The sequence below is a fragment of the Pleurodeles waltl genome, chromosome 5, assembly GCF_031143425.1.
Source record: "Pleurodeles waltl isolate 20211129_DDA chromosome 5, aPleWal1.hap1.20221129, whole genome shotgun sequence".
NCBI classification, from domain to species: Eukaryota; Metazoa; Chordata; class Amphibia; order Caudata; family Salamandridae; genus Pleurodeles; species Pleurodeles waltl.
In genome coordinates this window covers 803206613-803494970 of record NC_090444.1, presented here as the reverse complement: position 1 = coordinate 803494970, position 288358 = coordinate 803206613, and the positions used below count along the sequence as shown (strand labels likewise).

At 46.6% G+C, this 288358-nt stretch overlaps 1 long non-coding RNA gene across 1 annotated transcript; it reads right to left on the bottom strand.

Moving 5' to 3' along the window:
- Nucleotides 1-47298: 47298 nt before the first annotated feature.
- Nucleotides 47299-276713, bottom strand: LOC138297317 (uncharacterized). Its single transcript, XR_011204021.1, has 4 exons — nucleotides 276642-276713; nucleotides 243947-243994; nucleotides 51497-51630; nucleotides 47299-47387 (listed from the first exon to the last, which is right to left on the bottom strand). It is a non-coding gene; the product is annotated as an uncharacterized lncRNA (long non-coding RNA).
- Between the last annotated feature and the right edge of the window lie 11645 nt (nucleotides 276714-288358).

Below are 288358 nucleotides of genomic sequence, written 5' to 3'. Positions count from 1 at the left end.
TCCTGCTCCGGTGCCACTGCTCATCTGCCTGATGATGTTAATGTACACAAGAACAGGGAGACCACAAAAAGGGGGGGGACGACAGAAGAAAGACATGTTGAGTGCATGCATTACCGCTACTGCTGGTGGACACGACAGACACAGAAGCCCCCTGCACTACGCTGCGCACTTGGGGTCCACTGTTCAATCCCTGGGACATGGCCTACAAGGCTATGGATGACATCTGCACACATGGATGACACAGGAGCCTGACTAGGTGTACTTGGCACTGTACACAGGTAGGGTACCACAGGGTCTGCCAGAACAAGGGGACCTAACTAGCACACTCGCCCTGGCCTAGGGAAACCCACAGCCCACCTCCCCCACCCAGACACCTCCACTGTGCGCTAAATCAGCAGAATGAGAGTGTACTCACCCCCTTGTGGCTGCTGTGATGCCCACAAGCGCCCATCCAACTCCGGGTACGCCACCGCCAGGATCCTGAACATCAGGGGCGTCATGGTGCGACGGGCACCCCTCCCACGTTGGGAGGCCACCCCCAGCTGGGCCTCTGCGGTCTTCTTGCTTCAGCAGCGAATGTCCTCCCATCTCTTACGGCAGTGGGTGCTCCGTCTGTGGTAGACCCCCTGGGTCCGGACGCCCTTGGCGATGGAACACCAAATATCTTTTTCCTGGTGGGCGCTGACCTCCATGAATTGTACAGGGGGAAAAGTAAATTGGCCCCCATCCCTACCCTTGCCATGTGGCACATGCACTCACCGTCGTTTCATGCACGCCTCAATCTCCCACCCCCCATCTGTCATCCACCCCACTCCACACAGGCATAGCCCATACAGCATGCTCCCAGTGTACTTATCTGTTGGTCTGGAGGACCGTAAAGTAGTGTGTACTGGGGGAGGACCCCATCCACAAGTTTCTCCAACTCCTCTGATGTGAAGGCAGGGGCCCTTTCCCCAGACGCACGAGCCATTGTCTCTTCCAGACCGAGGTTACAGCAGGACTTGCAGTGTAGGTCCTCTCTTGTCGAAGATCAGGTATCGAGTGATTGAACAGGTAGAAAATGGCGGTCACGTCCGCGGCGGTGCGTACCGTCACCGCCGGCGTACATCGTCATTGCCTCCTGGGACCCATAGGGTCCAATGTTAACCAATGCAGAATTGCGCTGCGGTCTTCGACCGCCTACCGCGACGGTGTACAACGCCAGTGCAGTTACCTCACATCCAATTGTCGCAGTTTACAGGTCAGGCAGCCGCCATTTCAGGGGCCCACATGGCTTAATTTTTCACTACGTCACACATACCTAGGCCTTGCCTCAACACTCATACAGGTCAAATTTCAGGTTATGATTCGTGTTCTGTGTAAGCTGTGGGTAGTACCTTTGAGTTGGTTGACTCTGTGCTCGCTGTTGTCCTTCATAGGCACCGTCCGCCATGTGAGGAGATGGCGGCATCCTCCGGTGTACAGACCGCTGGTGGATCTGTCGACAATGGAGGAAAGACATGTGATCATCACCTACAGGCTTGACCGTGCCACAATCCTGGAACTGTGTGCCCAGCTGGAGCCAGACCTGATGTCAGCTATCCGCCATCCCACAGGAATCCCCCCTCAAGTACAGGTGCTGTCAGTACTCCATTTCCTTGCAAGTGGGTCATTTCAAACAGCAGTGGCCATAGCATCAGGGATGTCCCAGCCGATGTTTTCCAACGTGTTGTCCAGAGTGTTGTCTGCCCTGCTGAAACACATGCGGAGCTACATCGTTTTCCCTCAGGTGGAGGATTTGCCTACAGTGAAAGGAGACTTCTATCCCCTGGGACATATCCCCAACATCATAGGCGCCACTGATGGGACACATGTGGCTTTGGTACCCCCCGCAGGAGTGAACAGGTGTACAGAAACCAGAAGAGTTATCATTCTATGAATGTGCAGATGGTGTGTTTGACAGACCAGTACATCTCCCATGTTAATGCAAAATTCCCTGGCTCAGTACATGACGCTTACATCCTGCGGATTAACAGCATCCCTTATGTGATGGGGCAACTCCAGAGGCACCATGTGTGGCTATTATGTGAGCACCTGGAAGCAAGTCAGTGGGAATGGCTGTCTGGGTCTGGGGCTATCCCTACAGGTTAGTGTGTGTCTAACAGTTGTCCCTCACCATTTGCAGGTGACTCTGGTTACTCCAACCTGTCATGGCTACTGACCCCAGTGAGGAATCCCACGACAAGGGCAGAGGAACGCTACAATGAGGCCCATGGGCGAACTCTGCGGATAATAGAGCGGACCTTCGGCCTCCTGAAGGCCAGGTTCAGGTGCCTCCATATGACAGGTGGATCCCTATTCTACTCACCAAAGAAGGTGTGCCAGATCATCGTGGCCTGCTGTATGCTTCACAACTCAGCTTTGTGTCATGACCACACAAACTTGCCAAGTCAAATCAAAGAAGTGCATGAGAAAAGCAAATAGATATCCTCAGTGGAGACAGCAAAGCCCAAACTGGAAGAAGGTTTGCAGAGTAATCTTGCGCTTATTTCAAAGGAAGAATCAAGAAGATAAGATCCAAGATGGCCGCTGTGAGTCCTGAAGGTTAGTTACAGTTCTAGTCTTGCAATCGGTTGGTTGCTAGGTTACGAGCTCTCCAGCTGGAAGCCTTGCACTTCAACTGAGGTCTGACAGGAATCAACTGTGTGGAGAGAGAGCGCGCTTCAGAACAGAAACTCCTGTGAGGTAAAATTACATTTGAAGATTATATTATAGAAAACAGATAAATATTGTCAAGGTTTATTCGAAGAGTTTGATAGTAGACCGTTCCCGTGGAAGTCGGCAAGGCTACAGAGTTAATGTATGAATTAACCTTATGTTTACAAGGTTCTTGTTTAAGATATTAAAGTCAAAGAAAAAACGAACTTTAAAAGAGCAAGTATCTACAAATGTCAAGGTTATAAACAAAGGCCAAGTTTAAAGGAGAAACGAACTGTTAACAAATATGCATTTACAAATTCAATGGTAATAAACCAAAATAGAGTTTAAAAGAGAAACAAACTTAAATAAACAAGCATTTACAACTACAAGTTATCGACAGATGTCGAAGTAAGGAAGGAGAAACGAACTTTAATAAACAAGCATTTACAAATACAAGTATTGACAGAAGTCACAATAAGACAGGAGAAATTAAATAACATCAGCTGATTTGAAGAACGCATTATCATCAACTATATATATATATATAGCAACATAAAACCAATCTCTAACAAAGGTTGAGAAGTTCTTCCAGAATCAGTAATAAGCATTTTTTTAAGAAGAGCTATCATTTATAGAGAGAAGCAAGGCTACAGAGAACTCAGGGTGAGTGAAGAAATAATAGAATTAAAGAGAATTAAGTGTTGAGAGTAGAAAGTGAAAAACTGATGTTGTATGTCCCTAGTAATTGCGACTGTGACTCTTGCAGGTGCTGTATCCAATCTTAGATGTGAAGAGGCAGACTGAGTACTGGCGTTCATCATCTCTGTGGCAGTCTCTCTACCATCCCATTCCCCTTTCCCCCTCCGGGGTACTCAGCAAGAAGGATTAATATTCGTTGTGAGTAGCTTGGGTCGGGACTGAGGAGTTATCTTTTGCTTCTGAGGAAATCGAATTGAAGTATCCTGACAGATTGAAGTGCCATCACCCTAATTTTAGGGAAAAAACTGATTTCCTCCTGAGCAGAATGGCAGAAGGAATTGATATAAAAGCATTAGCCACCGTTTTGGAAGGGTTACAGAAACAATTAAATAACACCATAGAAGAAACAGTCCAAATAAAACAGTGAATAAATGAGTTAGGGAACACCGCTAAATCAAATGAATCTGTGTTTTCACAAATCCCTAGCCCTTCACAGTCTGCAGGTATATCCACTCAAGTAATTCATGCGGTTTCCCCTATTATTCCTTTGGCTCAACCCAAGTGCTTCGGTGGGGATCCAAATAAGGCGCAGATTTTTCTGACCCAATGCTCATTGCATTTTTTATGTAGACCAGTCATTTTTTCCGAAGACCAGTCCAAAGTGGCATTTATATTGTCTTATCTGACAGGAGATGCGGCCGCATGGTCCATGCCAATAATTTCCAGAAATGATCCTGTTTTATATAATTTCCAAAATTTCAAGGAAGAGTTCTTAAGAATATTTGATCGGCGAACTGCAGCTCAAGCCACTGACAATGAACTACTGGAAATCAGGCAAGGTAATAAAGATGTAGTAGCCTATCTGGCTCATTTCAATAAACTCATTGTAGAGACTGCCTGGCCGGAGTCAGAAAGAGCCGCCATATTTTATCGTGGACTGAGAGATGAATTGAAAGATGCCTTAGCACAAGTTCCAAATAGACCCACCGAAATTTCAGAGTTAATTGATCTTGTGTTACAGATTGACCACCGGTTAACTGAATGAAGAGCAGAAAAGAGAAGAGAGTATCGACCATTTCCCCTGAGAATTGATCGTGTAAGAAATGATCATACGAGAGCCGGAGAAGGGATAACGATAGAAGAACCAATGCAAATTGGTTCCATCCGAGGTCCTTTATCTAAGGAAGAAAAAGAGAAAAGAAGAGTGAATCAACTATGTTTATATTGCGGTGCATCTGGGCATTTTGTTAAAAACTGTCCCAAGAAACCCAAAGCTCTTCAGTCGGGAAAAGGCCAGCTTCATCAGTAGAGGGAGTTGCCCTGATGAAAGCAGAACCCAAGACAACTCCTTTAGATCAACGAGTGGCGAATACCTTACAAACCGCAGCGCCACATTTGGTACATACAGTATCAGTTAAGACCCTTGAGAAGGAAATTCAAGGGATCTCAGTTATGATAGACTCTGGAGCTACGGGCAACTTCTGTGATATCAAATACGCTCGTAAAATGGGTATTCGATTTATCAAGAAATCTACTTTGGAAGTAGTAAGAGCAGTGGATGGAACCAATCTTTCTTCAGGACCCATTTCTCATGAGACCGAACCAATTCAGATGCAAGGTTTTGGTGGACATCAGGAGCAGATAATCTTTAATTTGATAGATGCTCCACAATTTCAACTCATTTTGGGTCTGCCCTGGCTTACAGAACACAATCCACAAATTGATTGGAGCAAAAGAACGATCAAGATGAATTCCTCTTACTGCAAAGAGAATTGCTTTCATGATGGAGTGGAAGTGTCCACCAAGTCCCAAGCGGCCTGTTTATCATCACACTCTTCAATGATCTGTGCACTAAAGACAGCAGAAATCCCAAAAGAATATGAGGATTTAGTCGCCGTTTTTGATGAAAAGGAGGCTGAGAAATTGCCACCACATCGACCCTACGACTGCAAAATTGAACTGGAGCCAGGTGCGATATTGCCATGTAGCAGAATATACGCATTGACCGAAGCAGAGAATCAACATTTAAAGGAGTATTTGGATCAATATCTTGCTAATGGTTTTATTAGTCCTTCTGAATCTCCAGTGTCATCCCCACTATTTTTCATACCAAAGAAGGATGGGAGTCTTCGAACTTGCATTGATTATCGAGCCCTCAATCAGGTTACCATCAAGAATCGATACCCACTGCCTTTAGTGTCAGTTTTATTAGATCAAGTAAAGAATGCTAGAATCTACACCAAATTGGACCTGCGAGGAGCATTACATTTGATTTGAGTGGCTTCAGGGGATGAATGGAAAACCGCTTTTCGGACTCGATACGGATTATTTGAATATCAAGTGATGCCTTATGGGTTATGCAATGCTCCCGCTGCCTTCCAGCATTTCGTTAATGATATATTACGAGAATTCCACAACCGGATTGCCGTGGTTTATATAGATGACATTTTAATCTCTTCTGACAATCTACAGGAGCACATTTCCCATGTTCGATCCATCCTCACAAGGTTGCAAGAAAACCATCTCTATGTAAAATTGGAGAAGTGTGCATTTCATGTGGAACGAGTTGAGTTCTTAGGATTCGTTTTGTCACCAGAAGGAGCTAGTATGGATCCTGCCAAGATAAAGACAGTGCAACATTGGCCTTCTCCTTGCAATGTCAAAGAGATCCAGAGTTTCTTGGGGTTCGCTAATTTTTATCGAAGATTCATATCCAATTTTTCTCAAACAGTTACACCCATTACTCGATTGTTGAAGAAAGGAGTGAAGTTTGAGTGGACAAAAGAAGCTGAAAATGCTTTTAATTTTTTGAAGAATTCCTTCGTCTCAGCTCCAATCTTGCTCCACCCCAATCCAGATGAGCCATATTATGTGGAGGCAGATGCTTCAGATGTTGCCATAGGAGGTATCCTTTCCCAGCGTCATAAAGATACAGGTCAATTACATCCAGTGGCCTATTTCTCTAAAAAATTAACACCACCAGAGATAAATTATTCAATTGCGGATAAGGAGCTATTGGCAGTCAAAGAAACTTTTCGTGAGTGGAGGCATTACATTTTGGGAGCTAAGCATAAAGTCACCGTTTACACAGACCACCGAAATTTACAGTTTTTAAAATCAGCTCGAACTCTAACATCTAGACAACTGCGTTGGTCCCTATATTTTGCAGACTTTGATTTTGTTATCACTTTCAGACCAGGAAAAGTAAATGGGAAGGCAGATGCTCTATCTCGAATTGATACCGGTGCAGTTAAAGAGCCTCCAGAAAAAGAATTGATTATTCCACAAGAGAAGTTCATATCTGCCATATTGTATGAAAATTTAACCAAAGAAATTCAAGAAAACTTAACATTCGAAGGAATGCTGAAGTGGTCCAAAGAAGGCCAAGGAAGAGAAATCAAAAAAGGTTTGCCATACTTTAAAGGTGCACTGTATGTTCCGACTGTGGAGCTGCAAGAAAAAATTCTTCAGGCTTATCATGACGATCAATTGGCTGGACACAAAGGAATTCAAAAGACTCAAAATCCAGTACAACGAGAATTTTGGTGGCCAAAAATGAAAACTCAGATAAGACAATATGTGTCAACTTGTGACAAATGTCAAAGAGGTAAATCAAATAGAACAGCTTCACAAGGTCTGTTAAGACCTTTGCCCACTGCACCCCATGCCTGGCATACTGTTACTATGGATCTTGTAGTGGACCTCCCTAGTAGCCAAGGTTTTAACACCATCCTAGTTTTTGTAGACACTTTCACTAAAATGGCGCATTTCATTCCTTTGAAAGAAATCCCTCGAGCCCCACAGGTTGCACAGTTGTTTACACAACACATAGTACGCGCCCATGGTATCCCAAAAATTCTAGTTTCAGACAGGGGGTCCCAATTTGTTTCTCGCTTTTGGAAGGCCTTTAGTAAAAGATTAGGAATTGATTCTCGTTACTCTACCAGTTACCATCCTGAAACCGATGGGCAAACAGAGAGAGTGAATCAAGAGTTAGAACAGTATTTAAGACTCAATTTATTCGATAAAGAGAAGGAATGGCCCGAGTTGATGTGGGCAGCTGAATTTGCTTACAATAATGCTGTTCATTCCACCACTGGGTTCACCCCCTTTTATCTGAACCATGGTAGACATCCTAATGTAATGTTGGGTAAAGAAGATGATTCAGTGCCTGCAGTAGAAGAGATGGTAAGGGATTTGCAGACCACGTTAGTTAGGGCTAGAAAAAACATCATTCAAGCAAAAGACTCATATAAGACTCAGGCTGATAGAAAAAGAAGAGAGAGCCCCATTTATTCGAAAGGAGACAAAGTGTGGTTATCCACTCGTCATTTACGTCTCAAAGGAAATCGCAAATTTCAGCCACGATTTATAGGCCCATTCAAAGTTGACAAGATGATCAACCCAGTGGCAGTTAAATTGCAGTTGCCAGCTCATCTAAAGATACATCCTGTTTTCCATGTCTCCTTGTTAAAGAACAGTCCTCCAAATTTACATCAAAACTCCCCTCCAATTCCTATCAGGATTAGCTCTGCAGAAGAGTATGAGGTCAATCAAATCTTAGATTCCAAAATCCGTAATGGCCAGCTTTATTATCTAATTGATTGGAAAGGTTATGGTCCAGAGGAACGATCCTGGGAGCCGCACGAGTATGTACATGCTTCAAGATTAGTGAGAAACTTTCATAGAACCTACCCAAGCAAACCTAAATTGGAGAACTGTTCCTTGAGGGGGAGTACTGTCATGACCACACAAACTTGCCAAGTCAAATCAAAGAAGCGCATGAGAAAAGCAAAGAGATATCCTCAGTGGAGACAGCAAAGCCCAAACTAGAAGAAGGTTTGCAGAGTAATCTTGTGCTTATTTCAAAGGAAGAATCAAGAAGAGAAGATCCAAGATGGCCGCTGTGAGTCCTGAAGGTTAGTTACAGTTCTAGTCTTGCAATCGGTTGGTTGCTAGGTTACGAGCTCTCCAGCTGGAAGCCTTGCACTTCAACTGAGGTCTGACAGGAATCAACTGTGTGGAGAGAGAGCGCGCTTCAGAACAGAAATTCCTGTGAGGTAAAATTACATTTGAAGATTATATTATAGAAAACAGATAAATATTGTCAAGGTTTATTCGAAGAGTTTGATAGTAGACCGTTCCCGTGGAAGTCGGCAAGGCTACAGAGTTAATGTATGAATTAACCTTATGTTTACAAGGTTCTTGTTTAAGATATTAAAGTCAAAGAAAAAACGAACTTTAAAAGAGCAAGTATCTACAAATGTCAAGGTTATAAACAAAGGCCAAGTTTAAAGGAGAAACGAACTTTTAACAAATAAGCATTTACAAATACAATGGTAATAAACCAAAATAGAGTTTAAAAGAGAAACAAACTTAAATAAACAAGCATTTACAACTACAAGTTATCGACAGATGTCGAAGTAAGGAAGGAGAAACTAACTGTAATAAACAAGCATTTACAAATACAAGTTATCAACAAATGTCGAAGTAAGAAAGAAGAAACAAACTTTAATAAACAAGCATTTACAAATACAAGTATTGACAGAAGTCACAATAAGACAGGAGAAATTAAATAACATCAGCTGATTTGAAGAACGCATTATCACCAACTATATATATATATATAGCAACATAAAACCAATCTCTAACAAAGGTTGAGAAGTTCTTCCAGAATCAGTAATAAGCATTTTTTTAAGAAGAGCTATCATTTATAGAGAGAAGCAAGGCTACAGAGAACTCAGGGTGAGTGAAGAAATAATAGAATTAAAGAGAATTAAGTGTTAAGAGTAGAAAGTGAAAAACTGATGTTGTATGTCCCTAGTAAATGCGACTGTGACTCTTGCAGGTGCTGTATCCAATCTTAGATGTGAAGAGGCAGACTGAGTACTGGCGTTCATCATCTCTGTGGCAGTCTCTCTACCATCCCATTCCCCTTTCCCCCTCCGGGGTACTCAGCACGAAGGATTAATATTCGTTGTGAGTAGCTCGGGTCGGGACTGAGGAGTTATATTCTGCTTCTGAGGAAATCGAATTGAAGTATCCTGACACTTTGCAACGACAGGTGCCTTTTCTGCAGGAGATGGTCCAGATGGCGGTGTTGTTGCAGCTGTGGAGCCTGTGGACAGTGAAGACGAGGAAGCCGAAGAAGAGGACATCGACAACAGGAACTCGGTGATCCTGCAATATTTCCAGTGAGACACAGGTAAGAATACAAACCTGCCTACTACATGTACTTTAACACTACTACCTCTCTACTGTCTGTCATTTTCACCCAGTGTATGGTCACTGAGTTGTCACTTTCCCTTACGATTTCACAGATGTGGGTCCCACAGTGTGACATCTGCTTTGTTTCCTCATGGACTAGAGCTGTGTGACATAGGCATGTTGACATTATATTTGATATAGCATTTTGCGACTGTAATTGCTAATGCACTATTTCAAAATCGCAGACTGACTCCAGATTGTTTTGTGCTTCAAGGGTGTTTATTTAAGTGCTCAATATTGGAGGGGGTTGTAAAATGGTAAGGGGTGATGGTGGAGGAATGTCCATGGCAGAGTCCAGTCTATTAGTCTCCAGGTGCATTGCCCAAATGGGCATAGGAAGTGGAGTTGGGGCAGTTTGAGGATGGACAGGGTGACAAAGTGGGACAGAAGGATGACAATCAGGGTGGTCTCATTTCTTGGCGGGGGTCTTGGCATTGTTCTCTGTCTTTGTCGTGGATCTCAGGGACCACTTGCGGGGTGGTGGTCCTGTGGTGGTGCCTCCTGTCCACTAGCGCCGGCGGAGGTGGTGGGCAGTTCATCGTCCAGGCTAGTGTCAGGGGCCCCTTGTTGTGCCTCAGTGTCCCTCCTGGTGTTGAGTACTTCCTTCAGCACCCCTACGATGGTGCCCCGGGTGGAACTGATTGATCTGAGTTCCTCCCTGAAGCCCAAATACTGTTCCTCCTACAGGCGCTGGGTCTCCTGAAACTTGGCCAGTACCGTTGCCATCGTCTCCTGGGAGTGGTGGTAGGCTACCATGATGTTGGAGAGGGCCTCGTGGAGAGTAGGTTCCCTTGACCTGTCCTCCCCCGTCGCACAGCAGCCCTCCCAGTTCCCCTGTGTTCCTGGGCCTCTGTCCCCTGGACCGTATGCCCACTACCACTGCCCCAGGTCCCTGTTGTTGTTGGGGTGGTGGGTTAGCCTGGGTTCCCTGTAGTGGTGGACACACTGCTGATTGACGCGTCCTGGGGACAGAGGTATGGGCCCGCTGGGTGGGTACTGTGCTGGTGTTTTCAGAGGGGGGAAGCTCTGTAATGGCAATTGACTGAGTGAGGGGAACCGACTGTCCGGAGGTCCCCGATGGACCGGGCTGGTCATCTATGTCCAGTTGGACAGAGCTGCTGTCATCACTGTGGGCCACTTCTGTTGGTGGTGTGGACATGTGTGTACCCTCCTGTCCGGTGACGTTGGGTAGGGGTCCTGCAGGGGTATAAAAGGATGTTTATTACATCTGTGTGTGCCATGGTGTGCAATAGGTGGGTAACCGTGTACCCCAGTGCTTGCATTCCTGTGTGGGACCTTGTGTGATGGTGGTTTAGGGGGGTGTATGGGTATGTGCAGTGGCCATGCTTTGGTGATGGGTGTCCATGCTTTGTAGTTGAATGCAGGGCTTGGTGTTAGGATGTGTGGTTTGTGATGTTGGGACATTTGTGAGGAATTGGAGTGAGGGGGGTGAGGGTGGGGGTATGTGATGGCATGCAGGTAGGGTGGGGGATGCAATAGTTAAGATTTGACTTACCAGAGTCCATTCCTCCATCTACTCATGCAAGGCCCTCAGGATGCAGAATCGCCAAGACCTACTCCTCCCATGTTGTTAGTTGTGGGGGCGGAGGTGGGGGTCCACCGCCAGTCCGCTGAACCGCAAGGTGGTGTCTTGAGACCACGGAACGCACCTTCCCCCGTAGGTCATTCCACCTCTTCCTGATGTCATCCCAATTTCTTGGGTGCTGTCCCACTGCGTTAACCCTGTCCACTATTCTGCGCCATAGCTCCATCTTCCTAGCTATGGAGTTGTGCTGCACCTGTGATCCGAATAGCTGTGGCTCTACCCAGATGATTTCCTCCACTATGACCCTGAGCTCCTCCTCAGAGAACCTGGGGTGTCTTTGCCGTGCCATGGGGTGTTGTGGGTGATGTGTGGGGTGGTGTGTGTAGTGGTAAGTGGGGTGCTATTTAGTGGTGTGTTGTGTGAGGCACGTGGAAGTTATGTGGGTGATGTTATTGTGTGCCTGTGGATGCTTGGTAGTTGTTTGTGGTGTCTCTCTCTGGCCTTCTCTCGGTAATTGTGGTCGTGGGGGTTTGTGGGTGATGTGGGTGTGTGTTTTATATTGTAATGGGTGTGTGGGAGTGGTGTGTGTATGTGTATCACATGTGTGAATTTTGAATTGTCCAATGTGGCTGTGTTTTGAAAAAGTGTGTGTATTTTGAGCGCAGCAGTGTGTACCGCCAATGGAATACCGCGGTTGAAAGACCGCAGCGTGGATTCGTGTGTCGTGATAGTGTGGGTGTATTTATGTTGGCGTGACGGTGGAGGCTTTGTTTTCGCCAGTTTATCACTGACCTTTGGTGTGGCGGACTTGTGTGGGTGTCTGAATTTTGGCGGATTCCGAGCTGTGGGTCATAATATCTGTGGCGGATTTCCGCAGGTGCGGTGGTGTGTTGGCGGTCTTCTGCACAGCAGTAAGCGGCTTTTACCGCCAATGTTGTAATGAGGGCCATAGTAATGTGTTTTATATGTCCTGACAGTGAAATATTGCTGAATTCATTTTTCACTGTTGCAAGTCCTGTCCCTTTCATAGGTTAACATGGGGGCTACCTTTAAATCTGATTACAGTGTAGATTCCCTTTTGGAGCAGATGGATATGTGGAGTTTGGGGTCTCTGAGCTCACAATTTAAAAAATAAATCTTTTAGTAAAGTTGATTTTAAGATTGTGTGTTTGAAAATGCCACTTTTAGAAAGTGAGCATTTTCTTGCTTATACCATTTCTGTGACTTCGCCTGGTTTGTGGATTCCCTGTCTGGGTCAGTTGACAGTTGGACTAGTTGCACCTCACACTAGACAGTGACACAAAGGGAGCTGGGGTGGACCATGCATATCCTGATGAGTCATCTGTGCTAGGAGGGAGGGGAGGAGTGGTCACTCACATCTGAAAGGGCTGTGCCTGCCCTCACACAATGCAGTCTCCAACCCCATGGTGAATGTCTGGGGCCTTGCAGGATTTCACATTCAAAAGAAACCTTACTTTGAAGTAACCCTACTTCAAAGGAGAAATTGGGTAGAAGAAGGGCACCAAAAACCACAGACTTTAGAACACTTCTGGAAACCAATCCAGAAGTGTTCTAAAACATGTGGTTTTTGGTGCCCTTCTTCTACCCAATTTCTCCTTTGAAGTAGGCACCTTTGCCTAGAGAAGAGCTGAGAAGAGCTGAGGAGCTGAGGAAGAAGAGCTGCCCTGCCTGTGACTGTGCTTTGTGGAGCTGTCCTGCAGTTGCTGCTTCTGCTAGAGTCAGAGGGCAAAGACTGGACTTTGTGTGCCTCCATCTTGAGAAGAAATCTCCAAGGGCTTGATTTAGTGCTTGCCTCCTGTTGGTTGAAGTCTCAGGGAAAGCAAAGACTTCTCTCTGACGGCACCTGGAGTCTCTGGAGAGACTCCTACTCCGCCCTGTTGTGCCCATCCAGTTCCTGGGACCTTGAAAGGAGAAGCGGACAGCCTAAGAAGAGGAAATCCATGCACAGAGCGGCGTGCAGGGAAAAGATCGACGCAACTCTGATCTGCGGCAGAAGAAACGACGGGCCGCCGGCCCTGCAGCTCAAAATCGATGCTCGCTGGAGATGCTACCGAAGAATCGACGCAAGGAGCTGGAAAAACGATGCACAGCATTGCTGGCAGAGACTCAGAGATCAAATCCCACGCTGAGTGTTTTTTTAATCATTGTGCGGCTGGATTTCCGATGCAAGTACCGCTTGGCGTGTAAAAACAACGCAAGGCCTGCCCAGACCTGAGAGGGCTGACCGGATCGACGCATCGCTCTCCTGCGGAGAGAAGAAACGTTGCGCCTTACCCGACGAAAGAAGAAACGACGTAAGGTCTCACTCGTGAGTGAAATCGACACATCGCAAGCCCTTTTTGATGCACACTCGCCCGTGCGGGGTTATTTTTGACGCACCCAAGGTATATTTTCAAGCTAACAGTGTTAGTATGTGTTTTAAACTACATAAAGACTCTTTTTGTTTTTTAATTGATAACTTGACTTGTGCATTGTGAATTTTTGTCATTTTGGTCTTGTTTTTTTTAGATAAATAGTTACTAATTTTCTAAACCTGTGTTGTGTCGTTTTGTAGTGTTTTCATTAAGTTACTGTGTGTGTTGGTACAAATACTTTACACCTAGCACTCTGAAGTTAAGTCTACTGCTCTGCCGAGCTACCAAGTGGGTAAGCAGGGGTTAGCTAAGGGTAATTCTTTTTTACCCTGACAAGAGTGAAGGTCCTTGCTTGAACAGGGGGTAACCTGACTGTCAACCAAAGACCCCATTTCTAACATGCTCTAAGTACTGGAACAAGCTTTTCTTGTGATAAGCACTAGTAACAAAGTGGTAAAGTAATTGCAAGTACTTATCCCATTGCTGCTGCCAATGCAGGACGCTGGCCTTGTTGTAGTGGGTACCTTGGGTACTTATACCTTATACCAGGTCCAGTTATTCCTTATTAATGAAATGTAGTAGTGTTCTAGCAGCTTAAGCTGATAGAGGTAGCTGTAGCAGAGCAGCTCAGGCTGAACTAGGAGACATGCATACCTCCTGCAATATCACTATAGTTACACAGTACGTATACACAAGTTAAGGCAACACTCAGGCCCTCATTCTGACCTTGGCGGTCGGCGGAGAGGCGGCGGTCGGACCGCGAACAGACCGGCGGTATTAAAAATGGCATTCTGACCGCGGCGGTCACCGCCGCGACCGACCGCCACTTCCCCACTCCGACAGCCACGGCGGTCATGACCGACGGGCTGGAGTCTGCGCACTCCGGTCCGGCGGTCGACCCAAGACCGCCAACGGTATCATGACCCTGCTTACCGCCGCGGTTTCTGGCGTTCGGGAACCGCCATGCGAACCATGGCGGTAGGCACTATCGGGGCCAGGGAATTCCTAGGGGTGGCTGCTGGCGGTATTCCGGCGGAACGCTCCCAGCGGTCGGAATACGCGCAGCGGCATACCGCCGCGGTCGGCGGTCTTTACCGCGGCGGTAACTCGGCGGTCTTGCGAAAAGACCGCCAAGGTCAGAATGAGGGCCTCAGTGTCACCAAAAATAAAGGTAGTTTGTTTGGGTGACACAAGGCCAGAAATATCTGAGAGGCAATACTCCTTCTGGAGGTAAGTATTATTCCCAATATATACACTAGATACCAAAATAAGGTACGTGAATAGTCATAGGATAGTGCAACATTATGAAATGCCAAGTCAAGAAGTCAGAGAAGATTCCAGTAACGACAGGAGCCCCTGCCAACTTAGAAGATGGTGCAAAAGCGGATTGTCTGGTTGGAAGAAGTCTGCAGAAGAGAACCAAAGAAGATGGCTGTGGGTTCCTGCGTGATGTAATGGATGTCCCATGTGGAGATGTTAGATGCAGGCGAGTTGCAGCACTGGGTTCGTCCAACAAGCCTTGGTTCAAGCAATGTTGTGGATGGCATCCAAATGGTGCTGCCTGGACCCACAATGGCCCTGGGGACCTCAACTCAGATTTCGGAGGCAGAGGGGGCTCCGAACACTGGAGGGAACCCACAGATGGCCAGGCAGCACCCACGGAGGTCCCTGGACACGGGGAAAAAGAAGGTGCAAATTGCGGTTGTTGCAGCACTACAAAAGAAGGTCCCACGCCGCTGGAGAACAACTCAGCGGCTTGAGCATCACAGGATAGAGTGCTGGGGACCTGGGTCAGGCTGTATATGAAGGATTCTTGCAGTTAGTGCACAGAGGCCTCAGGAGGTGAAGATGACCCTATGCACAGGGGCACTGTCGTAAACGGGGAGGGATGCTCTTACCTCTTCCAAATATGGACAGCAGCCCTCCCAGTTCCCCTGTGTTCCTGGGCCTCCATCCCCTGGACCGTCTGGACAGCAGGACCTTAGGACAGTCTGTGTCGAAGGGGTCCATCAACTGTGTTCCAAGGACCGCTCTCATCGCCAGGAGAGGAGTCCAAGAGAATCGGTCGTCATCTTAGAAGGTACTTGCTGGAGCAGGGAAGTGACTCTGTCACTCCACGGGAGATTTCTTCGGTCCTTCTGGTGCAGGGTGAAGACAGACAGTCCCCAGAGCATGCACACCATGGAAAGTGTTGCAATTGCTGGCTGGAGCTGAAGTTGCAGGGTCAAAGTAGCCCTACTGGCTACTTTGTTGCAGTTACAGCGGTTCCTGGAGCAGTCGGTGGTTGATTCGAGGTCAGAGGATGAAGTAGTAGTTGCAGAGTGTTCCTGATGGAAACTTGCAAGCAGAATCTGAAGAGAAACCAACAGGAGAGACCCTAAATAGCCCTGTGAAAGGGACTGGCTATCTTATCAGGGAGGGACCTATCAGGAGGGGTCTCTGACATCACCTGCTGGCACTGGCCACTCAGAGGCCTCTAGAGTGTCACCACACTTTGGAAAACAAGAAGGCTGAAGTCTGGGACACACTGGAGGAGATCTGGGCACCTCCCCTGGACTGGTGATGGACAGGGGAGTGGTCACTCCCCTTTCCTTGGTGCAGCTTCGGGCCAGAGCAGGGACTGGGGGTCTGTGAACCAGTGTAGGCTTGCCTATGCAAGGAGGGCACCCTCTGTGTCCTTCAAAGCATTTTGCCTAGGCTCTGGGAGGCTACCCCTCCCAAGCATGTAACGCCTATTTACAAAGGGAGAGGGTGTAACACCCTCCTCCCAAAAGAAGTGCTTTGTTCTGCCTTCCTGGGACTAACTGCTCAGACCCCAGGAGGGCAGAACCCAGTCTGTAGGTGATAGCAGCTATAGCTGCAGTGCAAGCCTCAGACAGCTGGTTTGGCAGTACTGGGGGTCCATGGTGGAGCCCCCAGGAAGCATGGAATTGGCTCCCCAATACCAGATTTGGAATGGGGGACAATTCCATCATCTTAGACACCTTACATAGCCATATTCGGAGTTACCATTGTGAAGCTACATATAGTTATTGACCTATATGTAGTGCACGTGTGTAATGGCGTCCCCGCACTCACGAAGTCTGGGGATTTGGCCCTGGACAGCGTGGAAGCCCCTTTGCTAGTGCAAGGGTGCCCTCTCACCTAGTAACTTTGCACCTAGCCTTCAGTAAATGAAGGTTAGACATATTGGTTACTTATAAGTTACTTAAGTGCAGTGAAAATGGCTGTAAAATAGTGTATGCACTATTTCACGCAGGCTGCCATGGCAGTCCTGTGAAAGGGTTTGTCTGAGCTCCTTATGGGTGGCAAAGGAAATGCTGCAGCCCATAAGGATCTCTTGGAACCCCAATGCCCTGAGTACCTAGGTACCATATACTAGGGAATTATAAGGGGGTCCAGTGTGCCAATTGAAATTGGTAAATTAAATCACTAGCCTATAGTGACAAATTTAAAAGCAGGGAGAGCATAAGCACCGAGGTTCTGGTTAGCAGAGCCTCAGTGACACAGTTAAGCACTACTGACAACACACACATTAGGCCACAAACTATGAGCCCTGGGGTCCTGACCAGCAGGATCCCAGTGAGACAGGCAAAAACATACTGACATACAGGTTAAATGGGGGTAACATGCCAAGAAAGAATGTACTTTCCTACACTGAGATTAAAGGCTCTCACCTCAGGAGCCCAGAATCATGTCTGGTGGTGGCAGGCTGGTTGAGACCAGTCAGCAACCATGCCAGGGCTGTTAGGTGTTGCAGGGAGCACCTCTAAGGTGCATACTGGGTATATTGTATAATAAATCATACACTGGCATCAGTGGGGATTTATTATTCTGAGTTGTTTGATACCAAACAACCTAGGGTTCTGGGAGGCCATCACTTACCTGGGGAACTCATAGCGACCAGTGTCCAGTACATGCATTTGCTATGGCTTCCCTGTACACTTAATATGTCTAATAATTAGCAAAGACACAGAGAGGGCAAGTCTTCTCATGCACATATGCCCTCACATGAATTATAGTACACCCAGTCTAAGGAGTGTAAGGCCTGCCAGAGGGGTGACTTACCTATATTGCATGCAGTGTTAGTGTACATGGCACCCAGGGTGAGTGCCTTGTTGAATTCGCGACTTTGGGTACATCTTGTCATGCACTTGCAATGGCAGTTTGCATGAGGCTGGTGTGGGGCCTTCCAGAGTGGCACAATTGGTACTGTAGCTTTAGGGGGCCCTCATCAGTACCCATGCCTAGGTACCAGGTGTTACATTTACAATGGACTTACAAGGGTAGCTGAAGTAGCAGTCGCAGTACAGTTTTGGGGAAGGATATCTGACTCTGGGAACCTGTTAAGCAGGGGTCCAGGGCACTTACAGTTCGAAACCACATCATGTTTCTTGCGAAAAGTGGGGGGGCTAACCACGTCAAAAATGGTATTTTCTCACAATGAATCTCTGAGTGGATATGTGAGTGGATGCATGCCTCTTTGAATAGATCTGTGAGTGGATGCATGACTGACTGAGTGGGTCTACAAGGAGAGATGTGATTGTCTAAGTAGGTCTGTGATTGGGTGAATGAGTGTCTGAATGGGTCTGTGAGTAGGTGCATGAGTGTCTGAGTGAGTCTGTGAGTGGGTGCATAAGGTTCTGAATGGGTTTGTGAGTGGGTGCATGAGTGTCCGAGTGGGTCTTTGAGTGAGTACATGAGTCTCTGATTGGGTCTGTGAGTGAGTGCATGAGTGTATGAGTGGGTTTTTGAGTGTGTGTGTGAGTGTGTGACTCAGCCACAAAGGAACCTCTCCTGCACTTTTATCCAGCAAGAGTTCACAGTTTTGCACAAACTATCTATCCAAGTGGAGTTCTATCTGCCTCCTTGGGTAATTGTCCAATAAGTATTCTACACTACAGATGTGTAGTGGACTATGAGGATATGTCTCTAGCAACCTTGTGTGAGTTGGCAATGTGACTGTGACTTATGCATCTTTCTACAAAATTCTGTAATAACATGAATTCTCCTATAGGGAGGCCCACAAGACTACAAAGTTGTAAATCTCCACCAAACAAAGGCCTTCCCTCTCAGTTATGTGAGGTAAGTGCTTCTTTGTTTTGATGTCCTCAAATCCCTTGGCATCAAGAACGCACCACCGAAATCAGTGGCAAATGCACTGGGGGGCCCTGTGGTTAGTTGTCCATCATCCTGGCAAAAGGTGGGAAGACCTATCAATACTAATAGAAAAGGGGGAGAGGAGCTGCTAGGCAGCCCTGTCAATTTTGACAGCAGAGACCTCATCCCCGGGGTCTGGCCATGTCTCCTTTTGGCACCCAGTGCAGGATTGGGATGGTGGGGGGAACCTCAAGGCTCCCGCAGTCCCAGCTGGCTCCTCGCCTCCTGCAGGAGCCAACATTCCTATTGCACACAGGGAGCTAGTGGAAATGCAAATCGCTGTGTGCAAGACAAATTATTTCATCTCTTTCTGCATTCTCTAGATACTTGCTTATGTGAATTGTATCATGTGTATGGTTTCATAACTATACTCATTGTTTTTGTGTTTGTTCTGGGACCTCCACCATGACATCTTCATTGGGACATTTCAGAGTTGTGACATAGGCAGGTATATGATGCTGTTAAGGCATACGAAGTGGACATGGATTGTTCCCGGGAATGTAGGTCACAGACTTTTGAGGTACAAGACCTGAGCCAAGGCATCTTGCACAGTGTTAGGACGGAAGTTTTTTTAAACTCCATTGGACTTCTTCCTTGTTTTGTGGTGGCCCTGATGCATCATGTGTTTCATCATGTGATCAGAAAACATGCAGCCTTAGGCTGAATTAATTTGTTAGTTTCCCTTCAAATTGGATAAACACTCTTTTTGTATGGACTATGTGTAGCTCTTGATGTGTGTCATCATTGTAGGTCAAAGTGCCTGTGGCACATCACTGACATTTGTTTGTGCCATACCACCAGATACAGAAACACTGGATTGTAATGACCCTGTGTTCAGAAACTGTTGTACTGTCATCTGTCTGAGACTTGCATTATATGATGTTGGATTACTTTTGTGAGGTAGGCAATATGGATCCAGCCAATCATATCAACCAATTTCATGTCTGCCTATTCTACATCTCTCATAAATCTGTACCTATAAATGTGATAATTTACCCAGTATAACTCAATAATGTATGATTTGCTATGTTTCAGACACATTGACAGAGAAATAGCTGATCAATGTAATACAATTTCTTCTTTGACAATACACTTGTATGTGTATGTTAGTGTGGAATGGTTGTAATCCTGAGCCAGACACTGAGCACATGCAACATATTCCTGTTTCCACAAGTATCTTATTTTTTCATTATATAGTTAACATATTCTTACATATCTACATTGCTAAATGTGAAATTGAGGACTGCAGACAATAGGGCAGATTTACGAAAAGTGGCGCTGCACCTGGGTGCACCATGGTGCAGGGTAGGAGGCAAAACCGTAAACATTTGTGACGCTATTAATGTACTGTTCAGGGTTACTACCAAAGTTTTGGCACTAACCCTCAACAGTACATAGGGGCCCATTGTATTCAATGATGTGCCCCTTTTAATGCCAGATCTGAACAAGCAACGCCACAAAAATGGTTCAAAGAAATCCTTTAGATTTCTTTGCACCATGTTTCGGCCCCTCTAATGGGGGAGCGCCGCATAGCATACATTATGCCTGCTGGCATAATGTGGCGCAAGTTTTACATAGGCAAAATGACCTCCAAGACTTGGCTGATGGTATCCTGGTCATGAGCAGCCCCAATGACCTTATTCTACTGGCCCACAGCATCGCTCCCACTAACCTTACCTCCACGAGCCTGTGTTGACACGAACTATGGGATCTGGGGTGATCTTTTGATTTTGGAACATTTACAAACCCTGTTTCAACATATGGCAATTAATGGCCATAGATTCGTTCATGTGATGTTATGTATGACAATGCACACTGACAAGCTTAAATCTCTGCAACTCTGGGTATTGAATGTTAAAAAGAGTAGATGGACAACACAGTAGGAAAAGGTGAGATGGGAGCACACCAGACATTGAAGATTTTGACAGTTTTTGTATTGTGACTGACTAGACTACACTCCTGCATCTATTCTTCTCAAGCCCTCATTATGCAGGAGGGCCATGACCATTTCCTCCCAGTGAAAGAGTTGTAATGGGGCAATGGGAGGACCACAACCAGTCTTCAGGGATTCCATGTGTTGTCTGGAGGCCAGGGAACACACCTTTCCCCTCAGGTCATTTCATCTCTTTCTAATGCCCTCCTTTGTGTGCAGGGTGGTGCCTACAGCATTCACTCTGTTGAATAACCCTTTCCACATTTCCATTTTCCCACTGAGAGGAGTATCCTGGACGTTTGAGCTAAACAATTGTGGTTCTACTCTTATGATTTTATCCACCATGACTCAACTCCTCTTCAGAAAACCGGGGATTTTTGGGACTTGACATGCATGTACCTTAAAGTGGGTGACGGACTTACTTAAAAAAAGTGATATGGGGCTAAATGGACAAAAGTACGTGAAAGATGTTAAATGGAATGGTGAAAAAGGGGTGTCTTAACAATCAATGATGAGAAACATCGAGGGCCCTGGTCTCCTTCTTCCAGTGGAGCAACAAAGGATCATGGTCTGGTAAGGGGTGTTTTTTTATAGTGTGATTTTCAGCTGTGTGTCCGGGGACCATGTATGTCAGCTGTGTTGTTTTTTAATCCATCCAATGAGCTCTTGTCTATTGCTTTGCTAAATGCATACCAATGTGGCTGACCACCGTCCAATAATTGCCACAAGGAGACTGCCACATCGACTGTTTTTTTAATGGGCTTAGAGGTTCCACGCTGCCATGACGGTGATGGAGTGTGCACCGCCAAGATTGCAGGCCACTGCACAGCTGGCATGCAGCCATTTGTTTTGGCAGTCAGGGGTTCAGCTGGCATACATCATAATACAGCAGTTTGGAGACTGCTGACACAGCAGTCTTTTTGGGACCGCTGCCTTGGCAGTCTGGTGGTCTGACCTCCAAACTCGTAATCAGCCCCAGAGTTCTGAACTCCTATCAGGCAGCCAGGGTGCTCCCAGTGGTCAGAACAAAGAGCTGAGGTGGGCAGGAGGTCACACCTCCTGCCTGCCAGTTGGGCTAGTGAATAGAGCTATCAGGGTGGTGAGCAGCAAAGGCTGAACTGGATCTGATACCCATCAGCACTGTCCTCCAATGAGGAAATAGCCCTCCCTCTGCCTCCAGGCACATTTGATCATAGACAGGAAAGAAATTAGGTATGCAGGACTGTGCACAACCCCAGCAGGCTGACCACACCTCTAGGGTGGGCAGCCTGGTCTGTGCACTAAATTTTAGTTTCTGCCACCTTAGAGTGGCTGAATAGAGGGTTAGGGTTGCTGAAGGTAACCTGTCCCACCAAATGTGGTCACCTTAAGTGCGGACTACCTGCAGGAACTAGCTTCCCGTTGGTCACTAGTCTCCACACCATTTAACACCCCTAAATCCAGGAATTAAGTGACCCCTTTGACACCAGAACCTCAGATCTGATCAACCAACTTCAAAGAAATACCAGAAGAAACTCTGCCTTGTTGATGTCGGATTAAGACACCTTTATACATGAACAATGCATTTTCATACACAAAGTCACATCACCCCTGTTGGATTTCCCTGTCATGAACTCTACGTAAACCTCAGCATGTAAGTACATGGTCAGGCAGGCTCTGTCACCCAGGCCTGAAGGTTATTGACTGAGAAGTCACAGGTGGGGTAACACTTAGCCAACAGCCAAATACACAAGCTTAGATCAGATCCCACAGAAAGGCAGCAACACTACAATGGTCCCTGGAGATTAGCCCCAATAAAGCACAAATAGCTAGAGGCATACATGCATTTCCAAAACACCATAAAGTCAGATGCCACATGTAGTTAGGTACACTTAGCCAATTACGACACAACACACTCACACAGTAGCCATGCGCCCCTCAAGCCAGACATCTGGACGTGTACTCGCTGGCCCACATAGTGTTCACATCAGGTTGAGGCCCACCTGCAATCCCTATCTGGAAATTGTATTTAACACTCCTTGTTAATTGTCCTCATCTTTCACCACGGAAATAATGTTTTACAGGTTTATTGCGCCCAGAGACACGTATAAAACTAGTTTAATTTCAATGTACTATGAGAGATAGTCCTCAGACCTCAATGCTGTACCTGCTCTCTGGGCCATTATGTTTAATTAAACAAACCATTTCCTGTTTGGCCAGTTAAATCCTTATTCAAGTAACATTTTGGAAAGCAGATAGGAGCTGATTGATTCTATGAACTTGACTGTGACCAAAGGAAGGGGATCACTCCCAGACAAATTCACACTTGCACAAACAAGCAAGGTGAGCAGGCACTGCAATTGATTGAAAGGTCTGCTGAATCCGTGTGGCAGATGTCAATCCTGAAGCCGCCATCACAAAGGTAAGAGACTACAACAGCCTTAGTCCTATCATTTGGCGTGTGGCAAACTAGGAAACCTTAAAATCTGCAAAAGTGACTTTCTTGATTGTTGGAGTTGGGAAGGGTGATCGCATGGACCACTGGACATAACACAGACATTAGCTTTGATCCATGGGAGTAAAACAGGGTTTTTGGGTTGCTGGCCACTTGGACCGCTGGGCGTGACACAGATGGTATGCATAATGCACTAGTGTGACATAGGGCCAGCTCTCTGTTTTAAGAGGTTCCTTTGCTTGGCCCGTTGGATATGATGCATTCAATTCGCATAGGCTCTAAGGCCCTCATCACAACCCTGGCGGTTGGTGATAAAGTGGCGGTAATACTGCCAACAGGCCGGCAGTAAGAAATATCAAATTATGACCACGGCAGAAACCGCTCAGACAGACCGCCACTTTAACACACTGACCGCCAGGGCGAAATCAATAGGCACTATGGCGGTAACCGCCAACAGCCAGTCAGAAGACAAAGTACCACCCACAGTAATATGACCTACCTATCGCCACCTTTTCTGGGGCGGTACCAATGACATCAAAAGGCGTGCTAAACGCTAAACAAAAGGGAAACAACTCACCTCTGGAGACTCAGGGAAGAACCACGCCGCCATGGAGCCAGAGTTGCATGTCTTCCCCCTGCTCTTCTACCTTCTGCTCCACTATGAACACCAATGCCAGCGAAGACGACCACGGTGAGTACTGCAACCTAGCACACAGGGGAGGGTGAGGAAAAAGAGAGTGACACACACACGCGACACGCAACATCCCCACCCCAATACCACACACACAACCAGATGCAATAACATTACATATTCACCCCGTAACCCTCAGGAATAATGCAAGGGCAACCAAAATAGAGTAAAAAGAGTGTAATAAGATAGATATATTAGTAACACGTGCATCCAAAAAACAAAGTATATACATAATTAAAATGCAAGTAACACTGCCCAGTCCTCAATGTCCGTGGGCCACAGGGCCACATCACAAAGTCCAAAGCCCAACCTCACTCCTGCAACAACACGGAGAAAACACTGCAGGGGCATCAGGTCGAAAATAGACAGGCAGCTCAGGGGGACGGGAAATGGGAGGGCACCTCAGCCGGAAGATGATACAACGCCACTGGTCCTGGAGGGGGCAACTTGCCCATCACTATGTCCTGGGAAGTGCAAGGCCACAATCTTTCAAGTGGGTGACTTGCCCTCTGGCTCTGGAGGGGGCAACATGCCCTGTGCTTGGTCCTGGGGAGTGCAAGGCCACAGTCTCTCAAGTGGGTGAATTGCCCACTGCTTGGTCCTGGGGAGTGCAAAGCCACAGTCTCTCTAGTGGATGGCTTCTCCACTGGTTCTGGAGGGGGCATTGTGCCCAGTGAGCTTCATCCTGGGAAGGATGTGGTGAGTGGATGGCTTCTCCGCTGGTTCTGGAGGGGGCATTGTGCCCAATGACCTTTATCCTGGGGAAGATGCGTTGGGTGGGTGGCTTCTCCACTAGTTCTGGAGGGGGCATTGTGCCAAGTAAGCTTCATCCTGGGGAGGATGGGATGAGTGGATGGCATTTTCCACTGGTTCTGGAGGGAGCATTGTGCCCAGTGTGCTTCATCCTGGGAAGGATGCAGTGATTGGGTGGCTTCTCCACAGGTTCTGGAGGGGGCATTGTGCCCAGTGAGCTTCATCCTGGTGAGGATGCGGTGAGTGGATGGCTCCTTGCCCTTCTTTGCAGCAGCTGGGGGTGCCTCCTTTCCATTCTTTGCAGCAGCTGGGAGTGCCTATCAGTGTGGCTGCCTGGTGCCCGGGATCCTCTCCCACCTGGTGTAACTGTGGACACTACTGTGCCCCTGGACTGGGTGGCTGAGGTCCATGCCTGGGTTCTGACCACCCTGGCCTGACGTGAGGGATAGGGTGGGGGAGGGCTAGGGAAGAGGTCAAAGGTGGAGTGGAAAAGCTTCTTAGGGAAATTGGTGCGGGAAGAGGGAGATGGACTGGGAGTAGAGGTAGAGGGGTGGTTGTAGGAGTCTGTCTGCTGTGTTTGGGTGCAGGTGCATGGGCTAGATGCTGTTGTGCGGTGGATGGCTGTTGGGTGTCTGAGTACTCGCATTAGTGTACTTTGGGAGGAGGGGGCACAGACACAGTGGTAGAGGACACAGCGGACATGTGCATGGATGTGGGAGTGATGATGCCAGTGATGGGCGTATGCTGTTAGGTGTGCTGGTGATGGGGGTAGTGGATAAGGATGTAGTGAATGCAGGTGTGAGTGTAGACGCAACTGGGAGGGAGGTGGACAACGAGGAGGAGGGGGCCACAGTGGAGTCAGTAGATGTTGGTATGTCTGCATCTGGATGGTATTTGTTTGAGTGCCTGTGGGATGAAGTGTGATGCTTGTGTTTGTCATGTTCACTCTTGTGTGTTGCCCTGGGAGCATGCTTGTCTGACTGTGTGCTTGGGATAGGTTGGGGTTGAGGAGAATGGGATTGGGTAGAGGAAGTTGGAGGAGGGAGGCTAGAAATAGGGACAATGGCTGACACCAGAGAGGAGGCCAGAGCCTAGATTGATCTCTGTTGGGCCGCCATGCAAGTGTGAATGCCCTCCAGGAATGCATTTGTCTGTGGCAATGGGGCTGCCAGTCCCTGGATGCCATTCACAATGGTTGACTCCCCAACAGAGATGGATCGCAGGAGGTCAATAGCCTCCTCACTCAGGGCAGCAGGGCTTACTGGGGCAGGGCCTGAGGTGCCTGGGGCGAAGGAGATGGCCACCCTCTGGGGTGAGCGGGCACGGGAAACATGCTGAGGGCTCCTGGGAGGGTGGTGCTGGTACGAGGGTGGCGGCTGCACCTGTAGCTGGGGTAGGCACAGAGGTGTCCGCCACCACCAGGGAGCTTCCATCAGAGGTGAATCCGTGTCAATACTGTCCCCTCCTGTCTCCGCCGTGGTGCTCCCCAAGCCCTTCATCCCACTGTTTTTTTTCACCGTCAGTGGATTTGGCCTCCTGGGCCCTGTGGGATGCACCTCCCTCTGTCACCGCTGCCTCAGCTTCTCCACCACATGATGCTAATGCACATAAGGACAGGGTGCCAAAACAAAAAGGGGGGCAAGACAAAGGATACACTTGGTCAGTGGCGCAAACAACACCAATGTTGCTGTACATGACACACACACACAGTGAACAGCCCTACGCACTAGGCAATGCACCACCAGTCACAATGCTAATCACTAGCCCAGGGATAGGGACACCTAACGCCACTTGCAGCATACCTCAGACCCACAGATCCGTGCCCAGTAATGGATGCCTACTAGCTTGGTTGGCGGTAGTTTACATCAGACCCCTGCCCAACATGGGACGTACGCTGCAATGTCAGGCCTCACCTAGAGGCACCCACAGGCCATGGATACCACCCCACCATGCGCAAGTTGTATGTTGTGCTACTGTACTCACCCCCTTGTGGCTGCTGTGATGCCCTTAAGCACCCATCCAGCTGGGCCTCCACCATCTTCCATGCCCAGCATCTCAGGTCCTCCCACCGTTTGTGACAGTGGGTGCTCCACCTGCTGTAGACCCAGGGTCCACACGTCCTTGGCGATGGCACACCATATACCCTTTTTCTAATGGGCGCTGACCTGCAGGGAAATGGACACAGGGAAAGATATTAGTCTGACCATCCTGGCTGTTACACTCATGGCCCACCATGCACCTTCCCATCCCCATTAGCACAGACTTGGCCCACCATACATGCAGCACACTGCCCAGGGCCCATCCACCAACCCCTCCACATGAGGCCTTCACACACAGCACTCCATGCATTAACACCCCATGCATCAAACTCACGGTGTACTCACCTGTTGGTCTGGGGGCCCATACTGCATTCGATACTAGGGTAGGACCCCATCCACCAGTCTCTCCAACTCCACTGAGGTGAAGGCAAGTGCCCTTTCCCCAGTTACACGAGCCATGGTCAGTTCCAGGCACAGGTGACAGCAGCACTAGCAGTGTAGGTCCTCTCCTGATGAAGGTGAGGTAGCAAGTGAGTGAACAGATAGAAAATGGAGGTCACTTCCACAGCGGTGCCTACCGTCACCGCTGGCGTATATCACCATTGACCACTGTAGCCCATAGGGCCCGATGTTAATCAATGAGGAGTTGCACGTCGGTTTTCGACTGCCTCCCGCAACGGCGCAGAACGTCAGTGGAATTACCTCATTTCCACCTGTCCCTCCAAACAGGACAGACAGATGCCATTTCGGAGGTGGGGGCAGGCCATGGCTCCTTACTGCATCATAGTACACATATGCACCATTTGGACCTCTCCAACAAAATACTGTTACAAACACAACATGCATTGAAGTGTAGTGGTTGGAAATAAGCGATACTAACCAGCTCCTCACCATTTTGCCCCATAGATTGCAACCGCTGCGGATGAATAGGAGATGGAGACATCCCCCCGTGTAAAGACCACTGGTAGACTTGGCAACAATGAAGGACAGGCACATTATCCTCACCTATAGACTGGACTGGGCCTCAATTACAGAGCTGGTTGCCTAATTGGAGCCTGACCTGATATCTGCTCTCCGTCACCCCACTGCGATCCCCCCTCTTGTGCTAGTGCTATCAGTGCTCCATTTCCTGGCAAGTGGCGCCTTCCAAGTGACATTGGGCTTGGCAGCAGGAACGTCTCAACCAAAGTTCTCAATAGTACTGACCAGAGTGTTGTCTGCCCTGATTAAACACATGGGCAGCTACATCGTTTCCCCCAGGTGGAGGATTTGGCCACAGTGAAAGCTGACTTCAAAGCAGTGGGACTTATCCTCAACATTTTTGCGGAAATTGATGGTACACATACAGCATTTGTCTCCCCTAGCGAAACAAACAGGTGTTCAAAAATTAACAGAGTTTTCACTCGATATACATGCAGATGGTGTGCCTGACGGACCTGCACATTTCCCACGTCAGTGCGAAATATCCTGGGTCTGTACATGATGTCTTTATCCTGAGGAATAGCAGCATCCCATATGTGATGGCTCAACTCCAGAGGCACAGGGTGTAGCTAATAGGTGAGCCCTGGTTCCCACTTGGTGGGTGTTGGTGTATGGGTATGGTGTGGGCCCTAAGGGTTGGTGTGTGGCTAACAGTTGTCCCTCGATATTTGCAGGTGACTCTGGTTACCCCAACCTCTCATGGCTATTGACCCCTGTGATGAATGCCAGGACAAGGGCAGAGGAACGTTACAATGAGGCACATGGGCGAACAAGAAGAATTATAGAGAGGACCTTCGGCCTCCTGAAGTCCAGGTTTCATTGCCTCCATCTAACCCGTGGATCCCTGTACCACTCACCCAAGAAGGCGTGCCAGATCATGTGGCACTCTGTATGTTGCATGGCCTTGCCTTACGTCACCAAGTGCCTTTTCTGCAGGAGCATGAGGCTGGAGATGGCTGTTTTGCAGCAGTGAACCCTCTGGACAGTGAAGATGAGGAGGCAGAGTATGAGGATGAGGACAACAGAAGTGCAATAATTTGTCAATACTTCCAATGACACACAGGTAAGAAATTGTAACTTCACATTTAATTGACATTTTTGTGTTTGACATTATCACTGGCAGGCTGTTTTTCCAACTTCTATGGCCACTCACTGTAGCCTTTGGCATCTCTATTTGCAGAAATGTATGCCCCACTATCGGTTCTGCTGTGTAGACTGCAGCCAACTACAGGTCATTCCTATGTTTAAATTTCTATACAGTTGATTTTCAATGTTTAAACCTTGTTGAACTAATACAATACTTAAATCATTTGACAGACTCCATACTTGTATTTTTTCAAAGGGTGCTTATTTAAGTGCTAAGAGGTAGAAGGGGATGTGCAATGGGCTGAGGTGATGATGGAGGAAAGTCCAGGGTATAGTTCCAGTCTGTTTGCATTGTCCAAGGGGGCATTAGAAGGGGAGCAATGGCAGTTCAAGGTGGACAGGGTGACAGGGCGGGACACAAGGGTGACAGTCAGGAGAGTTTTATTTCCTGGTGGGGGTCTTGGCAATAGTCTTTGGCTTCTGCCTGGATCACAGGGAACGTTTGCGGGGTGGTTCTCCTTCGGCTGGGGGAGGGGGTGCTGGTGGCCTGTTGGTCGTATGGCGGGCCTCCTGTCAACTATCGGCAGCAGAGATGCAGGGCTGTTCATCGGTTTGGCTAGTGACAGAGGCCCGGTGGGGTGCCACTGCCTCCCTCATCGTGTTGGCCATGTCTCCCATCACACTGCAATGGAAACCAGGGTGGTGTTAATGTGCTGCAAGTCCCACCTGATCCCCAGGTACTGTCCCTCTTGCAGCCACATGTTCTCCTGCAACTTGTCCAGTATCTGGCCCATCATCTCTGGGAATGGTGGTATGCTCCCAGGATTGCGGTGAGTGCCTCCTGGAAAGTCGGTTCCCTGGGCCGTCACACAGCAGTCCTTCCAGCTTCCCTCTTGTCCTATGCCTCTGTCCCCTGAACCATGTGCCCACCGTCACTGGTTCCTGTAGAGGTGGACACACTGCTGATTGACGTGTCCTGGGGACAGAGGTATGGGCCTACTGGGTGGGTGCTGTGGTGGTGTTTCCTGAGGGGGGAGGCTCTGTGGTGGTGTGAGAGTGTGCCTGGGTAACCAACAATCCGGAGATCCCTGATGGGCCAGGTTGGTCATCCAGATCCAGACGAGCAGAGCTACTGTCATCACTGTGGGCCTATTCTGGGGGGGGGGGGACTGGATGTTGCTGGCACCTCTTCTCCAGTGACATTGGATGGGGGACCTGTGGGAATGTAAATGCAATGTTATTAGGTGTCATTACAACCCTGGCGGACGGTGGTAAGGGTGCGGTAATACCGCAAACAGTCAGGCGGAGAAAAAAAGGGAATCATGACCCTGGGGGAAACCACCAACAAAGACAGACACTTTAACACACCGCCCGCCACGGCGGTACAGACAAGCAGCGCGGCGGTCACCGCCAACAGACAGGTGGAAGACAATGTACCGCCCATAGTATCACAACCCGCCAATCTGCCACCTTTTCCAGGGCCGATTCACTGTGGATAAAAACACGGCGGAAACAGTTACTGGAATGGGAAAACGCTCACCTGAACACATCCCACGAGGAAGGAGGCCACCATGGAGCCGGAATTACAAATCCTACCGGCCCTTGTATTCCTACTCATCTACGAAGAGCAACGCCGGCGCCGGCGAAGACAACGGTGAGTACTGCACCTACGACATAGGGGAGGCAAAAGTTAGCGGGACACACACGAAACACCCCCACCCCCACCCTCGCATATTACAACACACACACCAATGCATTCACAAAAATCACAGTAACAACCCACAACCCCCCTGGAAGAATGCAAAGACAAAACGAAATCAGTTCAAACATTGTAATGTTTCAATATACATGTCTCAAAAATATACAGATATATTATAAAATCATTCAAAAGTATATACATTACGAGAAGTAGTGCAGATATGCACATATCTGTCCGTGCACCACTAGTCCAAAAATGCATGGGCGAGGCCCACAAAAGATACCTGTCCACAAACGGAGAGAACACTGCCGGGGCATCAGATAGAAATACTACAGGCACCTCAGGGGTAAGGGAAGGGGGGGCACCTCAGCCGGATGAGGTCAAAGCCAGATCCACGACGGGGCACCATGCCCATTGATGTATCCTGGGGAGTGTAAAGCCACAGTCACTCAAGTCTCTACAGTGGGTAGTTTGCCCACTGTACCATCCTGGGGAGTGCAAAGCCAGTCTCTCAAGTCTCTACAGTGGGTGGCTTGCCCACTGTACCATCCTGGGGAGTGCAAAGCCACAGTCTCTCAAGTCTCTACAATGGGTGGGTTGCCCACTGTACCATCCTGGGGAGTGCAAAGCCACGGTCTGTCAAGTCTCTACAGTGGATGGTTTGCCCACTGTACCATCCTGGGGAGTGCAAAGCCACAGTCTCTCAAGTCTCTACAGTGGGTGGTTTGCCCACTGTATCATCCTGGGGAGTGCAAAGCCACAGTTTCGCAAGTAGATAACAGCCTCCACTGGTTCTGGAGGGGGACTGGTGCCCAGACTGGATTAGTCTCCCTGTGACAGTTCCTGTCCAGTCACTGTCCCAGCTGCACATGGGATAACGATGCTTGATGTGGCGGCCTTCTCATTCTTCCCCGGTGCATGCCCTGTTCAGCGGTGCTTTGCCATGGCGGCTCTGGACTGTTCAGCGGTGCTTTGCCATGGCGGTTCTGGACTGTTCAGCGGTGCTTTGCCATGGCGGTCACTGGACTGGGCATTGGTGTGTGGCATGACGTTCTCTGGACTGGGCATTGGTGTGTGGCATAACGTTCTCTGGACTGGGTATTGGTGTGTGGCATGACGTTCTCTGGACTGGGCATTGGTGTGTGGCATGACGTTCCTTCATTGCCCAGATTGCAGGGTTAGCTGAAGGACAGCCTGACCAGAATGAATTCCCTCCAGGAATGCATTACCATGTTGCAACTCCCTTTCAACACCCTGGATGGCATTCACAATGGGAGACTGCCCAACAGTGAGTGACCTGAGGAGGTCAATGGCCTCCTCACTGAGGGCAGCAGGGGTGACTGGGGCAGGGCCTGAGGTGCCTGGGGCGAAGGTGATGCCCACCCTCCTGGGTGAGCGGGCACAGGGCGAAAGCTGAGGGGCTGCTGGGAGGGTGGTGCTGGTAGGGGAGGTGGCGGCTGTACCTGTAGAAGTGGGGCGCACAGATGGTGCCGCCACCACAAGGGAGCTCCCATCGGCGGACGAGTCTGTGTTGCTGGTTGGTGATCTGGGGGCCGACGTGAAGCTCCCCTCGCCCTCCGTTCCACTGGTGCATTCTGAGTCCGTGGTGTGGCCCTCCATGGCCATGTGGGATGCAGCTCCCTCGTGCTCCGGTGCCACTGTACCTCTGCCTGATGATGCTGATGCACAAAAGAACAGGGAGAGCACAAAAAGGGGCGGGGGGAAGACAGAAGAAAGACAGGTTGAGTGCATGGCATACCGCTACCATTGGCGGACAATAGAGACACAGCAGCCCGGTGCACTACGCGGTGCTCCTGGCCTCTGCAGATGCAATTTCTGGGATCTGGCCTACATGGCTATGGTGGACATCTGCACACATGGATGCCACAGGGGCATCTATACCTGTACTTGGCACTCTACTGCGGTTGGGTAGAGTGCCACATTGCCTGCATTACGGAGGGGCCTACTCTACGTATTTCTGCCTGGCCTAGGTACACCCACAGGGCTCCTCACCCACCCAGACCCCTCCACTACGCGCAAAGTCCGCAGAATGAGAGAGTACTCACCCCCTTGTGTCTGCTGTGATGCCCTCAAGCGCCCATCCAACTCAGGGTAGGCCACCACCAGGATCCTGAACATCAGGGGGGTCATGGGGCGACGGGCACCCCTCCCACGTTGGGAGGCCATCCCCAGCTGAGCCTCCGCCGTCTTCTTGCTCCAGTGGCGAATGTCCTCCCATCTTTTACGGCAATGGGTGCCCCGTCTCTGGTCGACCCCCAGGGTCCGGATGTCCTTGGCGATGGCACGCCAAATGTCTTTCTTCTGGTGGGCGCTGACCTACATGACATGCACAAGGAAAGAAGCAAAGTCATTACTAACTGCACCGTCGATGTGAGTGGCCCCCCTCCCTAACCTAGCCATGTTGCACATTCATTCACAAGCATTCATGTTCCATGAACTCTGCCCCCTTCCCTCTTACAACCAGCCCTCTCCCATACAACGTGCTACCTGTGTACTAACCTGTTGGTCTGGAGGACTAGGTGAGGACCCCGTCTACCAGTTTCTCCAACTCCTGAGCAGTGAAGGCAGGGGCCCTTTCCCCAGACGCAGCAGCCATCGTCGCTTCCAGACTGAGGTCACAGCAGCACTTGCAGTGTAGGTCCTCTCCTGTCGAAGATCAGGTATCTAGTGATTGAACAGATAGAAAATGTCGGTGACGTCCGCGGCGGTGCGTATCATCACCACTGGTGCACCTGTTCATTGGCTCCTGGGACCCTTAGGTCCAATGTTAACCAACGCAGCATTGCGCCGTGGTCTACGACCGCCTACCGCGACGGTGTGCAACGGCAACGCAGTTACCCCGCAATCCCATTGTCCCAGTTTAGAGGTCAGGCAGCCGCCATTTCAGGGGCCCACATGGCTTCATTTACTTCTGCGTCACACATAGCTAGGCCTACACTCAACACACATACAGGAAGGGTTTTGTGTTTGGTGTCGTCTTCTGTGTAACTATGGGTACAAACCTTGAAAAAAATTGACTCAGTGGTCGCTGTTGTCCTTCGTAGGCGCTGTCAGCTGGTACATTTGAGAAGATGGAGGAATCCTCCGGTGTACTGACCGCTTGAGGACCTGTTGACAATGGAGGAGCGACATTTAATCGTCACCTACAGGTTTGACCATGCCACAATACAGGAACTATGTACCCAGTTGGAGCCAGACCTGATGTCACCAATCCGCCATCCCACTGGAATCCCCCTCTGACATGCAGGTGCTGTCAGTGCTCCATTTCCTTGCAAGTGGGTCTTTTCAGACAACAGTGGCCATGGCATCAGGGACGTCCCAGCCTATGTTTTCCAACGTGCTGTCCAGAGTGTTGGCTGCCCTGCTGAAACACGTAAGGAGATACATCATTTTCCCTGAGGTGGAAGATTTGGCTACAGTGAAAGGTGACTTCTATGCCCTTGGACATATCCCCAACATCATAGGTGCTATTGATGGGACCCATGTAGCTCTGGTTCCCCCCCACAGGAGTGAACAGGTGTACAGGAACAGGAAGAGTTATCATTCGATGAATGTACAGATGGTATGTTTGGCAGACCAGTACATCTCTCAGGTAAATGCTATGTTTCCTGGCTCAGTGCATGACGCCTACATCCTGTGGAATAGCAGCATCCCTGATATGATGAGTCAACTCCAGAGGCACCGTGTGCGGCTATTAGGAGACTCTGGTTACCCCAACCTGTCCTGGCTATTGACCCCAGTGAGGAATCCCAGGACCAGGGCAGAGGAACGCTACAATGAGGCCCATGGGCGGACTAGGATGGTGATCGAACGCACCTTCGGCCTCCTTAAGGCCCGGTTCAGGTGCCTCCATATGACAGGTGGTTCCCTATTCTACTCACCGAAGAAGGTGTGCCAGATCATCTTGGCCTGCTCGATGCTTCACAATCTTGCTTTGCGACGCCAGGTGCCTTTTCTGCAGGAGGATGGTCCAGATGACGGTGCTGTGGCAGCTGTGGAGCCTGTGGACAGTTATGAGGAGGAAGCTGAGGAAGAAGACAACGACAACAGGGAGTTAGTCATACAGCAATATTTCCAGGGACACACAGGTGAGAACATTTTCATTTTTACCATTACATTCACTGTCACACGTCTTCCTCTATCCTGGGTGTAATTTAATGGGATTATTTGGTAACTGAGTTGTTCCTTTCCATTACGGTTTCACAGGTGTGGTTACCAACGTGTGTCATCTGCTTGCATCCTTCAAGGACTTGTGATGTGTGACATAGGTATGTTGCCTTTACAACTAGAAATGCATTTTGACACTGTCATTGATAATACATTTTACCAAATCATAGACTGACTCCAGATTGTTTTGTGGTTCAAGGGTGTTTATTTAAGTGCTCAAAAATGGAGGAGAGTTGTAAAATGAGGATGGGTGATGGTGGAGGAATGTCCATGGCAGAGTCCAGTCTATTAGTCTCACAGGTGCACTGCCCATATGGGCATAGGAAGTGGAACTGGGGAAGTTTAAGTATGGACAGGGTAACAAAGCGGGACAGTGGGGGGACAATCAGGGTGGTCTCATTTCCTGGCGGGGGTCTTGCCATCTTGCTCTGTCCTGTTCCTGGATCTCAGGGACCGCTTGCGTGGTGGTTGTCTGTCTGCAGGGGGTGGGGTGCTGGTGTGGTGGTCCTGTGGCGGGGCGTCCTGTCCCCTAGCGCTGGCGGAGTTGGTGGGCTGTTCATCGTCCATGCTAGTGTCAGGGGCCCCTTGGAGTGCCACGGTGTCCCTCATGGTCTGCTGTATGTCCTTCAGCACCCCTACGATGGTGCCCAAGGCGGAGCTGATGGTCCTGAGCTCCTCCCTGAACCCCAAATACTGGTCCTCCTGCAGGCGCTGGGTCTCCTGAAACTTGACCAGGACCGTGGCCATCGTCTCCTGGGAGTGGTGGTATGCTCCCATGATGAAGGATAGGGCCTCGTGGAGAGTGGGTTCCCTTGGCCTGTCCGCCCCCTGTCGCACAGCAGCCCTCCCAGTTCCCCTGTGTTCCTGTGCCTCCGTCCCCTGGACCATGTGCCCACTACCACTGCCCCCAGGTCCCTGTTGTTGTTGGGGTGGTGGGTTATCCTGGGTTCCCTGTAGTGGTGGACATACATCAGATTGACCTGTCCTGGGTACAGAGGTTTGGGCACGCTGGGTGGGTGCTGTACTGGTGTTACCAGAGGGTGGAAGGTCAGTGTTGGGCTGTGCCTGTGCAAGGGGAACCGACTGTCCCGAGGCCCACGATGGTCCGGGCTGGTCATCAGGCTCCAGTAGGGCAGAGCTGCTATCGTCACTGTGGGCCTCTTCTGTGGGTGGAGTGGAGATGTCTGGACCCTCCGGTGTGGTGACGGTCCTTCGTGATCCTGCAGGGGCATAAGAGCATGATTATTGCATGTGTGTGTGTCATGGTGTGCAATGGGTGGGTGTGTGTGTACCCCAGTGCAAGCATTCCTGTGTGGGGGCTTGTGTGATGATGGTTAGGGGGTTGTTATGGGTATGTGCAGTGGGCATGCTTTAGTGATGGGTGACCATGCTTAGTTGTGTCATACAGGGCTTGGTGTTGGGATGGGTGGTTTGTGTTATGAGTATATTAGTGAGGAGTTGGAGTGATAGGGGAGGGGGTGAGGGTGAGGGTGGGGGTGTGTGATAGCATGCAGGTAGGGTGAGGGGTTTTGATATTTAAGATTTGGCTTACCAGTGTCCATTCCTCCACCGACTCCTCTGAGGCCCTCAGGATGCATGATGGTCAAGACTTGCTCTTCCCATGTTGTTAGTTGTGGGGGAGGAGGTGGGGGTCCGCCGCCAGTCCGCTAAACCGCGATGTTGTGCCTGGAGACCGTTGAACGCACCTTCGCCCGTAGGTCGTTCCACCTCTTCCTGATGTCCTCCCGATTTCTTGGGTGCTGTCCCACAGCGTTGACCCTGTCGACTATTCTGCGACATAGCTCCATCTTCCTAGCTATGGATGTGTGCTGCACCTGTGAGCCAAATAGCTGTGGGTCTACCCGTACGATTTCCTCCACCACGACCCTGAGCTCCTCCTTGGAAAAGCGGGGGTGTCTTTGGCGTGACATGGGGTGGTGTGGGTGATGTGTGGGGTGGTGTATGTGTTGATGAGTGTGGTGATATGTAGTGGTGTGTGGTGTTTGGTGCGTGGATGTTGTGTGGGTGATGGTGTTGTGTGCCTCTGTGTGGTGGGATTGTCTAATCTGTGCTGTCTCTCTGGCCTTCGTGACTAATTTTTGGTCGTAGGGGTTTGTGGGTGATGTGGGTGTGTGTTTTATATTGTGTTGGGTGTGTGGGAGTGTTGTTTGTATGTGTATCAGGTGTGTGTATTTGGAATTGTCCAATGTGGTGGTGTTTTGGAGATGTGTGTGTATTTTGAGCGTGGCGGTGTGTACCGCCAATGGAATACCGCGGTTGAAAGACCGCCGCTTGGATTCGTGGGTCGTAATAGCATGGGCGTGTTTCTGTTGGCGTGGAGGTGGAGGATTTGTCTTCGCCAGTTTAACACTGACCTTTGGTGTGGCGGACTTGTGTGGGTGTCTGAATTTCGGCGGATTCCAAGATGTGGGTCATAATAGCTGTGGCGGAATTCCGCGGCCGCGGCGGTGTATTGGCGGTCTTCTGCACAGCAGTAAGCGGCTTTTACCGCCAATGTTGTAATGACCCCCATTGTTTCTGCGTGTGACATCATGTGCATGGGTGTGTTGCCCTCTATGGTTGTTGTTGCCCTGGCACATTTGCCTTTGTGTGAGTTGCTATTTGGTGGGCTAGGTGATTCTCTCCAGTGTGCATGCAGTGGTGATAGGTGTCCATGCAGGTCCGTGAGTGGTGTCCATTGGTGTTACATGCAGGGCTTGGTATTGGGATGAGTGGGTTGTGATGGTGGGGTATGTGGGATGTGGTGAAGTGATGGGAGTTTGGGATGGCATGCAGGTAGGGGGGTGATAGTAATAGAGATTTGACTTACCAGAGTCCAGTCCTCCTCCTACTCCTGCCACGCCCTCAGGGTGCATGATTGCCAAGATTTGCTCCTCCCATGTTGTTAGTTGTGGGGGAGGAGGTGGGGAACCACCGCCAGTCCTCTGTACAGTTAGTTGGTGTCTTGCTGCTGTGGAACGTACCTTCCCCCGTAGGTCGTTCCACCTCTTCCTGATGTCGTCCCTTATTTTGGGGTGATGTCCCACGATGTTGACCCTGTCCACGATTCTCCACCATAGCTCTATCTTCCTACCAATGGATGTCTGCGGCACCTGTGATCCAAATAGCTCTGGCTCTACCCGGATGATTTGCTCCACCATGACCCTCAGCTCCTCCTCAGAGAATCTGGGGTGCCGTTGTGGTGCCATGGGTGTAGTGTGAGTGGTTAGGGTGAGGGTGTGTGGGGTGATGTGTTGGGGTGTGTGATGCAAAGTGCATGGATATTGTATAAGTGACAATGTTATGTGTCTCTGGTTGTGTGGGTGCTCTTGCTGCCTTTCTCTGGTATCAATTATTTCTAGTCATAAAGGATTGTGGGTAATGTGGGTGGGTGTTTTATAGTGGTGTGGGTGTGTGGGTGTGGTGTGTATATGAGTGTCAGGTGTGTGTAGTTTGAATTGTCCAATGTGGTGTAGTTTTGTTTGAGTGTGTGTAGTTTGAGCGCGGCGGTATGTACCGCCAGTGGTTTACCGCCATTGAATGTCCGCTGCAGTGATTTGTGGGTCATAATGCTGTGTGCATCGTTCTGTTGGTGTAATGGTGTGGGTTTGGATACCACCAGTTTATCACTGACCTTTGGGCTGTCTGACTTGTGCGTGTGGCTGTATAGTGACGGATTGGTATGTATATGTCATAATATGCTTGGTGGTTATCCGCAGCGGCGGCGTTTTGTTGGCACCAGTCGGCATGGCGGTAAGCAGGATTTAACGCCAATGTCATAATGAGGGCCTAAGTGTGGTATAGGGCCTACATATCATTCTTATAAGGCTATCCAGGTTTTCTCAGTGCCACCAGTTTCTTAACCCTCTTGGTCACAATCAGCAGACCAAGCTTCAGTGGGACAGGGAGCCAGAGCTCCCGCTGGTTCCAGGGAAAGAACGCTAGTGAAGGGAAGAATTAGAGCCATCTTGGATAGTGAGACAGCTCACAAAAGTGAGGGAAGAGATTCCAGTCCTCTGTTCTCTGGCAGTGAGGAGGGATCCACCGGGTACACTCACATAGCTGAGGAAACCACAGAAAGCGAGCATGAAAGCAGGTCTGACCTAGGATAGCGCATAGTTCTGAACGAAGGAGATGATCTAGATGGCTGTCAGAGGAAAGGCGCAATCTGAGAAGGGAAAGAGAGCGAGGTTGCATCCTGGAAGCCCAACGTTAGGAAAGTAGTGCACCCTTCACCTGAGGACAGTGGGAGTAGGTACAGAGCCCCAGTCATGGAGGAGTCCAAGATAGAATCAGAAGGGAGGCTTTTGACTGGGGTCCGTGCCTCACCTGAGCACCAGCGAAGGAGAGGGTCTCACCAGGAAATTAGGGACCAAGGCAGCCTAGTGAAGACCCAGCTTAGACATAGGAGGACCAAAATGACAACACTACATTCACACGAGGAGAGTAGCAGTGAGCACATCTGCTACTTCCCTCAAATCTGCAAGACAGGTAAACCGACCCTCCAAGAAATATAGTAGCTTAGGAGAAAGGCAACATCTTCTCCTGACACTTTTGCCACCTGCTAGCCAGTTGGACAGAAGAAATGATCAATACAACAGGCCCTTGCTGGATTAGAGATCCTTCAAACCAGAAGACATAATGATTGCTGAAGACTTCACCCAGCATGAAGAGGGGGATCCTAAGAGGAACTTCCCTTGCATGCAGGGGTGTCTGAGAAGATGGAAATGCTATGCAGAAGGAAAACAGTTTGAGATGTCCAAAATGAGTATTTGTCCACTATTACAGAAGGGCACATCAGGGACCATCTACGTGCCCTGTGCTCAGGTGGACAAGGGAGGGCTAAGAGCCAAGCTGCCACTGTTATTGGATGCAGCCGGGAAATGGAACTCATGCTTCAAGAATAATACCACAGGGATCACCCTAGCAATAGGCGATGTCAAGAGTCTGCTGAATAGCATTATCGGTGAGCAGAACAACACAGTGTTTGCCGGCGCTGCATCCCACCAGTTAAGCTGACCAACTCAGAGCATACACAGGGCTGCATTTAATTCATACAGGCACCAGATATGGACTCCCTGGTTGAAATATTCTGTGACTGCCGGGATGTAGGTGGGTTGATGGAAGAAATCATGTAATCTGGGGAAACCATAGTAGGCTTCCTAGAAGGGATGAGAGAATGGTTGGGCAGGAGACAGGACAGCCAGGGACGGATACGGGCCCTCAAGACATTTTCTTCTACAACATCCTCAAGAAGGGACTGCCCATCAAAATAGAAAGTGGTTTGGACAGCATAGTGGGACTAGAAGCTAAACTCCTGTGAGAAATACAAGTGCACATACTGCTCATCTATAAGAGGAAACAAGAAAAGGATAAGGAGAGCCATGAACAGACCCAGAGGGAGAAAGCTAAAATGATCTAACATAAGCTAAGGAAGACTGCCCTTGAGGGGGCCATGTTGGCTGCAAGGATGCAAATGGCACAGATTATGAAGGGGACACCGTGGCTGGACCCCAGGGGTTCTTAGTTGGCTAAAGTGATGGAAATCAGGGTGGTTGGCAGCAGCCAAACCCGATACAATGCTACTCTTGCTGTAGAATAGGCTGCATGGTCAACATGTACTGACTAAAGGCACACCACATGCAGAAGTCAATAAGCCAGGCCCAGGCCCTGCAGAACTTTCATCCACAGAATCAGGCCAAAGTAAACCTAGCTGCACCCTATACACAGCCACATAGATGTGATTCCACTGATCCACCACCTCCACAGGGATCAGGAAATTGGAGCAGCGCATGGTATCAGCAGCCACAGCCAGAGAACCAGACCCAACAGTGACCACAGGCAAAGCCCTTGCAAGGAGGGGTAGCCATTTGGGAAAGCAATTGCTTCACTCAGACCCAGAACGCAAATGAGCAGTAAGCCTTAGCAACCCCGGTACAAATGTATACTTTCCAAGCACATCTTAAAATACACTGCAGTAGAATTATCAATAAAGACAAATAAGAATAATATTAGGGAGTTCAACATTTACTAATTCTTGCAAACATTTAGGGTTGTTGTTTGGCTGTCGAGTGGGTGTCCTTGCTGGAGTGTGCCATCTCAACCTGCCATGTTGCTGTCGATCGGGAATCCTCACCGGAGGGAGCTCATCATTTAGGGTGTCCACAAGAGCCTGGGCCCCGCTCCACTGCTTGTCCCCCAGGTCAGGGCTGGCTGTTCACACCACAGGGGAGGTCAGGCTGACTGAGTGGAGTGGGGCAGGGCAGCTCCCCAACGGCTGCTTACGAGGCCGGTACCCCAAGTCCTTGAACACACAAAACAAATGGGACAGGTTCCTATTACCAAGTCAAAAGGTCCCCATTCTCAGGCCGGCAGGCGGGACCAAAATGTCTTTGTCATGTACTCCCAGCAACAATAATGCCCTCAGCAGTCCCCTAGCCAACAAGGAGCCCCAATTTTTTTTCTAAAATTAAGCTGTCCACCAGTGTGGGGAATCAGGCCTCCCCATGCGCTAGGGGTAGCAAAGAACACATGATGCTTACAGTGCACGCATGAGTTCCAACGAGGCACCCCATGGCACTGGGTCAGTACAAAGGGTGTTCACCAGGACAACCATTCACTACAGTACATTCCCATAATGGGGGCATAACTCCTACAAGATTCCGGCCTTGTCCATACTTTCCACACTGCAATGTCTTTGCCTCCTCATTTCCCTCTGAGCTTCCCAAAAGCAGCTAGGAACAGTAAGCCCAAAAAGATATGGTGCAAGGGAGAGGGGTGTACCAGGAAAGGAAGTCCAGAACATTCATTGCAGCTCACCCCTGCAAAAGGTCTAGCAATCTGGCAGCACACAAGGCCTAACATGCATCGATCGAATGGAGCAGCAATTCCAATATCGAGCTCCACAAATTAGAGACGGGGGCAGCAGAACCACACTCCAGCCCCCACCAATATCCAACACTAAAATTCAGAGGTCTGAGGAAATGCCCAAGAGCCACACTAAAAAAATCCGAGAGCTATCCTAAAGAAAAGGCGAGTAGCTAAAACACCTGGCACCACTTGGGATGATCATGGGGTATGCCACGTGCAGATACTAGAAGGGTGCACATGTGACCTCAGGGGACATTGTATTCACTGACCAACATTCAGTGCGAGATGCCTTCACTTTTGCATCCCCCCACACGTGTAGGCTAGAAACACCCCCGCGCTAATGACGCTACCTTGTGCACACACCAGGACACCAAAGGGTTGGCGAAGCCAACATAGCACCAATTAAAAGTTTAGAAACTATCTCTAAACACAGGAAGCACCCCTAAAACACAGCACTCAACTGTCTATTTGGCTAAGCATGGAGAGGGGGAGACCCAACGATGTGTAGATATGAAATGTTAAAAAAATTACCTATTCCTGCCAAAACTGGGTCTGCTGATTGGGGGCCACCCGCTGGTGTCAAATCAAAATATGTGGAGGACACAGAAATTCTTAAGGATTAATTGGCGACATACAGATATGCAATGTTTTCTTTTTAACAACCACACCTATCTCTCGCCCACCAGTTCTGCAGTCGAGCCGTTAAGTACATCACCTCTACAGTGAACACTTACCTTCTCTGTGGTCACACCAGAATCCCCAGCAGGATCAAGAGCCACAGACTATTCCTAGGAGCTCTTGTACCCAACAGAATCAAGAACGACAACACACCCCAAGGACTTTTTCATATCCATAACCCTAGTGGGATCCCGTACCACACCCTGACCCAAAGACTTTCTGACCTGTTTTTCTCAACCCAGAAACTCCAGTTACCGAGAAAATGGTTTAAACCCCAGCTGGAATCATCTCAAGATCTACAATGATGCCTTCTAGGGATTCTACTGCACACACAACACTTTTAGACAATACGTGGTATCAGCACATGACCACTGTGAACTCTAAGATATCAGCCAGGTCATGTTATGTCTATTCGATGATGATACACACAGTAGGTACAAATAGATTGGACTTATCCCAAAAGATAGCTGCTGAGAAAGCGGCATCCCTCCTCCATCTGTACCTGTGTAGAAATAGGGCCAAGTTGCAACCTAACAAAGTGGACCCCCAAAGGGTAGTAGTAAATCTGACCCACTATCAGACCAGTCTGACAGCACTGTGGCGGTCATTCTGATGCGGTCACCGCCAAATGGCCGCTCCGCGGTCAGTAGACCGCGGATGCCATTCTGGCTTTCCCGCTGGGCCGGCGGGCGACTGCCAAAAGGGCGCCCGCCGGCCCAGCGGGAAAGGCCCTGCAACGAGGAAGCCGGCTCCGAATGGAGCCGGCGGAGTTGCAGGGGCGCGACGGGTGCAGTTGCACCCGTCGCGATTTTCACTGTCTGCAAAGCAGACAGTGAAAATCTTCATGGGGCCCTGTTAGGAGGCCCCTGCACTGCCCATGCCAGTGGCATGGGCAGTGCAGGGGCCCCCAGGGGCCCCAGGACACCCGTTCCCGCCATCCTGTTCGGGCGGTAAGAACCGCCAGAAACAGGGTGGCGGGAAGGGGGTCGGAATCCCCATGGCGGCGCTGCAAGCAGCGCCGCCATGGAGGATTCCCTGGGCCAGGGGAAGACCGGCGGGAAACCGCCGGTTCCCCTTTTCTGACCGCGGCGGCTGTGGTCCCCGGCCCTGGCGGTCATGGACCGCCGGGGTCGGAATGACCCCCTGTATCTTCTGACCAAGCTGTAGGAAAGTACCCTCTTTTTGGCATGTTACCCCCAATTTCTCCTTGATGTCAGTGTGGTTTTGACTGTGTTACTGGGATGCTGCTAGTCAGGACCCCAGTACTTATGGTTTATGGCCTGCTTGTGAGTATGTTTTCATTGTTTTATAAATTGTCACTGGAGTCCTGCTAATCAAGACCCAAGTGCTCATGCTCTCTCTGTTTCTAAATTTGTCACTACATGCTGATAACCCAGTATTTCTCTCCAAATTGGCATACGAGACACCACTTATAAGTCCCTAGTATATGGTATCGAGGGACCCAGGGCACTGAAGTTCCAGGGGATCCCTTTGTCTGCAGCATTTCTTTTGCCACCCATAGGGAGTTCATGCAAGGGCTTCTAGAGGACTCCCATTGCAGCCTATGTGAAATAGTGCATGCACTATTTCAGAGCCATTTTCACTGTACCAGGTCACTTATAAGTCACCTAAATATCAGGTATTTCAACCATGAAGGCTAGGTGCAAAGTACCTGTGTGTGAGGCCACCCCACATGCTTCTGCAGTCCTGGGGCTTGAGCAGCTCAATCCCAGGAAGGCAGAACAAGGCATTTCCTTTAGGAGAGGGGAGTTACACCCTCTCCCTTTGGAAATAGGTGTCACAGGCATGGGAGGGGTATCCTCCCAGAGCCTCTGGAAATGCTTTGCAGAGCACAGATGGCACCCTCCTTACATAATCCAATCTACACCAATTTAGGGACCTGCAGTCCCTGCTCTGGTGCGAAACTGGACACAGGAAAGGAGAGTGATCACCCCCTATCCATCACCACCCCAGGGGTGGTGCCCAGAGCTCCTCCAGAGTGTCCCTGGGTTTTAGCCATCTTAGGTTCCAAAGTGGTGGGGCACTCTGGGAGCATTTGAGTGGCCAGTGCCAGCAGGTGATGCCAGAGACCCCTCCTGATGGGTGCTTACCTGGTTAGATGACCAATCCCCCTCTCAGGGCTATTTAGGGTCTCTGGTCTGGGTGTTTCTTCAGATTCAGATTGGAAGACTCCAGCAGGAATCCTCTGCATCCTTTACTTCATCTTCTACCGACAGATCAACCGCTGACTGCTCCGGGAACTCTACAAAACTGCAACAAATAAGCAAAGACGACTTCTGCAAAATTGAATCTTCAGCTCCTGCCAGCAACTGCACCAGTTTCCAGGTTGTGCATCCTACAAGGACTGCCTGTCTTCAGCCTGCACCTGAAGTACTGAAGGAATCTCCTGTGGAGTGACAGAGTCACTTCCCTGCTTCAGCGGGCACCTCTCTGCAGTGACGACTTATGGCTTGGGTCCCCTCTCCAAATGACAGGCGTGGATACAGAAACATGGGACATGGACTAAAGTGACTCCGACAGTCCCAACATCCAACTGTCCAACTTTGGTGGAGGTAAGAGCTTGCCTCCCATGCAAGACAGTGCACCCGTGCACTGTGTGAATTGCAGTTGCCAAGGTTTGTGTGCATCATTCCAAGACGTTCTTCATGCACAGCACAGCTTAGGCCCCCAGCATTCCTTCCTGGGACGCACAGGTTCCTGAGTAGTTCTCTGGCGGCGTGGGAATCCTTTGTGACATGCTGTGTGGGCCTCCATTTGCACCTCCTTTGTCCCCATGGTGTAGGACTCCTGTGCATGCTGCCTGGTCTTCTGAGGGCTCTATCAGTTGCTGAAAGCCCCTCTGTCTCCGCCTCCTGGATAGAGGCAACTAGTTCCCTTCTGGTCCCGGGCAGCGCCATTTTCCGTCAAGCACATGTTTTGTGTGAGCCAAGGCTTGTTGACGGAATCCAGCAACGCAAACAAGACTGCATTCATCCATCTGGCGTAGGACATCTTCTGCACCAACCAGGACCACATATCTGTCTTCTTTGGTGCAGAACTGACTTTGTGTTAGGGTTTGTGCACAGCAAAGAGCATGTCCCCTCTCACTGCACTAGTGGGTTCTGTAATAGCTCCCTTTTAAACTTACTATTGAAAGCCTTTCTTGTTATCTCACCTTCCCCCCCCTAGGCTTCTGTGTATGTTGTTTAATGTGCTGTTTTGTTTACACATTGGGCCTTGCTCTTACCAAGGCTTCTTTAAAACACTCCTCCCTAGGCCATGTGTTAATTCAACTCATTTGTATAATAACTGAAACTCTGCACACCTTTCAAGAACATGTGCAGCATGAGAGGACCACACCCAGCTCTTCAAACCACACCCTGCTCTGCACACCTTTCAAGAACATGTGCAGCATATGAGGACCACACCCAGCCCTTCAAACCACACCCAGCTCTTCGAACCACACCCAGCCCTGTCTATAAAAGGCAGCCCCCGAACCTCACCCAGTGCTTGTGCTCGTCTACCTCCCGCTTACCTGAGACCAGATCCCTCGGCGCTGGCACTCCTGCTCTCTACAGACTTTCATTGGCTTCAATGGGTGCAGTTGCTGGCTCTTCCTTCCTCCGGTTTCCGGTTCCTCCTTGCCTCAGCCTCTCTCCTACAAGCAACCTGCAAAAGAGAAAGAAGACAAGGTTAGACTGATCAGTATCTCTTGCCAGCAACAAGTAAGTGCAAAACTTTTATTACCTGAAAGAACTTTGACAACAATTTCTGGATTCGTGTATAGACAATTTGAAACAAGATACCTTCCACGAACATTGTGATTCAAACTCTTTGTTACAAGAATACTTTATGGAACTTTTAAGAATCGAACAGTGGAAACCATTAACAGCAAGACAAACAGTAAATCAAGGACTTGCACAAATTACATGCTGTATTTTGATGTAAAAGTACAGTATTTGTTTTATAAAAGATTCTGGAAATATGGGAAAAGTGAGTCTGCTATTGGGAGTTTAGGCTTTAGTTATATTAAGATGATTGTTTGATATTGGTAATTCTGATAACGGTATTTGTTTAATGTTTTAGAAGCTTTACAGCAATAGAAAGCACATCCCAGAGCAGTAACACATTCCAAACCTGGAAACTAGAGACCAGGATCCAAGAGGTACTTTTAGAAGAGAATTTCTAATAAAAAAGAGGGGATAGTCAGGAACCCATTTAGGAATAGGTTGTACTTATCTGTTCTTTGTTTATGTTTCATTAGGCACCAGTTTCTACAGAAGTCAGAAAGGGCCGCAGATTTGTGCAGCACTTCAACAGTGGAAACGCAAGAACGGTGTTGTCTCTCTTTTTTATTTTATCCACTTCCCCCCTTCCCTTGAGCTTCTGTTCTTAGTGCACTGTTTTAAAAACTAGTGTGCTGGAACAAGCAGTTTCAGGGTGGGGTCGGATTGTCTTCAACCTCCATCAGAACTGAACAAGGACTCAGGTGAGCTGGGCTTTGACAGAAGCACAAGCCTTAAAAAAAATATATATTTCAGTTCTGGTGGACGATGAATACCGGGGAAGTAATAGAGGGCACTGACGTCACGGATATGGCGCAGGCCCTAAATGAGGACTTGGCTCATAATGAATCAGTGTCTGGCATCTTGCAACATATGCAAGAGGAAATAGAGAGATTAAAGATGGAGAATACCTCTTTAAAACAGGATTTAGGCAGGTATAAATTTAGGGGATCTCAGTGGAACACAGCTTTTACGCCTTTGTTGAAAACCTCCTCAGAGACAGGGGCGCCATCAAAACATACAACTTTGCCTCCCCCAGTTGAGGTTACTGTTAATGTTCCTAATGCTGTGCCCTTAGCAGCACCTGAACGTTTTCATGGAGATAGTAACAAATTCCATGTTTTTATCAATCAATGTCAATTACACTTCGTTTGTAAGCCACAATTCCCTACTGATGCTACGAAAGTGGCATTCGTCTTGTCTTATTTGGGTGGCACAGCAGCCAATTGGTCAATTCCTTTCGTGGAGAGAGATGATCCCATCCTCCATAATTGGAATGAATTTAAACGTACCATGACCAGCCTTTTTGCAAAACACACTTTCATGCAGGCAAGTGATAATGAGCTTTTAAATCTTAAACAAGGTAACAAGGATTTATTGACCTATCTCACTAGTTTTAATCGTTTACTCACCGAGACACAGTGGCCAGAAGAAAAGCGTGTCTCCGACGCGCTGGCTCGTATCGTTGATTTGCCAAAAGACTATCCGGACTTTGTAGATTTAGTTGTGAAATTAGAACATAGACTAGGAGAAAGAAAGGGAGATAAATACAAACTGGAATCACGGTTAACTTTTATTAGACACAAGAAGAAAGACTTAGATAATAAACTCCCTGAACCTGAGCCTATGCAAATAGGGACACTCAGAGGTCCACTCACATCAGAGGAAAAAGAAAGAAGGAGAAAACTTCAATTATGTTTATATTGTGGCAGGTCAGGTCACTTTGCCAGAGAATGTCCAGTAAAGCCTAAAACTCCACGAAAGGGTGCTGTTTCCTCCACCTCCTCAACTGAATCGGGAAACGATTAAATTAAGCTCGACAAGGGGAGAGGTTACTTGTTCGAGAAAACATCTTAATCAAACCTCTAATGCTGCAGCCTTCATGGTACCGCACATACCTAGACATTTCATAATTCAGGTCGTTTTAATTGTTACTACCCAAGTGAGGCATTCTCTCCCTGTCCTACTGGACTCAGGCGCGACAGGAAATTTCGTGGATAATAAGTTAGCTGAAAATTTAGGACTTCCTATGTGCCTAAAGCCTTGTCCAGAAGCAGTATGTGCAGTGGATGGGTCAGAATTGACCTCTGGATTAATCACAAAACAAACAAGTCCACTTGTTATGGTCTGTCAGAACGGGCACACAGAGGTGATTAGCTTTGATCTGATAGATACTCCTAATTTTGGTTTGATTCTCGGGGTACCCTGGTTAACAACTCATAACCCAAAAATTGATTGGGTGAATAGAACTGTTACTTTGGATTCCTCTTTCTGTAGAACCAATTGCTATCAAGAAGCAGTTACAGAACAGAGCACAGTATTACACTGTGCTAGTCTTACACAAGATGAACCAAGACTCCCTCCTGAATATTCTGACTTTAAAGACGTCTTTGATCCAGTAAAGGCTAGTGTGCTGCCCCCACATCGGTCTTATGACTGTCGTATAGATCTTATCCCAGGGGCCCCTTTACCTAATACCAGAGTATATGCTTTGACTGACGAAGAAACCAAATACTTAAGAACCTACCTAGATGACCTACTACAGTCTGGGTTCATCCGTCATTCCACATCTCCGGTGTCATCTCCACTCTTTTTTATCCCGAAGCCGGATAAATCCCTGCACGCGTGCATCGATTATAGAGGACTAAATAAGGCTACAATAAAGAATAAATATCCTCTTCCTCTAATACCTGTGTTGTTGGATCAGTTAAGACATTCTACTGTATACACTAAACTAGATCTGCGGGGAGCTTACCACCTGGTCCGAGTAAAAGAGGGGGATGAGTGGAAGACAGCTTTCAAGACAAAGTTTGGTTTATTTGAGTACACAGTAATGCCTTTTGGGTTATGTAATGCCCCTGCGGCCTTTCAGTTCTTTATAAATGAGGTCCTACACGAATTCCTGGACGTTTGTGTCATAGTATACATAGACGACATCCTCATTTACTCTAAGAACTCAGAAGAACATACCCAACATGTTCGTGCAGTATTATCAAAGTTAAAAGAAAATCATCTTTTTGCTAAGTTAGAAAAGTGTACTTTTAATGTCAGCAAGGTGGACTTTTTAGGATACTGCCTGTCACCTCAAGGAATAACTATGGATGTAAAGAAAATCAGTGCTATTGCTGATTGGCCAGAACCATCCTCTGTAAAAGATATTCAGAAATTTCTGGGTTTCGCCAATTTTTATAGGAGGTTTATTGCACATTTTGCAGACATTGCGGCCCCAATAACTACCTTGTTGCGGAAAGGGCAACGATTTCTTTGGACTGATGAGGTGGCACACGCCTTTCAACTCCTAAAACAAAAATTCACTTCAGCCCCAATTCTGAAACATCCTGATCCTGACTTGCCCTTTTTTGTTGAAGCGGATGCTTCACAAGTAGCTTTAGGAGGAGTTCTCTCTCAACGAGATGCAGTAGATGGCCAGTTACATCCTATAGCCTTCTATTCCAAAAAGTTATTACCAGCTGAACAAAATTACACTGTGGCTGAAAGGGAACTACTAGCTATCAAAGTAGCCTTTTCAGAATGGAGGCACCATTTAATGGAGCCAAGTACCCAGTTACAATATTTTCTGACCATAGGAATCTACAGTTTTTTGGATCACTTAAAGCACTAACACCACGTCAGATGCGCTGGTTAAATTTTTTTAGCACATTTGACTTTGTAATAACCTATAGACCAGGTGCACAACAAATTCAATCTGATGTGTTATCTAGATACGGACATACCTCAGACATGAAACAAGATAAAATAGGAGAACCCATTATTCCTCCCCAAAAGTTTTTGGCACCAGTACAACAGAAGGATTTCATCACAGATCTATATAATGCACACATGCAAAAAGCACCTCAGGATTGGTTAAAGGATTCCCATAACACAATACAACGAGGTTTATTGTATCATGACAACATGCTGTTAGTGCCCACCTCTGAATTACAAACACAGGTGATAATGTGGCATCACGCCTCACCGTTGGCAGGTCATCCTGGTTGGGTAAAAACCCTGGAAAATGTGCAAAAACACTTTTGGTGGGACACTATAAGAAAGGACATTAAGCAATTTGTCACTACCTGTCCAATTTGTGCAAGACATAAATCTTCTCATAAGACCCCTGACGGCTTGTTAATACCAATGCCAACACCCAAACAACCTTGGCACACTATGAGCGTAGACTTTATTGTAGGTTTACCACCTGTAAAATCCTTCACAACAGTGTTGGTTATAGTGGATTTTTTATCTAAAATGGCACATTTTGTACCATTACGGAAATTACCCACGGCGGCAGAATTTGCCGATATTTTTATAAGGGAAATTGTGCGTTTACATGGTTTGCCAAGCAAAGTGGTGTCAGACCGAGGGAGCCAGTTCAACTCTAGATTTTGGAAAAAATTATGTGAAAAACTGAAAATAGATGTGGCATTATCCACTGCTTTCCACCCAGAGACAGATGGGCAGACTGAACGACTGAACCAAACCTTACTTCAAATGCTACGTTGTTTATTGGCTGATTATTCTAGTGAATGGTTGGAAGCTCTCCCTGTAGCGGAGTTTGTTTATAATAATACTGAGCATTCAGCTCTACTTTGCTCACCATTCTATTTCTTGCAGGGGTATCATCCAAGAGCTATACCCATTTTGTTAGAAGATTCCCTGTTACCTACAGTAACGGATAGACTAACAAGGTTAGGTGACATACAAGACAAAGCCAGGAAACATTTATTAAAGTACAAGGAAAGCATGAAAAGGCAAGCAGACAAACACAGATCTGAGGCCCCAATGTATAAAATTGGTGACAAGGTATGGCTCTCCACAAAGAACCTAAACATAGAGGGATCCCGAAAGCTGCAACCATGTTTCATTGGACCCTTTAGTATAACTGCCATAGTAAACCCGGTAACGGTAAAATTAGATTTACCAAAAGAATATCCAGTACATACTACATGCCATGTGTCCTTGCTTAAGCCGTACAACCCAAAAACCCGACCTGAACCACCCCCTCCACCCATACCAATTAAGGGAAATCTAGAATATGAAGTGAAAAGCATAAAAGACTCAAAAAGAATTAGTGGACGTCTGTTTTATTTAGTAGAATGGAAAGGATATGATGAATCTGAGAATTCATGGGAACCAGCATCATATGTACATGCCCCACAGCTGATTAGACGGTTTTATTTAAAAAATCCAGGAAAACCCCTTCCTGTAGGAGGGCCTTTGAGGGGGGCAACTGTTAGGGTTTGTGCACAGCAAAGAGCATGTCCCCTCTCACTGCACTAGTGGGTTCTGTAATAGCTCCCTTTTAAACTTACTATTGAAAGCCTTTCTTGTTATCTCACCTTCCCCCCCCCCTAGGCTTCTGTGTATGTTGTTTAATGTGCTGTTTTGTTTACACATTGGGCCTTGCTCTTACCAAGGCTTCTTTAAAACACTCCTCCCTAGGCCATGTGTTAATTCAACTCATTTGTATAATAACTGAAACTCTGCACACCTTTCAAGAACATGTGCAGCATGTGAGGACCACACCCAGCTCTTCAAACCACACCCAGCTCTTCGAACCACACCCAGCCCTGTCTATAAAAGGCAGCCCCCGAACCTCACCCAGTGCTTGTGCTCGTCTACCTCCCGCTTACCTGAGACCAGATCCCTCGGCGCTGGCACTCCTGCTCTCTACAGACTTTCATTGGCTTCAATGGGTGCAGCTGCTGGCTCTTCCTTCCTCCGGTTTCCGGTTCCTCCTTGCCTCAGCCTCTCTCCTACAAGCAACCTGCAAAAGAGAAAGAAGACAAGGTTAGACTGATCAGTATCTCTTGCCAGCAACAAGTAAGTGCAAAACTTTTATTACCTGAAAGAACTTTGACAACAATTTCTGGATTCGTGTATAGACAATTTGAAACAAGATACCTTCCACGAACATTGTGATTCAAACTCTTTGTTACAAGAATACTTTATGGAACTTTTAAGAATCGAACAGTGGAAACCATTAACAGCAAGACAAACAGTAAATCAAGGACTTGCACAAATTACATGCTGTATTTTGATGTAAAAGTACAGTATTTGTTTTATAAAAGATTCTGGAAATATGGGAAAAGTGAGTCTGCTATTGGGAGTTTAGGCTTTAGTTATATTAAGATGAATGTTTGATATTGGTAATTCTGATAACGGTATTTGTTTAATGTTTTAGAAGCTTTACAGCAATAGAAAGCACATCCCAGAGCAGTAACACATTCCAAACCTGGAAACTAGAGACCAGGATCCAAGAGGTACTTTTAGAAGAGAATTTCTAATAAAAAAGAGGGGATAGTCAGGAACCCATTTAGGAATAGGTTGTACTTATCTGTTCTTTGTTTATGTTTCATTAGGCACCAGTTTCTACAGAAGTCAGAAAGGGCCGCAGATTTGTGCAGCACTTCAACAGTGGAAACGCAAGAACGGTGTTGTCTATCTTTTTTTTTTTTTTTTTTTTTTACAGCTTTATTTCGGTAAAACAATACCATAAAAGCATACTGACAAAATTCTTACATTTCTAGAAGAAACAAAGACACTTTTTTAAAAGAAAAAAGACAAAGAAACACTAAAAACTGATCGAGACCAAAGTTCCCTCAGGGCCATACAATACAAATAGGCGAGTTATGGGTATAAATGTTATTAAAAAATCAACAATTAATCACTAAAACACTATAAAATATACAGTACACATCATCATGCAGATCGCCATATAAATATTATAAAATTTTATAAAATACCCCTAAAGTATAAGCCTTAATACAAAAACAGTTAAAATTGCTATCTTGCTAGTAGTATCATTAACTATAGACTAGCTCAAAAAGTAACCATTATGAAAGTAGGATATATGCTTTTGAATGACTATTTGCCTCCAGTAGGTTCAAGTTGCCTCTACAATCTTAGCAATATAGATACCATCATCACGTGAGGGGTTATTTGACTAATTTTTAGAAAGTGATTAACAATCCCTAGGGCCCAACGATTCCTTTCTTTCTTACGTGCCTATATTGCTTAGAGGTCATATACGATCGAGTGATGCAAAAAGGCACATTGTTCTAGCAGCAGCAAATATTCACTTATCTACTAGAAACAAGTTATCTGATATTGATCTTAAAAACAGTAGGTAAAAATCGATTACAGTATTTCATTTGTAAAACCCATAAAATTTACCTCCCGTGCCATCAGGCACTTGTTTGCCTAACTAGGATGAGATTTTTTGGGATAAAAGATAAATAAATATTTTATTTTATCCACTTCCCCCCTTCCCTTGAGCTTCTCTTCTTAGTGCACTGCTTTAAAAACTAGTGTGCTGGAACAAGCAGTTTCAGGGTGGGGTCGGATTGTCTTCAACCTCCATCAGAACTGAACAAGGACTCAGGTGAGCTGGGCTTTGACACTTTGGCGGTCATTCTGACCTCGGCGGTCGGCGGTCGCCGCCCGCCAAGCGGTTCCCGCCGAAAGACCGCTCCGCAGTCAAAAGACCGCGGCGGCCATTCCGGCTTTCCCGCTGGGCCAGCGGGCGACCGCCAGAAGACCGCCGGCCGGCCCAGCGGGAAAGCCCCTTCAACAATGAAGCCGGCTCGGAATGGAGCCGGCGGAGTTGCAGGGGTGCGACGGGTGCAGTGGCACCCGTCACGATTTTCACTGTCTGCACAGCAGACAGTGAAAATCATAGTGGGGCCCTGTTAGGGGGCCCCTGCACTGCCCATGCCAGTGGCATGGGCAGTGCAGGGGCCCCCAGGGGGGGGCCCCTGCACTGCCCATGCCAGTGGCATGGGCAGTGCAGGGGCCCCCAGGGGCCCCACGGCACCCGTTCCCGCCATCCTGGTTCTGGCGGTGGACACCGCCAGAAACAGGCTGGCGGGAAGGCGGTCGGAATCCCCATGGCGGTGCTGCAAGCAGCGCCGCCATGGCGGATTCCCCGGGCCAGCGGGAAACCGGCGGGAAACCGGCGGGAAACCGCGGCTCCCCTTTTCTGACCGCGGCTTTACCGCCGCGGTCAGAATCGCCCAGGAAGCACCGCCAGCCTGTTGGCGGTGCTTCCGCCGCCCTCCGCCATGGCGGTCATGGACCGCCAGGGTCAGAATGACCCCCTTTGTCTTCTCACCAGTGGTTATTCTTTTGCACCTTCATCCGGGTTAGTAGATGCTCCTGTTCTCCCTGGACTCTTCATTGGTTCTTGGACTTGGTCCCCTTCTTCCAAAGGTCTTCAGGTCCAGGAATCCATTGCTAGTATCTTTCAGTCTTTCCTGGTTCTTGCATTATTGTCTATCGTGTGTTTTAGGAAACTTGCTGTGTTTTAGTCCTGCTTTACTGGGCTCTGGGGTCGGTTCTGTTACTTACCTTTGGTGTTTTCTTTCACTCCCAGCGCCCCTCTATACACTAAACATGCCTAGGCGGGAAACCGACTTTCGCATTCCACTATTTTAGTATATGGTTTGGGTTCCCCCAGGCCCGTTGCAACGTATTGTGATTTTCACTGTTTACACTATTTTCTGACTATTTACTTACCTGTTTTTGGTTACTAGTGTATATATTGTGTAGTGTACTTACATTCTAAGGGAGTAGTCTCCAAAGTATTTTTGGCATTCTGTCACTAAAATAAAGTACCTTTATTTTTGCAACACTGAGTATTGTCTTTCATATGTGTGAGTACTGTGTGACTACAGTGGAATTGCAAGAGCTTTGCATGTCTCCTAGTTCAGCCTTGGCTGCTCTGCCTACAGCTACCTCTAGACAGCTTGGCTTCTAGACATTGCCTACATTTCACTAATAAGGGATACCTGGACCTGGTATAATGTATAAGTACCTTAGGCACCCACTACAAGCCAGGCCAGCCTCCTACAGGAGCCTAGCGACATGCAAACTGAGCTAGACAGCATAAACAGGAAGGGAGTTATAGGGGAAGACATTGTTTGGCCAAGAGATTTTCATGAGAAGATATTCTTGGAGGTAGCTAAATCACCAAACCAGTGCACAAACAAGTCTGTCCCCCACTTATATCAAGGGTGGCCCTTAGCATGTCTGGGGCTGTCTTCAACAAAAATGGACCCCGGCACGGAGTTTTACTGCAGGGCCAACCACCTGAATGACATGAAGGGAAATGGATCTTGTAGAAGAGGGCTAAATAACAACTTAAATACCCCATGTCAGGAGATCTGGTACATTGAGATAGACAGGTACACATGCATGAAAAAGGAAAGGGACAACCTCTAATTTTATGAAAACTTATATTGTATTCCTTATGTTTCACAGGCAAAAGAAACATTCCATTGGTCACTAATGAGAATTGTGGCACAATACTGCACATTCAGGACATGCAATGAGGCACCTCCATGCTGACTGACCCCATTCTGGCTCTGCACTGAGTTCGCTTGCACCCAACTCCTCTCTGGATGGTGTGGCCTCTTCTCTTTTGTCACCATACACGCCCCAACCCTGGTCATCACTGGAGAAGATCTACCTAAACTGTACCTATACCCCCAGAGGAAGAAAATAATACTGTTGCATCAGGCTCAAAGGAAGAGTACAGCTGACTATGTTGGCTGGGCTTAATACGGGGACAGTCCTGAAGAGGTTAGATTATTCACTGACACCCAAGTATTGGAAGGAGGGTCCATACTCTTCTTCACTTTGCAGACAAAAGCAAAAGCCCACTGGTTGCAAATAACACAGTGGGAAATGCTCAAAATGATGAACAGTACTGAGCTTGGCCTTAACGCAATCAAGGAGGAACTGAGAGCCATCCACCTCATGGTGATGCAACATCGGTATGTCTTGGACTTGATGACCGCAATGTAGGGTGGTGTGTGTATCAAGATCGATGCCACCTGCTGCACGTTCATACCTGACAATGACATGGACAGTAGAACTTTGACACTTGCCATTCAAGCATTGCACCAACTGCAGAAGGACATGCGGGAAGAGGGAAGTGCCCCTGAGCAGGAGAGGTACACAAACTTGTTCTCCTGCCCCCCGTGGCTGACCGGTTTGTGCACGTCATTGCTGCATGATTTCATTATGTTACTGTTTTTGTGTGGTTTTCTGCAATTGGGGATTTCCTGCTGTAAAAATGTAGTCCCAAAATTTGGTAGGGTACAAGTAGCGAGTGGGGTGGAACAACAAAATGCCAATACTGTTACTGTCATGACTTATGGTTTTAAATGGTGTAGTTGAAAACTCAAGTAGAGGGTAGAATGCTGATATTGTATTAATCAATGCACACAAGAAGAAGACACATTTATACACAAATGAGACATTTTCATACACAAACGAAGTCGCATCACCCCTGCTGAATCTCCCTGTCATGGCCTCTCCATCAATCCCAGCATGTTGGTATGTGGTCAGGCAGGCTCATTAACCGAGTCCTGAAGGTTAATCACTGACAGGTCACAGGTGGGGTAACACGTAGCCGACAGCCAAACACACAAGCTTAGATCAGATCGTACAGACAGGTATCAACACTACAATGTTTACCAGAGATTGACCCCAATAAAGCTCAAAGGGACAGAGGGACGGATGCATTCCCAAAAACCATAACGCCAGATGCCACATGTAGTTAGTGCACTTAGCCAATCAGGATACAGCATGCGTGGCAAACTTAGTGACCACATGCCCCTCAGGTTGGACATCAGGACACATACTTGGTGGCCCACATAGTGTCCACATCATGTCATGGCCCACCTGCATTCCCTATCTGGAAATTGTATCTAGATCTTCTTGCCAACTGTCCACATATTCCACCAGGAAAAGAATGTTGTTTGGGTTTGTTGCTCCCAGAGATATGTATAAAACATGTCTCCTTTCAATGTACTATGATGGACAATCCTCAGACCCTGGTGCTGCAATGGCTCTCTGAGTCGCAATGTTTAATTATATGAACCCTTTTCTGTTTTATCAGATGCCACTTGCTTTTTTTTAGGTAAATTCTCATTCAAGCATCACCGACAGCTGGAATCTGCCCACTGCTAAAAAGCAAAAGAGGGAAACTCTGTCCCTGAGGAAATAGACTGGAAACTGCATGATTGGCTGAGACTAATGACTCCCGACCAGAAGGACACCTGTGGAATCTGGAAATATCTTCAGTCTCTCTTGGACTAGTGGTACTAGGTTAAAAACAACTGCTGAATCTGAACTTTACTGGCCATCATGCCCGTCATCGAATTGTTGAAAATCAGGTGGTCCAGTGTTTTCTGGGAATCATGGCCCAGTCTGCCTCCAAGTTTCAGGCCGCTCCCTCACTCTCTCGGACCCTGGTACTTTTTCAAAGGATTCTGGCACCTTTGAAGATGCCAAGGCTTGTTGTTTGCTAGCCCAGTAATTAATATCTTCAGTTGATGCTGCATGTGTAGGGCACAGTGTGAAACCTGCATCTGATATCTGAAACCCAGCTCCAGCTAAGATTTTGCATCTCCTTGTCAGCATCATCATGCCAGAGATAAAATTAGCACCAGCGCAAGCCCTGTTCAGCACCATGGACAGCCAGGGCAACTCTACACGCAGACTTTATGGACCTGGTTGAAGTGAACTGACTGTTATGGCCTAGTCCCAGGACCCATACTAGCTTAACCCAGCAGGGGTTCCCTACAGCTCAATACCCAAGTGGTCATTTCTCACCAGTGGCATCCCTGCCATTGACCTCAATGCGAGTCCTGTTCAGCACCACGACCAGCCAGGTAAACTGTGGACCGGGACTCTACAGGCCAGGTAAAACTGCTCTGACTGTTGTGATCTGGTCCAAAAGACTGTTCTAGAGTAATCCCCCAAGTGTTCCATGCAACTCATCTTTGAAGTGCATTTTTGCAAACAATGACATTTCCCATTTACAGTACTTCAATGCAGCGTTTAAATACAATTTCTGCAGTGATTTTCTATTGCTTTTAAAATCCATATCTCCAGTTCTCCCACACCTAGACTGCTCATTTTGGTGTCTAAATTTATATACACTTAAGCTTATTTTTATGAATTAGTGTTGGATTTCTTTCGAGTCGTGTCAAATACTTATTGTCCATGTTTGTGCTGTGAAGCACTTAGCACATGTTCGTCTAAGTAAAGCCTGACTGCTCTTTGCCACATTATCAGGACTTAGCTAAGGATTTACTAGTGTGAATCCAAGGACCAAATCTGGAGTATTGTGAGAGTATTACATGGTGAGAACTAACTCCCACCTCCACAGAAAACTCCACTTTATTACAGGGAGAAGAAGAAATTAAGGTTTTGTGTGGACTACAAAGTTTTGAATGCAGCCACATAGACCGATGCTCACCCCATACCTAGAGCTGATAAGCTCATTGGCCTGTTGGGAGCTGCAAAGTACCTGAGTGCATCTGATCTGACCTCAGGTTACTACTGACAGATTGCCTTAAGTCCAGGAGCAAAGGAGAGGTCAGCATTTTTCACCCCAGAAGGTCGCTTTCAATTCAAAGGGATGCCCCTGCCATCTTCCAAAGGTTGGTGAACAGGGTCTGGTTTGGATTGGAATCTTTCAGTGCAGCTTATCTAGATGATATAATTGAAGTCGGTTCTACTTGAGAGGATCACATTGTCGCCTAGGCTCTCATTATCCTAATGAGACTACTGGATTTTTGGGTGGCAGGATCGTTCACAGTGTGGGGGACTAAGGTGGTCATTCCAACCTTGGCGGTAAAATCAGCTTACCGCTGTCAGAAGACCGCCAACATACCGCCGCGGCCGCGGTAAACCGCCACAGTCATTATGACCCACAACAGGCAAACCGCCAAAATACAGACATCCACAAAAGTCCGCCACACCAAAGGCCAGCGAGAAACTGGCGATGACCAAACCTCCACCGTCACGCCAACAGAAATACGCCCACGCTATCACGACACACGAATCCACACAGCGGTCTTTCAACCGCGGTATTCTATTGGCGGTACACACCGCCGCGCTCAAAATACACACACACTTACAAAATACAACCACATTGGACAAATCAAAATACACACACCTGATACACATACAAACACCACTCCCACACACCCAAGACAATATAAAACACACACCCACATCACCCTCAAACCCCCACTCCTCCAGAATCGGGACCACGCAGAGAGAAATAAAGATCCGAGCACCCAGACGCGCATTTTACTTTCACCCAGCAATATTACCACGCACTTCACACAACACACCAATACACATCACCACACTTAGCACCACACAATCCACCCCACACATCACCCACACCACCCCATGGCACCGCAAAGACACCCCAGGTTTTCTGAGGATGAACTCAGGGTCATGGTGGAGGAAATTGTACGGGTAGAGCCACAGCTCTTCGGGACACAGGTGCAGCACACCACCATTGCCAGGAAGATGGAGCTATGGAGCAGAATAGTCGACAGGGTAAATGCAGTGGGACAGCACCCAAGAAATAGGGACGACATCAGGAAGCGGTGGAACGACCTACGGGGGAAGGTGCGTTCAATGGTATCCAGGCACAACATCGCGGTGCAGCGGACAGGCGGCGGACCCCCACCTCCTCCCCCAGAATTTACAACATGGGAGGAGCAGGTCTTGGCGATACTGCATCCTGAGGGCCTCGCAGGAGTATCTGGAGGAATGGACTCTGGTAAGTCTCATCTTCACAACTTCATCCCCCCCACCCCACCAGCATGCCAACTCATACCCCCACCCTCACCCTCACCCCCATCACACCTACTCCTTGCAAATGTCTCAACATCACAACCCACCCATCCCAACCCCAAGCCCTGCATGCGACCACAAAGCATGGACACCCATCACCAAAGCATGCCCACTGCACATCCCCATCCCCCCAACAAACCACCATCACAAAAGCACCCACACAGGAATGCCAGCACTGGGGTACACGGGCACCCACCCATTGCACGCTATGGCACACACAGATGCAATAACCATCCATTTATACCCCTGTAGGACCTGAACGCCACGTCACGGCGCAGGAGGGTCCACAAATGTCCACTCCACCCCCAGAAGAGGCCCACAGTGATGACAGCACCTCTGTCGACCTGGATCTAGATGACCAGCCCGGCCCATCGGGGACCTCGGGACAGTCGGTTCCCCTCAGACAGCCACAGGCCACAGCAGACCTTCCCCCCTCTGGGAACACCAGCATAGCACCCACCCAGCGGGCCCATTCCTCTGTCCCCAGGACACGTCAATCAGCGGTGTGTCCACCACTACAGGGCACCCAGGTTAACCCACCACCCCAACAACAACAGGGACCTGGGGGCAGTGGTAGTGGGCACACGGTCCAGGGGACAGAGGCCCAGGGAAACAGGGGAACTGGGAGGGCTGCTGTGCGACAGGGGGGGGGACAGGCCCAGGGAACCCACTCTCCACGAGGCCCTCTCCTCCATCATGGGAGCCTACCATCATTCCCAGGAGACGATAGCGACGGTCCTGGCCAAGTTTCAGGAGATCCAGCTCCTGCAGGAGGAACAGTATTTGGGGTTCAGGGAGGAACTACGAACCATCAGTTCCGCCCTGGGCACCATTGTAGGGGCTCTGAATCAGGTAGTCATCACATTGCGGGACACTGTGGCACCACAAAGGGCCTCTGACACTAGCATGAACCAAGAACTGCCTACCACCTCTGCCGGCGCTAGTGGACAGGAGGCCCCGCCACAGGACCAACAGGCCACCAGCACCCCAGCCCCTGCAGAAGGAGAACCACCCCGCAAGCGGGCCCTGAGATCCAGGAAGAAGACAGAGTAAGATGCCAAGACCCCCGCCAGCAAAGGATACCTCCGATTGTCATCCCACTGAACCACATTGTCACCCTGTCCATCCTTAAACTGCCCCTGCTCCACTTCCCAAAGCCATTTGGACAATGCACCTGTGATAATACTAGTCTGGACTCTGCCATGGAAAATCCTCCACCATCACCCCTCACCGATTTGCAACCACCCACCAATATAGAGCACAGAAATAAACACAGTTATTGCACAAAACATTTTGGAGTCTGGCTGTGATTTAGTACAAATGTATTAGAGATTACTGTGCCAAAATGCATATTTACATTGTGATGCCAACATACCACTGTCACACAGCTGTAGTCCATGGGGAAACAAAGCAGATGTCACGCAGTGGGGCCCACATCTCTGAAATCGGAAGGGAAAGTCACAACTCAGTTACCATACACTGGGGGAAAAGGACAGACAGTAGAGACATAGTAGTGGTTAAGTATATGTAATATCAGATCAATCTAATGAACAATAAGCCCATCATTGTCGAGAGCGCAAAATCCCTTGGTGTCATACTCGACAAAAAACTCAATCTACTCTCCCACATCGACTCCATTGCAAAGTCTGCTCGACACCAACTGCGCCTTCTTTGGGGGATTCGTTGCTTCTTCCCGGAACACGACCTTAAAACCTTGGTCCAATCGCTGGTTCTCTCCAGATTGGACTACTGCAACTCTCTTCTTACTGGCCTTCCCAAATCCCACCTTTCCCCCCTGAAGTCTATTCTCCATTCAGCAGCTCGTTTCATATATGGGGCCAAAAGAAGCGACCACATCACACCCATTTTATCCACCCTCCGTTGGCTTCCCATAGAGGCAAGATCTATCTACATTTCTGCATGTATCACCGACAAAGCCTTGCACTCCTCCCCTCGCTACCTGGTGAATAAACTGAAACTCTCTGGGAGCTCCAGACCATCACGTAATGCAGAAAAGTTATTGCTTGAACTCTCATTTTCAAGAAGGAAAGATCGATAGCCCAATCCTTTTCAGGCAACGCAGTGAGAATCTGGAACTCACTTTTACCTCAGCTTCGGACCACCACCTCTTCCCAGGCCTTCAAAACTGACCTCAAAGCTCTCCTCCTTCAAAGACACTTCCAAATTTAATTCAAGCCCTCTGTTTTCTGAAGAAAGTCCTTCCATTATAGGAAATTCTGTTCTCCATGCCTATAGAAGTGCCTTCCCAGGGTGTTTTTGTGTTTTGAGTATCTGCCATTTAATGCAGTACTATACCTCTACCTGTATTATGTACTCGTTTGTAAAATGCACACGGCACCTTTCCCTTTACAACATATCACTTGCTACCTCTTATATCTTATTTGCTTTTGATAGATGCACAACGGCCACCACTGCCTCATGTAACGTAACTATTGTTTCAGTGTTTTGAGTGTCTACCATTTATTGCAGTTTTTTTAACTCTACTCGTACTTTATTTGCTCTTGTAACCTGCACACGTCACTTTTTCCTTTCGTAACGTATCGTTTGCTACCTCGTGTATTTTTTTTGCTCTTGATACTTGCACAATTATCACTATTGCCTCATGTTATGTAACGTTTGTTTTTGTAACAGGCTCACTTGTAATTCTTCTCCTCTTGTATCTTTACTTTGCCTATTGTGAAGCGCTCTGACACCTTCGGGTAAAGTCCGCGCTATATAAAAACGCATTAAAAAAATAAATAAATAAAAATGCCGGTGTGGATTCTTACCTGTGTGTCACTGAAAATACTGCTGTATTACTGTGTTCCTGTTGTCTATGTCGTCCTCTTCGGCTTCCTCTTCTTCACTCTCCACAGGCTCCACAGCAGCTACAATACCACCATCTGGACCATCCTCCTGCAGAAAAGGCACCTGGCGTCACAAAGCCAGGTTGTGAAGCATACAGCAGGCCACGATGATCTGGCACACCTTCTTTGGTGAGTAGTAGAGAGAACCACCTGTCATATGGAGGCACCGGAACCTGGCCTTCAGGAGGCCGAAGGTCCGCTCGATCACCCTCCTAGTTTGCCCATGGGCCTCATTGTAGCGTTCCTCTGCCCTTGTCCTGGGATTCCTCACTGGGGTCAGTAGCCATGACAGGTTGGGGTTACCAGAGTCACCAATTAGCCACACACGGTGCCTCTGGAGTTGACCCATCACGTAAGGGATGCTGCTATTCCGCATGATGTACGCGTCATGCACTGAGCCAGGGAACTTGGCATTCACATGGGAGATGTACTGGTCTGCCAAACACACCATCTGTACATTCATGGAATGATAACTCTTCCTGTTTCTGTACACCTGTTCACTCCTGCTGGGGGGTACCAAAGCCACATGTGTCCCATCAATGGCACCTATGATGTTGGGGATATGTCCAAGGGCATAGAAGTCACCTTTCACTGTAGGCAAATCCCCCACCTCAGGGAAAACGATGTAGCTGCGCATGTGTTTCAGCAGGGCAGACAACACTCTGGACAACACCTTGGAAAACATAGGCTGAGACATCCCTGATGATATGGCCACTGTTGTTTGAAATGACCCACTTGCAAAGAAATGGAGCACTGACAGCACCTGCACTAGAGGGGGGATCCCTGTGGGTTGGCGGACTGGTGACATCAGGTCTGGCTCCAGCTGGGCACACAGTTCATGGATAGTGGCTCGGTCAAGCCTGTATGTCAGTATCACATGTCTTTCCTCCATTGTCGACAGGTCCACCAGCGGTCTGTACACGGGAAGATTCCTCCATCTCCTCGCATGTCCCAGCGGACGGTGCCTATGAAGGACAACAGCGAGCACAGAGTCAATCAACCCACAGGTACGTAACCACAGCTTGCACATAACACGATTCCCAATGCATAGAATGGCTTGTATGAGTGTTGATGCAAGGCCTAGGTATGTGTGGTGCAGTAGAATGAAAGCTATGTGGGCCCCTGAAATGGCGGCTGCCTGACCTGTGAAGTGCGACAATGGGATGTGAGGTAAATGCGCTGGCATGGCACACCGTGGCGGTAGGCGGTCGAAGACCGCTGCGCTAAGCACCATTGGTTAACATTGAACCCTATGGGTCTCAGGAGCCAATGAAGCTGTGCGCCGGCGGTCGCGGTACGCACCGCCGCGGTACGCACCGCCGCAGGCGTGACCGCCTTTTTCTATCAGCTCAATCACTCGATACCTGATCTTCGACAGGAGAGGACCTACACTGCAAGTGCTGCTGTGACCTCGGTCTGGAAGAGACAATGGCTTATGCGACTGGGGAAAGGGCCCCTGCCTTCACTGCTCAGGAATTAGAGAAACTTGTGGATGGGGTCCTCCCCCAGTATGCGCTACTCTACGGTCCTCCAGACCAACAGGTAAGTACACTGGGACCATGCTTTATGGGCAATGCCTGTGTTGAGTGGGGTGGATGAATGATGGTGGGGAGGGGAGCGATTGAGGCATGCATCAAACGGCGGTGAGAGCATGTGCCACATGGCAAGGGTAGGGATGGGGGGCCACTCACATTGAGCATGCAGATGGTGATGACTATTTTTCCCCCCCTGTACATTTCACATAGGTCAGCGCCCACCAGAAGATCGATATTTGGCGTGCCATCGCCAAGGACGTCCGGACCCTGGGGGTCAACCAGAGACGGGGCACCCACTGCCGGAAGAGATGGGAGGACATCCGACGCTGGAGCAGGAAGACGGCGGAGGCTCAGCTGGGGATGGCCTCCCAACGTGGGAGGGGTGCCAGTCGGACTTTGACCCCCCTGATGTCCCGGATCCTGGCAGTGGCCTACCCCGATTTGGATGGGCACGTGAGGACATCACAGCAGACACAAGGGGGTGAGTACACTCTCATTCTGTTGACTTTGCGCGCAGTGGAGGTGTCTGGGTGGGGGAGGAGGGCTGTGGGTATCCCTAGGCCAGGGCGATTTCTGTAGGCTAGGCCCCTCCATAAGGCATGGCCCTGTGCCCCCGCCCCCCACCTCTGTAGGGTGCCAAGTACAGCTAATCAAGGCCCTGTGTCATCTATGTGTGCAGATGTCGTCCATAGGCTTGCAGGCCATGTTCCACGGATTGAGTAGTCGAGCCCAAGTGCGCGACGTAGTGCAGGGGGCTTTTGTGTCTGTCCTGTCCGCCAACGGTGTCGCCAATGCATGCACTCAACATGTCTTTATTTTATCCCCCCCTGCTTTTTTGTGGTCTTCCTGTTCATGTGTGCATTAGCATCATCAGGCGGAGGAGAAGTGGCATCGGAGCACGAGGGAGCTGCATCCCACATGGCCATGGAGGGCCATGCAACGGACTCCGAATTCACCACTGGGACCGAGGGCGAGGGGAGCTCCACAGCGGGGACTCGGGCAGACATCAGCGACACGGACTCGTCCTCTGAAGGGAGCTCCCTGGTGGTGACGGCAACATCTGTGCCCCCCGCAACAACAGGTACAGCCGCCACCCACCGCACCAGCACCGCCCTCCCAGCAGCCCCTCAGCGTTTGCCCCGTGCCCGCTCACCCAGGAAGGTGGGCATCTCCTTCGCCCCAGGCACTTCAGGCCCTGCCTCAGTCACCCCTGCTGCCCTCAGTGAGGAGGTCATTGACCTCCTGAGGACGCTCACTGTTGGGCAGTCTACCATTTTGAATGCCATCCAAGGTGTGGAAAGAGAGGTGCACCAGAGTAATGCATACCTGGAGGGCATTCATTCTGGTCAGGCTGCCCTACAGCGATCGTTCAACACTCTGGCCTCAGCACTGATGGCAGCCATTGTCCCTGTCTCTAGCCTCCCCCCTCCAACTTCCTCCACCCAGACCCTATCACCTGTACCTCTGCCTATCCCTGACACACCATCAGACCAGCCTGCACACACCTCAACACCCAAGGGAAGCTCAGGCAGACATAAGCACCACACATCACACAGACATTCACACAAGCAACATCCACATACAGACATACCAACACCCACTGCCTCCACTGTGTCCCCCTCCTCCTCGTCTCCCTCCTCCCTCCCTGTCACGTCTCCACTCACACCTGCATGCACAACATCTTCAGCCACTACGTCCATCACCAGCACACACACCAGAACCCCCCGCACACGTGCAGTCACCACCCCCACTACCATTTACACGTCCCCTGTGTCCTCTCCCAGTGTGTCTGTGACCCCCTCTTCCAAGATACACAAAGGCAGGCAGCCACCCGCCCAACAGCCATCCACCTCACGACAGCCTCCAGCCCAAGCACCTGCACCCAAAGACACCAGACTTCATACTCCTACAACCACAACCTCTTCTTCCACTCCCATACCCACTATACCTACCCGTCCCACTGCTCCTAAGAAGCTTTTCCTGTCCAAACTCAACCTCTTTCCACCAACTCCCCCACCCCGTCCATGTCATAGGACTATAGTCAGCACCTCAGCCACGACAAAACCGGGTCCTGTCATGACAGTCTGCCATGGACTGTGGCGTCCCCCACCCTCCAGGGCAGCAAGTTCAGTACGGAGCCAAGGCACGGGCAGCCCACCCCCAGAGAAACATCCAAAGATAGGCAGTGGCCGGCGCGAGAGGGTGAAAACAGCAGGGACTAAAACCCCTACCATGGCTCCGGCAGGAAGTGTGGAGACAGCTGGCACACCGCCCAAGGTGGGGAAGGGACACAGGCGATTAGGGAAGGCTGGGAAGGGCAGCACACCCGACAACACCGCCATCAGCCCAGCTGGCCAGGAGGGCCCGCCAGCCCCATCCCAGGTGGGCAGGAGGGCCCCGCCAGCCCCATCCCAGGTGGGCAGGAGGCCACCAACAGGCCCGGCACTGCAGCCCAGGAGGGCCCCGCCAGCCACAGGACAGATGGGCAGGAAGGCTCCGCCAGCAACAGGACAGGTGGCAAATGACCTCCACGCCATGGCCAGATCCGCTGCACTGGGCACCGCCGTCTCAAGCACCGCTGAACTGGGCCCTTCATCTCAAGCACCACTGAACTGGGCCCTTCATCTAAAGCACCGCTGAACTGGGCACCGCCGTCTCAAGCACCGCTGAACAGGGCACCGCCGTCTCAAGCACCGCTGAACTGGACACCGCTGTCTCAAGCACCGCTGAACAGGTCCCTTCATCTCAAGCACCGCTGAACTGGGCACCGCCATCTCAAGCACCGCTGAACAGGGCACCGCCGTCTCAAGCACCGCTGAACTGGGCCCTTCATCTCAAGCACCGCTGAACTGGGCCCTTCATCTCAAGCACCGCTGAACTGGGCACCGCCGTCTCAAGCACCGCTGAACAGGGCACCGCCGTCTCAAGCACCGCTGAACAGGGCACCGCCGTCTCAAGCACCGCTGAACTGGGCCCTTCATCTCAAGCACCGCTGAACTGGGCACCGCCGTCTCAAGCACCGCTGAACTGGGCCCTTCATCTCAAGCACCGCTGAACTGGGCACCGCCGTCTCAAGCACCGCTGAACTGGGCCCTTCATCTCAAGCACCGCTGAACAGGGCACCGCCGTCTCAAGCACCGCTGAACTGGGCCCTTCATCTCAAGCACCGCTGAACTGGGCCCTTCATCTCAAGCACCGCTGAACTGGGCCCTTCATCTCAAGCACCGCTGAGCAGGGCACCGCCGTCTCAAGCACCGCTGAACTGGGCACCGCCGTCTCAAGCACCGCTGAACTGGGCACCGCCGTCTCAAGCACCGCTGCCCCATGAGCGGCAGGGGCTGGCCCGCATCTGTGTTGGGCAGGGCTGCACGAAGCACTCTGGGCACAAAGCCCCCTCCAGAACCAGTGGAGACTGTTATCCACTTGTGAGACTGTGGCTTTGCACTCCCCAGGATGGTCCAGTGGACAAACCACCCACTGCAGAGACTTGTGAGACTGTGGCTTTGCACTCCCCAGGATGGTCCAGTGGGCAACCCACCCACTGCAGAGACTTGTGAGACTGTGGCTTTGCACTCCCCAGGATGGTCCAGTGGACAAACCACCCACTGCAGAGACTTGTGAGACTGTGGCTTTGCACTCCCCAGGATGGTCCAGTGGGCAAACCACCCACTGCAGAGACTTGTGAGACTGTGGCTTTGCACTCCCCAGGATGGTCCAGTGGGCAACCCACCCATTGCAGAGACTTGTGAGACTGTGGCTTTGCACTCCCCAGGATGGTCCAGTGGGCAACCCACCCACTGGAGAAACTTGTGAGACTGTGGCTTTGCACTTCCCAGGATGGTCCAGTGGGCAAACCACCCACTGCAGAGACTTGTGAGACTGTGGCTTTGCACTCCCCAGGATTGAACAATGGCCATGGAGGCCCTTTGTGGATCTGGCGTCGTTCACTCATCTGGCTGAGGTGCCCCCCCTTCCCTTCCCCCTGAGGTGCCTGTAGTTTTGCTATCTGATGCCCCTGCAGTGTTCTCTCCGTTGGAGTCAGGTATCTTGTGTGGGCTTTGCACATGTGATTTGGGCCCAGTGGTCCACGGACAATGCATGCTACAATGCTCGGACTTGTACATTTATGTATATAAGATTTTTTGATGTGTAGATATATATTTAAGCCAGTTATACATTATATTCCAATGTTTAGAATAATTTCCTTTTGTATTTGCATTCTTCCGGGGGGTTTGGGGGTGTCACTCTGATGTGTTGCTATGCATTGATGTGTGTGTTGCAGTGGGCGAGGGTGAGGGTGGGTGTGTCGCGTATGTGTGTACCCGTAATATGTTCTTCTCCCCCCTCCCCTGTGTCGTAGGTGCTGTACTCACCGTTGTCTTCTGCGCCGGTGTTCGTGCTCCTGGTAGAGGAGCAGGAACACTATCGCTGGGAATATGTGGAGTTCGGGTTCCATGCTGTCCTGATTCCTCGTGGGGTATATGGAGGTGGGCGTTTTCCCTTCGAAATGGCTGTTTCCGCCGTGTTTTTATTGGCGGGGCTACCGCCCCGGAAAAGGTGGCGGATTGGTAGCTTGTGATACAGTGGGCGGTACATTGTCTCCCGCCTGTCTGTTGGCGGTGACCGCCGCGCTGTTTGTTTTTGCCACCGTAGCGGGCGGTGTGGTAATGTGGCGGTCTCTGTTGGCGGTTTCCGCCAGGGTCGGAATTCCATTTCTTACCCCGCCAGCTTGTTTGCGGATTGGCCGCAGGTTTAACACCGACCGCCAAGGTTGGAATGACCCCCAAAGTCTAACTTACGGCGAAGGACCCTTGTCACCCCAAATCCGGGTTGAGCTCCAGCTAACTAGCAGGGCCTCATCTCTCCCAAAGGGAAGAGACAATTGGGCAGCCGAGCGCATGACATCTTAGGGCTTCCCAGGGAAGTCGTGGTCACTCAGATCCCAACCAGTTCTCTCATACACAGTGTGGTCTCATATATAAATGACAAAGGCAGTTTGAGTTTTAAAGATTGGTTTAATAAAACAACTGCATTTTAGATAACAAGGCGTGAGCCGCAATAACCAGAACCATACAACACAGTAGGATTGAAACAGTAACGAGGAGAGTGAAACATAAGAATAACGCTATCATAGTGCTACTAGATTACGTTCTCTCTTCTAAGTTCTATTTTGAGCACAGCATGTTAAGCTCTAAGCCTGCCTTTCAGGTTCCCCCGGGAGGACATCAACCCTCATACCTGAGGAAAGGCCTGTGATCGGGATCAGCATCTGCAACAGGACAGTCAGCGTCTAGTTGTGGTTCCCTGGTCGGAATCTCCCTCTTACGTGTACCAGGACTAGGAAGTGTTTTTATAACTAACGCGCCAGTGTTCTAAGAAACGTCACTACATAAGAATGTGTACTTTCTACGAACCCTAAAGACTAAACTTCTACCACGTCTATCGGCAATGTACCAGACTGTATCCTTGACTGAAGCACAGAACGAGCAAGAATGTATTGTTTGAGAACTCCAGTGCTGAAGTAAACTAAACAGTGTGATAGAAGAAAATAAAACAAGACCGTGAAACTGGTTATTGTAAAATAACAGTGCGAGGCTAAATAAAATGCATCTAGGACAAAGTGCACAGAGGCCTAATACTTTAAGCAAACGCGCAAAAGCTACATTAAGAAATGCCCACACTACAACGTGGTCCAACTGAAGAATGTGCTTCAGGCCCTGCAACAAGCAGGCCCAAGGCATGCAAATGCCAGATGGGGTAGAGTTCAGTGGTGTACCTGGGCCACCTTGTTAATGGAGGCCATGTACAACTTCCCCAGCCAAAGATACATACCATCCCGGATTAGGAAGCTCCTAAATCCCAGGCTTAGGTCAGGGCCTTCCTTGGCCTGACTGGGTACTATGCGACATTTGTAAAGAAACATGGGACCATTCTGGCTCCCTTGACAAAACTCACCTATAAGAAACTACCCAAAAAGGTCATTTGGACCCCAAAGTGTCAGAAGGCTTTTGATGCTCTGAAGCAGGCTATGTGTTCAGCAGCAGTACTGCTGGCCCCTGACTTCAATAAGGAATTTATTTTTCAGATAGATGCTTCAGAGCTTGGGATTGGGGCACAAGTAAAGAAAGAGGACCAGGATCAGACTACATTAGCAGGCAACTACTACATAGAGAGCAAAGATGGTGTGCCATTGAAAGGGAAGCCTTTGCTGTGGTCTGGTCCCTGAAGAAGCTGAGATCATACCTGTTTGGTATTCACTTCTGTGTTCAAACTGACCACAGTCCTCTCCGATGGCTCATGCAGATGAGTGGGTAGAACTCAAAGTTGTTGAGGTGGTCCGTTTCCCAACAGGTGATAGATTTTACAGTGGAGCACAGACCTAGGACTGCCCGTTCCAATGGCAATGGACTTTCCAGGTTTTTCACTCAACTAATGAGAGCCACCAGGGCAGAGGTTAGTTATCCATCACCTTTTGTCTTGGGGGAGGGCGTGTAGGAAAGGCATCTATTTTGTCCTGGTCCCACTCAATTTTGACTGATACTGGTGGTTACTGATTTTAAAAGTGCCCCGGTCTCTGCTAACCAGGCCCAGGCCTAGGGCCAGCTCTCTGTATGATAATTGGTATAATACCAATTGGCCAAGGCAACCTACCTATAAGTGCCTAGTGTATAGTAAGGCGTGTAGGTTTAGAGACCCTAATGGTCTTAATAAACTCAAGTGTGAACCGCTGTGGTGTTAGGTGTCATTTTAAAGCCAGGCCTGTCTTTCAGGCTGCTTTTAAGATAAAACTATGTTGAAATTCAACTTTTGAATTAAAAGTACTTTCAAAGTACAAAAGTACCTGTTTATTACATATGGCACCCTATGGTCTACCCTAAGTGTCCCAAGGGATGGATGCCTTGTTATAAAAAGCAACAACAATACAAAATATGTTTTATATACCCTGGTGGGGAAAAACAGCCAACGTTGTTTTTTCCCATTGTAGTGCTGCTAGACCCATAAGCCAAGATGCAACGTTTTTTTTTATTGTAACTATCTTTTGATTGGAGTTAGCTAGCAGCTTGATTCAAAATACCAAAATAATAGTTACAGTAAATCCAACAACTTGCCAAAGTTGGGTTTATTATATCTTTTACAGGAAAGTAGGTTGAGACATTAATATCCTTAAGTTACCTAAACCAACTATGTAGCATTCTCTTCTGATTGGTCAGCCTTTTCACAGCATGTGCAGAGCTGCTCCCTGAGTAGGGTTGAAGAGGCATGGGGCTGAAACAAACAGCCGTTTGGTGGGAGAAGGTCTGTGTCCTGGAGTAGACACTGAGGGGCATATTTATACTCTGTCTGCGCCGAATGTGCGTCAAACGTTTTGACGCACATTCAGCGCAAACCTTGCCCCATATTTAAATTTTGACACCCGAACCCGCGGATGTCAAAATCCCGCTGTGTGCTCATTTTCTGGATGCAGGAAACCACCTTGCGTTAATCAAGGTAGGCGTCCCGATCCAAAAAATTACTTAAACGCCCGTGCATCGTATTTATGCTTCCGGGCAAAAATCCCGCACGGCCGGGAGGCGGAGTCTGAAAATGACACACAGCCGGATTTGCATCAAAAATTAACGCCTGGGTCAGGTCAGGCTTTAAAATGGGGCAAACACACCTGTATTTAATCAGAACACACAGAAGCAACAGCAGAGCAGCAAAAGGGAGACATGGAGGTGCTTCTCATCCAGCGTGCACGCAGAAGCAGAGCACAGCAACAACAACAGCAGCTACCACAACACCAGCAGGGACCCTAAAGGCAACACAGAAGGCAGGAGAGGATATCCCGCACCAGGACAACCCTTCATGGCCTCAGGGATCATCCAGAGGTACAGGTTGAACTGGCAAGCCATTCAGCAGCTGCTGCGCAACATTGAGCCACAGTTGGCATCCAGCTTGCTGACATCCTGCCCCATCCCAACAGAAACCAAGCTGCTAGCTGTACTACACATGTTGGCAAGTGGCTCCTTTCATACCACTGATGCCCTGGTTGTTGGGATGTCACAGCCATCATTCTCCGCCTTCTTCCCCAACGTACTGGATGCCATCATTGGACTCACACCCCGCCACATCTGCTTCCCAAACACACAGCAGAAGCAGCAGGAGACAAAACAGGGGTTTTACCTCATTAATGGATTCCCACACGTCCTTGGTGTCATTGACTGCACACATGTACGCCTTGTGCCACCTGCTGCAACTGAACACCTATACCGCAACAGGAAGCACACACACTCCATCAATGTGCAGGCCATTGTGGATCACCAAGGATTGATCACCAATATCGTGGGAAAGTATCCTGGGAGTGTCCATGACTCATTCATCTTCCCTCCCTGTACCATCAATCAACACTTCCAGGATAGACGATATGGCAATGGACTACTTGTTGGTAAGTACAGAAACCTACTTATGTACACACTGCACAGCAAACCTCTAGGACAAATAACACATACACCACGACATCGACATGTGGACAGGAACACACTGAGGTTGTGACACCACTAGGCATATTTGATAGATCTGCAGTGAACGTGTCACACTTCTGAAATTAGTGTACAGTCTAATGTCAAGACGTCAATGATCACAACGTATGGAGAGGTTTGGCTAATTGTCACCTTGCAAAATGGAAGCATCTCACTGATGTTAAAATTAATCCATTGCATATTTCTAAAGGTATGGGATGTCCAGGGTACATAGATGCTAAAGTGTTACCACCACTGTCAAATTGAATCTGTGTATGGAACTATCATCTCACCCCCAGTGAAGACACAGGAACACCTGTATCACAAGTCACAATGCTAGGGAGTGCACACTGTACTGCAAATCCCAAAACATACTGCTTACAACTGGTCAGCAGGCAAACACTTGTTCAGCCAAGGAAACAACCCAATGCAGATGGTACATCCTATAAGCCTAGGAATCAACACAATAACACAAAAGAGCCACAGACAACACAAGACAACTACTGCCATGCAAGGTGATATGAATGGGGCAAGATACGTCAACATGATCCCAATCATTTTCTCTTTCAGCTGATCGAGGGTATGGGATCCAGCCATGGATTATTAGACCATTTGGCAACCCAAGCACTGCAGCAGAGCGTGCCTACAATGAGGCACATAGGAGGACACGCACCATAGTCGAGACGACCTTTGGCATCCTCAAGTTGAGATTCAGGTGCCTTGACATCACTGGTGGCAGCCTCCTATATTCACCAGAAATGGTCTGCAAGATCATTTTAACATGTGCCATCCTGCACAACATTTGTGTACGAAGGAACATTCCCCTATTAGAACCAGAGCCACAAATGCCTGAAGAGGAAGAAGAGGAGGATGCTGGCCTGCAACATGAGGGGTAACAACAAAACACAGCTGCTGGATTGCGTAGGCGCCAACATATTGTAAACAATTTCTTTTGAAACAACTCACCATCACCACTGTAGCAACATATGTAAATAAACACTGATAATAATCACCATATCATGGTCTGGCTAATCATTTTTGCTCACCTTTATCTCTAACTATCAGAATAAGAGTGTAGTCTCATGGGACATTGCTGACATACCGATCACGACACAGAAAATTCCAAAGAAATTGTGATGCATATTATACAACAGTCACATACACACACACTGTAAATGACACATATCCTGTACATTTCACCTTTGAAGGGCAATAGCAGAGGACCACACCTATTTCACACATACATGTTGGCAACATGGTTCATCACAGCATAGGGCACACAACTAAGACACCATCAGTCAATAAGGGAAGAAAATGCCTCATACATGAGGCAGTGGATGTGCTATTGCATTGGTAACAGGAATGTATGACCAGACCCTTGACAGCAGTAAGTCGTACTGCACCTATCTTTGCAAGGACTATCTGTGACTAGAGTTTCATATAAGCAGAACATAGACAGCAAAAGTGCCACACCTATGACAAGCATTGCGTACATGACATTCCATGTACATGTCAGCCCATGTCCTAACTCCTGACACACCCATGCTCCTGGTCTCACCCCACCTGTCTTAAGAGGTCCCTGGAATGGTAATATGTGTACCCAGATATTCCCTCCTCTACACACACACACAGACTAACAATAGTAATCCAGTGTGCTTCACCCTTTCGTATGGTATGCCATAGTCATAGTACATCTGACTGTATGGACGTCAGATCAAATAATGCACTGGCTTGCAGTTTCTAAGCCCTGTTATCAGCTGTAGATTGCTTCCCATGTGAAAGGTACTGTTGGTCATTTGAACTCAATTCTCACCTACAGGACTTGTGAGAAACTGATGCAGCACACACCTGGGAGCACCTCCATGCAGACCACCCATTTGAACGTGCACTGCCCTTGCAGATGCTGGGAACAGCACAGAAGCTGCCATTTTGTCGATTACACTGTTAAGCATTGCTAGAAAAATAAGCTGTGTAACACAGCCCTTGGGTTTATGTGTCACCTTCCAAAACACAGGACAAACACAGTTTTCCATGTCAACTGTCTTGTTTTTCATCCGCCAGTTTTAGCCAAACCACTGAGTATGTACCTTGTGAAATTGCTGGATCCTGATTGACCCTGCATCCTGTCAGCCTGACTGGCACCTGTCTGTGCGTTACCCTAAAGGTTCCTTGTGGCTAGATATGTAGCATTCTTGCTTTCCCAACCCTCACATTCCTCCGGGGGTATTTTGTCAGGTGCTTCCTCAATGCATACTCAAATACATTGTATAGCATAATCTGCTTTTTTATTGTACCATAATTGTGAACTTGTCTCCATATACCCAAATCATGGCCTATCCCTTGTCTGGGTCTCATGTATGCATGAGTGACAAAGTGTGACAGTGTACCAGGGCCGTAGGCAGGGATTGGGTATGGTGCCTCCAGCAGAACCAGCAACCTCTGATAATGTGCATGAAAATTCCACACATGTTAGGACCCTGACGATTCACACACTGAATCCGATTGCTCACAACATATTGATGGTCTGTGAATGCTGAATTGCTGCAAGATTAATCAACACAGAGGCTATGATGTTCCCAGATGCAGTTGGAACTTTACAGACCAACCTGTGTACAAATGTTGTACTGACACCTGCCTGAACATGACTCCTGAGATATGATCTCACTCAGCACACCAAGGTTGCCATGTTGACAGTCTCATAACACGTCTGCAGTGACAGGGTGGGACCATCCCCATGTAGGTTCTCATGTCCTCATTGGCTTTACTTCCATTGATCTCCGAAGGATACTCAGTAGATACAGGAATAGCTGCCACTGACTCATGATGAGACCTGGATGTAACTGTGACAACATTGACCCCTAAAAATATACAGGATCAACATTGGACCACACACATGAACCAGACACCTCTGTGCAATTGATCACTGGAAATATGTGGCCACATGCTGCCTCGTCTGCTGGTCCACCACTGCCACAGGAGATTTGTGGCTCAGTCATATGACCACAACTGTGGGGTGATATTACATTTGTGGGTCACCTTTGGCATTCCGTGTCAATAACATGGTACCCACTTAGTCTGTACATGTGCCTGACTCATGGTAGGTTCACCAACAAGTGCCTAGGAAGCAGTATCCAAATTTCCAGGACATGTGATGGGCAACTTTTGGACCATTGACATGAACAAGCGTCTGCCATCTATCCGGTGCATGCTTTGTCATTTGTGGTGTTTACGTTACCCCAAATCTTGGAAGTGCACACAACAGATGTTGCTACATGTATGGCTAACACATGTCCTCTCTCGTTTCCACACTGACTTGCATCTGAGGTTTGGACACATTGACTTCACATTCATACAAGCATATTTGCAATAATGCATCTTGTGAAGCACACACACTGGGTCAACAACTACATTAGTAGCCAATGCACACACATTGAGCCATAGGCATTGAGGTATTGTACTTATGTGCGTCACATTGCTATCCTCTCCTGACGCCAAACATGCCCAATTTGTGCAATACATATATGTAGGCCACACATATGGCCATCTAGTGCGTCAGCCAAGAGTGAAAATCCTGTTAATGAATTAGCGGATCATGGTCCGCAGTAGTATGATGTTTCACATGTGCCCATACACCGTCAAGACCAAAGTGGGTGCAATCAGCCTATATCAGCTGTGTCACAAATATTACATAACATTAAAATGGTAAAATGATCCAGACTCAGTTAATGCCCTGAAATGTTGACGCACACGCGTAAAAAAATGACGCTTATGCCCTGAAAACACCATTGCCTCTTCCACACTGTACCTCAGAAAATTGGTTAAGTGTTAGACTATGTCCAAATATATGGATGCGGGCTCATTTCTACTCCTGTGCGTCGAAAAAAATGACGGCCAGACTGTATGCGTAAATTTTTTTTGACGCATAGTGATCAAAATTGCCGCCATTTTAGGCAGGAAGTGATGTAATAGGATATCCTGTTTACAGATTATGTACAGTGGGTTGACTTTCACTTTCACTTTGCAGTCTGTGATTCTTCAATTCTGTGTGGCTGTGTTGAGAGTTTTGTCTGGTTAAATTGTGCTTTTGTCTCCTGTGTGGTCCATTTCTTGTCATTTTGTGAATAAAATATTGTTGTTGTATCCTGTCTGTTTATTGTGTATAATTGTGTTGTATAGTATTGTCTTTGTTGTTTTTGGGAGTCTGTTGTGGGTAGTGATAGTTTGGGTCTAGTTGGGCTGTTTTAGTTGTTTAGTTTAAGTTTTTCATATTCTACTTTCCCCCTATTCTCCTTTGTTCCCTTTTATCCCCTATTTATCATTTGCTGCTAAGATGTTGGGTAGGCCTCGTCTTGGAAAGATGGGTGAGGAGGAGCTTGGTGGTTTCATATGGCTGGTGTGCCATTTCCTCCCCCTTATGATTGAGGCAGGTGGGAGGGTGATACAGGGGTATCACACTGAGGCACGGAGGCTCCGGTTGGCAAAAGTCTTGCACACCTGCAACATATTTATCGGACACCAAGGAATGACCACCAGCTGAAGCACCGCTCGGCTGACCTCATCTCCAGGGAGCAAGATCTGCTGGACCACCTGGGCATTGTGATTGGTGGCCCTGTTGGTGAGTACAAATCATCTAAATGTGCACGATTAAATGCTCTGTAGTGATATCAGATGATTTGTACAATATCTGCTGGCAATGTTGTTGAGTGTGTGGAATGCTTTGGAAACATACAGGGTCATTTATGTACTATGTTAAGGACCTCAATTGCTATCTGTTAGGAAGCAAGTGCTCTGCAAACTTACTGAATACTTTTATTTAATGTAAGTTGGTGCCGGATTTGTGTCAAACAGCAACACAAATCAGGAGCCAATTATATATAGAAATAGGGCACATTTGCCTGTGAGGTATAGAAATTTCCAAATCATTACCAACATTTGTTGACGCAACAGCAAGACTGACTTTTGAAACACTACATGAGGCTGAAAATGAGTGCAGGCTTCACGTCAACTGATGATAGCAATGTGGCCCAAACATATGTCTCATGTGTGTCTGGTGAGTGTGTAAGGAAAGCAATCACGGAAATTCAAAAAATCTTTGGGATTATTGTGGCCCTTCGTCATTTCGGATACATGTCAGATCTGGATTTGGAGACATAGGGAACAAGTTCAAGCTGCCCTCAGCTAACATCTTAGACTGGTATTTGGTGTTTGTTGTTCCACCTTTTGTTTAGGAACGGCTAGCCAAAGGTATGCACATGGGTTCATATCTCTATGGTTGGTGCAACTGATCATAGCTGGGCCACATCAAATGAAGAAACTGTAACAACATGAGGGCTTACAACTGTCCCTGCCCCTCTGTACATTGTACCTGTGTGTCATAGATTTGTCATGGGTACAATGGCTGGTTGACTGGTAATGCACTCCTCAAGGAAAGTGGCTTTGGATGTCTCTCTTGGATACACATGATGAAACGAATACACTCCATTATTATGGGGGTCATTCCAAGCTTGGCGGGTGGCGGGAGCCGCCCGCCAAGCGGGAACCGCCAGAAGACCGTACCGCGGTCAAAAGACCGCAGCGGTCATTCTGGGTTTCCCACTGGGCTGGCGGGCGACCGCCAAAAGGCCGCCCGCCAGCCCAGTGGGAAACACCCTTCTACGAGGAAGCCGGCTCCGAATGGAGCCGGCGGAGTGGAAGGTGTGCGACGGGTGCAGTAGCACCCGTCGCGAATTTCAGTGTCTGCTAAGCAGACACTGAAATTCAAAGTGGGGCCCTCTTACGGGGGCCCCTGCAGTGCCCATGCCATTGGCATGGGCACTGCAGGGGCCCCCAGGGTCCCCACGACACCCCTCACCGCCATCCTGTTCCTGGCGGTCGAAACCGCCAGGAACAGGATGGCGGTGAGGGGGTCGGAATCCCCCATGGCGGCGCAGCAAGCTGCGCCACCATGGGGGATTCCTCAGGGCAGCGGAAAACAGGCGGGACACCGCTGGTTTTCCGTTTCTGACCGCGGCCATACCGCCGAGGTCAGAATGCCCTTAGGAGCACCGCCAGCCTGTTGGCGGTGCTCCCGCCGACCCCGGCCCTGGCAGTCAAGGACCGCCGGGGTCGGAATCACCCCCTATGTCTGCTTACTAATGAAGGAGCATGTTTGCCACCACATGATATTTAGGGCCACTGCATGTGTGCAGATATGTGTGTAAAACTCACAGGAGACCCATGGTATGTACATGTTAGCCGTGCTAAATCAGATGAAGTATCATCATGTCTGAGTGGCTTTACTTTCTTATGTAATCTTACACATAGTATTTGTCTTTGGAATTGTTGGACCGTGCACAGAATTTGAGCACATTTCTCCCTTCCATGCCTTACAGGTGGACCCGCACCCTACACTGTTGGCGAGGTGGCTACAGTCGAGGACCCAGACAACTCCAGTAAGTGTTGATATGTCTGTTATGTGTTGTGTTGGCTGGTGATGTGTGATGGACTCCTGTGTGATTCACACATAGCAAGGTGTGATGCGCTGGCCAATCAATTGTTTTGTTCCATGAGTGGGATTTCATTTTATCACCATCTTTGAGTTGGTCAATTCTAATCCTATTGTCTTATTTAGGGATTCTAGGTCAGTCCTGGAGACCCCGCAATGTGAATGAGGATGTCATGTGGATAACACTTGTATCAGCAAGAGTCGCACTGGACCTAATCTGTGATTTAGTCAGCCTGTCAGACCCACATTCTCCCAGAATGGGGCTGCTAAATGCTTACCCACAGACTTCTGCTTCCCAATTCACTAATGTACTTATTAAACTGTAGGTTGAACTTCCTAGCAGCATGTAGCTCGACAAGTAGTGCTACCAGTATGTGGCACTTGAGTGCAATGGCCTTGGTGTGCGTGCAGCTCATGGCCAGGGGTGTTCTTGCATCTCTTTGTTTGTTGTAAGTCATGGCTTACTGGAAGTATATGATGTGGACAAAGGTCTGCATTTCCAGACGTGTGTGGCACTGGGATTGGTCAAGGGTTTGCTATGTCTACATCCATTCTCATGGTGAGACCTTTCACTGGCTGTGGGTGCTCTGATGGCACTAGCAGCACACTTAACAATCTGGACCTGCCCTAATCTCTGATCTTTCACATCCACTTATATGTAGTTGAAATGTAGTGTATACTATGCATAGCATTGTTATGGTACAATATGGATGTCAGCATTGGTAATGTGTACAGCTGATGTAGGGGAATGTGTGGTACATTGGATTGCCCTGATAGTTGTAGCACTGTCCTATTTCCTCCTCTGACCGTGCAGGTGTATTTCAGTGACCAGTTACATGTGTCCTCCCCCTCAATGCTGTTGTCTGAGCAGTATGACATTTGGGATGTTGCATTGTGACCCAGGCACAGGATGGACCCTGACATATGCAGCATGTGTGTGACCTTAGTGCTGTGTAGCTCCTAATGTTGATGACATTGGCTGATGTTTGCGGAAACTATGGGCATTCACATTTGACAGGACTGGAACATTTGTCTTGTTTCAGGGGAATGTTAACGTTGTAATCCTAAACCCTCTAATTTAGGTGTGTATGATCCATGGGGACGTTACTGCCATTGGCTACTTGAGCTGCACACACAGCAGAGGTGGGAGTGGCAACTGTTGTCAATGTTACATTCCAGTTGTTGGTATGGCTAGAGGTTGTTAATTGGGTCCTAGTTAATGTAGGGGGTATAGTGACTGACGTGTGACAGGATGTCAGTTTGACGTTGTGCTCTTCCCTCCTGGTGTGTCTTTACCTTTGCTACATCGTTGGCATGGCAGCATACCCCCATGGAATTGTTGTTGGTGTTGTGTTATGGTGTGCCCCAGCTTTTCTCTGTAAAGGCCATGCCCCCGTGCTGTACCCCTTTACCCATGCCACTCCATGTATATGATGACTTCCATGCATTTTGTAGTCGGTATTCACCCCTCCCCGGTTGTAGATGACATTAGTGCATTTTAATTCCCCATGTGACTTACCCTGCATGTGCTTCTCCTGGTAGTCTGCGCTGTCTTGTCCTTGAATATCTGTGACGATCTTCTCAGGGATGACGGCTGCCGCCATCTCCTCCATGTGGTCCAGGCCCTCCTGGTGTGCTGGACTCCCACCTCCAGTCTGCAGTGCTGCCTTCCTGTTCCTGCCCATCTTTTCCTTGGTCCTGCACTTGCAGTCATGCCAGCGTTTCTTGCACTCGATGACAGTTCTGCGTACTTCTACCACATTGTTAATCTTGTCAACAATTTGTTGCCATATAGCCTCTCTCCTACCGATTGGCAACTTTGATGTGACAAACAGTTGGTGCTGGTGTTCTGTCACCTCTTTTAACAGGATTTCCTGCTCCTCTGCACTGAAGCAACACTTTCTTTTCTTCTTCTCCCTGTCATGGTTCTTGTGTGGGTCCTCCTGGCTGGTTCCTGGTCTGGTGTCATCTTCCTGGCGTCTGTACAGGCATCTGGAATCCATTTTGGCTCTCCTCTGCTGAAATGGCTGTGTTTGCGAGGAATTTTGATGCTATTGCGTCAAAAAACACAGCATATCCAGTTTGCGGTGTTGTAAATCGGGCCACAGTCATTTCCGTCGCGTTAACGTCATTTTCCTTTACGATGTGACGCGGCAGTGTGCGTAAAAAAAAAGACTTACACCTGTGGTTTGCGCAGCCGTGCGTCAAAGTATAAATTTGACGCCCGCACGGCACACAGGAATGGTGTTAGCCAGCGGTAATATTTTTGACGGAAAACTGAGTCAGCGAAGTTTTGCGTCAAAAAGTATAAATATGGGCCTGAGATGTCACATGACCTAGGCCAACCCCCACTTACTTGATCCCCCGCCTAATGGGAGACCCCTTAATAAGTGTTAGCCACAACTGTGGGTTCGGTTAGCCAGACTTGCACTCCAAAGAGACAATTTCTCCATTTTGATTTTTGGAGAACTGTGCATTCTGGGACAAAAAAATATGCCTCACTTCTAGCAAAGTGGTCTTCACCGAGGGCAGCAACATGAACCACCATTGTTTGGGGTGCCCAGCATTTTTGCCAACCCAGGATGAGAAATAATATAGGGGACCTCTGCAGGAGCCCCTCTGATCCTTGCATGAAACACATGCACTTTAAAGGCTCCACATAAGAAGGACTTTACATGTCTTCAATGATACGGAGTGGACTACCTCAGTAGCAACACGTAGAAAAGTGCTGGAAGAAGCCACATGCCTCATTCACTAAGATGACAAGTCCACCTGACCAGCTTCACCTGAATTTTCCTGTACTGACCAGGTGCATTGTGGGAGATGGAGCCCCAGACCCCCAGGAGGCAAACCAGAGCTTCTGAACCCTGCGCTGGTGCCTGTGGGCCCTATCTGACTGTCAAGGAACCTTTCAGAAGAAGAACTGAATATCTGGGAACTTGTCGAGTCAAGCTGCCATCGTCGAACCACCCATCAGCCTGACCACACTGGCTTGTCCCCCTGAAGGCTTTGGAGCGCGATGCAGAGGAGAAAGGCCTCCAGAGACCCACAAAGGCATCATGCTGAAGCAGGCCACCCTCATTGAAGTGAACTCTGGATCGAAGAACCCAAGTGCTCAACGTTGAGAAAAAAAAACTCCAGAAAAGTGAAAAACTGCAAAGGTAAAATCTTGACCAGGACCTACCTCTTGAACTAGCTGACCCACGCTCCATTGTGGTAGACTTAAAACTTTGAGTTTGTCATAGTCCAGCACAACCAGATAGTTGCGGTGAGCGCTTTATGCTTTATGGCACTAGAATGTACATTCTTTTGTTTAATCTTTGGAAATTCAAATCTCACTTTCCCTACATTAGATGTTTGTCATTTTGGTGTCATTTTAATGATAGATTTTATAAGTGGTTATGGGTTTTTATTTTTTGTGTCTTTTATTTATGTACTATTTTATGATATTAAATGCTTTACACTACCTATCTCCTAAATAAAGCCTGACCGCTTGTTGCCAAGGCCAATTGATGAGCAAGGGTTAATTTACTGAGACCTGACTGAACGTTGTGAGTTATTGTAGTATGATTACTAGCTGAAGGTGCATACCTCCACCTACTAATAAACTACTAATAACCCACTTTCCTACAGTAGATATATGTTTTAGATGATAGTATACTAACATATGACAAAAAGCTACTTTAGTAATTTTGTATTCTCAACACCAAAAATTCATAAAGATTGTACTGCTCTACTCCTATTTTCTGAAAATCTAACTCGACATTCAGAATCATAAAAATGATTCTAAGGCTCATTTCATAACTGGTCAATTTCAGATTGACAGATTCACTCTGTATTTAGTTAACATGTATGCCCCTATTCAAAATTATCACATTGTTTGAAAAACAAATGTCTTCAAAAATAAATCTTAGGAATGTGCCTCCTATTGTTGTTGGTGATTTCAATATAGTTTCAAGCCCATTAGTGGACAGTATTTCCAAAATGAATTTTCATCCCACAAAATCTCATGCACCCTTTAAAGCAGGTTTAGCGAATACTAAGAAGATTGATCACTGGAGACTCACAAACCCAACTGGTAGAAACTATGGGCCTGATTACAACTTTGGAGGAGGTGTTAATCCGTCCCAAAAGTGACGGAAAAGTGACGGATATACCACCAGCCGTATTACGATTCCATTATATCCTATGGAACTCGTAATACGGCTGGTGGTATATCCATCACTTTACCGTCACTTTTGGGACGGATTAACACCTCCTCCAAAGTTGTAATCAGGCCCTATATTTTTTCCTGAATGTTCAAAATATACTTTCACAAACTGATTTTCTGTCATGTTCCAGAACTATGGGTCACACAATTATAGGTCCTACAATAGGCAGTATATTTATGCACACGTTAATTTAAATCTCTATAATGTTGGACAACCTCCCTAGCCACACTCCTAGGTAGGCAATGAATGCGAACATTGCATTATCCTATGACAGTCACAACAAATTATTGACAGCTACTTCTGATTATTTACACAATTGTAACTCATGTAGCACCTCTAAAATTACATTTGGATCCTTCTAAGACATAAATAATAACACCTACCATTTCTAATATGGTACATGAAAATAAAATATTTGACTCCAAAATGAGTTCCTTAGAGAAACAAATAGACACAATTGAAAGATTATTTGTATCTTCTTCAGATATACCATTTAACATACAATTGCAAAATCTATGTGATGAATATAATACTATCCTAATTAAAAGAGCTTTTGTTATTCCAAAACAAAAATATATTTTAAGTTTAATGCTAATAAATTTCCTTCAATGTTTTCTAATTATTTACACATAAAAAAATTATACAATGTCAGCTCCATGGTATAAGGAAATCTGATAACCATTTAATTCTTTTATCTACTGATGTGTTCAAAGAATTCAAGTTTTTATATTCAGAGTGCTTTGATAAAATTCAGAATAGTCTGACTATGTGAGACACTGCAGTTGATCATTCTTTACTTAAATGCAAATTACCCACAATACCTTAATCTGATAATTATAGTTTTGGTGCCCACAGCTTTAAAAGAGATTTATACAACAATTAAATCTTTGCATTCTAGGAACACTCCTGCTCCTGATGGTATTCCTGTGGAATCTTACAAAAGTTTCCATAGTAATTGATCATTTATTATACTCTCTCTATTGCAGTAATTTACAAACAATGCTTCGGTTGAATGGTCATTCAAAAAAACAATAATAATTGTTCTTCCCTAAGGGTGTCAAAGGTAATACATGGTTTCAAACTATCATCCAAGTTCATCCAGATCTTAAATTTGATAATATACCCTGACCAGACTAGTTCATATGTAAGGTAGATTAATATCAAACAATACTAGACGTCTTTGTCATACTACTGATATTTTTAACAAAGTTGAACATCCCATTGCATTATGTGCCTTAGACGTGGAAAAGGCATTTGATGAGATCAGCTGTCAGTTTTTATTTAAAACTAAGTAAATATTTATTTTCAGTCCTACGTTGTTTGATGGTTAAAGAATTATGGCCCTCATTACAACCCTGGTGGTCGGTGATAAAGCTGCAGTAACACCGCCAACAGGCCAGCGGTAAAAAAAATGGAACCATGACCACGGAGGTAACCGCCAACACAAACAGCCCCTTTAACACACCAACCGCCATGGCGGTAACAACAAACACTGACGCTATAACCACCAACAGCCAGGCGGAAGATAATGTACTGCCCACAGCATTACGAAACGCCTATTCGCCTGCTTTTCCGAGTCGGTAATAATGCCATCAAAAGCACGGTGGAAACAGAACACTGAAGGGAAACGACTCACCTCTCGACACTCAAGGAAGAACCACAACACCATGGAGCCTGAGCTGCACATTTTCCCAATGCTGGTGTACCTTCTCATACACCAGGAACACGAACACCAGCGAAGACGACCACTGTGAGTACTGCACCTAGCACACAAGGGAGAGGGGGAGGAAAAAGAGAATGACACACACATGCAACACGCAACACCCCCACCCACAACACCTTACACACAAACAGAAGCAACAACTTTACATATACACCCTGTAACACTCATGGATAACGCAAGGACAAAAGGAATGGATTAAAATGAGTGTAATAATATAATTTTAGATAAATACCTCTTTAAACAATAAACAGTATGTACAATGTATACAATATATACAAAAGGTGGGACAATGCCCACTCCAAAATGTCTGTGGCCCACTGGGCCATAACACATAGGCCAAGGCCACACTTGACTCCTGCCTCAATATGGAGAGAACGCTGCAGGGGCATCAGGTCAAAAACTCAGAGGCACCTCAGGGGAACAGGGAATCGGAGGGCACCTCAGCCGGAAGATGGTACAACGCCACTGGCCTGGAGGGGGCTCTATGCCCACTGCTTGGTCCTGGGGAGTGCAAAGCCACAGTCTCTCAAGTGGGTGGTTTGCCCACTTCTTGTTCCTGGGGAGTGCACAGTCACAGTCTCTCATGTGGGTGGTTTGCCCACTGCTTGTTCCTGGGGAGTGCAAAGCCACAGTCTCTCAAGTGGGTGATTTGCCCACTGCTTGGTCCTGGGGAGTGCAAAGCCACAGTCTCTCTAGTGGATACCTTCTTCCACTGGTTCTGGAGGGGGCCTTGTGCCCAGTGTGCTTCAATCTGGCAAGGAGTGGCTGAGTGGATGCTCTCTTCCACTGGTTCTGGAGGGGGCCTTGTGCCCAGTGTGCTTCATCCTGAAAAGGATGGGCTGAGTGGATGCCTTCTTCCACTGGTTCTGGATGGGGCCTTGTGCCCAGTGTGCTTCATCCTGGCAAGGAGGGGCTGAGTGGATGCCTTCTTCCACTGGTTCTGGAGGGGTGCCTTGTGCCCAGTGAGCTTCATCCTTGCAAGGAGGGGCTGAGTGGATGGCTTCTTCCACTGGTTCTGGAGGGGGCATTGTGCCCAGTGTACTTCATCCTGGATGGGGCAAGGTCACAGTCTCTCACCTGGGTGTCACACCGACAGGTGTTGCAGGGGTCAGGATGCACTGCAGCCCATGTAGTCACCACTACACACTGCTTGCCAGCAGTGACGGCTGCTCAGTGGATGTCAGTTGCGCTGCGGGTGGCAGTGCTGGCAGTGGTGGTGGTAGCCTCCAGGCCTTCATCTGCAGCCTCAGATGGCTGCCCACTGGAGCTGCTGCTGCTGGCAGTGGTGCTGCTGGCGGCGGTGCAGGTGGTGGTGCTGGCCGCGTTGCAGGTGGCGGTGCTGACCGCGGTTCAGGCGGGGGTGCTGGCAGTGGTGGTGGTATCCTCCAGACCTTCACCTGCAGCCTCGGACGGCTGAAGTACCATGGCTGGTGTTGTGTGCCCCTTCCTGCCCTTGGCAAATGGTGGTGCCTCCTTGCTTCTGCCAGCTGATGTATTTTTCTTGCCCTTGCTGGCTGGGGGTGCCTCCTTCCCCTTGCTGGCTGGTGTCCCCTTCTTGCCCTTGCTAGATGGCGGACCCTTCTTGGCCTTGGCAGGTGGTGCTGGCACACTGTCTGGGCTGACGGGTGCCTTCTTGGAGCCTCTCACACCTGCAGTTGCGGCAGAAACCACAGTGGCTTTGGTGCTGGGCTAGGTTCTGGCCACCCTAGCCCGAGGTGAAGGATGGGGGGAGGGGTAGGGAATAGGTAAATGGTGGCGAGGAAAAGCTTCTTAGGGACACTGGGGCGGAAGAGGGTGAAGGTTTGGGTGTGGAGGAAGAGGGAGTGGTTGTAGGAGGTGTCAGTCTGCTCTGTTTGGGTGCAGGTGCATGGGCTGGATGCTGGAGTGAGGTGGATGGCTGTTGGGTGTCTGGGTGCTTGCATTTGTGTACTTTGGGAGGAGGGGGTACAGAAACAGTGGGAGAGGACACAGGGGACGTGTGCATGGATGTGGGTTGGTGACTGCCAGTGAGGGGCGTGTAGTGATAGGCATGCTGGTGATGGAGTGAGTGGATGAGGATGTAGTGCATGCAGGTGTGAGTGGAGACACTACTGGGAGGGAGGTGGACGAGGAGGAGGAGGGAGACACAGTGGAAGCAGTGGATGTTGGTGTGTCTGCATGTGGATGGTGCTTGTGTGAGTGCCTGTGAAATGAAGTGTAGTGCTTGCGTTTGCCTGAGCCACTTCTGTGTGTTGATTTGGGTGATTGTTGGTCTGAAGGTGTGTTTGGGATAGGCTGAGGTTGAGGGGATTGGGACTGGGTGGAGGAAGTTGGAGGGATTAGGGTGGAGAAAGGGACAATGGCTGCCATCAGGGATTTGGGCAGAGTCTGGAATGCTCTCTGTTTGGCCGCCATGCCAGAGTGAATGCCCTCCAAGTATGCATTTGTTTGTTTCAAATGCCCTGCTACACCCTGGATGGCATTCAGTATGGCTGACCGCCCAATAGAGAGGGATTTCAAGAGGTCAATAGCCTCCTCACTGAGGGCAGCAGGCGTGACTGGGGCAGGGCCTGAGGTGCCTGGGGCGAAGGAGATGCCTACCCTCCTGGGTGAGCGGGCACGGGAAACACGCTGAGGGGCTGCTTGGAGGGTGTTGCTGGTACAGGGGTGGCGGCTGTACCTGTAGTTGGGGTGGGCACAGAGGTGTCCACTATCACCATGGAGCTGCCATCGGAGGAGGTGTCGCTGCCGGTACTGTCCCCTCCTGTCTCCGTTGCAGTGCTCCCCTCGCCCTCCGTTCCACTGGTGCCGTCAGTGGATTCAGCCTCCAGGCCCATGTTGGATGCATCTCCCTCTATCCCCAGTGCCTCTGCTCCTCCGCCAGATGATGCTGATGCACACAAGGACAGAGCGACAAAACAAAAAGGGGGAGGCGACAGAGGATACACTTGGTGAGTGCCAGCAACAACACTACCGTTTGGGTACACAACTCACAAGGAACAGCTCTATGCACTAGACTATGCTCTACCAGTTACAATGCTAGTCACCAGCCCATGGGGTACAATGCCTAACGCCATTAGCTACACACCTGAAACCCACAGGACTCTGCCCAGTAGTAGATGCCCACCAACTTTATTGGGGTTGGAGTGCATCTGAGTTGTCCCATCATTGAACATACCCAGCCATGTTCTCCCTTGCCAAGGGCACCCACAGCCCACATCCCCCAACCAGATAATCCCTTAACTCGTGCAAAGTCATGATTCTGTATCTGTACTCACCCCCTTGTAGCTGCTGTGATGCCTTCAAAAGCCCATCCAACTCCGGATGGGCCATCGCCAGGATGTGGAAAATCAGTGTGGTCCAGGTACGACGTGCCTCCTTTCCTCGTTGGGAGGCCAGCCCCAGCTGGGCCTCCGCCGTTTTCCTTGTCCAGCAGCGCAGGTCCTCCCACCATTTGCGGCAGTAGGTGCTCCACCTGTCAAAGACCCCCAGGGTCCGCACCTCCTTGTCGATGGCACGCCGAATACCCTTTTTCTGATGAGTACTGACCTGCAGAAAAAAAACAGCAGAAAAAGGTATTAGTCATACCGTCCGGACTGTTATGCTCAGGACCCAACATATCCCCCATCCCCTTAGGCACATACATTGTCCACCATACACGCAGCACTCTGCCCAGAACCCCTCAGAACCCCCCCCCACACGAGGCTTACACACACAGCAATCCATACATTCATGGCCCACACATCTTGCTCACAATGTACTCACCTGTTTGGAGGACCATAGAGTAAAGGGTACTGGGTAGAACCCCATCCACCAGTCTCTCCAACTCCTCCGAAGTGAAGGCAGGGGTCCTTTCCCCAGACACTCGAGCCATTGCCGCTTCCAGACACAGGTCACAGCAGCACTTGCAGTGTACTTCCTCTCCTGTTGAAGGTCAGGTAGCAAGTGAGTGCACAGATAGAAAATGCTGATCACGTCCGCGGCGATGCGTTCCATCACCGCCGGCATACATTGCTATTGGCTCCTGGAACTCATAGGGCCCAATGATAACCAATGCGGTGTTGCACGGCGGTCGTCGACCGCTGACCGCAACGGTGCACAACGCCAGGTGAATTACCTAATTTCCACTTGTCCCTCCTCACAGGTCAGGCAGCCGCCATTTCAGGGGGGCACAGGTCATGGCATCTAACTGCATCAGAGCAGAGATTGGCACATCAACTGACTTATGTGTTCCCATACTGTTTCTGTAAAGCAAAAATTGCATATTAATGTTGAAATATGTGTGAATATGACCTTCTGATCACTGTTTTTCACCCTAGAGTTCAACCACTGAGGATGAATACGAGATGGAGACATCCCCCCATGCACAGACCCCTGGTGGACCTGGCGACAATGGAGGACAGGCACATTATACTGACCTACAGACTTGATAGGGCTACAATCCAAGAACTGTGTGCCCAATTGGAGCCAGACCTGATCTCAGCTATCTGCCACCCCACAGGTACCCCCCCTCTAGTGCAGGTCCTGTCCGTGCTCCATTTCCTGGCAACTGCTGAAACACATGCGCAGCTACATCGTATTCCCCAAGGTGGAGGATTTGGCTACAGTGAAGGCTGACTTCTATGCACTGGGACATATCCCCAACATCATTGGTGCCATTGATGGTACACATATAGCATTTGCCCCCCTCCCCCGGAGAAATGAATAAGTGTTCAGAACTAGAAAAACCTTTCACTCTCTGAATGTGCAGATGGTGTGATTGGCGGACCAGTACATCTCCCATGTGAATGCCAAATATCCTCGGTCTGTGCATGATGCCTTTATCCTGAGGAATAGCAGCATCCCATATGTGGTCGCTCAACTCCAGAGGCACCGGGTGTGGCTAATAGGTGAGCCCATGGTCCCCACCCAGTTGATCTAGGTATATGGGTGTGGGCTTGACCCTAAGGGTGAGTGTGTGGCTAACAGGTATCCCTCATTATTTACAGGTGACTCTGGTTACCCCAACCTCTCATGGCTACTGACCCCAGTGAGGAATGCCAGGACAAGGGCAGAGGAAGGTTACAATGAGGTACGTGGGTGAACAAGGAAGTTCATTGAGCGAACCTTTGGCCTCCTGAAGGCCAGATTCCAGTGCCTCCATCTGACAGGTGGGTCCCTGTAATACTCACCCAAGAAGGTGTGCCAGATCATCGTTGTATGTTGCATGTTGCACAACCTGGCCTTGAGACGCCAGGTGCCTTTTCTGCAGGAGGATGAGCCTGGGGATGGTCGTGTGGCAGAGCTGGAGCCTGTGGACAGTGACGAAAAGGAGGCAGAGGAAGAATATGTGGACAACAGAACTACAATAATTCAACAGTACTTACAGTGACACACAGGTAAGACACTGTAACTTCACCTTCCATTGCAGTTTTGTGTTGGATATTAAACATGGCAGCCTGGTTTCCCTATTTCTATGGCCACTTACTGTACCCTTTGGCACCTCTATTTTCAGATCTCTGTGCCACACACTGGCTCCTGGTGTGTTTACTGCGGCCCACTACAGGTCATACCTATGTAAATATTACAGCACATTTGAAATGCAATGTTTACAGTTTTTGAACTAATACCTTTGTCAAACAATTGCCAGACTCCATATTTGATTTTGTTCCAAGGGTGTTTATTTAGGTGCTAATAAGTGGAGGGGGGATTGCAAAGGGCTGGGTTGCTGTTGGAGGAAAGTCCAGGGTACAGTCCAGTCTATTTGTATCCCAGGTGCATTGTCCAAGGGGGCATAGGAAGGGGAGTAATAGCAGTTCAAGGTCGACAGGGTGACAGAGTGGGACACAAGGGTGACAATCAGGAGAGTCTTATTTCTTGGCAGGGGTCTTGGCAATGTTCTCTGGCTTCTGCCTGGATCACAGGGATCATTTGCGTGGTGGTTCTCCTTCTGCAGGGGATGGGGTGCTGGTGGCCTGTTGGTCCTGTGGCTGGCCTCCTGTCCACCAGCATTGGCGGAGGTGGAGGGCTGTTCTTCGGTGTGGTTAGTGTCAGGGGTCCGTTGGTGTGCCACTGCCTCTCTCATGGTGTTAGCCATGTCTGCCAGTACCCCTGCAATGGTGACCAGGGTGGTGTGGATGTCCCTCAGGTCCTCCCTGATCCCCAGGTACTGTCCTTCCTGTAGCCGCTGGGTCTCCTGCAACTTGGCCAGTATCTGGCCCATGGTCTCCTGGGAATGGTGGTATGCTCCCAGGATGTTGGTGAGTGCTTTGTGGAGAGTTGGTTCTATGGGCCTGTCCTCCCCCTGTAGCAAAGCAGTCCTCCCAGCTTCCCTGTTGTCCTCTGCCTTTGTACCCTGACCCAGGTGCCCACTGCCACTGACCCCAGGTCCCTGCTCATCCTGTCTTTTTTGGGGCTGCCTGCGTTCCCTGTAGTGGTGGAGACACTGCTGATTGGGGGCAGAAGGATGGGCCCACTGGGTGGGTGCTGAGGGGGGAGGCTCTGCGGTGTGTAGGGACTGTGCCTGGGTAACCAACTGTCCAGAGGTCCCTGATGGGCCAGGTTGGTCATCGTGATCCAGGCGTGCAGAGCTTCTTTCATCACCGTGGTCCTCTTCTGGGGTCAGGGGCTGGATGGGGCTGGCACCTCCTCTCCGGTGACGTTGAGTGGGGGTACTGTGGGGATGTAAATGCAGTGTTATTGTTTCTGCGTTTGCCATCTTGTGCATGGGTATGTTTTCCTCTATGGTTCTTATTAGCAAGGCAGCTTTGGCTTGTGTGAGTTGTGATTGGTTTCGCTAAGTGATTGTCACTAGTGTGCATGGTGTGGTGATGGGAGTCCTTGCATTGGTGTTACATGCAGGTATTGGTATTGGAATGGGTGGGTTGTGATGGTGGGGTATATGTGAGGTGGTGGAGTGATGGGGGTGAGGGTAGGGGTAGGAGTTTGTGATGGCATGCTGGTAGGGGGTGGGTGAAAGTAGATGCATGATCAACAAGACTTGCTCCTTCCATGTTGTTAATTGTGGGGGAGGAGGTGGGGGTCCACCGCCAGTCCTCTGTACAGCTATCTGGTGTCTTGCAACCAAGGAATGCACTTTCCCCCGTAGGTCATTCCACCTCTTCCTGATGTCATCCTTGTTCTTGGGTGCTGTCCCACGTCATTGACCCTGTCCACAACTCTCCGCCATAGCTCCATTTTCCTTGCAATAGATGTCTGCTGCACCTGTGATCCAAATAGCTGTGGCTCTATCTGGATGATTTCCTCCACCATGACCCTTAGCGCCTCCTCTGAGAACCTGGGGTGCCATGGGTGTAGTGTGAGTGGTGTGTGTGTGAGGGTGTGTGGGGTGATGTGTTGGGGTGTGTGCTGTGAGGTGCATGGATGGTGTATGGGTGATGGTGTTTTGTGGCTCAGGTTCAGTGGGTGCTCCTGGCTTGTCTCTATCTCACTTGCCAAAATCTTTGGGCTGTAAAGGGTTGTGGATAGTGTGTATGTGTGTTTTATATTGCTGTGGGTGTGTGGTGTGTGTATGTGTGTCAGGTGTGTGTATTTTGAATTGTCCAATGTGGTGTAGTTTTGTTAGTGTGTGTGTATTTTGAGCACAGCAGTGTGTACCGCCAATGGTTTACCGCGGTTGAATGACCGCCGCGGTGATTTGTGGGTCATGATGCTGTGGGCGTATTTCTGTTGGCGTAACGGTGTGGGTTTTGGTACCGCCAGTTTATCACTGACCTTTGGGCTGGCAGACTTGTGTATGTGTCTGTATAGTGGCGGATTTCTATGTGTGGGTCATAATACAGGTAGTAGTATACCACCGTGGTCACAGTATGTTGGTGGCAGTAAGCAGCACTTACCGCCAGGGTTTTAATGAGGGCCTATATGTATCCAATTCTGAAGCTATTTATGTTAATTGTATTACTTTTTGTTCTTCCAATTTACAGAGATGTTCCTTGTCTCCTTTGTTGTTTTTATTATCAATGGAACCCATAATATATCTTAATCATAATTCTGAAGGCAATAAAGGTATTACTAACATTGAGATCGTTTTGAAGACTTTAGCATGTGCAGATAATGTCTTATTCTATGTTAGTGGTCGGATCCATGCAATTCCATTTGTGCTAAGCATTATTTATTTTTAGGAACACATTTCAGGGAATACATTGAATACGAATAAAACTGGCTTTAAAATATGTTTTTGCAATGGTGATGTGTATAATACTGGGATTTGTTGGTGACCATCATGTTTTAAAAGCTTTGCAACAGAATTTTTAAAAAACAAGGCACAATTGATATGAATTGTAAAAAATAACTTCTAAGTGTATTGAAAACTTAGATAAATGGCCATCCTCACATACATCTTGGTGGTGAGAAATAGAATCTGTCCAAATGGTTATATACCCACAAGTTTAATTTGTATTATATATATTAAAGTACACTTTTGCTTTATTTTTCTATAATTTAAATAACATAACTTAGAAATGTGTTTGGAACATGACAGCACATCAGTAGTAGGAAGGGATACCTTTAATCACCATATTAAAAGTGACAGTTACCCCGCCCCGGATATGACGTCATTTCCGGTGGCTGGGACTTCCGGTGTCCCTGAAAGCCCTCCCCGGAAGTGACGTGTGTGCATGGGGGTGTCAAGTGGGATGGGCCCTCATGGTGTCACGTGTTAGCCCCCCTTTTTTTGAAATGTTGCATATAAGGAGCTGGTTAGAACCGGCTGTCAAACCGCGAACCAGGGCTGAAACAGTTTGGCAAGGTGCCATGAAGAGATACAATCCGATCGCAAGAAAAGCCGCCTCCTCAGGGGCCCTGAACACTATTGGTAGATATTACCGGACCCTAGCCCCTCTTACGATGGATGAGAATGCACAACAGGGTGTCCCTGCCACCCAAGATACCGATGTTACCGGTTTTGAAGAGGAACTTTGCTACCGGCTTGAAAAGCTCAACCTCAAGGATGTGTCGACCCAGATATCCCCTATTAAGGGGGCTGACAGCGACAGCAATGCCTCGAAAGATGAATTAAGTGTTGCATCTAACTTCATAGACATTGAAGATGTTGAAGAATGTGTAGCACCACCGAATTCGCCCATCTATGAAGACATGGGCGTCCAGGAGGACCCCGAGTCAGAGGCCGTTATTGTACAGCCATCAGGTGTAAGCTCCGGCGATGTTTCGGCCCCAATGGACCTCTGCGACTCCCAGGATTTCAGAGGAGCCTCTGAGTGTGATGCGAATATGGAGGTTGGTAATGACAGTTTTTTTTTTAATTTTTAATTTTTATTTTTTATGTCTGTATACTCTAATGTCATACATTTAACTAATAATGTGCCTTGTGCTTTCTGTTTGAACCCTAGAACGTAGCTGAAGAAAGAGAGCCTCTAGAAGGGTCAACTCCAAAGGTTAACGCCGTAAATTTTTACTGCTTATGCTGTTCCAGACAGTCTGGAAGTATTACAAGCCAGAACAAAGAGCCTCGTAAGAAATGTGTCTGCACCTACACTAGCAGCGATTTTGAAAAGGAAGCTCCGGGCGTACCCTGGGCCACCATATGGCCAGTTAAAGGTTTTGCAGCGGCCGCTGTGAACGCATGTGTTAAACGGGATTATTATGATCTTTGTTACGGGCATAAAATTAATGAGCCTCAACAGGAGGCTCATGAATGTTTATACGATACATACACAGCAAGAATAATTCGCCACATTTGTAGTCGGATAGACCCTTACCGGGTATATAAGTTGTTAAGGGTTGTGTATGGGCTGTCTGCTGTGAAGAAAGGTGTCCACAGTGACATGATTAAGGTCTTGGCTGCGGCTGTCAATGAGATCCGATACGCTGCTGAGCCCTGCTCAAAACTCGACCGCATGCATGGGATGTGTCCCCACTTTGACATAAGTATGTTAGAACGGGTTATAAAAAGACGAATGTGTGACATTTATTATAAAAACAGAAGAATGATGTCTTTAGCCCCACGAAAGCTGTTTAAAAAAAATAAAATAAATAAATAATTTAAAAAAAAAAGAAAAAAAAGTAGACCATAAATGTGTTACTTAACGCTCCATACTTACTCACTTTTAGGCGGGGAATCCAGGTATCGAGATGCAAGATGTCTATGAGTTACAACCGGGCTACATCTGTATCGGGAGATTGATTTTTGTGCTGGTTAAAGAAAGAATAGCTGAAATACATCCTGTGACTCTGCGGTATCTGAACATTTCGGAACCTTCGGCTTTGTTGCAATGTAGCAGTCATATGTGTATCGCCAAGTGGTGTATCAATGGGCGGCTAAACGCATCTGTTAAATGCAAGACCTCGGACAAAGACCACAATCGAGAGTTAAGACTTTCACCTGAGACGGGGATACACGAGGCTTTGGAGAACATGACTGAAGATTATCTCACAAATAAAGGTTCTGAATGGTCCTGGTTAGAACTGTATGAACTGTTGAATTCTGTCAGTATCCTGAGTGTTCAGAGTTATAGGCATGGGGAGCGGGAAGTCATGTCTAGAGCTATTGAGAGTATAGCTATAAAAATATCAAAGTTTGTGGTGCTTAGGGTTTGTAAAAGGACATGCTCTGAGTAACATGTGTAGTGGGTGTTGTACTATGTATATGATTGTAAAAAGACCACAACGGTCCAGCATTATGACATCTATAAGCTATGTAGCACAAAATGTCAAATACACGTTGGTTGTGTAGCCCAGCCGCACTTTTATGTTTTTCATGTTTAATAAAATGACCTTACACAAAACAGGCGTCTTTCATTTCGTGGTGTTGGTGGGAGACAACATGACGGATGCAGATTTAAGGAAGCTTTATTACGATAAACATGGGGTTGGAAGTTTCGGAGGCTCCGAAGCTCTATTTAGAAGGGCTCGAGCTGAAAATGAATCTGTAAAACGTGCCAGTGTGAAGACTTGGTTAGCTGGGGAAGAGGCTTATTCGCTGCACAAACCTGCCAGGAGACGCTTTAAGAGGAGGGCCACAGTTGTTAGCGCACAGCTCGATTATCAGTGGCAGGCCGACATAATCAGTCTTCAAGATCTAGCAAAACATAACGATGGCGCCATGTATATATTAACCGTCATAGATGCCTTGTCCAAGTACGCCTACGCAGAGGCATTAAACGATAAAAGTGGTACCAGCGTTACAGCTGCTTTTAAAGACATCTTCGCTAGCGGGCGTGTGCCCCAGAAACTACAAACAGACGCCGGAAAGGAATTTTTAAACAAACATTTCCAAAAATTATTAGACCTGCACGCTGTTCAACATTTTGTAACGCACACAGAGGTAAAGGCTGCTGTTGTAGAGCGTTTTAACCGTACTTTAAAGTCGAAGATGTGGCGATATTTCACCGCCAACAACACCTACAGATACGTGGATGTTCTAAAGGCTTTTATAGATGTTTATAACGCCACCTACCACACGACAATCAAAATGGCCCCTGTTAAGGAAACAAGGGATAATTAGTTAACGGTGTGGAGAACGGTGTACGGTGGGCGTCTCACGCCGAAGGTCAAGAAACCGAATTTAAAAGAAGGGGATCATGTCAGGGTTTCAAAGTTGAAGGGGGTCTTCACCAAAGGCTACCAGCAAACATTCAGCGATGAGATATTCATAGTGGAAAGTGTGCAGCTTAAAGAAGGGATATATATTTACAGGTTAAAAGACTACGCTGGGGAAGAGGTATTGGGTGTCTTTTACACCGAAGAGTTTCAAAAGGTGCCCTACGATCCGAACAGGGTGTACAGGGTTGAAAAGGTTCTGAAAAGGAAAGGGAGCGGTGCCCGGAGACAGGCGTTGGTCAAATGGCGTGGGTGGCCCGAGAAATTTAACAGTTGGGTCCTGGCCAGCTCATTGCACGGTGTGTGAGGTCAAGCTGTAAGCGCCATGATGGAGAACTCCCCTTTTTATATCAAGCTGCCATCCAATGCTTCGAAGGACATGTTCCCAGACAATCAGATTTCGAGTTATACGGTGAAACTTGCAAAACCAGTGGATTTGAAAGGCCCGTGGGAGGTGGCACTAACGGAAATACAGTACCCTAGAACTTGGAATACCTTTACAAAGGCCGATGTTAAATTTCATATAAAGCGCCCTCAGGATACCCTGACCTATCACCTGTCTTTCCCACACGGCTATTACCCCACCGTAGCGACGGTAGTCGAGGCCATCAACAAAACTATAGGCAGCATCGAGACGTATGCGAATATATATCTGGTATTGGATTACGTTAGAAGAAAAGTGTTTCTTGAAGCCCCAGAGCTCAGTACTGTGTTTAAATGTAGTGGTAAATTACAGCGGGTTTTAGGGACCGTACAACATCAACAAAGGCAGGTGGATCCAGACCCTACATGTCCCGATATTAACGGAGGATTTTATACACTCTATTTTTATAGCGATATTGTAGAGCCGCAGAGGGTCGGGGACAGTTATTCACCTTTGTTGAGGTGGGTCCCTGTGCAGGGCGAAAATAACACAATGGGTAATATACAACATCACAAACTCGACTATGTTGCAATTTCTAAAAACCATTTTGACACTATAACCATCATGGTGTACAACGATCAGTCGGAGCCGGTTGCCTTTAAATACGGGAAAGTTATTGTCAAGCTTCATTTAAGGCCACGGCGCGAAGGTGACTATTAGACAGCTGCAATGGTCATCATGAAAACCTACGGGGATCCCTCTATGTACAGGGACTATTATAGAGTTCAGGCGAGGTATGGAGGCCCCCAGCCCTACTTTCAAGGGGCTCCGGTTATGTATGGGGCGGGATTGGGTGGTTTCTTCCGGAGCATGTTTAGGAGAGCCATGCCCTTTTTGAGAAGAGGGTTCGAAATTGCAAAACCACATGTTAAAGCGGCTGCTACAAACATCCCCCAGGATGTCGTGGGTAGTGTAACGTCTGCGGTAGCCGAACGCATGAATAGACAGCCCCAAGAAGGAGCGGGGTTGCTGTATAAAGCGCATGGTGGTGTTAAAAGGAAGCGCAGGGCTTCGAGGCGTAGGGGTCCACCAAGGCCCTATAAGAAGCGCCGGACTACTTCAAAAGGCCCTCACAAAAGAAGAGCTATAAGACGGAAGAGATCGACCAGGAAGAAGAGAACTCGTTCTAGTGTGAATATTTTTTAAAACATCGATCATGGCCTTCGTACACTGTGCATCGGGTGAATGCGCCAAATCTGAGTTAGATCTGTTTTCTCTCAAACCCACACAGACTAGCATTGAAAACAGTTTTTTCATGGAAGTGTCGCCGATGGCCGCTCTGACACCCCTTGCACCGATAGAGTTTTATGTGTCGGGGTCCACGGATATGTACCTTGATCTCAACAACACTCTCCTGCACCTCGTCTGTAAAATAACCAAAGCGAATGGTGACAACATCGAGGATGATGCTAGAGTGGCCCCGATAGCCTATCCCATCGCATCAATGTTTAATCAAGTGGACATTAACCTAGGCGATCGCCTTGTCACACAGAGTGATAACATGTATGCCTACAGGGCATACATAGAGAGTATTCTAAATTATAGTCGCGATGCGCTGGACACACATCTTTCAGCGGGGCTCTTCTACCGAGATACCGAAGCGCATTTGGAGAACACGGCTTTGGACGGGGACAATGAGGGATTTAAAAAAAGAGCCCGCTTCGTCACCGGCAGTAGGCATTTTGACCTCCTGGGACGCGTACATTCAGACCTTTTCTTCCAAGACAAACTGTTAGTCAACGGTATCGATCTTAAGATCAAACTCAATCGTAACAAAGACGCTTTCTGTCTCATCAGCGGTGATGCAGAGCAGTATAAACTGGTTATATTGTCAGCGAGCCTGTTTGTAAAGAGAGTGAAAGTGTCCCCAAGTGTCAGACTGGCCCATGCTGAAGCTTTACAATTATCGAACGCCAAGTATGCCATTGAAAGAGTTGCTCTGAAGATATTCAGCATCCCCGCCGGAACCCGATTAACGCAGCAGCAGAATCTATTTCTGGGGCAATTACCGAAACTCATCATCATAGGGTTTGTGGACAATACCGCTTTTAGTGGCGTCTACAACTCAAACCCTTTCAACTTCAAACACTATTATATCAACTATGCTGCTCTGGTTCACGAGGGCGCCGTGATCCCTGCAAAACCTTTCACGCCGAATTTTGGAACATCAAATTTTGTCCGGGAATATCTAGGACTGGTCTCGATAACGGGGAAACAGCTGAGGGACTCTGGAGTAGTTGTTTCAAGAGTAGGGTATGCTGCCGGCTACACTCTGTTTGCGTTCGACCTGACGCCGGACATGGAAGACGGCGACCATTACAACCTGATCAAAAACGGAAATCTAAAAGCGGAAATACGTTTTACACAGGCGCTGGCGGCCAATGTGAACATGGTTGTGTTCTCGGTATTCGACAGCGTTATCCAGGTCAACCACGCCCGTCAGCTTATGTTTGACTACCATTGAAAGAGTGTAAAATAAAAATATATATATATTTTTTTTTTTAAATATATAAAATGGACACTACGGAGATACGGGACTTCTTAAGTAGACATAAACATGCTAAGAAATACTTTCTAGGGGTATACCCTAGCGATGGACTACCTGAAAAGATAGGTCCAGAAAGGCCCCGCACCCTCGTCTTTAACACCGATCCCCATTACAGGGGTGGTGCACATTGGGCGGCTCTGATTCTGGATGTGGACAAGGTTATAGTGTTTGATAGTTTAGCCGAATTCCCTGAGCATAGTATTTATAAAAAGCCGATATTCAAATATGTAAAAAAAGCATCACACACTGTTGTGTATAATAAACTTCGGGTACAGGATCCTATGGCCATCACATGTGGAGAACATTGTATATACTTTATTAGTAAAATGTCTGAAGGTATAACGTTTAGAATTTTTTTTAATCTGTACTCAGACGATCTAGTAAACAACAATGATGTTGTTATGAAATATGTGAATGAAAACTCCAGGACAATGTTGCACGTTGTTAAAGCAGAATATGGTCTTTGTCAAAAGTGTAAGGTACTGTAAAGCTGTTATTTGTACTTATGTGTGCCTAAAATAAAAAACATCTTAAACATGCTTTCATCCTTGGCATTTTTTTTTTTTTAAAGTCACATTTTCAAAGCATTTATAAACAAAAAGATGGCAGACTACTGATGAAAATTTAAAAGTGTTTATTACAAGCATGTTTCAACACTAACATTTACAAGGTTAAACATATAAAATGAAGCACAATTTTTCGAACCGTAAAAACTTTTAACAAAAACTGTACAGGTGTGCAAAATTAGAGCGGTAGCCAGGTGTTCATTTTGAATAGTCTCTTTTTAGGCTCCATAGGAAGAGCAGCACTGTTCCGAGCGGGTGTTAGTTGTGGAAAGAAAGGTGACGTCGATATAGCGGGGCTCCTTGTAAAAACAGCTGGGGCCGGATCTTTTAATCTTTCAAGCTTACGGCGATTCTCTGCATTACCGATAATCGTGGAGGGAATGTTGAGTTCCGCAGCTGCACTTAGGAACTGCTCCCAGCCTCTAGGAGCGTCTTGTGTCGATAGGGTTTTACCGTGTGTGAGACCCCGGACCAGATCATACATGTGGGAACCAGCAATCGGCTGCCCTTTGTAAACGAATTCACCCCGGTCGTTCCAGGTGGTCAAATCTTTAGTAGTAGTCATTTTACTGAGCAACATTTGAGCAGCCCCTCTATATTTCTGACTGATATTTTTTAAAAGGTCTAAGACAAAGGCATCCGTTGTGGTTGTGGGGCCTATGTCTTGAGACGCCGTAGAGGGTCCTGGCTGCTGTTCAGCATCTGGGGTATACAGCGTCAGTTTTTTTTTTTCAGAGGTTAGCTGCTTGTAGTATTGTAGAAAGTTTTGAAGGGCTCCTGAGTAAAGCCCTGCTTTGTCGTGGGGTTTTAAATCAGTTCGGTTCAAAATGGCTTTGATTTCAGCATCGAGACGCTGCGTTTCGTTTTTGCGTATGTCCCAGACATCCGTGTTAGAAGGGCCAAGATGTTCCAGTTGTTGCTGTGGTACGAGGTACATTTTGTGGGCGTGCTCCATCAGGACCTCAACAGTAACCCTGTGATTAGGGGTATAGCTATACCTAACAGCGACCTATAAAGCCTCCTGATTGTTTGAACAGTTTTCTTTTGGAAAGGAGCGACGCCCTCTTATTGCTGAGCTTCTTAATAATGTGGCGCTTCTTCTTCAGAACGCGGAACTGGCTCGTTGATATCGGGACATTACCTTTTAGGGTGTTTAGGGCTATTTCTGAAATGGCGGCCACTAAGTCGTCCGAGGCAGCGCAAAGGATTGCTTTTCTTTTAGAGGGGCTGGCTGTGATAAACATTTTTAGAAGGCCTAAATTACGCCGCAACCTCGCAGACATTGTGGGGTCCTTATATTACAAGGTTTAGAGTGTAAATGTTATAAACATCTTTTTACTTGTTCTTTTTATAGGTTTTGGGCATTGTTTTAGGCGTGTAGGCGACTGGGAAGTCTGGTGGTAGTATGCCGGCTCGTAGTCTGTAGTCTTCAAGAGTGTTGGGTTTCAAATCCACCAGTAAGTAACCATGGGGTTTTGCTGTAGCATCGTTAAAGGCCTCCATGAAAAACGGGGTGTTTCCGGGGTACATTTGTTTAGCTATAATTGAGATCTGAAGTTTGTCTCTGGGGTTTTTAAATAAGACCAGGTATGAGGCGTTGAGAGTTATGGATCGGCTGCTCTTGCCCTTGTAAAACAGGTTCTGCACTATATAGCATATGCTCAGATTACGGTGGTGTGAATATTGCGTAAAAGCCCGCTCAATCTCGGGGTGGTCCCCGCCTTCACTCATGAGGTCATCCACCACGACCATGTTTACAAGTTGTTTTGGTAGCAAATCATCGTCGTTGAGATTATCAGGGATACCCTCTATAAACCGAATGTGGGGGAACTTTAGGGTGAGCTCCGTGTAAAGATCCTGCCAGCATGAATAAAGCCACACAATGTTGTTTGGGGTCTGAGATAAAACACCGGGAGCATTTTCTAGCAGTTTCTTTATAAAAAAACTTTTACCGCTATTGGAGGGACCTGCTAAAACGCAGGAGAATGGGTGTTGTAGTCTAGTGTCCATGTCTGGGTGGAGTTCGAGCCTCTAATGTCTTTTAGTAACCGTAAGGCAGTGTTTTGTAGTCCGATGTGAGGACCCGTTTGTCAAACACTACTCTTAAGGTTTTATACATAGGTTGGGTTGTAATTTCCCATTTTTTCTTCGACCTGACAATGCTCGGGTGGTTTACAACAATGGCTTTGCTATTTTTGTGATCGCTCGAGGCGGAGTATTCGTGCACCAGGCCCTTCAGACTGTCAAAGTTTATTTTAATCGTATTGTTGACGTTTAAAGTGATACCTTTGACTTTCATGCAAACCTTGTTGTTTGAGGTCTTATAACTGTACGTCTTAGGGCCTGAGGAGGTAAATTCCTGTATATACTCCCCCTTTTCGAGCTCGCTGGTCAAATCCCCTAGATAATCACCCAGCGGAGGATCTTCATCACCCTCTTTACTCACAAAGATAACCGAGTCAGTGTCATGGTACAAACACCGTTCCTGAAGCTTGTCCAGCAACCTGTAAAGCTCTAGCCTGGCGTGAGCGGTTGTGAAGCAGGCTATAAAGATGTTTATATTGTTACACGTTGTGGGGTACTCTTTGGCGTATTTCCAGCATAGAACGGCCGTCTCGTCGTCAATAAATTCACAACTGGATATGTCAGAAACCGGTGTGAATATGTACTTAAAAAGCTCATCTGGATCTGTGACGATGGATGTGTTTGACAACTTGGTACGTTGTGCGAACTTACCCCACAAGGAATTGAGACAGAGCTTAGCTAGCTGACGGCGGGCGGGGTTAACCTTAATGAACGCAGGTCTCAGTTTAATACCCTTGCGAGCTTTGTAATCAGCGATATACTTTTTCTTTGAGGGCTCATCGACACACCATTCTGGATACCCCGAGGCCTCCTGCTTGTCTCTGAGAAACAAGTTGATGTACTCAGAAAAGAGCTGGGTTGTTGTGTTTGGAAAGTGCCAGACTTCCAGGATTTTACCTAGGCGATACCCTTTCTCTAGGGCCGCCTGCACCTCGATGGTACACCATGTCCCTTCCAGCACCCTCTGCTCATCACTATGCAGACATTCGCTAAGCTGTTTACTTTCAGCGCAGGTACGGCATAGGGGGAACATTAGCTTACCCTCGACTCTATAAGGGAGCACCGGAAAGTAAAGTTTCCGCGGTGGGTGAATCTGGCACTTAATGATTCCAAAGTACTCTTTGAGAGGTTTAAAGTTCTGGTATATGATGGTAGGATGGCCCATAGGGTACAACTTCCCCTTGTTCACAAACGGATACAGACTTGTGAAGTCGTAGTAATGTATTTTCTCACCAGGGCCAGCTACACGGTACAATTGAATGGCATTTGTACGACCACCGAATAAGGCGTCACGGGTTCCAGCGGTGAAGGTAACTGCTGGCTCTTAATAAAAGTGCTCAGTTCACCATCTTTCGATAGCTCAGTTACCCAATCATGTTCCCATAGAGTTCTCAAAACAAACCCACAACTCTCAATATACTGCGCCTTCGCCATAGTCCTGCTGTGCAGATGTTCAAACGTGGTTCCCTGCAGTCTATTAAACTCATGGGGCTTGTAACACTGAGGGCAGCCATGGTAAAAACACCCTTTGAACTCAAAGGCCGTTGGTACACCGTTAATTAATGCATACCCGTCTAGATAGTAGCGGCCCAGCCGGTATTCGCCGCCCTGCAGAGCGTGCTGAATGAAGATACTCTCAGTCGCAGAGACGTACATGAGCCACTGAATAGAGGGGGCGGAGTAACGTTTCTGCTTGCCGTTATAGAGGTCAGGTGGTACTAAGGCGATAGTTTCAGGCAATAAAAACATGTGTTTATAAATAGACATGCACATTGAAGCCAGAGTAATGTTTTGAAATGGGTCCAGGTATACAGTTATTTTTTTTTTACTCTTGAGTGATTCGGTTTCAACAAACAGGACCCGCTTTGTCATCGCCACCACAATATCTCTGAAAAGGTTGCATGCTTTTCGCAATATCATAACATCCGCCTGACAGTATGCTTTCAATTCAGTTTGAAAATGAAACCATTTTTCACGGTTTTCATCGTACCACTGTAGAAAACTCTCTTTTTCAGAGGGCATCATGTACTCGCAACCATAACTGTCGGGTGGAGGCATAGGGCCGCTGTAATTCTGATTAGCCCAGGTGTTAAAAAAGTGAGGGAAATAACCTTTACAGCCTTCAAACCCAAAGGCTTTTGGCAGTTTGCTCAACTTCATGGGCAGAAAATTCAAGGTGTCTATGAACCTAATGTCAAAAGGTACAACCTTAAGCAGCATTAGTTTGGAACCTTGGGTTATGAGACTAATGGGCAACTTTTCATGTATCAGGTCACAGATAATGAAGAATGAGTCATATGCTTTGGAGTTGTGAGCCAGAAATGTATAATCCTGGTATCGAGGTTGCATGAACGTGATGAGGAAATCATTCACGCATGACCGTCCTTCAAACTCCCAGCTCTCATCACCTGTTAGATGGTGGGCGTAAATATAGTTTGGCTGGTGCACACCCGTCTCTTGCGTACACTCTATATCAAATACGATATAGTCTTCTGTTTTTTTCTGGTAGTGACTTCTGAGCATGTAACACTCATGTGTTGTTCCGGCTATAAAAGCAGCGGTACACCTAGGGCATTCCATGCCTTTACATTCGTGGTCGACAGGTTTATAGCGACCGCATGCCCCACAGTCGGCTTTAAGAACACATTGGGCCAGGCCGATGTGCGTGATTAAGCAGTCTTGCGACCGACAAAACAGCTTACACTTTGTGCAGTTCACTTTCTGAGCATTGTCATTGACACAACCGTCCCTTTGACACATTTTACAGTGAAATTCACACTGGTGTTTGATCCGATTGTTGTATATATGATCGCAATGCTCGCACACATACTTGGCCCCTAGAAAACCCTTCAGGTTCAAGACACCGTAAAAGTGGTTTTCATGATGCAACACATACACGGTCTTGTTTTTCACACCTTCATTGGTAGTGAAGTACTTCCAAGAACCGCCATGGTATAGAACTTTAACCGTCACGGCAAAGTGATTCTCAAAAAGGCCCAGATCCCCAAAACCGACCATTTTGTCAGTCGGTATCTTAAGTGCCTCATGTGCCGCTACAGCCATCGACATAATGACGGCGTCTGGGGTAGAGCGGTCCATCAATAAGCCCGCAATGCTTGCGGCCAGACACATGTTGGTAGCGCCGGTATTAAAATCGAGCAACCACCGAGATTTCTTGCCAATGATTTTACTGTACATAACGCTCTTTAAGGCTCTGGAAGCACCACCCTCGCGACCCCTAACAACGAGGGTGATGATTCTAAAGGACCCGTACGCCAATAATTCTGCTTTGCTCTGTAAAAGTTTAGATAGGTTTTCTAAAAACGTTACAGCGTCAAACACATCCCGAGATGACCGTCTGGTGAACAGGGGACTATTGAGACCCTGTCCCTGAAAACGCATCTGAAAGAAATCATTAGGACCCACATCGTGTAACAATCGTTCGATTAGTGCTTGCACAGCCTGATGTATAGCTATAATGCCATGATCTGAGGAGTGTAGGCGATCTAGGTTAACAAACCTAAACTCCTCATAGTGCTCTGTAGCGTTAAACCGCTCTACAACTCGACTATACCGTCTCACACTTTCCATAAATACTGGTTCTGAAGCCTCAGTTTGAGAATTACTGGTTGTTGGAGAGCTCACAGGGGTATGGTTAGATGTAGATGTGTTTTTAGATCTTCTGGTAACGCAGAGTCTGGCTTTCTTTAACTTTTTTATTACAACCTTGCGTTTTCTAGAGCTACCAAGCCACTTCGGCTTCTTATGGGCCCATCTGGTTTTTGGTAACTGTCCCCCGCCGATCTGAACAATATTTGTGTTGTTTACAAATGGTGACACTGACCCTACACCGACTTCGGATGGGGCTCCTTCAGACTGCTTAAGGCTGAGACGGCTCGGACCGTCACCCCCAGAGGACCTGTAAAGACCATCAGCACCTCCTAACTCTATATTTTGAGGTCTTATGGGTGTTGGTTTTGGGGGTTGACATGACCTCTGACTATTGAACGCGCGTAAAACTCTTAGAGCTCTACTAAGTAGGTGCTGTGGCTTCTTTTCATATTTAGACCTATGGCCCACTGTACTGGTAAAGGTACCTCTAACATTCCCCGTGTATGTACGCGCGCCTAGTCATGATGGTATGTTACCCATGGCTATAACTGTTGAAGCGCAAGTTTGGGCCATTGTGTTTCTACACCTAGCCATCAGCTGTTTTAAAGCCTTTATGCTAGCTCTGGATGCCGCTATATTACCACCGTTCTTACACAGTTTTAAAGTTTTTAGACGGAGCTGGCATTTTAATTGTCTGAACGACTGATGGATTTCTTTAATGTAGCTGTCTAGAACTCTAGCACGGTTTGAAAGGTTGGTTTCAAGGCCCGTACTTATGACATTAGAGGTATGATTGCCAACTCCCTGAGCCACCCCGGTTATAGGACAATGGCTGGCGTTATCACCACCACTCACTGTTGCTGGACCAGAGAGGGACGTAAAAACAGGGTTCCAGTGTGAACACCCAGGAGTTTGAGAGTCCTGATCATCGCTCGAGGGTGTTCCAAAACTCTGATTTTGCGTTCCGCTACACCCTATACTGCTGTCGGGGTATATTGATGAGGATGGTGAAGACCACTGCGCACGGGCACTTGGCGAAGGACTGGTGGGGTCGTATGCCCCCGGGGGTGTATCGGGGGACATCAGACATGGGGAGGTTAAATGTTTATCGCAATAACGGATGGCCGCTGATGTAGAGGCAGTGTTGTGGCTGGGTGCTACTGATTGAGACCCTACTGATTGTAACCCTGAGGGGGTCATCTTAGAAGTATCACATGGGGATGCCGGGGCTTCAGAACTTTGGGTAGTACCAGCTAGAGCCTTAAGAAGTTCTATACAGTGGGAGTAGGGATCCTCTGCAGGGTGATCATTTTCCAAGGAGGGGTCATATAACACAGAGGGGATAGTTGTACACCCTGTAGGGGTTAGGGTGTGGCCAGACACCCCGGTATTAGAACTCTGGGCCCTAGGGGGAACCGGTTGTACCTTAACAACATTTTTAAAAGACAGGTCTAAAGGTCCAGATTGCAGCTCAGGGGTCTGGAACTTCTTCCTACGACTCTTTAAGGACAACCGATTTATTTTAGGACTCCGGCACTGTTTTGGGGACCCTCCAGAGACCTCACACGGTACAAACAGTTGGGCGTTTGGTGTTGTACGAGCGATAATGTCCATTTGTCCATGCCCTATCCCCGGGATAGTTGTTGCAGAAGTGTTCGCTGTACTAGGCTTTCCCTTTATGATGGTTGGTGTGGTGCCGTTAAGAGTTGTACCTGGACCATGATCGGTGGCTGTAGAGAGGTTGCAGGGTGGGTCTTGATGTCCGGGTTGGTTCACGTGTACCGATGACGCGGTGGGGTTTTGAGCAGTCCCAGTGCAGACCTTTAAAGACGACATCCGCTGCTTAGGCTGAGGGCCGGCGTCTCCGGAGCTCTGGGGTGATGATTCTAGGATGTAAAGATAGCAAAATATATATTAGGGTTAGTTATAGCTGCTATACCGGTGGGTGTGAAAGACGTTTAGACACACTAAGGACAGTATACATCTGACTCTACATTTTCTAAAAAAATCACCTTTGGTTTTTCGGCTTGAGGGGCCCTTCTTAATGGGCGGGCCGTCCTTAGAACCAGGTGACTTCCTTTTGCGGGGCTGGCTTTTAAGCTTTGCATCCAAATTCCGGATCTCTTCATCCATAGGGACCCCTCGGGTTAAAAAACATAAAAAATAATGTTACACATACAAGATAATACATAGACTATACAAACTCACTAAGATGACCAAATATAGGTCTGATTGTAGGGCTTGTTAAGTTTTCAGAGGGGGTTACAAAAAGAACCCTAATATTTACCTGCAGAAACGTTATCCTGTGACAAGGTGTTTGACCCATCTTGAACATGAAGAATTTGTTGGAGAGAGGCAAGCGCACACCTGAGTTCGGCATCATAACCTATGCAAACACATGGGTTCCCATTAGCAGTAAAATAAAAATAACATTCCTGACAACGTCGTTCAGAACGACCTAGGGCCTGTAACTCACCTTGCTGCACGGTCTCCATTTCCACATGGGGTTCCCCAGACTCTTGACAGTCCTGTGTACAAGAGAGACAGATTTACCTTTAAGCACCCCACAATTCATCTTCTAGGGCAGAACCCTTCATAAAAGCACACCGAGTGTTGAATTTTTTTATTTTTTTTTATTTTTTATTTTTTTGTTAAAAAAATTTGAGAAACAAACAAAAAAAAAAAATATTAAAAAAATATATATATATATCCATATATATATCAAGATTCAAATTGTTGAATCCCTAGGTTCTGTAAGTATAAATACATATTGACAACTGTAAAACTTTTCTCAAAAACTATACACGGTTTAATAAACAAATTCCACATGGTGGCGCTCTTGCATAATACGAGCTCTAAGATTGTCTCTATAAGACATAGCCAGGAAACTGGATCCTAGGAGCCATGCCTGGTTTTCACCTTAGCTGAACAAGGTTGTGAACCATGTGTGGGGGCGGAGCTCAGTCTAAACTCCTAGCTAAGCCAATTCCAACACCACACAGTCTTTGTTTTAAAAAAAAAGAAAATGGCCGGATGTGGATGCAACATGTGTGAGGTCCTGGGTTTTTTCAGGGCAACAAAATCAGATCCAATGCCATCCTGAACTACGGTGAGTGGTGTGGGGTACTTGAGGGGTCTGATGCTCCCTACCAGGGATAGTTATTTTTTAATCATTATTATTTTTTATTTATTTCAACAGCTTTTTTTTTTTTTTTTAATTTATGTGATTTTCTATTTTTAAAATGTTCTAGACTTCAGGGTCTCCTAAACCCCTGGTCACACTTGCCATATATATATATATATATATATATATATATTTTTTTTTTTTAAAGCATGCCTCATGGAGACCTGGGGTCTCTGAGCCTGGTGCTCAGGGCCCTCATGGCCACCCAAACTTTATTTGTATTTTTTTAAAAAATGCTACCCTAAGGGACCCTGGGAGCCCCAATCCCAAGGCCCCCAAAACGCTATTCATTTTTTTTTTTATTATTTTATATATGTGTATGGGCCCTTAGGGCCCTAGCGCGCGTGGTCAGGACCCCACAGACCATGGCCACGCGCCATTAATACTTCTTCTTTTTTTTTATAAAAAAAAACAAACAAACAAACAAATGCATTTAAAAATGCTTAGTAATGGCGCCCACGTTTTTAAACTATTGCCGCACTTTGGCGGCTAGCGATCGGCTCTCAGAGACCCCAGGGAACACCCCGAGGTCTCTGTGAGCCGGTCAGAAGGTTTAATTAGAGAGAATGCCGCGCTGAAACACGCACGGCATTCTCTCTAATTAAACTTTCAACGCGACTCTCAGAAGCCGCTGGGGTGTTCCCCAGCGGCTTCTGAGAGCAGCGTTGTTAATAATCCAAGTTTAAAAAAATAAAATAAATGCCGGTAGAGGTCTCCGAGGCTGTAAGCGCTCGGAGACCTCGTTATCAAGTTAGGAGATCTCTTCTCGGAGGCAGCGCGACCTCCGAGAAGAGATCTCCTAACTTGATAACGCTGTCTCCGGGCGTTTACAGCCTCTGGAGACACGCGTTATTAACCTAGCAAAACTGCTTTCAGAGACCTCGTGGTCTCTGGGAGCAGCTTTGTTAAGTTAATAACGCGTGTCCCCAGAGCCCAGGACGGCTTTGGGGACCCGTGTTATAAACTTAACCAGAGCTGCTTTCAGAGACCTGGAGGTCTCTGGGAGCAGTTTTGCTAGGTTAATAACGCGGGTCCCCAAAGCCCAGGACGGCTTTGGGGACCCGCGTTATTAACTTAACAAAGCTGCTTTCAGAGACCACGAGGTCTCTGGGAGCAGTTTTGCTAGGTTAATAACACGTGTCCCCAGAGCGCAGTATGGCTCTGGGGACCAACGGTATTAACACAATAAAGCTGCTTTCAGAGACCTGGAGGTCTCTGGGAGCAGTTTTGCTGAGTTAATAACTCGGGCCCCAGAGCGCAGCATGGCTCAGGGGCCCTAGTGATTAACTTAACAAAGCAGCTTTCAGAGACCTAGTGGCCTCTGAGAGCAGTTTTGCTAAGTTAATCACAAGGGCCCCAGAGCTCAGGCCTGCTGTGGGGGACCCTTGTTATGAACATTTTGGCGCAGCTCTCAAGAGGCCTCGCGGTCTCTTGAGAGCCACGCCGAAAAGTTCATAGCATGGGCACCCCAGAGCTATGGTTGACCCCTTGGAGCGTAGTTATTAATTTTAGAGCTCTGCACCCCGGAACTCATTGCGCTGAGCTCTAAAATTAACAACTATGCCACCCCCAAAAGCTCACCACTTAAACACACTATTGCGGCCATTAGTTGTGGGAGCATATAATACTGGCCCATACCATAAAATACACATAAAAAAATACCTAAAGAGCCCCATAACATTTCCTGTACAAATTAAATACAGCCCCACCACTAATACCATTAGCTACACAACCCCTGAACCATGACATACACAATAAGCCCACCATACAGCCATCAAAACAAGTGCAACCCCACAAAAATACCGGCCCTGACATAACACAAGACCCCACATGTACTAATTAAGCATGGCCCGCCGCCCCCCAAAATAAGTGCAGACCCCCAAAAATACACGCCCATACACAACCCCTGAAACATCAAGTAAAATTTAAACCATGGCACCACTCCACAAAACAAGTGCAGCCCTTCAAAACTACATACAAATGCATAACCCCAGAACCCATAAGTACAAATTAAGCATGGCCATCAGCCCCCAAAATAAGTGCATACCCTCAAAAATACATATCCATACATAGCCCCAGAACCACCACGTACATATTAAACAGTCCCAATACACCCCACACCTCAAGTGCGCTCGTGCTGAAATACATGCCTATGCATAGCACATAACCCCCGCAAGTACCAATTAAACAACCCCGACCCATAAAACAAGTGCAGACTTTAAAAAATACCTACAGATACACAACCCCAGAACCAGCATGTACAAATCAAGCAGTACCAACACAATCCCCAAAATAAGTGCGCCCCCGCAAAAATACCTACAAATACATAGCACAAGCCCCTACAAGTACCAATTAAACAAAACCAACCCATAAAGTAATTACAGTATCTCAAAAATACACTAATAGCTTTAAAATTTGTATTTTTTTTTTTTTTTTTTTTTTTTTTTAAAGCAGGCATTTTACATATCTATGTATAGTTAAACAGGTTGGGGCTAATGTCATTGTTAAACTTTAGTAAAACACATACACACACCACACTGTTACAGACCTTAAGTAGAAGATGTTCAGCATCACCAGTCTGAGCTCTGCCCTTCATGTTTCCAGCCATGATGTCCTGATACAGCCCTGCTTGCCACAACTGTCAGTATGTAGTTCAGAAAAAAGAGGTCTGTGAAGGTGGGGGGTTCTTATACCATGCTCACTGTGGTGATTATGTCTGTGCTCTATGATTGGTGGGACCTGGAAATAGACATCTGTTATAGGTTAGCAATACTAGGCCTTTGTTGTGTTTCAACTTTTAATTACTGGGTCTGTTTTCTAATTTAACCCCCCTCTGTCACCCCTGGAAAGAATGTAGACCCATCTCTGTTTTAGATTAGCCATGCCACAACAACCTCTGTTGTGTTTCAAACTTTTAATTACCGGGTCAGTTTCTAATTTAACCCCACCTCTGTCACCCCTGGAAAGAATGTAGGCCCACACCTGTTTTAGATTTGCCATGCCCCTCAACCTCTGTTGTGTTTCAAACTTTTAATTACTGGGTCAGTTTCTAATTTAGCCCCCACTGTGTCCCAGGGAAAGAATGTAGACCCATCTCTGTTTTAGATTAGCCATGCCCCTCAACCTCTGTTGTGTTTCAAACTTTTAATTACCGAGTCAGTTTCTAATTTAGCCCCCACTGTGTCCCAGGGAAAGAATGTAGACCCATCTCTGTTTTAGATTAGCCATGCCCATCATCCTCTGTTGTATTTCAAACTTTTAATTACTGGGTCAGTTTCTAATTTAGACACCACTATGTCCCTGGGAAAGAATGTAGACCCACATCTGTTTTAGATTAGCCATGCCCATCATCCTCTGTTGTGTTTCAAACTTTTAATTACTGGGCCAGTTTCTAATTTAGCCCCCACTGTGTCCCAGGGAAAGAATGTAGGCCCACCTCTGTTTTAGATTTGCCATGCTCCTCATCCTCTGTTGTGTTTCAAACTTTTAATTACTGGGCCAGTTTCTAATTTAGACCCCACTGTGTCCCTGGGAAAGGCTGTAGGCACACATCTGTTTTAGATTTACCTCTCTAAATTGATAGGCTGGCTCTAACAAAAGCAGCATTTGACCATTCCCACTTTTTTTGGGATTAGCCAACAGTGTGGAGGTTTGTGTTAGGGTTTGTACACAGCAAAGAGCATGTCCCCTCTCACTGCACTAGTGGGTTCTGTAATAGCTCCCTTTTAAACTTACTATTAAAAGCCTTTCTTGTTATTTCACCTTCCCCCCCCCTAGGCTTCTGTGTATGTTGTTTAATGTGCTGTTTTGTTTACACATTGGGCCTTGCTTTTACCAAGGCTTCTTTAAAACACTCCTCCCTAGGCCATGTGTTAATCCAACTCATTTGCATAATAACTGAAACTCTGCACACCTTTCAAGACCATGTGCAGCATGTGAGGACCACACCCAGCTCTTCAAACCACACCCAGCTCTGCACACCTTCCAAGAACATGTGCAGCATGTGAGGACCACACCCAGCCCTTCAAACCACACCCAGCTCTTTGAGCCACACCCAGCCCTGTCTATAAAAGGCATCCCCCGAGCCTCACCCAGTGCTTGTGCTCGTCTACCTCCAGCTTACCTGAGAACAGATCCCTCGGCGCTGGCACTCCTGCTCTTTACAGACTTTCTTTGACTTCAATGGGCGCAGCTGTTGGCTCTTCCTTCTTCCGGTTTCCGGTTCCTCCTTGCCTCAGCCTCTCTCCTACGAGTAACCTGCAAAAGAGAAAGAAGACAAGGTTAGACTGATCAGTATCTCTTGCCAGCAACAAGTAAGTGCAAAACTTTTTATTACCTGAGGAAGCTTTGACGGCAATTTCTGGATTCGTGTATAGACAGTTTGAGGCGAAGTGCCTTCCACGAGCATTGTGATTCAGGCTCTTTGTTGCAGGAGTATTTTGCGGAACTTTGTGAAGCGGACATTGTTTTTTTTTCATGGAACTTTTGGGAATCGAACAGTGAAAACCATTGACAGCAAGGCAAACAGTAAATCAAGGACTTGCACAAATTACATGCTGTATTTTGATGTAAAAGTACAGTATTTGTTTTATAAAAGATTCTGGAAATATGGGAAAAGTGAGTCTACTATTGGGAATTTAGGCTTTAGTTATATTATGATGAATGTTTGATATTGGTAATTCTGATAACGGTATTTGTTTAATGTTTTAGAAGCTTTACAGTAATAGAAAACACATCCCAGAGCAGTAACACATTCCAAACCTGGAAACTAGAGACCAGGATCCAAGAGGTACTTTTAGAAGAGAATTTCTAATAAATAAAGGGATAGTCAGGAACCCATTTAGGAATAGGTTGCACTTATCTGTTCTTTGTTTATGTTTCATTAGGCACCAGTTTCTACAGAAGTCAGAAAGGGCTGCAGATTTGTGCAGCACTTCAACAGTGGAAACGCAAGAACGGTGTTGTCTTTTTATTTTTTATTTTATCCACTTCCCCCCTTCCCTTGAGCTTCTGTTCTTAGTGCACTGTTTTAAAAACTAGTGTGCTGGAACAAGCAGTTTCAGGGTGGGGTCGGATTGTCTTCAACCTCCATCAGAACTGAACAAGAACTCAGGTGAGCTGGGCTTTGACAGAAGCACAAGCCTTAAAAAATTTCAGTTCTGGTGGATGATGAATACCGGGGAAGAAATAGAGGGCATTGACGTCACGGATATGGCGCTGGCCCTAAATGAGGACTTGGCTCATAATGAATCAGTGTCTGGCATCTTGCAACATATGCAAGAGGAAATAGAGAGATTAAAGATGGAGAATACCTCTTTAAAACAGGATTTAAGCAGGTATAAATTTAGGGGATCTCAGTGGAACACAGCTTCTACGCCTTTGTTTAAAACCTCCTCAGAGACAGGGGCGCCATCAAAACATACAACTTTGCCTTCCCCAGTTGAGGTTACTGTTAATGTTCCTAATGTTGTGCCCTTAGCAGCACCTGAACGTTTTCATGGAGATAGTAACAAATTCCATGTTTTTATCAATCAATGTCAATTACACTTCATTTGTAAGCCACAACAGTTCCCTACTGATGATACGAAAGTGGCATTCGTCTTGTCTTATTTGGGTGGCACAGCAGCCAATTGGTCAATTCCTTTCGTGGATAGAGATGATCCCATCCTCCATAATTGGAATCAATTTAAACGTACCATGACCAGCCTTTTTGCAAAACACACTTTCATGCAGGCAAGTGATAATGAGCTTTTAAATCTTAAACAAGGTAACAAGGATTTATTGACCTATCTCACTAGTTTTAATCGTTTACTCACCGAGACACAGTGGCCAGAAGAAAAGCGTGTCTCCCTTTTTTATAAAGGTTTGAGAGACGAGTTAAAAGACGCGCTGGCTCATATCGTTGATTTGCCAAAAGACTATTCGGACTTTGTAGATTTAGTTGTGAAATTAGAACATAGACTAGGAGAAAGAAAGAGAGATAAATACAAACTGGAATCACGGTTAACTTTTATTAGACGCGAGAAGAAAGACACAGATAATAAACTCCCTGAACCAGAGCCTATGCAAATAGGGACACTCAGAGGTCCACTCACATCAGAGGAAAAAGAAAGAAGGAGAAAATTTCAATTATGTTTATATTGTGGCAGGGTAGGTCACTTTGCCAGAGAATGTCCAGTAAAGTCTAAAACTCCACGAAAGGGTGCTGTTTCCTCCACCTCCTCAACTGAATCGGGAAACGATTAAGCTCGACAAGGGGAGAGGTTACTTGTTCGAGAAAACATCTTAATCAAACCTCTAATGCTGCACCCTTCAGGGTACCGCACATACCTAGACATTTCATAATTCAGGTCGTTTTAATTGTTACTACCCAAGTGAGGCATTCTCTCCCTGTCCTACTGGACTCAGGCGCAACAGGAAATTTTGTGGATAATAAGTTAGCTGAAATCTTAGGACTTCCTATGTGCCTAAAGCCTTGTCCAGAAGCAGTATGTGCAGTGGATGGGTCAGAATTGACCTCTGGATTAATCACAAAACAAACAAGTCCACTTGTTATGGTCTGTCAGAACGGGCACACAGAGGTGATTAGCTTTGATCTAATAGATACTCCTAATTTTGGTTTGATTCTCGGGGTACCCTGGTTAACAACTCATAACCCAAAAATTGATTGGGTGAATAGAACTGTTACTTTGGATTCCTCTTTCTGTAGAACCAATTGCTATCAAGAAGCAGGTACAGAACAGAGCACAGTATTACACTGTGCTAGTGTTACACAAGATGAACCAAGTCTCCCTCCTGAATATTCTGACTTTAAAGACGTCTTTGATCCAGTAAAGGCTAGTGTGCTGCCCCCACATCGGTCTTATGACTGCCGTATAGATCTTATCCCAGGGGCCCCTTTACCTAATAACAGAGTATATGCTTTGACTGACGAAGAAACCAAATACTTAAGAACCTACCTAGATGACCTACTACAGTCTGGGTTCATCCGTCATTCCACATCTCCGGTGTCATCTCCACTCTTTTTTATCCCGAAGCCGGATAAATCCCTGCGCGCGTGTATCGATTATAGAGGACTAAATAAGGCTACAATAAAGAATAAATATCCTCTTCCTCTAATACCTGTGTTGTTGGATCAATTAAGACATTCTACTGTATACACTAAACTAGATCTGCGGGGAGCTTACCACCTGGTCCGAGTAAAAGAGGGGGATGAGTGGAAGACAGCTTTCAAGACAAAGTTTGGTTTATTTGAGTACACAGTAATGCCCTTTGGGTTATGTAATGCCCCTGCGGCCTTTCAGTTCTTTATAAATGAGGTCCTACACGAATTCCTGGACGTTTGTGTCATAGTATACATAGACGACATCCTCATTTACTCTAAGAACTCAGAAGAACATACCTAACATGTTCGTGCAGTATTATCAAAGTTAAAAGAAAATCATCTTTTTGCTAAGTTAGAAAAGTGTACTTTTAATGTCAGCAAGGTGGACTTTTTAGGATACTGCCTGTCACCTCAAGGAATAACTATGGATGTAAAGAAAATCAGTGCTATTGCTGATTGGCCAGAACCATCCTCTGTAAAAGATATTCCGAAATTTCTGGGTTTCGCCAATTTTTATAGGAGGTTTATTGCACATTTTGCAGACATTGCGGCCCCAATAACTACCTTGTTGCGGAAAGGGCAACGATTTCTTTGGAGTGATGAGGCGGCACACGCCTTTCAACTCCTAAAACAAAAGTTCACTTCAGCCCCAATTCTGAAACATCCTGATCCTGACTTGCCCTTTTTTGTTGAAGCGGATGCTTCACAAGTAGCTTTAGGAGGAGTTCTCTCTCAACGAGATGCAGTAGATGGCCAGTTACATCCTATAGCCTTCTATTCCAAAAAGTTATTGCCAGCTGAACAAAATTACACTGTGGCTGAAAGGGAACTACTAGCTATCAAAGTAGCCTTTTCAGAATGGAGGCACCATTTAATGGGAGCCAAGTACCCAGTTACAATCTTTTCTGACCATAAGAACCTACAGTTTTTTGGCTCACTTAAAGCACTAACACCACGTCAGATGCGCTGGTTAAATTTTTTTAGCACATTTGACTTTGTTATAACCTATAGACCAGGTGCACAACAAATTCAATCTGATGTGTTATCTAGATACGGACATACCTCAGACATGAAACAAGATAAAATAGGAGAACCCATTATTCCTCCCCAAAAGTTGTTGGCACCAGTACAACAGAAGGATTTCATCACAGATCTATATAATGCACACATGCAAATAGCACCTCAGGATTGGTTAAAGGATTCCCATAACACAATACAACGAGGTTTATTGTATCACGACAACATGCTGTTAGTGCCCACCTCTGAATTACAAACACAGGTGATAATTTGGCATCACGCCTCACCGTTGGCAGGTCATCCTGGTTGGGTAAAAACCCTGGAAAATGTGCAAAAACACTTTTGGTGGGACACTATAAGAAAGGACATTAAGCAATTTGTCACTACCTGTCCAATTTGTGCAAGACATAAATCTTCTCATAAGGCTCCTGACGGCTTGTTAATACCAATGCCAACACCCAAACAACCTTGGCACACTGTGAGCGTAGACTTTATTGTAGGTTTACCACCTGTAAAATCCTTCACAACAGTGTTGGTTATAGTGGATTTTTTTATCTAAAATGGCACATTTTGTACCATTACGGAAATTACCCACGGCGGCAGAATTTGCCGATATTTTTATAAGGGAAATTGTGCGTTTACATGGTTTGCCAAGCAAAGTGGTGTCAGACCGAGGGAGCCAGTTCAACTCCAGATTTTGGAAAAAATTATGTGAAAAACTGAAAATAGATGTGGCCTTATCCACTGCTTTCCACCCAGAGACAGATGGACAGACTGAACGACTGAACCAAACCTTACTTCAAACGCTACGTTGTTTATTGGCTGATTATTCTAGTGAATGGTTGGAAGCTCTTCCTGTAGCAGAGTTTGTTTATAATAATACTGAGCATTCAGCTCTACTTTGCTCACCATTCTATTTCTTGCAGGGGTATCATCCAAGAGCTATACCCATTTTGTTAGAAGATTCCCTGTTGCCTACAGTAACGGATAGACTAACGAGGTTAGGTGACATACAAGACAAAGCCAGGAAACATTTATTAAAGTACAAGGAAAGCATGAAAAGACAAGCAGACAAACACAGGTCTGAGGCCCCAATGTATAAAATTGGTGACAAGGTATGGCTCTCCACAAAAAACCTAAACATAGAGGGATCCCGAAAGCTGCAACCACGTTTCATTGGACCCTTTAGTATAACTGCCATAGTAAACCCGGTAACAGTAAAATTAGATTTACCAAAAGAATATCCAGTACATACTACATTCCATGTGTCCTTGCTTAAGCCGTACAACTCAAAAACCCGACCTGAACCACCACCTCCACCCATACCAATTAAGGGAAATCTGGAATATGAAGTGAAAAGCATAAAAGACTCAAAAAGAATTAGTGGACGTCTGTTTTATTTAGTAGAATGGAAAGGATATGATGAATCTGAGAATTCATGGGAACCAGCATCATATGTACATGCCCCACAGCTGATTAGACGGTTTTATTTAAAAAATCCAGGAAAACCCCGTCCTGTAGGAGGGCCTTTGAGGGGGGCAACTGTTAGGGTTTGTACACAGCAAAGAGCATGTCCCCTCTCACTGCACTAGTGGGTTCTGTAATAGCTCCCTTTTAAACTTACTATTAAAAGCCTTTCTTGTTATTTCACCTTCCCCCCCCCCTAGGCTTCTGTGTATGTTGTTTAATGTGCTGTTTTGTTTACACATTGGGCCTTGCTTTTACCAAGGCTTCTTTAAAACACTCCTCCCTAGGCCATGTGTTAATCCAACTCATTTGCATAATAACTGAAACTCTGCACACCTTTCAAGACCATGTGCAGCATGTGAGGACCACACCCAGCTCTTCAAACCACACCCAGCTCTGCACACCTTCCAAGAACATGTGCAGCATGTGAGGACCACACCCAGCCCTTCAAACCACACCCAGCTCTTTGAGCCACACCCAGCCCTGTCTATAAAAGGCATCCCCGAGCCTCACCCAGTGCTTGTGCTCGTCTACCTCCAGCTTACCTGAGAACAGATCCCTCGGCGCTGGCACTCCTGCTCTTTACAGACTTTCTTTGACTTCAATGGGCGCAGCTGCTGGCTCTTCCTTCTTCCGGTTTCCGGTTCCTCCTTGCCTCAGCCTCTCTCCTACGAGTAACCTGCAAAAGAGAAAGAAGACAAGGTTAGACTGATCAGTATCTCTTGCCAGCAACAAGTAAGTGCAAAACTTTTTATTACCTAAGGAAGCTTTGACGGCAATTTCTGGATTCGTGTATAGACAGTTTGAGGCGAAGTGCCTTCCACGAGCATTGTGATTCAGGCTCTTTGTTGCAGGAGTATTTTGCGGAACTTTGTGAAGCGGACATTGTTTTTTTTTCATGGAACTTTTGGGAATCGAACAGTGAAAACCATTGACAGCAAGGCAAACAGTAAATCAAGGACTTGCACAAATTACATGCTGTATTTTGATGTAAAAGTACAGTATTTGTTTTATAAAAGATTCTGGAAATATGGGAAAAGTGAGTCTACTATTGGGAATTTAGGCTTTAGTTATATTATGATGAATGTTTGATATTGGTAATTCTGATAACGGTATTTGTTTAATGTTTTAGAAGCTTTACAGTAATAGAAAACACATCCCAGAGCAGTAACACATTCCAAACCTGGAAACTAGAGACCAGGATCCAAGAGGTACTTTTAGAAGAGAATTTCTAATAAATAAAGGGATAGTCAGGAACCCATTTAGGAATAGGTTGCACTTATCTGTTCTTTGTTTATGTTTCATTAGGCACCAGTTTCTACAGAAGTCAGAAAGGGCTGCAGATTTGTGCAGCACTTCAACAGTGGAAACGCAAGAACGGTGTTGTCTTTTTATTTTTTATTTTATCCACTTCCCCCCTTCCCTTGAGCTTCTGTTCTTAGTGCACTGTTTTAAAAACTAGTGTGCTGGAACAAGCAGTTTCAGGGTGGGGTCGGATTGTCTTCAACCTCCATCAGAACTGAACAAGAACTCAGGTGAGCTGGGCTTTGACAGTTTGACCAGACCGCCCACTTTGCAGCCCTATGCAGAGGCACCCTAACAGCCACTTGGGCATGAATGTCTGACATGTCCAGACCTGTCCCTCTCAAGCTCTGAAACCACGTGCACATCACTAAGTCATACTTTTTACACATCTCATAGGCCAAAACCCAGGGGCTAGGACCCAGACACAGGGCTAACACGTGACACCATGAGGGCCCATCCCACTTGACACCCCCATGCACACACGTCACTTCCGGGAGGGCTTTCAGGGACACCGGAAGTCCCAGCCACCGGAAATGACGTCATATCCGGGGCGGGATAACTGTCACTTTTAATATGGTGATTAAAGGTATCCCTTCCTACTACTCACATCATATTAGTTATACATTTTACAATCTTTCCAATTTGTAGGTTATTCTAGATTTTTTTTTTTAAATATCATTCTGCTTTTGTAATTGCACATACTACATTTTGGTTCTGAGAAATTGAATCAATCTTACTACCTGAACGGACTTTAAATGAGAAAAAATGCAAAGCCATTTCCATTGCCTTCAATTCTAACTGTGCATGTCAAGAAAGTAGGACCATTTTCTCCAATATTAATTGCAACAAATCATGGTTTCCTTGAATTAGATGTCAAATTTCATAACAACACCGATTGTTCAAAGAAAATATCTTTATGATATAGTTCCAAAATAAATTGAATGAAACAATGTCTTATTAGAAATCTTGTATTAAATATGATACATTTTATTTTGAAGGTATCTGTTAAATTTAGAAACTAAGGGGGTCATTACGATCCTGGCGGCCGGCTGTATGTTGGCGGTAACACCGCCAACAGGCTGGCGGTGTTCAGCCAGCAATTATGACTGTGGCGGAATTGCCATGGTCATACCGCCGGCTCCTCCACTTTCCCGCCAGGATTCCGCCTGGCGGTCATAATCCCCAGGGCAGCGGTGCAAGCACCGCTGCCCTGGGGATTATGAGTCCCCGACCGCCGGCCTGTCCATGGCGGTACACACTGCCATGCCAAATTTCATAACAACACCGATTGTTCAAAGAAAATATCTTTATGGTATAGTTCCAAAATAAATTGAATTAAACAATGTCTTATTAGAAATCTTGTATTAAATATGATACATTTTATTTTGAAGGTATCTGTTAAATTTAGAAACTAAGGGGGTCATTACGACCCTGGCGGCCGGCGGTATGTTGGCGGTAACACCGCCAACAGGCTGGCGGTGTTCCGCCAGCAATTATGACCGTGGCAGAATTGCCACGGCCATACCGCCGGCCCCTCCACTTTCCTGCCAGGATTCCACCTGGCGGTCATAATCCCCAGGGCAGCGGTGCTTGCCCAGGGGATTATGAGTCCCCGACCGCCGGCCTGTCCATGGCGGTACACACTGCCATGGAAAGGCCGGTGGTAAGGGGACTTGGGGTGCCCCTGGGGGCCCCTGCACTGCCCATGCACTTGGCATGGGCAGTGCAGGGGCCCCCAGGCATAGCCCTGTCGCGCATTTCACTGCCCGAATTGCTCCCGCTGCACATCAGCATTGCCGCCGGCTCTATTACGAGCCGGCGGCAATGTTGATGTGACATTTCCGCTGGGCCAGCGGACGGTAACACTGTTACCGTCTGCTGGCCCAGCGGAAATGTCATAATAGGGAGACAGAAATCCCGCAGGCAATGGCGGTATTCTGTCTCCCGCGGCCTCAGCGCTCTTTTGAAAAGACCGCCGAGGTCGTAATGACCCCCTAAGTTACATGCACCCTCTTTTGAGTGCCATAAACACGTATTATACTGTAATGCAATACTATAATGTGTAAACACAATGTATTAATTGTGCAAAATGCTCAGAATTCGAACTTTTCTGTAATAGTCATAGAAAGCCTGGGCATATTGCCCCTTCAACTTAGAGAAAAGTAATTCTCACCAATTCTATAAAATTAATGAGATTTAGCAATTTCTAGAATTCTATACTAAATGATAATTCTACAATGAATGATGGGAAAGAGCATGGTTACGAGATATCTCAAGTTAGTTACCAGTGTGTCAGACAAATTCATTTATAGAAAATAACTGTTGTTGGACTCCTGTGAAACTGTTTAAAACAAACCTAGTTGATGCTGGCTCTGCAATAATGAGTTTAGTACATTGAAGCATGTTCTATTTGACTGTGCAAGTAATTACAAAGTCTGCACATATGTAAAACCACTGTTGTAGAGCTTTCATAGTAAATGCAGATATGAAGTTATTCGATCTGTTGATGTCTTCAGCTATTACCTTTTTCACAATGGATTGGAAAATGCTACTTCTTAGTCTATTACAATTTAGCGGAAGTGGTTTTTATATGATCAGCGGATTGAGGTTTTGTTCACCAAGAATTATAAACCATTTTTAATACGCTTTCTAATCGGAGAAATGCTTAATAGGTATTTTGTCAAATTTTGATCCAGCAAAATCCTTGAATTACTTATGTTGTTAGTTGATAGAAATAAAATGTTATATAAGTAACCATATATATATATGTGTTCATAAGGTAACGTTTCTTTGTTATAGTTATATATAATAAATACCTACATTATTACTTATAGTTTAAGACAGGACAAAATGTTCTCATTCATGTAATTATCTTTTTGCTGATATTTGTCCCTTTCTTCTTGTCTAATGAAAAAACTTCAATGAAACATTTTGAACACAAACAGAACACACTGACTCTGAACACGGACACACCTAGGTGATCAAAATACTGGGATTAGGTGAAAAGCGACCTCTGCACAACCTCTTCTCTGTCACTGATCACTGACTTGGCCTCATCATAGCCCCATCAGAACAGGTCAATTTGAGACCACTCACATATCTGAAACTTGCAGTTCAAGTGTATATTGGTTACACAATGAAATGTTTGTCGGAGGTCCAAGGCCTTATTTGTGTCAGAATGAACACGTATTTCCTGGAAAGTCAGAAGAGTCTCTCCTCCCCATACACCTTGTAGCGTACCCTCCTTGTATCTCCTTCCAATAATCTTGTAAGGCAAAAGCGGTATACTTTAGGGCACGGTCATCTTAGCAACCAGAATTTCACGTACTTTTAATTTCTTATTTACCTTTTATACGTTGGTGTAGTGACACTTTTAGGGCCACCGGGGGAAGCTCCGGCAATATTAATACAGAAGACGGACCCCAGAGAATGATGTTAGATAAAGCTTCACATATCCCTCACAAGCCAAAGCGTGCCGCAATTGCTGTGCGGTTTGGCATGGTGACCTGATGCGTAAATGTCGGGTGCCATGCTAATATTAATGCCTTGGTCCTTGTAAATGGAGCTTGCGCTGACTGTTTTATTAAGCCACACCTGGCCTTGTGCCTGTCTCACACGTCGTGCTGGCAACTCGTATTGCTACTGTCCCCATTACCCTCTGTTGGTGAATTAGGTTGGTGAATATGACTAAATACTAGGGGCCATATTTATACTTTTTGACGCCAAACTGCGCTAACGCAGTTTTGCGCCAAAAAAATTTGCGCTGGCTAACGCCATTCTGAAGCGCTATGCGGGCGCCGTATTTATTCAATGACGTTAGCCGGCGTTAGCCGCCGGCGCTGTCTGGTGTGCGTTAAAAAAAACGACGTACACCAGGCAACGCCGGCGTAGGGGGAAAATGGCGTATGGGCGTCCACAAATGGTGCAAGTCAGGCTGAGGCAAAAAAATCGCCACAACCCGATTTGCGCCATTTTTTTACGACGCCCATCCCCCATTGAAATGACTCCTGTCTTAGCAAAGACAGGAGTCATGCCCCCTTGCCCAATGACCATGCCCAGGGGACTTCTGTCCCCTGGGCATGGTCATTGGGCATAGTGGCATGTAGGGGGGCACAAATCAGGCCCCCTATGCCACAAAAAAAAAAAAAAAAAACTTACCTGGACTTACCTTAATGTCCCTGGGGTGGGTCCCTCCATCCTTGGGTGTCCTCCTGAGGTGGGCAAGGGGGGCAGGGGGTGTCCCTGGGGGCAGGGGAGGGCACCTCTGTGCTCATTCTGAGCCCACAGGTCCCTTAACGCCTGCCCTGACCCACGCGCTAAAATCCGGCGCTAATGCAGGTTTTTTAGACCCGCCCACTCCCGGGCGTCATTTTTGCCCGGGAGTATAAATACGACGCATATGCATCGGAGTCATTTTTTAAGACGGGAACGCCTACCTTGCATATCATTAACGCAAGGAAGGTGTTCACGCAAAAAAATGATGCTAACTCCATGAACTTTGGCGCTAGACGCGTCTAACGCCAAAGTATAAATATGGAGTTAGTTTTGCGTCGAATTTGCGTCTAAAAAACGACGCAAATTCTGCGCAAACGGAGTATAAATATGCCCCTAGTTGTTTGGGTAAAAACTATAGCAGGAACAGGGTGGACATCGGAGTCAAAACCGGTGCCTAACTTTTCCTGAAAATATTACACGTGGGCAAGCTGCTCTAGGAAGTGTTCTCACAGAGAGACATTTTCTAAATGGCAGTTTAGCAGAAGTAATGCTTCCCGCGTGAACAGTTCTCAACATAGACTCCTGTGGATCTCTGTAAGGTTGCATGTGTGTCTGTATAGAGGGTTATTCAATGTGTGTCTGGAAAGCATCTTTTAAGAGGATGTGTGTTTTTCATTGACCAATTAGGGACGGAGGTGTAGGTACTGAGGGTGGCGTGACTAAATGGAAGCAAGTGGGAATAATAGCATGGTTTACGATCACGCGCTAGTCAACAAAGGGAAAGTCATATGAGTGACAGGATACTTGCCCTTCATCACACCACATCATGAAGAATGAGGTCTGACAATTATTAAAGAAAATATCTTACAGTTGGGAATTTCCTTCTTCCCTAACCACAACGGAAATGTCAACAAACCACAAAAAAGTGAGTTGTAATTTCGTGCCATTTGGCACTTTTCACTGTTTCTCTGATACGAGGTTAAAGTGGCATGTGACGACACTTTGTTTCCCATTTCATGTTAAAACGCTACCTTCATTACTGAACAAATTACCTCCAGAAAACAAATTACCGTCATATAATGAAATTAAGTGATGCCACCTGTCTGAAATGATAATGTGAGCTGCCATGTCAAAACACACATTTGTATAGGTCCCCATTTAGTGCAGTCCAATCACTAACTAGGTATGTACTGATATATAGATGTCGTTTAGGTTAAACGTTGCCCCACTAGCTTCAGTATATTAGACAAAAGTTACCGCCCAAACAGCACACATAAACTACAAATTCTTTTTTTTAGCACATGTATTCTTGATACCTCTATGTTTTATTGTGAAATTGCTGAGGTGCATATAGTTGGATTAAGATACTTTTAATAAATGAGATTGAAATCTGAGTTGATTTCAAACATTTATTTTTCTCCAAGAGGAAGCTTGTGTTCCATTTCACTGTTTCAATGACCTGTCAACTGTCATTCAGGCCATTTAATTGTTCCAGCGCAAAAGGAAGCTAGAGGGTAGAGGTCGTTTGGAAAGGGATGTCACATAAGCCAGACAAAAATATAATGGTTACCTGAAGAGGCATGGAAACAATATAAAATAAAACGAGGTATGGTAACGGAGCAGGAGGAGGGGGGCTTTGACGGGGAGAAGAGGCACATTTCTGCGTAATTGAGAGTAAAAATTTGAAACAAATGTTCTGAGGTAAATATCTTGACTCGATAAAGGAAACTCAAAACTATCAAAATATTATTTTTATATTCGTTGCATCTAAATTATTCACTTTAAACTGTCATTAAAACCTGTATCTATAGCATGAATTAATCAAAATTAGTATGGTTATGGTTCAGAACAAAACACATCTATGCAATCTAGGGGCTAGATGTACAAACCTTTTATTTTGTTTGCAAACGGTCCAATTCTCAGAATCCGATCGTTTGCCACCAAAAAAATCATTTTTCTTTGCACAGAGGCCCTACTTGCGATTCAATAATCTATTACTGAATCACAAACGGGCGTATTTAAGGCGTCCCATCCCAATACCGAATTACACTTGTATGTGTGAATGCTTTGCAACCGAAATGCGATCACAGAACATTCCCATTTTACCAACTCCTTAAGGGAGGTGGCAACCTATGCGCAAATGTGGGACACCTTGATCTATGTGAATGGAGGTGCAAATATATTTTAAGAGCAGGCAGTGGTCCCATTGACAACTGCCTACACTAACAAAAATGAAAACAAAACGTAATTTTTGTTTTTGTGGTGCGTCCTGTTTTCCTTTTAGGAGAATGGACTGTATTTTTAAAAAACATTGCTTTACTGAAAAGCAATCACAGACATGGTGGTCTGCTGACCTCAGCAGACCACTATCTCTATGGTTTGTGCCATGCTCAATGGGTTGCAAAGCAAGGCCTATCTCATGAATAGTAATGAGGTAGGTCTATTTGCAACCCACTGGAAATCGCAAAATGTGTCAAAGACACATTTGTATATGGGTGTTTGTGATTTCCTAATTGCAAATCGCAAATATTCGCAATTAGGAAATCGTAAACTGACTTTTTCGTACATCTGGCCCTGAGTCCAGGACAAGCAAAAGGCTAAGACATAAATGATCCTAAGTGTGACATTGCTGATAATTTTATCCGAATTAATCAGTGACCCTAAATATGAACTTTTATAACTTAAAACCTGGTTGAAGCTGCATTCCAGCAAACAAGCCTCAATGTCATGGACAAAGAGGGGGCATTGAAAGCCCCTTGGATGCTAAAGAAGGAGGGATGGGACACTCCTCTCGCATCTAAACCATAAACTATAAATTGTACAGGTACTGGACTATCAGCTCATTTCATTTGGATTTTTCTCACTATATGAATTCATCAGTTTTTGGAAGTGTATGACTCTTTGAAAGGTGCTGCTTTTCTTTTGAAGGTTTATGATTGGTGCATTTTCTCTCCCTATTTATATGCTATGAAGAAATATAAAGCCTCAGATTCCAGCAGAGAAGACGACTCACCTAATATTTTAGTACCACATGTATAGCCAAATGCTACAGCGCAGAAACTCACCTCACTGCGCTGCATCACAGGGAAAGGGCAAGACTGCACCATTATTATACCAATACGGTACAATCCTGTCCTCTCCCCAGCACTGGAACAGAATCAGCTGTCTAGCGCCAATACTGGCAGCCTTGCACCATGGTAGAAGGGTGCCTCTGTTGCAGGTAGAATTGTTTTTGTACAGAACTGTAAAAAAAAGCAATCCACTGAGGCTTTTTTCCTCTTTCTATGTGTACTGCATTCTTCAGCACACATAAAAAGAAGAAAAATCAAGAAAAAATCAAAATATTTCTCTTTGTTACACCTCACCTGGGAAGGCATAGGTTTTTGGTGACTCTGAGGTCTACCACGTCTGGTAAATCTAGGAAAGTGTTAAAATCCATGGATGTTGTATGGGAACCCAAGCATGGAATGCCTCCCTGGGGCAGAGTAAGGTTAATGCAGCAATATGCACTACATTGCTTTACTCAAGATTTATGAAGCCACTCAATGCCGGCAAGGTGGCTTTGCATGGGTTCATAAATCTCATTTTGGGCTTGTGTTGTGCTTGTACCACATTGTGAGATGAAAGAGCGATGCAACACGGCTCGTAAATATGCACCAATGTTTTTCAATTGTCGGCTGCTGGCCCATGTAGAAGGGCTTCTGAGAAGTCCTTAATCCAAAGCCCTTTATTCATGAAAGCAGTAATAGTCAGAATGCCTGTTAAAAATGAGCTTGAATGGCTTAAGTAACAACAGGCCATTACTAATTCACCCTCTGCCATATTCTGTCACCCATTAACTCCCTTTGAAAAGCTAAGAGTCAAGTGGAATTGACCTGAAATTTGTGAGTAAGTGGACAAATGTTTGATGGTCAGTGTTCTGAAATCAAAAGAGATGCAGACTCAATCAATCGAATGACTTTAAACAGACTGATTCATTGTCTTAAACACAGAAGAAATGCCTTAATATTGTTTGGGAGGACATTGTGAAGATCTAATGCCTGCAAAAAGGTTCTATGGATAAAAGAAGTTGTGCTTCCCAGTCATAGGACGGAAGGTAAAAAAAGGAACTCAAACCAATGCTAACATCAAACTGAAGATAACACTTACAGGTGAGCTTCCAAAACCTTCCCCTGTGCTAGTCAAACAAGATGCACGTGCAAAGAGCTAATCTGTAATCCTTTCCCATAAGCAGTTCTAGAGTAAGACTAATAAATAAACTGATATACAGCCAGCTTCTACAAGTTTGATCTCCCCAACTTTGATGGGCATCCCTCAGCTTTATCATTGAGTAATAATTTCGCTATAGCTGCATCTGGATTCCCGAGAGAAAACTAGATTTAGACCTTCATAACCTCTTCTGCCAAAGTATACTCTATTTTACCGTCACTTGTGAATCCTGCACTTTTGGAGTCTAGGGTGAATTGACAATAAATGTTATACCTGTTACAAACTAGGGGCTGGAACTTTTAAATTCTACTTACTTTCTTGTAATATTGCTGGATCAGCCAGTAAAATGATGGCTCATGATTGGTCATCATTTATTTCACAGGGTCAGATATGCTGCACATGTGGCCATGGATCTGTTTTAGCTTGAGGATTTTTTGATGCATTAGTTACCTGCGACCAAAAACCATGTGGCTACCGAAAGGGGACCTTAGTAAATTGGGTTTCTTTGGCATGGAATGCATCTGTAACTTGTTTCCCTGCAGGTGCAAATATTGCTTAGTTAAGTTTAACTTGAAACACTGTTTTTATTATACTTAGTATTGTTAAAGTTCAAAATCCAAATTTTGTAAATGGTGAAACGCTTGAGGTTTTAATTTTAAGCTATTTCAGTAAATATGTTAATTTGGCTTCAAGACTGAAACTATGCCCTAATAATTATATTCTTCCAATTGTGGGCTGATGCATGAACAGCTGTTGGGAATTGGAAAGTTGAGAGATCTATTGAAGGTATGACTGGGAAGACCTTATTTATGTTATACTTAATAAGCTTGAAAAGGCCTTTGTGAACCAATACTGGTAAACTCCTGGTGCACCTAGGAATAAATGTGAAGTTAGTTGTTTAAGTGGTCAGAGTAATTTAGGTAGGTCTCCTACACCTACATTTTCAATTTACAGAACCATACATCATCTTTGCTATGAATATTCTTGATACCTGGCTCACTCTTCTTTATATCTTTATATAGTGGCACACCAAAGGTTAGAAATTGACCATGACCCTCATATAACTTTGGGTATAAGCAGCATTTGGTCCTACATTGTACATTCTCCAATAGGCTTTAGCTGCAATCAACCTCCAATTTTTGAGCCATTAGATGGTTTGATATAAACCAAGACGTTGTACTGCCAATGCTTTGTAAAAATTAGTTGCCATTGCTGGAGTCAATGTTGATGCAAGAGGAAAAGTTTCCCACTCATTTGAGGAAATCAAAGTAGAAGCTACATTTTGTTTCTCAATGCACATCATTAACCTTAAAAGACTGTCAGCATGGCTGAAATCACTGTGACAGCAACTTTTAGCTGAAGAGAAAGACAAGATTATTCAGTTCTCTATGTCAGGATTGGAGCATGTCATTGACTGCCCAAAAACAAAAGGAAGCTAGAGACAGGGTGTGGGAGGATATGAAAGGATTGCTAAGCAAAATTCCATTCACTTTTTTTCACTGGTTGTTTGGAGCGTGGGGGGAGCAACCCCTGAAATTGACATTTACTATCACAGTGTCACAAGGGGTGGATAATTTCTCCACACTGTCAGCTAATGTACCCTATTGTTGGGCGGTAGTTAATCCCAACCTGTTGCCCTCTGCTAATGTCAGTGTGCTGTGTGAAGTACCAACATTTTTGACAGAAGTTGGGATAGGTCTAAGTGCTTAGAATTTAGCCAAAGTCAATGTACTAGATTGTATTTCAGTGAACCTGTATACATGTGGTTTCTGGCCTAGTGTTCTTTTTTAATGCTATTTGCCACAGGCAGTATGTCTGCGACTGACTAGTTGAGAAAATGGTGCCATTTTTGACAATGTGGAACCAAAGTTCCCAACTGAATTACAGGCCAATCAGTTTCATGGATGCTGCAGCAGACAATTGTACCTAAAATATATTGTTTCAAATTGAGGATATTCAAATTTGGAACAAAAACATGTTCCCCTTATCAAGTGGGCTCTTTGGAAGATTTGGTACTCGAGAGCAGTTGTTCAGGCTAAACATGTTATATAAAGCCAAAATGGGCAGATTATATCTGGGTTTTGCCAAACAGAGACCTGCTTTTGATTTGGTTAACAAGTTGCTGTTATGGAAAGCATATTTGCTGTCCAGGATCAATAAGGCCTTGGTTTAACATCTGGGAGGTACTTTTGCTAAAGTCAGAATGAGAAGATCTCTGGCCCCTCGGGGTACAATTGCTCAGTTCAGAATGGCTGAGATCTCTATGGCCTTTTTAAGGTGAATCTAAGTTATGGCAGGCTTCTTTCCTTGCCCCTGGAGGTTTCAATTTCTTCCTTAACAACCTCCCAGAAAGGTTGTGTTTAGTCTCCTCTGAAATAACTATGATCAGCCTTACCCTATTTTATGTTTTGCAAATATTTCTTATCAGCACTTATGGCCTGCATTACTTATTAGCAGATTTTCCTGAATACTGCAAGAAAAATGAGGTTATAATTGATACCAACAAAACTAAAGTTACCGTAATGGGTGCTAAATAAATTCCCAGGAGTGACTTTGAGCCAGGAGAAGAAAAATTTGAACTTATTTTCTAATTTAATTATTTGGGCACAAGGTTTGTACTGTCTTGATAGCTGGACTGACAACAATGTAAGTTATATGAACAAGCCTTATCAATTGGAGCACCATTGTTTCGCCTCTATAGTAGAATAGGTGAGGGAATTTACTTGGTCTTTATTGTGGTGTGAAGGAGTCCTTCATGGTTTTGCGACTGTGCACCCTTGCTCTGAGTTACCCAATAACAAGTCTCTATAGGATGCTGACATCTTTATGCAAGACATGCATATGTGCTGGTGTAGTGAATGGTACTGAAAATATAGATTAGCACTCTGTGATCTGGAGGGACACACAAACCATATCTTCATTTGACATAGGACCATCATTGTTATGCCTGCTGATGTAGGCTTAGAAGTGTTGGCAGTGTATTTTTGAATCATAGATGCTGGTTAGGCCTTTTTCCTGTTCCCTCATGGCCTTACCACTAAATATTTGCCCACGTTCCGTAGCCAAATCCTTTTGCCAAATTCCCTGTGTATAACTGTACAGGTGTACAATAACAGGTGGATGGCAGAGTGAGCCAGCAGAGTGTGTAGACTGTATGAGTATTTTTGTCAATGGAATCCATTTTTGATTGCCACTGACTGAAAGCTGCACAAGACAAGGTTGGAGGTAGTCTGCCAGACTAGAATTGTGTGATTAATTGTAATTGTAATTGTATTTGTATTTATATAGCTCTTACTACCCCTGATAAGGCATTAAATGGCTTTTGGTGAGTAGCACGCTACTCTGAAACCCAAGAGGAAATAGTGGTGAATTAGTATAGGGAAATATGAGTACAGTATTAGTATTAATATGAGTTAATTTGAGCAGAAGATATGTGAGTTTGTTAGTTGGACTGACTAGAGTAATGGAGGGCTAGAGAAGGGAAAAATCCAGAAGTGTTAATTTGGAGTTTGAGGTAATAGGATGAGGTTTGGGATGAGTAAAAGAGAGACTGAGGAGGCAAGGGTCTGTGGGAAGTGTTTAGGGAGATCACAGTAGCAGAAGGGGTTTTGGATGAGTCAAAGGTGAGATAAATGCGGGAAAATTTATGCAGGGTTATTTTGAAGATCAAAGTAGTAGAATGGGTTTGGGATGAGTCAGAGTGGGGATGGAGGATAGATTTATAGAGACATAGGGTGATGGGGAGACAGTAAATTTACGAGAGAGTACAATTTATATTATTTTTATTTATTTATTTTATTTTATTTATAGATTTAATTGTATTTATTTGTATTTATTTTTTCTATAGTATAGTGGACTAGAGCAATAAATAAATATATATGTAAATACACAGTAACGGAATATATGTGCAAGGAGTATACTAATACGTATAATAATAAGAGAAGTAAAGTTGTATTGTATAAACACTGACTTTCAAGATATGTAATATTTGAAGTGTACTTTTATAACATTAATTTATCTTTCCTCAATTTTTCAATAGCAAAATGCTTGCTGTTAAATAGTTAACATTTGCACATTGTGATATAAAGCAGGGATTCATAAGTATCTAATATAACAACGTATCTAGGAGCTATGCAATGACCTATGAACATGTTAAGTATAGAATAAAAAACACATATATATGTATATACACACACACATATACATACACACATGCACACACATGCATAGACCCATATATATATATATATATATATATATCTTCAACCGTGAGTAAATCTACAATCTACATTTGTTAAACAGGCTTAAAGAGTATGTGCCTAATTTATTATTATAAAATAGTAACTATACACATTTCTTAAAGAGCTATACATATATAGAATATACACATAATGAGATTATAAATATTTATCAACACAGGAATAAGCAGTCCATTGCTGTTTAAACATGGTGGTTATGAAGGAAAGAGCCAACTCTTGAGTAGTCTTCTGAAGACAAGAGAGTTAATTGTGAAACATATATTTGGGAGTAATTAATTCCATCGTTTGGCTGCTTGAACAGGGAAGGATGTACCACCTATTGTCTCTTTCTTGTATGGTGGTGTTTTAAGGCAGGGTGGCAATCTTGAGCAGAGGTTTTTCGTTGAATGTATTTGGTTATTTTGTTTCTGATGAAAAGCGGTCCTGTTCCATGTATAGCTTTGTGGGTGATACAAAGCGGCTTGAAGATGGATCTTCCGGCAGCCAGTAGCTAGTGTAGTGCCCTCAGGGCAGGGAAGATGTGAGCTTGTTGTTAAACATGTAATGGTAGCCTGGTAGCTGAGTTCTGGACAGTTGTGTTTTTTTCATAATGGATAGAGATAATCTATGGTAGAGACTATTGGCATAATCCAGTTTAGATAGTACAAGAGAGATGGTAGCCTGCACCTTGTGTGGAAATCCGAGTTGGGGGAACATGCGTCGCAGAGTCTTCAAGGTGTTGAAGCTTGATCATGCTAATTTGGCCACTTGGGCATTCATTGTTAACTTGGAGTCCATGGTAATTCCAAAGTTTTTAACTTCCTTGGATACATGAGGAGGTAGTCCCAGATCATCAGGCCAGACGCGCAGCGGGTCATCATTTTTCCAGTAGCCACATGTGAGTATTTCTGTTTTGGAAGCATTCAGTTTGAGATGGCTCTAAGTCATCCACTGATCAACAGCTCTGATGCAACTGAAGATTTGTGAGTTTTCCATGTCTTTGGGGCATTCCAATTTAAGAAGAATTTGTGTATCATCTGCATTGTTGTAGCATGTGAGTTGAAAATCATTGATCGATTCTGGCAATTACATCATGTAGATGCTGAAAAGCATAGGTGAGATGATTGATCCTTGGGGGATCCCTGATTTTATGAGGTAGGGTTTAGATGAGAACGGTTGAGAATAGATTATATTAGTTCCGTTCTGAACGTAGGATGTAATCCAATCGAGAGCAGTCCCATCTATGCCGGCTTGGTGGAGTCTTTGAATTAGGGTGTCATGGTCAAAATCATCAAAGGCAGCTGGGAGGTCCAAGAGAAGTAGTGCAGCAACTCCTTGCAGTTGACTGTGTTTTTAAGATCATCCCAGATTGCTATGATTGCTGATTCAGTTCCTCTTCTTGGGGCGAATCCAGTTTGGTAGTCTTGAAAGTATGGAGTTGTCTTCAATGAATTGTGACATCTGGGTGAAAGCTGCTCTTTCTATCAGTTTGCCCAGGAAAGTTCCATTTGTAATTGGTCTGTAGTTGTTGGGGTGATGCGGGGCTAGCTTTGTTTTCTTTAATCATGGACATATGTATGCCTTTTTCAGGTCTTCAGGAAAAGTTCCTGTAGTTAAAGCATTATTGATGATTCTTCTTACAGGTGTGGCAGCAGAAGCAATACCGTCTGAGGTATGGGGAGATTGGGACAGGGTTCCCTAAAGAAGTGACCAATTGGTGGGGTACTGCCTTTTGTCCTATCATGGAGTGTTCCTATTTGTCTACATAAAGGATGTCGGGATTTGGAGACAGTGGTCTCTTTTGAAGGACAGGGAGAACCTTTTGAGTCAGGGCCTGCTTTTCCCCAGCTTTTCTGCTCCCATCAGGCCGACAGATATCAGGGTCAAGGGCTTCAGTCCACATAAGCCCTGATTACAACCCTGGCAGTCGGTGATAAAGGGGCGGTAAAAAAAATGGAATTATGACCACAGCGGAAACCGCCAACAGTGACAGCCACTTTAACACTCCGACTGCCACGTCAGTAGCAACAAGCACCGTGGCGGTAACCGCCAACAGCCAGACAGAAGACAAAGTACCACCCACAGTATTATGAGACACCAATCCACCACCTTTTTGGGGGCAGTACCAACACCATCAAAAGCACGGCAAAAACAGTACACAGAAGGGAAACAACTCACCTCTGGACACCCAGGGAACAACCACAACGCCATGGAGCCCCAACTACAGGTGTTACCCATGCTGGTCTGCCTCCTCCTACAGCATGAATACCAACGCCGAAGAAGACGACCATGGTGCGTACTGCCCCTAGCACACAGTGGAGGGGGAGGAAAAAGAGAGTGACACACACGCAACAACCCCAGCCCCAACACCATACACAAAAAAAGATGAAGTAACATTATATATCCACCCCGTTCCCCTCAGGAATATTGCAAGGACTAAAGGAAGTGATTGAAGTGTATGTAATAAGATCATAATCCTGAAAAACGTCCTCAAATTATATAAAATATTTACAGATTCACAAATGGCGGGACACTTCCCAGTCCATAATGTCCATGGGCCACAGGGCCATATCACATAGGCCAAGGCCTCACTTGTCTCCTGCCTCAATACGGAGAGAACATTGCTGAGGCACAAGGTCGAAAATACAGAGGCACCTTGGGGGACGGGGAAGGGGGGGCACCTCAGCCTGAAGACGGTACAACACCACTGGTCCTGGAGGGGGCTACATGCCCTGTGCGATGTCCTGGGGAGTGCAAGGCCACAGTCTCTCTAGTGGGTGCTCTGTCCACTGCTTGGTCCTGGGGAGTGCAAAGCCAGAGTCTCTCTAGTGGTTGGCCTCTTCCACTGGTTCTGAAGGGGGCCTTGGGCCCAGTGTGCTTCATCCTGGCAAGGAAGGGGTGAGTGGATGGCTTCTTCTACTGGTTCTGGAGGGGGCCTTGTGCCCAGTGTGCTTCATCCTGGCAAGGAGGGGTGAGTGGATGCCTTCTTCCACTGGTTTTGGAGGGGGCCTTCTGCCCAGAGTGCTTCATCCTGGCAAGGAGGAGGTGAGTGGATGCCTTCTTCCACTGGTTCTGGATGGGTCCTTGTACCCAGTGTGCTTCATCCTAGCAAGGAGGGGGTGAGTGGATGCCTTCTTCCACTGGTTCTGGAGTGGGATCTGTGGCCAGTGATGCAGATCTTGGGAAGTGCAAGGTCACATTCTCTCACCTGGGCATCAGACCCACAAGATTTGCAGTGGGCAGGTTGCATGACACTCCATGGAGGCTGGGCTACAGTCCATCTGCCGGCGGCGACAGCTGCACAGTGGTGGCAGTGCCGGAGCTGGTGGCGGTGCTGTCAGTGTTGGGGGGGGGCTCCTGCCTTTCCCCTGCAGCCTCGGACGGCTGCCCACTGGGGCTGCTGCCAGTGCTGCTGGTGGCGGTGCTGTCAGTGGTGGGGGGAGGCTCCAGCCCTTCCCCTGCAGCCTCGGACGGCTGCCCACTGGGGCTGCTGCTGCTGCCAGTGATGCTGGTGGTGATGCTGGTGGTGGTGCTGCTGGCGGTGCTGTCAGTGGTGGGGGGAGGCTACAGCCCTTCCCCTGCAGCCTCAGATGGCTGCCCACTGGGGCTGCTGCTGCTGCCAGTAATGCTGGTGGCGGTGCTGTCAGTGGTGGGGGGAGGCTCCATCCCTTCCCCTGCAGCCTCGGATGGCTGAAGTGCCATGGTTGGTGTTATGGGCTCAGATTCCGCTCCAGCACCAGGCCTACTATCATTCCTTCCTGCAGTGGCTGGCCCTTTGTCTTTGGCCTCGGCAGCTGGTGTTCCCTTCTTGCCCTTGGCATCTGCTGGTGCCTCCTTGCCCTTTGCAGCTGGTGGTCCCTTCCTGCCCTTGGCAGCTGCTGGTGCCTCCTTGCCCTTTGCAGCTGGTGGTCCCTTCCTGACCTTGGCAGCTGCTGGTGCCTCCTTGGCAACTGCTGGTCCCTTCTTGCCCTTGGCAGCTGCTGGTGCCTCCTTGCCCTTGGCAGATGGTGGTCCCTTCTTGCCCTTGGCAGCTGATGCAGGCACAATGGCAGTGCTGACGGGTGTCTCCTTGGAGCCTCTCACATCAGCAGTAGCTGCCAAAACTACAGTGGCTGTGGACTGGGTGGCTGAGGTGCTGGCCTGGGTTCTGGCCACCCTGTCCAGAAGTGAAGGACGGGGGGAGGGGCAGGGAAGAGGTCAAGGGTGGAGAGGAAAAGCTTCTTAGTGAGTGAAGGTTTGGGAGTGGAGAAAGAGGGAGTGGTGGTTGGAGGTGTCTGTCTGCTGTGTTTGGGTGCAGTTGCATGGGCTGGATGCTGTTGTGAGGTGGATGGCTGTTGGGTGTCTGAGTGCTTGCGTTTGGGTACTTTAGGAAGAGGGGACAAAAACACAGTGGGAGAGGACACAGGGGATGTGTGCATGTATGTGGGGGTGGTGACTGCCAGTGAGGGGTGTGTACTGGTAGGCGTGATGGTGATGGAGGTAGTGGATGAGGATGTATTGCATGCAGGTTTGAGTGGAGACGCTACTGGGAGGGAGATGGACGAGGAGGAGGGGGACACAGTGGAGGCAGTGGATGTTGGCATGTCTGTATCTGGATGGTGTTTGTGCCTGTGTGATGATGTGTGGTGCTTGTGTTTGCCTGAGCCACTCCTGTGTGTTGTCTTGCGTGCATGCTGATCTGATGGTATGCTTGAGATAGGTTGGGGTTGAGGGGAATGGGACTGGGTAGAGGAAGTTGGAGGGGGAGGCTAGAGACAGGAACAATGGCTACCATCAGGGAGGAGACCAGAGCCTGGAATGATCTCTGTTGGGCCGCCACGCCAGAGTGAATGCCCTCCAGGAATGCATTTGTTTGATGCAAATGCCCTGCCAGCCCCTGGATGGCATTCACTATGGTTGACTGGCCAACAGAGATGGATCGCAGGAAGTCAATAGAGTCCTCACTCAGGGCAGCAGGCTTGACTGGGGCGAGGCCTGAGGTGCCTGGGGCGAAGGAGATGCCCACCCTCCTGGGTGAGCGGGCACGGAAAACACGCTGAGAGGCTGCTGAGAGGGTGGTGCTGGTACGGGGTTGGCGGTTGTACCTGTAGTTGGGGTGGGCACAGAAGTGTCTGCCACCACCAGGGAGCTTCCATCAGAGGAGGTATCACTGTCAGAACTGTCCCCTCCAGTCTCCGCCATGGTGCTCACCTCGCCCTCCATCCCACTGGTGCCCTCACCACCAGTAGATTCGGCCTCATGGGCTATGTGGGATGCAGCTCCCTCCGTCGCCGGTGCCTCTGCTCCTTCGCCAGATGATGCTAATGCACATAAGGACAGGGTGACAAAACAAAAAGGGGGGGGAAGAGACAGAGGATACCCTTGGTCAATGCCATCAAAAACACCACCGTTGGTGTACACAACACACAGGGAACAGCCCTATGCACTAGGCAATGCACTACCAGTCACAATGCTAGTCTCCAGGCCATGGAGAATAATGCCTAACAACAATAGCAGCAAACCTGAGACCCACAGATCACAGCCCAGTAGTAGATGCCCACTAGCAGGTTTGGGGTTGGAGTTCAACAGACCCTGCCCAACATGGAACCTACTTTGCAATCTGACCTGGCCTAGGGGAAACCACAGGCCAACATCCCCCACCCAGAGAACACCCCACCACACGCAATTTGCAGAATTGGTAAATGTACTCACCCCCTTGTGGGTGCTGTGATGCCCTCAAGCACCCATCCAACTCCAGATAGGCCACCGGCAGTATGCGGAACATCAGGGGGCACCCCTTCCTTGTTGGGAGGCCATCTCCAGCTGAGCCTCCTCCGTCTTCCTTGCCCAGAGTCTCAGGTCCTCCCACCGTTTGCAACAGTGGGTGCTCCGCCTGCTGTAGAGCCCCAGGTCCGCACATCCTTGGTGATGGCACGCCATATACCCTTTTTCTGACGGGCGCTCACCTGCAGAAAAAAGAACATATAAGAAGGGATCAGTCATACCGTCCGTCCTGTTACACCCATGGCCCACCATATCCCTCCCATCCCCTCACGCACATACATTGACCACCATACATGCAGCACTCTGTCCAGGACCCCTCAACCAGCCCCTTACACAAGGCCTTCACAAACAGCACTCCATGCATTCATGCCCCATGCATCGTGCACACAGTGTACTCACCTGTTGTTCTGGAGGCCCATAACGCAATCAGTACTGGCGTAGGACCCCATCTACCAGTCTCTCCAACTCCACAGCAGTGAATGCAGGGGCCCTTTCCCCAGAGACTCGAGCCATGGTCGCTTCCAGACACAGTTCACAACAGCACTTGCAGTGTAGGTCCTCTCCTGTTGAAGGTCAGGTAGCAAGTGAGTGAACAGATAGAAAATGTCAGTCACGTCCGCGGGGGTGCGTACCGTCACCACCGGCGTACATCACCATTGGCTACTGTACCCCATAGGGCCCAATGATAACCAATGAGGAGTTGCACAGCGGTCCTCGACCTCCTCCCGCAACAGCGCACAACGTCAGCGGAATTACCTAATTTCCACCTGTCCCTCCACACAGGACAGGCGTCCGCCATTTCAGGGGGGGGCAGGCCATAGCACATAACTGCGTCACAGCAGACATAAGCACATTTAGGGACTACACATAAACATACTGTTTCTGTCACAACATGCAATGCATTTTACTCTGAGGATATTTATGAAAATGACCTGCTGCTCGCCGTTTTGCCCCCTAGATTACAACCGCTGAGAATGATTAGGAGATGGAGACATCCCTCCATGTACAGGCCCCTGGTGGACTTGGCAACAAAGGAGGACAGGCACATCATCCTCACCTTCAGACTTGATAGGGCCACAATCCAAGAGCTGTGTGCCCAACTGACCTGATATCAGCTATCCGTCAGCCCACTGGGATCCCCCCTCTTGTGCAAGTGCTATCAGTGCTACATTTCTTGGCATCTGGATCCTTCCAAGTGACAGTGGCCATGGCGGCAGAGATGTCACAGCCAATGTTCTCAATATTGCTGACCAGAGTGTTGTCTGCCCTGATTAAACACATGCGCAGCTACATCGTTCTCCCCCAGGTGAAGGATTTGGCCACTGTGAAAGCTGACTTCTATGCAATGGACATATCCCTAACATCATTGAAGCAATTGATGGTATACATATTGCCTTTGTCCCCCTCAGGAGCAATGAACAGGTGTTCAGAAATCGAAAGAGCTTTCACTCGATGAATGTGCAGATAGTGTGCCTGGTGAACCAGTACATTTCCCATGTCAATGCAAAGTATCCAGGGTCGGTGCATGATGCCTTTATCCTGAGGAATAGCAGCATCCCATATGTGATGGCTCCACTCCAGAGGCACCGGGTGTGGCTAATAGGTGAGCCCATGGTCCCCACCCAGTGTATGTTGGTATGTGGGTGTGTGCTTGGCCCTAAGGGTGAGTGTGTGGCTAACAGGTATCCCTCGATATTTGCAGGTGACTCTGGTTACCCCAACCTCTCATGGCTACTGACCCCAGTGAGGGATGCCAGGACCAGGGTAGAGGAACGTTACAATGAGGTACATGGGTGAACAAGAATTATTGAGTGCACCTTTGACCTCCTGAAAGCCAGGTTCTGGTGCCTCCATCTGACAACTGGATCCTTCTGCTACTCACCAAAAAAGATGTGTCAGATCATCGTGGCATGTTGCATGTTGCACAACCTTGCCTTAAGATGCCAGGGGCCTGTTGGTGTGCCACTGCCTCCCTCCCCTCATGATGTTGGCCATGTCAGCCAGCACCCCTGCAAAGGTGACCAGGGTGGTGTTTATGTCCTTCAAGTCCTCCCTGATCCCCAGGTACTGTCCCTCCTGCAGCCGCTGGGTCTACTCCTCCACTTTTCCAGTATCTGGACCATCTTCTCCTGGGAATGGTGGTATGCTCCCAGGATCCCTGCCAGTGCCTCGTGGAGAGTTGATTCCCTGGGCCTGTCCTCCTGTCCTCCCCCCTGTTGCACAGCAGTGCTCTCAGCTTCCCTGTTGTCCTGTGCCTCTGTCCCCTGAACCGTATGCCCACTGCCACTGACCCCAGGTCCCTGCTCGTCCAGTGTTTGTGGGGTGTCCTGGGGTCCCTGTAGTGGTGGCCTCACTGCTGATTGACATGTCCTCGGGACAGTGGTATGGGCCAGCTGGGTGGGTGCTGTGGTGGTGTTTCCTGAGGGGGGAGGGTCTGTGGTGGTATGGGACTGTGCCTGGGTAACCGTCTGTCCGGAAGTCCCTGATGGGCAAGGTTGGTTATCCTGATCCAGGCGTGCAGAGCTGCTGTGATCACTGTGGGCCTCTTCTGGGGGGAGACTGGATGTTGCTGGCACCTCCTCTACGGTGATGTTGTGTGGGGGGACCTGTGGGGATGTAAATGCAGTGTTATATTTTCTGCGTGTGTCATCTTGTGCATGGATATGTTGCCCTCTATAGTTGATATTGCCATGGTGGATTAGCCTTAGTGTGATTTGTTGTTTGGTGGGCTAGGTGAATGTCTCTAGTGTGCATGCAGTGGTGATGGTTGTCCATGCAAGACTGTGATTTGTGTCCATGCATTGGTGGTGCATGCAGGGCTTGGCATTGGAATGAGTGGGGTGTGATGGTGAGGAGTATGTGAGGTGGTGAAGTTATGGGGGTGAGGGTAGGGGTGGGGGTTTGTGATGGCATGCACGTGGGGAGGGTGATATTAATAGAGAATTGACTTACCAGAGTCCAGTCCTCCTGCTACTCCTGCCAGGCCCTCAGGATGCATGATTGCCAAGATTTGCTCCTCCCATGTTGTTAGTTGTGGCAGAGGAGGTGGGCGTCCACCTCCAGTCCTCTGTACAGCTATCTGGTGTCTTGCTGCCACAGAATGCACCTTCCCCCGTAGGTCATTCCACCTCTTCCTGATATCATGCCTTGTTCTGTCCCACAGCGTTTACCCTGTCCACAATTCTCCGCCATAGCTCTATCTTCCTAGCAATGGATGTCTGCTGCATCTGTGATCCGAATAGCTGTGGCTCTACCCGGATGATTTCCTCCACCATGACCCTTAGCTCCTCCTCTGAGAACCTGGGGTGTCGTTGTGGTGCCATGGATGTATTGTGAATGGTGTGTGTGAGGGTGTGTGGAGTGATGTGTTGGGGTGTGTGCTGTGAGGTGCGTGGATGGTGTATGGGTGATGGTGTTCTGAGGTTCTGGTTCTGTGGGTGCTCTTGGTGCCTCTCTCTCAGTAGTAAAAACGTTTAAAGTCGTAAAGGGTTGTGGGTATTTTGTGTGTGTGTTTTATAGTGGTGTGGGTGTGGTGTGTGTATATGTGTCAGGTGTGTGTAGTTTGAATTGTCCAATGTGGTGTAGTTTCGTTTGAGTGTGTATATTTTGAGCACGGCGGTATGTACTGTTAACGTTTTTCTGCAGTTGAATGTCCGCCGCAGTGATTCGTGGGTCATAATGCTGTGGGCGTAGTTCAGTTGGCGTAGGGGTGTGGGTTTTGGTACTGCCAGTTTATCACCAACCTTTGGGCTGGCGGACTTGTGTGTGTGTCTGTATAGTGACAGAATTCTATGTGTGGGTCATAATATGGGTAGCGGTATACTGCGGCCAGTCACGGTATGTTGGCATCAAACAGCATGGCGGGAGGCGGCACTTTCCGCCGGGGTTATAATGACCCCCTTAGTGCTTATGTTATGATTCCTTGGAAACTCCTTCATCAGCTGCATGCTGCTGATCCATCACCGGAAGAAAAAGGCACTGTCTGCTCTGAAGAGTAGAGATACATAAAGAAGGAAACCTCAAACCATTTCCAGGACAGAAAATCACAAATTAAACATCCATGTCTGTAAACATAGTATAAAATAAGGATTTAACCGGACACCAATGGTTGACAGATTTCCCAATGACCAGTATAAGTGACAATCCACAGTGTCATGGTATGGTCTGAAACTCAGGGATGATTTCACTTACAGCTAGTATCCCAGTGGTGCGGGGTATCACCTGAAAAGTCTGAAACTACTAGTTGAAGGTGAAGTCTGTATCTGCCTTGGAAAGAGCGAGGTTTATGAATTTATCTATTCAAGAGGAAGCCCTTCATGCCTTAATTGTTCTCAGCTTTCTTCCTGGCCTAGGAGTTCCTAGAGTACTGGCAGCAAGGGACCACCAGTGAGACATCACAGGACTTCACTCTAAAGCTGAAGTGAACATGTCAGGATTCATGAGCTGAAAGTCTGCTGTGCTGAGAAGAAAGTGAGTCCTCCTTCCCATGGTCAACCCAAGAGTTATTATGCATATGTAGTACATCATAGTCACAGACATCCATGGAGAATTGTTCAACCTGTGCTTCACACCACAAGGCTCCCTACTGCTACCTGCCAAGCCTCCTGTGAATGGAACCCTGGAGCGCAGGATCTTGGAATCAGCTGTAAGCTCATAAATTGGCCAACAGACCTGTGGGTGGGCTCTTTACCTACATTTGGGTGGTGGGATTTTGTTTGGGACTAAACCATACTGGATACTGCAACTTCTTCCCTAGCATGACAGTGCATCTACAAATTCACCGTCTGTGTCCAGGAAGAAGTGGTGCTTGCTCACTTAAAAACAACAATGGGGACCCCACTACTGATATCCTGCTGCAATGTGCAGTGGAATGAATCTGCAGGCTCTGACATTGCTCAACAGCCCAGGGGTACTTCAGAGAACTTGTAATCTGTTTGCATCATCCACTGTGAACAAGGACCTGAGAATTTCTACCTTACATACCTCACCTGTAGAACCACGGTCAATCTCTGTTTTCATTACATATATTGTTGTCTCAAATTATGAAATGTGTATATTAAATATATTTTTCATTCTTAAGTTGATTTTTTGCTATTTAGATTTATTTTGGTGAATGTTGGTTTCTGAATTTCTAACCCCACACACCTCCCTGAAAAAGCTTATGATCGCTTGCCTCACATCCCTGCTACAGAGGTGTACCTGGTGCTCAGTGACTCATAGCTTTTTTAGGCCAGACCCTGACACATCGGATACAGATCTTTTTATGTGTGCTTTTTATGCCTGATGCAAGTGATATGAGTGGAGTCCTCTGTTTTTAAAGTTCAAAATTAAGAGAGTGCAGAAGGCCCCAGCATTTTTGAGAAGTAGTTAGGGGTCAAATATTGTGTCTGCTGTGGCTACATTCCTAGGGAAAGCATGCAGAATATGTTTGAAACAATCTCTTATCAGTATGGAAAGTTTTGCATTTTATACATTTGAGATTTCCTTCAAAATAGTAGAAATATAAAGTATGGAATGTTACTGCAAAAATGGGTGCATGTTTCCTCTGGAATATATAACTGATTGTTTTAGAGTTATGCTTCCTGCTTCATTGGGGGTCATTCTGACCCCGGCGGTCTTAGACCGCCGGGGCCAGGGTCGGCGTGAGCACCGCCGACAGGCCGGCGGTGCCCCGCAGGGCATTCTGACCGCGGCGGTAAAGCCGCGGTCAGACCGGCAACACTGGCGGTCTCCCGCCAGTGTACCGCCGCCCTTTTGAATCCTCCAAGGCGGCGCAGCTAGCTGCGCCGCCGAGGGGATTCCGACCCCCCCTATCGCCATCCAGTTCCCGGCGGTCCGCCCGCCGGGAACCGGATGGCGGTAGGGGGGGTCGCGGGGCCCCTGGGGGCCCCTGTAGTGCCCATGCCACTGGCATGGGCACTGCAGGGGCCCCCGTAAGAGGGCCCCTACGAGTATTTCACTGTCTGCTTGGCAGACAGTGAAATACGCGACGGGTGCAACAGCACCCGTCGCACCTTCCCACTCCGCCGGCTCGATTACGAGCCGGCATCCTCGTGGGAAGGGAGTTTTTCCCTGGGCTGGCGGGCGGTCTTTTGGCGACCGCCCGCCAGCCCAGGGAAAAACGTAGAATACCCTCCGTGGTCTTTCGACCGCGGAGCGGTATTTCGGAGGGGGGAACTCTGGCGGGCGGCCTCCGCCGCCCGTCAGGGTCAGAATGACCCCCATTGTATTTTAGCTAATTTGTTTTGACTTCTGTATGTATGCATGATTATATGACAAATTTCTACATTGATTATAATGTAATGTTCACAAACAAGTGAATTGCATTGGCTGACTTGCTGACTGATTCTGTTGTTGGCTATTTCATGGTATTGCTTGGTACGTCATGATGACAAGAGGGCCATAATAATCTGACCGCTTATCTGGCATGCTATTGGACAAGACCCACCATATACCATGAAGCAAGATCACATTAATTGCTGTGATATCTCAGCTGGAAAGCTTCCTACCTTCTAACCAAAGTGGAAAGTGACACATCTCTGCCACTGGCTTCCCAAAGTCTTCAAGTAAATGCAATCTTCACTCTCAACACTCACAACAGACAATAAAGGAGCTCTGGCCACACCTAGGTGTAAGAGCTTGAAGTGAAGAACACAAACAATAATGGAAAGACACTTATCGCAATGATGTGTTCTTTTTTCAACAGATTCAAGGATGCATACCCTAGCCATAAAGATAGCCAAAAGATTGTATGACTGCTGAAAGATTTCTGAAGTAAATGTCCATTTGAATAACTTCACAGGGTCCTTCATAATTTTGCAACTCAGATTCCTCACTCCCAAGATATTGCTTGAAAGCTGAAAGTCTGGACCAACACCTAAAAAACTTAATCCAGTGTACTTCTTCCTCTGGGCACTAACACAGTGATGCTGCTCTCTGACTAATAACCTTCCCTGGCCGCCTTCAAAAACTTATTTTCCATCAAGTGTAAGAAATCTTTCAAAACTAAAGGCCTGGCCACATCACCTATCAATCGATGAACACCTTAGGTATTCAAACACATTATGCTATTCTCTATGGATACCATCCCAGCTGGAATCAGTATGAATAACTCCCTAAAATCAGGCAGCTTTCCAGGTGAAATCACTTCAATCCGCACTTTATTATGCTGATTATGAAGAAACAAACACAGCAACTTTCCAATTTTCCAAAAGATTAATTGTTCTACAAACAAATAAAAAGGATATCCTTCATTAAAATTTCCAATTTCTTCAAGGAAAATAACATGCTCACAGAGGGCCAAACAGAAGAAACAAATCTGCTCTAATGTCCATCCTATACAATCCAAAGACCACAACTACTTAACAATCTCTCTTCTGCATTTTAAATAGTTGTCCAAGACAATCTGTGAACCACTCTGGACTGAATATCCTTCATCTTGTTGAACAATTATGAATAATCATACTCCTATCTTATCCTTTAATGCCTTTTTGCTCCATATTTGACATCCAACAATTCACTGCTATTCATGTCATACGTCTGACTAATATCAGAGCTCATAAAATCCATTAATGTAACCTGTTGTGCAGTTGTTGTATCCTCAAATTCACAATGAATGCTGACTAATTTAGAGCCTTATGGGTAGCCATCTAAGTGTGCCAGGCCAAAAGAGACCCCAACCGCCCCTTTCCTAGTGAAGGACCAATAAACTTTGTTAACGTCTCCGAAGTGTCAGCAGAGATTGTTTTCCCATAAGTATACCTCCCAGGTCATTGGAAGCAATTTGTGCAGATTATATATCAGATGAGTCATCATAATATTGTAGCCTGGTTGGCATTTTTTTTTCTTTCTCATAAATATGTCTTTAAGTTTATCTCCCTCTGCATGGCGAGAAGCCCCCCAGTTATATTAGCAAGCTTCTGTTTTCTCTATGGTGCCAAACACTCTGAGAAACAGCCTTAGAATTAGAACATATAACAACATTTAGTTTTCATCTGTAGTTCACCACTTACAGTTATAAAATTGATATAATTCTCAATTTTTCTAGGTCCAAGAATCATCTGGAATCCCAGTCAGATTTGAGCCAGTTTATAACTAGGATGCTCTGATGGTAGCTGAAAGATTGAGAAGACTAGAGGTTGATCACCTAGTGAATGAAGACTACAAGTAGAACAATTCTAGATATTAATAGAAAGGAAATAGAATAATGAGGCAAGAAAAACTGTAAAACACCAGCAGGAGGTTTGTCCACTGAATATCAGAACAAAACAAAAGCACACCACATCAAAAGTATAACTAAATAATTTGCTTAAACTACAGAAAAAAGAGACATAGCTAAGACTTTTGATGCTCCTCCAAAAATGGACAAGACTTTCATGCCATGCCTTCATCAGTGGATAAATTACTTTCCAAACAAGTGGAGACAAAAGTAACAAGGAATGTGGTGGAGGAAATTAACAACTACAGATCAGTCCCTTTCTCCCAAGTTAGGTTAGATGAGAAGTTCACAAATTAATCTCAACCCATATCTTTTCACTAGTGCTCCATCTTTAATCCCACCAAGGACTTCCCCTTGTAAAGATCTAAAGATTTTTGCATAATTCCTCCTGTTTTTGAACCCAGAGTAATTTCTTTATAGGTTCTGAACATAGACTATTGTGCACACATACCTGGAAATATAACTCAAGCGAGGACAAGAGTTGATTTTGTATCCACATGGACAGGTAGGCTGTGCCATACGTTTTCTGTTGGCCTTGCTTAGTAATATTAGCCTCTCTTGTGAAAAAGACATGTGAGAAATCCACTATGTAACTAGGCAGTAATCAATATTCAAAGAAGGAGTGTGCAAAAATGCAAAAATAAACTAAATGAAAAAGCCATAAAATGAATCCTAAATTGTGCTTTTTTCAAACACCTTCTACTGATAATCTCTAATGCATCTAGAAATCTAGATTGTGCTGTAGATGATAACAGAGAAATATTTTCTCAATGGGAGTAACTTCTTTTCATCTGAAGAAGAAAAGGCAATAACGGTTTCAGTTGTTACTAGTTAATGCCAATGTATCACCCAGAAATAATTTTTAGCCCTTAATTTTGGAAATTCATCAGACTAAGCACACTGTAAAAACAATGATACAATTGATGTCTTTAGCAATTAGAAAACAATTATCATCCCAGAAAGCAAACAATACAGTAGTTCAGGCCTTTGAATGTGTCTAGTTTAGACTATTGTAATGTTTTGTACCTTGGAGTCACACAGGGTTGGATTAAGAGACTACAAAGAGTACAGAATGCTGCTGCATGTCTCTTATTGAACCTTCCTAAGCATGCACCAACTAGGGCTGTCCTAAAGAAGCTTCACTGGCTGTTGGTGAAGCAAAGATCATCTTTCAAAGCCTAGTGTTACTGTTACAAGGCACTTGCCAACAAAGGTCCACAGTACCTTCAATCGTTTGCTAGATAGTATGTCACTTTGAGGAATCGGCAGGGGTTGTTCTAGCTAGTGTTCCCAAAGTAAAGAAAGCACACATAGGCAGCAGCTCTTTTAGCTATTTAGCAACCAAACTGTGGAATGTTCTTCCCCTGATGGTTTGTCAGACCCAGTTGGAAGAAAAAGACTCAAAACCTGTTTTTTTAGCTCAGGGTCTAATAATAGCACTTAGGCAGGAGGTTTTGATGTAGCTAGCACCTGGGCACCTCATATGGGTAAGCTGTATGCTTTAGAGTTGGCATTATTATTATTATTTTATTATTAAAGCTGGACCAGGGAACCTATACTACTACTTGGTTTGAAGGAGAGAGAAAGCAATTGCATGGATAGAGAAAGGTTGTTGTAAGGGGAACTAGCTCTAGTTGAACATCTTATGAAGAGAAATGTGATCATTTTCCATGTCTAGTGTGTAGTCTAGTGAGTTTCGATCAGCATTCTGGCACAAATTATTATAATGCAGCTTTGAACATTTAAGAGAGCTAGTTAACAGGGTGATGGATTATCTTCACATAGTGCGCGATGTGTCAAAATAACCATAATTTGCATGATATTCCCCAAAATTTGAATGGCTGAGCAGCTCTGTACAATTCAGACCAGTTGTAAAGTGCCTGTGTGCCCCCTTTTAACATGATGGCATTGGCATACCCCTAACTGGCTTATTAATGTACCTGTAAGCCCCTAATAGATGATGTCCAGAGTGTACCCAAATCCTACAAGTTAAAAGTCAACAGTGGACTGAAGCATTTATTGTATCATCTACTACAGAGACAATGCAAATATGACTGCAGGTCTGCCAGGTCTGGATGTGCAGGTTTAAACCACACATTTGAACTATCTAAATGGCCACTTTTGACATGCTTAAAACAATCCTTTTAAATATTTATGAGAAAGCCTTTCTACCCATTAAGGCAGGGTGCATGGCATTTAAAATTAGGGCTTGCAAAGGTTAAAGTTATTGCTTGAAATTAGATTTTACCTGCTCTTCTGTTGCGCCTGGAGGCGCATAAGTTTGAATTCGCCCGCCGCTCCTCGTGACGCGCTGACAGGGGACAGAGGGGCACAGGACCACAGCCCCCAGGTCTCTTTGCACCTGGAGGCGCATAAGTTTGATTGCCCCCCGCTGCGCGGACGCGCACGGGCACGCCTAGGCAAAGACCGGGCGAAGAGCAGGCCCGTCTGCACCAGTCCGCGACCGGATGGGGCCGGTCTGGGCTTATTCTTTTATTCTCCTGCTTCTTATTGGTTGTTAGGACAGCCTTTGATGTTAGTTTTTTAAAATAAGACACTTTTATATTAGTTTTTACTTTTTGTATTGTTAGACATGATGGCGAAATGCAAAGGAGACCATGGAAAGGGGGGACCCTTGTCAGGTGGCCCTCAGTCCTAAATTGATAACTAGCTATCTTATCTCTGTGATGGGTGTCATTGAGTCACAGATAGGGACGGTAGAAGCTACTTTAGGATCAACCCTTGAGAAAACAGGGAAAGGTGAGGTGGAAGAAAGGACCCCACTTGCAAAATCTCCAGTGATCAGGACAAGGAATCCATGTGTCATAACGGACTCCGACCTCCAAATTGACTGAATTATTCCTATGGCCTCTGAGAGTCCCCCTTTAAAAAAGAGCAGGCATATGGCTCCTTCTTATGTTACAGATTCCCCTTCAGACCTAGCTCTGTCTTCTGCAAAATCTATTTTATCTGGGAAGGACTCAATAGGAATAGAGATCAGAAAGGGGAAGTCACAATTAAAACCATCTAAGAAAACCACTGGGAAACAGGCTGGAGATCCCAAACCCTTTACATTTTCTAATGATTATCTCAGTCAGATCGAAAACTATTTTAGTGATATAAGAAATTTGTGCTCCCTGGTCTTGGATAAAGTGGCTGCTCTTGAGGAGAAAGTCAACTCCCTATCAGCGGCAAGGAACATGCCCACAAAGCCACCATTACCGAGGGTAAAATCCCAGCCCAATTTTATTGATTCTGTAAGCTCATTAGCCCAAGTCACCCTGTCAGATCCAAAAGGTAGGCCAAATCATGCCCAGAACCCTGCTTTAAAGCCCCCGAGCCCTGTAATTGCAGAACGCTCTGCAAATATGCCATCTCAGCGGGGAAAGATAAGCAGGAGGATCTTGAGAGGATCTTGAGAGTTTGGCCCAGGCCTTACCTTCCGTGCCCACAAGAGCCCAAACACCCTATCCGAGGATTCCGCTGGCCTGTGCTCCATACATTTTAATCTTGGAAAATGTGCATATATTAGGAAAATCACATTCCGAGTCCCATACATCCCATACATCACTGTTAAATACAATTTTAAATTGGGTTGGAAAGCACTTGGGTGGAGGGCAGATTTTCCTAGGGAAATTTTAACTGTAAGAAGGGTCCCTTGGGTTGGTACATCGCCTAAGTCTTCACAAGGGGACTGTATAATTATAAATTTTAGGAGCCCGTGGCTAGTTAATACCTTGTACCATCATTTTTTAACTTCAACACAACCCATAGGGTGTATCAGAGTACAAAGTCTAACAGAGTTTATTTCTACCTCTTCCCAGACCTATCCACCTGATTTAAATGATTTTGGAAAACAGAACCTCAGCGACCTTTTTGTCCCTAAATTGTCTGATACCCCCTTGATGCTATCCAATAGGTTTGAACCCCTGGACTCTGTAGAGCAATTGGACTGACCATTAGTAACTGGGAGCTCTCTAGAAGAGAACTCAGAGGCAAATATATCACACCTGCCTAATTTGCAGCCCATTGGAGAATCTAATATACCTGATGCAACAGTCTCAGGGATTATCTCCTGGAACGTGGCAGGATTAAAATCTAAAATGGGAAATCCTGATTGGTTAAGACTGGTGACAGAAAATCTCTTTATTTGTTGCCAAGAGACTTGGCTTACAAAGCCTCCTTATATTAATGGTTACACCACATATAGGTGGTCATTCCAACCTCGGCGGTTAAAGGCGCTTACCGCCGTTCAGAAGACCGCCATAACACCGCCGTGGCCGCGGTAAACCGCCACGGTCATTCTGACCCACAACAGGCAAACCCCCAAAATACAGACATCCACAAAAGTCCGCCACACCAAAGGGCAGCGAGAAACTGGCGATGACCAAACCTCCACCGTCACGCCAACAGAAATACGCCGACACTATCACGACACACGAATCCACGCGGCGGTCTTTCAACCGCGGTATTCCATTGGCGGTACACACCGCCGCGCTCAAAATACACACACACTTACAAAATACAACCACATTGGACAATTCAAAATACACACACCTGAGACACATACACACACCACTCCCACACACCCAATTAAATATAAAATACACACCCACATCACCCACAAACCTCCACTCCTAGAGATTCGTGAACACGCACCGAGAAAAGACATCCGAGCACCCAGACGCCCAATTCACTGTCACCCAGCAATATTTGCATGCACTTCACACAACACAACAATACACATCACCACACTTAGCACCACACAATCCACCCTACACATCACCCACACCACCCCATGGCACCGCAAAGACACCCCAGGTTCTCTGATGATGAACTCAGGGTCATGGTGGAGGAAATTGTACGAGTAGAGCCATAGCTGTTCGGGGCACAGGTGCAGCACACCACCATTGCCAGGAAGATGGAGCTATGGAGCAGAATAGTGGACAGGGTCAACGCTGTGGGACAGCACCCAAGAAATCGGGACGACATCAGGAAGAGGTGGAACGACCTACGGGGGAAGGTGCGTTCCATGGTATCCAGGCACAACATCGCGGTGCAGAAGACTGGCGGCGGACCCCACACCTCCTCCCCCAGAATTTACAACATGGGAGGAGCAAGTCTTGAACATCCTGCATCCTGAGGGCCTCGCAGGAGTAGGCAGAGGAATGGACTCTGGTAAGGCAAATCTTAACTACTTCTTCCCCCCACCCCACCTGCATGCCAACTCATACCCCCACCCTCACCCTCACCCCCATCACATCCTACTCCTTGCAACTGTCTCACCATCACAACTCACCCATCCCAACACCTAGCCCTGCATGCGTCCACAAAGCATGGACACCCATCACCTAAGTATGCCCACTGCACATACACATACAACCCCCCCCCAACCACCGTCACAACAGCCCCCACAAAGGAATGCCAGCACTGGGGTACACGGGCACCCACCCATTGCACGCTATGACACACACAGAAGCAATAACCATACTTTTATACCCCTGCAGGACCCGAACGCCACGTCACTGCGCAGGAGGGTCCACAAATGTCCCCTCCACCCCCAGAAGAGGCCCACAGTGAGGACAGCAGCTCTGACTCCCTGGATCTAGATGACCAGCCCGGTCCATCGGGGACCTCAGGACAGTCGGTTCCCCTCACACAGCCACAGGCCACAGTAGACCTTCCCCCCACTGGGAACACCAGCACAGCACCCACCCAGCGGGCCCATACCTCTGTCCCCAGGACACGTCAATCAGCGGTGTGTCCACCACTACAGGGAACCCTGGCTAACCCACCACCCCAACAACAACAGAGACCTGGGGGCAGTGGTAGTGGGCACACGGTCCAGGGGACAGAGGCCCAGGGAAACAGGGGAACTGGGACGGCTGCTGTGCGACAGGGGGGGGACAGGCCCAGGGAACCCACTCTCCACGAGGCCCTCTCCTCCATCATGGGAGCATATCACCACTCCCAGGAGACGATGGCGACGGTCCGGGCCAGGTTTCAGGAGATCCAGCTTCTGCAGGAGCAACAGTATATGGGGTTCAGGGAGGAACTAAGAAACATCAGTTCCGCCATGGGTACCATCGTAGTGGCCCTCAATGAGGTAGTCATGACATTGCGGGACACTGTGGCACCTCAAAGGGCCCCTGACACTAGCATGCACCAAGAACTGCCTACCACCTCCTCCGGCGCTAGTGGACAGAAGGCCCCAACACAAGACCAACAGGCCACCAGAACTACACCCCCTGCAGAAGGAGAACCACCCCGCAAGCGGGCCCTGAGATCCAGGAAGAAGACAGAGTAAGATGTCAAGACCCCCGCCAGCAAAGGATACCGCCCTGATTGTCATCCCACTGTCCCACATTGTCACCCTGTCCAACCTTCAACTGCCCCTGCTCCACTTCCCACAGGCATTTGGACAATGCACCTGTGAAACTGATAGTCTGGACTCTGCCATGGACAATCCTCCACCATCACCCCTCACCGATTTGCAACCACCCATCCAATTTAGAGCACTTGAATAAAAACACTTATTGCACAAAACAATCTGGAGTCTGGCTGTGATTTAGAACAAATGTATTAGACATGACCGTGCCAAAATGTTAATTCACATTGTGATGCTAACAAACCGCTGTCACACAGCTGTAGTCCATGGGGAAACAAAGCAGATGTCACGCAGTGGGGCCCACATCTCTGAAAATGGAAGGGCAAGTCACAACACAGTTACCATACACTGGGGGAAAAAGTCAGACAGTAGAGAGGTAGGAGTCATTAAGTAAATGTAATATGCCGGTGTCTACTCTTACCTGTGTGTCAATGAAAATACTGCTGTATTACTGTGTTCCTGTTCTCTATGTCGTCCTCTTCGGCTTCCTCCTCTTCACTCTCCACAGGCTCCACAGCTGCTACAACACCACCATCTGGACCATCCTCCTGCAGAAAAGGCACCTGGCGGCGCAAAGCCAGGTTGTGAAACATACAGCAGGCCACGATGATCTGGCACACCTTCTTTGGTGAGTACATTAGGGATCCACCTGTCATATGGAGGCACCTGAACCTGGCCTTCAGGAGGCCAAAGGTTCGCTCGATCACCCTCCTAGTCCGCCCATGGGCCTCATTGTACCATTTCTCTGCCCTTGTCCTGGGATTCCTCACTGGGGTCAGTAGCCAGGACAGGTTGGGGTAACCAGAGTCCCCTAATAGCCACACCCGGTGCCTCTGGAGTTGACCCATCACATACGGGATGCTGCTATTCCGCAGGATGTAGGCGTCAGACACTGACCCAGGGAACTTGGCATTAACATGGGAGATGTACTGGTCAGCCAAACACACCATCTGTACATTCATGGAATGATAACTCTTCCGGTTCCTGTACACCTGTTCACTCCTGCTGGGGGGGACCAAAGCAACATGTGTCCCATCAATGGCACCTATGATGTTGGGGATATGTCCAAGGGCATAGAAATCACCCTTCACTGTAGGCAAATCCCCCACCTCAGGGAAAACGATGCAGCTCCGCATGTGTTTCAGCAGGGCAGACAACACTCTGGACAACACCTTGGAAAACATAGGCTGGGACATCCCTGATGATATGGCCACTGTTGTTTGAAATGACCCACTTGCTAAGAAATGGAGTACTGACAGCACCTGCACTAGAGGGGGGATCCCTGTGGGTTGGCGGATGGGTGACATCAGGTCTGGCTCCAGCTGGGCACACAGTTCCTGTATAGTGGCTCGGTCAAGCCTGTATGTCAGTATGACATGTCGTTCCTCCATTGTCGACAGGTCCACCAGCGGTCTGTACACGGGAAGATTCCTCCATCTCCTCGCATGTCCCAGCGGACGGTGCCTATGAAGGACAACAGCGAGCACAGAGTCAAGCAACCCACAGGTACGTAACCACAGCTTGCACATAACACGATTCCCAATGCATTGAATGGCTTGTATGAGTGTTGGTGCATGGCCTAGATATGTGTGACGCAGTTGGTAATTAGGCCATGTGGGCCATTGAAATGGCGGCTGCCTGACCTGTGAAGTGCGACAGTGGGATGTGAGGTCAATGCGCTGGCGTGGCACACCGCGGCGGTAGGCGGTCGAAGACCGCGGCGCAAAGCCGCATCGGTTAACATTGAACCCTATGGGTTTCAGGAGCCAATGACGATGTGCGCCGGCGGTCGCGGTAAGAACCGCCGCGGTACGCACCGCCGCGGGCATGACCGCCATTTTCTATCTGCTTAATCACTCGATACCTGATCTTCGACAGGAGAGGACCTACACTGCAAGTGCTGCTGTGACCTCGGTCTGGAAGAGACAATGGCTCATGCGACTGGGGAAAGGGCCCCTGCCTTCACTGCGGAGGAGTTGGAGAAACTTGTGGATGGGGTCCTCCCCCAGTATGCGCTACTCTACGTTCCTCCAGACCAACAGGTAAGTACACTGGGACCATGCTTAGTGGGCAATGCCTGGGTTGAGTCGGGTGGATGAAAGATGGTGGGGAGGGGAGCGATTGAGGCATGCATCAAACGACAGATGAGAGCATGTGCCACATGGCAAGGGTGGGGATGGGGGGCCACTCACATCGAGCATGCAGAAGGTGATGAAAAATGTTCTCTCCCTGTACATGTCACATAGGTCAGCGCCCACCAGAAAGTCGCGATTTGGCGTGCCATCGCCAAGGACGTCTGGACCCTGGGGGTCCACAACAGACGGGGCACCCACTGTCGGAAGAGGTGTGAGGACATCCGACGCTGGAGCAGGAAGACGGCGGAGGCTCACCTGGGGATGGCCTCCCAACGTAGGAGGGGTGCCAGTTGTCATTTGACCCCTCTGATGTCCCGGATCCTGGCGGTGGCCTACCCCGATTTGGATGGGCGCGTGAGGACATCACAGCAGACACAAGGGGGTGAGTACAAATACATTCTGCTGACTTTGCGCGCAGTGGAGGTGTCTGGGTGGGGGAGGAGGGCTGTGGGTATACCTAGGCCAGGGCGATTTCTGTAGGCTAGGCCCCTCCATAAGGCATGGCCCTGTGTCCCCACCCCCCACCTCTGTAGGGAGCCAAGTACAGGTATCCATGGCCCTGTGTCATCTATGTGTGCAGTTGTCGTCCATAGGCTTGTAGGCCATGTCCCACGGATTGCGTAGTGGACCCCAAGTGCGCGGCGTAGTGCAGGGGGCTTCTGTGTCTGTCTTGTCCGCCAACGGTAGCGGTAATCCATGCACTCAACATGTCTTTATTTCTCCTCCCCCCCTTTTTTGTGGTCTTCCTGTTCATGTGTGCATTAGCATCATCAGGCGGAGGAGAAGTGGCATTGGAGCACGAGGGAGCTGCATCTCACATGGCCATGGCGGGCCATGCAACTGACTCGGATTTCACCAGTGAGACGGAGGGCGAGGGGAGCTCCACAGCGGGGACTCGTGCTGATGTCAGTGACAGCGACTCGTCCTCTGAAGGGAGCTCCCTTGTGGTGGAGGCAACATCCGTGCCCCCCGCAACAACAGGTACAGCCGCCACCCAGCGCACCAGCACCGCCCTCCCAGCAGCCCCTCAGCGTTTGCCCCGTGCCCACTCACCCAGGAAGGTAGGCATCTCCTTCGACCCAGGCACCTCAGGCCCTGCCCCTGTCACCCCTGCTGCCCTCAGTGAGGAGGTCATTGACCTCCTAAGGACCATCATTGTTGGGCAGTCTACCCTTTTGAATGCCATCCAGGGTGTACAAAGAGAGGTGTACCAGAGTAATGCATACCTGGAGGGCATTCATTCGGGTCAGGCTGCCCATCAGCGATCGTTCAACGCTCTGGCCTCAGCACTGACGGCAGCAATTGTCCCTGTCTCTAGCCTCCCACCTCCAACTTCCTCCACCCAGACCCAATCCCCTGTACCTCTGCCTATCCCAGACACACCTACAGACCAGCCTGCACACACCTCAACACCCAAGGGAAGCTCATCCAGACATAAGCACCACACATCACACAAGCATTAACACAAGCAACATCCACATGCAGACATACCAACAGCCACTGCCTCCACTGTGTCCCCCTCCTCCTCGTCTCCCTCCTCCCTCCCTGTGACGTCTCCACTCACACTTGCATGCACAACATCTTCAGCCACTACGTCCATCACCAGCACACCCACCAGAACACTCTGCACACGTGCAGTCACCACCCCCACTACCATGTACACGTCCCCTATGTCCTCTCCAAGTGTGTCTGTCACCCCCTCCTCCAAACTACACAAACGCAGGCAGCCACCCACCCAACAGCCATCCACCTCACGACAGCCTCCAGCCCAAGCACCTGCACCCAAAGACACCAGACTTCACACTCCTACAACCACATCCTCTTCCTCCACTCCCATACCCACTACACCTACCCGTCCCTCTCTTTCCAAATTGCATTTCCTTGCCAACCTTAACCTCTTTCCAACAACTCCCCCACCCCCTCCATCTCATAAGACTCCAATCAGCACCTCAGCCACCACAAAACCGGGACCTGTGAAGACTGTTGTCCATGGACTGTGGAGTCCCCCACCCTCAAGGGCATCCAGTTCAGCTAGGAGCCAAGGCACGGCCAGCCCACCACCGGAAAAGCATCCTAAGATTGCCAGTGCCCGGCACGAGTGACCAAATACCCCAGGGACAAAAATCCCTACATTGGCTCCGTCAGGAAGTGGGGTGCCACCTGGCACACCGCCAAAGGTGGGAAAGGGCCACAAGCGTGCAGGGAGGGGTGGGAAGGGCAGCACGACCGACAAGTCCTGCAGCAGGCCAGCTGGCCAGGAGGGCCCCACCAGCCCCATCCCAGGTGTGCAGGAGGACACACACAGGCCCGGTACTGCAGCCCAGGAGGGCCCCGCAAGCCACGTCCCAGGTGGGCAGGAGGACACCCACAGGCCGAGAACTGCAGCCCAGGAGGGCCCCGCAAGCCCCCAGACAGATGGGCAGGAAGGCCCCGCCAGCCACATGTCAGGTGGCGAGTGACATCCATGCCTGGGCCGGATCCGCTGACCAGGACACTCATCTCAAGCACCGCTCCGCTGGGCACCGCCGTCTCAAGCACCGCTGAACAAGGCCCTTCATCTCAAGCACCGCTCCGCTGGGCACCGCCGTCTCAAGAACCGCTGAACTGGGCCCTTCATCTCAAGCACCGCTCCGCTGGGCCCTTCATCCCAAACACCGCTCCGCTGGGCACCGCCGTCTCAGGAACCGCTGAACTGGGCCCTTCATCTCAAGCACCGCTGAACTGGGAACCGCCGTCTCAAGCACCTCTGAACAGGGCACCGCCATCTCAAGCACCGCTGAACAGGGCACCGCCGTCTCAAGCACCGCTGAACAGGGCTCCGCCGTCTCAAGCACCGCTGAACTGGGCCCTTCATCTCAAGCACCGCTGAACAGGGCACCGCCGTCTCAAGCACCGCTGAACAGGGCACCGCCGTCTCAAGCACCGCTGAACAGGGCCCTTCATCTCAAGCACCGCTCCGCTGGGCCCTTCATCTCAAGCACTGCTCCGCTGGGCACCGCCGTCTCAAGCACCGCTGAACTGGGCCCTTCATCTCAAGCACTGCTCCGCTGGGCACCGCCGTCTCAAGCCCCGCTGAACTGGGCCCTTCATCTCAAGCACCGCTGAACTGGGCCCTTCATCTCAAGCACCGCTCCGCTGGGCCCTTCATCTCAAGCACCGCTCCGCTGGGCCCTTCATCTCAAGCACCGCTGAACACGGCACCGCCGTCTCAAGCACCGCTGAACAGGGCACCGCCGTCTCAAGCACCGCTGAACAGGGCACCGCCGTCTCAAGCACCGCTGAACAGGGCACCGCCGTCTCAAGCACCGCTGAACTGGGCACCGCCGTCTCAAGCACCGCTCCGCTGGGCACCGCCGTCTCAAGCACCGCTGAACTGGGCCCTTCATCTCAAGCACCGCTCCGCTGGGCCCTTCATCTCAAGCACTGGTCCGCTGGGCACCGCCGTCTCAAGCACCGCTGAACTGGGCCCTTCATCTCAAGCACTGCTCCGCTGGGCAGCGCCGTCTCAAGCACCGCTGAACTGGGCCCTTCATCTCAAGCACCGCTGAACTGGGCCCTTCATCTCAAGCACTGCTCCGCTGGGCACCGCCGTCTCAAGCCCCGCTGAACTGGGCCCTTCATCTCAAGCACCGCTGAACTGGGCCCTTCATCTCAAGCACCGCTCCGCTGGGCCCTTCATCTCAAGCACCGCTCCGCTGGGCCCTTCATCTCAAGCACCGCTGAACACGGCACCGCCGTCTCAAGCACCGCTGAACAGGGCACCGCCGTCTCAAGCACCGCTGAACTGGGCACCGCCGTCTCAAGCACCGCTGAACAGGGCACCGCCGTCTCAAGCACCGCTGAACTGGGCACCGCCGTCTCAAGCACCGCTCCGCTGGGCACCGCCGTCTCAAGCACCGCTGAACTGGGCCCTTCATCTCAAGCACCGCTCCGCTGGGCCCTTCATCTCAAGCACTGGTCCGCTGGGCACCGCCGTCTCAAGCACCGCTGAACTGGGCCCTTCATCTCAAGCACTGCTCCGCTGGGCAGCGCCGTCTCAAGCACCGCTGAACTGGGCACTTCATCTCAAGCACCGCTGAACTGGGCCCTTCATCTCAAGCACCGCTCCTCTGGGCACCGCCGTCTCAAGCACCGCTGAACAGGGCACCGCCATCTCAAGCACCGCTGAACAGGGCACCGCCGTCTCAAGCACCGCTGAACAGGGCACCGCCGTCTCAAGCACCGCTGAACTGGGCCCTTCATCTCAAGCACCGCTGAACAGGGCACCGCCGTCTCAAGCACCGCTGAACTGGGCCCTTCATCTCAAGCACCGCTGAACAGGGCACCGCCGTCTCAAGCACCGCTGAACTGGGCCCTTCATCTCAAGCACCGCTGAACTGGGCCCTTCATCTCAAGCACTGCTCCGCTGGGCACCGCCGTCTCAAGCACCGCTGAACAGGGCACCACCGTCTCAAGCACCGCTGAACAGGGCACCGTCGTCTCAAGCACCGCTGAACAGAGCACCGCTGTCTCAAGCACCGCTGAACTGGGCCCTTCATCTCAAGCACCGCTGAACAGGGCACCGCCGTCTCAAGCACCGCTGAACAGGGCACCGCCGTCTCAAGCACCGCTGAACTGGGCCCTTCATCTCAAGCACCGCTGAACAGGGCACCGCCGTCTCAAGCACTGCTGAACTGGGCCCTTCATCTCAAGCACTGCTGAACTGGGCCCTTCATCTCAAGCACCGCTCCGCTGGGCACCGCCGTCTCAAGCAACGCTGAACAGGGCACCACCGTCTCAAGCACCGCTGAACAGGGCACCGCCGTCTCAAGCACCGCTGAACAGGGCACCGCCGTCTCAAGCACCGCTGAACAGGGCACCGCTGTCTCAAGCACCGCTGAACTGGGCCCTTCATCTCAAGCACCGCTGAACAGGGCACCACCGTCTCAAGCACCGCTGAACTGGGCCCTTCATCTCAAGCACTGCTGGCCCATTGGCGGAAGGGGCAGGCCCGCATCTGTGTCGGGCAGGGCTGCACGAAGCACTCTGGGCACTAGTCCCCCTCCAGTACCAGTGGAGACTGTTATCCACTGGAGAGACTGTGGCTTTGCACTCCCCAGGATGGCACAGTGGGCAACCCACCCACTGTAGAGACTTGGGAGACTGTGGCTTTGCACTCCCCAGGATATGGCAGTGGGAAGCCACCCACTGTAGAGACTTGAGAGACTGTGGCTTTGCACTCCCCAGGATGGCACAGTGGGCACCCCACCCACTGTAGAGACTTGAGAGACTGTGGCTTTGCACTCCCCAGGATGGCACAGTGGGCAACCCACCCACTGTAGAGACTTGTGAGACTATGGCTTTGTACTCCCCAGGATGGCACAGTGGCCATGGAGGCCCCTCGTGGATCTGGCGTCGTGGACTCATCTGGCTGAGGTGCCCCCCCTTCCCTTCCCACTGAGGTGCCTGTAGTTTTCCTATCTGATGCCCCTGCAGTGTTCTCTCCGTTGGAGGCAGGTATCCTGTGTGGGCTTTGCCCATGTGTTTTGGCCCAGTGGCCCACGAACAATGGCTGATAGACATATCGGACTGGACAATTTATGTATATAAAGTTATAGAATGTGTGATATATTTTATAATCAGTCTTACAATATAATTCTATATTTATAATCATTTCCTTTTGCCTTTGCATTCTTCCGGGGGGTTTGGGGGTGTAACTGTGATGTGTTGCTATGCATTGATGTGTGTGTTGTAGTGGTTGAGGGTGAGGGTGGGTGTGTCGCATATGTGTGTCCCCGTAATTTTTTGCCTCCCCCTCCCCTGTGTCGTAGGTGCAGTACTCACCGTTGTCTTCTGTGCCGGCGTTCGTGCTCCTGGTAGAGGAGCAGGAAGACAATGGCTGGTAGGATGTGTAGTTCGGGTTCCATGCTGTCCAGATTCCTCGTGGGGTGTATGGAGGTGAGCGTTTTCCGTTTGAAATGGCTGTTTCCACCGTGTTTTTATCGGCGGGGCTACCGCCCCGGAAAAGGTGGCGGATTGGTGGGTTGTGATGGGGTGGGCGGTACATTGTCTCCTGCCTGTCTGTTGGCGGTGACCGCTGCACTGTTTGTTTGTCCCGCCGTGGCGGGCGGTGTGTTAAAGTGGCGGTCTCTGTTGGCGGTTTCCGCCAGGGTCGGAATTGCATTTTTTTTACCGCCAGCCTGTTGGCGGTTTGACCGCCGCTTTAACACCGACCGCCAGGGTTGGAATGACCCCCATAGTGTCCCTGCAACTAAGTCCCCCGTGGGCAGGGCTAAGGGAGGCCTGGCCACTTTTGTATCAGTAATGGCAAAGGGGGTGGATGTGCCTGTTATGGGTACACCCCCATACTTTCTGGCCCTCTTTTTGAAATTAGCTGAGTTATTCGATGTGTTGCTGATTAATTATTATAATCTTTGACCTCTCAGACACTAGTGTGATTGACAACCTGGAGATTATGATACATAAGGCAATGAATACAAGCAAGAAGGATTTAAGAATAATATGGGCTAGTGATTTTAATGCTCATCTTTGTGAACCAGAGTTTCTAGATTGTTGTGGGCTTCTTGATGAATAGGATTGTCCTTTGCAGCATTTTAAACACTCTCCCTGTGGAAATACACTTAATCGTGTGATAGCAGCTAACTTTTTGCTCTTCCCAACAGCAGTAGTAGAGAGGGATCCGACGTTCATAAGGGGCAATGCCCATACTACAATTGATTTTATTATTTATTCTAGAGAACTTACCCCTTTGTTGGGAAGTTTAAGGTGACGCTAACTTGCATTAGTGGCCATAACCCTTTGATTATAGAAACAAGTTTGGGTTTGAACAAGGATTTAAGAGTTTTGGAATGACACCAAGCTATGAAGCTTTCTGCCCGGAAAGGTTTGACTATTAGATAGGGAAAAATAGATAGCTATAGTTTTTTTAGAGATTTAGGGCCTCATTACGAACATGGCGGTCCGTTCCGCTCTGGCGGCGATGGCGGTAGAAACCGCCAACAGAGGAGCGGTCCGGACCGCCAGATAATGATTTAAACAAAACACACGCATCCCGCGAACCACCCACCGCCAGGAGGGGAGCCCCCCAACCCTTCGCAGCACCACAAGTCATACACCCCACATCAAGAGGTACTTACCCGACACAAGGCTAATGCAACTTGACCATAGTATATACAAAATCCCCACACCCATAAAAAAGTCAAACAAATCACCAGGGTGTAACGGCGTGCAGCCCAAACACAGGCCAAATTGAAACTTTAATAAGTAGCTCACAGAGCCAAACAGTGCAAACAGGGCCAATGGCCAATCCATAATATCCCAATTGACATGGGCCACAACAGGCCCCACCTGACTCCCACAACTGCTGGGTACTCCACAGAACTGGGCACCATATGGGGATCCAGGCACCTCATGGAAGGCGGGCAGGGGGTGGTGGTGGTGGGGATTTTCGATGGCGGTGGGCCTTAGACTTTCCTGTGGAGGGTTGAGGAGGGTGGGCTTCTCCTTTGAAGGGGGTGGGGGCTGTTTGGCTCTGGTGAAGCTGTATGGCCTAGGCTCTGTCCGGGCCTTCTTCTTCTCTGGGGAAGGGGCACGGGAATGTGAAGGGTGGACAAGGGTGGCCTGTAATGTGGAAGGAGCGGAAAGGGCAAGGAGGTGGGCACGCTTGGGGACAAGACGGGGTGGGCCAGTGGGTTGGAAGATGTCAGCATGGGAGAGGAAACGTTTTTTGGGAGCAATTGGGGTGGGCATGGATGACGGTGTGGGAGTGGAGGCAGAGGCAGTGGATGTATGGGGTGTAGGGGTGAGTGTAGTGGGTGCAGGTGACTGCTCAGTATGCTGTGGTGTGGTGGATGTCTGATGGGTGGGTGTCTTGGTGCGTTTGTGTGTCTTGGGAGGTGGGGGGTGGACACAGTGGGAGAAGACAGACAGCTAGTGTGGATGTATGTTGTGTGGATGTCTGCATGTCTGGTGAGTGTGCTGCATGTGTCAACTACAGTAGAGGTGGTGAGTGCAGGTGTGGTGTATGGGGTGCATGTATGGCTGTCTGCTATTGTGGTGAGTGCAGGAAGAGGAGTAGTAACAGTGAGTGAAGGGGCAGTGCATGAGGGTGTGGATGTAGAGGGGACAGACAGCGAGGCGGAAGAGGTGGGTACACAGGTTGAAGTGGATGTTGTTGTGTGTGCAGGTATCTGTTGGCTGTGTGAATGCTTGTGGTGGGAGGTGTGGTGCTTGTGTTTTGAAGTGTGCATCTTGTGTGTTGATGTTTTTGTCAGCGTGTCTGATTGTGTGTTTTGGACGGGTGAAGGGAGTGGGGTGCTGGAAGGAGTAGAGGAGGTTGGAGGGGGGACAGAATGGCCAGGGAAACTGGCTGCCGTCTGAGAGGAGGCCAGAGCCTGAAAAGATCTCTGTAGGGCAGACACGGCACCGTGAATGCCATCCAGATAGGCATTTGTCTGCTGCAACTCTGATGCTAGCCCCTGGATGGCATTGACGATGGTTGTCTGCCCTACAGAGATGGTTCTTAGGAGGTCAATAGCCTCCTCTGTGAGGGCAGCAGGGCTGACTGGGGCAGGGGAGGAGGTGCCTGGGGCGAAGGAGACGCCCACCTTTCTGGGGGGTGGGCACGGGCAACTCGGTGGGGAGCAGAAGGGAGGGCGGTGATGGTATGGGGGTGGCGGAAGATCTCACAGTAGTGGTGTGTGCACTAGGGTCCACCAACGCCGGGGACCCCCATCAGAGGAGGTCTAAGAGTGACTACCTCCTGTGGTAGTAGCCTCCCCTGTGGAAGTACACTGGTCCTCTGGGCGTCCGTTGTCTTTGCCTCAGAGGATCCGTGGGCCGCTGCATCCCCACGTGCTGGTGCCTCAGCTCCCTCGCCTGATGTTGATGCTGTACCAAACCAACACAAGAGAACAGGGATGGGGAGACAAAACAGGAGAGACACTTGTAAATTGTTGAGTGCAGATAGAGAATGGCCAGACATACACCCACCCAGCAAACACACCCAACAGGCAGCACCGTACACTATGCCCATGGCCATGCCCCTGACTACAGACCAGAATACTGCTCTACACCCATCCCCTGAATTACTTTAGGAGCAGAAGTAGGTGAAACTGGCAGGGACACCCCTACACCCTTTGGGGAACATACAGTAGATGGACACCAGTCAAATTCCCTGTCTCTAAGCAGAATGAGCCCTATTGCACACCCAGACGTCCTTCCAAAATGAAGTATGGTCAATGAGAACTCACCCCTTGTGACTGCTGTGTAGCCGTCAAGCGCCCATCCAGGTCTGGGTACGCCACTGCCAGGATCCATCGCATGAGGGGGCTCAGTGCCCGGCGGGCACCCCTTCTACGTTGCGAGGACTTCCCCAGCTGGGCCTCACTGATCTTTTGCGCCCAGCGCCGCTGGTCCTCCCACCTCTTTCGACAGTGGGTGCTCCGCCAGTTGTAGACCCTTGGGGTCCGCACCTCCTTGGCGATGGCATGCCAATGTGCCCTCTTCTGGTGGGCGCTGACCTAGAAGGGTGACACAGAAATGGAACACAGAGGTCAGGCACTTGCACAATAGGAACAGCTGGTCAATTGTCCACTATGGGACGGACAGTACTCTCAGCCTGCCATGCATCATGACCCATGCAGGCTCAGAGGAGCACACATATGTCCAGTCAACACCATCCATTACACACACAGTGCCCTCCAAACCCAGACTCACTTGTACCTCTGGCCGTCCATACAGTTTCGTTTACAGGGGCAGGACACCATCCACTAGCTTCTCCAGTTCTTCCTGGGTGAAGGCCGGGGCCCTTTTCCCTGCAACACGTGGCACATCCATAGCCAGAGGCAGGCCACAGCAGTAAACAGAGTGGAGTATCTGTCCGCACAAGATCAGGGAGTCAAGTGATCAAATGATGACGAACGCGCGTACCTTCCGAGGCGGTATGCACCGTCACCGCTGGCGGCGTTCATGATACGCCAGGATTCACCATTGGCATCCATGTTAGCCAATGAGGGTGCGAACAGCGGTCAACACCGCCTTACGCTGTGACGTCAACCGCTAGCGGTATGAGGTCACTTCTACAACAAAGGAGCAGATCTACAGTGGGCAGACATTTTACCATCACCTACGCATCTAGAATTTCCTACTACTCATAATGCAGATCCTACTAGCCACATGAAGCACCTAGGCCTCTGTCCATTCCGTATAGTAGCACACATGAATTACTCTGTTCCCTCCTAGTGATGTACATGTACATCTGTCGGGTAGCAGTTACTGTCGAGGCACTACAATGAACAATGCAGTGCAGAAATGATGAGAAGCGTGCCTATGTATGTGTCTTCATCACTCCTTTTTGTTTGTAACCCCTCGTAGGTACCGACCCTTGTGGCGAGGAAGGGCACCATCGGTGTACAGATCACTTGTGGATATGGGCACCATGTTGGAGCGTCAGATCATAATCACTTACAGACTCACACGTGCAACTATTCAGGACCTTTGTGCATTACTGGATCCTGCACTAACTCTGGGAAATCGTAATCAGCATTCCATTCCAACTGAGGTGCAGGTGCTCTCCGCACTCCATTTCCTGGCCAAAGGCTCATTTCAAGTGACAGTGGGCATGGGTGCTGGTTTCGCACAGACAATGGCCCTCATTACAACATTGGTGGTAAAAGCCGCTTACCGCCGTGCAGAAGACCGCCAACACTCCGCCGCGGCCGTGGAATTCCACCACAGCTATTATGACCCACATTTCGGAATCTGCCAAAATTCAGACACCCACACAATTCCGCCACACCAAAGGTCAGTGATAAACTGGCGAAAACAAAACCTCCACCGTCACGCCAACAGAAATACACCCACACTATCACAACACATGAATCCACGCGGCGGTCTTTCAATGGTATTCCATTGGCGGTACACACCGCTGTGCTCAAAATACACACACACATACAAAACACAGCCACATTGGACAATTCGAAATACACACACCTGATACACATACATACACCACTCCCACACACCCAATACAATATAAAACACACACCCACATCACCCACAGACCCCTACTACCAAAAATTCCAAAAGAAGGCCAGAGAGAGACAGCACCAGCAAGAACAACAGCATCCACAGGCACACAACACCATCACCCACAGAACTTCCACGCACTTCACACAACACACCACTACATATCAGCACACTTATCACCGCACACTCCACCCCACACATCACCTACACCACCCCATGGCACGGCAAAGACACCCCAGGTTCTCGGAGGAGGAGTTCAGGGTCATGGTGGAGGAAATCGTCCGAGTAGAGCCACAGCTATTCGGATCACAGGTGCAGCTCACCTCAATTGCAAGGAAGAGGGAGCTATGGAGAAGAATAGTGGACAGGGTCAATGCAGTGGGACAGCACCCAAGAAATCTGGAGGACATCAGGTAGAGGTGGAACGACCTACGGTGGAAGGTGCATTCCGTTGTCTCAAGACACCACACAACTCACAACTAACAACATGTGAGGAGCAGGTCTTGGCGATTCTGCATCCTGAGGGCCTCGCAGGAGTAGGTGGAAGAATGGACTCTGGTAAGACAAATCTTAACTATTACTACCCCCACCCTACCTGCATGCCATCACATACCCCCACCCTAACCCCCAGGACTCCAACTCCTCACATATGTCCCAACATCACAAACCACCCATCCCAACACCAAGCCCTGCATGCAACAACAAAGCATGGACACCCATCAATAAAGCATGGTCACTGCACATACCCATACAACCCCCTAAACCATCATCACACAAGGTCCCACACAGAAATGCAAGCACTGGGGTACACGGTCACCCACCCATTACACACCATGACACACACAGATGTAATAACCATCCTTTTATACCCCTGCAGGACCCCTACCCAATGTCACCGGACAGGAGGGTCCACACATGTCCACACCACCAACAGAAGAGGCCCACAGTGATGACAGCAGCTCTGTCCAACTGGATCTAGATGACCAGTCTGGCCCATCGGGGACCTCTGGACAGTCAGTTCCCCTCACCCAGTCACAGGCCACCACAGACCTTCCCCCGTCTGGAAACACCAGCACAGCACCCACCCAGTGGGCCCATACCTCCGTCCCCAGGACACGTCAATCAGCAGTGTGTCCACCACTACCGGGAACCCAGGTTAACCCACCACCCCAACAACAACAGGGACCTGGGGGCAGTGGTAGTGGGCACACGGTCCAGGAGACGGAGGCCCAGGAACACAGGGGAACTGGGAGGGCTGCTGTGCGACAGGGGGCGGACAGGCCAAGGGAACCCACTCTCCACTAGGCCCTCTCCTCCATCATGGGAGCCTACCACCACTCCCAGGAGACGATGGCAACGGTACTGGCCAAGTTTCAGGAGACCCAGCGCCTGCAGGAGGAACAGTATATGGGCTTCAGGGACGGAACTCAGAACCATCAGCTCCACCCTGGGCACCATCATAGGGGTGCTGAAGGAACTTGTGAACACCAGGAGGGGCACTGTGGCACTACAAGGAGCCCCTGACACTAGCATGGATGATGAACTGCCCACCACCTCCACCAGCGCTAGTGGACAGGACGCCCCGCCACAGGACCACCACACCAGCACCCCACCCCCTGCAGAGGGAGAACCACCCCGCAAACGGTCCCTGAGATCCAGGAACAAGACAGAGCACGGTGCCAAGACCCCCGCCAAGAAATGAGACCACCCTGATTGTCATCCTACTGTCCCACTTTGTCACCCTGTCCATACTTAAACTGCCTCAGATCCACTTCCTATGCCCATATGGGCAATGCACCTGTGAGACTAATAGACTGGACTCTGCCATGGACATTCCTCCGCCATCACCCCTCACCATTTTACTACCCCCTCCAATATTGAGCACTTAAATAAACACACTTAAAGCACAAAACAATCTGGAGTCTGTCTGTGCTTTCGAAATAGTGTATTAGCAATTACAGTGACAAAATGCTCTTTCAATTGTAATGTCAACATACCTATACCACAGCTCTAGTCCATGAGGAATCTAAGCAGATGTCACACAGTGGGACCCACATCTGTGAAATCATAAGGGAAAGTGACAACTCAGTGACCATACACTGGGTGAAAACGACAGACAGTAGAGAGGTAGTAGTGTTAAAGTACATGTAGTAGGCAGGTCTGTATTCTTACCTGTGTCTCACTGGAAATATTGCTGGATCACTGAGTCTCTGTTGTTCATGTCTTCTTCCTCTGCTTCCTCATCTTCACTGTCCACAGGCTCCACAGCTGCCACAACACGGCCATCTGGAGCATCCTCCTTCAGAATAGGCACCTGTCATCGCGAAGCCAAGTTGTGAAGCATACAGCAGGTTACGATGATCTGGCACACCTTCTTTGGTGAGTAGAATACGGATCCACCTGTCATTTGGAGGCACCAGAACCTGGCCTTCAGGAGGCCGAAGGTCCGCTCGATCACCCTCCTAGTTCGCCCATGGGCCTCATTGTAGCGTTCCTCTGCCCTTGTCCTGGGATTCCTCACTGGGGTCAGTAAACCATGACAGGTTGGGGTAACCAGAGTCACCTGAAATGGCGAGGGACAACTGTTAGACACGCACTAACCTGGAGGGACATCCCCAGACCCAGACAACCATTCCCACTGTCTTGCTTCCAGGTGCTCACCTAATAGCCACACACGGTGCCTCTGGAGTTGACCCATCACATAAGGGATGCTGCTATTCCGCAGGATGTAGGCGTCATGCAATGAGCCAGGGAACATGGCATTCACATGGGAGATGTACTGGTCTGCCAAACATACCATCTGTACATTCATCGAATGATAACTCTTCCTGTTTCTGTACACCTGTTCACTCCTGTGGGGGGGGGACCAAAGCCACATGGGTCCCATCAATGGCACCTATGATATTGGGGATGTGTCCCAGGGCATATAAATCACCTTTCACTGTAGGCAAATCCTCCACCTGAGGAAAAACTATGTAGCTCCGCATGTGTTTCGGAAGTGAAGACAACACTCTGGACAACACGTTGGAAAACATTGAGGGGGGGATTCCTGTGGGATGGCGGATTGCTGACATCAGGTCTGGCTCCAACTGGGTACAAAGTTCCTGGATTGTGGCACGGTCAAGCCTGTATGTGATAATCACATGTCGCTCCTCCATTGTCGACAGGTCCACCAACGGTCGGTACACCAGAGGATGCCGCCATCTCCTCACATGTCCCAGCGGACCGTGCCTATGAAGGACAACAGCGAGCACAGAGTAAAAAAACTCAGAGGTACGTACCCACAGTTTACACAGAACACCATTCATACACAAAAGGTGGCCTGTATGTGTGTTGAGTCTAGGCCTAGGTATGTGTGACGCAGTTGAAAATGAAGCCATGTGGGCCCCTGAAATGGCGGCTGCCTGACCTGTGAAGTGGGACAATAGGATGTGAGGTGACTGCGCTGGCGTTGTACACAGTCGTGGTAGGCGGTCGAAGACCGCGGCGCAATGCTGCATTGGTTAACATTGGACCCTATGGGTCCCAGGAGCCAATGACGATGTACTCCGGCGGTGACGGTACGCACTGCCGCGGACGTGACCGCCATTTTCTATCTGTTCAATCACTCGATACCTGATCTTCGACAGGAGAGGACCTACACTGCAAGTGCTGCTGTGACCTCGATCTGGAAGAGACAATGGCTCGAGTGTCTGGGGAAAGGGCCCCTGCCTTCACATGGGAGGAGTTGGAGAAACTCGTGGAGGGGGTCCTCCCCAGTACACGCTACTCTACGGTCCTCCAGACAAACAGGTAAGTACACCGGGAGCATGTTGTATGGGCTATGCCTGTGTGGAGAGGGCTGGATGTAAGAAGGAAGGCGGGGGGAGTGCTGCGTGCATGAAAGACGGTGAATGCATGTGCCACATGGCAAGGGTAGGGATGGGGGCCAATCAGTTTGACGGTGCAGTTGGTAATAACTTCTCTTTTTCCCCTGTACATTTCAAGTAGGTCAGCACCCACCAGAAAAAATATATTTGGCGTGCCATCGCCAAGGACGTTCGGACCCTGGGGGTCTACCACAGACAGGGCACCCACTGCCGGAAAAGATGGGAGGACATTCGCCGCTGGAGCAAGAAGATGGCGGAGGCTTAGCTGGGGATGGCCTCCCAACGTGGGAGGGGTGCCCGTCGCACCATGACCCCCCTGATGTTCAGGATCCTGGCGGTGGTGTACCTGGAGTTGGATGGGCACTTGAGGGTATCACAGCAGCCATTCTGCTGATTGTGCACGCAGTGGAGGTGTCTGGGTGGGGGAGGTGGGCTGTGGGTTTCCCTAGGCCAGGGCGAGTTCCGTAGGCAAAGCCCCTCCATAAGGCAGGCCATGTTGCACCCCACCCCACCTCTGTAGAGTGACAACTACACCTAGTCATGCCCCTGTGTCATCTATGTGTGCAGATGTCGTCCATAGCCTTGTAGGCAATTTCCCAGGAATTGAAAAGTGGACCCCAAGAGTGCGCCGTAGTGCATGGGGCTTCTGTGTCTGTCGTGTACGCCAACGGTAGCGGTAATGCATGCACTCAACATTTCTTTCTTCTGTCGTTCCCCCCCTTTTTGTGGTTTCCCTGTTCTTGTGTGCATTAGCATCATCAGGCGGAGGAGCAGTGGCACCGGAGCACCAGGGGGCTGCATCCCACATGGCCATGGAGGGCCACACTACGGAATCGGACTTCACCAGTGGGACGGAGGGCGAGGGGAGCTCCACGGCGCGGACAGGAGCTGACACCAGTGACATGGACTCGTCCTCTGATGGGAGCTCCCTTGTGGTGGCGGCAACATCTATGCCACCCCCATCTACAGGACCGCCAGCAGAAGCCTAGCTGCCGAGGACAGGCCCGCCAGCACAAGCCCAGCTGCCCAGGACCGGACCGCCAGCACAAGCCCAGCTGCCCACGACAGGCCCGCCAGCACAAGCCCACCTGCACAGGAGGCCACCACCAGCCAAAGCCCCGCTGGGCCATGAAGAACCGCCAGCACAAGCCCCGCTGGGCCATGAAGGACGACCAGCAAAAGCCCCGCTGGGCCATGAAGGACCGCCAGCACAAGCCCCGCTGGGCCATGAAGGACCGCCATCAAAAGCCCCGCTGGGCCATGAAGGGCCACCAGCAAAAGCCCTGATGGGCCATGAAGGACCGCCAGTAAAAGCCCCGCCGGGCCATGAAGGACCGCCAACAGCTGAGTCCCTGCAATGGAGACCGCTGCCTCAAGCACCGCTGAACAGGGCACTGCCATCTCAAGCACCGCTGCACAGGGCACCACCATCTCACGCACCGCTGAACAGGGCACCGCCATCTCAAGCACTGCTGCACAGGGCACCGCCATCTCAAGCACCGCTGCACAGGGCACCGCCATCTCAAGCACCGCTGAACAGGGCACCGCCATCTCAAACACCGCTGAACAGGGCACCGCTGTCTCAAGCACCGCTGGCCCATGAACGGCAAGGGCACTGACGCAACTGAGTCCATCACGGGGTGAATGATGCACTCTGGGCACCATGCCCCCTCCAGAACCAGTGGAGACTGCCATCCACTACCTCTGTCCTTAGCAGGATGAAGCACTCTGGGCACCATGCCCTCTCCAGAACCAGTGGAGACTGTCATCCACTACCTCTGTCCTTAGCAGGATGAAGCACTCTGGGCACCATGCCCCCTCCAGAACCAGTGGAGACTGTCATCCACTACCTCTGTCCTTAGCAGGATGAAGCACTCTGGGCACCATGCCCCCTCCAAAACCACTGGAGAGATCCATCCACTACCTCTGTCCTTAGCAGGATGAAGCACTCTGGGCACCATGCCCCCTCCAGAACCAGTGGAGACTGTCATCCACTACCTCTGTCCTTAGCAGGATAAAGCACTCTGGGCACCATGCCCCCTCCAGAAACCAGTGGAGACTGTTATCCACTTGAGAGACTGTGGCTTTGCACTCCCCAGGAAATGCAGTGGGCAACCCACCCACTGTAGAGACAAGAGAGACTGTGGCTTTGCACTCCCCAGGATTGAACAGTGGGCAACCCACCCACTGTAGAGACTTGTGAGACTGTGGCTTTGCACTCCCCAGGATTGAACAGTGGGCAAACCACCCACTGTAGAGACTTGAGAGACTGTGGCTTTGCACTCCCCAGGATTGAACAGTGGGCAAACCACCCACTGTAGAGACTTGTGAGACTGTGGCTTTGCACTCCCCAGGATATGGCAGTGGGCAACCCACCCACTGCAGAGACTTGAGAGACTGTGGCTTTGCACTCCTCAGGATTGGACAGTGGGCAAACCACCCACTGTAGAGACTTGTGAGACTGTGGCTTTGCACTCCCCAGGATTGAACAGTGGACAAACCACCCACTGTAGAGACTTGTGAGACTGTGGCTTTGCACTCCCCAGGATATGGCAGTTGGCAACCCACCCACTGTAGAGACTTGAGAGACTGTGGCTTTGCACTCCCCAGGATGGAACAGTGGGCATGTGGCCCCCTCGTGGATTTGGCATCGTGCATTCAAGCGGCTGAGGTGCCCCCCTTTCCCTCCCCCTGAGGTGCCTGTTTAGTTGCTCTCTGATGCCCCTGCAGTGTTCTCTCCGTCATGGTCGGGGATCTTGTGTGGGCCCCGCCCATACCGTGTGGTACCAGTGTTCCACGGACTACCTGGACTACTATGCTTGGTATATATTTTGTACATGGTGTATATATATATTTCTGCCTACTTGCTTTTAATATATTACAATGGTTACACTCATTTTCTATTGTCTTTGCATTCTTCCGGGGGATTAGGGGGTGTAACTGTGATGTATTGATTTGCATTAGTGTGTGTGTTGTGGTGGGTGAGGGTGGGGGTGCTGCGTGTGTATGTCCCTGTTTTTTCCCTCCCCTGTGTCATAGGTGCAGTACTCAGCGTGGTCTTCGCCGCCGGCGTTCGTGCTCCTGGTAGAGGAGCAGGAAGACTATTGCAGGGAGAATTTGGAGTTCTGGATCCATGGCATTCTTGTTCCTCGTGGGGTGTGTAGAGGTGAGCGTTTTTCCTTTGGGATTCCTGTTTCCGCCGTGTTTTTATCTGCGGTGAATCTGCCCCGGAAAAGGTGGCGGATTGGCCTGTCATATTAGTGTGGGCGGTACATTGTCTCCTGCCTGTCTGTTGGCGGTGACTGCCTCGCTGTTTGTTTGTACCGCCGTGGCGGTCGGAGTGTTAAAGTGGCTGTCTTTGTTGGCGGTTCCGCCACGGTCGTAATTGCTATTTTTTTACTGCCGGCCTGTTGGAGTTTTAACGCCGCTTTAACACCCACCACCAGGGTTGTAATGACCACCAATGTTCAGCCAGGTACTGACAAGATTTCAGAATGCATTTGTACTACATCTGCAATCCTATGTGCTCCCTGCCATCAAAGTCGGACTTCTATGCCTTTGCTAACATTCCCCATGTCATAGGTGCCATCGATGGCACCCACATAGCTATCATCCCCCCAATAGTGAGTGAACAGGTGTACAGAAACAGCAAGAACTTTCACTCCATGAACATCCAATTGGTATGTACTGCAGACCAGTACATTTCACATGTGAATGCCATGTTTCCAGGTTCAGTCCATGATTCCTTTGTGTTGAGGAACAGTAGTGTGCCACAGAAGATGGAACAACTACAAGAGGACAGAGGATGGATCATAGGTAAGTTTGCCTGTCACTGACTGACACACTGCAGAAAACCAGCCTGTCTGACTAAGGGACATAACAATGACGAGTCTGTATTGTACCATTTTGCAGGTGATTCTGACAATGAGGCCCATGGACGTACTAGGAGGGTAATAGAGCGTACAATAGGTATCCTGAAGGCTAGATTCCGGTGTCTACAGATCTCTGGGGGTTCCCTGGCCTATGGGCCTGATAAGGTGTGTAGAATAGTGGTGGCCTGCTACATGCTGCACAACATGGCAGTGAGATATTCTATCCCCCTCTTGGAGGTGTAGGGTTCTATAGGTCCTGATCAACTACCTCAGAGAGGTGAGGAGAGTGATGGTGAGGATGAGGAAGGGGAAGATGTCAATTCTAGGAACCAACTCATACAACTCTACTTTCAATAGCTGTGTGGGATTTAAGCCTGTCATTGGGGTTAGTGACTATTACTGTCAGTGAGCTCTGTCATATGGGGGGCTTGGTCATGATAGGCGATACATGAAACACTTCTGCATGGTACTGACTGAAAATATATGCATTCCCTCCTTGCCACCATTTTGGCACATAGTACTACCATCATGTACAAATTGACAATAAAGTTGTTCTCTGCCAGTTGCATCCATACTCCACTTTGTTCACAATTTAAGACAGGGGACAGTGTTACAGGTATGAAATGTGTTTTATTGGTAGAAGTGAGTGAATTGTGCTATATACAGTGATGGGAGTCGTAAGGGTTGAGGGTCCTCAAAACCAACTTGGTGGCAATCTTGTTGGATGGTATTGATGGGTCCATTTTGTCGAACAGTACTGCAAATTGCCCTCAGCTAAGTGTGTTGGTGAATGGGTGGGATGGTTGCTTTGCATTAGTGGCAGAGTCAATTGTTGGAGGGGGCCTTGTTCTTAGCTGGGTTTCCAATGCCATAACTTGGCCCAAGAGTACGTTTGGGCGCCTGCTGTGGAGCTTCTTGGGGTGGCATGGTTGGCCCTTGGGTTTTCTGGGAGGGTATTTCGTGGGATGTTTCTGCTGCTTGGGTCATCAGATGCTGGTTGTCCAAGGCTGTTGTGGGGGCATCTTGTCCGGTGTGGGTGTCAGACTGGTTTTTTACCAACTGCAGCAGTGCTCCAGCAATGGTGGCCATTGTGGCATTGTGCTCTTTCCACTGCTCCATGGCCTGTTGGTGTTGTTCCTGCTGCATCCTCTGACTTTGCTCCAGGGTGGACACAATCTGTGCCAACCTGTCTTGGGTATGTTGGTAGGCCGCCAATACCTCAGAAATAACGTCCTGGGCTGCTGCATCCATCCCGTGGCCCACCCCCTGGCCCACTGGGACCCTTGAACTTTCTCTAGCCCCCTCTGCCTGTGTCCCCTGCACAGGTCTGGACGTGCCACTTGTCCTGGGGCCCTCGCCTTCCTGCATGTTGGGAGTGGGAGACTGTGGCCTCTGTAGCTGTGCTCCACCATGTCTGTGCCCTGGGTACACTGGTGTGGGCACGCCTGCCCAGGCCTGCTGGTCTTGACTGGGTGTTAGGGGTGACATTGATTTCCTGGGTGGGTCTGTTGCATGGTGAGAATCCAGGACTGTGTGAGGGGCCTGCCTGCTCATCAGTGTCCAGGGATCCTTTGCCAAGGTCTTGTGAGGTGCCTCCGTCTCCCTGGAGGGCAGTGGCACTCCTTGTCCCGTCCATTATGGTTGCATGGGTGGTGGTGCCTGTTGGGGGACATAGACATGTCTGTTGCATATGCATGTAGGTTTGAGGTGTACAGGACTGTGGTATTTTGTGCTGGTGTTACTTTCAGTGGCCTTCCAGGGTGCCTTTGTGAGGTTGACATGTCATTTAGCGCCAGTGGTGGGGTTGCATTATGGTGGGGGGTATTGTTCAATTGTGAGTACGTGCAGGGGTGGTTGGCTGTGCACAGCGGGAGTGATGTGGGCCTGTTAGTGGGTTGTAGGTCATGCAGGGGGGTGGATGTAGTGTGTAATGGCTGAGTGGGGTGTAGGTCCAGGTGGGTGTGGGTGGGATGGAGTGGTGCATGCATTGCAGCTGTGGTGTAAATGGGGTAATTGTAGATGACATACCCGAGTCCATTCCTCCAGTGAGTCCAGTGAGTCTCTCTGGGTGCAGGATGGCGAGTACCTTTCCCTCCCAGTCGGTGTAGTCAGGTGGTATTGGTGGCGTCCCTCTCCCAGTCTTCTGCACTGCGATGTGGTGCCTAGATGCCATGGCCCTGACCTTCCCCCGCAGGTCGTTCCATCTCTTCCAGATGTCGTCCCTGGTGCGTGGATGGTGTCCCACTGCATTTACCCTGTTGACAATGGTCTGCCACAGCTCCAATTTCCAGGCGATGGGTGTGTGCTGCACCTCGGCCTTGAATATTTGTGGCTCCACCTTCAGGATCTCGTCCACCATGGTCCTCAGCTCCCTTTCGGTGAAGCGTGGATTTTTTTTGGGGGGACATGGTGAGTGTGGTGGATGGCGTCGAGACTGGGGACGAGGTAAGGGTGCTCCTCTGTGGGTCGATGTGCTTCTCCTGTATGCTGGTGTTCGCTGTCTGGCTCTGGTGCTCTCCTTCTTCTTGTCCTGGTTTCCTTGCAAGGGATTGTGGGGTGTGTCTGGGGGTATTTTATGGGGTTCTGGATGTGTGTCAGGTGTGTGGGTCTTATGCCTATCCAATGTGTGCACTTCTTGCTGTTGAGTCCACTTGCTGCAGGTGGCGGTCGCAGCTGCCAACGGTCGTCTGGTCTCCACTGTCCACTGAGGTGATTTGTGCATCATTATTTGGAGGACGGGATGTGGGTGTGCTTGGTGGTGGCAGGGTGGGGTGGGCCGGGATTCCCGCCGACAGAGCCATGGCGGGGAGTGGTGGTCTGGGAATTTTTGGCGGGTTGGGTTTTTCGTTCATTATATGGCTGGTTTTCATTCACTGCCAATGGCGGGATTCTGTTCACCGCTGACACGGCGATCGGCGGTCTTTTCCGCCATGTTCATAATGACCGCCTTAATGTTGAATAAATGGACAGAGGTCATGACTGCTTTGGGCGAAGATACACCTCCCCATGAAATTGTCGATGCCTCTTCTTCCCTGACAGACTACATGGCTGAAAAACTGCAACGTTCTAGTACCATCAAAGAAAGAGGACCTCAATGGTTTAACCATGCATGTACCTCCTCTCTAAAAAATTTAAAGAAAATAACCAATTTTTTCCCTCTAGACTGACATGCCATTAAAATTGCAAGAAAGAGATACAAGGATGCGCTTGCTGCTGGAAAGACTGAACTGAGAGAGTCTGCCTGGGAGGAGCTGATTAAAGCGAGTAAAAATAGAGACACAACTGCTTACTGGCAAGTGGCCAACTCCCCGTTATTGAACGACAAGGTTAAAACGACTATAGAACACAGTTATCCAGGTCCAAGTTTGGGTGGATTATTTCTAAAAAAAAATCATTACAGAGAATAATGCTTCACAAGATGACATGAACTGTTTTATGGCAATAAGAAATGCTTCGATAAGTGCGGCTTTTTGTATTACAATAGATGTAGCTGATGTAAAATAGGCCATCCGAGACTGCCCTGCTGATAAAGCTCCTGGTCCAGAAAGAATTCCAGCCGATTTATACAAAGCGCTTCCAGATTTTTGAGGACCATTGCTCACTAATGTCTTGAGATCTGTCATGACAGGCCCTCTAGTAGATACTTGGAGGGAGGTGATTATTGTCCTGATTTTTAAGAAGGGGATAGGACAGATCCACTATGTTATCGCCCAATCTCCCTCTTGGATAGCTCAGTCAAGATATTAGGCCGAGTGATATTAAATAAGCTGGAAAACTGGGCAAGGGAGACTATGGGGGTTATTCTAACTTTGGAGGAGTGTTAATCCGTCCCAAAAGTGACGGTAAAGTGACGGATATACCACCAGCCATATTACGAGTTCCATAGGATATAATGGACTCGTAATACGGCTGGTGGTAAATCCGTCACTTTTCCGTCACTTTTGGGACGGATTAACACCTCCTCCAAAGTTAGAATAACCCCCTAATTGTCTGTCAGAGGTGCAGTTTGGGTTTCGCCCAGGTTTGGGTACAGTTGAACAAATACTTGACATTGATAGTCCACAAATACATGAAAGCAAAAAAGGGCTGTGTACACCTAGCGTTTATGGACCTGTCCTGTGCATTTGACAGAGAGAAATTGTGGACGGTCATGTTAAATATGGGGGTGGATGAAGATATAATTGTTTTACTCAGTAGACTTCATGCCTGTACTTCGGCACGAGTCCGCTACTCCCAGGAGGGTGATCTAATGGATAAATTCTCCTCATTAAAGGGGGTCAGACAGGGTGGTGTGCTGGCCCCCTTTGTCTTCCTTCTCTATATAAATGGGTTGGAAAAGTTCCTTTGTGAAATGGGTAAGGATTTGCCACTTATTAATAACTCCCCAATTCCAGTACTCATGTACACGGATGATGCCCTACTTATTTCAAGGACAGCAAATGGTCTCCAAATTTTATTGAATGCTTTTAATACATTCATGGGAAACCTCGGTCTTAAAATCAACAGATCAAAGTCATTTGCGATGAAGAGTAGGCCAAAGCTAGCAAAAACAAAAAAATTCATCTTGGAAGGGGAAGAAATACTTAAGGTCCCGTATTTGACGTATTTGGGGGCTCCCATTGATGTAGATTTTAATTGGAATTTTTTAGTAAATGTACGTTTAACACAATTTCAAAGAGCCATAGGTGCTGTTTTTAGATTTTTGAAAAAATTGGGGCATAGACCCGTTAACGAGATGATGATTGTTTTTATTAGTAAATGTCTCTCTATCGCAACATTTGGAACAGGGGTCTGGGGCTATGCTGAATGCTTGAGCCTCCAGGTTGCTGAAAACAAGTTTTTAAGGAGGCTATTAGCAGTCCCGCAATCAACCTCAGTAACGTTTTGTCACGAAGAAGTGGGCTTGAGAGGTATATCCGACTACATAAAGCTTCAACCTGTATTGTTATGGTTAAAGATTTGGCTAACTCCCGAAGCCCACTTGTGTAGAACGGTGATCCAGGATAGTCTTTCATTATCACCGTCAATGGATATACCCTGGCTCAGATATGTTCACTCTCTTTTTCTCTCTCTTGGGGTAGGAGAGTTCTTCCTCATGCCGGACCTCCTGGCGAGGCGGGACATCAAAAGGGTAAAGGAAATATACTGGCATCAAATTCATGATTCAAAGTCAAATACAGTTATAGATAGAAATCAGATGAGGAAGCAGTCACAGCAACCATATTCAATGTTATATTTGGTCACTATCAGTCTTGAACGGCAAAGGTTCTTACTTACCAGGCTACGTTTGAATATATTACATTATTTGGTAGCATTTCCCACCCACAGAACTTGTTTTAAGAATCGTCTGCCATGCTGTTGTGATGGAAAAACACCACAAAGCACTTCACACTTTGTTCTTTTTTGTACTCTTTATGATACTCCCAAAAAAAGGTTTTTACGTCCTATCTTTTTAGCTAAAGGCATTAGAATTAGCCATCTTGCCTTCTCTTATTTACATCACATGGGAGATGTAGAGACAATACAGGCTGTGCTAAACTATATATATGACGCTTTCGGCATTTAAAACTTTTATTAATAATGTTATTTATTAAATGCTCAAGAAATTTGTAAGTATGTATACATTGGATGTCTTTTATGGTCTATATGAACCGAATAAAGTATTGGATGCTGATGATTTTACCTTAAAAAGCAAAACAATCAATCAATCAATCAATCATTTCATTTGTAAAGCGCACTATGTACCCGTCAGGGTTTCGAGGCGGTGGGGGGGGGGGGGGGTGAGCTGTTAGCGGTCGAAGAGCCAGGTCTTGAGGAGTCTCCTGAAGGTGAGGAGGTCCTGGGTCTGGCGTAGAGAGGTGGGGAGAGAGTTCCAGGTCTTGGCGGCGAGGAAGGAGAAGGATCTGCCGCCGGAGGTCTTGCGCTGGATCCTGGGGACGATGGCGAGGGCGAGATTGGCAGAGCGGAGTTGACGAATGGGGGCGTAAAAGTTGAGTCTGGAGTTGAGGTAGGTAGGTCCAGTGTTGTGTAGAGCCTTGTGAGCGTGGGTGAGGAGTTTAAAGGTGATCCTCTTGTCCACGGGGAGCCAGTGGAGGTCCTTCAGGTGAGGGGAGATGTGACATCGGCGGGGTATGTCGAGGGTCAGGCGGGCGGATGCATTTTGGATACGCTGGAGTCGTTTGATGTCTTTTGGTGGGATGCCTGTGTAGAGTGCGTTGCCGTAGTCAAATCTGCTACTGACGAGGGCTTGGGTCACCGTCTTTCTGGTTCCTGTTGGGATCCACTTGAAAATTCTGCGTAGCATTCGAAGGGTGTTGAAGCAGGAAGAGGAGACGGCGCTGACCTGTTTGGACATGGTGAGGGCGGAATCCAGGATGAAGCCGAGGTTTCTTGCGTGGCTGGCTGGGGTGGGTGGGGGTCCGATGTCGGTGGGCCACCAGGAGTCGTTCCAGGCCGAAGGGGTGCGCCCGAGGATGAGGACTTCCGTCTTGTCGGAGTTGAGCTTCAGGCGGCTGTCGTTCATCCACTCGGCGATGGCTTTTAGTCCCTCGTGGAGGTTGGTTTTGGCGGTGAGTGGGTCTTTGGTCAGGGAGAGGACGAGCTGGGTGTCGTCGGCGTAGGAGATGATGCTGAGGTGATGTTGGGGGCCAGTTTAGCGAGGGGGGCCATGTAGACGTTGAACAACGTAGGGCTGAGGGAGGAGCCTTGGGGGACGCCGCAGATGAGGTTGGTGGCTTTGGAGCGGAAAGGGGAGAGTCGGACTCTCTGGGTTCTGTCGGAGAGGAAGGATGAGATCCAGTTGAGGGCTTTATCTTGGATGCCGGCTTCATGGAGGCGGGTCAGTAGGGTGCGGTGGCAGACTGTGTCAAAAGCGGCTGATAGGTCGAGGAGGATGAGGGCCGAGGTTTCGCCGTTGTCCATTTGAGTTCTGATGTCATCTGTGGCGGCGAGGAGTGCAGTCTCGGTGCTGTGGTTTCGTCTGAAACCGGATTGAGAGGGGTCTAGGATGGAGTTGTCTTCGAGGAAGTGGGCGAGCTGTGTGTTGACGATCTTCTCGATGACTTTTGCTGGAAAAGGGAGGAGAGAGATCGGTCGGAAGTTTTTGAGGTCGTTGGGGTCAGCCTTGGGTTTCTTAAGGAGGGGTTGGATTTCTGCGTGTTTCCAGCTGTCTGGGAAGGTGGCGGAGTCGAAGGAGAGGTTGATGATCTTGCGGAGTTTGGGGGCGATGATGGCGTTGGCTTTGTTGAACACGTGATGTGGGCATGGGTCCGTGGGAGAGCCTGAGTGGATGGTGTTCATGGTTGTTATTGTTTCGGTGTCGTCCACGTGGGTCCAGGCGGTGAGGCGGCAGGCGTCTGTGGAGCTGTCAGGGGTGGGGTCTGGCGGCGGAGTGGCGTTGAAGCTGTCGTGGATGGTAGTGATTTTCTGGTGGAAGAAGGTGGAGAGGTCGTCGCAGAGTTTCTGGGAGGGCGGGATGTCGTTGGAGTTGGCGTTGGGGTTTGAGAGTTCCTTCACGATGCCGAAGAGTTCTTTGCAGTCGTGGGCGTTGTTGTTGATGCGTTCAGTGAAGTGGGCGCGCTTGGCGACTCTGATCCGTTGGTGGTGTTCACGGTTGGCGTCTTTGAGGGAGGCGAGGTTGTCGGGTGTGCGCTCTAAGATCCACTTCTTCTTGAGCTTCTGGCAGAGGCTTTTGGAGGCGGTCAGTTCGTCTGTGAACCAGGCTGGTTTTTTCTTTCCTTGGCTGGCGGTGGGTTTCTTGAGTGGGGCTAAGGTGTTGGCGCAGTCGAGGATCCATTGATGGAGGTTGATGGCGGCAGAGCTCGGGTCGGTTGAGTCGGGTGGTGGGTTTTTGACGAGGGTGCTGGTTAGTTGGTCTTGGGTGATTTTTCCCCAACGGCGGTGAGGAGGTAGAGGGATGTGGTGGTGTTCGGTGATTTTCGTATAGGAAAAGTGGACGCAGTGATGGTCGGTCCAGTGGAGTTCGGAGGTGTGGCTGAAAGAGATGTGGTTGCTTGAGGTGAAGAGGGGGTCAAGAGTGTGTCCGGCGATGTGGGTGGGAGTGTTGACCAGTTGACGGAGTCCGAGGTTTGAGGTCAGTGATGCGGTGTTGACGTCGTTGTTATTTTCCAGATGGTAGTTTAGATCTCCCAGGAGGATGTAGTCTGGGGAAGCGAGGGCGTGGGTGCTCGCGAGGTCGGCGACGGTGTCGCTGAAGGGGGCTCTTGGTCCTGGAGGGCGGTATATGAGGGTTCCTCTGAGGGTCGTGTTGGATCTGGAAGTGGAGGTGTTCGGCTGTCTTGAGGGTGTCGTCCGTGTGGGTGTGGATTTTGAGGGTGGATTTGTGGGTGATGGCTATTCCGCCGCCGATTCCGTTGGTTCGATCTCTTCTGGTGATTTTGTATCCCTCCGGTATGGCGATTGCGATGTCCGGGGCCGAGGAGTCGTTCCACCAGGTTTCGGTCAGGAAGGCCACGTCAGGGGCGGTGGTGTCGAGTAAGTCCCAGAGTTCGATGGCGTGTTTTCGTGCGGAGCGTGTGTTGATGAGGATGCAGTTCAGGTGGTTGGTGTTGGAAGTTCTTGTTGTTGGCTTCGCCTTTCTGTCGCAGGAGAAGTTGCAGGTACGGCAGGGGAAAGGTCCTTTTGTGTGCTTCGGGGTTGCAAAGAAGCACTCTGCGGAGGGGCCGGGGTTGAGTGCGCGGAGTTCGTTGGTTGAGTAGTGGACGCAGGGGAAGCGGGGGGTGCGAGGACCAGGGGGGGTGGCGCTGGGCGCGGTCCAGGCGCGGACGGGCGCAGACGGGCTTGCCTCTGGCGCGCCAGCGGCGCGCCAGCGGCGCGGACGCGCAGCGCCAGCCATTAAGAAGGGAGGGGGGAGGGAGGAGCAGCTGGGAGGCGGGAGGGAGAGGCGAATGGGGGCACGAGGGGGGCGGGGCCACAGGGAGGCAGCGGCAGGGATCGGAGGACAGAGGCAGGAGGCAGCAGGTTGGTGCTGCGGTCGTGGGGGGCGAGCTCAGGACCTGAAACAGGTCAGAGGTCGCTCACTCGCGACGCGCAGCGCCAGCCATTAAGAAGGGAGGGGGGAGGGAGGAGCAGCTGGGAGGCGGGAGGGAGCGGCGAATGGGGGCGCGAGGGGGGCGGGGCCGCAGGGAGGCAGCGGCAGGGATCGGAGAGCAGGGGGAGCGCACAAGGGGCAAAAGGCTCAAAAAATCGAGCGAAATTAAAGGCAGTCACAATATGAAAACACACAGTATGAAATACAGTAATGGCACAGTACACGATCGGGGAAACAGCAATCAGAGGGGCACAACGGGGCAGAAGCGCCGGAGGCGAGGCGCAGAAAAATGAGAAAAACAACTTACGGGACGGCGGAAAGCGGCACACGGGTCAAGTGAAGCTAGTCAGAGCCCACTAGACCCCAGGGATGAGGCGCAGGAGGATGCCTGCGGGTGGAGGAGGGCCTCGAACACGCAAACTGCAGCGTGGTCGGGGGACAGAGGCAGGAGGCAGCAGGTTGGTGCTGCGGTCGTGGGGGGCGAGCTCAGGACCTGAAACAGGTCCTAGCAGACACTGAAAATCGCGACGGGTGCAACTGCACCCGTCGCACCCCTTCCCCCTTCGGAGCCGGCATCCTCATGGAAGGGGGTTTCCCGCTGGGCTGGCGGGCGGCCTTCTGGCGGTCGCCCGCCAGCCCAGCGGGAAACTCAGAATGACCGCTGCGGTCTTTCGACCGCGGTACGGTCTTCTGGCGGTTCCCGCCAGGCGGGCGGCTTCCGCCGCCCGCGGAGGTCAGAATGACCCCCTTAGTCTCTTGCACACACAGACAAGAAAGAAGATGCAGGAGAACTTTCAATATTTTTTTTAAAATACTGCAATCTACGATAAAGTGCGTGAGCTGCAATGATTTGAATAACGGCAAGAGACAAAATCAGGATTGCAAAAATAAGCGATATGAATATGAGCAATCCTAGCATTTTGCATTAAACATGAACTCACAAACTCCTCCCCAAAATTATATTGTCTACCATGAATAGAGCAAGGTATGATAAACCTTATCTCCCCAAACCATGTTCATGAGAAGCAATTACCGCGCCCCTGTTACCTTGGAACAAGGTTGACCTCAAGTCCCCAAATAAAGCGATGTAGATACTCAAAAACTGGGGTCTGTTGCAAAACAATGCACAGTGTAGATCGAGGATCCTGGATGGAACCCACTTGGGTGACCTTGGTTTCACAGAGTGTTTATGTAAGGCCTATGTTATTGTTCATGCAAACATCCGGAAGCAGGTATGTACCTAAGCTTTAGATTGTGTGCATAAACCTGGATCGTCAATACCATAACAAAAATGCCTGACGTTCATATTCTGTGAAGCAAAGGGACATGATGACATCTCAATATGTACATTCCTGATAATGACGCTTTCAGGGAATGGCAACTGATTAAAAGATAAAACAGTTCTTTTAAAATGCAGGAACTGCAAGTAGTGTTAAAATGAAGAAAAGATTAGTAATAAAACAGAGCATGTTTATCTAGGTCAAAAGGTCAGAGGCCTGCAAGTCGAGGCTAAGCTAAACTCCTGTACCAAGCAAACTAAAATGGATCCACAACAGTTTGAAAATGAAAATGTATCATTGATATACAAAGATACCTTTATTATTGTGGACATCAACAATGTTAAAAACATGTCTTTATAGTGAAAAATCCTAAACAGCAATTTTCCTTAATCAGGGTTAGCTCTTAGATAAGAAAGAATTAAGACACAATATTGCATTTACTACTGCTACCTCCTCTTAGAAAACAATTACAGAGTTAATTCTGGACTTTTACAAATATTTATTACAAGCCACTTCATTAGTAAAGTCTTATTTGTAATATGTATTTTACAATAAGGACTTTAAGATTAGTTGCCTGTTACCTGTCTAAAGCTTCTATACCCCGTTTGCATGATCTTTCAACTGCCACCCAGGAGCTCGTTAGCCCTGATGAGGTGTGAGCTTGCTCCTGAAACTGAGACAAAGGTCTTGGTTTAGGTAGGTGCTCCATTTCTCTGGCAGGCTGACCATCTGGGCTGTGCACAGGAACCTAATTAACTTCAAAGAAGGTTATCCTGTCACAGGGAGATGTAGCTAACACCTGGTCTGCCTTCTTCCTTTATATCCCTAGCCAGTCAAGCACAAGGCCCAGTAGGAAAGGAGCAACCCAGAAATAATTTTGAGTGAACACAGAGGAGGGGTTGCTAATTCCCTTGGCCACAACTCTAGGGCGGGTAGGGGAGATCTGCAAATAGGAAGAAAGGTTCTACCATGTTGGGTTTGAGCAGAGAGAAGCACAGTGAGAGTGTGTTGTGTTGTAGAATTCTCGACATACGCCTGTATGTCGACAATTCTACATTCCAAGGAGGGACGGTTGGGAGACGCAGGAAAAGACGGAGGTGGGCGAGGGATCGTTTCCGTTGCTGCATCTGTTTACAAAATAAACTTATATTATTGACAACTTTTCTCTGGAGCAACGACCATCATTACAGAGTGTTTATTTCAAAATACACAGGAAGTGCTGCTAAAGTGGTAAGGTTTACCCCTGGGAAGTTCCACCCCATTGGTCAGGGGCCAACCAGAAGTTTCTCCCATCTACAGGCTGTCACTGGGCATAAATGTGGCAACACCAGTACCCTCCTGAGAACACTGCTAGAGCTGTGAAAGGTACAGAAGAGGAATTGCTCCTCTGTTGGAAGACCTGAAGAAGACAGGACCTCCTCTCCTTGTACTTAGGGCCCCCAGAAGTGACTCAGATTTGAGCTACAGGGACAAGAGGTATTTTCCCTCTTTTCCTAGATCATCAGTTCTGAAAGAAACTGCCCTAACCCTGCTGCTGGCCTGTGCGGCAGTGATTTTAACCCCCAACTGCTGTCTCCAAGGTCCTGTACGGTGTGGTTAAACTGTATTCCCTCATGCCTAACCTTAAAACCTTGGGGTTAGAAGCTTTTTGCCATCTTGCCTAACCTTAAAACCTGGGACTTAGAAGCTTTTTGCCAACTTGTTATCTGGAGAACAGTCAAGAGACCGGGACTAACCTGTCCAGCCGATACGAGGAGGGTACATCAATGCTGGGCCTGACTGCACCATAGCTCTCACTACATGCTTCCGTCGATGCTGGAATCCATCGACACCAAGTCCTCTTCAGCTGCAGCCTGCTTCCTGCAGCCTTGACCCATTTAAGACATCATAGATATGTACCAATTTATTTAAAATCCTAAATTCTAACATATTAAAAAAGTTATCATTATTAATGTAAAATACAAATAAAATTATATCATTAAAGATAAAAATGATATTTAAAATAATTTTAAAAACTGCATTTAAAACATATATAATAATAATAAAAAGAAAACACGACAAAAACACCATATATATATATACATATCACAAAAACATGTCAGATTTAGTTTAGAGAAATGCAAAAACAACACAATTAAAAGAGAAATGAAAATGACACATTATTGATTTTTATAAATATTTTCGATAATAAAAATATAGAAACAAATGAATTAAATATTAACAGTCTAAACTAAAAAATTGAGGGATAGAGGGAAAATGTTGGACTTTGAAGGAGTCAGATTTACTATTTTATCTACCATGTGAGCAATAGTAGAAAAAGTGTTCGACTTTGGAGGGGTGAGATTTACTCTTCCCATTCCAATGTAAAAAAAAACATAGGGAAAGTGATAAACTTTGGAGTGGTCATATTTGCTATTCCTCCTCTAATCCAAGCAAAAGCAGTGAATGTGTTAGCATTTGGAGGGGTTATATTTACTATTGCCGCTCCAGTCTAAGCAACAGTAGGATAAGTAACAGGCTTTAGAGGGGTTAGTGTAGTGTTATTCCTATTTGAAAAACATGGAAAGTATTGGACATCGGAGTAGGTAGGTTTACTATTCCAACTCCAATCTCAGCAACAGTAGGTGAAGTATTGTGCTCTGGAAGGGTTAAATGTACTATTCCCACTCTAACCTGAGCAACAGTAGGGAAAGTGTTAGCCTTCAGAGGGGTAAAATTAAACTGTTCTAACTCCATCATAAGCAAAAGCAGGGAAAGTGCAGGTTTGAGGAGGGGTTACATTTACTAATCTCACTCCAGTCGTAGCAACAGTAAGGAAAGTATTAGACACTGGAAGGGTCAAATATATTATTCCCACTCCAATGTTTGCACAGAACAAGAAACATGTTGCACCTTGGAGGGAGTAGATTTACTATACCCACTCCAATTTGAACAACAGTAGGGAAAGCATTGGACTTTAGAGGAGTTAGTGTAGGAAATTCACCTTTTCTCCGAGATTACCCCAACTTTTTCCTCTTTCTAGACTCTATTTTTCTGGACTTGAAGTATGTGCACTGTTACCCCTGTTATATAGGAGTAAAGTGTGTGTGCTCACCTTTTTTATTATGGCTTCCTTGGCTGATCCCTATTTGAGTCGTTTATCTTGCCTATGAGTCCGCCCATAGTACATATTATAGAAAATTCATCCAGGGCCTGGAAATGTAATGCCACCTGTGGACTGCAGCATCTCTAGTGCATTCCACAAAGTGGGCCATTGTACTTTGACTGTTGCAGTGTAAAATCTGCTTATGAGTTATAATAATAACCCTTTATGACACCAAAGACCTTCCTCTTAAATATTAGTGAGTCCTATTTTTATTGGCCTTTTAGCCCACAAAGTAGAGTACACAGCATTTAAAAGTAGGACATATAGAATATTAGTATCATCATGTCCCTACAGTGACAAGGCCCTTACAGCTATTTTCACTGTGGCTGGTTTGGCTGTCCAATATAGAAAAACAGAGTACAGTTTAAAATGATAGTTCTATATCTCGGGTTTGGGACCACCTAGTAAAATAATTTGTTAAGATATTTAATAAACACTAACAAAATTCCTTTCTGTGTTTTGACTTAGAAAACATTTCAGTGAGAAATTGCCAAAGCTCCAGAGCACCAGCAGGACCAACATGCTTCAGGTGTCCGGCATTCATTTTCACAGCAGCAGGTACGGTTTCTGTGGCATTCCATTCAAGATATTTTGTTCTCAAACTCAAAAAAATGGCAATTAGAAGAAATGTCAATGTATCTTTTCAAAATCCATCCCTTTCTGAAGTGTGGACTTGGATAGCTTTTTGACTTCCAGACTTTGGGGGTCATTCTGACCCTGGCGGCCGGTGGCCGCCAGGGCCACCGACCACGGGAGCACCGCCAACAGGCTGGCGGGGCTCCCACGAGCATTCTGACCGCGGCGGTTCAGCCGCGGTCAGAAGCGGAAAGTCAGCGGTCTCCCGCCGACTTTCCGCTGCTCGGGGGAATCCTCCATGGCTGCGGAGCGCGCTCCGCAGCCATGGGGATTCTGACACCCCCTACCGCCATCCTGTTCCTGGCGGGTCTCCCGCCAGGAACAGGATGGCGGTAGGGGGTGCCGCTGGGCCCCTGGGGGCCCCTGCAGTGCCCATGCCCATGGCATGGGCACTGCAGGGGCCCCCGTAAGAGGGGCCCGCAAAGTATTTCAGTGTCTGCCATGCAGACACTGAAATACGCGACGGGTGCAACTGCACCCGTCGCACCCCTGCAACTACGCCGGCTCAATTCTGAGCCGGCGTCCTCGTTGCAGGGGCATTTCCTCTGGGCCGGCGGGCGCTCTTTTGGAGAGCGCCCGCCGGCCCAGAGGAAATGTTAGAATGGCCGCCGCGGTCTTGTGACCGCGGTGCGGTCATTTGGCGGCGGAACTTTGGCGGACGGCCTCCGCCGTCCGCCAAGGTTAGAATCAGGCCCTTTGTAATTAACCAGCCCACTTGGTGTATCTGACCCGACTCCATCAACAACGGAATCAAATTGCACATAGGTTCCAGTCTACCATGACCATTGATTCCCATTGGAATATGTATTTTTTGGTCCTATTTTCAATGCAGTCTTTACAAATTCCATTCATGCCTCTGTGTTGTTTTGGTATGATTTTGTTTTTCACATTTGTACCTGTTTATCTAATTTGGGTTGGGATTTTTATTGCTTAGGGTTTTTACTTTATTACTATTTTGATACTGCATAAAACTTTGCACATTGTCTTGAGTTAAGCTTGCCTGCCTTGTGCTATAGCTACCAGGGTGTTAAAAAGAGTTTAATTTATTGACTTTGGGGTTCATCCTGACAACTAAGTCTCATTATTCCTTGTACTGGGCAACCATCCATCCCAAATAATAATCCACGTTCTTACAGTTAGATATACTATTCCCACTCCAAGCTGAGAAACAGTAGTGAAACTTCAGGACTTTGGAGGGGGCTATATTTACTATTCCCAATCCAATATGAACAACAGTACAGAAGGTTTGGGACTTTGGAGGGGTACAATTTACAGTTCCCACACTAACATAAGTAAAAGTGTTGGAATTCTGAAGTTTTAGATTTACTGTCCTACTTGGATCTGAACAATAGCAAGGAAAGTGTTGCACTTTGGAGACAATTCAAAATTAAAAACCTTTATATTTTAAATAAATTCCCACCCACTTCCCCTACAAACACAACATCACACTACTAAATTAGAAATGAATAACCAAATTTGAAAAATACAATTTCAGATGAATAATTACAAACTATGTAATACCTAAAATAAGACAATAAAGATACATTGAATTAATCAAATACAGTATTTTATACTCTATTAGAGAAAACGATATCATGCAACAATGTTAAAAACAATCTAAATTATACACATAAAAACAATATTGTTACTTTCCATATTCTATACCACAATGTTGTTGAGTTGACAATATTTTTGACACAATATTTAGGTATCACAATATTTTTTCTTGGATATTTGGATTAAATACCCTCTACACATATCATGTGACTTTGAGCACATCAACTAGAAGCTGGCTTTATTGACCAGATACTCATGAGCTGTAAGAACAAAAAAGTACAAGAACGGTTTTGAGTATGTTCTGAGTTAACCTAGAGTTCTCCAGTAAATATAACTAAGTATATCGTAAATTCATAGAGATTTGTAGAGGAAATAAAGGTCATAGTGACAGCGTAAAAGCTGCTGGTAAAAACCTGATGGACAGAAAGGGAGGAGAACGAAGTATGTCAAGAGTAGTGACAGGATGCAACATTTATTTTACTACAGATGTGGTCATGGGAGAGGAGGATGGAATGGATAGGAACACAAATCCTCAGCTAATACTTTGTGTAGGTGATTGGAGAATTCAAGACAACTTACCTTCTACTAATAACAAATAGGATGGTGTGGATGGGTGAAGATGTACACAAGGTACACTCTTACAGTTGATACACTAATATTATGGCAAGATAGGGAATTGTTACCTACTGATGGGAGTCCTGGTGGGTACGCAGCACACAGACTCAACATGTTGGGGTCCACCTGTTTAGTTTGGTATTTATTTGTTGATGACAACAGTAAGTCAATTATAGGTTAGCCACAGCAAGAACATTTAGGGATAGCAGTGAATCACCACTTTCAGTTTATTCTGTGTCATATAGCACAGACAAAAATACTATTATGGATTTAGTGCAGACTTTGAAGAGGGTTATTTTTAAATACAGGTTTGGTGCAAGTGTGCCATAAGGTCAAGAATATTCCAATTAACTAAAGGGGAAAGCTTAAAAGTATGTTGTAGGACTGGAGAGACAAAGGTATTATAGAGTCTATAACCCCAGTTGTTTTATTCTTGAAGTAATCTGGTGAACCTTGTGTATTTACCTTAGCAGTGCAAATGACACAATATGGGTAGAATAACAACCTCTTTCCAACATTCACAAATTAGTCTTGATATGAGGGCCACTGTTTTCTCCTTACAAGATTCATTCAGCTAGTAAGTACCATCAGGTAAATTTTGCATGGAGGCACAATTCTTTTTTGCAGCATTTTTCAAGCCAGAGAGATTATTTCAGTACGAAGAAGGATACCTGTAATCCAGAGACTAATTAAGGAAATGCTAGAAGGGATGATTGGATCTGTAGCTTTTCAAAATGACATTTTAGTTTTTAGGTAAAATTAAATTGATCATGATATGTACTTGAAAGAGGTTTGACTAATTATATTTGAAAGGACTGACTTTCAGACTGGAAAATTGTAATTTTGCCTGCTGTAATGCAGAGTGCCTTGTAGACAGCATTTCAAGTGATGGAGTCAAGCACAAAAATGATCACATACAAGTTATTGTGTTATTGAGTGGTTTTGTTCCTGGCTCCAAGTTATTTCCTTGGTGATTAAGGAAGTGTCATGACATCGCTGTTGATACAGTTACCAAACTTCGCACAGGAGAACCTCGTTAGAGTCAAAGATAAGAGAAGGTAATGCAAGAACAAGGATGAAGGAAGTTCTCGGAAGCAGAGCATTTCAATTGGCCAGTTAGTGAGGATCAAGAGACTGGGTAACAATGGTAAAGAGTCTGCAAAGTGGACTCCTTCCTAGGGTGTTACATGGGTTTTCATACGTTCAGTGATGGTGAAACTTGGCAGGTTTAGAATGTGGATAGAGTTTCCATATGGAGAGATGGATATGAGGTTACATGGCCACAAAAGTGGACAGAAGTAATGTTTCCTGGGTGGAGAGTTTTTGTCTATTTCAGGATCTACTAGATCTACTAGATTGGATGAGACAATTGAAAATAGACCCATCTAATTCTGGGATGTATCCTGCAGTTTTGAGTGTGGATGGAGGAGTGCAGACTTACCTATTCTGACATAGTATACACTGTAGATGCCTTCCTAAACATTGGATGGTTTGGGTGGTCTTTGGTGTAGTAAAACTGTTGTCTGTGTGGTTTGCATATGTTTGTGTGCTATTGGAGTTGGGGGGTTAGTGTTCAGCTTGTTGATTTGTTCCTCAGGTCATTTGGTGTGAGTGTTGTCTGAATGTGTTGTTCATTCTTCCCTTATTCTTTTCTTTTCAAAAGAATGGGGGTGTATGGTAGGGGGCTTGTAGCTGTTTGCTTTATGTGCTGTGTGGCCTCATTGGTGTATCATGTAGAATGTGATGATGTTGAAGTCACTTTGTTTGGCAGTTGGGGCATAATGATTAGAATCTGATGCTGGTGTGTTTTCTTAATGGGTATATCCCTTCTTTTGGAATTGGAAATAAAGCCTCATACTTATTTGGATGTTATGACCTCTTCACCACAATACCCTGCTTCATAACTACACCCTATTTCTACAATATCACATTATTGCTGTGGTCTAAGGATTTGAAATTTCATGATGTCTATTCAGTTGGACTCTCCCAGTGGCTTATTGTGGAGCATCAAGATAAAGTCCGAGTTTGACACTTCTTCAAAATTGGAGTTGTTAGGGTCTGACTTATTCTTCCCTCAGAATGTGATGACACCTTTGCAAGAGCTTAAGGTGACCGTGCTCCAGTGCTCTTCATGCAAGCACATCCTTTATGTTTTTGAATGTGCAGCCCTACAGTTGGATGAACCAACCAACGGTATCTTTTTGTTGGGACCTGTGGCCTGTTAACACCTCAGTCAAAATATAGCCTTAAAAGCTCAGACACTGCTCAACTTGGTTAGGAACATGTTCTACCATTTTGCAGTGCTAGGCCATAATTTTGTATTCTAATGCTCTGAAATGTGATGATGTTAATTATTGGAATCAGTAGGTTGGACAGTGAATAATCTTTGAGGTTGCCTATACTTAACATAGCACCTGTGGTCTGACTGCATGCATTTTTTTGGAGAGAACGGCATCTATGATGCAGTCAGATTGCCCTGAAATCAGAAGGCACAATGTGGAGGCTGGAGTGCTAGGACATGTTATACCAAGAGCTAGTCCATCTGCCAGGCCATTTTGTGATTTTCTGTAAGGCAATAAAATCCTCTTGATAGAAACCCTGCAAGGCTCATCTTTTATGTTGCAAGAGGACTTAACACATGGTAATGAATGATAAAAAGCTAGTAAAAATACGAGTAGGACATTTGAGGATAATGCTGCATAGAAAGGCATGCCTTTTTGTATGACAAGGTAAAATTGGCAGAGTGGCGTCTATGTGGTATCCTCATAACATAGATTTAACATGTTGGATTGGGGAATCAACATAATCCTTAATTTGTGATCAGCTAGTACTTTGACAGTGGGAAAGATCCCTATATTGAATAAATACGCAAGAGACAAGAGTGAACAAAAAGGAAAAGTGTATAAGCGGCAGTACGTTTGAGTGTTAACGATGTGTTAAAGATCTGGGAGTTACACACACATGCTTCCAATCGGATTTCAAGCTGTAATGTGCATCGTGAGGAGTTCCGCATGATTGTACAAAGAAAACAAAGAGGAAAGCATAGTACAACACTTGAGTGAAAAACAAAATGTCTTAAAAGTTGTTCTGCAAGTTACAGACATCACAACATGCCAGACTTATGAACTCTTTACACTCTATTCGAAGGCTGTTTTGGAAAGGGTGTTTGGTGATGATAACATCATTTTATAGTGAATATAGGGGGGTGAGGACTAATTGGATTGCTTTTTCATACTATGAAAATAGCAATCAAGGGAAGAGGGGTGTTAGGCACAGTTCATGTGACCAGGAAAGAGGATAATTTATTAGGTTGAAGACAACAACAGGATCTATGCATTACATTAAAGGCCAATGTGCCAGAGCAGGTTATGATGTTTTTCACTCAGGGGGGATCAGTATACTTGATAAGATTTCTGCGTATCTTTGGAAAGCATTCGAACTTTTGAATAACTAAACACAGAATCGCTTTGAAGAAAAGGGCAAAATATAAGGTGCAGAAGGTGCCAAACCTTGTGTTGAAGCATTTTTTAGGTTAGATTGGAAAAATGACTGAAGTATTTGGGAGTTATTGAGGAAATAAATGCTTTCAAGGAAAATTTGGATGAGTATCGACCACTGTGACAATCAAAATAGAGGAGTTGCCCACTGTTGCCACAGTTGGAGTCCCTGTACCCCTACAGAAAATACACAAGGTTGTTTTAGAAGCATGTTCACCCACAAAATGTTTGTGGTATGCTTCACCATTGAATCTTTGCCCAGTGAATACATCTGGGTAGGCTCAACTTCTCCAGTGGAGTGAGCTCTTGACATCCTACTCTTGAGTGGGAACTTCAAAAGTGATACAGTTAAAAGTGCCTAAATATATAGGGGGTCATTACGACCTCGGCGGTCTTTTCAAAAGACCGCCGAGGCCGCGGGAGACAGAATACCGCCATTGCCGGCGGTATTTCTGTCTCCCTATTATGACATTTCCGCTGGCCCAGCGGACGGTAACAGTGTTACCGTCCGCTGGCCCAGCAGAAATGTCACATCAACATTGCAGCCGGCTCGTAATAGAGCCAGCGGCAATGCTGATGTGCAGCGGGTGCAGTAGCTCCCGTCGCGCATTTCACTGCCCGATATTCGGGCAGTGAAATGCGCGACGGGGCTATGCATGGGGGCCCCTGCACTGCCCATGCCAAGTGCATGGGCAGTGCAGGGGCCCCCAGGGGCACCCCAAGTCCCCTTACCGCTGGCCTTTCCATGGCGGTGTGTACCGCCATGGACAGGCCGGCGGTCGGGGACTCATAATCCCCAGGACAGCGGTGCCTGCACCGCTGCCCTGGGGATTATGACCGCCAGGCGGAATCCTGGCGGGAAAATGGAGGGGCCCGCGGTATGGCCGTGGCAATTCCACCACGGTCATAATTGCTGGCGGAACACCGCCAGCCTGTTGGCGGTGTTACCGCCAACATACCGCCGGCCGCCAGGGTCGTAATGACCCCCATAGTGCCTTTCTCAGTATTTACTCCTATGGTTCTTTATCAAATTAAAAACGAGGTCAGATCCAGCTTGACTATATTATTTTTCCTACATCCATAATATTTATAAATACAGTTTTCATCTGGCTTTCTTCAGGTCCAGAAAGCGAGCCCTAAATTCTGCTACATAGTGTATAAATCATCATTTAGGAAAATTTAGTGCCAGTCATGGGCATTCTCACATTCACTCAATTGACTGATACAATTAATACAAACCACACTGGTATTTTCAGGCTGGAAAATCCAAACATGGTTATTTGTGTTCTAATTTCACTTCAGGGCCCCCAAAACTGGTGGACACTCTATGGTACACAGCACACGTGGCTATCAGTGCATTGTCACTCTCCCCCCTCTTATTTTTACATCATTCGTCTTTCCATTTCTAGAATCATGGCTAAAACACATGATGATAACTTCTTTACTTAATTGGGTTGATGTTTGAGCATGCTACTACAAAGCATGCATCCTACAATAATGCAATGGGTGGAGCTTGTTCTACTCTTATTGGTGTCAGTGTTATTTTTCATGTGAGTTGAGGCAAAGCAAGGTGGCTGGGAAATATGGCACACATACTCTGAGTACACACAAATGCACTGGGTAAAATTAAATAAATGCTATTAGTAATAGGTGTTCGAAAGGGAGAAGAGTCCCCACATCTTCGGTAGGAACAAGTCTAAAGCAAAACCAAAATTCCAAGCACTCCAAAATTAATCCATAGTAGATTTCCATTGTAAGTCTTCCACTAACAGTCTTTATTTCTATATAACTTCTTAATGTTCTTTGCCAACACGTTTTGTTTACGCCGTTGTTACACCAGCAGACTTCATGAGGGCTACGATAACAAATATACAAGCTTTAAATTTACCCTTAAATTGAGTAAGGTCTAGAACCGTCCCCCAGGCCGCTCCGGCCATATCACCACACGTGAATGGGAATATGCACAGAGTGGGCTTCGAAAGGATCAAAATTTAAATTGGACAAGGATTTAAATGTCATCATTAGAACTCACCAATAGATTTCCTTTCCCTTCTTGTGAAGCAAGACTTGCTACAATATGTACCAATTGGTTGCCCGAGTCAAGGAATGCTGAACACACACATGCAATATATATGCTGTGATAGATATGGATTATTTTTAGAAAATCATACTCAGGCTTAGGGCTATCTTGACATCATAGGGGTCAAGGGATGAAGTGAACTTTATAGTTACACTCTGTAAATACAAACGAATCAGAGGGGTGACAGTGCATTTTATGCTTATTTGCTATAGATAAAAAAATGGCAACACAGCTTCTTCCTTCAAATGTCCCACCCCTCCTTTTGCCTACTTGCATTTCTGGACCTTGAATTTAAAAATTCAGCTCTAGCGTTCGTTTATCAAGTTGAACATCAGAGTCCTCCGGGTCATGTTCTACTAATAGGGTGCATAAGTCATGACTTGCAGTGTCAGTTCATGTCAGACAAATTGCAGTCTGTCCGCAATCGTGATCTGAAATACAATATTTGGGTCAACCGACAGCATCATCTACCTAAATGTTCAGCACGAATTACATGTCTTTCATGTACCATCAATTGTTATTACATTAAATGTTGAGGCCACTGATTTAATTTCTTATGTCTTTGAGGGAGCATTGCTTTGTCATTTTCCATATTGCAAAGGTTTAGCTGCAGTGTTTCCAAAGAGTTATGAAGAGATTGTTGGTGTGTGGAAGATGTGACAAGTTTTCAAAATGATATCTTGATGTAACGGAAGAACAGAAATGTGTATGATGAGGTATTGATAGAGGTGTTTGACAATTTGATGGAAAGTGACTTAATAATTAAATGGGATGAATGTCCATTTTGTATTAGCATGGTGTCATAATATGGTACACAATCACAGGCAACAGGATCAGTCCTAAGTTACATATTATTGATAGAAACTTAAAGCGCCAGCTCCAGAAAATAAAGATCAGCTAAGTTCTTCCTTGAGGCTAGCTGAATATTACTTCACACAGTTCAGAAATGTTGCCAGTTTGACACCCCCTCTAAGCATTTTGATGAAGAAATCATGCAGGATTCAAAGACTGTTAAAAAGTGATCCTCGCTATCAAATGGGAAATAGATAAAATGCCTACAATGAAGCATTTTGATAGCAATAAGAAGTTGACATTGAATGGGAATGTTAGTTTACTTGTATTGGGTGCAGTGCTAGCTCAGTTTGAGAGTGGCAAAGAAAGGGAGGTGGCATTTGCCTCTCATTCTCTCAAAGAAAGAAAAGATCAACTACTCTGTGAATGAGAGAGAGGCATTGCCGCTTCATGGGCTATTTGTCATTTTAAGTTTTTTCTGTAGTGCATATTATTCAATGTTAGGTGTGGCAGGCATCCTCTTGTTAATGTGTTTTCTTGCAAAGCAAATGAAAGAGCAAGGCGTAAGATCAATATATGGCTGGAGGTCTCTGCAGAGTTGACTTTTACTCTGGAGTTGAATCCAGGATCATTGAACAAGATGGCTGGATTCTGTTCCTGACTGATAATATGGTAATGGGATAGTCAAGGAATTCTCTTTGCTTTCTCGGGTCCATGAACTGATGAGTTACAACTAGATGAGGCTGTATTGTTGGATGGGTTGTTGATCAAAGAGAAGAAAATGGTACTTTGAGGTTGGCCTAATTGCTATGATTTGCCTGATGCAGAAAAACAGTTTTGGACAGTTACAGATGAACTTTGTCAGTGTTGATGATCATCTCAACAGAAAACTAACAAAAGCCCTTCTTAGAAAGCAATACGTGTAGCCCAAAATGGACCAGATGGTAAAAGGTGTGGCGATGGAAAGTTTATAGAGTGTATGGAAAAACAAAAGTAAATCAGGCTCACAGGAGAAAGATTCTGGGAAATGATGGTCCATGTTAGGAATGGACATTGTGGGTCCTCAATCATTTCACAGCCTTTGAAGAAGTTTATGATTTCAACTGTGGATAGCTACCAAGTGTAAGCTCAATCACTTCTTGTTCTGTTATAGAGTTTTTGAGGGATGGATTTGCCAGAGAGGGAACATCCAAGGCCATTATAATGGATAAAAGGGTCCAACATGTGTTGAATGCAATTTTTGATCAGGGAGCTGGCCATTATACATCACAAAGTGGCTTACACAAGCTAATGGGTTAGTTAAATGGATTAATAGATTTGTCAAGATGTGGTTCACAGAAAGCTGTGGAGTTTAGGAAGCCACTTTATGATGTGCTACATGAAATGTACTGGGCTCATAGAACAGCATGACTGGAAGTTTTTCTTTGGTTAGCTTGAAAGGATGTCCACAAGGTCCAATGTTGAACAAACTGTGATTAGAGTGTGGTTCGAGTTATAGGGAATTAGAGAGAATTTGGTTGTCATCGAGAATCAAGGAACATCACAAAAGTTATTACTTTTTGTTGGATAAGAGCCACAAATTCAAGTGTGTATGTTGACACTTGGGTGGTGAGGTTTTGCTGAAGACGCCAAGGTTTGTGACAAAGGAGTTTCATATTTCTTTGGACCTTTCAAAATAGTTGACGGCAGAATAACTATAGCAGTGGTGGTGGTCAAGGTATTTATCTGATTCATTTTCTGGTTGGTCAAAAGTAGTGGTGTCACAAGATGCAAGTTTGGAGATTGCTGGGTAAATATAGCCTATTCCGAAATGCAGCAGGGAAAAACCATTTTGTATAAGGAAATATTTGAAACATTATAGATTTGTACACCAAACTGATTTTATTATCTGCATATGCATACTGTTGTCTTGTAAATACGTTTTCTGATCCATTGGACCATCACCTAAAACGGAAGATTCTGTATTTATTACCAATGTCCTCCTTCTTTGGCTTTAAGCACTGTAACCGTAAGTGATGGTCGGAGCATGGTGAAGACAGCGTTTGCCAGTGCTTAATTTGAGCCGGTGGTTTCCGGTCCCGGGACCAGCACTTATTTTTGAGGGCTGGCACTTATTTTTCTGCCTTTACCGAGAGCAAAAGACCCATGAGGGAAAGATGGAGGGAGAGAAAAACGAAAAAGCGTCACAAAGGGACAAAGCAGAAAGCATCAAGAGTGATATGAAGGAGCAGGTAGTGGATGTAAATGGATTAAAGAGGCCCAAGATGGCTCAGGATGGTGCTGCCTCAGTGTTCTGTGCTCACACAGCAGCCGCGTGTTTCTGAGGAGAGCTTTGGGCACCGGCACGTTTTTATTTACAAATTAAACACTGGTGCTTGCTGACTTTAGACTGGCTCCTGTGTCCCCTCTATGTGCCCCACTGCCTTGTGCCATTTGGCAACTAACTTCTTTAGTTTGTCTCTCATTTTCTTCTATTTATAGCACAACAAAAATTCAAACGCAGTAGTAGGTGGTGTATAATAAAAATAATTACACTTGCTCATGAACTGTGTTTTTGTGAGGACTCATTTGTAAAAGTATGAAGGTGGGGTGTGTAAATGTCAGTGCTGTCAAGGAATGAACTTTGGTGCTCCATAAAACATACGTGTAAATGTTGACGTTGAATTGCTGTCCATGTTGTAGACGTTATGCCTTGTTCAGTTTGTAACTGCGCTTATTATTATTGGTCTAATTATTAGTATGTTCATTGTGATTATGATGATGATGATTATTATTAATATCAACATTATTGGCATTCTTCTCCTTCTTCTTCTTCTTCTTCTTATTATTATTATTAATAATAATAATAAGAAGAAGAACCATCATCGTAATATTTCACAAGCTGCATCTGATCTGAGTGTGTGAAGTAGCATGTCCTGCGGTTGTGTGCTACTGCTACCATTATTGCACCTATTCACTGTCTGTGCGGGGATTTTATTCTGCTGTTGCTACCATCTGTTCTCTAACAATTATTTTTGCAAACTGTAAAACAAGCGGCATTGTGTGTGCTGGTTTATCTCAATCGTGGTGGGCAGTTCTCATTCTCAGCTGGTTGCTTCACCTTGTGTGCCCTCCCACTCTGCATCCAGAAAGCTTACTCAATGCGCCTGTTAAAACAGTCTTTATGTCCCTCCATTTTAAATACAAAAATACCCATGAAAAATTGGCACAAAATAGCTCGTCCTTTCAGGATAGGCTTGATTACAAGAGGGGCAGATAATTCCGACCCCTAGCCAAATCCCTATAACGCAGGGATCGAACTCTTGATTTGGGTGGCGCTTACTACACATGGGAATTGATTGTGCTATAGTGTCCACATTCTCACAATTTTCAGCAGGTATAAGTCGGCAGGTCAAAACTGTCAATAAATACATGGAAAAAATGCCTGCTAAGTACTGGAACTTGCAGACTCCAGTGAGGGAAGGGCCAAAATCTACGTCATGCCACATTTTAAAAAGGGTAAACTTGTAATAGGTGATACCTATCTTATTCAAAGAATTCTGATCTCTTGGTATTAGATTTTAAGTGGTGCAAGCGTTATCACCAATCATTGGAGAAACTTATAATCAGTGCTTAGGTTATAATGACCCGAACAGCACCCAACTGTAAATGACTCCAGCTAGTCAGGTTAGGTGGTGCTGTTTGTTCTTCCACCGGTACAGTCGCTTTTAGAGAAAGAGATACCTGGCACCTTTGAAAAAAGTCCCACTGTAAAAGCCTACGGTAAAGGCTAGGCCTTGATAAAAGAGAACCCTGGAGAGAACTCTTTAATTTATTAGCATTTTTACAGCCCCTTTTATCCCTAAGGAGCCTGGGAATCTTTGATCTGTGAAGTGACAGCACTCTGCTCTGCCTTTTATACTTGGTTGATAGAGCATGTGTTTTAGTGCGGTCTACGTGGGAAGAGATTTGATGTTATGTTCCAGGATACATGGAGGTTCCCCTGTTGTATCACAGTGCACATGTAACTGCACTTAAAACTTGAGTAAAGCACAGAAAAATGAGAAAGACCTTTCTTCATTGTGTTTGGTTGTGCAAAGTGGGGTTATACAGTGGGCTATGTGGGAAGAGTTTTGATGTCATGTTTGAGGACTGGTGGGGTGCTTCTATACCTTGCTTAGCTTGTAAAAAAATCAAATGGTACAAAGCTTTTCTTAGGAGTATTCTGCCGAATGTAGGGCTTGCAGAGTACTGAGGTGGCCTAGTTTTGATTCTATCGTATGTCTTTGTCCATCATCTATGCTTCCTGTTTTGATGTCACTTTTGCAGATTAATTTCCATCCCAGATTTTTCACATTCCCACTGTTTTGCTGTCTATTACTTGTTCCTAATTTCTTCTATTTCTGCCTTTTGCTCTGTTTTGCTGTGGGTCATAATCTGGTGATGAAAAATAAGCGTTGGCCAGATGTGAGCGAGCCACTGAAAGGTAGTCCGGCTCGAGCCAGATGCATGACTGTGACTCAGCTCAAGGTGCTCTTGGAACCTCAAGCCCACAATGAGCCACGCTTCCCATCATCACGACTATTGCTGCCAGGTTAAAATCCCAGCTTTGTTTCAGCATCCTGTGGATCCTGTCAAATCTCACTGTTACAAGTGCTAAGTCTCCACAACTGGGGCAGAATCTGTCCATGCAGCTCTTAGCACTGGAAATTCCACACCAAGTGCAATATTCCATGCTGAGTGCAGAGAGAACGCCACGAGTGCAAAGTCACCACACTTGCAGTTTTGTTACATGTAGGTTCCTTCATGAATTGGGCCCTTGTTTAGGAGTCTGTCTCTCTTCTGAAGATATCTTATGTCTTTGGGCAAGATTATTCCACGTAAAACTTCATAAAATAAAATGTGGGCTCTCTCTGTCACCCCTGCTCTCACCTCATTCTCCTTAAAATATGGACAATGCATTGACCTGTAAAATGTCAGAGAGAAGTACCCATCGAGTGTTTGAATTGCAATGTAAAACTGGAAAACCTGTGATCAATCCCAGCCTCCCTGCTTGTCAAATTGTGTGATCCCAAGCAAATACTTTAGTTCAGTAAGCCTACTTGTGTTCATTATCACATACGAGAGCACCGTAAAATATATGCATTCCAGGTGTGCACTGTACAAAACCCTCTCTTGCGTTTGATTTAATGGCCTATACTCTTGCTCCAGCTATAAGAATCTACTCCACCTATAATGAAGACATCACAGACGATCTTGCCTCTTAGTTCACTAATAGCATTGTTATCGCAGCGGGGGCAGAATGTTTCTCAGTGCAAGATTAAAAACTCACTTTTAACAAATTCTTTGCAAACAATCTGACGTACTAAGGTGGAATGTTCTCAAGTATTAAAGAAATACACTTTTTTGAATTCTGAAGTTATTTGTCATACTCTGCATGATTTTCTGGCGTGATTTACATGCTAGTTGATTTCAGGGCTCAGTTCATGCTCCGGATCCTAGAGCCAGAGCCCACTCAGTGCAGCTCTGGCTGGCCTCTCCCTATTACATTTTTGGCTCACCCACCTCTAGTCTTAGCCCCGAGAGATGAATGCCCATGCCTACCACATGCAATCACCAGCACTAATTAAGAGCTACTCCAGCACAAATTAAGAACTGTTGCTGTTAATTACTGACTGCCACTCTCAGGGATGGCTCTAGGGCGGTGCGACTGGTGCCACCGCTCCAGGTGCTGACTTTAGGAGGGGGTACTGTATTTGAAAGTATATTATAGTTTTAAAAGCCCCTACAGCAGCGTTCCTTGCCTCCAGCATTTTTCAGGCAACATTAAAATGTCAAGGTAACTCTGGTGAATAATGTTCTGCCTGGATGGGGTTCTGAGTTTTCTCTAGTGAAAGTTTTATGGTAGCACAGGGGGTTAATATGGCTGCTGCAAAGAACATGTACCATGCAGATTACAAAATGCAAATAACGCAAATAGATCAGCAAATTACTGCTTTTGTCAGAGAGCCCCTTTTGTTAGTTGCAGTTTATATGTTAAAATCCTAATAGAACAGTAAACTATTAACTGGCATCAAAGAACTGCATGCATTCCGCAAGGTATGGATTAGAGTGCTATTATTTTTTCCCCAGTCTTTCATCAACTTAATGTTACAAAAAGGGTTAAATTGGGTATACATCAATTCTCATTAATAAAGGGAACCCCCAACCATGGTGTTACATTTTAAATTCTGAGTTTGTGCTTCTCCAGACCACGCAAACTTAAACCATACTGCCTACCAGTATGAATGGCATGACTCTTACACTGAGAAGTCCTCTTTCTTATGTAACAGTTCTTATACACTGATTTACACATTTATGATTGATTGTCTCTGTGTAATGTGTGTGAAATGTAAAGTGCTCTGACACCTGACACAGGAATGAGTAGTGCTACAAAACTATGCATCTGAGAGAGAGCAGCTGTAGGAGGCTGGCCTGGTTTGCAGTGGGTACCTATTGTACTTACACCTTATACCAGGTACAGTTATCCCTTACTAGTGAAATGTAATCAGTGTCTAGAAGCCAAGCTGTCTAGAGATAGCTGTGGGCAGAGCAGCCAAGGCTGAACTAGGAGACATGCAAAGCTCTTGCAATACCATGTAGTCACACAGTACTCACACACAAGAAAGACGATACTCAGTGTTACCAAAAATAAGGTACTTTATTTTAGTAACAGAAGGCCAAAAATATCTTACAAACAAACTCCTTTAGGAGGTAAGTGAAACACATAAATTATATACTAGCAACCAAAATCAGGTAAGTACACAGTTACAAAATAGTGCAAATAGTGAAACTCGCCATAGGCTAGATTGGGGCTAGGGCAACACAAACCATATACTAAAATAGTGAATGTGAAAGTTGGGTCCCCACCTAGGCAAGAGTAGTGTGTAGAGAGGTGCTGGGAGTGTAAGAAAACACCAAAGGTAAGTAAAGTACCCCACCCCAGAGCCCAGGAAAACAGGAGTAAAGTACAGCAAGTTCCCTCAGAACACACTAGGAGTCATGGTGAAGGATTATGCAAAAACCAAGCAAGACTGCAAGACACCAACAATGGATTCCTGGACCTGATGACCTGTGCAGAGAGTAGACCAAGTCTGAGAACAGATGAAGAGTCTAGGAAGAACAGGAGCCCCTGCTAACTCAGATGAAGGTGCAAAAGTGAATTCTCCGGTTGGAAGAAATAATCAGAAATGCACCAAGTAAGACAGCTGCGGGTTACTGCTTCGTGCAAGAGATGTCCCACGTTGCGTCTTTGTATGCAGGCTATTTTTCGTCCTTAGATTCCACCAACAAACCTTGGCTCATGCAAATGTTATGGTTGGCGGGAAAAGGTGCTACCTGGGCCCAGGAGGGATCTGGGGGGCACAACTTGGACTGAGGAGACAGAGTGGGCTCTCAGCACTTTATAGAGTTCTCAGAAAACCAGGCAGCTCCCACAGGAGTCCCATGACAATTGAACTAAGGAGTTGCAGAATGCGGTCATCGCAGCACTACACAATGGGATCCCACGCTGCTGGAGAACAACTCAAGGAACTGAGTGTCACAGGATAGAGTGCTGGGGACCTGGGCTACGCTGTGCATGATGAATTTCTAGAAGAAGCACACAGAAGCCCTAAGAGCTGCAAAAAATGCTGTGCACAGGGGTACTGTCTGGCTCGGTAAGGCAAGCCCTTACCTCCACCAAATAAGTACAGATAGAACTTTGGAAAGTCAGGATCACTTTGGTCCACCACCTGTGTTCCAGGGATTATGCTCATCGACAGGACAGGAGTCCCAGAGTACCTGTTGTCGCTGCAGAGAGGTGCCTGCTGAAGCAGGTAAGAGACTCCATCACTCCACAGGAGATTCCTTTGGTCCTTCTAGTGCAGGATGAAGACAGGCAGTCCTCAGAGCATGCACAACCTAGAAACTGTTGCAGTTGCTGGCAGGAGCTGGAGTTACGTAGTTGCAGTAGCCATCTTGGATACTTTGTTGCAGTTGTAGAGTTGCTGGAGCAGTTCTGCGGTTGAGCCGACAGTAGAAGGTGAAACAGAGGTTGCAGAGGAGTCCTGCTGGAATCTTGCAAAACTGAATCTGAAGAAACACCCAGAGTAGAGACCCTAAGTAGCCCTGAGAGAGGGATTGGTCACCTAACCAGGTAGGCACCTATCAGGAGGGATATCTGACGTCACCTTCTGGCACTGGTCACTCAGATGCTCCCAGAGTTCCCTGACCATCCTGAAAACAAGATGGCATAACCCAGGGACACTCTGGAGGAACTCTGGGGCCCACCCCTTTGGGTGGTGATGGACAGGGGAGTGGTCACTCCCTTTTCCTTTGTCCAGTTTCGCACCAGAGCTGGGACTGGGAGTCCCGGAACTGGTTCAGACTGGTTTACGCAAGGAGGGCAACATCTGTGCCCTCCAAACCACTTTCAGAGGCTGTGGGAGGAAACCTCTCCCATTCCTGTAACACCTATTTCCAAACAGAGAGGGTGTAACACCCCTCTCCTAACGGAAATGCATTGTTCTGCCTTCCTGGGACTGAGCTGCTCAAGCCCCAGGAGGGCAGAAGCCTGTCTGTGAGGTCGCAGCTGCTCGGGCTGCTGTGAGAACCTCAGAAGACTGGTATTGCAGTACTGGGGGTCAATGGTGGAGCCCCCAGGGTGCATGGAATTAGCCCCCTCAATACTAGAATCAGATTGGGGATACAATTTCTCAATCCTAGACACTTCACATGGCCATATTCGGAGTTACCATTGTGAAGCTTCATATATGTGTTGACCTATATGTAGTGCACACTTATAATGGCGTCCCCACACTCATGAAGTCTGGTAAATTGGTCCTGGACAACATGGGGGCACCTCTGCTAGTGCAGGAGTGCCCTCACACACAGTAACTTTGCCCCTAGCCTTCAGGAAGGGAAGGGTAGACATTTAGGTGACTTATAAGTCACCTGGTGGAGTGAAAATGGCTGTGAAATAGTGTTTGCACTATTTCACTCAGGCTGCAGTGGCAGTCCTGAAGAAGTGTTTGTATTAGCTCCTTATGGGTCACAAAAGAAATGCTGCAGCCCATACGGATCTCCTGGAACCCCAATGCCCGGGGTGCCTAGGTACCATGGGGATGCTGCTGCTGACAGTAGTGGTGGCAGCGGCGGTGCAGGTAGCGGTGCAGGTGGCGGTGCTTGGGGCGGTGCAGGTGGCGGTGCTTGGGGCGGTTCCTGCGGCAGGGCTGCTGGCGGTGCTGGCCGTGGTGCGGGTCCGGTGCTTCCAGTGGTGGAGGGAGACTTATAAGGGGGGTCTAGTATGCCAATTTAGAGAGGAATACTGGGTTACCAGTATGTAAGTACAAATTTCGAATCAGAGAGAGCATAAGCACTGGAGTTCTGGTTAGCAGGACTCCAGTGACACAGTCAATCATACTGATAAAACAGTAAAACATACTGACACGTAGGCCACAAACTGTGAGCACTGGGGTCCTGGCTAGCAGGATCCCAGTGAGACAGTAAAAGCACTCTGACAAAGACTGACAAACAGGCCAAAAATGGGGGTAACCATGCTAGAAAGAGGCTACTTTCTCACAGCGGCTATGGAGACTTAAGGGGCACTGCTGGAGGGTGAAACTGAGGGAACCCTACAGAGAGAATCCATGGCAGAGGTGGTCACTGGGGGACCCCACCAAACATTGTTGCACAGAGCGTCCCCAGCGCTAATTCCGGCCATGGCTACTCTAGGTGTGTGGTGAAGTGAGGAGGGTATTCTGTATGCAATGGCACAGATTCTACCTTGATCATCCACATTATACCTGAGTTTCCTTGCTTTAGTACTTAAAGGAAGTCTGAATTGCGCTTCTTTTTACACATATATATGATAATAAAATACAGGGCGCACTTAACTGACGTGCAGGTCATGGTAGCTTATTAGTAAATAGGCAAAAATGTGCGTCTTGGTGTGGTTGTATTGAATATGCAGGTATTCTGGACACGCATCCAAATTGATGACATTTGCCTTTAAAACAAACATGTTTTCCTTTTGTCAGACAGATGGCAAAGGTTTCCTACTTTGTCTCCCCGATGTCTTTGTGTGCTTTCGAATTTGCAAAAATACTATTTCTGTTTTCCTGTCTATATTCCATAGTGATTGTGTTTATCTTTAAAGTCGGCGTCTTGGCTGCTCGAGAACGGAACTCACTCCCTGCAGGAATTATTTCTTCAATGTGCCCATATTTCAAAGAGATGCAACATCTTGGGACAATAATTGCAGGACACGAAGGACTGTAATCTATTTTTATCACAGATGAAAAAGAGTTGGGAGAAACATTTTCCATCTATTTAGAAGAGTTATGAGATTATTTTGTTATCATAATTCGTGTATGTTGTCTTCTCTAATTATTTGCTTGAATTTGAAATGTAATATTGATGTTGTCGAGTTGCATAATTGATGGTCTTGGTGAAGTGAAGATCTCTGGAAGGCTCAAGCCTGTTAGCACTGGCTGTTCACTTCCTTTGTGAGCAGGCTCTGTACATTCCTCCTCAAAGACCTCTGGCGGTGCACCCAGAGATTGACATGGGGAAAGGACGTTTTTTTAAAATATGCTTTTATGAAGGTCTTTCAACAAACATACATGAAATGCTTCACAATGCGGCACAATATCACATACAGAGTGAAGACTGAGGCCCATATTTATACTTTTTGACGCAAAACTGGGCCAACGCAGTTTTGCGTCAAAAAAATTAGCGCCGGCTAACGCCATTCCGAAGCGCCATGCGGGCGCCGTATTTATTGAATGACGTTAGCCGGCGTTAGCCGCCGGCGCCGTCTGGTGTGCGTTAAAAAAAACGACGTACACCAGGCAGCGCCGGCGTAGGGGGATATGGGGCTTGGGCGTCAAGAAATGGGGCAAGTCAGGTTGAGGCAATTTTTTCGCCTCAGCCCGATTTGCGCCATTTTTTTTCGACTCCCAACCCCCATAGCAAAGACAGGAGTCATGCCCCCTTGCCCAGTGGCCATGCCCAGGGGACTTCTGTCCCCTGGGCATGGTCATTGGGCATAGTGGCATGTAGGGGGGCACAAATCAGGCCCCCCTATGCCACAAAAAAAACACAAAAAAAACACTTACCTGAACTTACCTAAATGTCCCTGGGATGGGTCCCTCCAGCCTTGGGTGTCCTCCTGGGGTGGTCAAGGGTGACAGGGGGTGTCCCTGGGGGCATGGGAGGGCACCTCTGGGCTCCTTCAGAGCCCACAGGTCCCTTAACGCCTGCCTTTTGCAGGCGCTAAAAAACGGCGCAAAAGCGGCCGTACGTCATTTTTTTTGACCCCCCACTCCCGGGCGTGATTTTTGCCCGGGAGTATAAATCCGACGCACATGCCTCGGAGTCGATTATTTAGACGGGAACGCCTAACTTGCATATAATTAACGCAAAGTAGGTGTCCATGCTAAAAAATGACGCTAACTCCATGGACTTTGGCGCTAGACGCGTCTAACGCCAAAGTATAAATATGGAGTTAGTTTTGCGTCGAAATTGCATCAAAAAAACGACGCAATTCCGGCGCAAACGGAGTATAAATATGCCCCTGAGTGCGCATCTGTATACAGAACATACTGCTGGACAATCAAAGTTATGGTCAGTGAAGGAGAAAACAGTTTTACAGTAGTTCAGGGGGTCTAAGTTATGACGGACTGCCATGTTAGGGGAGGAATAAAAGTATTTGTTAGAAGAGCAGAGTGCCGTAACAGATGAGGGAATTAAAGATGCCATTGTTCGGCGGAAACCAACTCGGTAAGAAAATCGGTAAACCTGTTTCTTCATATAGAATATAGATTTTCGCATACTATTTAATGTCCATAATATTAACAAGGGAAGCGTATGAGAGCCAATAGCCTTCCTGAAATTTCAAAAAAATTCCACATAAGAACAAGCGCATGGTGCGTGTGATCAGTTTATGCCAGAGAATGGTTTCAACAAAACTTTAATCAAACTATTTTTTTACATAAGAAGTGATCGCTACTTGGCAAGGGCAGTTTACAAAAGAAGTTTTCAACAAAAGCATCCTAAAACTAGGGACTCCATAAGATCACTTATAGTAGTGTGTGACCATATTATTTCCTGTGATGGGGCTACTGTGAAGTATACCAGAGGGGGAATCAATGTTCCAGGCTTCCCTGAGCTAGGAGGTGCCATCACTCCTCCCTGGGGGCTGTTCTTACTCAAGCTATAAAGCGCTACAAAGGCTCCCGGTGCGCCGGCTACCATGCAGTGTACCGGAGGGGGGCTCTACATTTCAGGCTTCCCTGCACCAGGAGGGTCCATCACTCTTCCCTGGGGGCTGTTCTTACTCATGCTATAAAGCACTACAAAGACTCCCGCTGCGCGGGCTACCATGAGGTGTACCGGAGGGGAACTCAAAGTTCCAGGCTTTCCTGCCCCAGGAGATGCCATCAGTCTTCTCTGCAGGCTGTTCTCACTCATTCAAGGTAGTAGGATCAGCTTTTGACCAACCCAATCACGGATCTGGTTCAGGTTGAGATTGGTACTTTTCAGGGGGTTCACAGGTCTGTAATTTGTGATTTGAGTCCTGTGTCCCTACTGGGAAGAGATTTACTGTGCAAGACAAGATGTTCGATCACCTGTTCCAATGAGGGAATTGAGGTGCAGACAAACAGTGATTGGACCCCATATTATTTTTTCAGGGCAGGTAGTGGTCCAACGGGACCACTACCTGCCCTGAAAAAATTCCGAAACAAAAGGTTTCGGATTTTTTTTTAAGTGCAGCTCGTTTTCCTTTAAGGAAAACGGGCTACACTTGAAAAAAAAAAAACTGCTTTATTTACAAGCAGTCACGGACATGGAGGTCTGCTGACTACAGCAGGCCTCCATATCAGTGAGTGCCCATAGTCGCTATGGGGCCGCAATTTGCGACCCACCTCATTAATATTAATGAGGTGGGTCTTTGCGACCCCATAGCGACTCGCAGAAGGTGTCTGAGACACCTTTCTGCATATGGTTTTGCGACTCGGAAATTGCGAGTCGCTCGGAGTCGCAATTTCCGAGTCGCAAAACCAAGTTTTGCTACATCTGGCCCCAGATGATTTGTGGTTTTCAGATGAGGGGAAAATGGTTCTGCTGAACAGTCTTCTGTCACAGTTTGCAAGGTTTTACCATGGGCAAGCACATATTGGGAGAGATGCCATGGTCAGCTTGTTCAAAATTGACTGGTTTAACCTAAAATTTAGAGAAGCTGCAGAAGTGATTTGTCACAGGTGCATCATCTGTCAGCAGATAAATGCGGGGAAAGGAACAGTGGTGAATTTGAGCAACATTGGGTGGTTCAGCTATTGTGTGCAGCATTAAACATCGAGCAGAAGTTGCATTGTATTTACCGCCCTGAAGCATCAGGGTCAGTGGAGCAGATGAATGGCACCCTGAAGTCGAGAATGGCAAATAAGTGTGCAGCTACAAATTTGAAATGGCCTGATGCATTGCCTTTGGTGTTAATGTCAATGAGAAATACGCCCAACAAGAAAACAGGACTGTCTCCTCATGAAATTCTCATGGGCCGAGCTATGAGACTGCCCGCAGTGCCTGCAAATGCTTTTGTGAATATCACAGATGATATGGTGTTCGACTACTGCAAGGGTCTGGCAGACGTGGTCCGCTCTTTCTCTCACCAGGTGGAAGCCACCACACTGCCACCGATAAGTGATCCAGGTCACAACCTGAAAGCTGGTGACTGGGTGGTCATCAAGAAACACGTGAGGAAGTCGTGTTTGAAGCTACGTTGGAAGGGGTCATGTCAAGTAATACTAACGACTACTACTGCTGTGAAGTGTGCGGGAATTCCAAACTGGATCCATGCCAGTCACACGAAAAAGGTGACGTCTCCAACTGATGAGGAAATTTAATTGTCGAAAGTAACAGCTACAGAAAAGGAAGTCTCAGGGCTGGAGAGTGGTTGAAGGGGAACCGAGACAGAAGGAGAGCCCGTTGAGGAAGGCTTAGTCACTCCAATAAGAGAAGAAGGAGGAGAGACCCAGAGGGGTGACGGTGAGCCTATCTCAACTGAGGCGTCAGGAGGACCGAGTCAGAAGGAGGTTCTCCCTGAAGCAGATGGTTACAGACAAGAATTTGAGCCCCTGAAAGACCCAGAAGGCGAAGGAGTTGAAGCGGAAGAGAGTCAGTGTCCAGACTTCTCCTGAGCAAATTGCAGGTCCATCAAGAGAAAACACCATAGAGTCAGAGGAGGGTGACGAGTTGCCACAGGGAAGATCAAGGACCAGAGAGACACTGAAAGGAGATAATTGGCCAGAACTGCAAGTGACTAAGGGAAAGGTGGTTGTCGAAGATGCAATAGAAGAGGAGGTAGATACAACAAGAACAGAAGATCTGAGTGAAGGAGAGTTGCAAGGTGACCGCAAGTTGAAAAGAAAGAGAGTAGCAAACAGAAGGTACGCAGGTCCTGAATGGGCATATGCAACGTCAGCTGAATGGCAACAAGAGTTCTTGGTGTTCTGTTTTGATTGAGAAGTCCCAGGTCAGTACTTTGGCACCTGAGTCTGGCCATAGAAAGAGACTGTGTTGATGTGAAAATTGAGCTAAGGAAAACTGAGAAAAGAGACTGATAAATTACCGGATGCAACACTGTTAACCTGAATTGACTTTTGAGAACTGATTTTGATAATCTGCTATCCTGAATTGACAAGGATCCTGGGAGTGAATGTGAAAGCTGTAAATAATTGCTGAAGAAAGACTTTTGCTTGCTTTAACTTGCTGAGAAAAAAAAAAAGAGGCTTTAACCATCCTCAGTTGGTTGTTGTTTGAACTAATAATACTTCGCTTACTGGTTCTTTACAGATCATGGCGAACACTAGAGATGATAATAGGGGAAGTAGGCATTGTAAATGTTTGGGTGTTGGTTTGGGTGTCATATGTGTGATATTCATCTTAGTTGTGATTGTGGGAATGCCATTGGTGGATAAGAGTGAAACTAACAATGCTACAATTCCTGATACGGCTGCTACACTAACAGCTTGGGAGCGGTTTGAGCAGGACACAAAATATTTTCATGAGGGAACTAACGTGAAAGGGGAACTATCAACTAATGATTTCTATTGCTTGCTGAGTGAGTACGTTGACACTATGGATGTGAAAGATTGTTATATGTGTACACAGATTCCTGTTTCAGTGGAAGAGGGAGTTACCCACCATAGTTTGCCTCTAACATATGGGATAAGCTGTAGTTTGTTACTAACACGATTCTATAACCAGGAAGAGATTCAATATTTTTATTAAAATAATGATCTTGTATTTTCTTATGTGCCTATCATAGAGGATTTAAATAGGGTAGCTAAATATTATAGCATAAAATTAGTTATAGGGTTCTTTGAAGCAACATTAACAATTAGTACATCTTATGCACACCACAATAATTTGACATGTTTGCTTACATCTGTAGACAAAAAGCTTTCTAGATCACACGGAAAACAGAAGAAGGGCATTGAAGGGGAAATTGGAGAAAGGATTGCAGCAGTGAGCTTTTATTAATAGTGAGAGTTATAGTGCAATTAAGGAACAAGGGAAATTAGCTTTAGATGCACTACACGTAGGCAAGCTTTGCATAATGCGACCAAAGTCATATTATGACAATGTGTTTGTGGGAACGAGTGAATGTAAGCATGTGTTTTTGTTTCAGAGTAAATGGGCGTTCATGTAAAATGGACAGGATGCCGCCATCCCAGGGATCTATTATATATGTGGACTTAATGCTTATTACCATCTTCCAAAGGGATGGTAGGGGACATGTTATTTGGGGATAGTTTTCCCAAAGATACGTCAATTAGAGGACTTGAAAAAGTTTCCGAAATTGTCTGAATTACACCGTACTAGACAAAGGAAAGAGACTGCTGCTGGTGTGGTAGGAGACATATTTGGGGCAATAATTCCTTTATGTGGGAGTTTTTTTGAATTCCATAAAGATTCGAAAGTTGTCTACTATTGTGGATAACATGCTGACAAATTTCACAGGGGCTATCCTCCTGATGGATACTGAACTTGCTGAAGAGAGGGCTATGACTCTTCAAAACAGGCTTGCTTTAGATATTCTTTTAGTGAAATATGGCGGAGTTTATAAAGTGCTTAATGAGCGTCATCGTTGTGCCTATATACCTGATAATAGTAATGAGATTAGAAGTATGCTTACTAACCTAACAAGAGATAGTACAGATTTGAAGGAACTGGGAAAAGGTCGAAAAGGGAAGCTGGTTTAGTAATATTTGGCATGGGATACTGGGAAAAATAATACAGGGAATATTTATTATTTTAGCTTGCTTATTTGGATTATGGTTGTCATGCAAAATTAGTAAAAGAATTACATTGAAAATGGCAAAAAATAATAAGAGAAGGGGAGAAAAAAAAGGGAGAAAATGTTCAGAGCAAAATTAGAAGGGGCAAAGTTGAGGGAAGAAATTGAGATGCGAGAGTTCTAGGATGTAAAAGAAAGGGTTTGTGTGATGACAAGAGTCATCAGAGGAAGGATTGTTGGAGTGTAATTTTTAAAATTGATATTAACATGAAAAGCTTGCAATATAATGTGTAATGAAACCGCATAGAACATATGTTAACCTAGAAGAAAAAGAATGTACGCGTTTGAAACGTGCCCACGGGGAGTGGCCACCAATGTCTACGGTGACTAATGAAACTGACTAATAATGAATTAATAATGTACTGATGTATGACTTTGTGTTAGTATTAAGGATTATGCATTAGGGTTTTGCTGAGTCAACCACTAGGCCTTAGTTAGTAAGGGTCTGGGCCTAGCTGCCTGGTCTCACATTAACTGTGTTTTCTAATGTGCAATGTGCTGCTTTCCTGAAGGACACGAAGTTGTACTTTTCCAGAAGCTAGAGATATGTGTGTAACCGTAGTAAATTCTTTCTCATGGAACCCGACTTGCTAAAGGAGACATTCTTGCCGAATGCAACAGTGTAATTTGCAACAGGTGCAAGATCGCCTAGACTAGGAGAAGACAATAGAACTACTGACTAGAGCGACAAGTGTAACTTTTCTTACCTGACATTCCACCCGTTGAAGACGTCAATCACAGGAGCCAATCAACTGCTTGAGAACTGTGTTAGGTGAAAATTCTAGTAAGGTGTGTGACGGATTATTGGACAGAGATAACAATGCACCAAATATTGCCCAATAAAAAATTAGAGACTTGTTCGACAACTTTGATATAACGGTGTGACCCAAGGAGAAATCAGCTAATATTGAGCCATTCCTAGCCATTCTTCATCACCCTTTGCCATTCTGAGAGACTTTGTCCTATGCCTTAAACCATTCTCACCTTGTTCCTTGCCTGATATGCACTTCTCCTCCTTATGAGGGAAGAGCCTTTTCTTACTATGCCCTACTGAGACTTACCCGTTCTACCCTGGCTGATGGCGAATCGACTGATGTCCTGAGGATGAAGACTGATCCTGCATGCTGACTCATTCGGATCGGTAACTATCTGATGGTAAATTGAAATTGTCTGTTTGCCTTTTCTTTCTACGTACCAACTGCTCTTTTGATAGCGACCACAGTTAGATGTTTTCCAAATTCATGTTGCAAAATTGTTTTGCATGAAGCCCAACATGCTGATGCTAATTCGAGGTTAGTTAAGGAGCTCACTAATATCGGATGCACATAGACAAATGACTGAATTCTTGCTTTGTAGAATAATGTACTAATTATCCTCTGCTAAAGTTGACTCATGTTAACATTGTGTTTTGTTCTAATTTTCATGACCTATGCTTTGATAAAGTCTTACTCGAGTTGCCAAGTTATAGTAGTATTGATGTGCCTATTGATATTGCGACTAATAAATATGATACTAGAGTGTAACCAATAGGGAATAAATATCCTAAATCTTACTAGATTTGTGTGGTTATTCATGGCTGAAAGGTCATGGTGTGGTTTATACTTATTAAATGCAATTGATTAGGTTGATTGATTAGTTATTGTGAATATTGATGAGGTTATTGATTGCAATGCTAAACAGATATCTCGGTCTGGGAAGTCCCCAAACGTGGTCAAAAGATTCATTGGCCTAAAACGTGCCTCCTTGTAAGAAAAATTATCAGGTTTAGATGCGTTATCAAGTGCTACAAAGAACTCCTGCTGTGTGGGACGCGTGCTGGCCAAGTCCAGGCACATCTGTGCCCATTGGAGCCAGGAAGAGTCTAGGCTGAGCCACCCCCCTAACTCTTTATACAAGGTACTGTGTGCCCTCCAATGATTTCGTAAGCTAATTTTTCTATGTCCACGAGACCGGGTTTGTGACTGCTTTGTTGGTCTGACTTACTATATCTCAAATTGATTTAATCTTTTTTGGTTTCATGGGGAACAGGAAGGCTGCAGACGGAGGGCGGTCTGGTCTCAATGAAGAAATCAAAGAAGACTTCTAAAACAGCAGGGGGCAACTATGTTTTGGACAGAATCAATCATTCAGTAACTGAGTGTGAAGACATTTTGGATTTGAGTTCTCCCCTGCCCTCCCTTTCTACTTCCTGTACCAACACAGTAGGCTCATAGGAAGCCAGCAAAAGATTCCAGGAATGTTCAAATCATCTAGGCAAAAGATGTGTGAGCATAGTCTCACTGTACTATACACCCTCCTCAGTTGTTGGCTCACCAGACCACCAGGGTCCTGTTGTTGATGGCTTTCTGTGGAGAAATTGATATGCTGTTTTATCAGGATCCCCTCGGCAGGCTCCATCTGAGCAGGCAGCAGATGTGCTGGTGGGTGAGGAGGGGAAATTGAGTTGTGTGCCTTCCCAGGCTCTATCTAGTCATGCAGCAAATCCTACGCTGGGTAACGAGAGACCATCATGTTGTGCACCTGTGCCTGCTGGTGGGCCGGAATCAGCCTTTACATGTAAATCTGATTTCATGTCTTTAGTTATGGATTTGAAGGCTGAGGTGGCTTCTCGAAAGTCCCTTGTCTCTTTCCTTAATGACACAGAGGATCGACTCATGGTATGCAATAGTGCTTCTTTTTTAGCTCCTCCTCAAAATCAACTATTCAGTTCAGTAAGCGCCTCTGACATTTTAGCTCCTACTCTCCTTCTAAAGTTCTTCCTCTCAAAAAGACTTCATATCAACATATGCAGGCTTCAGCTTCTTCCTTTAGGTTTTCCCCTCTTCTGCTGGATTGTCTATGCAAGGGTACGTTCCTAAACTAAGACAGAGTCTACATCATTTTAATGTTCCTTTACCTCAATTGAGTTGTTCAGGGCCTACTAAGGATGCTACTGTAGTTAATCAAAGCACCAATATTGTTAGAGCCCACCCTTTACCTAAACCAACTGACATGCAGAATTGTAATACTTCATTGGGTCGTAAGGTCACTAATGGCAATGGCTTTAACCATCTTAGCACTGCAGTTTGTAGTAGGCAGGGATCGCTAGGATTTATTATGGTGGTGAGCATCCCAAAGCTAAAGTCGTATGCCAGAGCTGAAGGGAAAGATTCACTTAAGAACAAGATGAATCATTGGATTCGCCACCTCAGGGGCTGTCACTCATTAATACTTGAAGACATTGTAAGTGCCAAAAGACTTGTGGGTTCCATTAGGACATTTGACAAGATCAAATTGGTTCTCAGGGACTCTAAAATAACCCATAATTTGGTGGCACTTGATCTTAGGACCAGTCCTCTGCCCTTCTCTGATATCCACCTTAAATACACCAGGTCAAGTTCTTCCCCTGGTAACCATTCACACTTGATGGCTGATACCCGTTCTATATTTTTAAGTGACATTGATTGACTGACAGATTCATCTAGTCTAAGACAACCTCAATATACAACTCTATTTCACACTTGTAGCCAGTTTAGTATACCTGTCTTTTGTGGTAATTCTGTCTTACCATCATTCTCTCTACTGGAGCATGGTCTAACGACATCTAGAGACCGAGGAAGTACACATATTATACTCTTTTCTTAAAATACTTTAGTGTCTTCTGTTTCCATCAATGGCATTACTCACTCTTCCATGACTAGGGAACAGCAACCTGAGGCCATTGGTGAGCAATTTTTGAAAATGGATCCTAGCAAGATGTCCCTTGTCTCTTGGAATTTGGCCGGTCCAAGGTCTAAAATAGTCTTTCCCCACTGGTCCTCTTGAATAGAGGAGTATGCATATACCTTTTTCAAGAAACCTGGGCTCTTGATCTAATTCACAAACCTGGTTATTTGAACATCTTTGTTCCTGCCATTCCCACTTCTAGGGAAGGGCTTCTGGGAGTTCGGTAATATGGGTTAGAGCTTCTTTAGATTGCCAAGTGACCCAACTGTCTATCTTCTCCCTGGATATTTTAGTCATTGAGTTAACCAGTAAACACGGACCAAGGGTGATTATTTACAACGTTTATGTAAGGGGGACTCAGGCTGGGGTGACCTCACCTGTTATGAATACCTTAGGTGACCATCTTGCTTAATGTCTTAATACCCATCGCCTAATTGTAGCAGGAAATGTTAATACTTCATTTGAACCTTTAAATGGTGATGATGTCAGTTTGACATTCAGAGAAGATCAGGTATGGTGTATTCCCTTATTGTTCATCTCTCCTATATGTAGATGGATGCAAGTTGCCTTCGAACTCAAAGTCCTTACAGTAGAGCATGGACTCAGAGCTGCTAATGGCCATATAAAATCAGACTGCAAAGGGCCCATACTTTCAATAAATCATTCCATACGAGTAGGATTGATTATTTTCGTATTGACATAAGTCTCTGGTCCTCTGTTACTGACATGTTGGGATCCGACTATTCGGAGAGTGATCATAATCCCCTCTTTTTAAGTCTTACAGCCCTGTTCTCCTCTGTACCTTTGGCATCTGGCCTGTTGTTGGCCTCAAGGGAAATAGGAGTGTAATACGATATACACCATCTTAAATGGTACCAGATAGGATATCGTCCAGAATTCCGATCGATTCTTAATTCTGACTTTGCTGGGGTTTTGGCAGATTTTGACTCTGATGAAGTAGAGGCATTCCACTTTGACTGGTTGATAAGAGCTTATGAGGTTTTCTTAGAATGTGTTGCAGGATACTTTGATACTTTGTTGCTCCAGTTAATTGTAAAGGTCACCGGACTCGTAAAAACAATCCATGGTACAATAAAGAGTGTAGAGATTCACAGCATACCCTGGCTCGTGCTATTTGATAAGGAGAATCTGGAACAATCACACTAGCCAGGAAAAGCTACAACACCTCTATGCTTGATGCCAAGAGGAACTGGGATTCCCAGAGATAGGATGCCCCTTATGAGGCCTGTGTGAGTAAGGATTCAATCCAGTTCTGGCGTATCTTAGCACACAAACATACAGAGCCCCACAGTGAACCAGTCAATAACTTTACTCCCTCTGACGTGGTTGCCCTTTGTTCCCATTTTTACTCAGAGATTCTAATGCATAATTGTAGCAGTTTTGCATCACTTTTACCCTGTTTACCATTCTGAGTGTCATTCTTTGATATGACAGACTGGACTAAATCCCTCTCAATTGTTGTTCGAGGTAGGGCTGCAGGGCTGGATGATGTCCCAATCAACGTTTTTTCATCCCTACATTTTGGAAAGGAGCAATTGTTGTTCATGTCTATAAAAAAGGGGATAGATCCCTCCCAAGTAAACATAGGCCGATCAGTCTGATCAGTTATGTTAAAAAAATGATATATTGATGCCTGCTGGCCAAGATCCAAGAATGGATGAACGATGGAGACATTATCAGCCCTTACCAAGCAGGTTTCTGGTCCATGATTTCTGCTATCAACCAGGTGCTCTATTTTGTATTAATTTATTGATGTATCATCACAATAGGCACGGGTTCTTTACACGCTGAAATTGTGGCTCTCCGATCTACGTTTCACCTGGTCCTAAGGACCACTCTCTGGTGGGCGTTACATAAAATGAAAATGCTACCAGATCTTTTGTCTCTGCTAAGACATCTACATGATGGAAATATAGCACAAGTCAGATGGGGGAATCTGACAGAGGAAATCCCAGTTCTCCGTGGTTGCGTTCTGGCTCCCATGTTTTTTCATTATATGAAAACGATATTGTTTCTTTTTTAGTGTTGAATGATGAAGATGCCCCCTTATTAGTCGGAAATTCTGACACTACCTTTTTACACCCTCTTGATCTCCAAGACCCCAGCAGTTTGCAGAAGTTCCTCCAACACTTTGAGGAGTTCTGTCCCTCCTGGGGCCTGGCAGTCAACACTGATAAGACTAAGGTGATGTTGTTTAATACTAATAAGTTTCTTAAGAGAAGAGTTGCAATGGGGGGCGTCCTCTTGAGACAGTGGATTATTTTTCTTACTTGAGAATAACGATCTCCAAAACCATATCTTGGAAACATCATCTTGACAAAGCGGTTCTAAAGTTTAGACAAATCACAGGTGCCCTCCTTAGGACATATCGTACCTCCTATTATAAGCAAATTTCTACTGTACTCCACATATATGATGCTAAGGTCTTGGCTACCACTCTTTATGGGGCAGAATTATGGGCTGGATCTATTCTTGACTCTCTTTTATATGTGGAGAATACATTTATTCATAATCTTGTATTTCTTCCACCTAATATCCCTTTGCATCTACTTTTTTGTGATATGGGTTTGATAAGCTTTGAGGGTAAAGCCAGGATACAAAAGATTGATGTTCTGGAGGCGGTTGTAGACCACGCCAGAATTGGCCCACTACGCACTGGCATTACAGGATGTTATGGATGCAGATTAATTCCACACTGTCTCAAGGCTTTGGTGCATCAGACATTTGCTCAAAACTTGTGGCAAGCAGACTTATGAGACCACCTTGAGATGACACCTTTTCCACCCAAGAATGTTCTGAAGGTCCTATATTGGGATAGTGTGAAGGTTGATGCTTTTAGGAATTCTGTTTCATCCAGATTAGCCCAAAACTTCTACTGTTTCAACCCTATGATTGGCTACAAACCCTTTTGGGATCTGACGACAGTACCTCTGGACCGGAAGTTATTCTTCCAGTTCAGAGTGGAGACATTGCTCTCGAAAACATTTACCATCAGTTGGTCTTTTGGGGCCACAAATATCTGACCAGTGTGTACTTTGTCAAGGTAAAGTGTTGCTCACATCTTCTTTGCCTGGCTGTACTACGCTCGTCCATGTAGTGTTTGCCTGGCTTCTATTTGCAGACACATGGGTATGTGTAGTCATGTTGTGACTTTAAAAATGTTAAGGTCAGATTTCCATTCTTTGGGCTAGATTTACAAGGCCCTATCGCCACCGGTGTGTCACTTTCAGTGACGCTCCAGTGGCGCTTTTCACTGCACCATATTTACAAGGAGTCGTTAAGACACTTTTTGTGACTTAATACCTCCTTGTAAATATGGGCCCCTCTGACTGAGTTTTCTGCATCAAAGGGGCATTCAATGGGTGTTGCTGTTGGCGTTCCACCACAACACCCACTACTTTTGACAATGGCCCAGATTTACAAGAAGGTGTGATGTTAGCATGGCACAACGAGGAGGAATACTTTTATTCCTCCTTGTTTTAGCTCTATCTATGTGGGATGCATTTTGAAGCACTCATAGAAGGAGCAAAAGGCCATGAATGATTGTTTGTGTGCAGGAAGGAAGATCTTCCTGCACATAAACAATGTATCCCCTCAATGTAGACACCCTTGCTCTATGGTGCAAGGATGCGTGCATTGGCACAGGCTGCTTATTTTAGCACTGGCAGAAACACAGGGGGATGCTGTATTCCTGTAAATAGGGGGCATCCCCACGTTTCAAAAGTGGCACAGCATGGTGCTGCTATTTTTGGCTCAGTAACGTTTTGCACCGCTTTCTTGTAAATCTGGGCCTTTGTTTCAATTCTCAGTGGCTACATTCTTGGGCATTATGTGGAAACTCCATAGGAGGGTTTGTTAATCTTTGTAATGTGATACCTGGATTATTGATTTTACATTGCTACATAGTGGCTGTACACATTAATTTGTATCATTGCTTTACGGATTTTAATTTGATATGATAGTTTCATACATTTATTTATTGTGTGTATCTGTATGTTTGTACTTGTGCTTTTATGGTTTTGGCCGAAATATAGCTACAATGATGATGATGGTACTATGATGTGAGGCAGTCGAGTGTTCACCAACGATCCTCCCAACTGAAGTTCAAAAGAGCATTGCCATCCAAATAGGTTCCTCTGAATCCCTTTCAATGGGGCAGACAGAAGCCTTCCTTACATCAAAAGGCAGGACTTTGAAATGAGAGAGGCCCTACGTAGGTTGAAAATCCACAACTCTGCTGTATTCACTCTCTTAGAGATGACTGCCACTACACTGAAACCCATTGATGATCTTATCCATTCAAGGAATGGGGTATGCATCAGTGTTGTGAAGTTAGCTCATCTTAAGCATGGGTTTAGACTAGCCTAAGATAGAAGAACAATAATGTTCTTAACAAGCACTGGCAAAGCCTATTGGTCTCACCTTTTGGCTGCCAATGCAAACTGCATACACCCATAGTCACAACACAATTCTGTTATAACTACAGATAGAATTCACATAAGGGCAGCCTTGGTTCTGCCAATGAGGTGTTATGTTCATCTGATTCCACATCAGCAGATGAGAAGGTGGCTTGCCTTCTGCTTTGCCCGGAACTGTGGGCCATCTGTGAAGGGCTTGTGGCAGCAGTAGTCCTGAAGGATTTATACTGAGTATGGTCCAGAAAGTGGGTTGAGAGTTCAAAAGGAATGTAATATGGAGTACGAGAGACACCAGATAGAGCAAGAGCAGGATGTCAAGCATTCAATAACTCCTCTTTCACCTGTCATACCAGTACAAGACGATTTTCCTCTGACACGGGGTATGTTTAGGGGTACACTAATTCCTAATCAAAATGTTCATCTTCACCATCTGTGCTGCCAAAGCTCCCCTGTGCCAAGATGGTGTTTCACCATGTTCCTTTGAAATAATTTCCTGCTCTCCCATGTACAAGGCTTGGATCTGAGGGATGCTGTTTCTGAAGTAGTTTTCCCTGTTGGATTCTTCACCTTGGAAGATTATGCTAGACCTTTTCTGTTCTCCCCCAGGTTATGTTAGTGGTGTCTTGCTTCATAGCTATTATACATTTCTACATCTTCATGAACTGTGCATACTACAGAGGAGAGTTTTCTACTCTATGTGAATTTTTCCTCATCTAGTACTGTCTTAAAGAGATATATGATCCCTTAGACATGTACGTTAAGTGCGGGATGACTCTGTGTTTACTAGGAGGAGTCACTGTTTCTTTCGGAAACTGCAAAACGAGTAAGAGAGATGTTCATTGCATAAAACCCTTGATAATTGCAACACTTCATGACAACTTAGACTCCCCAGAACCCACCACACCAGGCATGCTAAGCTACTCTATCACTCTGGCAATATTATCAGTTACATGCCCACAACACCCTAACTCCCACAGGCCTATTATCAGATGCACACTCAGGCCCTCATTCTGACTTTAGTGGTCTTTTGGCACGACTGCTGCGCTGGCGGCTGCCAGGAATGGTGGTACAGTGACCGCCGTATTACGAGTCACAAACTGAAGTCCTCCCAGATACAGCCACAAAATCCTAAACCGCCAGGCCAACCGAGGGTGGGAAAGAGATGGTCCCACCACCAGCACCGCCACGCCAACAACACCCCGCCCTCCATATTATGACCCACAAATCAGCACAGAGGCCATTGCATGGCAGTAAACCATTAGCGGTGCAAAATCGCCATGGTCAAAACATCACCTCCACCAGAACCTGACACCACATTGGATAGACTGAATATCCCACACCAGACACACACCACACTCACCTGCTAACTGCTCTTTATAACACACTGTCACCACCCCCCACAATCCTTTGCAGCCATAACTACCAACAGAGAGACCAATGAGTACACCAATGGAAGATACTGCACGTCGACACCATAGGCACCAACACACGTCTCAACTATCACACACCACACAACTGTGCCACCAACACAATACACACATCGCCACTGCACACATACACCAGATACCACCAGCACAAACAACCAAACACCCCCACCCCACCAACCACCCTACACTGTACCCTCCACACACAACACCCCTCCACAACACAACCACCATGTCCTGTCAGAAGCACACACGTTTCATTGTTGATGAGTTGAAGCCTATGGTAGATGAAATTGTCTGGGTTGAGCCACAACTGTTTGGAGCTCAGTTCCAGCAAACCTCAATATCCAGGAAAATGTAGTTATGGTGGAGGATCGTTGACAGGGTCAACTCAGTGGGCACCCAACAACGCACAAGGGAGGACATCAGGAAGAAATGGAACGACATACGGGGAAGGTGCGTTCCATGGCAGCCAGGTATCAGATTGCTATCCACAAGGCTGGCGGTGGACCCCTATCCCCTCCCCCTGAGTTCACATCATTGGGGTAGGAGGTCTTGGACATCATGCATCCTGAGGGCCTGACTGGAATCATCAAAGGACTTGACTCTGGTAAGTCAACAACACTCACCAGGCACCAACCACTCCTGGACAGCAAGTGTCCCCACCACCTATCACTCCCTAATCCACCACATATCACACTTTTGTACCCCTATCACCCTACACCACTCCCCTGCATGCCACTCCACCCCACTGCCACTATCCCCACATAGTCCTTCCCTAATGCACAGTTATCACTCACAATGCCAAGCACCACAATTCTTACAATGCATCACTCCAAAACATCAAGAATGCACAGTCCCACTTCACAGTGGAACACCTGGATGGAAAACCATACCACATGCCACACCAACTGGATGCGTCAACTGCATACCAACACATGGCAATGACAGCAATGCAATCCACAATCCCCATTCCTGAATGCCAAATTGAAACAATGCTCCAACACGTCACATGCAAACAATGTCTGCAGTCCTGCAGCTGTCATTGCCATCACTGGGAAGCAAGTCATGCTATTCCAAGCTTCAGATGATGATACCAACAAGTACATCTCCACAATGTAACGCTCTCCCTTTCCATCCGCAGGTCCCACCGCCAGCCGGCAGCCGATGCCAGAGACACACAGCCCTCTGTAGAATGAAGGCCCCAGTGGATGTCTGGATCTTGGTGAATTGCCTGGGCCATCTGGGACAACTGGCCACTCCAACAACACAAGCCCCTGGACACATCTGAGTCCCCCACCCATGTTGCTACCACAGCACAGCCAACCCTACATCCCCATACCAGTGTACCAAGGACAGGTCCATCAACAGTGTGCCCCACAGTACAGGGACCAGAGTCAAGGCCGCACACCCAAGACGATGAACGTCCTGGCACAACTGGGATTGTGCACACTGTGCCAGGGGCACAGGCACAGGGAGCTGTGGCAGTCGGAGGCACCTGTGGCCAAAGGATGGGGCACCCACAACAAACGACTGGCCAGGAGGCCATTTCCAAAGTCCTAGGAGCATATCACCAGTCCCAGGGTGCTACAGGCAAGATCCTCATAACCATCCAAGAGAACCACAAGCTGTAGAGGGAATGCCACCAGGAGGGAATGCCACCAGGAGGCCATGCAACATGGGCAGACCACCATGGCCTCCATTACAGGGGTACTGAAAGAACTGACCACCATCCTGCTTGCGTCCTCCAGTCACCAACAGGCCCCTTGCACTGGCCACATTCCAACTGCGCCCTCCATTTCCGTGGCAGCTAGTGGAATTGAGGCCCTGCCAGAGGACACGTAGACCCTACACTGTAGCTGAGGAACCCACACACAAGCAAGGACATCCATCCAGACTTCCTGCAGGACCTGATGCAAAGACCAAGACCACTGCAAGGAAGTGGCCCTCCCCTGAACATTCTCCCTGTCTGCCAGTGACACACCCTGTTGACTGTCCACTGTTATGTCTCCATTTTCCCATGGCCCCTTGGATACTGGACTTGGACTACCTGCAGCCTGGACAACTACTCTAATGATTACACCCACCATGAAACCGCTCATTACACATTGCACTTGTGATTAACATTTGTACCTCTGAGCACAACTACTGCCTATGTGTCTTTATTGTAATGAGTAAGATTTGCATTTGAATAACATCATTACAGTCAAACCATTGTCCTCCACATGCCTGTGAAACAGACAGAAGGGGAAGCAAAATGCAGCAAGGTGGATGGTAGATGTGAGAAAGTACCCTCTTTCTAGCATGGTTACCCCCCACTTTTAGCCTGTTTATGAGTGTGTGTCAGTGTGTTTTTACTGTGTCACTGGGATCCTGCTAGCCAGGACCTCAGTGCTCATAGATTAAAACCTATTTGTCAGTGTGTTTTGCCTGTCTCACTGGGATCCTGCTAGGCAGGATCCCAGTGCTCATAGTTTATGGCCTAATGTGTGTGTTGTCAGTAGTGCATGACTGTGTCACTGAGGCTCTGCTAACCAGAACCTCAGTGCTTATGCTCTCTCTGCTTTTAAATTTGTCACTATAGGCTAGTGACTTCATTTACCTATTTCAATTGGCACACTGGACCCCCCCTTATAAGTCTGCAGTATATGGTACCTAGTTACCCATGGCATTCGGGTTCCAGGAGATCCTTATGGGCTGCAGCATTTCTTTTTTTACCCATAAGGAGCTCAGACAAACCCTTCCACAGGCCTACCATTGCAGTCTGCGTGAAATAGTGCACATGCTATTTCACAGCCATTTTCACTGCACTTAAGTAACTTATAAGTCACCTATATGTCTAACCTTCAATTGCTGAAGGTTAGGTGCAAAGTTACTAAGTATGAGGGCACCCTTGCACTAGCAAAGGTGCCCCCAAATGATTCAGGGCCAATTCCCAGGACTCTCTGAATGTGGGGACACCATTACATGTGCATATACCTGTAGCTTCACACTGGTAACTCCGAATATGGCCATGTAAGGTGTCTGAGATCATGGAATTGTCCCCACATTCCAAATGTAGTATTGGGGAGCCAATTCCATGCATTCTGGGGGCTCCACCGTGGACCCCCAGTACTGCCAATCCAGCTCTCTGAGGCTTGCAATGCAGCTACAGCTGCTGCCACCTCACAGACAGGGTTCTACCCTCCTGGGGTCTTTGCAGCTCAGTCCCAGGTAGGCAGAACAAAGCATTTCCTTTGGGAGCAGGGTGTTACATCTCTCCCTTTAGAAATAGGTGTTACAGGCTGGGGAGGGGTAGCCTCCCCTGGCCTCTGAAAATGCTTTGAAGTGCACAGATGGTGCCCTCCTTGCATAAGCCAGCCTACAACGGTTCAGGGGTCACCAGTCCCTGCTCTGGCACGAAACTGGACAAAGGAAAGTGGAGTAACCACTCCCCTGTCCATCACCATCCCAGGGATGGTACCCAGAGATCCTCCAGTGTGTCTGAGTGGCCAGTGCCAGCAGGTGACGTCAGAGACCCCTCCTAATAGGTCCATACCTGAGAAGGTAGCCAATCCCCCTCTCATGGCTATTTAGGTTCTCTCCTGTGGGTTTCTCTTCAGAGTCTACTTGCAAGTTTCCAGCAGGAATCCTCTGCAACTACTACTTTATCCTCTGACCTCGGATCAACCGCAGACTGCTCCAGGAACCGCTGTAACAGCAACAAAGTATCCAGAAGGGATACTTTTCCTGTGCAACTTCAGCTCCAGCCAGCAACTGCAACAGTTTCCATGGTGTGCACGCTCTGGGGACTCCCTGTCTTTACCCTGAACCAGAAGGACCAAAGAAATCTCCCGTGGAGTGACGGAGTCACTTCCCTGCTAAAGCAGGCACCTTTTAAGTCGACAACTGGTTCTCTTGGACTCCTCTCCTGGTGATGAGTGTGCTCCTTGCAACACAGAGAGGGTGGACCCCTTCGACACAGACTGTCGTGAGGCCTGGCTGTCACAATTTGGAGGAGGTAAGATCTTGCCTTCCCGAGACCGATAGTACCACTGTGCACCATGTCTTCTTCACTTCCTGAGGGCTCTGCACTGTTTGCAAAATTCCTTCATGCACAGCCTGGTCCAGGTCCCCAGCACTCTATCCTGCGATGCTCAACTCACTGAGTTGTTCTCCGGTGGTGTGGGACCTTCCTTTGTAATGCTGCACCAACCACATTTTGCACCTCCTTTGTCCCCATGTCGTGGGACTCCCGGCGGTACTATCTGGTGTTCTGAGGGCTCTCTAAAGTGCTGTGTGCCCCCTCTTCCTCCTTACACAGGGTTGAGGCCCACAGATCCCTCCTGGGTCCAGAAAGTACCATTTTGACGCAAAACATGACTTTGCCGGAACAAAGGCTTATTGGAGAAATCCAGTGCCAAAACTCACCTGCATCCAACTTCTCTTCGTGGGACATCCAGTACATCATGCAGGAACCCACTGACATCTTCCTTAGGTGCATTTCTGTAGTCTTCATCCAACCGGGGACTCTTCTTTTGCACCGTCTTCTGGATTGGCAGGGGCTCCTGTCCTTCCTGGAACCTCTTCCAACTTCTGGACTTGAGCTCCTTCCTTTGCAGGTCTTCAGGTCCAGGAATCTACCATTTGTTGTTTGCAGTCTTGCTTGGTTCTTGCAATAACTCTAATCACAACTTGTAGTGTGTCCTAAGGAAACTCACAGAACTTTACTCCTGCTTTTCTGGGCTCTGGGTTGGGGTAATTTACTTACTTTTACTGTATTCTTACTCTCCCAACGATTCTCTACATACTACACTTGTCTAGGAAGGAATTTGTGGTTCGCATTCCACTTTCTTAGTATATGGTTTGTGTTGCCCCTAGACCTATTTTCTCCCATAGCATTCTATAGCATTTTCTATTGTTTGCAGATATTTTTGGCCTTGTGTCACCCAAATAAACTACCTTTATTTTTGGTAACACTGAGTATTGTCTTTACTTGTGTTTAAGTACTGTGTAGTTATAAGTGGTATTGCAGGAGCTTTGCATGCCTCCTAGTTCAGCCTAAGCTGTTCTGCCAAAGCTACTCTATCAGCCTAAGTTGCTAGAACACTACTACATTTCACTAATAAGGGGTAACTGGACCTGGTGTAAGGTGTAAGTACACAAGGTACCCACTACAAACCAGGCCAGCCTCCTACATTGGTGGTGCAGTGGTGGGATAAGTACTTGCAATTGCTTTACCACTTTGTTACTAGTTCTTGTCACAAGAAAAGCTTGCTCCAATAGTTAGAGCATAAATAATATATGCCTAGAGGTAATTGCTAACTTTCTAAAAAGTACCTTTATCTTTGCAAAAGGTTTACAAAGTTTTTTAAATGTTTTCTTCTTTTCTCTAAGAAGTTAGCTCTGTTAGTCTGCTAACTTTCTGCTCAATTTCCTAAACTTTTTCTCTTTCAATATATCTTCTGTAGAAGCTACCCCTGGAGTTGTAAAAACTACATATGAGAATCAATACTTTTAAAGTTTGATGGGTCTCTGAATTGAAAGAAGTTTAGGGATTGTGTAGAACCCCAATAAGGAGTTTCCCTTAAATCTTCTCCTGAAAGTTGACCAGGGACTCAGCACTGGTCAAGACCAGGCAGAGGGGGGATTAGAAGAAGATTCCAACCAGGCAGGCTCAGAAGAGCACACTGATAATCCTCGGGAGGGTCCATTCACTGACCTTTCTGTTAATAGGCTCCCTAGTATAACTGGGAGTGGGAAGGGTTCACACACTAGTAGGGCTCCCTTCACACCTAGAGGCCAGGTCACTAGGGTGACTCCAGTTAGAGAAAGATCAGCCTCTGCACATTCCCATGTTACTTCTGGCTCAGAAGTATACCACAATTCTAACCCTGAGGATAAGTCCCTAGATAGGGAACTCAGAAAGCTGAGGTTAGAGGAGGCCAAACTGAGGATATAGCAGAAGCAGTTGGCCTTAGACAGGGAATCCCTGGATGTGGAAAAGGAAAGGCAGGGTTTGGGGTTAGTACCCTATGATGGCAGCAGCAGTTCCAGGAATTCTAATGTTACGGAACCCTCATTTGATTCCAGAAATCTGAATAAAGTTGTCCCTTCTTACAAGGATGGAGATGCCATATACAAGCGGTTTGCTGAACTTGAGAGGGCCTGCAAAGTTCATAGGATCCCTCAAGTTCAGTGGGATACTATCTTGTGGATATCTTTCTCTGGCAAGGGGAGAGGCAGACTCCTTATTGTCAGAGAGCATGATGCAGGTAACTACCACATTCTTAAAAGTGCACTCTTAGATGGTCTGGGCTTAACCACTGAACAATACAGGATAAAGTTCAGAGAAACCAGAAAGGAGTCATCACAGGATTGGACAGATTGTGTAGACTGTTCAGTGAAGGCCCTGGAAGGGTGGTTAAATGGCAGTAAGGTGACTGACTATGAAAGCCTATATAACTTGATTCTGAGAGAGCATATATTGAATAATTGTGTGTCTGATTTGTTGCATCAGTATCTCGTGGACTCAGATCTGACCTCTCCCCAAGAATTGGGAAAGAATGCAAACAAATGGGTCAGAACAAGTGTGAGCAGAAAAGCTGATACGGGGTGACAAAATTATGGATATCCCTGGGTAATTGCTTCCTCTCATTTCTGGGGAAATGAGAATGCAAAGGAGAGAAAAAGGCCTGAAATCTCAGGATCCCTCTCTACCAACAGGTTAGGAGGGTATACAAGTATCCCTTCCCCACCCTGCCACTGAGGATACCATTCCTTGATGGGAGAAATCTCTCTTGAGGTGGAACCTGTACCAAGGGAGCCATCAGCTACCACAGCTGGACTCCCAGAGGTAAAAGTACATCTCTGTGGAACTATTGATCCAGATGTGCAAAATTTCACCATTTTAGTAAATATGGAGCATCCCTCCAGCTCTCCCAGAGAAAGTTTGGTGCAGCAGTCCTGCACTGCTTCTAAACACTTAGGACAGCAGTCCTGTCCCAGTGTGGAGGTTATAGGACAGCAGCCCTGCCCTGCTCCAACTCAAGAGAAACAGCAAGCCTGGTCTCTCTTACAGCCATATGGACACACTGTTTGCCCAGCTATGGCTTTATTGAGGCTGCACCCCTGTCTAGCATTTTCTGCATTTGACATAGGCCCATTGGACCAATCCCACTGCCCAACTTTAAAACATACTAATAGGAACTCCGAAAATTTACACTCACACTGTTGGTTAGGTAAAAATCTCCAAATAGGGTGGTTTACATCCCCACAGGAAAGTAACCACACAGTGGATGATAAAGGGAGTAACCACTCTATTACAGATCTACTCTCCACTTATCACCACTTAGACAATAACGTCTCAACTGGCCAAGGTTAGCTTTATTGTCCTTCGTTTGGGGGGGCTATGTGTGAAAGTACCCTCTTTCTAGCATAGTTATCCCCAATTTTCGCCTGTTTGTGAGTGTGGGACAGTGTGCTTTTAATGTGTCACTGGGATCCTGCTAGCCAGGGACCTGAGTGCTCATAAATAAAAACCTATATGTCAGTGTGTTTTGCCTATCTCACTGGGATCCTGCTAGGCAGGACCCCAGTGCTCGTAGTTTGTGGCCTAATGTGTGTGTTGTCAGTAGTGCTTGACTGTGTCACTGAGGCTCTGCTAACGAGAACCTCAGTACTTATGCTCTCTCTGCTTTTAAATTTGTCACTATGGGCTAGTGACTTCATTTACCTATTTCAATTGGCACACTGGACCCCCCTTATAAGTCCGTAGTATATGGTACCTAAGTACCCAAGGCATTGGGGTTCCAGGAGATCCTTATGGGCTGCAACATTTCTTTTGCCACCCATAAGGAGCTCAGACAAACCCTTCCACAGGCCTGCCATTGCAGCCTGCGTGTAATAGTGCACACACTATTTCACAGCCATTTTCACTGCACTTAAGTAACTTATAAGTCACCTACATGTCTAACCAGGAATCCACCAGTTGTTGTTTGCAGTCTTGCTTGGTTCTTGCAATAACTCTAATCACGACTTGTAGTGTGTCCTAAGGAAACTTGCAGAACTTTACTCCTGCTTTTCTGGGCTCTGGTGTTGGGTAATTTACTTACCTTTACTGTATTCTTATTTTCCCAGCCAGTGATTCTCTACACGCTACACTTGTCTAGGGGGGAATTTGTGGTTCGCATTCCACTTTCTTAGTGTATGGTTTGTGTTGCCCCTAGACCTATTTTCTCCCATTCCATTCTATAGCATGTTCTATTGTTTGCACTATCCTATGTCAAATGACTTACCTTATTTTGGTGTCTAGTGTATATATTGTGTATACTACCCCCAGAAGGAGTATTGCCTCTAAGATATTTTTGGCCTTGTGTCACCCAAATAAACTACCTTAATTTTTGGTAACACTGAGCATTGTCTTTACTTGTGTATAAGTACTGTGTAACTATAACTGGTATTGCAGGAGCTTTGCATGTCTCCTAGTTTACCCTATGGTGCTCTACTATAGTTACCTCTATCAGCCTGAGCTTCTAGAGCACTGCTACATTTCACTAATAAGGGATAGCAGGACCTGGTGTAAGGTGTAAGTACCCAAGGTACCCACTAGAAACCAGGCCAGCCTTCTACAGTAGAGCAGTGTCTTGTGTCAAGTGAGCCACCAGGCAACGCAATAACCAGATTAGAACCACACGAACGCCCTGCTAATAGACAAAGACAGGGACAACTATCATGATAGGAGACACTGTAGGCCACTCAACACACATGCTGAATAATGTCTCAATCCCTAGTGTGTGGAATCACAAACCACATGCCCATGTCACGTCTACATTTCCAAGACATCAATAGCCAAAAGTCCTTCCCTCACAGCTGACAAATCTCAAATAAAGGCATGTTCCACAGGCTGCAACTGTTTGGTTACACATACTTTCATTGTGAACTGTGAGGATAAATAGCAATACTGATGACACCACCATCTTTGGTACAACAATTGCAGTTGAGAAAACAGTACAGGGAACATAGCACATGGACAATAGATTGCATGAGTGATGCTACACAACAGCACAGTAGAAATAGCAATCACGTTTGAACTGTAACACCTCCTCTGATGGGGAAAATGTCCCCCCAACCCACAGAGAGAGAGAGAGCTGCATTCAACACCTCCACTGATGACAGACACCAGGAGGAGCTATGGCATAATGCATCCAGGAGTACAGGTAACATACATTACATACAACACATACATGTTTCTCATGGGAAGTATTGTTGAATGAACTCTGCTCTGGAGTCAGCTGTATCCTCCTCATCTTCCTCCTCATCACTCAGTATGTCCCCTTCATCAGCCACTGGTCCAGCTGCCACCTACTCTACATCCATGTGATGCCTCAGGGCCAGCTTGTGAAGCATGCAGCAGGTAACAACGATCTGTCAAACTTTAAGTGGTTTGTAGATGTAGAGTAGGGCATCTCCGGAGACATGAAGGCAGCGAAATCAATGACACACCTCGTCCTGCCATGGGCCTCATTAAAATGATGCTCGCCATCTGTTGTCGGATACCTCACAGGTGTCAGCAGCCAGGGAAGGTCAGGATACACAGAGTCACCTGTGTGCACAAAGGTAGGAGACATCTCAATGCCGGTGGGGACACAGGGTAGATTGTGAAGTGGCATGAGATGACAGGGGCACACTACCTATTGGATACATACCAATGACCCCGTGCCCGGTCCCTCTGTATTTGTGCCATCATGTGTTGGATGTTGCTGTTCCGCAGAATGTATGTTGTGTACAGAACCAGGAACTTGTCCGTAGCCTGTAAGATATATTGGTCTGCAATACACACCACCTGCAAATTTATGGAATAAAAGTGTTTCCGGTTCCTGTACACTTGTTAATATATCCTGAGAGGAAACAAGGCAATATAGGTGCTATCTATGGCCCCTATCACATGAGGGACATGTGCCGAATCGTAGAAGACAGCCTTCACAGTGGTCAAATCTGCACATTGAGGGAACATGATGTAGCATTGAAGTTGTCTGAGCAAAGCACAGAGTACATCCTTCAACACATTGCTGAACATCGGCTGTGACATCCTTGCTGCCAAGCCCACTGTTATCTGAAACGACCCTGTGGCAAGGAAGTGGAGTACTGACAACATCTGCACTAAAGGAGGGATGGCATAAAGATGACGTATGTTAGCCAACAGTTCAGGCTCCAACTGGCTACACAGCTCCATGATGGTCTGATGGTTCAGACGATACATCTGATTGACGTGCCTCTCTTCCAGGGTAGCCAGGTCAACTAGGAGCCAGTACACACGGGCATGTCTCATCACCACCATTGCACCATATCTGGGAACAGGAGAGAGGAGAAGTCAAAAGTTGATGCATGCAATGTCTCAACATTGTCAATCTCTGCAGTAGTCTCTACATGTCATCCATGAAGCACATAAAATCATCTACTATTTACTTATTGCATGTAAAATGGCAGCTGCCTGTCCTCTATGCACAGGACAGTTGGAAGTGACCTCATTCCACCGGCGTTAGGCATCATGGTAGAAGGCGGTGTAAACCACTGTGCAACTCCACATTCGATAACATTGTTGCCTATGGGAGCCTGGGGTCAATGGTGATCACCGCCAACCGTGACGGCCATGTAAGGGGTGGCCGTAACCACCATTTACTTTTCCATTGCTAATTTGACTCCTGACACTCATGCAAGCAAGACTTCCACTGCGTGTGCTGCTGTGTTCTGACTCTGGAAGCCAAGATGCCACATCCTGCAGGAGATAGGGCCCCAACCTTCACCCAGGAAGAGCTGAAGAAGCTTGTGGACATGGTCCTTCCCCTATATGGACAGTTGTATGGGGCACCATAGCAGCAGGTGAGTCTCATGTCACTGATGTGTGATTGTGGTGTGAGTGAGGATGTAAGGAGTTGGGACAAGAGACACGGAATGGATGCACGGAGATAGGTGAGGAGTCTGAGCGTTAGTGGTGTGATGACACATGAGTGTGGTCATGAAATGTGTTTGATGTTTAATGTCCACGGCTAACCCTGTAATGCCAATCTACATGACTTTGTTCTTCTGTCTGTGTCAAGGGGAAGGGGATTTGGTGTGCCATCGCCAAGCAAGTGCAGACCCTGGAAGTACATAGCCGGCAGAGCACCCACTGCAGAAAGCAGTGGGAGGACCTGAGATGCTGTGCCTGGAAGACCCCTGAGGCCCAGTTGAAGACGTCCTCCCAATGAGGAAGGGGTGTCCGCATTTTGGCGGTAACCTACCCTGAGATGGACGGGCACTTGAGGGCATCACAGGAGCCACAATGGTGTAAGTACACATTCACAACTTGATGGTGTTCTGCCTGTATGGCTTCGGGTTTCCTAATAGTGGAAAGATGTGCAATAGGTCATTGTTAGTAGCACGCCGACTATGGGTATCAGCCACCCTTCCATAATTGGTTCATAGATGTGTGCCCATACCATGCAGACAGTGGCTTAGGAGGGCATCTACATCCAAATTGTGAATTGTGTGATGACCCTCAACAAAGTTTAAGTGCCAAGTTCCTACCATCAGCATCAGTACAAGTGTGGTGTCAGAGAATTGCAATCAGTATCAGCCTAACACTGTGACCGAGGTAATTAGTGTGTCCTCAATCCGCTGCCATGCACTGTATATGAAGATAGGTAAAATGGGGCCATATGCCACTGTGCTATTTGTCAATGCATTTGTGGGCATTCCACCTACTCATGCAAGATTATGTTGAGTAAGGTGTACAGGAAATGTCTCCACACAAGACCATGGGAATGTGTCAGGTACTGGGCAAGTGTGACTAGGTTGTCCCTCATCAAGTACATGAGTGCTACTGTTCCATCATTAGCAGTTTCCATCAGCATTGCTGTAGTATCCCCCAAAGTGTCCTACTGTTGTGGCATGTATGGGTGAGGGCATGGCCTGCCATGGCATAGCAGCAGATTATGTTGTTTTTAATCTGTGTGTGTGTGTAGGGTTGGTATTGTCCCATTGCACCCTTTCTTTCTCTGCCACCCTCCCTCCTCTCCACCTCTGTCTTTGTGTGCATCAGCATCATCAGGTGAAGGAGAAGGGGCACCGGCGAGTGGGGAATCTGCAGCCCACAGGACTCAGGAGGCTGGTACCAGTAGAGCCGAGGGGACCAGTGGGATGAGGGAAAGGGGAGTGCCATGGGGGAGACAGGATCGATGACAACATCTTTGGATTCCTCCTCTGATGGATGCTTCCTGGTGGTGGTGGACCCTTCTGGGACCATCCCAGGACCATCCTTGTCTGCCACCCCTTTACCAGCATCTCCCTCCATGTAGCTTCCCTCCCAGTTGCCCGAGCCCACTCATCTAAGAAGGTGGATATCTCCTTCACCGTAGGCACCTCTGCCTTAACCCAAGTCAGTCCTGCAGCCCTCAATGAGGAGGCTATTGACCTCCTGAGGTCCATCTCTGTGGGACAGTGAAACATCGTGAATGCTATCCAGGGACTGGCACCACAGATGCAGCAGTTGAATGCCTACCTGGAAGGCATTCACAGTGACCTGGCTGCCCTGCAGAGATTGTTTTAAGCTCTGCCCTCCGCATTGATGGCAGCCAGTGTTTCTTCTTCTTCTGCCCCCTTCCAACTACCTGTTCCCAATCCCACATCCCTCTTCCCTCACCCATCCAAAGCACACCTACATACCAACATGCATCCACATCAACAGACCCAGATTGCAAGGACAAATGCAAGCACCACAAAAGACACCACCGCCATGCACACACACAACATTCAAATGCAGACACAATATCCACTCCCTTGATGGACTCCACCACCACCTCCCCCCTCACAGACACTGCACCCCTCATATCTGCCGTCACCAGATCATCACTCCCAGATCCTCTCACAAGTGCACTCATTTCCACCATCACAATAGCAGACCACCATGCATGTGCCCCATACACCACATGCACACTCAGCACAACTGTCAACACCCCAACATGCAGCACATCCACCCTACCTGCAGACACCACCACAACATGCATTCACACATCCCCCCTGCCATCTCCCTGCATCTCCTCCCACCTCCTCCCACTACACCTTAACACCCACACTCACACACCCAACAGTACCACAGCAGACACATGACATCCACGCTTGCACCTGCACGCAAGGCACCTCACCATACACACCTCACAACCAGTTCCTCTCCCTCCGCTCCCAAATATTACTCCCATTACCAACCTTGTGTCCCTAAAAAAAAAATCCTACATGAGTTTTCCCTGTTCCCTCCCACTGACCCAGTCCCTGTACCCCCCAAGCACCTTGTTCCCCTCCCTAAACCCCAGCTTTCCACCTCCCAATATTCCCATGGTGCACCTGGAATTAGCCATACCCCTCCCCCACCTAAGCCATCAACCCCCATCAAGGCCAAGTTTACCCCTCTCAAAGCAAAAGCCAAGCCCCCACGCCAAAAATCTAAGTCCAGGACAAAAGCTCCATCCCAACCCAAATCAAAGGACCCCTCCTCCAAACCCAAACCTAAGGACACCCCTCTAAACCAAATCCTCCCATTACCCCCAAAGTGCCTGCATGCTCCATCGATGCCCCTGCCATGTGGAGGCCACTTTGCAGTAAGGAATCAAGTTGGGGCCATGTACATCACTCTGTGTGCATGGGGCACATGAACCAGTTGGACTGGCCAGTAGACCTATGTTGTTTCTTGCTTTGTTATTTATTAAGATTGTTATTCATTATATCTGCACCAGGGACCCCTTGGTGTTTAGGGTTACATACTTGTCCTGGTTTTCATTCAACTTGTATGTGTTGCATATGCATGATTTGTTGTGAGTGATTTGTGTGTGAGTGTGTGTGTTGGCACGGGTGCTTGTTTGCATGTGTGCATGGCAGCCACTAGCTGTGCTGGTTGTGTGTGTTGTTTGTGTGTGTGTGTGTACTAATGGCTTTCCCTCCAGTGTGGGCTGGGCGGCTGTACTTACAGTTGGTGTCTTAATCGCCGTCACTGATTGCGGAGTTGTATGGCCAGCAGGAGCACTGGGAAGACTTCCAGTTCGGGATCCATGGCGGCTTCAGGTGTGCCTGTGTTTCTGAAGGTGAGTGTCCTCTTTTATGTTGTTTGTTTCCACCAGCCTTTCCGTGACGGGGCAACCACAGCAAAAATCCTGGTGGTGTGCAACCTCATAATATGGTCAGCAGAAACATGCTCCCCGGCGGCCTGCAAATGCTTACCGCTGGCCGGAACACCACCATGGTCATAATTTGGCAGTCTTCTCCGCCTGGCCCTCGACGGTCCTCGAACCGCCAAAGTCATAATGAGGGCCTCAGTCTATGCTCTTTATATGCTTGGTCACACTGCTGTACCTCTTGCCATCCACCAACACACAGTTCAGAGCCAACAAAGCAACACTACCCATTATCCTAGATGACATGCACACACTAACCATGTCTTGTCACTAAAGACAACATTACAAATCCACAAACCACTTTCTTCACCAACTCTGCACGGTATACTACTATGACACATGATAATAGGTAAAGTGACACCTTGAAATATCATATTTACCTTGTACAAACCATTCTTCATCTTCCTTTAACCATCATTATTTTTAGTGAGCAGAATCAGAAAAAAATATCAAATCAAATACATGAATCAACACTGGGATTCATAAATATCGAAGAATGATTATCAGCCTCATTTCCCATGATTTAAAGATGGTGGCAAAAGTCCAAGAAGGCCAACATTCCTACTTTGTACCCAAATACAAGCATGATTAACCTGAAGGATCTTAAAAAACGCCTCACAATGACATATAACAAGAAACTATAATACATTAAAAAGTGGGAACCAGAAAAAGTGCGAGGTCACTTTGATAGTGACCTAGATAACTGATACCATATCCTATAAAGGGAAATAACCCCTGAAAGTGCATCCGTGGTTGATATGTTCCATGAATAGCTTATGAGAAAAAGAAGAGACAATACAATGCAAGCCTACTGTTTTGTAAAAGGTACTTGCTAGACCTGATTACAGATACTACTACTGATACTGCTACGACTGCTGTCACATCTAAAAGAATACCAACCAATTAAAACTGACCAGTGCCTTTTTCCCTTCTTGTGCTAAGCCTTTTTCTGGCTATTTGGGGCAGTTCACACATGAGCACTCAGAACTTTTTGTCCACTTAAGCTACCCACACCAAATTCTACTCCTTTTTTCCAATATCCTAGGGATTCTAGAGGTACCCAGAGTTTGTGGGTTCCCCTGGAGGAGACCAAGAAATTAGCCAAAATACACCAAAAATGTCATTTGTTTTAAAACAAATTGTGAAAAAAGGGCTGTAGAAGAAGGCCTGTGTTTTTTTCCCTGAAAATGGCATCAACAAAGAGTTTGTGGTGCTAAAATGACCCCCTTCCCAGCTTTCAGGAACAGGCAGACTTGAATCAGAATATCAAATTTTCAACACAATCTTGTCATTTCACTGGGACATACCCCATTTTTACTATTTGTTGTGCTTTTAGCCTCCTTCTGGTTAGTGACAGAAATGGGTGTGAAACCAATGCTGGAGCCCGGAAAGCTAAACATTTCTGAAAAGTAGATACAATTCTAAATTCAACAAGGGGTCATTTGTGCAAATCCTACAAGGTTTTTCTACAAAAAATAACAGCTGTAATAAAAAATATTGAAATTGAGGTTAAAAAAAAACAATTTTTCTCCACATTTTACTCTGTAACTTTTTCCTGCAATGTGAGATTTTCAAAATAAATATACTGTTACGTCTGCTGGACTCTTCTGGTTGCGGTGATATATAAGGCTTGTAGGTTCATTAAGAACCCAAGTTATCCAGAGCCAATAAAAGAGCTGCACCTTGCAATGGGTTTTCATTGTATACTGGGTATCCAGCAATTCATTCAACAAAATATAAAGAATGAAAAATAGGTATCAAGGAAACCTTTGTACTTCCAAAATGGGCACAAGATAAGGTGTTGAGAAGCAGTGGTTATTTGCACTTCTCTGAATTCCGGGGTGCCCATACTAGCATGTGAATTACAGGGCATTTCTCAAATAGACGTCTTTTTTACACACTGTCTTACATTTGGAAGGAAAAATTTTAGAGAAAGACAAGGGGCAATAACACTTGTTGTACCATTCTGTGTTCCCCCAAGTCTTCCGATACAAATGGTACCTCACTTGCGTGGATAGGCCTAATGCTCATGACAAGAAACGCAACGTGGACACATCACATTTTTATATTGAAATCTGATGTGTTTTTTGGAAAGTGCCTAACTGTGGATTTTGGCCTCTAGCTCAGCTGGCACCTAGGGAAACCTACCAAACCTGCACATTTCTGAAAACTAGACACCTAGAGGAATCCAGGATGGGATGACTTGTTGGGCTCTCACCAGGTCCTGTTACCCAGAATCCCTTGCAAACCTCAAAATTTGGCAAAAAAACACCTTTTCCTCACATTTCGGGGACAAAAAGTTCTGGAATCTGAGAGGAGCCACAAATTTCCTTCCACCCAGCATTAACCTGAGTCTGCCGATAAAAATGGTACCTCACTTGTGTGGTAGGCCAAGCGTCCGCAAAAGAAAATGCCCCAAAACACAACATGAAACATCACATTTTCCCAAAGAAAACAGACCTGTGCATTTTTTTAAACTAGACACCTAGGGGAATCCAAGATGGGGTGACTTGTGGGGCTTTCACCAGGTTCTGTTACCCAGAATCCTTTGCAAACCTAAAAATTTGTAAAACAAAATACTTTTCTCACACATTTCGGTAACAGAAAGTACTGGAATCTGAGAGGGGCCACAAATTTCCTTCCACACTGCATTCCTCCATGTCTCCCGATAAAAATGGTACCTCTCTTGGGTAGGTAGGCCTAGTGCCCGTGACAGGAAATGCTTCAAAACACTATGAGGACACATCAAAATTATCAAATACAAAACTACCTGTTTCTGTGGGAGGGACACCTGCGTGTTTTGTCCTGGGCTCAGCAGCCATATAGGGAAACCTACCAAACCCAAACATTTCTGAAAACTAGACACCTGAGGGAGTCCAGGGAAGTTTGACTTGCGTGGATCCCCCATTATTTTCTTACCCAGAATCCTCAGCAAACCTCAAATGTAGCTAAAAAAAAATCACATTTTCCCACATTTCTGTGTGGGATCACTGCACCCGTACACATTCTCTACCACCCAACATTCCCCTCAGTCTCCCGGTAAAAATTATACCACACTTGTATAGGTGGGCAAAGTGCCTGTCACAGGGAAGAGCCAAAATCATGTTGAAAATGAGGGAGAACCAAAGTGGGTCCAAAAGAGCAGGTTTGGAAAAACATTTTGAGGTTGACAAGTGGGGCAGAATTTTTATCGGTATAGATGTGACGATGCTGGGTGGTAGGACTTTTGTGGATTCCTGCAGATTTAGGAAGGGTCCAGCACAAAATGTGGGCATAATGCGTGATTTCCAGCAAAGTTAGAGGTTTGCAGGGCATTGTGGGTAAGAAAATGGTGTGGGATGAATGCGAAGCACACCACCCTTGACTCACCCAGATGTTTCTATATGGCAGTGTCCCAAGGTACAAAAAGTGCTACCCTCACCATTCTAAGTGCGACGATTTTGAGAGTTAGAGAAGCTCTCATGGCCCAAATGTAAAACCAAAACCCAAAATAATCAAATGTCCTCTTGCTTGCTGTGGGATAAGATGTTTTATTGTGTGGGGGTAGAGATGAAAGACTGTTATCCCCTTCAGTTGGGGTGGGGGCCCTGGCATCGAGTAGGCTTTCTGCTTCTCTGGGGAGTGGACCAGGGTAAGTGCCCCATCTGCCCACCAGTGGGCAGACCAAATTTGTCCCCATTTATCTGGGGTGGGGGTAAGGCCATACCCCCACCCTCTTTTTTTGAAAAATATTCTTCCCTGGTGTCTGATGGGCTCTCTGCCGCCCTGGGGTGCAGACGTGCCTTACAAAAATAGGCCGATCTGCCCCCAGAGGGGACAGAAATGGTAAAAAATAAATTTGCCCCCAGGGGAGTGACCCTTGCCTAAGGGGTTGCTCCCCTTGTGTGAAATTGCCGCAAAAAAAAAATCCCGGGTATCTAGTGGTTTCAGCCCCCTTTGTAGCAGATTGGACTAATAAAATAGACTGATCTATCCCCAGGTGAGGCAGAAATGGCCTAAAAACAATTTCCCCCCGAGGGGAGCGACCCTTGCCTAAGGGGTCACTCCCTTAAATAAATAAAAATTTAAAAAAACATCCCTGGTGTCTAATGGCTTCTGCCCCCCCGGGGGCAGAGTGGCCTAATTACAATAGGCTGATCTCCTCTGGGCAGAAATGGCCTTAAAATAATTTCCCCTCCTGGGGAGCCACCCTTGCCCAAGGGGTCACTCCCCTCCTGTCAATAACACACATAAACAAACATAAACATAAAAATCCTCACGATCGGGCTGCAGAAATGCTCAGAGAATCATCAAAAGAAAGGAAAAGCCTTTCCTTTCCTTTGATGCCTCTCCCACCCCCAGCCCGTAATCGGAAAAGGAATGCTTTTGCATTTCTCTTCCGATCCGCACTGGGAACTGAGCTTCCAGCGTGGTGTGGGCAGCCTCTGATGAGGTCAGCAGGCAAACGTGCGCTGACATCATCAGAGGTCAGTGGGGGGGTCGGGGTGGAAGAGGAAGCAATTCCCCTTCCATCCCTCCCCATGGGAAGGGGGGTGCCAGGCCATGGGGGGAGCACTAGTGGTGCAAACAAGGACGTAACCATTACGTCCTGGGCACCCAAATATTATGTTCACAAGATAACTGCCAATGCAGCAAAGAGAAACCAGTGATACGCTACATACCAGACAATACCGCAACATAGATGAGCTAAAACCAATCACTAAAAGTTTCCAATCCAGAAAGCTGCAGCCAGGCAGTAAATTGTTACTGTATGCTTTGTTCTATTACCTCCATAAACTGCTGAGAGACGATGAACCTTTTAATGCCACCTGCCCTTTTCGCATATGCCTCTACAAATAAAGAAGATATTGCTGTTTTCAAAGCTGAAAAGTGCAACACTTGCCTCAGGATAAAGTCTTGTCTGTAATCCTAAACTAAGAGCCATAAACACCTTTTCCCAAGACTGTGCCACCTTCAGGCAGGAAAAGAAAATGGGGAGCCGATCGCCCTTCCTTTGTTGCTGGCTCAATTCAGAGGACTGAGGTGATCCCTGAAGTCCCAAAGACAGGTTTTTTCCTTTTGAAAATGATGGATAGTCCTTAGTTTTACACTATAGTGCAGCAATGGTGCTATACTCCTGAAGCTGATCTTTTTTCTTCTACAGTTACAGAACTTTTGTCAACAAACTCCTTAGATAATTCTTCTCTTGTCCTCGGGTTCTTATCAAGTACTGCCACATCTCAAGAGAGACCTGCTGAGTCCAGCCCTTTATCCAGCCCTCCTTCTTTAGGGGCAGTCACTACCTCCTCCTCGGAGCTCAGGGGACTTGTTGTGAGCCCAGAGCTGTTGCATGACTGAAAACTATGAGCTGCTCTTGCCAATGCGGACACAGATTTAACTTGAACTGCGCGTGTTTTTGCTCAATGGACAAACGATGAAGTGGCATCCATGTTTTCCTTCAAGTTAGCAACTCCTATATGCTTCCCCATATTAAGAACTTCTTCCCTTTTGCTTTAGTATATCCTCACCAAGTTAGGATAAGGGGGAGACTCCTCCCAGCAACCCACTGCCAGGAACTTCACAAGAAGGGATCCTGGTGTGAAACCTTGTAACTCTCACACAAATAAGACTGACTTAAAATATAATCCTCAGAATTGAACTGAATCAGTCAAATCATTCATAAGATATTCCCCTAATGCCACTTTACAATGCACTTAACCTGGCGGCCCCTCGTGTTCACCTTCCAAGTGACCACTCGCAGATGCAGGAAAGTGTCAGTCCTTAAGGGCAGAGACTGCCGTACAATCTTGTCTTTGCCAAATTGTCAGCCGATGCAGCTTACTTTTGAGTTATGGATCATCTGAACCTGCTCCACCATTGCCCAAGCATTAAAATGCCATGTGGCACAGATCCTCGCTGGCACCAGTAAAGTCGTTAATCCTCACGATCTTCATGGCTCTGCACTGCAACCCAGAAGCTAACACACCATGTCGTAGGTGTGTGAGGGAGGAGAAGGTCAGGTCCTAGCAGCAAAAACTTGAGGGATCCGCCCACTGCCTCCAGAAAGCCCTTCAACCATCCTACAAGGTGACACCAGAGCGTAATGCTTTACAGCACGCCACTTAAGCTCCCCATCACTACATTTCTCCACCTCAAAACATCAGTCCTTCTTGCACACACATGCACTGCAACTTCAGCATTTCACAACACAGCTATACATCAGGCCAATAAACAAACCAAATGCTGCACCACATCTTCTAGTGTTACACTCATTATAAGTTGTCTCTCATTACTCTTGCAATGCAGATATTTTAACAGCAATATACAGGAAGCGCATTTTGTTTGTTGTAACCATCTTTATTACATTTTAAAGAGGCCTCTGAAAACTGAAATACTTACTTGCTTAGTATGAGTTAACTGTTTGTACTATTAACATCTGCCGTTTTTCAAAAAGTCAGAGAAAGGCTCAACCAGGTGGCATTGGTTTTAATAGGCCGTCATCAAGCAATATTTTGTAGCATAGGCATAACTGTGTCCCATCACGTGCTATTGGGCTTCCATCAAAATGCTGGATGATAAATAACATGCAAATAATAATATGGTCTACGTGTTCTTAAAATGGTGCAGAATTCAATATACATTGAAGTCCCCTTCAAGATATACTGACAGGCACTGCAAGGCTATAAAAATTGCAGCATGCCTGATACATAAGTATGTATACTGTACCATCGCGTACTCTATCAGACTATATCAGACCAGACTATAACATGACATGACATCACATAACATAAAAGAGCAGAAAAGAGCAGTAGGGAACAGGCACTAGGGCACGAAGACATTTCCTTTAAACTTAAAAGAGTGGCTGTATTAGAGGTGAAATTATGTCACAACCCGAAGAGTTACTAGTTATTAACATTCTTGTAATGGTATCTAAATTTTACGTGTAAGATAACAAATGCTGGCTTTTTTTCTTTTTTCATCTCAGTCACAGATTTGCAGGCTAATAAATGTGTTTTTGTATTACTCAGTGCATAATATAGATTATGAAAAATATAGTTATGATAAATATTAATGTAAATTAATTTTATATATTTGTTTTGAATGAAGAACACAATGAAAATGTCACAGCACTATTAAAGTATTTTTAAATTAAATCTTTAATTAACATAAAGTAATTTTTCTGATGTTTACCTCCAAAAAGATAATCCAACCTAAATGTAAAAGGCTCCTTGTTTAGTATACATCAACAAATATTAAAAGTGATGTACTTTATTGAAAGTAGTGCAATTATAATTTAATAAGATTTAATGTTGGATTAATGTTTACATTCAAACTTATTTACTAAAATTGAATGTAATATATACATATGTATTATTATGTAATTCTATATACACATATATATGTGTGTGTGTGTATATATATATATATATATATATATATATATATACATACATCTTCTGCGGATACCTATCTGTGCGTGTCTGGTAGTGCACTCTGAACATTTTTGAACCTGGAGGGTCTGAACTTCATTTACACGAGTGGAATGACTCACTAGAAAGAAGGTCAGCTTTACCTGACGGAGGAATGAGCCGGTCTCTATTCATCTTCCGTGGATGTGGCACTGCAAGTGAACAGAAATACAGAATGTGAAGGGTCCAGGGGTTGTTGTAATGCCTTATCATCGTGACTGCAGCAAAGCAAGATTGACAATGATAATGATTACAATATGGATGATTGAAATTGTTAAGTGTACTACTACACATAATTCTCCACTACAACTCCCACAATGTCTCGAATAAGATATAAAGAGAAATTGATCCATTGATGTAATTTGATACACTTGAGGAAGATGAAATTGTCAAAATGCGTCAATGGTAAATGATGGAGTACAGTTGGCAATTGCTGTAATAAATAGAGGAATTTTCAACTCCTGGGAGTGTGGCGGATTCTTTGCGTTTTTGATGTATGGAGCTGTGGTCAATCCCCGCTGTCTGCACCAGCAGCTGTGCGCACCACCTGAATGTTCACTTTTGTGTTGCAAAAAATAAAAATAAAATATATATATATATATATATATATATATATATATATATATATATATATATATATATATATAAATTTGGCTGCATCCTTTTTTTAGGGTATGGAGATATGTAGGTGTGCACTTTTCAGTATTTTTTCACCTGGATATTGTTAATAACCAAAAGTAGTAAAGTTACTCAAAAAGTGCTAGAGTACATTACACATATAAATTACATACACGCGTAAGTTACTTCTACAATGTTATTTTACTTGCTGGCTTGACTGTCTTCCAAGAACCAACCTTTGGTGCTGAGCATTCTGATGTGATACTCCTACAAGGACCTAAACTTCCACCTCTGTGTTGATCTTGAGAAAACGATTGAGGGAACTTCCCTTGAAAATGATACATTAACTATTCCAATTCTTATCCACAAATTTTCAACGCCAAGCCAAAACCCTGTGGAGAGAAGGTGATGTCCTCATACTGTGGGGATGCTGAAGTCCCATTGAAAGTTAAGTTGGAACATATTTGAGTATGAGTATTTCTGTTCTGTTCCAGACCTACCAGAGTAGTTAACAACTTTAGTATGTTGACGTTTGGTTCACAAATTTTCTTGGCTATTGTATAGTGGTTGTTTTTCATTAGTTTCCTCTAAATGCATACCCTAGGTTATTCTACATTTAGAGAGTCTGGGGATGTTTGTTTCATGATTAAGCCAATTAGGAAACTTGTTGAGCATTACAAGTTAAATTACAGCCATTTCAGTGCCTGCCTACCAGGTGGACATTGTGAAGATGTCCATTAGACTTTCTGGGGGATTATCCATGTTGCTTACTTGGGTGATCAATGGTTATTTTATCAGACATTACAAGATGTATGATCAGGTGGTTACAGAGCAGAATCAGAGCTGGGCAGTTATAAATAAATAGACAGTAACAGAAGCAAGGATACTGATAGAGTGAGCTCTGGAAAGCAGGTGACTTTGCTCCATCTGATCCCATGAAATGCATGCAGACAGGAAACTATTGCTCCCCTTCTCTGAATCATTCTCAATGCTGTTGTCATCAGAACTCTCATTTGAATGGAGATTTAATGGTAGTGAAAATGTGGTGTTGTCCTCCGTGCCCATGTCCCAACATTTTACCCACTACCGATAACCTTTAGTGCACAAAGCATCAAGCCTAACGGAAAAGTCCACTACCCAGTTCTGAACGTCAATTTGCAGGTTCCCATGAGGTTCTGCATTCTATAGCCTGAAAAGAGCTTCACATGATGAAGGTTTCAGATAGTATTTGAGATACTTTTTGGTCTGCCTCCTGCATGACCTAGCTTGCTGAAGAAACCAGTTTTGTGTGGATTACTTGCTCGCAATATGATCTTCTAAGGCATCTAAGGGATTACTAAACTCATTATTACTCCTTTCACATTTGCAAGACAAAAAGAAAGCATTTGTTTCATTACCGCCTTCAATAAATATGGTAGGAGGCTGAGGAGATCAGAGAGACTGCAACTTGCTTGACAATGAATAGCTTTTCTATTACTACATCAAAAACCAATTTATATCTGACTCTGCCCAAGGTAGTTTTAATGCACAAATGTCCGTATTGTCAGGTGTGTGAAGTGTAAAAATGCCACATAGGAAACAGCTGACTGACAAATGAGTTAGCAACAGCATGTATGAGCTGGCACCATTAGGGGCATATTTATGAGCCCTTAGCACCAATGGAGTGTCACTTTACGTGACGCTTCAGTGGCGTTAACCTTTGCTCCATATTTGCCAGGATGTGTAATGTCACTTTTAGTAGCGTTACGCCTCCTGGTAATTATGGGCCCCTCCGACGTAGCAACACCCACTACATGCAGCCCAAAATCTGACACCACCAACAGTGGTGGCGTTAGCAAGGCACAAAGAGGAGGAATACTTTTATTCCTCCTCCTTTTTTTCTTTTTATATGCATCCTGTATTCTGCAGCACACAGAGAAAGAACAAAATGACAGAAATGATTATTCATGTGTGGGAAGGTGTCCTTCCTGCACATACGCAATCATTTGAAAATTAGGCTTTGGCACTTAAGTGTGTGAAGCAGCACACACAGAAGTACTAAAGCACCATTAGTGATTACTTATGTGCGGGAAGGGACACCTTCCTGACAATAAACAATCATACCCCTCAGCGCAGACATCCTTGCACCATAGTGCGCCTGTGTTGACGCTGGTAGTAAAATTTAGCACCAGTGCAGTGGACAACACTGGGGTGTGCCGTATTCACTTAAATAAAGCTTATCTTTGTGTTGTGAAAATGGCAGAGCGCTGTGCTGCCGATTTTGGAGCTGTGTCGTGCTATGTCATTTTCCCATAAATATCGGCCTCAGTGTGCCATGGCCTGAATGGATCAAATATGATATTCTGATGCACTTAGAGATAAGACAACAGAGAAGTGACAACTCTCTGCAAACTGAGTTTAAGGAAGGGTCAATTCATAAGATCTGGCAAAGAGCTCCTGCAATATGTCCATTCAGAATGCTGCCCTACACCTGGAGTAGTTATAAAAAGTAGGGTAATAGTGAATGGCTATTTATTTAATTATTTATTTATGAAGCATATGTCACTTCCAGGAGCTTCTATACACTAAAACATACAAAATCACAAAAGACAGCTGGATTGCCTAAAAACAAATAAATAGAATAACGTTTAATAATCTGTGGAAATAGAGGTAGTTCTAGAAGTGAAGATCATGCCATAAATTGGGTGCAAGGAGAGTAAGAGATCCTCCAACTGTTCCTTGCAGTTTAATAGGAGAAATACAGAAGAGTAATTTTGAATAAGACTTAAATGTCCAATAGAAATTATTTGGTGCACCAGGCAGGTCTTTTTAAAGTAGACCCGATTCTTCACTGGCAATCACTTAGGCCCACATTACAACCCTGGCAGTCTTTGACCACCAGGGCAAAAGTGGCGTTAGTAGCACCAACAGGGTGGCAGTACTAAAGCCCGCATTATGACCGTGGCGGTCTCACCATGGTCATACCGCCGGGACCGCCAGGCTACTGCCATGGCGGTCCCGGCAGTTGTAATCTGCCAGGGCAGCGCTGCAAGCAGCACTGCCCTGGGGATTACGAGTCCCCATCCGCCAGCCGTTCCATGGCAGTAAATACCCCCATGGAACAGCTGACAGAATGGGTGACATGGGGGGCCCTGGGTGTCCCTCCACTTCCCATGCACTTGGCATGGGCAGTGCAGGGGCCCCCATGCACAGCCCCATTGTGCATTCGATTGCGCAACGGATGCTCCTGCACCCGCCACATTGCTGCCGGATCCATTCGGAGCCGGCTCAATGTTATGGCCGTGCTCCCCGCCGGCCCAGCGGGGATGTCAAATGACGACCAGCGGATTTCAGGCCGCATTGGCGGCCTAATGGCGGTACAATATTGGCCGCCCGCCAAGTTGTAATGAGGGCCTTAGTTTGTTTCTGTGCTTCTGTGCCATGATCAAATGCCAGCCATTCATCTTAAGTAAACATCAGTGAAGCTTTGATAGAATGTCTCCCAGGAAGCCCAGGAAGAGATTGCTGCAAAAATTCAGTTTTGAGATAAAACATAGAGAGACAATCCTTGCATGTGTGAGCCTGGGAAGGAACGGCAGTATGTGACTCTGAATTACTGTGGGAAACAATGAGTTTCATAAAGTCTGGCTTCAGGAGAGAGGAGCGAATTAGGAGATATTAGCATTATGGACTATGGAACGGCCTCATGTAGTGTCATCACATAGAGTTGGGCTGCTGTCTTGGATCCAAGTAAGTTATCCAGTGCTGGCATGTGTTCTAGAAAGGAAGAGCTTGAAAATGCATAAACTCTACTGATTTTTCTGTCAGTGATGATTTTTAATATGTTGGTCACATTGGTTACAAGGCATGCGCGGCACATCTTTTTGTATTCTGTGATGAATGCCTTAGGCAATGTGAGTGAGACTGCTGAGCATATTGGATACAGTCAATGTAGGAGACCTGCCACTTGGTCATAATATTCACCAATTGGTAGTTTTAAGTATGGCCAAGTTGTTTGTGTACAAATGTGGGTGTTCATTCAGCCCATTGTGAGATCAGTCAATCAAAACCCATATTTAACCAGTTTTCAACGACAATATATGATCTTTGACATGCTATGCAAGCTTAGTATTAGATTGTATATAGCACAGACAGCAATAGATCTTTCCGCATACAGATGGAGCTTTTTTGTTTTGTTCTTGGTGAAAGATTTGACTTTGGTTGATAATGAGATTTTAAAAAGAGTGACAAAATGGCCACTTTTTACAGGTCTGTATTGAAGCAATGTATAGTAGTGTCAATGTGTGCATCTCAAGATGTATTGAAGCAAGTGGAGACATATACATTTCTCTGGTTGCAGTGAGGGTCAGTGATGTCAGATCATGTACTAAAACCTGGTTACACAACTGTGGATCACTGAATATAAAGGGGATGATGAAGTCAGCAAAAACTTTAATAAGGGAAGTGTTACAAGGCAGCATCTGTAAATTACTTCAAAGGACTATAAATCATTGGAATATGAGTTGTATCCGAAGAGTAATTATATTTATTTAGCTGGTGGGATGGATAGAAAGAGATTTTTCAAAATGGTGATATTATTTTGAGGGGTAACTCTTTATCTTTCTTATTGTTCTTGTACCCTAGAGAAACTGCTTCAACTATTACTGGTGCAGCGTCTTCCCCAAGTATTGTTTCAATAATGAATAGTAGGTTGAGTTTGTTATCATAGATTAAATTATGTGTGCTGTATATGATTTTAGGGAACACATTTGTACTGATGAAGACTATTTTTACAGTTTCCGATCGAGGTGAAGGCAAGCTCTTAAGGGTTTTACTGACAGTGATCAATAATTTGTCATGGAATAAAGGAGAACGTCAGAGAAGATGAGAATCAATGCCTGGTTGGATATGAGTTTCTGGGTTGAGGTATGAAGGAAGCTGAGATGTATGAGAAGGGAAAGCATGGTTCCTGCGAAGGGGAAATATAGGTTAAAGGATTTATGTTTTTTAGGAAGCAGTGAATTAAATGAGTTGAGGGTAACTTGCAGGGCTGGCATGGTTATATCTAGGTATCTCCCCCTAGCTGACCAGCATGCAAAGCCATATACCTTGCAGAGTTTGTATTTTTTCATTAGAGCTTCAATAATTTGTTGTGAAGGCTGATACTGACAAGACAGAAAGTGAGTAAATTAATAGTGATTAGGAGAAAGACAATGGTGGATGAACAGTGCAAAGAAGAAACACATGGCCATTGTTTGCAAATGAACATTGAGTGGGGAGGAGAAGCAAGAAAGAAGAAAAGAGAGAGAATAGGCAAGCTTAGTTCTCAGACTTACAGAGGCGTAGACTTGGTATATCTCTCGATAAAACAAGAGAATATTTACCCTGCTTGACCAAAATCTTGATGAGAAGATGTATATGATGTGGAGAAAAACATAGCAGCCAATGTGAACCCTTTGATCATTAAAAGCCAATGGAAAATGAAAGCATGAAAAGTTTAACCCTTCAACTTGTCTTGCAAAATAGTGTTATTGAAGTCAAATAATGAAAATACTGGACTAATAGGATCTATTTATAATTGCAAAGAATAGACAACTAACACAAGTTATATAGCCACTAATATAAAAGGGGGGAGCATGATATATTGAGTTTCTAATAGAGGTAAAGTTACTGTGGAGGAATCAGGTTCACGATATTGAGTCATTGTAAAGAAACATGCATGAAAATCATGTGTCCCAAATATGCAGATTGTACTACCAATGGCACCAAAAAATCTGACATTGCTTTGAAAAGCACTATCTCCATGCCAAAGTTCAATCTTTCTTCACAAACATTTCATGGAGGTACAAATGAATTTGTTGGGTAGAGTTTCCACCTTTTATACATATTTAGAAACGAAATCCTTTCATAGAAAAATGTCAAAGCATCTCATATTTCAGGTAAAATAGTGCTGAATCTTTTTACTCTAACAGTTTCTAAAGATTTCTCTATGGTGTGCTACTGTCATCTTCCAGGTTTAACTGAAGGAACATAAGCAGTAGACTTTAAACCCTTGAAAAATATATCCTTGTTGGGCTTCAGATAATGGAATTGTAGCAAAAGTACATTCGGAATAAAGACATTGAATTTTGAATTGCATGCCAAGACTTAAGTCTAGCATTATGCATAAGTCTTTTACTCCCACTACATTGCAAAACAATAACCACACTTAAAGTTCCTGAATGTCACCAGAGCCTATATAAGTCTCAACCCAGCAGCCATCTTCCGCATTTATTTGCTGCTCCTTGACAACTAACTATCTATGAGTGGTTGAGTTTTGAAGTTCAGGCCTTGAGCTGTATTTATGTATTTTTAGTGCTGTTAAAGATCTTACATTATGTAAATGACGTGTTTTGCATTAACTGCTTCTTCTGGGGCTATTAGGGGCTATTTGGTACTAAGACATTGATTTGTTAATGTTAAATGTAAACATTTTAAACTCTCCAAATTATGGGAATGTTGGTGAATTACTGAATGTTTAAGTAGCATGCCTTTTGAATTAGAACAGTATTTCTGCATGCCCCACTGTGTACTTTGATCTGTGGGACAGGTGTGGAGGTAATAGTCTCAGCGCAAGTCATTTTCCAGCTGCACTCCCTCTGAGGAGGCCCGCATGCTGAGGCTTCCCTTTTGGGGCAGGAGCATTTCAGCATGCTGGTATTTGTTTGTAGTAGACTTCAATCCTTGCTTACATGATGTTGTGGTGCTTAGTACGGGTGATTGCATTATGTTACAGTAGCAATTTTGGGTTTACCAGCCTATTGTAATTATGAGTTTAAAGCTGTTTTCAGCCATACAGATGCAATTTTGGTGGACGCTCAACGCAGAGTTGCAGTTCTAATGGTTTAATGTCACAACGTGCTCTATGCAGGTGAAGAATACACACATTTTATTGTTGGGAAATTAAATTTTGCATGTATTAAAAAACAACTGAAAAAAAATAAAAGAAAGGAATATATTAGAAGACAGTTTGTTTAAGTGTGTTAGGGCCACGGAGTAGGTGAGTTTTAGAGGAGACAGGAGGAAATATTCAGGAGTAATTCTGGGAATAACTGAATGAAAAGATGACAGAGGAAGGAGAGATATCTAGTGGGAGTGGTGAAGCTTCATTGAAGAAGATGGTGCAGGAGAAGGTAAGGGCCTCTGTGAAAGAGGTGTTTGAATCAGTCTTCAGGAAGAAGAGAAAGGCTATTGATGTTTCAGTAGATAAGTATTGGTCCTTGGATGAGGCTGAGGGGAGTGAAGATAGGAAATCTGGAAAAGGAAGGATGAAAAAGATTAATATTGAGTTGGATGACAAGTTTCTGTTGTGGGAAAGAGATGGACTAAGCGTCACAGAGAAGAATGGTGTCCATAGCGGCACAAAAGTGGGTGTCCTTGGAGGCAAAAAAGTGATTCAGGGTAGTTCTGATGATATTTATGCCCACGACCATGGGGATAACAAGTTTGAGGAATTTATTTTAGATGATTATGACAATGATGGATGGGACATGGATGATGATAAAAATACAAAAGAAAGGATAGCTAAAGAGATTGTTAAAGATCCTAGGGGATGGGCATGTTCAATAATGACATGATCAGACACTCCGGAACTGCAGATTGGTGGCCAATGCCACATATGGCTGATTTCATAATGCTTTGGATTGAAAGACTGTTGGAAAAGGAATCTAGGGCTGTGAGGAGAACTGAGTGTTCTCGTCTAGTAGTTGTTGAGGACAAGGCTTGTGCGACACCTCATTTACACCCAGAACTTGTAAGTTTAGGATGTGATCCAAGAAAGGGGCTGAAGAGGGCACTAAAGCAGTGCTGGGATAGGCTGCTAGATGTATTGGGCCTGTTGCCAGAAATTTAGATATGGCTGAAGAGGCAAAAACAAAATCCGTTCAGGTAAATATTGATTTGTTGCATAGCTGGTCACAGAGGGTGATGTGTTTGTTTGGAAACGCTAATTCTCCGTTGATGGCTGAGCGAAGAAAATCAATTTTGATGCCGATAATTTGGGAAATCTAAACTGGTGTTTGGTTTACAAACCTTTCAAGATTGAGGGCTTCCATCTGTTGAGAGATATTTTGCAGAGAAATGACTGGATGGTGAAGTTAGACGGTGAGAGTCGCATGTTTCTTCAGTTCAGGTGGAGTAGGGGACCTTTATCAGTTTGTTTTGCCTGCCTTACGGACCAGCGTCAGCTCCTTAGTGTTTGAGGAAGGTGCTGAGGTCAATAGCAGCTTTCCTCAGAAAAAGGGGAGTTTGTAAGATAATGTATCCAGTCAAGTTTTTAATCTTGTCACAAGATCAGGAGGAGTTGAAAGAGCAACTTCAATTAGTAGTTGGTCGCATGGAATCTCTGGGGTTTTTGATCAATATGGAAAAATCAGTGTTGGAAACCTGCCAAGAGTTGGATTTCTTCCGGTTTCAGGTGAGTACAGCGTATGTGACATTGAGTGTGCCTGAAAAGAAAGTGATGAAATAAAGACAGAGGTCAGACAGGTTTTAATAAAGAAACAGTCTGTTACATTGAGGTCTTTGGTGAGAGTAATAGAGTTATTTACATCTTCTATTCAGGTGGGTTTTCTGGGCTGCCTTATTACAGAGCACTGACAAAATTGAAGACAGAAGGTTTGAGAGGATTATGGTAGGGGGACCAAATTCAGGTTTCGGTGGAAGAGAGAAGTAGTTTGGTGGTTAGACAATCTAGATACCACAAATGGCCGGCCTATATTTGGAATATGTCCAGATTATGTGCTGGAGACAGATGCAAGCCTTCTTGGTTGGGGTGCTTGTCTAGGTCATTAAGAGAAAGGTAGCAACTGGACAGTGGAAGAAAACTTCAAGAACATAAATGGTTTGAAAATGAAAGTAGGACTTTTTGCTTTGCAGGGGTTTTGTTGAAAATGGACAATGTTTCGTAGGCTCTGTATATAAACCAATGGGATGACAGCAGGTTGAGAAAGCTGACTCAGATTGTGAAATAGATGTGGGATTTCTGTCTGGAACAAAAAAATAGGTTTATGAGTGAAGGATTTTCCAAGGCTATCCAATACTATAAAGGATTGGAATTCAAAGTATCTCAGGGAATACAGCGATAGGAAGCTGAATGTACACTTATTCAAGATAATTCTGCAAATGTGGGGTCCCCTGGATGTTAATTTATTTTAGTTGAAGCTGACATTTCAGTTATCCGGTATTACAGTTGCAGGCCAGATCCCAAAGCGGAGGAGGTGGATGCATTTCAGCAGGATTGGAAGGTAGTTCTGCTGTATGCTTTCCCTCATAAAAGTATGATGATTCAAAGGGTGTTGTTGATGGTGAGAAGGCAGAGATATTAGTTGATTCGGGTTTCTCCATTTTGGAAAGCTCAACCTTGGAATCCAGGGTTGTTGGAGTTAGCAGTGGAGGAGCCTTATTTGATTCTGGATTCAGAACAAGTACTGTCAGGGCCAGAAGGAAGAGTTTCATCCTTTGGTCATGGAAGGGGCTTTGAGCCTTCTTATTTAGAAGATTGCATGGGAGGAAAGACCTTTGCAGGACTTGCTCAGAGAGTCATGGACACCTAGTACTAGAAAGTGTTATATTGGGGCGTAGAAGAAATGGGTGTGTAGGTGCTTGGAGGGGCACTTGGATGCCGTGGAGGCTTCTTCTATAGAGGTTTCTAAATTCCTATCTTTCTTTTTGAAAAAGGCATGAGTTATAGGACTATAAATTGTTATAGTTCTATGGTGGTGGCAAGTCATGCTCCTGTAGGAGGTTATCCCATAAGAAGAGATCCCTTAATTGGTAGAATGATGAAAGGCATCAACTTACAGTGCCCACCCAGGTATAAGTGTTTGTGGGGTGTGAATTTGATATTTCAGATGTTGGAAAGATGGACCACAAATACTTATTTATCTTTACAACAACTGTCTTGTAAGGTGGCAACTTTGTTATGCTTAATCTCTTTTAGGAGAGTATCAGATGTACAGGCTTTGGAGGTAAGTAACCGATTTTATAGTCCAGATGGAGTACTGTTTTAAATTATGAAACACACGGAGACTATGATGTCTACATTTTATCCAAAATGTGACGAGCATCCTAATTTGTGTATGGTTCACTGTTTGAAGGAGTTTTAGAGTAGAATGGAAGAGTTTTGGAAAGACTGGGTAAATCAATTGTTGATTTCTTATTTGAGACCATTTATTCCAGTAAGCTCAGCAACAATAGCACATTGGGTGAGAGTCTGTATGCTTGAGGCTGGAGTAGAGACGCTGATGTTTGGTGCACATTCAGTCAGAGGTGCGATGGCAAGTAGGTTTTCTCATCAGGTGGTCAACTGGAGAAGAAATTAAAAGCAGCTGACTGGTTTAATGTGGTTGTGTTTGCAAGGTTTTATTTAAAACCAATGGAACATGTATCATCTGTGGTCTTGTCACTGCTTTGAACATGCATAATGCTAGCCTTCAGTCTTGACATGAAATGTTGGTTCTCCAAGTTTGTGTATAGAGAATCTGGATTTCATTAAAGTCACAGAGGCTAGCATAATCCCGCCATCCCTTCTCAGATAAGGATGTTTGTAAAGAGCAGTGGATATAAATTAATTTTATAAATAATAGTTTGTTGGACTTGAATTGTGATTCTGTTTCCTTCAGTTGCAGAATAAGAGTGAAGAGTATTGGTGCAGAAGAAGTTGTGAAAGTGTTCCAATTTTTATCATTTTTTTTTAAAGATGCTTCAGGTGTCTGTGATGAAGAAGCTTAAAAGAGGAAGATGGCTGCTGGGTTGAGTCTCATATAGATTCTAGTGACATTCTGGTTCTTGACTTTTACGTGTGGTTATTGTTTTCTTTGAAGTGCTGCAATGGAGTGGCAATATTAGATATGCATGATGCTAGCCTCTGTGTTTTTAATGAAATCTAGATTCTCTCTCTACACAAACTTGGAGAATCTATCTTCTTCACTCATGTTTGTTTGAATAATATTGGGCAAATCACTCATCATATAAAGGAGGTGACATTTGGGTCTCTGATGCTATTGATTGTGATTTCCAAATTGAGACATTAATCATTGCAATAAATTGAGCACAAGCACCACAAAAGAGCCACAGAGACAGTCTTTTACAACTGAAGAATTTGAATAGGGCAGATCAGTCACAAGAAGCTGTATTTAAACAATTGTAATACAAGGATCCCAGCATCATAGTTTTTTCCTACAACTTGTGAATGTGGGAGTGGTCCTTCTCGCAGTCATATATTAGGAGGCTGCCAATCAATATTGTAGCATCAGACCAACAGGAAGATTTAAGAGGCCCTAGTGCCTCCTTGCACCACGTTGGCACAATTTCTTTACATTAATGTTGCCCAATAAGGCCAAAATTGCGTGCCAAATTTACAAAGTGGCGCATTGCATGCATTGCGCCACTTTGTAACCCTTTGCTCTACATTATGCCTACACCAGGCACAATGTATGCAAAGGGCATGTTCACCATTTTTTGACCCCGGTGTTTTTTTTTGCCACTTTTAATGCCTTTTCAAAGCAGGCGTTAAAAGGAGGCACACCATTGTTTACAATGGGCCTCAATGGGCTTTGCAGGATTATCATTGTTTGACTTGGCCCTTTTTGCAGGGTCATACTCAATCTTTTAGCCTCCTTCCTCCTAATTTTTCTGACCTGTTTTTGTTGGCTTAAGGACTCTGGGCACTTTACCATTGCTAACCAGTGCTAAAGTGCATATGCTGTATACATTGTATTGTTAATTGGCTTTCCATGATTGGCATATTTGATTTACTAGTAAGTCCCTACTAAAATGCGCTAAAAGTGCCCAGGGCCTGTAAATCAAATGCTACTAGTGGGCCTGCAGCACTGGTTGTGCCACCCACATTAGTAGCCCTGTAAAAATGGCTCAGACCTGCCACTGCAGTGTCTGTGTGTGTAGTTTTAAACTGCTAGTTCGACTTGGCAGATGTACCCACTTGCTAGGTCTAAACCTTCCCTTTTTATACATGCAAGACACCCCTAGGATAGGCCCTAGGTAGCCCCATGGGCAGGGTGCATTTTATGTTAAAGGAGGGACATGTACATATGTATTTTACATGTCCTGACAGTGAAATACTGCCAAATTCAGTTTTCACTGTTGCAAGGCCTATCTCTCTCATAGCTTAACATGGGGCTGCCTTTAAATGTTATTAAAGCACAGATTCCCTTTAGGATCAGATTAAAATATGGAGTTTAGGGTCTCTAAATTCACAATTTAAAAATGCATCTGTTTGTAGATTTCCTGTCTGGGTCAGTTTGACAGCTGGGCTGTTTGCACCTCTCCTCTAGACAGTGATGCAAAGGGAGCTGGGGTGTAGCCTTCATATCCTGATGTGCCATCTGGGCTGAGTGGAGGGGAGGAGTGGTCACTTACACCTGAAAGGGCTGTGCCTGCTCCCACACAATGCAGTCCTGAGAAAGGCAGGAGTTTGAAAACAATAGTGGCTTCTCATTGGTGAAGAATCTCCAAGGGCTTGGACTGAGCTTGCCTCCTTTTGTTGAAGTTTCAGGGACAACAAAGACTTCTCTCTGCCAGCAGCTGGGCTTTCTGCTGAGAGTCCTGCCTGCCAAGTGGTACTCTAACCTTTTTCTGAGCCCTTGAAAGGTGCAGCTGGTGGGAAAGGACAGAAATCCATGCAAAGAGCGCAGTGCAGGGAAACTTTTGACGCACCACCTGCCTCACTACTGCAAACTGACGCACCACCGGCCTCGTGGCTCAAATCGATGCTCTGCCTGCATTGTGGCTGGAGAAACGACACACAACACCTGCAGCAGCTGCTGTTAATGATGCAAGCTCCCACACAGTGCGGTTCCTTGACACCGTGCGACCGGATCTCAACGCAATATTGGTGGGCACAGAAAATCAATGCAAAGCCTGCCAGGACCCGAGGGGCTTATCCTGGATCAACACATCCCTCTCTTGCGGGAGAGAAGAAACAACACACCCTGACCTCACCAGAGGAGGAACGATGCACGGTCTCGCTTGCGAGTGAGAAATCGATGCATCTCTGGCCTTTTTTGATGCACACTCGCCCGTGCAGCTTTATTTTGATGCTACCCTGGTACTTTGGTGCAATAACAGCGTTCTCACTGTTGTCTAAGGATTAAGACTCTTTTTCTTTTTAAATTTCAATCTTTGCTTGTGTATGTGGGATTTTTATTCTTTTGGTCTTGTTTTGTTTAGATAAATATTACCTATTTTTCAAATGTGTTTAATTTTGAAGTTTTTTCACTGAGTTACTGTGTGTGTTTGTACAAATATATTACACATTGCTTCTGAAGTTAAGTCTGCCTGCTCGTACCAAGCTACAAAGGGGGTGAGCGGGAGTTAACTGAGGGTGATTCTCCTTTACCCTGACTAGAGTAAGGGTCCTTGCATGGACAGGGGGTAACTTGACTGTCAACCAAAGACCCCATTTCTAACAACTGTCAATGTTTTTGATGCCATTCCTGCAGAGCTCTGAACTGGAGTCAAATATGTTGATGCTAGTACCCTAACTACCTCCATGGTGCGCTATATCTTAGATACAGGCACACATGGTAGCGTTAGGGAGGCGCTAAGGGGCGCAGAAAAAGTGGCCAGGGCAGCACCACTTTATTAAATCAGCCCCCAAATATGCAGATTTTCCCTTCACAAGATTAAGTTAATACCAATAGTGCTTTGGTAATACTACTGAAGTGCTTGAATTTGAAATAAAAATAGAAAAAGTGATATGAGTTCTTCTTTACAATATCTGTTACCACTTGGCACCGCCGCTCACATTGAGCTGGATACACAAACCTCTCACGGACTAGACACTAATTAGGTCAGTTGAGTACCCTTTTAGGATGAAAGGGAAGCTCCTCCCTGTAACCGTGCTCCACCCATGCACAAAATAATATATGATGAAGATGACAATTTTCTAGTTTAGAAGATCACAATCAGGAGGGAAACCCCATAAGGGGAAATACCCTTCTTTAGCAATCTTGTACTTTTGATTGAAGCTGATAGAAAGTATAAAAACACCTAACTCCTTCCGTCACTAGGAAAAAAGAGTCAGATAATGCCAAGAGAAGATGCCAAAAATAAATAGATCCACCCTTGTTGAAGTAAAAATCAATATAGGGCAATGAAAGTAGCAAGAGGGTAGATCCTGATATAATCCTGGAAATTAAATGCATTGGACATATCTTCTTATAAAGCTTCTTTGTATATGCTTCAAGAAGAACTGACATCACAGAAAGTGACTGTGCAATCTATCAGCTTGAGATGCTCAGACATCGTCCAATGGAATCCCCACCATATTAAAAAGGGCTGATTATAAGATTTAGCCATGGACCTCTTTCAACTATGAAAAAGTGGTCTATATTTGACATCCAGCGTGCTGCAGAGAAATCTTGAGTCCCACAGCAACCATTCACACTCTGAGCAGCTCACACTGAACCCCTTTGCGCTATTACAAGTGAGGAAACTCCAGAACCACTCAGATTGTGAAGGCACTCTGCTTTGGTCTCAGCGTGGTTTGCAATGCAGTGCTTGCAATGCAATGATGGATAGGACATGAAAATATATTCACCTTTTTAAACCATGCTGTTTGAGGTGAGCTGTTGGTAATGTCTCTATACAATGTAAGAAGACACAACCTGTTCTTTTGGCTGTTGAAACACTAATCTATGTGCACTATATTCATTCCTAAATGTTTTTAATTGTGGTTGCTTCTGAAAAAAATACCTAATGTGCCATCAGCCAACATACATTTTTGGAAGAGATGTGTAAACAGTGGGCCTGATTCACAAAGGTAATTTAGATGTTTGGTCTAAACTTAGACCAAACCTTGCGACTTTGGGAATTCACAAACGGCATTTACCAGTACTATCTTTAGGTGTGTGCTCAGGGCAGAGATCCATCTAAGCTTAACCTTGTGAATCGGGCCCAAAGTATATTTCACAGGGAAAGTTCCTGAATTAGCAATCATATAATGTTGTCAGTGATGTAACTTATAGTGTTATTATCTGAATATTGTATTAAAATCCTTAGACACTAATGTCCTAGTCTGAAAATAACAGTGAAATAAATATCCGTCTTGAATTGTACAGAATTATCATGACTTCCTCAGGGTGTATGATGGTGGATGGTTTCTCCACCAAGAAATTTGGGGGAACAAACAGCCAGTTTGTGCATTTTACAGCACAGTTTTCATATAAATTAACTAAAACGAAATATATCATACAGAGACAGTAAATACATACTCTGCTATTTTTATCACATACCAGATAAGGCGAGGGATTTTGTGATCACCCTTCCTAAAACACTTTAAAAAATGTCTGCCAAAATGTTGGAAATGTTGCATAGTTGAAAAGCTGACACCATGTCGCAGGTTTTACAGGTGGTTAGAATATCTGTGTACGCAACTTGACATGGTGTATAATGTTTACAGGATGTTCATGGTCATATGTTGTGAATGAGAATCTAATTGGAAGGAGTGGGATGAAAAAGTACACATATCACAGAATCTTAGGGTGTGGACAGCAGACCCAGAGGTATCCAAGAGCCTCATAGTCCAGCAATGAGGTTACAGAGACATTATAAACTCAGAGGTTAGAGTAGTTACATCGAATCTTAAAGCAGGTAGTGTGAACAATGAAATTAACATAAATAATTATTTTGATGTATCCTTGCATTTGTTTAATATATGAGACGTATTAACGTTGAAATTAACGTGTGACACATAATGTGCCTACTTGATTAGCTACCATCATATGTAAGACCCCCGTATATGGTATTTCACAAATAATGTACTAATATTGTATTGAGGAATCTATTTGTTTTAAATGCAATTGCTCTGTTATATTAATGGCTAAATAATATGAGTTTTACTTATGCTAACGGAAGAGCCTCAAGCAAGCAAGGCCACAGCTAAAGTTGATTGTCTGCCAAAGTGTTAAAAGATGTAACTTAGGAAATGATTCTATGTCCGGTGTATAACAGAATTCTATTGTTTGAGTTGCATATCTGTCTAGAAGTTTTGCATTAACAAAGTCTATTTCTTTTGAGGAACTGACGTGTTTTTGAAGGTTTCTGCAGTCTCTGTAACCACTGTCTAACAGTGTATTTGGAATGTGCTGAACGAAAGGGCCTACTGATCACAGACGGAAGGAAGAGCGGGATGATACATTTAGTATAGTTTGCAGTTATGCTAATAGAGAAGACCCAATCATAACACTGACAATGTTTTGTTGTAACTTTTCTAATACATTGCCAATATCTAATGTTTTTGTAATTGGAAGTTCTTTCTTCACCTGATGCTTCTGACCAATAGCAAATGTGTGTTAGTTTTAATTTAACAGCTATGTGCTGCGAGTTTTTGAGAGACTCCACTTGTCATTCTCAATGTGACCTGTCACTTTGATACTTCGTGCCTTGACAGTCAGTCTACTGACGTTCTGGTACTTTATTATTTTCCGAGTTTACTTTGCCTGTTCAATGTTTAACTAATGATCTGATGGTTTAGTGATCTTATAGTCCAAACTCTAAACTGCCCCCATTTCCCTGCCCTCTGTCCTGAAGCTGATGCTGCTGACCCCCTGATGAATATAATGCTGTTTTGCTGATTTCCTGAAGGATAGCTAATATGAATGATCTGTGCATTGTTGTTTTGCCTTTTGTTTTTCAGGTACAAATTGCTGCTGTGTTGATAGTGCCATAGCTAGATGTTTTCTAAATTAGTGGTACTAAACCTTTTGCATGAAGCCCAACATGCTAATGCCAATCTGAAGTTAGTGAGGAGTTTTCTCTATGCCTAGGATCTGACTTCATTCTATTGTTGAACAAATTTATGTTATTTCTCTTGCTCAAATATTGCCGTTATTAATTACTGTTTTCGCTATTGAAATTATTGTTTTAATTGCTTTGTTTAAATTGCGATTTTTCACGTGTTTCCGGCAAACCTGTGATGTTTCTTTACTTGTACCATTTGGTGTTGAGACTAATTTTCTTGACCCTCCCATTGTTAATATAGAGAAATAAACATTTAATTGATACTAAAAGCATTGTTATTCGTTGCCAAATGGGTCATGGTGTGTTCTTTAATGACTCTCTAAAAAGTTGCATTGTTTGATATTGTTGTGCCTTATCTGATACTCCTGATAAATATTTAAACGAGTAAAAAGGTTCATTGACCTTAGGGATGCTCCGCTTACTATTGCCATAACTAAATAGATAAATTAAGGGTGCACTCACAGTAGCAGAAGAGATAACATCATAAATAACTTTATCAGTGGAAAATTAAATGCCTCCAGCAAAGTCAGAAAATAACAGCCATACTAGTATCAGTGGATGATGTGCACTTACGTGTATCGTGTCATCACTGGTGTCCAACAAGCCCTTGTTCACTTGTGACTACAGCAAGGAAGTATCACACAGTGAATGTCTAACTTAAGTGGATGAAAGAGGTATGAGACATCAAAAGGGAGACTGCATACTTCTTGTGTTGCATGGTTCACACCCTTCATGTTCATATTCACCCAGAGACTGGTCACAACCTTTGTCCTGGATGTGGTGTACTGGACATAAGATAAGTAATAGGGTGAAAGGCAACAGGTTATACAACAATCATTACTTAATTAAGGATCAGTGTACATTTGAACAATCAACATTGACATTTCTTAAAAGGGTATATACTTGTCAAAGAGGCTTGTCCAGCTCCCTCTTTAACCCCTTGGGTGCCCAGGACGAGGTGATCTCATCCTCGGCGCCGGTTCCCCGGTGCCAAGGACGAGACCACCTTGTCCTGCTATGGGCCCGCGGGGGGAGCACTAGCGCTCTCCCCAATGGCCAGGCACCCCCTCCCCTGGGTAGGAATGGAAGGGGTATTGCTTCCCCTTACATCCCCGCCCCCTGTGACCCCCATGACGTCTGATGACGTCAGCGTGCTTTTGCGCGCTGACCTCATCAGAGGCCTTACCTCCGGCGCGATCGGAGGAGAAATGCAAGAGCATTTCTCCTCCGATCACGTGGAGGGGCAGAGAAGCCTGAAAGGAGAGGAAAGGCGTTTTCTCTCCTTTCAGGCTTCTCTGAGCATTTCTGCTGCCCGATCGCGATGCGATCGGGCAGCAGAAATTCCACTAGACACCAGGGATTTTTTTTTTTTTACATCTACTGATAAGGGGAGCGGCCCCTTGGGCAAGGGTCGCTCCTCAGGGGCAATTTATTTCTTGCCATTTCTGCCCCCGGGGGGGGGGGGAGCAGAAATCCACTAGATACCAGGGGATATATTTTTTTGTGGGCTATTTGAAGTAAGGGGAGCAGCCCCTTGCGGGGGTAGCTCCCGGTGGGGGGGGGGGAATTATTATTAGGCCATTTCCACAAGACACCAGGGAATTATTTGTTTATACTAACGCATAAGGGGAGCGGCCCCTTTGGCAAGGGCCACTCCCGGGGGGGGGGAATATTTTTAGGCCTTTTCTGTCCCCCGGAGGCAGATCGGCCTAATATAATTAGGCGGATTTGCCCCCGGGGGACAGAAATCACTAGACACAGGGATATATTTTTTTTAATTTACTTTATGTTTTTATGTATGGGGAGCGACCCCTTAGACAAGGGTCGCTCCCCTGGGGGGGCAAATTGTATTCAGGCCATTTCTGCCCCCCTTTGGGGCAGATCAGCCTATTTTTGTTAGGCCAATCTGGGGGCAGAAACCTCTAGACACCATGGATTGGTGTGTGTGTATGTGTGTGTTTTGTTTGCAGGGGGCAGCCCCTTGGGCAAGGGTCTCTCCCCATGGGGGCACATTACTGTTGGCCATAATTGCCCCCCTTCGGGGCAGATTGGCCTATTTTGGAATGCTCATCTGCCCCCAAGGGGGGCCGAAAGACCACCAGAGACCAGGAAAGATTTTTTTTTCAAAATAAGAGGTTGGGGATATGGCCATAACCCCACCCCAAATAAATGGGGCCAAAGTTGTTCTGCCCACCAGTGGGCAGATTGGGCAATTACCCCCAATCCACACCCCGGGGGGACAGAAAGTCTACTAGATGCCAGGGAATAAAAACAACAACAAAAATAGTGGGGTGATGGCTACCAAGCAGTATAGGCCTGGTTATGCCCCCACCCGAACTGAAGGGGCTAACAGTCTTTCAGCTCTCCCCCACACACTAAAACATCTTAACCTATGGCAAGCAAGAGGACGTTTCATTATTTTTGGTTTTTGTTTTACATTTGGGCCATGAGAGCTTGGTAACTCTCAAAATCGTCCCACTTGGAATTGTGAGGGCTGCACTTTGTTTTTTACTGTGTGACGCTGCCATGTAGAAAAATCCACAGGACCTAGACACATCTGAAAACTAAACATCTAGTTGATTCCAGGGTGGTGTGCTTCACATGCATCCCGCACCATTTCCTTACCCACAATGCCCTGCAAACCTGCAACTTTGCTGGAAAACACACAGTTTCCCCACATTTTTGTGATGGAACCTTCCGGAAACTGCAGTAATCCACAAAATTCCTACCACCCAGCATTATCTCATCAATACCGATAAAATTTCTGCTTCACTTGTCAGCCTAAAAATGTTTTTTTTCAAACTGCCCTTTTGGAACCACTTTGGTTCCACCTCAATTTTGACGTGTTTTTGGCTTTTCTCAGTCACAAACACTTGGCCTACCTACACAAGTGAGGTATCATTTTTACCGGGAGACTGAGGGGAACGTTGGGTGGTCGGAAATTTGTCCCGGTGCAGTGATCCCACACAGAAATGTGGGAAAATTTTGATTTTTTAGCTAAATTTGCGGTTTGCTGAGGATTCTGGGTAAGAAAATATTGGGGGATCCACGCAAGTCACACCTCCCTTGGCGCCCTTGGGTGTCTAGTTTTCAGAAATGTCTGGGTTTGGTAGGTTTCCCTAGATGGCTGCTGAGCCCAGGACCAAAAACGCAGGTGCCCCCCGCAAAAACAGGTAGTTTTCTATTTGATCATTTTGATGTGTCCAGATAGTGTTTTGGGGGCATTTCCTGTTGCGAGCACAAGCCCTACCCACACAAGTGAGGTACCATTTTTATCGGGAGACTTGGGGGAACGCTGGGTGGAAGGACATTTGTGGCTCCTCTCAGATCCCAGAACTTTCTGTCACCGAAATGTGAGGAAAAAATGATTTTTTAGCCACATTTTGATGTTTGCAAAGGATTCGGGGTAACAGAACCTGGTGAGAGCCCAACAAGTCACCCCGTCTTGTATTCCCCTAGGTCTTTAGTTTTCAAAAATGTACAGGTTTGGTAGGTTTCCCTAGGTGGCGGCTGAGCTAGAGGCCAAAATCCACAGTTAGGCACTTTGCAAAAAACACCTCTGTTTTCTTTGAGAAAATGTGATGTGTCCACTTTGTGTTTTGGGGCATTTCCTGTCGCGGGCACTAGGCCTACCCACACAAGTGAGGTACCATTTTTATCGGGAGACTTGGGGAACGCTGGGTGGAGGGAAATTTGTGGCTCCTCTCAGATTCCAGAACTTTCTGTCACCGAAATGTGAGGAAAAAGTATTTTTTTAGCCACATTTTGAGGTTTGGAAAGGATTCGGGGTAACAGAACCTGGTGAGAGCCCCACAAGTCACCCCATCTTGGATTCCTCTAGGTCTCTAGTTTTAATAAATGCACAGGTTTGGTAGGTTTCCCTAGGTGGTGGCTGAGCTAGAGGCCAAAATCCACAGGTAGGCACTTTGCAAAAAACACATCTGTTTTCTTTGAGAAAATGTGATGTGTCCACTTTGTGTTTTGGGGCATTTCCTGTCGCGGGCACTAGGCCTACCCACACAAGTGAGGTACCATTTTTATCGGGAGACTTGGGGGAACATAGAATAGCAAAACAAGTGTTATTGCCCCTTGTCTTTCTCTACATTTTTTCCTTCCAAACATAAGACAGTGTGTAAAAAAGATGTCTATTTGAGAAATGTCCTGTAATTCACATGCTAGTATGGGCACCCCAGAATTCAGAGATGTGCAAATAACCACTGCTCCTAAACACCTTTTCCTGTGCCCATTTTGGAAATACAAAGGTTTTCTTGATGCCTATTTTTGACTCTTTGTATTTCAGCAAATGAATTGCTGTGTACCCGGTATAGAATGAAAACCCACTGCAAGGTGCAGCTCATTTATTGGCTCTGGGTACCTAGGATTCTTGATGAACCTACAAGCCCTATATATCCCCGCAACCAGAAGAGTCCAGCAGAGGTAACGGTATATTGCTTTCAAAAATCTGATATTGCAGGAAAAAGTTAAAGAGTAAAATGTAGAGAAAAATTTCAGTTTTTTTCACCTCAATTTCAATAATTTTTTATTTCAGTTGTTATTTTCTGTAGGAAACCCTTGTAGGATCTACACAAATTACCCATTGCTGAATTCAGAATGTTGGCTACTTTTCAGAAATGTTTAGGTTTCTGGGATCCAGCAGTGGTTTCACACCCCTTTCTGTCACTGACTGGAAGGAGACTGAAAGCACATTGAATCGTAAAAATGGGGTATGTCCCAGTAAAATGCCAAAATTGTGTTGAAAAATTGGGTTTTCTGATTCAAGTCTGCCTGTTCCTGAAACCTGTGAAGCTGGTGATTTTAGCACTGCAAACCCTTTGTTGATGCCAATTTCAGGGAAAAAAACAGAAGCCTTCTTCTGCAGCCCTTTTTTCCAATAAAAAAAAAATATATCACTGTATTTTGGCTAATTTCTTGGTCTCCTTCAGGGGAACCCACAAAGTCTGGGTACCTCTAGAATCCCTAGGATGTTGGAAAAAAGGATGCAAATTTGGCGTGGGTAGCTTATGTGGACAAAAAGTTATGAGGGCCTAAGCGAGAACTATTCCAAATAGGCAAAAAAAGTCCTGCCACAGGAGGGGGGAAAGGCCTGGAATCGAAGGGGTTAAACCATGGTGTAACATATTAGTTGTCTATGGACAGTCAATTGTGCTGTGACAAATATATATAGAAATCTAGTGAAGCATTATGCAGAAGCTTTCAGATATAGTAGGGCACACTCATGATGGAAGGCTGTAGTATTTTCTGTGCCTTCATGGATTTTGTCTGGTAGTAATTTAAAAATTCAGAGTGCTGGAGTTCTAAAAATGTTAAGAATTAAATGAAGCATCTTTAGTCCCTAGGAAAATTACATCTTGCAGAGAACCACGTGAATCTTGAATGTTGAGCTACAAAGCCAAGTTTGTAGCACTGTAGCACTAAATGGAATTCTGTGTTTGGAGGACTAGTCCCAAATGCTGTGCCCGGGTGTTCTGAAATCTCATGAGCTGGCACCTGATAAGATGTCACCGATTTCTGTTCAGAAAATGCATGGGTAAGGCACCATGCATATTCATGGTTCAGGCACACAGCCGGGAGAGGAATGTGGCAGCCAGGTAAGTGGGTCTAGGGTGGGGGGGGTTTAACAACAGGGTGGGGTCAGAGGGCTGGGGGAAGGGTCGGTTTTGAGGGGGATCAGTTTTTTTTTTTAAGGAGTTGGTGTTAGGGCTCAGGGTGGGGGGAGGCCGGGGTAGTTTTTAGGGCAGGGTGGGGTTGGACGGCTGAGGTCGGGGGAGGGGGCAGTTTTAGGCCTTCAGGGTACTTTAGTTTTTAGTGGTGGGGGAAGGTTTTAGCTTTCGGGGCAGGTCTGTGGCCCGGTGTTTGGGGGTGACGATTTTTTGGGTGGGGGAATGTTTTACGACTTGGGGGGTGGGGGGGTATTTTGTTTTAAGTGTGGGGTTAGGTTTTAGGCCTCTGGGTGGTGGAGGAGTTTAGGGTAGGATTTTCTTTTTTTTTTTTTGTTTACAAGATCCAATGTTTTGGGTGTTTTTTTTTTTTTGCAGGTGCAGGGTTTTCGGGCTTATAGTGGGGAGGAGCTTAGGCTTTGGTGTGGGGGTGGGGGTGGAGGTTTGTCGGGGTGAAGGATAGCTTTAGGCCTCATTTGGGGTACTTTTTAAGTTATAAGGGAGGGCTGTATGGTTGAACCATGCATGTGTTTACCACCCATGCATTTACTAGCCAACTTTTACAATGAAATTTGTAGTAAAGGCATGCGTAGTAAAGGTATGTGTGGTAAAGACATGCCATGGTCATACAACCCAGCATAACAGTTACTGCCCTTTAACACAAGGAAACAACATCAGCAAAGGCAACATTCAAAGTCATGTGAATGTACACAATATACCATTCCAAATTAATCTCAGGTTTATTGGGTGACAGAATGCATCTGTTATAATAAAATTCTTGTTTGCTCATATTTTCCATCTGACAAAATCAGGTGGAAATGTGTCGGAAAAGGGTCCTGAATTGCAGAATGACATGCATTAATAAACCCAGCAATTCAAAGCTTGGCATGTTATTCACCATTACAGGCCAGGACGCTCATGTTGGCCAGTAACCATGGTGGAGGTATGGGCTGCAATTAGGAACTTTGGGTCCAATATCTTCCTCTCCAGTTACCACCCATCTCATAATGGGGGGATAGTCTCCCAAACTCAACAGGGATTAGTATTCAAATATAATTCGAATATATTCTGAACGCATTATTTTTAACTCCTCAATAATCAGCTGGTCAGTTTATGAAAATACACATAACTTTCAAAAGCAAACAATTCAGTTTAGATGAATAAGCTCAATTACTTCAAATAAACAATTGTTATTTCACGGGGAGAACACAACTGTGTATTGAAATACCAACTTTTCATTTTTTCAAACAACTGCTTGCTTTTTCTCTCAAGAATCTACAGATTCAATCTTGCAACGTGCTAGTGAATTATTTTTCAAAAGCCCTCACGTGGTCCATATAATAATGATTTCCACCATTTTTGAATGGATAGGCACAATTATTTTCAGTGAAAGAGTGACTTTATTATGCTAAAGAGTGACGTTACTATGCCAGAGTCACCTTCATGCTTGAACTTTCCACAATAAGGTAAGTATGGTCATAATTATGTCGAATGTGGGTCCAAAAATGGCAGAGTGGCCTACTCTTTGTCAATAAAATGTCAGGGCCCACATTATGCTATGAGTAAGAACAATTTTGCTACAGATGTCCAATGTATGCTACTGATGGCCAATGTCATGAAAGAGGTGCCTTATGAACCAGGGGGCCATCCAATGCTGTCAGCAAAGAGGACTATGTCAGGCAGACAGTTTTTTATGGTCTCTCGTATCTCACTCATACACACAAACACACAAAGATACAGATGCATGTTCTCAAATAAACACATTAAGACAAAAACTATGCACACGCATCTCAGTATTTTAAGGTCTATACTAAACATTTAAAAATCAGAGTCTTTCATTGAAAGCATTTGAAATTATAAAAATGTCATTCTTTACTCATTGCGCTTAATCGACCATCTTCTATCTGCGTAACTCAAACGTCCAGCACCAACCTCCCATGGACTGTGACTTTACAGCACCTTTTCGTGCATTAGCTCATTAAGCACACTTGTCTCCGCGTAATATTTTGCCCTTCACCCTGTAGTCACTCTCTCATTACACCATCTGTCTTTAACGCTGTGAGGACCGGTGATCTATCATACCCTGTATGGATATCTTTCTAAACACATATCTTTGTCTCTCCCTGCACACACTCCCTATACGGGCACCCCTTGCATTCTCTGGGCCTCATTATGACCCTGGCGGGCGGCGGAGGCCGCCCGCCAGGATCCCGCCCTCCAAATTACCGCGCCGCGGTCAAAAGACCGCGGCGGGTATTACGAGTTTTCCCCTGGGCTGGCGGGCGGTTCCAGTTAAACCGCCCGCCAGCCCAGGGGAAAACGACCTTCCCACGAGGATGCCGGCTCGTAATCGAGCCGGCGGAGTGGGAAGGTGCGACGGGTGCTACTGCACCCGTCGCGTATTTCACTGTCTGCAAGGCAGACAGTGAAATACATTTTGGGGCCCTCTTACGGGGGCCCCTGCCGTGCCCATGCCATTGGCATGGGCACGGCAGGGGCCCCCAGGGGCCCCGCGACCCCCCCTACCGCATCCTGTTCATGGCGGCTTTCCCGCCATGAACTGGATGGCGGTAGGGGGGGTCAGAATCCTCATGGCTGCGGAGCGCGCTCCGCAGCCATGGAGGATTCCAATGAGCAGCGGAAAGTCAGCGGGAGACCGCTGACTTTCCGCTTCTGACCGCGGCTGAACCGCCGCGGTCAGAATGCTCATTGGAGCACCGCCAGCCTGTCGGCGGTGCTCCCGTGGTCGGTGGCCCTGGCGGCCACCGGCCGCCAGGGTCAGAATGACCCTCTGGCCCTAATTCTGAGTCTGACGGGCGGCGGAGGCCGCCCGCCAGACTTCCCCCCTCCGAAATACCGCTCCGCGGTCGAAAGACCGCGGAGGGTATTCCGAGTTTTCCCCTGGGCTGGCGGGCGGTCTTCGCAAGACCGCCCGCCAGCCCAGGGGAAAACTCCCTTCCCACGATGACGCCGGCTCGTAATAGAGCCGGCGGAGTGGGAAGGTGCGACGGGTGCAGTTGCACCCGTCGCGTATTTCAGTGTCTGCTTTGCAGACACTGAAATACTTTTAGGGGCCCTCTTACGGGGGCCCCTGCCGTGCCCATGCCATAGGCATGGGCACGGCAGGGGCCCCCAGGGGCCCCGCGACTCCCCCTCCCGCCATCCGGTTCCCGGCGGGAGAACCGCCAGGAACTGGATGGCGGGAGGGGGAGTCGGAATCCTCCATGGCTGCGGAGCGCGCTCCGCAGCCATGGAGGATTCCTACGAGCGGCGGAAAGTCAGCGGGAGACCGCTGGCTTTCCGCGTCTGACCGCGGCTAAACCGCCGCGGTCAGAATGCTCGTAGGAGCACCGCCAGCCTGTTGGCGGTGCTCCCGTGGTCGGTGGCCCTGGCGGCCACCGACCGCCAGGGTCGGAATGACCCGCTCTGTGTCTTATTTTCAGTAATGATTGGTGACATAGCCCTTTGGGATTCTTTGAAAGGCATACTCAGCAATTTCCCTGATGCCAGCTTAAATAAAAGACCATCCGTTTATTTAAATTCTAAGAATGTTTATTAATTATTAAATAAATTCGCCATTAAAATCTGCCTTTAAACTAAGGGTGTGCGGTAAACTCTGCTCCGCCGGCAGAATACACTAAGGGCCTGATTCTAACTTTGGAGGACGGTGTTAAACCGTCCCAAAAGTGGCGGATATATCACCTACCGTATTACGAGTTCCATAGGATATAATGGACTCGTAATACGGTAGGTGGTATATCCGCCACTTTTGGGACGGTTTAACACCGTCCTCCAAAGTTAGAATCAGGCCCTAAGTTATTGGCGCTTCGCGCTCCAAACACCGCGGTGGAGAGTTTACGATGTGCTCACCCAAGTACAGGTCCCCTCAATTCAAATCTTATATCCGATGAATGTTCCCATGGTTGGGCTTAAAAAACTTTCCGACCGTGCGCAGAGAAGAGATACTTCTCTCAAGAACACCCTCCAGGTGACACTAGAGCCACATTCTTCCAGCGAGCGTTCCAGTTCTGAGACGGTACAGGTACATTCTCTCTGGCTCTGTGAACTCTTGGGCTTGTTCCATCTCACTGCGTATGCCCACTGTGAGAATTGAGAAGTAATAGCGAGGGGTGTGGGCACCATGCTTCTCTTCTGCTCTCCCTGTTTGCTGGGTGCCTCCTTGCCGCTCAGATTCCCTGGCACCAAAGTCGCCCACAGCCCCGTGTGTAGCCTATGGTTGCTGCTGTTCACACTTGTCCCTCAGGGGTTCTCCAACTATCCTGGTGAGAGTCCAGTGTGGTCCCCGTGACTCACTGACCCCGGACTCTGCCCGGAATCTCTGCATCCCGCGCCTCACTTTCTTCGACTATACATCTAAGAGGCAGCAACGAGGCTACGCTGTGCTCCAATGCAGGCCGGTGCTGCCCGCTGTGATTTCCGAGCCCTAGAGACCCTTCGACTTTATACAAAACTAGTGTGGTGTCTTTTGAGCCACTTGTTTTTTCTTGTTAACGAAGCTGCAGCATTTGTCAGGCCGGAATACAGCTGCTCATGGAACTTTTTACGCAAAAACGGCGAAATCTTACAAAATACAATTGTATTTTGAAAGTTTGCGCTACTTTTGCATAAAAAAAAATTACGCAAATGCGGGGCTAAAATGAGTAATGAAGATTATCCGTAAGTGATCCAAGCATTACCTACTCATTGTCCTTCCTAGTCCCATTCCAAATGAATGGAGGTATGCCCAATCACGACTACTTTCAGCAGTCACACAAAAGAATATAAAGGAACATAAAGAGTGCAGTACAAAGTTTAACAAGACACACAAAAAAGAGACCCAGGAACACAGAAGAGCACAAGCCAGTGACCTGAACAGTCCAACCACAAGTAGCCGACTCAGGAAGCAGCTGCAACCAGGATCTCAGAACCAAAGGATGATTCAGAACTCTGAGCAAAGTGTAACCTGTAATGGGTAAAGAAATGGAAGGAGAAGACCCGGTGGCAGTTTTACAAATATCCCAGAGGGGGACACCAGACCATTCAGCCCAGGAAGCACCCATCCCACGTGTGTAATGGGCCTTGACCCCACCCGGCACCTCCTGGCCCATGACCCAGAAGCTAAAAAGATAATAGACTTAATTCAACTGGACAGGGTGGAAGAAGAAAGCCGTCTGCCCTTCCTCACAGGCCCAAAGATGACAAAAAGGTGGTCAGAGAGAAGAAACTCGGAAGTCCTAGATAAATAGATCTTCAGTTCATGGACAACATCCATAAGGCACAAGGAAGGGTCAGAGACCAAAGCCTCCAGAGGCAGGACAGGGACAATAGTTTTCTGCTCACGATGAAATGAAGAATCCACCTTAGGGAGCAATTTAGATCCCAAGGAAAGTACAACCCAGTCCTCAAAAATACGCAGGTAGGGAGGGCGACAAACCAAGTTATTAAGGTCACCCAAATGCCTGGCAGTGGTAATGGCAACCAGAAAAGGACTTCAAAGTCAGGAACCTAGGGAATACTGACTCCAGAGGCTCATACAATGGGTACTTTAAATGCGAAAGCACCACAGGAAGGTCCCGGGTGGAAAAGGGTTCCGAAGGGGTGGACGAAGAAGGTGGAAACCCTGGAACAGCTTTAGGCTATGATCGAAAAAGAAGACATGTCATCCCATGGAGCCCGAAAAGTTTTAATAGCGCACCACTGGAGCTTCAGAGTAGCCCCAGAGAGATCATGATCAAAATCCTCCTGAAAAAACTGAAAAATTGTAGAGGAAGGGACAGAGTCATGAAACAAAGAGCAGGTCCTGTACGAAGCATCAAAGGAACTCCAATGATGCACATAAGCCTTTGTCAGTGGATCCCCGTCGAGAAGAATGGAGGGAACGGGTAACCTGCAAAGAAGGTCCCTACTTCATAAGGCCCTCTCTCTCAACCTCCAGATGCAAAAACCCCAGAGTCCACAGAGGAGGAAGAGAGACAGAGAAAGTGTAAGGTGTCAAAGGAAGAGGCCATTTCGTCCCCACTGCCAGGAGGCAGAGAAGAGTGAACCAAGCTCTCCGAAGCCAAAAAGGAAGGACTACAACCACTTCCGCCACTTCCCGGAGCAGTCAAGACAGGAACTGCTGGATCAGGGAAATTGGGGGAAAAGCCTAAAGAAGACCTTGAGGCCAAGGACCGGACAGGGCATCGGTCTTCGGTGCACCCTGAGTGAGGAAACTGGTGAAGTAGAGGAGAAGCGTGGCATTCAAGGGAGTAGCAAAAAGATCCAGTGTAGGAACACCCCACCCATTGCAAATCCAGGAAAACACCGAAGGAACCAGAACAAACTCCAGGGAGGACGGGTACACCCGACTCAGGAGATCTGACTGACTAATTCAGCACACCCTGAATGTGAACGGTCTGCAACTCGAGGAGATGGAATTCTACCCGGGACACTATGCAGGGGGCATGGATATTGAGGGAGGAGGACCTGGTGCTGAACCGGCGATTGATGTATGACATCACCACTAGGTTGTCCACTCTGACCACCACCTAGTGACCCCAAAGAGGGGAAGCAGAGACCTGGAGGGCATTCCAGACTCCTGGAAGCTCCCTCCTATTGGAAGATATTGAAGTCTCCACTATGGACCAGTAACCCTGAGCAGTAAGGTCCCCCAAGACCACTCCCCAGCTCGGGCTGCTGGCATCAGTAGGGAGAATCACACGAGTCAGAGACTGAAGAGGAAAACCACGGTCTGGGGAAGGAGGATGCAACCACCAGAGGAGATCCTGGCAAATTGGAGCGGAAACAGGAATAAGAGCCTTGAAGTTGCTGCTGGCCTGGGTCCAGTGAAGCAGGACATGGTGTGCCACAGGGCCCAAGTGGAGGCGTGCCCACAACACAACATCCAAAGTCACCTCATGAAAGAAAGAAGAAAACAAAGTAGCACCATCACATCCAACAACAGGGACAAGCAAGACAATGGCAAGGAAGGGAGAGAAACATTGGAAAACAAGCCCCATCTTACAGTCGGATCCTGGAGATGCAGCCACTCTCCTACAGAAGCGGTTCGAGCCTGCAGGATGCACTGAAGAGACTGACGGAGCCAGGCACACCTGGAGGTAGGAAGGGTCACCATCCTCTGCTCGATTTAAAAAAAGGCACCAATATACTCCAGTTGCTGAGAGGGAGTCAGGTGAGACTTGGAGGGATGGACAAAGAAACTGAAACTCTCCAAAGAGACATTGTGGAGGCCGTGTCCACCAGAGACCTGTCCAGAGAGGGCACACGGATCAGAAGGTCATTGAGATATGGGTGGACCATAACACCCCTAGAATGAAGGAGACCCACCACCGGGGCCAGAACCTTGGTGAAAATCGTGAGGGAGACTTGAACTCAAAGGGAAGCACCCTGAACTGCCTATGTTGGGAGCCCTCCCGAAACCTCAGGAACCTCTGAGAGGCAGGAGCCACCAGAACATGGAGAGAGGCGTGTCAGGAAATTCCCCAGACAGACCAATGTAATTATCTGGCGCAAAGCGGACATCTAAAAATGCAGAGTCAGGACAAGGATGTTCAGAAACCTCATGTTGATGATCAGATGAAAATCGCCACGATCTTTTTGACTATGAAGACAGAGGAATAGCAACCACACACCCTCTCCTGAGGAGAAACTGCCCGAAGGGCACCCTTCAGGGCCAGGGAGGCAACACCATCGGCTATGGTCAACCTTTCACCAGATCCCGAGGCCATGCTGTCTGAAGGAAGTGAGGATCTGGAAATTCTGGCAAGACATCCAAACACCCTGGGAAACCACTTGAAGAACCCTGGTGTTTGTGATGGAAGCAGCCTGAACAGGAAAAAAACTGAGCGAGGCACACCCGGATGGTAGAAACGGCGGGGGTGGCCCAGTCAGGAAGAAGGCTTTGGACCCCCCTTACCACCAGACTGATGAGAGGCACACCCTGAATGAGGACCCGTGTGCTGGAGCCAGGAGTGGGCAGGCAGGGAATCGGGCTGCTGTTTCCAAAACTGACCCCCCTGCCTCCTACCGCCATCCCAGACCTTAGGGTACTGACGGAAAGGTTGAACATGTTTCTGACTTTTGAAGGACTTCCTGAGCACCTCCTCCAGGCTATCTCCAAAGAGTTTAGAACCTCCAAAGGGCATGCGGAACAAACAATTCTTCTGGGATGAAACAACCCTCCAGCCCCTGACATGGAGATGATGTCGAGCAGAAACAGAATCAGCAGTGGCCATAGCAGAAGGCCGAAGGTAGTCAAAAGTAATATCAGAAATAAACTTTGCCTGAATTGCCATGTGGGACAGTAAATCAGATAAGTCATCACCATCCTGAAAAGCAGAGGAAAGCGACTGAAAATCCTTAACAAGGGACTGGAAAGTATAGACCGCATAGATCTCAGAACGTAAAGAGAGACTGGGACCAGCATGAGCTCTCTTGAGAGCAGCCTCGACCTTCTAATCAATGGGATCAGTCAAATTCATCTCTTTGGAAAGTAAAGAAGGTTTACCCATAAGGTTTGAAATCAAAGGATCCAAAGTGAGAACTTGAGGAACTGAAGTCTCCCTTGGGACAAAGGATAAAGGCAACCCATAAAACGTGGAACAGAGACTCTATCGGGATCCATTCACATTGCAGCAAGGATTGAACAGCAGGCATAACAGGAAGGTTGGGAAAGGAAGAATGCTGAAACTGCCAGAACCAGTCCCCACTAACAGAAGTCTGCGTCAAATCCCAAGGGAGTTGGAGATTGGATGACAAATAAGAGATCACCAGTTCCAAATCCTCCTTTAGAACATACTCCCCCTTAGCAGAGGCACCAGCCTGAAACCCCAGATCATTCTCATGATAATCAGGAGACAACCAGGAGGACACCGGAGAAGGGGAAGAAACAGACCAGACAGAACCAGAAGAAGACGCAGGAGAAACAGGGGAAGGCTGCCCATGCTGCAAATTGAAGGCGACTGACAGCTGATGAACCATGTCCTGGAACTGAGCGTCAGGAACCAGGGGACGGTGGCGTCAAATTCCACCATCATGCACCACTATAGGTGGCAATGCAGGAAAAAGATGGCAACTCTTCCCAGCGTGTTTCCCCTTGTCGGCAATGTGTAGCAACAGAAAAAAACACACAGAATGACCAGAAGAAAAAAGCAACAGAGGACCCCAAAGGACCACAAAGAACAAAACAGACATCTGAGGGGTAGAGATAAAGGGCAAGTGGCGGCCACGCCTGTAACCAGCGCCCACCCCAGCCACCAGGGAAGGCAGCACAAGAGCCAGACCAAGGGCCCAACTGTCCAAGGAAGGTATCCAGCCACACCAACCAGTTCAGGACACCCAAACAGGCAAGCACAAACAGCATCCAGGCACAAGGGGCACACCACTGAGCCCAGGGACTCACAATATCAGAGCAACAGGTAAGTCACTGGGAATGGCCGAATAGGGGAAACCTCCAGTGAAGGTTATCCGAGGCACAAGCTGGCACTCCAGGGGATGCTGTGCAAACACACAGGACGCCCATCCCCCTCACTGGTAAACAAGGTGCATCCACAGCCCTGGAGGCACCCATGCAGCCATGAAAAAGGCACCCAGGCAAGTGCACTAGGAGCACCAAACACATTTCAGGGAAGACGGGCAAGAAGCCAGACGGAATAAGTGTAGTAATTTGCACCACCCCAGCAGCTGCGGAAAATACAGAAAGCAGCACATATGCAGACGCACTTACCACATAAAGAAAAAAGAAGAAAACCAAAGGGCACCCAGGCAGCCCTTCACAACACCCGACATGAAGGCGAAGAGGTGCACAAAAAAAGAACAGATAGTTCCGGTGGAGAGGAGGGGCTAAATGCGCCTTGTCCTTCTTCTCTTTTGAGGAAAGGGAAGAAGTAGCTTTCTAGATGTAACATGAAGAGTGAATAGGGCACTTCATCCTCAGGAAGGATGTTGAGGAGGTAATGCTGATTTTTAACACACTTTCCGGCTTTGCCAAAAGGTACAGCACACTTCATTTTGTGATTTCCACAGACATTTAGCTAACTCTAACGGAATTCATTACAGAACTTTTAAAATCCAAATATGGAATTATTTGAAGTGAAAACATGTACACATGTTAAGTTGTTACAAACTTTAGAAATGGTTCTGCGATAAATGGTGAATCCTAACTTTGGCTCGTTAATGGCTTAGCTACGATGAAAGTTATTAAAGTGAAATGAAAGTATTGCACATGTGCTTATACCATTTTATTTGTATGCAAGATTTAATAAAAAAAAACATTTAACGCCAGCCACGGTTGCTTGAGCTAACGGTAATTTTTTTGGGGAAAAATAGAAAAGGGATCACAAAAAGGAGTGTCTTTGGATCCCCTGATAACTATAAACTTTCCTTCACTTTAGAGAGTTGTTGGAATGGCTGTCTGATAAGGAAGACAAAAAATGTAATTGTATGTATATTGAAACTAGGACGCTGAAACCTTTAAGGATGGTGCAAATTTAAATCTAAACAGTATACACCCAAAAGCGAACTTGACAAAATCCGTTATTGAAAGTATTACATTTTGACATCAAGCACTAAAATATAAGTATTGCATCGTCTTGAATAATGTTTATTGCTCAAGTCTGAATTGATCTCTTTCTTTTTTTTCTTTGTTTGCAACCATAATTCTAATCAGAATAAGAGTCAGCCAAACCCTAAATTAATATTTGCTCATCCTCTGGCAAGCTTGGCACAGAGCAGTCAGGCTTAACTTAGAGGCAGTGTGTAAAGTATTTGTGCAACACTTCAGACAGTAAAGCAGTGAAAACACCATACACAATGATTCCACACCAGGTTTAAACATAAAACAAAATTTAGTAAATAAAACAAGACCAAAATGACAAAAATCCAATTAGTAGAACCATAGATATTGAACTTCAAATGTTTAAGGGTATTTCAAATTTTTAAGAGACACAAGTTCAGGCTGGCCGCGATCGAGTGTGGGCCAGCTATTTGGACCCAGTTGGGCCCACTGAACCAAAGTACCTTAAATCTTGGTTGCGGAGCATTGCTTAAATCCGCATTGAAGATGTGTCAAGCAGCAGAGGCGATATGTTGATTCCAAGATGATGTGAAGCTGCGATGTGAGGTCCAGTTGGCATTGACGTTGAGGATCCTGTCAACAGGGCTTGCGATGTGATTGCCGGTGTCGAGGATGCGTTGCTCAGTTAAGGCCATGCTTCTGTTCGGATGAACAGTTTTAGCAGCGTCATCTAGGCTGGCATCGATGGGAGATGCAAGGAGCTTGAACCGGGAAAAACATTGTGCAGTGGTGGTCCCAAAGACAATGGGTCAAACCCAAGATACAGGATGCAACGGCAATATGAAGGGTCCAATCCAAGCAAGCAGCGGAGATACGTTGGTTCTGCTTGAGGATGCACCACTCAGCTGAGAAAAAACATCGGTTCTGCTCAGGGATGCGTCATTCAGCAGAGAGGATGCATTGTTTTCACTGGCAGGCACCTTAGGATCACTTTCAAAGGTCCAGGACTGGGGTGGCACCAATTGGCACAGTAGACTCACAGAAGGCAGAGTCCAGGTGGAGAAGCAGTGTGGTTGGAAGTCTTTTATGTCCCCGTGACTTCAGATCAGGAGGCCATCCAACTGGCTCTTGGAGTCACTCTGGGTTCTGGCTTCAAGTGATGCAGGCCCAGTCCTTCTTACTCAGGCAGCAGGTCAGCACAGCAAAGAAGGAGTCTGGCAAAGTGCAGTCCGGCAGAGTGGCAGTGCTTTGGAAGCAAACCAGTAGGCTCGGGCATAGAACTCCACCCTGCTGGCAGAGGTTGCAGAATTTGGACACATCCCACTATGCAGAGTAGCATGGAGTTCACGAATTCCATACTCCAGTGCAGAGGGGAGTTTGTTCACGCTTGTGAGACTGGGTTTTGGTGCACTCTCACAAGCACCACAGTACACCTAGGCCATTCTCGAGCGCATGCAAGACTTCACATTCTCTCATGTTGCTGAAGGCCGTGCCGGCACCCAAAACTGCTACTCGTGAGGGTAAACTCATTTCTGGAGTAGAATTTCTTCCCCAGATGACCCTACATCTTGTCAAAAAGGGATTTTTTACTACAAAATCTAGTCAAAAATGTTCGACTAGATTTTCTTCTCCCAGGGACCCTGCAATTAGTTTTTTAGATTGAGGAGCCTTTTTTTCAAACAGGAAGGCAGTGTGTCAAAGACTCCCACTTCTTGTTCTTGTCCAGCAGGCTCCTCCCAGTGCTTTGTCCATCTCCTGGTCACTTTTCACTTAGATTTGGAGGTGGAAGGATCACTCTCTTTGTCTCCTGGATATACTTATGGATGTAAGGACTTTTTGGTTGAACCACACACAAGTAAGTTACAAAAACTATTGTATAAGGGTGTTGTTTGTTTGCTTAGGCATGCACCAGTATTTCTTTGCACTTTAAGTAGATTTTACATTTTATAGTGATTGGTGGCCTGGAGTTTTAGTATAGGCCTAGTTGTTATTTATTTTGCATTTCATTGATTTTTCACCTTTTTGAAAGGAAAATTGTTGCACAGCTCAGTGCCTTTTCTAAACGTTTGTAACATTTCCAATATTATTTTAGTATGTGGCCTAGATTTCCAAAGGGCCATCTAGCCAGTAGGAGACAGCACTAATAGTCATCAGAGTATGAAATCAATATTTCAGTGGTATATGTTTTTAAAACTTTATTTCGTGCAGGGATGGCATTGGATTAATTAATATTGTTTATCTATTGTTTGCATTTCATGTTTTTATTTGCTGAAAGTGTTTATGCTCTGGGATATTATTTTGATGGTATAGTAGGATGTGTGTTGTTGAATTAATGTTGATGACTTTTCTTCAGTGTACCACCACCATGCCTCCTTAAGAACAGTGTGTTTGTGTGTGTGTGTTTGTCATCATCTACCATTTCTCATTGTTCTCCATACAGGCCCTTTTCTGTCCATAGGCTTGCATGATTTCTTTGTTCTTCATGCCTCCTTGTTCACAATTGTTGTTTGACCCTGTAGCTGGTGGCCATTTTGTCCATCCAGCCAGTGTCTCTTTGGCATAGGCATGCATGTGTTCTTTGTTCCCCATGCTTCCTTGTTCACACTTGTTGTTTGAACATGTATCTGGCAGCCATTTTGTCCATCTAGCCAGTGTCACTTTATCATAGGTTTGCATGTGCTCTCTGTTTTCCATGCCTCCGTGCTCCTTGTTGTTGTTTGACCATGTTGCTGGCTGGCAGCCATTGTGTCCATCCAGCCAATGCCCCTTGCCATAGGTTTGCATGTATCCTTTGTTTGTCATACCTCCTTATTGTTGTTGTTTGGGGCTGGCTGACAGTAATTTTGTGCAGGCAGCCAGTGTCCCTTGCCATATGCTTGCATGTGTCCTTTGTTTTCCATGCCACCTTGCTCCTTACTGTTGTTTTACCATGTGGCTAGCGACCAATTAGTCCTTCTAGCCAGTATCCCTTTACCTGAGGCTTATATGTGTTCTTTATTTGCCGTGCCTCCTTTCTACTTGTTGTTGCTCCTTGACCATGTGGATGGCTGGCCGCCATTTTGTGCATGCAGCCAGTGTGTCTTTGCCAGAGGCTTGCATATGTCCTCTATTTGCCTTACCTCCTTGTTCCTTGTTGTTATTCTGACCATGTGACTGGCTGGTAGCAATTTTGTGCATACAGCAAGTGTGTCTTTGCCATGGACTTACATAGAAACATTGTTAATTATTGATCACTTGCTTTTTAAGTTTCTATTTTTATTTTTTCTATTTTTATTTTTATTTTCTATTTTAGTTGTTTATTGTAATTATCATTTTCATGTTTAATTTCATTATTTATTTATATATATACTTTTTGAAATTTCTTTTTGATTTTAATTTTGATATATTTGTTTTTTTAATTTTGTTGAATTTTTAAATTTTTGTTAATTGTTTTTAGAATTTAATTTTTATTTTGTATTTTATTTTTGTATTCCTTTTGAATTTTTATTTTTATATTTGAGTTTTTTTTAATTATTTTAATTTATACCTAATTCCACATTTTGCCTTGATCCATCCATCCACATTCAATCATTCATCCATTCATCCATCCATTCATCCGTCCATCTACCAAAGATGCACAGCTGCACTACTTCATTAGTTTTTTTAGATGTGTAATTCCATTTCCTCCAGGACACCCTGGCTGTGGAGCACTGCAGACAAATCAACAGTATTATTCATTTTGTTAATGATTATTCCATTTCCCATGGATCACCTTGCACAATTAGTTTTTTAAAGAATTATTCCATTTACCCATGCACCCTTCTCTGTCTGCACCAGGTGTCTCTTTTTAAAACAGATGGAGATAAGGCAAAGAGGTAGGTCTGCATGTCGTGCTGTCTGATTTGAAATGTCATTTTTTATGGTGTGGTTTGACTTTATAATGTTTGATTAAATTGGTATTTATTACATAAGTAACCAACCGCGCTAAGATTGCGTTTGTCTGTACAATTTCAACCTGCAACAATGCAATGTTTCACTGACTACATGTTTTTCTTGCTTGGTTGTTTTTACGTGCACAAGAGAAGAGACCCCATATCACCCACAGTACTTCTAAAGAGAAGACCTTACAGTTACTCCTGTCCTCCAAACTCTTTTGCTTGTGCTTCTTAGTCCTACTACCAACCTAGAGCTAAAGATGACACCAAAAAAAGTTGTTTCCAAGAAAGTGGCCAGAGAGAAGAAGAAGCAGCTGTCGGTCAGTAGTGTGCCAACTGCACCCTTTTTCAGGAGACAAATGCCTGCCACACCAGCCTCCAGGGAGGAATCACCACACCGGCCTCCAGGGAGGAACCTGGAAGCAGTACTCCGCCATCAACAGCACCACCCCAACCTAAGCCCAAGACCATGTCTGTCAGTGAGGCAGCCACTGTAATCATGGCAATGCCGATGAGCAGTGACGTTGAATTGGATTTGTCCCTTTCGCAAAGTAGTGCTCAATCATTTTAGGAAACAGAGCAAAGTGGACAGCAGCCGCATCCAGCAACAGTATATCTTACCAAAGTTGGAGCAGAACAGGACATCAAGCTTCCTGCCAACCAAGAACCTCTTCTTTTAGAATCAATGGCTCCCAGATCACCAGCAAGAAAAAAAAAGGTACTACTCCATCAACTTCATGCACAGCTTTTGATGATGATGATAGGGACATGGAGTGGACCCCAGCAGAGTCCAGGAGAAGCCAGAAGAGGCAAGGGAAAAGAAAAGTTCCAGAAAGCCTTAGAATCGTAGAATGGGATAATGATGAGGAGGAGGATGACGAGAAGCTAGTCCTTGTGGAAGATGGCACAGAGGTGTCTGACATTACCATCCAACCTACTTCGAGGGATGTGGCACAAGCAGCACAATTAGCTGCCATATTTGTAAGGCCCCAGCAGAGACCTGCACCAACTTCTATTTCAGTAGAAGTATGCCTTGCAGAGCATCAATCGACACACACACACACCTACTTCCAGTTCTTCTTCAGGCATTGGTAGTATCCAAATAAGAAAGTACTCCTCCTCAGCTTGGGGCTTTTTTACAATTAACAAACAGGAGGAGAACATTAGCATATGTTCCATTTGCCACGCAAGTGTTCATCGAGTGACGCCCGGTTCACATTATGGTACTGGAGGCCAGGGAACCATATGTACAAACATCACACAATCTGGTGGGAGGAGAACCTTAAAAAATGGCTGACAATGGTTGCGGTGGTGAAGGTGAGGAGAGCCAGAAACATCAGCTACAACTGGTCAAATCACAGTGGAAGGTTAGGAAGAAGAGGGTGACATCCTCATGCAAAGCAGCCCTGTCCCCAGCAGTGCGATAGAATCTCCCACCTCAGTGACCTCACAATGGTACAGGAAGAGTCAGATGGAGACACCACAGCATACAATGACTGTACTATGAGGTGCATTGAGTCTAACACCACCCACATCTCAAAAGTTGCCTGCGTCAGTGGCCCCAAAAAAGAAGAAAATCCAGACTACAATTATGGGCATGTTTATGCTGGAAGGGCACTGCAACCACCCAATGGCACGGTTGTACAATGAGAAGCTGGAAAAAATTATAGCGTTGGACCTCTTCCTTTTTTCTTTTTTGGAAGGAGTGGCATTCGTAGAGTTTGTGGCAGCCATCTGAGTGAAATAGAAGGTTCCAAGTCAGATCTATTTTGTCCAATTTGCTGTTTTTCCTCTGCATCACAATGTCATGCAATTGGTTGGACAAGCTTTGTTCGCCATGGAGAAATCACACCCAGCTGCAAACATCTTTGGTGAATTTAATAGCAAGGTGTTTGAATGGCTGTGACCCAGAGGTCTTCGAATTGGATTTGTTGCCACAAACAAAAGCAGTAACATAGTCAAGGCCATGGCAGACAGTGGCTATTTCAGGGTACTGTGTTTGGTGCACTGCATCAGCCTGGTTATGCAAGATTTTGTTAAAAAGGAAGACATAGTCAGCAACATACTGACCACCTGCAGACGCATCTGCACTCATTTCAGTCATTCTTTTAAAGCCTGTAAACAGTTGTAGATTATTCAGTGTGGTAACAGCGTACCTGTTAAAGCCCTGATACAGGAGGTGCCAACACTTTGGAACTAAACCTATTACATGTTGCAATGTCTATTTGAGCAGTACAAACAGATCAATGACTATGTCATTCAAAGAGGGTGGGATGCAATTGGGAAAGCAATCACCATGGATGTGACAAATGGGGCCTAATCAAAACTCTCATATAGATGCTGCTCCCCTTTGAGGTTTTCACATAGGAAGGTAGCAAGGAGGACAACACAATGGTCCAAGCTATCCCATTATTGCATCTGCTACAGGAGCAGCTAAAGAAGGTTTCTGAAAGGTTTACATTCAGGTGTGCGAACGAAATCCCAAAAGCGCATGCCTTGGTTGACAGCCTAAGCTATCACTTGACTTGTAATCCAAAGCTGCAAAATGACATTATCTCCTCCAAAGAGTACATCTGTGCCACCCTACCTGATCCACACCACAAAATAATTCTTTCTACTTTCATTCCTTTTTCTGAAGTGGATGTTACAGTATACAAGAGGTGGATTGTTGAGCAAGCAGGAGAACTGGAAGAAGAACTGCTGGAACTTAGACTACCACTCCACAGTTCTGGGGTGCCTCCTTCAACTTTTAGATAGGGCTGTCTTGTCTCACATCCACTACCCCACCAACAAGAAAACCGGCGACAACAGCAACAGAAGAACCTGACCCAACATCTGCATTAGCATGCTTTGAAGTGGGAGGTCTTAAGTCCAGTGCAGAGAAGAAAGGAAAATCGGTTGAGCAAGTGGCTGTACCGCGGACCATTAAGAGAATGTTCCAGGAGTATCTGGATGACCCAAAAAAGGTGTATGGTGATCAAAACCCATTAGTGTATTGGTATTGGAAAATGCACCTGTTAGAATTGGCATCCTTGGCGTGGTCTCCCCTAACGTTTTGCCTCTGTTTCCCTGGTTGTTGATGTGTGCTGGACTCTGTTTTTGCTGTTTTTGTTACTCTTGGCACTTTACCCTTGCTATCCAGTGCTAAAGTGCAAGTGCTCTTATGTAAAATGTATGTGTAATTGGCTCTTCATGATTGGCATATTTGAATTACTGGTAAGTCCCTAGTAAAGTGCACTAGAGGTGCCTAGGGCCTGTAAATCACTGGTTGTGCCTCCCATATGAGTAGCCCTGTAATCATGTCTCAGACCTGCCATTGCATTGTCTGTGTGTGCAGTTTTAAACTGCCAATTAGACTTGGCAAGTGTACCCACTTGCCAGGACTAAACCTTCCCTTTTCGCACATGTAAGACACCCCTAAGGTAGGCCCCTAAGGTAGGCCTTAGGTAGCCCATGGGCAGGGTGCAGTGTATGTTTAAGGTAGGACATATACTAGTGTGTTTTATATGTCCTGACAGTGAAATACTGCCAAATTCATGTTTCACTGTTGCAAGGCCTATCTCTCTCATAGGTTACCATGGGGGCTGCCTTTAAATATGATTCAAGTGTAGATTCCCTTTGGGAGCAGATGGACATGTCGAGTCTGGGGTCTTTGAACTCACAATTTAAAAATACATCTTTTAGTAAAGTTGGTTTTGAGATTGTGTGTTTGAAAATGCCACTTTTAGAACATAGGCATTTTCTTGCTTAAACCATTCTGTGACTCTGTCTGTTTGTGGATTCCCTGTCTGAGTTAGTTTGACAGTTGGGCTGCTTGCACCTCTCTCGAGACAGTGACACAAAGGGAGCTGAGGTGTAGCCTGCATATCCTGATGAGCCATCTGTGCTAGGAGGGAGGGGAGGAGTGGTTACTTACATCTGCAGGGGCTGTGCCTGCCCTCACACAATGCAGTCTCCAACCCCCTGGTGTGTGTCTGGGGCCTGGCCTGGGCAGGGCAGGATCTCACAAACAAGAGAGACTTTCCTTTGGAGTGGGCCTTCTTAAAAGGCAGAAATGGGTATAAGAAGAGCACCCAAACGTCTTAAAATTAGATTACTTCTGGAATCAAGAGGAACCTCTGCCAAGCAGAAGAGCTAAAGAGCTGAGGAGAAGTCCTGCCCTGTTGTGAACGTGCATTGTGGAGCTATCCTGCAGTTGCTGCTTCTGCCTGTGAAAGGGGACAAAGCTTGGACTTTGTTGTGCATTCCTGCTTGTGAAGAAATCTCCAAAGGCTTGACCTGAGCTTGCCTCCTGTTGTTGAAGTCTCAGGGCCATCAAAGACTTCCCCTGCCAGCACCTGGACTTTCTGCTGAGACTCCTGTCCTACCAAGTGGTGCCCTATCCAGTTCCTGGGCCCTTGAAGGGTGAAGCTGGCAGTCCAAGACTGAATATCCACCCACAGACCGCCGTGCAGGGAAATTTTCATCACACCTTCCGAGACGTGGCTGAGAAATGACATTGCCGCCGGCTTCGTGGCTAAAATCTACGCTCCACCTGTATCGTGGCTGGAAGATCGTCACAACGCAGCTGGAGAAACAATGTGCAGCACCCGCTAAACGAGGCTGATAATGAAGCAAACCCCACACAGTGCGGTTTTGTGATACGGTGCAACAGGATTTTCGATGCAATATTTCTTGGTGTGGAAAAACAACATAAAGCTTGCCCGGACCATAGGGTGCCTGTCCGGATCGACGCATCGCTCTCCTGCAGAGAGGAAAAACGACAGACGCCGATCCGACCGGAGGAGGAACGACTCACAGTCTCGCTTGCGAGTGAGAAATAGATGCATCGCTGGCCTTTTATGACGCACACTCATTCGTGCAGTGTTATTTTTACACAACCCAGATACTTTTTCACGCTAACAGTGTTCTCACTGTTTTCTAAAGGATTTAATACTCTTGTTCTTTAAAAATTCATAACTTGAGTTGTGCATGTTGGATTTTTGTTGGTTTGGTCTTGTTGTGTTTAGATAAATATTACCTATTTGTTTTAAACCTATGTTGTGTCATTTTTTAGTGTTTTCACAGAGTTACTGTGTGTGTTGGTGGACATACTTTACACATTGCTTCTGAAGTTAATCCTGCCTGCTCATGCCAAGCTACCATGGAGGTGAGCGGGGATTGGATGAGGGTGATTCTCCTTTACCCTGACTGTAGTGAGGGTCCTTGCTTGGACAGGGGATAACCTGAGAGCCAACCAAAGACCCCATTTCTAACAGCACCAATGGTCAGAGCTCAGCAGGCTGGCAATAAGGTTTCTGGTTTATCCTGTAGCCAGTCTGTCTGCTGAACATATGTTTAGTGCAGCTGGCACACTTGTTACAGTAAGAAGGACCAGTCTCTCACCTCAAAACAATGGCAGATTGACCATGATCAAAATGAACCAGCATTTTATGCCATCTTATTACACCATTCCCATAATACCACAGGAGGAGGAAGAGGATGACTGGTCAGAATCAAGTGTGTTAGCTGACCAGCTTGTGGGAGAACCACCAGAGTTAGAGATTGAACTATACTTCTCGGACTGAGTATGCTAGTGGCACCATAAAACCTTTCCTTTATTTCTCACTGAACTTCTTTTTTTTCTTTGTTTGCAAAAAAAAAATGCTAGTGGAACATTATGTATGTGTCATATTTATGCTGCCCCACCATTTTATAGTCACATATAAGCCTGGATAACAGTTGGACCTGTGTGCAGTGAAGAAACTCCCACATACACTTCAGGACACAGGATGATGCCTGCCTCCCTCACATGCCATTGCCTATCCTATTTTTTACATCACCTACCAGGGCTGCCCTGGAAGATCATTGATGCACAGACTGCAAATGCTAATTCCAAATTCCAATGTGTTGATGCCATCAAAGGGGGATTATTTTGTTCAACCACCGTGCTTGAATTGGAAGAGGTAGCCACTAAGCAACCATTGCACCAACAAGTGGTAATATATTGAGTGATTATGAATTTATGAGTGATGACTGATGCATGCGGTCGTTGATTGTGAGGGAGGTAGTTTGTAAACTTGTTTCTGATGGTTTGCAGTGTTTGGGAGGTGATGAATGATTAATTTGTTCTGAAAGAGTTTGGCCTTTCAAACTTAGGGAAAATTACCTGCAGGACCACTCCTTTTTTCTGGTTCCTCAGAACAGACCTGCCACTTTAGTTACCAAACACAAATCTACATAAAATACTCCAGTTCTGTTTCTCTATTTGTTCTGCAACAGAAGTGTACTTCACAGGTCTATCTTCCTTGATTTGGGACTGGGACGGAGTAACTCAGGATATGGAGGCAGAGGGTGGAAGGACTTAGGGCAGGACTGCTTCAACAACTAGAAGGAGAAAGTTATTGACTTCATTGAAAAATCATGATGATGGTGAAGAGTCTGAGGCCTAGTACAGACTCAGCTCTGTGAATTGGAGATAGGTGCATTGATTTGGGAAATGCTGATGAGTATGTATTCTTCATTGCTTGTTCAAGTGTGAAACTCCTCTCTTATGTTCTTGGTCTGCCTCAGAGTCTTCTTTGTAATCTCCTGACTCCTCATGAAGCTTACCTTGCTTCCTTTCTTTCCTTCTCCTTTACTCTATTGTAGAGCTACTGTTTTTTCCTAGTCCTTAACAATAATAAAACATGGGGAAATCTCTAGACTCCAGCTACCAACCGGACAGGTTTAGACAGGCACCCAAGATTGACAGACATTCAAAGAAAAATGGAGCTGCATCGCCCAATTTGGCAATACAGTATAATTTTCCTTCTAACAATCATAAGTTTTAATCCTGGGTGGGTTAAATTCAATATTCCATAATTTTTATATTTCAAAGCTAGAAGACATAACCTTTAGTATATACTCTCTGTGGTCTTTCTGGGGCAGGAAAACTTTTTACAGAGCATTCAACTAACTGTCATGCTTAACCCTTCATTTCCTTTCACAACAGATTGATGATGGTGTGCTGCTCAGCCTCCCACTGAATATTGT